At 35.5% G+C, this 288,358-nt stretch overlaps 1 pseudogene across 1 annotated transcript; it reads right to left on the reverse strand.

The window, feature by feature from the left end:
* Positions 1-95,735: 95,735 nt before the first annotated feature.
* On the reverse strand, positions 95,736-225,927 carry LOC306654432 (THAP domain-containing protein 5-like; annotated as a pseudogene). Its single transcript has 2 exons — positions 225,859-225,927; positions 95,736-96,572 (listed from the first exon to the last, which is right to left on the reverse strand). The product of its transcript is annotated as a THAP domain-containing protein 5-like (transcript).
* Between the last annotated feature and the right edge of the window lie 62,431 nt (positions 225,928-288,358).

Raw genomic sequence — 288,358 nt, forward strand, 5'->3', positions numbered from 1 at the left:
GTTTCTATGTAGAGCTCTGACTAGTTGCAGTGATTCTTCATCCTTTCCTTCCATTCTTTGACGCTCAGAAACCACTGAAATTCTTTCACTGTGCCAGGACACAGGGAAGACTCTGTCAGGGTATCCGAGTCCTTTAGCTAGGCATCTTGAACAGTCATTTCTACTCCACTCCCATATTTACATGGTAGGAAACAGGTCTTCCACCTCTCCCAAGTCTAGTCTACCTGGGTGAGGTCTCACTTCTCCCAGACTCTCTCTTCTCAGACACTCTCCTTCTGAAGCTCAGAATTTCTTTCACAAATGCTTATCTGTGCACATCTTCTCTGAATCTCTTATAACCATTTCCCCATGACAATATACACAATTATATCTGGACTGGAAACAGGAGATACCAGAAAGGTTTCTCCAACTCCTTGCCTTCTAAGCTTCTCTGACCCTAACTTTTAATATTCAAAAGGTTTTTCTCTGCGACAACATCCCTTGCCTGAAAAACTTCTTGGAAAAAAGTAAAGGGAGCACAGGTTCAAAGGAAGCATGAGGGAGGAAGGAAGTGGACATGTCTATTACATCAAATATTTACATAGAAAATGTGGACTAGCAGACTGATGATTGGGAGACTGTTTAGGTATGAGGAGGGTTACCTCCTTCATTTGTGGATGGAGAATGTCATCTGAAGCTGAGACTTGAACAATTAGTAAACATTAGCTGGGCAAAAGGAATGTGGCAAAGAAAGAGCATTTCAGGTACTGTGGACAGTAAGACAAGGATTTTCATCATACATCAAACATTCAAAAACCTAAAAGAAGTTTTATATATTTAGAATATAGATTCTGAATAAGAGAATGGTGAGGGCACTGAAAGCAAGTGGTGATATGGAGAAGGAAGATACAGGCTACAGAGATTAACCCTATTGCTCACTCACAGCCATATTCCTTCTTCTTTGTTGAATAATCCCATTTCTATGCTGACCCACTGTGCTGTGTCATGGAGTATGAATTATCACTGACAAGAACCAACACTGCAAATATCTTATGCAAGCAATTGGATTAAAGGTGGACAATACATGGAGTTCTGGTCAACAAGCCAACACCAGCTGAAGACTTAGGGAGAGGTTTTCTTCCTGAGAGTAGAGAGAGGATGCTCTTTCAGAAATTTTTTCTTGATGCTGAATGTGATTGTCTATGCTAGAAATGAAAGTTTATAAACATAGGGCAACAGACCTGAGAATGCAAGATAGTATGCTGAAGATGTGAAAAGAAAGAAAGAAACTGTTGGCTGAGCCAATCACCCTAACTGGAACTTTAACCTAGGGGTATAACCTTGTGATATAAGCCATTTATTGTCAGGTATTGGTGATTTGCAAATGGATTATTCTCTACATGGCAAGATAGTTTAGGATTTTTAAACTTTAGGGGGGAGGATAATATTGGGACAAGGTGTTAGAAGGGTTTTGTAGACACATGGCGGCATTAAAGAGAAAAGTCAGCATGGAGAAGAGGAAAATTGGGGAAAAAAAATTCAGCATGATTAAAATTTAAATGTGAGATTTTGAGAAAAGTGATTGAGATATTGGCATGAACTAAAATTACAAAAGGTCATATGATTAAGGATAGTTGGATTTTATTCTAAGTGTAAAGCATTTATTGATAGTATTAAGAGGAATTAGGTGAGTAGATTTGCAATTTAGAGTTTAATCTGGATGAACATAGCTTGAACTAGGTTGGTAGTAGAAAGAAGATTTCAGAACAGGAGATGAAATCAATAAGATTTTGTAATTAAATGGCTTTATGTAGGATAAAGGAAGGAGGGAAACAGAAATATGAATTTTCTCATGATATGGTTATAAATCAAATAGATGCAGAAAATATTTTTGTATAATTTCAACTGAACAGAAAATCTTAATCACTGTCAAAGAAACTAAACTTTTAACTATGTTTCTTTTCCAATGTTTACCTTATTTCCTTGTGGTATAAGATCAACCTTCATCATTTAGATAAATATATACTGATAAAACTTCTCAGAAGCTAATGTCTGCATCAGGGATATATTTATCAATTAAGATATCTACATTTATAATATCAGATTAATAATTTGTTACTAATATTAACATGTAATAGCTCAGTAAGCTTATTACATTAGTCAGGATAAGGTGTATAAGAAACAAAGCAGAAGGACTATATGACTCCTAGAGAAAAATTGAGTAAATGAAGTCAAATTTAGTTCAAGCTGGGCATGGTGGCACATGCCTGTAATCTCAGTGGCTCAGAAGTTTGAGGCAAGAGGATTTCTAGTTCAAAGTCAGCTTCATCAAAAGTGAGGTGCTAAGCAACTCAGTGAGACCCTGCCTCTAAATAAAATACAAAATAGGGTTGGGGATGTGGCTTAGTGGTTGAGTATTCCTGAGTTCAATCCCCAATACCCACCTCCACCAAAAAAAATTTGGCCCAAGAAAATGTCAGTGACTCTGAAATATGGCTTAGCACCTGTTGGTCCATTGTGTTAGTCAGCTTTCTGTCACTATAGCAACTTATATGATCAACTTATAAGGAGAAAAGATTTATTTTGACTCAGTTTTAGAGGTATCTGTCCATGCTCAGTTGACCCCACCACTTTGGCACACAATGGGAAAAGTACAGGATGAAATAAAACTGCTCACCTCATGTCAAGGAAGCAAAACAGAGAAGAAGAAAAATGGGCTGGGGTCTCATTATCCCCTTCTAAAGCACATCACTGGTGACCTAAAGACCCCACAGCAGTTTCCACATGCTAAAGTCTCTACCACTTCCCAACAGCAACATCCTAGAGTCATGCCTAAGAGATTACACAAGGAAATTTAATGATTAGGCAAACCCTCAAGGAATAAGAGAAGACATTCTATTACTGTGATCAGAACTGCTATTTTTTGACAGATTCTTGGTGCCATATGTAATAAACTTGAGGGGACCTTCATGAGAATCCATGACCACAAGGGCGCCCTCATCAATTAGGGATATTTGATATCTCTACATTTGGCAGACACACATGAGAATCTTCATCATCAAGCATGTACAGTCTTGAGAAAAATGTCAATAGACTTCAGTAATTATTGTTGTATGTGTCTTTGGCAGATCCTGGGAATGTGGCAGCTTCTTTGAACATCAACAGTGGCAGAAGAGCTTTTCACAATAAGTTGGAATAGAAGTTGATTTGAATATAGAAAGTCATATTTAAATTCCAATGGGCAAGGTGAAGGGAAGGACATAAAAATATAATTGTTCCTAAAGGTAAATCTATAAAGATGGAAAAGAAACATGAATTAAAGGCATGTACAGATGAATAAGGGAATTTAGGAACTGAGAATTCACAGCACAGCACAGATTAACAAATTATCCTCCTTGTTATCCCTTAGAAATCTTGTACATGGATCAATTTAGACCTTCAATAAACAGAATTAACTCTTGGTCTATTTTGCAATATGTTAGCCAATATTACTGTTAACTCTGCCCCTCAACTTTCAATATATGTGTTTTACAATTTTCCCTGGTTGAGGAAGATAATAACATATTATAGTCTAATTTTACACAGATTCGACTTTATCATAATCTTTTATTTCTACTCAAAAGATTGACATCACTACTTACATAAAACACTATATTTGGATTTGCTATTGGTTTCTAATCATTTATTCATGCACTTGTTAAGAACTGTGAGAAAAACAATATGTTGGGGTTTTAATTTATTAATGTTTAGATTAGTTTTATATGTCACTAAAGAGTGAAAGAAGGGTGGGAGAAAAGGAAAGTAGGAGGCCCAATATTCTCTACAAGGAAATATGAACACTTTCTGTAGATAACGGCAGTAAATAACATGATTTAATATGTGAATTATCATTAATTTGGCTTCTCAAAATATCTCAAATAATCCTTAGCTCCTCCATTGCTTTTGCTTTTTAAAAACTTATTTCTGAAGTAACTGATGACTAAAAATATATATTTGAAGTAAATCATATGTGAAAAATAAAACAACTGTATTCAGCAATATGAAGGTGGTACTTTTACCTCCCTCTGATGACATTACAGGTTTTCTGACGCCTTTTCATTATGAAATAAATATCAACTCTAGGGAACACACCATAAACTGAAGTTAACTATCATTTTTCCTGTTGTTATATTTCTAGCAACTCATTTTTCTCATATAAGTTCTATGGTTTCCATTTAGAAATTTATAACATAGAGGGATGAGAAAAATAATCACAGCCATAAGATTTTATTTTTATATGCCAAGTTTACACTTAGGTTCTAACATTTAGAACAAATTTGTTAGGACAATTCCAGAAGAGAAAATATCTACTTTTAGCCATATATGCAAAAAAGCAAGTATTTATAGTTATAATATTTTATTCATCTATAATGTGCTTTTCTCTCCAAAAAATTTAAGCATGCAACATAAATTGAATGTATTTATGTAATAACATAATGTGATATTACAAACAAGCACAGATTCATAGTCTTGACTGTAGTATAAAATTTAATCTCCCTAACTTCCATGACATTTTATAAACAAATTTAATACCCTATCTTTACTCTAGGTTTAAGGGGAGAAGAAATGTAATTTATTGGATGAAATAATTAGGTTTCTATAAATCATCATTAGTGTAAAATCCACCAATAACCAATTCTAAGTCAAATATAAAGAAAATATTCAGATAAATTTAATAGAATTCTTCATTTCAGTAAGAGAGACTACCTATGTATTATATGGACACTTCTATGAATGATTTTAAATAGGTTTTTCATTGCAAAATGCTTGCACAATATTTATTTTTGCACAAGAATTGAGCAATAAGTTCATAGATTAGGTACTTAATTTTTCTTTTATTTTTTCCTCTATTTTACTAAGTATAATTTCAAATCTCAAAGAACTTAGTGCATTAGCAATTAGATATAACCAACTTTTATTCATTTATAGGCATAAATATAATAATGTGATATCATGAATGAGTAATAAAAAATAATATGAAAGTCTCAGAATAATTGACCATAGCTTATTTTTACCATAAATGGAAAAGCACTTTTATGTGAATAAATCACACTATTTTTCATGTCATATTTCTGCAGGTGCTAATTTCATAGTTGACATCTAGTTAAGTGAGCTGATCCCAGCAGGATGCCATGAAGATAATTTGGGCAAAATCTAGTGCTAAAAATCTAGTCCCTTAAGATGTGAAGATGAGCTATTTGTTTGTGCTACTTTCTTCATTTTGATTGAAAGCAGAACAAGACCAAGACTAACCTAACAACCACAACAAAAAAAAATGTAAGAATGAAAGAGAAAAACCTAGAGAAAAGAATTATCTTTTTCTTATGATGCTAATTTAGATTATCAATATTCAGTGAACGTATTTGTTCTGCCAGTGCTGGGTGAAGTGTCACTGTCGTGTGGTAGATCACTTGTAGAAATTTATTTTTAAAACCATTGTATCCTGTTTCCAAAACAGTTTTCATCAAAATTACCTATATTAACTATTTTCTGACAGTTACTCCATTATTGTCTTATTTTTTAAACTAGTAAAATGAAAATACACTTTTATTCATTTTTAAACCAGAAAATCATTTTCCTTTGATTCCATCTGAGTATATTGATCTGGAATTAAAATTGCAGTTTAAGGCAACTGAATATGAAGCCAAAACCCCAGGTCTAAGACATGTCTTTTTTCACCCCCTTGGAAGACCTCTTTTTCATTCAAGAAGCTTAGGCAATAAGCAGCACCCCAAAAATTGAAATCCATTTCAGCTTTCAGAAAGGGACCTTTATAAGAGCACCAGGTCAGTAATTTCTGTTATTTAACATCAAATTAACCTGGGTGATAATTCTACTCTGAACTTAGACATCAGGGTTAGTCATTAGATTCATATTTAAATGTCCAAAATCTAAATATTTTCCCCAAACCCTAGTCTTCATAAGGTAGTCTCTATCACTCTGAGATATAAGACAAACATACAAACAAACAAAAACACCCAGAAAAATTCCACTAACATCTGAAAAATTCTGAAGGAAAGAAACCTGTAGTACTACATTTTACCCACCAGTGCCCAAACAGATGACTAGAAGAGCATGGAACATTGTGTAACTAATACAAGCAAACTACCTCCAATTCTGAATCATCGTTGGGCTATTTACATAAGAATTACAAAATGCAATCTTCATCAGATATTCTGGTTCTTTCTGTGTGCTCTATAAACCAGGAAAATGAACTTCCAAGCAATTGTTTGTCATTCCAGGAACAGTCCAATTTGGAAACTTTAAGTTATAGGCCCTTCACTGTGGCCTGCCTGATATTCTGCAGCAATAGGAAAGTCTCATCTGGTTGAGTATCACTCACTGAGGAAATTAAACCACATTTTTAGATAACAATGACTGATCAGTTTCCAAAATTAGTGACAAACATCAAACTATAAATCCAGTAAGCTTAAATAAATACAAAAGCACATTGAAAAAAACTCAAAAGCAAAAACTATCCTTATGCATATGATATTCAAACTGCAAAAGGTCAAATGCAAAGAGAAAATCCGAAAGCAAGAGAGAGACAAACCTTACGGGAACAACAATAGAAATTACATCAGTTTTTTCTTCAGAAATGATACAAGTAAGAAAAGGGTGGAGCCAAGTACTTGATGGGTACAAAGGAAAATAATATGCCAGGAAAACTATATGCCTGAAAATCTGTATGTGCAAAATTCCTCCAAATGCAAAAGATACAGAAATTATTGGCCTCTTTATAGGGTGTAATGTGAAACACACAGTACCAACTATGAAGTATTTGTGCCAATAGTTGAACTTGAATTCAGTCAAACCTGTAAAGTCAAACTTTGTTTACAGGAAATACAAAGAAATAAAGGATACCCTGACAAAACAAGTGAAAAAAAATTCAGAACATGTAACAGCCTATGTAACTATTCACCTATTGATCTGGTGTGATGTTCAGTTCTTTATGTCAACTTGGTTAATCTTTAGTCTATAGTTCAATAAAACACAAATGTTTTTGTTTTTATAAATATGACTAAAGTATACAAGTTGATGACTTTTAGTAAGGGATATCATGCTAGATAACTTGGATGGGCCTGATTAAATCAAAGGTAGAGAGGGCATTAAATAAAATTAAAGGAGTCAATTCACCAAGAAAAAAATAACAACCTTTAAAAAATATATTCCTAACAACATAATATCAGAGGACAAAAGGCAAAGTACAGAAATGTTATAATACATGAGAAATGCATAGAGAAACAGATGAATTTGTTATGGTAGCTGGAAACTTTATCACACCTCTTATCAGAAATGACTAGATTCCACAGGCAGAAAATAAGCTAAGGATAAAGTTGAAGGAAGTGACACAATTAATCTACAGCTCTAACTGAAATTTGTTGAAGTATTCATACAAAAACATCATATACATTCTTCTCAAATTCACCTTGAAAATTCACTGAAATAGATCAAATTCTAAGCATAAAACTACATTAATACATTAAAATAAAATAACTCATACAAATTATGCTTTCAAATCCAAGAGAATTAAATTAGAAATAAGCAAGAGTAAGATAGATGAAAATTCCTAGATATTTGTAGAATATATATTTCAAAATGAATGAATCAAAGAAAAATTGCAAAAGAAATTAAAAAAAAAATTTTGATCCATATATGAATAAAATACAACTCATCAAATTGTGGGATGAACAAAACCAGTGCTTAGATGAATATTTATAGCATTTGGTTGCATATATTAGAAAGGATGAAAAATTTAAAGATCAATACACTAAGCTTCTACTATAGGAAAATGGAAAGAATTCACTAAATCCAAAGCAGAAGAAAAGATAAAGTAGAAGAATAAGAGCTAAAATCAACTAAACTGAAATCAATAGAGAAAAATCATTAAAACCAAAAATTTGTTATTTTAAAAGAAAATATGATTGATAAGTTTCTTGTCAAGATAACCAACAAAGAGAAAAGACATAAATTATGATAATCAGAAAAGAAAGAGGAGTCATCACTACATACCACATAAACTCTGAAGGAATAATGATGAAATGTTATGAATAATTCTAGACTCAAAAATTTGATAACTAAGATAAAATTAATTAATACCTTGTAGGACACAAACTACCAAAATTCAAGAAAGAAGAAAGAGAACGTCTGAATAGGCTTATATATACACCTATATATCAAATAATTCTAATCAATAAGTAATAATCTTCCGCAACAAAAAACACCAACACCAGACAGATTTACTGATAAATTATGCCATTTTTAAAAAAGGATACCAATTCTCCACCATCTATTCCAAAATATGTAATCAGAGGAAATACTTTCTAACTTGTTCTATAAAGTCAACATTACTGTAATGACAAAAGCAAAGACACTATAAGAAAGAATCTTCAGACCAATATCTCTCATGAACATAGATACAAAATTCCTGAACAAGATATTAGACAACTGAATCCAACAACAAATAAAAAGTCATACACCACAATTCATCAATCTATGTAATCAATAACATCAGGTTAAAGAAAACATTGTGATTATATCCATTAGATGCAAAAAAGAACAAGATAAAATCCCACACCCATTAATGATAAAAACTGGACAAACAAAACAGAGGGGAACTTCCTCAAGTTGACTTTTAAAATCTGCAGAAAAGACTGGTCGAGGTGGCACAGGCCTGTCATCCCAGTGGCTCAGGATGCTGAGGCAGGAGGATCTTGAGTTCAAAGCCAGCCTCAGCAAAAGTGAGACACTAAGCCACTCAGTGAGACCCTGTCTCTAGATAAAATACAAAACAGGGCTGGGGATGTGGCTCAGTGGTCGAGTGCCCCTGAATTCAATCCCCAGTACTCCCCCCAAAATAAATAAATAAAATCTACAGAAAACCTACAACTAACACCGTACCTAAAGGGTAAGAAATAAGATGATTGCCCAAAGATCTGGAACAAGACAAGTTTGTCCTTTCTTGCCACTCCTACTCAACATCATATGAAGAATCCTAGCTGATAAAATAAGACAGAAGAGGGAAATGAAAGGTACACATATTGGGAAAAAAATAACAAAATTTTATTCGAAAGAACAAAATATTTATTTGAAAACAAAACCTGCATACCAATTTTTATAACAGTTTTGATCAATAGTACAAAAACTTGGAAGTAACCAAGATGCCCTTTAATGCATGGATAAATAAGACATGTTACCTCAGGACAATCAAATGGTATTCAGTAATATAGAGAAAAGGACTATCCAACCCTGTCCAATCAGACAATCACAGTGCTTGGTCAGTAACTAGGTCTAATCACAGAGTCCAGTTGCAGACATCGATACAAGGAAACAGGATTATGAAGTGAAGGAACTTTGACACTATCGAAGGAAACAAAGTTCCAATAATGAATCCCGATCACAGGGACATCTATGAAATGACTGACAAAGAATTTAAAATAATCCTCTTAGAGAAGTTGCCAGAACTCCAATAAAATATGGATAGAAAATTAAAACTCACGAACAAAATTAGAAATTTGACAGAGACAAACATTTTTTAAAGCAAATATAAATCTTAGAGGTAAAATATACAATAACAACTGAAAAATTCCAATAAAAGTTTCAATGATAAACTTGATAAACAGAAGAATCCCTGAGCTTGAAGATAGGACATTTGATATCAAACAAGAAAGCAAAATGAAGAAAGAATGAAGAAGGCATACAGGAATTATGGAACACCATCACTCTAAATATTTTTCTAATTATAAGAGTTAAAGAAGGAAAAGAGAGCAAAAAGCTTAGAAAGCACATTTTAGGAAATAACGATTGAAATTTCCCCCAATCTCTGACAGCACCCAGGTACAGGAGGCTTAGAGGTTCCCCATTCAAATTCAACCAAAGAGGAGTTGACCAAGACACATCATAATCAAATTATCAGAAACCAAAGACAAAGAAAGAATACAGACAGTAACAAGAGATAACACTTCCCATTTCAGGGAGCCCCAGTATGGCTATCAGTACTGGATTTCTCTGCAGAAACTCTGCATGAAGGAGAAAGTGGGATGATGTGTTCAAAGCATGGAAGAAAAAGCTGCCACCACTACCGTTTACCTGGTAAGACTGTCTCATAAAAATAAGAGAAGAACAGTAACATACCAGATAAAGAAAAGCTAAGGCAGTTCATCATCACTAGGTCTGCTTTACCAGAATTGGAGAGAAAAAAAAAAAAAAAGGGAGTTCTTTAAGGTAAAAACAAAGCCTACTAATTGCAAACAAAAAAACACACTAAATTTTAAAAATCAATGATATAAGAAATATATAGTCACACTCAGAATTCTCTAACACTGTAAGGGTGATCTTTATAGAGCAATTTTATCTCTATATGAGGATTAAAAGGCAAAACTTATTAAAAGCAACTTTTGCTATAATAAATTGCTAAAGGATATAGATTACAAAAGAATTATGTAAACTTGAGGAAATAAAAAAAAAAACTGGTGGCAGTTAGTAAAAGTGTAAAGTTTTCCTGTGTGTTTAAGTTTAAGATGTTATCAACTTAAATGTGCCTTTTGTAAGGTTAAGATGTTTTACGTAAGCCTCATGTTAACCACAGAGCAAACACCTGTAGCTTCTGCACAAAATTACCAAAGCAAATAAATAAGCAAAAAAAAAAAAAAAAAAAAAAAAAAGAAAAGAAAAGAAGAAAGAAAAGGATTTCAAACACACCACCAGAGAAAATATCAAACCACAAAGGAAGAAAACAGAAGTGGAAGAGAGAAACAAATGATATGCAAAACAATTCACAAATTATAAAGTTGCAATAGCAAGTCTTTTCCTGTCAGTAATGACTTTGGATGTAAATGGATTAAATTCTCAAAACATAAGACATCCAGTAAATGAATGGCTATCAAGACAAGATCCAAACATATAACTATATACTGCTTGCAATAGACACTACTAGTTAGGGCATATATGGGCTGAAGGTGAGGGGATGAAAAAAGTTATTCTGAGAAAATGGAAACCAAAAGAGGGCAAGGGAAGCTTTACTTAGAGCAGACAAAATAGTCTTTTGGTTAAAAACTACAAAAAGAAACAAAGAAGCTCCATATATAATAATAAAGGTATCAATTCACCAAGAACATGTAAAATCATAAATATATATGCACCCAACATCAGCACACTTAAATACATAAAGCAATTATTAAATTATCTAAAAGAAGAGGTAGACTGCAATGCAATAAAGCTAGGGGAACTCAATACCTCAATTAAAACAATGAATAGATTTTAGATATAAATCAATATAAAGAAACAATGGCCTTGAATTATACTTCAAACAAAATGAACTTACCAAACATTAACAGAACATTCCATCAAATAACAGCAGAATACACATTCTGTTCAAGTAAACATGGAACATTCTTCACAAGATAATGTTATACCTCATGGAAATAGAAAAAGAAGAACACATCAAGCCCAAAGCTAGCAAAAGGAAGGAAACACCAAAGATCAGAGCAGAAACAAATGAAAAGGAATCCAGAAAAATAGAAAAATCAAGAAACTGAGTTGATTTTTGAAAAGATAAACAAAACCAACAAGCGCTCAGTTAGGCTAACTCAAAATTTTAAAATAATTTAAAAATGAAAGAGGAGATAATACAACTAATGTCAAAGAAATGCAAAGAATAAGAAGAAAGTATCATTAACAATTATACATCAACAAATTGGATAATCTAGAAGTGATTAAGATTCTAAATACCTGGGACTTTCCAGGAATTCATAACTAAAAAATTAGAAAATCTGAATAGACCAGTAATAAGTGAAGATATTGAATTATTAATAAAAGTCTCTTATCAAATAAAATTCCAGGATTGGATGATTTCAATGCTGAGTATTTTACCAAACATTCATAAGAGTTGAGAGCAATTCCTCTCAAGCTCTTCCAAAATAAATTTAAAAATAGAAGTGAAGGGAATACTTTCAAAGTTATTTCAAGAAAAAAAAACTATAAGGAAAAAAAATGCAGAAAACATCATCAATGAATGTAAATGCAAACACTTCAACAAAATACTCGCAAAGGAAATTTAGCAATACCTTAAAAGTTTTATTCACCATGATCAAGTGGAATTTATCCAAGGGATCTGAAGATGATTCAACATATGAAAAACCTTATTAATAAAATAGAAACAAAAGGATAATCTTAATAGGTACAGAAAAATATTTTGAAAAAATTCAATGCCTTCTCATGATAAAAACTCTCTTTCAACAGATGAATGAATAAAGAAAATGCCGTGTATATATATGCAATAGAATACTACTCAGTTTTAAAGAAGAATGAGATTACGGCATTTGCTGGCAAATGGATGGAGTTGGAGAATACCATGCTATGCAAAATAAACCAAACCCCAAAAAACCAAAACAAAAGGAAAACAAAAACAAAAGCAAAACTCTCATCAAATTAGGACCTCAATGCATTAAAGACCATATATAACAAACTCATGTCTACTCTCATAATCAATGGGGGAAAACTGAAAACTTTTTCTCTAAGATCAGAGAAAACACAAGGATGTGCATTCTCAGTACTTCTTTTTTAGCATAGTTTTTTACATACTTTCCAGTACTATAATTCCTAGCCTGAGGACTTGGACAAGAGAAAGAAAAAAAGGCATTCTAATAGGAAAGGAAAGGAAAGGAAAAAGTGGAATTATCTCTATTTGCAGATGATAAGGTCTTATATATATATATATATATATATATATATCTAAAATTCTAAAGATTCCACCTTAAATAGTGTTACAACTAATAAATTAATTCAGTAGTTTCAGGACACAAAATCAAAATCAGAGGTATAATCAATGAACTATCAAAAAAAAAAAACAACAACAAATTAAGGAAACAATCCCATTTACCAGAGCAAAAGAAATTACTTAGATATAAATTAGTTCACCAAGAATTCATAACTCTTTCTTAACATGATTAAAATATTTTTAAAATTCCAATTGACAGACGCACTGTACATCACCTGACCAGCACTCTTCAAAACAGTCATGATTATAGAAAACAAGGAAAGTCTGAGAAATTGTCACAGTTAAGAGAAGCCTATTGAAACATGACAACTAAATGTTATGTGGTATCCTGGAAGCCAAAAAAAAAAAAAAAAAAAAAAAAAAAAGATCCTAGGTAAAACCTAAGGAAATCCAAATCCAAATTAAACTATGATTTTAGTAAATAATAATCCATCCATTATTTGTTAAATGTAACAAAAGTACTATTAGTTATTAATTTACTATTACAGAGCATTAATAATAAAAGATAATAAAAGACTCTCATAAGGTATCGCCACATGTTGAGCATGGGAGAGGAAAAGTGTTCCTTTCAGAGGGGTGGGCTGGCTGTGAACTAATCACTAAGAAATTCAGCATACTATAGAGATGCAGCCACATCAATGTTCAGAACTGCTCAATTCACAAAAGCTAGATTGTGGAACCAACCTAGATGCCCTTCAATTGATGAATGGATAAACAAACTGCGGTAGATATAAACAATGGAATATTAGTCAGCCATAAAGAATAAAATTATGGCATGTGCAGGTAAATGGATGCAGCTGGACAATATCATGCTAAGTGAATTAAGCCAATCCCAAAAAACCAAAGGCAAAATGATCTCTCTGATAAGCAGATGATGATACATAACGGGGGTGGGAGGGAGGCAAGAATGGAGGAAGGATGAATTGTATAGAGGAAATAGAGGGGTGAGGAGGTGGTGGGGGAAGGAAAAATAATATAATGAGACAAACATCATTACCCCATGTACATGTATGATTACACAAATGGTGCGACTCTACTTTGTGTACAACCAGAGAAACAACAGTTGTACCCCATTTGTGAACAATGAATCAAAATAAATAAACAAATAACATAATAATATATTTAAAAGAAAAAAAACAGGCGACAGAGTTATCTTTAGAATGGGGGCATGATGGGTTAAGCCATCCATAAAGGTCTGGCTCTAACAAAATGGAGGAGCCCATATTTCCTTTCTTTATAGCAGTACAGATCAAATGGGGACCTGTAGGAGTTTCTTCCCTGAGAAACAGAATGGGGTGGAGATAAACCAGCCATTTTGCTCTAGTGGGTCATCCCAGCAGGGCCTGCAAATTCCGGTGGTGAATCACAGCACAGAAATCACATACTCCAGGCAATCTGGAAAAATTTCTCGTGATTGTCAGTTCCTGAGAGCCAGATTTCCGTGTCTGATAGCTCAACCAAGGCTTGTGGACCATGGATGGCACTCTGCAATGAGATATGTGAAAAGTCTGCTGTATTCTCAACTTTCCTGCAAAGACTTTTATAATAAAATAAAATTAGATTTCCCATCCAGTCCTGAAAGTGCAACATCCAAATAATGATTTCTCAGAAGTAAGAACAAAGTAACATATGAAGGAAAAATAACTCAGCAAATGTTTTCCAAATCCAAAAACTCAAGAGTTCATAGATTCAAATTTTGCATCATATGCAATTATTTTCTTAGTTTAATACAACTGTCTCATGGTATTCATGGGGGATTGGTTCCAGGAATCCTGAGAATATTAAAATCCACCAGTGCTCAGTTCATTATGTAAAATGGTGCTATATTTGCAAATAGCCTATATAATCCTCCTGCACAGTTCCGATCTCTCTAGATTACTTATAATAACTAATACAATGCAAAAGCTATACAAATGATTATTGTTTTAGTCAACTTTTAAGCTGCTGTGACTAAAAGATCTGACCAGAACAATTTTAGGGAAGAAGAGTTTATTAGGGGGACTCACATTTCAGAGGGCTCAGTCCATAGATAGCAGGCTCCATTCATCTGGGCCCAAGTGAGGCAGAACATCATAGAGGAAGAGAGTAGAGTTGAGGGAAGCAGCTCACATGGGGATAGGGAAGCAGAGAAAGAGATTCCACTGGCTAGATACAAATATGTACCCCAAAGCCACACCTCCTTCAACTGCACTCACCTGCCTCCAGTTACCACTCAGTGAATCCCATCAGGGATGAATTTACTGATTAGTTTAAGGTTCTTACAACCTAATTTTTTCCCCCTCTGAACTCTCCGGCATTGTCTCACACATGAGCTTTTGGGGGACACCTCACATACAAACCATAACAATTATCATGCTCTATTGTTTATGAAATAATGATAAGAAAAAGATCTGCATTTTCTGACCAGATGGAATTTTAAAAAATACTTTTGATCTGTGTTTGGTTGACTCAGGGGGTGTAGAATCTGCAAATATGGAAATCAAATCTAGATGAAAATAGGCTCATACCAGCACTCTCAATAGTGAATTTCAGAATACCAAGGATAAAGGAAGCGCATAGTTTTCTATTAAAAAAAAATTGGGAACTGTTATGGCTTCCAATATCTCTAGAACAGTATTATAAATGCCTTAAAAATACTCAGGTAAATAAATTTTAACCTAGCATTTATATACCAAGCCAAATTCTTGCCTTTCTGAGAATTTAATGAAGTCATTTTTAGACATGCAAAGTTAAAAAAAAAAAAAAAAAGTACTTCCTATGCACCCTTCTTCTGGAATCTACTGGCCAGTGTACTCCTTAAAGGAAAGGGAAATTCAAGATGAAAGAAGACATGGAAACAAAATATTCAACAGTAGAATAAATCAAAGGAGATATTCAAGATAGTGATGAAGAGATAATACAAATTAATAGTTTGCATCAAGGAGAGAGAATTCATTCCATATGGGGTCAGTAGGAATGTCCAAGGAGAAGTTGATACTGATACATCTAAATATGGAAACCAGTTAGACGAGTAAAACCTAGGGATGGGATGAATAACAAAGAAAATTAATCTAATGTAAAATTAATTCCACTAATTGACTTAGGAAAGTGAAAATTACATAGGAAAAATGTAATCATTACTTTATTAATTACAAATTACATAATATTAAATATTAAATTACTGAACATTTATAAGTGTAATATGTTATACTTATATTACATGTTATATGTTTATATGGGGAAAGAAAATGAAGAGTAGAATATGAAATGGGAAGGATTTCTCTATTAACTACAGCAAAGGATTGAAAAAAAGGAAAATTCACATTTTCCATAATGGAAACTTTGTAATTGTTAACTATTGAAAAATCAAGAATTATATGTAAGCAAAACAGAAATTTTACTGAGAGATGTAGAACTAAATATCAAACTTGTACAGTTATGTAAACTTACTTAAAAAAACAGTTTAGATTTAAAACATTTTAACATTCATTTATTGAATTTCTTTTGGTGATATATTTTAAGTATTTTGATATCTGATTGAATTAACAGGTGAAGATTTTTAACTTTGTGTATTAAGAGTGCAACAAGAAATGAACAGACACTTCACAGAAGAAGATGTACAAGCAATCAACAGATATATGAAAAAATGTTCAACATCTCTAGTAATAAGAGAAATGCAAATCAAAACTACACTAAGATTCCATCTCACCCCAATTAGAATGGTGATTATCAAGAACACAAGCAACAACAGGTGTTGGCGAGGATGTGGGGAAAAAGGTACACTCATACATTGCTGGTGGGGCTGCAAATTAGTGCAGCCACTCTGGAAAGCAGTGTGGAGATTCCTTAGAAAACTTGGAATGGACCTACCATTTGACCCAGCTATCCCACTCCTCGGTCTATACCCAAAGGCCTTAAAATCAGCACACTACAGAGATACAGCCACATCAATGCTCATAGCGGCTCAATTCACAATAGCCAGACTATGGAACCAACCTAGATGCCCTTCAATTGATGAATGGATAAAGAAACTGTGGTATATATATACAATGGAATATTACTCAGCTATAAAGAATGATAAAATTATGGCATTTGTAGGCAAATGGATGAAATTGGAGGATATCATGCTAAGTGAGATAAGCCAATCTCAAAAATCCAAAAGAGGAATGTTCTCACTGATAAGCGGATGATGACAATAGGGGGTGGGAGTGGGACAAGAATGGAGGAAGGAGGGACTGTATGGAGGGAAAAGAGAGGTGGGAGGAGTGGGGGGAAGGAAAAAAAATAATGGAATGAATGAAACATCATTACTCTGTGTAAATTTATGAATATGCAAATGGTATGCTCTTACTCCATGTACGAACAGAAACAACATGTATCCCATTTGTTTACAATAAAAATAAATTAAAAAAAAGATTCTAAAAAAAAACAAAACAAAAAAATAAAAAAACGTTGGATTACTGCATTGGGGATCATACATACATTTTGCTTTCTCTGCTTTCAGGATTGTCATTAGGACTTGTGAGCACTTATTTTTAGAGCTGTCATTAGGACTTGTGAGCACTTAGTTTTTAGAGCACTAAAAATATTTTAAAATGATCAATTGCATTAGTTGTATTAAATGTGATGCTTCTGTTAATTTTACAGTGTATGATATTTGTGGAAAATTGCTTTTGCCCTTCCAAAAGGTACAAACCACAGTCATACCCTTTAAGTAAATATGTTTTAAAATATTTTTGTTTCTGGAGTTTTTTTTTTTTTTTTTTTTTTTTTTGCTGTGTGAATCTGAGGCCTAGTACATGCAAATAAACAAGACTTTTACCACTGAGCTACATTCCAAACCCTAAAATGTTTATATTTTTATTTACTTGTAATTACCTTCATTTCTGTAAATACAGTTACACACTTAGTAGGTTCCGCTTCTGCTTTGATTCCTACGTTTGGAGTTGTACCCTCTATCAGTTGTATTAATGAATGGGGAGATGTGTACATCATATGAAAATGGGAGCCCAGTAAATTTTGGATTATTGTTATTTTCTTGACTCACAGAGAATTCCAACATTTCATTTAGTTGTAGTTATTTAATAACATTGATCTGATGTCAGTGTGTTTGAATACTTCATGCTATTCATTGATCTGTTTCAGTATACCTGAGTCAAAATTAAAATTTTTAGGTGAATATATTCTACTCTTAAAGTCATTCATTATGATAGTGTCCATATTTAAGGATTATTTTTTGTTCCAGACAATTTTCATTCTTTTGGTAGAAAATTGAAAAATGCATTTCCTGTAGCTGATCTAGATTGGCATTGACCTGAACTGCATTGTAAAATGAATTTATGTAAGTCAAAGGATTTATTGCTGCTGCCTGTTGTAATACAAGTACTTCCCAATGTTTTATTTTTGATCTTGGAAAATTGTGCTAGTGGTGGAAGTGCTCATACTTTCAGTTAGTAAGGAACTTGGAATTTTCTGTATCTATTGACTTTTCAGCAACTTTGTAGTTGACTGCTTAGCTGAAATGGTTCCCATTTTTTAGTGGAGGAAGCTAAGCTTCAGAGAGAAGAGGGATTTCCCCAAAGTCACACAGAAATGACAGAACAGAATGTAAAACTAAAACAAACACATGACCATCATTTTATTTCCTGTATTTTGCTGCCCTTAACTTAAGACTTATTGAGGCCAAAACTCCTGAAATCAGTGAATTTTTCGTTTACATTGTACCCATCCTTCCCAGATAGTTGTATTGATAATGAAAGGGGATGTGTTATGAGGTAAGGAATGATTCTATCCTCCAGGGGCTACTGACCTGCAGGAAAAAAATGTAAACACATTATTTGAAAGGTAAATTTATTATCAGGTGTAAGGTTCTTGAATTGAAATAAAAATAATTCATTCACCAACTCTTAAGTTGTGAATAAAAAATAACATTGATTTAGCAATTACAAAAGATAGCAATATAGAAATATTTTTTATTATTTTATTGATTACTGAAGTAAAAAGGAGCAAAGATTTTTACAGAATGCCATAAGACAACGCTCTGTGGGTCCATGTTTGTCCATTGATAAATCCTAGTTAATTTTTATGGATATCTTAATATCATGATTTTAACAAAAACTTGAAGGTTGATCATTTGGTTTTATGCGAACTGTGACATATATTACAGGGTCTGATCTAGATTGTTGGGTTTCACAGTTTTCTTTAAGAAAATAAAAGCAGATATAAAAGTCTGTAATATGATTTAAGAACATTGTGGTGGTTTAAGCAATATTTAATTTTGGAAAATCTTGTGGCAAGCAATGAGATTTGTATGCTTGTTTAATAATAACCTGTTTCAAGTCTGAATTGAAAAAAAATTACATTTCCCAAGGATTGCATTATTGGGGTATTTAAGATTAGTGAAAAAGATTTCTCATTTGATATGATTTTTCTCAATTTTACTGTGTGAAATAAAGAACGTATTTCCCCAAAACAAAAAACAAACAAACAAACAAACAAACAAACAAAAAAGAGTGCAACAAGAGTTATTTATCTAGAGTACTGCAGACTCCTGCTAATTTGGAAAGAAAAACTTGTGTCTGTAACTCATAAGGATATTGCAAATAATGCAGTGTGCATTGTGTTTTTCAAGTCTTCAGTGAAATTTCAGTTTGTGTCTCTTCAAGGGTGTTTTACTTGTGCCTCTTTTGAAAAGCAGACGGGAGCAAGAACTCAGGGGTATGTGCTACTTTGATACTTCGAGGGATTGATTTTTTTCTTCTCTATAGGAATGAGAATAAAATTAGTACTTCAGCATGTATTGTTCTTGAGTTCCCCAAATAAAATAACTCACTTTACTGAAAGGTTTTAGTTAACTCCAGGTCTCTGAAAACCTTGTATTGAGTAAAATGTCATTTACATTCCAAGTCTAAGTAATGAAAACTGAACCCATATCTATGGTTTGTGGGACATGCTGTGTCCTTCCCCCAATTTCTCACTATACTGATTTAAAAGTCATATTTACAGCTAGCAACTCCTCTGTGTTGGGCTGGACGTGTCTAAAGGAGCATTTTTTTAAAAAATCAAAACAAATCAGTAGTTTGATTAGTCCTAACCACAAATGTTTCCTTTTAAGCCTTACCCAGTCTAACCATAGTGAAACTCATGATCACACACTCAACATGAAGCTGTTCTTTCCCCTCTCTTCCTTTCTTTTCACATCCTCAATTCTACCTCATTTTCTTTCTCTAATCTGAAATGCCTCTGCTTTATTTACCACCAGTTAGTTACTGAGTTCTAAGTCAACACTGATTTAGACCATCAGTGCAGATTATATTTATACTTTGAACTATTTTCCAAACAGCTGCCATTCTCCAAAGACTTATTTCTCTTCAAAAGAATTTCTACTTCATGAGAATATGAATTGAAAGTTCATTTTTTCTAAAAATATTCCTCAAGAAATGTGTCTATTATTTGCCAATAAATAATTGTTCTTGAAGTTCATAATATTCCCTGATATTTTAATATCACCTAGGTCTAATAATTTCTCAAATTATTATATAAGAGATGTCTGAGCTCAAATGCTGTTTGGCTCAAGTCAAATTAGCTTGTGTCCAATGAACAAAGAAACTCAGAAGATTTTTTTAAAGCAACTTATACAAAGTTTGGATTATAAGTGAAATTTGATTTTAAGAAGGAAATTTCAACACATTAAATTACTTCTCAATGACTTAAACAGGATTATAAACTCTTTTTACTGAAATTGTATAGCCTCTTATAATGTAATTTTGACATACTTATGCTCCATTAAAAATCTAAGCTATAACAAAAATTGGTTACATTTATTTTTTATTGTTCATTTATTTTGGAAACTTATCTACACTACAGTTTCATATAATTTGGAAATCTCTCCCCAGGCATTTTTCAAAAATAGTTCTTTTCCTCACTAAAAACAGAAAACCAATTTGATTTCTGGTTTTAAAAAGCCTCATTGTATGCTTCTGTTTCCTCAACAAAATATAAAGGCTTATTGGGATTTATTTTCACTTGTGTTTTAAGTTAATATTTTTCCCAAAATGAGGTGTTAGTTTGATTACTTGAAGTCATGTTAACTCCATTATCCAAGCTATGTCTTAACATGTGCCGAAATATTGAAAAATACTTCAGAAATTAAAGAATGCTTGTTGTCTTTAACTTCTGGAGTTTGTTATAGAATACAGTAAAGTTACATCTGAATTAGTCCATAAAGAGGTGCTTGGACTAATTGTTATATGTGTGTAGTTTTCTGAAACTCTTCTGTAACAGGCACCCTAGATTCAACTTATTGATGCTTGGCAGGTTTCATGATATTTGTTACAGCTTTTAGAAAATAGAAAATAAAGTTTCATTTTCTCACTTCTCTTTCTTCTTAATTCATATTTGATTCATCACATACATGCACCATTGATTTTTCTCAGGACTAGTCTTGATCTATGTAAGGTAAAACTGCATAGATCAATTATATAGCTTATATGTTATATAGCTTCATTTCATATCAAATTAATTCTACTATATGCACAGTATTGACTTCAAACATTTTAAATGTGACTTTAACATATGCAATTGAAAACTGATAAAATTTAGCTTATTCTTATCTCTTACATATTTTAATTAAACACTTAAATATAAACAAAACTACAAAATTAACATGCTTTGAAGTAAAAATGTTAAAGTAGTAGATGATGTTTTATTGCTGAACATCCATGATGTGTTAGGTTTAACAGAGGGTTTAATTTTATGTTTCTGACTATTTTTTAACTGTCATCTTTGTTCTTCTGAGTATTAGGTCAGTGAATATAAGCCTTTGTAATTATTGTTACTGTTTAAACAGTGAACAAAATTTTAACCATTGACTACATTTATTAGATATGTAATGGGCTAAAAATCTTAATACTCCATCAACATAGAACTGAATTTTGTAAAACAATGGCTTATTTTATGATTATTACTATTCTCATATTTACTTGAAAGTGCTTAATTTGGATCTAGAATGTCTTTCGTAGTCCCATGCATTAAAGGGTTGGTCTCCAACTTGATGCTTTTAGGAGGCAGAACCTTTGAGATGCAGGTGGCCTTGTGGAAGGTCTTAGGTTACTAGGGCAGTATACTTGAAGGGAATTGTGGGACCCTGGTCTCTTCCCTTCCTTCCTGCCTTCCCTTCCCTTCACTTCTTTACCTTCTTCTCCCCTCTCTCTCCTCTCTCCCCTCCCTTCCCCTTTCTCTACCCCTCCCACCTCTCTCCCACTCTTACTCTGCCTTGCATCCTGGCCATTAAGTCAATGGTTTTGCCGTAGGTTGCTACCATGATGTGCTACTTGATCACAGGCCCAAAAGTAATGAGACAAAGTGACAGTGGACTGAAACTTCCAAAACTGTGAGCCAAAATCAATATTTTTATCTGTATGCATTGACTACTTTAGATATGTCACAGTAACAAAACTGACTAATACACAAGGAGAGCAGCTGTTTAAGAAGTCCACTCGAAATGCACGCACAACATTTACGATAAAGGATGTTGCCTTGTGTTTGCCATGTGGTGGCTGAACTCTCCTACCTATCAGTTTTGCACTATTCTTGCAGCTCTCTGGTATCAGTTGAAGCTCAAGAACATTTAACATTAACCAGTGTTTTCTGTGAGATTCCAGTGTGCTGTATCAGTATAAGGATAAAAAGGAAACAGAGTAATCTAGACCATGATAAATAAAAGCACATGCATATCAAAACATATGTGAACACTATGGAGCATTAACAGTGATACAGACACACAAGAGTCTTAGAGTGGTTGGGAAGCGAGGACTGGGCTGAATCTATGACATAGATGACTTGATGGGAAACGGGAGAGAGAATGGTTCTGCCACACACTTCCGACATCCACCAATAGCAACTTCTCTTCTTTCTTAACTCCAATATACATAAATATATTTTTATCTTTCTTGATACAAAAAATATTTAGATATAATGTGATTACAAATGTAGAATAGTTTTATCTATATATAGCTATGTAGAGATCAAACCTGTATCTCTCAATTTAAACTCTTGATTAAGATCATATTAATTTGTAAACTAAGAATATTGCTCTTCTGAAGTTGTCAGACTTTGTAAGAGGGAAATTTTTTCTATGATTATTTCTTTCCAGTTTGTACTTTCATTTGCTTTTCCCCTCATATTAGCATAACAGTCAATCCTAATAGTGCTTCTCTTAAACATCCACCTTTAAATCGTCTTTGTATTCAAAAATTCTTGACTTTTTTGCAGGTTAAATTTAAATTAAATACAGCTGAGTCTTCTACAACTCAGAGAATATCGATACCTGACTAAATTTAATATAACTGCATCTACCACAAACTGTCAACACTTCAGTCAATGTTAGACATTAGATGCCTGTGTTTCTAGTCTATGCACATACTATCCTTCACTGCTGGCCTTTCAAAATCCTCTAGAGAACAAGGATTGAGAAGAAGGGTAACTGAAAAAAAAATCTATACACAAATATATTTTGAAAACAAAAAAAGGAAAAATGAATTGATTTATTTTTCTAAAAAGCACATAAGATTGGGAAATGGAAGAACTGAATTCAATAATGAACATTCGACCATGGCAAAGGGCCTAAATTTATTATTGAATAATCAGATTATCCTTCAAAGTAGGTGGTGATAGAAGACAAATAAGAACAATTTCCCAAACTATCCTGAAAATGTACTTTCATCATGAATAAGAAAGAATTTTAATATTCTGTGGAAAAAAGAAGGAATAGGAAATCACAGGTAACACTGGATTTCAGGGACCAATATGCTAAATTCTAGAAATTAAAGATGGGCTATTCTTTCTTAAATGGAAGTATAGGCATATTATCAAAGAACTCAGATGATTTATAGTGTTATATATTCTTATTATATGTGACAAGTATAATTGAAAATTTACAGTTCTGCTGACAAGGCATTCAAACTACACTGAAACACAGGACTTAGCAGAAGAGTCTAATTTTCATTAATGAATAGCTATAAAGTATCTAAATGTGGCAATAATTGAGGGATCTGATTTTAAGAGGGCATACTGATCACATCTAATATCAATAGTCTCACCTCCAGCACCAAGTCTTATAAATTATGTGTGTATGTACATCCATGTGTGTACATATATATGACATATGTATATGTATATATGGCATATACTGTACATACGGCATTGCTCAAGACTGAATTGAATACTCTTAGTGCTTCAGAGCAAGGGATAAGGCTGTAAGAGATGAAAAACACAGAAAGCGTGAGTTTGCTTCACAGTGTGACCTGCAAAGTTGGGCACATTGTATGCTACTGTGTAGCACTGCCACCAAAGGTTACTGCCAATTTGAGCATGACCAGCAATGACAGAATCTCTGAACAAAAGGAACTCTTCAAACATAAACAGGGTGAAGAACTAGAATAATTGAATTAAAGAGACAGAGATCCTTTACTATTCCATAATCCCAGGGACAAATAATAGGAAAAGGAATACTTTGCTGTGAGCAGAAATGCTTATTGTGGGAGGTTGGGGAAGCAATCAAGACAGTGATCTAGCTTCACATCCTGTCCACCACTCTCTCTGAAATAATGTAAACTATGTAAACCCTGCAAGTGGTTTCTAGTCCTCCCATAGCTCAACTTTCCAAGCAGTCTATCAGATGTACTGAAGATAAATGCAAACTAAAATACAAAATAAAAAATTATCCAACACTTGAGAAGTAAAATTAGTATCAAATATTACTGACAAATGTGAATAATAAATAATGGGAATGGTCTAAACTAACCTAAAATACAGACATATTCAATCTTTACTTATGATTACTAGAGCTATATCTAGAGCCAAATAAAAATAGAAAAAGTGAAAATATTGGGATAGAGAATTCAGTTTATACATGATGGAATGTTTGTATGATTTATCTATGATGTCTCCCTAAAAATGATCAAAAATTAGTAAAGAAGAATAAAATAAACAAAGCAGAGAATAAAAGAGTGAATAAATGTATGGAAACTTTTTTAAAGTAAAAAACACAGATTTTAGAAGAATTAAGAAGAAAGAAACCAATCGTCTCAATAGGGTAATTTCAGTGAGAAGCAAGTCAACCAATACACTGCATAGACCCCAAAAGGCCTAAGCACTGGAGATATCGTAAATTTTATAAATTAGGGCTGAAGCAAAGAAATTAACAAAAAATAAATAAATAAGGAGAAATATAGAATGTAAGTAAAAAAAATTCAGAACTGAATAAAAGTATAAAGCTGCTCAGGGAAATACAAAAGGAGAAAAAAGAGCTACCCCTTTCATGAAGTGAAGTCACTGGCTCAATGGGGACCTTGATTCATAGAGGTGTCCCTAATGCATTGGTGTGATACACTGGTAATTTTGGTAAGCTAAAATTCCAGTGGTATCCAATGTTACCCTGTGAGAACTGGAGTAACAAAGAATAAAATTCTAACACTGTGGTTTATGCCATGGCTGTGAGTAAAATCTTTTATTTCTAAGTCAGGAATTTTGTGTCTTCTGACATCATCTATGAAACTGTGGCAGGCTAACTTAACTTGCAAGGAGAGCAAAATATCAGATCATTTACAGTTATTGACAGCTATTAGCAGAGAAAGTAGACTGGAAGGGCAAGAAATGATCCAGAGGTGATAATATAAAGAGACCTTTTATAAACAAGTCAGTTTAACAGGAAGACACCACAATCCTAAATCTATATGCTCACAAAAATATAGCTTTGAAATTCATGAATCAAAAATTATTATAAAAATTGAAAGAAGAAATTTACAAATCTACCCATTTTAAGATACCTATCTCAAAAGTTAGTAGAGAAGAAAAAAATTAGTTTAGCTACATAAGATTTGAGAAAAGTAGTTAACAATCTTTACTTATTTAACCTAGTAAGGGCCCTATGTCTAATAGTAATGTAATTTACATTTTTCCAAGATAAAATAAACACTTATCAAAAGATATGATTAGTTGGAACCAAAAAAAGTCTAAATAAATTTCAAAATTTATTTATCAAAAGATTCAACATTTTTAGATTATGTCTTTTTATCATACTGGAGTAAACTAGAAATTAATAACAAATATGAGAAGAAAGACTCCACATGTCTTCCAACTAAAAATACATTTGTAAATAAACTATGGTAAAAAAATGCCAAATGGAAATTATAATAAGTTGAAAAAGAAGAATGATAAAGGTACCATATATAAAAATTTATGGAATAGAGTTAAAAGAAATATTTTCAAACTCTTTTGGCCTTAAATACATATATTGAAGCAAAAGAGAATCTGAAAAGTAATATCTCTAACTTCAATGTTTAGAATACTTGAAAAAAATCATATCAAGAAATTGAAATAAATAAATAAAATAATAACAAATTAGTGATACACATAAATGCATAGTAAAGATAAAAATAAAATCAAATGTTTTTGTAAGAAGACTAGAAAATTTGATAAAGCTTTTAGCAAAATTCATCCCTAAAAGAAAAAAGAAAACACAAATTACTAATATCACAAATGAAAGGTAAACTTTGCATGTAGATTATGTTTGATGAAGACAAAGTTCATAATTTTATATGATAGGTGAATTTCACACCAAAAGGTAATAACTTTTAAAAAATTGTAAATTAGATAAAAATTCTGAATAATCTCATATATCCTAAGGAAATGGAATTCAATTTTAAAATCCTTTTTAGTAATAAAATGAAAAATTCAGGCTCACTTGGCTTTACCAGTTGATTTATTCCAGGAATGTAAGAAAGAAATAGCACAGCTCTTAAACTCTTCTAGTGAACAGCAAAATAAGGACACTTCATAATTCTCTTTATGAGAATTGCAAAACTTGGTTCCAAGACCTAACCAGGACAGTACAAAAAAGGAAAATTACAGACTCAATTTCTTAACAAACACAGCTATAAAATCTTTTAACCCAAAACTGAAACAATTCATAGGAAAACATAATCCAGTGATGCATGTGTAGTAGTTAATATTTATCCCTGGAATGCATGTGTGGTTAACATTAGAAAACAATGTAACTTACCACATTAAAACGAGAGAAATTGCCTATGATTATCTCAGTGAATTGAAAAAATATTGCATGAAATTTAACATCTATTTATAATAATTTGTATAAGTAAGGCAGGAATGAAAAAGAATATTGTAAATATAACAATATTTTTGAAAATCTATAGGAAATACGCTCAGTGGTGAAATATTGAATCTCCTTCAAAATATGAATGAGACAAGTATGCTTTCTCTCACAAATCTAGTAAACATCATGTAGAAGGCCCTAGACAACCAAATAAGAAATAAGTAAAATGCATAAAGTTTGTAATGGAAGACATAAAATGTCATTATTCATAGAATTCATATTTATTTATTTAGAAAAATCCAAAAGAACCTATAAATTATTACAAGGTACTGGATACAAAATCAATCTTTAAGAATTGCGTTTTTGTTGTTTTAGTGAGTCTTTTCTCTGCTGTGACTTAAAGACCTCACCAGCACAATTGTAGAGGAGCAAAATTTTATCTGGGGCTCACGGTTTCAGAGGTCTCAATTCGCAGACAGCAGGCTCCATTCCTCCAGGTGCAAGGTGAGGCAGAACATGTGTTGGAAGAATGTAGTTGAGGGAAGAGACTCACGTGAGGATCAGGCAGCAGAGAGAGAGAGAGAGAGAGAGATCTCCATCTTCCAGATACAAATATATATCCCAAAGCCACATAGCCAATGCCCTGCCTCCCCACAGCCCCACCCACCTGCCTTCAGCTACCACTCAATCCTGTCAGGAGTTTAATTCACTAACTGGGTTAAGGCTCTCATAACCTAATCTTTTCTCTGAACCTTCTCGCATTGTCTCACATGTGAGCTTTTGGGGTACATCTCACATCCAAACCATCATAACTATGTAACACAATACAGAAAAAGGATAAAAAATTAAAATGCATCATTTACAATGATATCCAGAAAACTAAAAAATCTTAGAAAAATTTAGCAAAGAATGGATAAGCCTGTGTACTAAAAACTATAAAATGTCATTCAGAAAAACTTCAAATAAAAAATAAATAAAGGATATAGCAAATTTATGAATTGAAATACTCTTGTAAAGATGTCTGTTCTCAAATTAAACTCCACACTTTGATCAAAGAAACTCCAGTGAATATGTTTATAATACTTTTTATTGACCAGCTGATTCTAAAATTCATTTGCAATGCAAATTCAAACAATGGGTAAGGCATTTTTGAAGAAGTAGAACAAAACTGTCACTGACAATACCAATATTCCAAGACCTATATTGTGAAGTTATATTAATTAAAACAACCTGGTATTAGAACAACTATAGACAAAGATTCCTGGAACAGAAGAGAGTTTAGAAACAGAACCCATATATTTAGTCACTATTTTCATTTTTGTTTATTTAGGACAAACATGATACACTAACACAGAAGAAAATATGTTTTTATTCAAAATGGTACCAGATGGATTGAATATTCATGCAGGAAAAATTAATCTTGAACTCCCCACCTCACTCTGTACAAATAAATCAATTTAAAATGGGTTGAAGAAATAAACATGAAAGGCAAAAAATAAGCAATATTTTCAGAGAAATATATAGGAAAACATCTGATCTTGGAACACATAAAATTGCACACTGAAATCCCAGTGGCAGGAGGATCACAAGTTCAAAGCTAACCTCAACAATTTGCTGAGGCCTTAAGCCACTTAGCAAGACCCTGTCTCAAAATAAAAAGTAGAAAGGACTGGGGATGTAACTCAGTGTAGAGAACCCCTGGGTTCAATTCCTGGCTTAAAAATAAAAAAGGAGTAATAATAAAGGACAAAGTTCTCAACCCCATGTTGCCTAGAGGTGTGACTGCACTCACCCTCTTCTGGCTCAGAGCAGATTTTGGGGGTGGGATTTTTCCTACCCAGGTATTTATCTCAATTAGCAAGTGAGTAATTTCCCCCATTGGTGCGCACACCAGCATATAGGACAATTGGGAAGACTGATGTCCATACTCCAAGTTATGCCCATCCATTTCACTCTCTCCAGTGCTTTGCCATGCATACCAAGCCGGTGACTGTCATCAAGAAAGCCTTGAAAGAGGAGAACACCTTCTAGGTAAAACTCTCCAAGAATGAAGAGAGTCAAGCTGTCTCACATTCAGTTCAAGCAGATCTTTGGTAGAATGAACAAGGGCACCAACAAATGGATGACAATTGTGACCCCTGCCATATTCTTCATGGATTTCACGTCCTCTTCTGATCTGGAAAAAGTGCCATACGTATGGCCCCATTCCACACACCTTTGCAGAGGAGTAGGTGGCAACCGTGACAATGCCCCACGTGAAGGTCAGCCCCACCCAGGAATTCTCTGTCAGGTAGGATTACAAACAAGAATGAGTGGAAGAAGTATGAGCCCACTGCTCATGAATCTGTCACTTCATGCCACTCAGTATATTTACTGGAAACCCATTAGGTCAGAAAGCACCAGTGCTAATACATCATCAGTTTATATGGGAAAGGAAAAGAAATTTTTTAAATGTTTAACTGAACTCTATTGAAACTAAGAAATTCAGTACATCAGAAGACACTATTACTTTTAATAAAAAAGTATTCAAGAATCAAAATTTGATCCCCAATACCACACACACACACACAGACAGAGAGAGAGAGAGCGAGAGAGAGAGAATATTAAAGAATAAATATGTAATCACAGAGTCTAGGCACAACACATGCAGGAAAGAGCCCCATATTAAGCAAATGCAGTTTGGACTATATAATGACATTTTTGGTGAAAGATGAAGATGAACCGCATAGAACACAATATTCCCATAGAATTCTGACAGAACTGAGGGATCCCTACCCTCTAGTGACATCACAGGCATCCCAACATCATGCTGTGAAGCATTACTCATGTATCTGTGGTTAAGCACACCTGGTCTGCCAGTGATAAAACAGAATGCACAACTATCCCCAGGGCATAATATTGGGTATTAGTTTAGGTATTTGCTCTACTTGTGATCATTATTCCTCAGTGTACTCTTTCTAGATATTGTAAGTTCACTGTAAAACCACATGCCACGGTACACTGGCAGCAGCTCACACCTCTCATGTTTACAGCCCTTGTGGATGGCACAACTTTTCTCTTGTGCTTGATTTAATCTCATGTTGTTTTGTTCAAAATGCCCCTTAAGTGTATGAAATCCACTGTTACTGTTGCCAGCGAGAGTCCATATCTGATCTGGAAACAAAATTAAAAGTGATTAAAGAGCATTAAGGTGGAAAATCCCTGATGGTTATTGTCAGTAACCATAAAGATGTGTGGGAGGCTGTCATACGTGTGGTGCTTCTCCAGATCAGAAGAGGACGGTGACACTCATGAAGAATATGGCTGTGGTCACAACTGTCTTCCACTCATTGGTCACTCTGGTTATCTCAGCCAAGCTCTTCACTAATTGAAAGGGATACAGCTGTACATTTTCTTCCCTGGAAATGTTGCTCCATAAAGTGTTCTCCTCTTTCAAGGCCCTCTGGTTGACAAACAGGTGTTTGGCATGGGCTGCATTGGGTGAGGTATAGTCATATTGATGGACATAACTTGGGGGAGGATAGATGTTACTCTCCCTAAAACAGCTTAATGCTATACATCACTATACCTAAAGCCATAGCTATAATCTTGAAGAACAAGAACAAAGTATAAACCCATCTGTTACTTTGAAAGAAATAAGACAAAAATTTGAAAAGAACTGATATCCTACATGGAGAAACTTCTAATGGATTGCCGTATCAGCAAAATGGAGAAGCAGTGATTGGAGAATAATGTACATTTCAAGATTTGGCTTATGTTGGTAATGTTCTTACACATCTTCCTTGAATTAGTGATCTTCATCTGGAGATCAAAGTGGAGTTTGTCCCTTTAAACATCATCTCTTTGCTCCAACCAATGGATCCAGAAGATTTTAAGTAGCTTTTAAAACCTGGATCTTTGCTCAGTATGTTCCTGAAACTAAGGAAGAAATTGATAAAATTCTAGAGGAATTATAACATCTCTGTATCAATCATGTTTCTTTTTGTTTTTAATATTTTTATTGTAAACAAATGGGGTACAACTCGTTTCTCTGTTTGTACATGAAGTAGAGGCATACCATTTGTACATAAGTTAAGGGTGTTTGATCCATTCTGTTATTTTTTGTTCCCCACCACCTCTCTCACCCCTCTTTTCCCTCTATACAATTCCTCCTTCCTCCATTCTTGCCTCCCTCCCACCCCCCATTATGTAATATCATCCACTTATCAGCAAGATCATTCATCCTTTGGTTTTTTGAGATTGGCTTATCTCACTTAGCATGATATTCTCCAATTTCATCCATTTGCCTACAAATGCCATAATTTTATTATTCTTTATGGCTGAATAATATTCCATTGTATATATATACCACAGTTTCTTTATCCATTCATCAATTGAGAGGCATCTAGGTTGGTTCCACAATTTGGCTATTGTGAATTGAGCAACTATGAACATTGATGTGGCTGCATCATTGTAGTATGCTGATTTTAAGTCCTTTGGGTATAGGCCAAGGAGTGGGATAGCTGGGTCAAATGGTGGTTCCATTCCAAGTTTTCTAGGGAATCTCCACACTGCTTTCCAAAGTGGCTGCACTAATGTGCAACTCCACCAGCAATGTATGAGTGTACTTTTTTCCCCACATCCTCGTCAACAACTATTGTTGCATGGATTCTTGATAATCGCCATTCTGATTGGGGTGAGATGGAATCTTAGGGTAGTTTTGATCTGTGTTTCTCTTATTACTAGAGATGTTGAACATTTTTTCATATATCTGTTGATTGCTTGTAGATCTTCTCCTCTGAAGTGTCTCTTCATTCCCTTAGACCATTTGTTGATTGGGTTATCTGTATTCTTGGTGTAGAGTTTTTTGTGTTCTTTATTGTTGCCACCCACAGATATTTATTACCGCCCGCGGCAACAATTTGTGCAGGTCTTTATGGGTGGTGGACTGGAAATTGAGCTACTTCTATATCTGGGCTGCTTCCTTACTTGCTTGTTTATAGAGGATAGAGGAAATGAGGCTTACTTGCTTTGACAGGAGAGAGAGAGAGGCTTTGCTTAAGAGAGAAAGACTATATCTTCTTAGTTCAGCTGCTTCTTAAAGGTGCATCCTGCATCCTGTGAACTAAAGGTGCATCTATCTGAGGTGCTTCTTAGTGATGCGTCCCGCGTACTGCGATCTGCCTATCTGTGATCTGCAACCTAAAGGTGTGTTCTCATTTCTCCGCTCTGGGATTTGCCTTCTGCGGCTGCCCCTACTTGCTGCTTCTCTTTCTGCTTGCCACTTCTTTCTGCTAGCTGCTGCCTCTGCTATCTTTCTGCTAGTGGCTTCTTGCCACTTCTTTCTGCTGGCTGCTGCTCCTACTGTCTTTTCTTTCTGCTTGCCCCTTCTTTCTGCTAGCTGCTGCTGCTTTTTTGCCTTCCGCCTACTGCCCGCTTATATTCCCTCCAGGAAGAGGAGGGCAGGGCCACACATCTTATGCAAAGATTAGGCAAGACACTAGATGTCCGAGCAGGCACAATTAGGAGTGCTCGAGAACACATGCGCATGCATTGTGTGCGTGGATGATAAATCACCTGAGTGTGCTTATGTCAATTAACCTCCTCACTGTCGACAACCTCTGGCTGACTCCCAGGTGCCATCCTGGCGCCGTCTGCATGGCACAGCCTCCAACACTTTATATATTCTGGAAATTCGTGCTCTATGTGAACTATGAGTGGCAAACATTTCTCCCATTCTGTAGGTTCTCTCTTCACATTGCTGATAGTATCCCTTGCTGAGAGAAAGCTTTTTAGTTTGAATCTATCCAAGTTATTGATTCTTGCTTTTATTTCTTGTGCTATGGGAGTCCAGTTAAGGAAGTCTGATCCTAGGCTGACATGTTGAAAATTTGGACCTACTTTTTCTTCTATAAGATGCAGGGTCCCTGGTCTGATTCCAAGGTCCTTGATCCATCGTGAGTTGATTTTTGTGCAGGGTGAGAGATAGTGATTTAGTTTCATTCTGTTTTATATGGATTTCCAGTTTTCCCAGCACCATTTGTTGAAGAGGCTATCTTTTCTTCATTGCATGTTTTTGGCCCCTTTGTCTAATATGAGAAAATTGTATTTATTTGGGTTTGTGCCCGTGTCCTCTATTCTGTACCATTGATCTACCTGTCTATTTTGGTGCCAATACCATGCCGTTTTTGTTACTATTGTTTTGTAGTATAGTTGAAGGTCTGGTATTGCAATACCACCTGTTTCACTCTTCCTGCTAAGGATTGCTTTAGCTATTCTGGGTTTCTTTTTCTTCCAGATGAATTTCATAATTGCTTACTCTATTTCTGTAAGGTATGTCATTGGGATTTTAATAGGAATTGCATTGAATCTGTATAGCACTTTTGGTAGTACGGCAATATTAATTTTGACAATATTAATTCTGCCTATCCAAGAATATGGGAGATCTTTCCATCCTCTAAGGTTTTCTTTAATTTCTTTCTTTAGTGTTCTGTAGTTCTCATTGTAGAGGTCTTTCACCTCTTTTGTGAGATTGATTCCCAAGTATTTTATTTTTTTCGAGGCTATTGTGAATGGGGTAGTTTTCCTAACTTCTCTTTCTGAAGATTCATCACTTATGTATAAAAATGCATTAGATTTATGAGCGTTGATCTTATATCGTGCTACTTTACTGAATTCACTTATGAGTTCTAAAAATTTTCTGGTGAAATTTCTCAGCTCCTCTAAATATATAATCATGTCATCAGCAAATAGGGATAGTTTGAGTTCTTCTTTTCCTATTTATATCCCTTCAATTTCTTTGGTCTGTGTAATTGCTCTGGCTAGAGTTTCAAGGACAATGTTGAAAGAAGTGTTGAAAGAGGGCATCCCTGCCTTGTTCCAGTTTTTATGGGGAATGCTTTCAGTTTTTCACCATTTAGAATGATATTAGCCATGAACTTAGAATAGATGGCCTTTACAATGTTAAGGAATGTTCCCACATTCCTATTTTTTCTAGAGTTTTGAGCATGAAGGGATGCGGTATTTTATCAAATGCTTTTTCTGCATTTATCAAAGTAATTATGTGATTCTTGACTTTAAGTCTGTTGATATGGTGAATCACATTTATTGATTTCCAGATGTTGAACCAATCTTGCATCCCTGCGATAAAACTCACTTGATCGTGGTGCACTATCTTTTTAATATATTTTTGTATGTGATTTGCTAAATTTTTGTTGAGAATTTTTACGTCAATGTTCATTAAGGATATTGGTCTGAAATTTTCTTTCCTTGATGTGTCTCTGTCTGGTTTAGGTATCAGGGTGATATTGGCTTCATAGAATGAGTTTGGAAGGGTTCCCTCCTCTTCTATTTCATGGAATACTTTGTGGAATATTGGAATGAGCTCTTCTTTAAAGGTTTTGTCAAACTTGGCTGAGAACCCATCTGGTCCCAGACTTTTCTTTGTTGGTAGGCTTTTGATGACTTCTTCTATTTCATTACTTGAAATTGATCTATTTAAATTGTATATGTCGCTTTTACCAGGAGCGGATGTGAATCATTTGCATAAAATAAAGTCCCCTGTGTGAGGAAAAAAAAAATATTCCTAGATCTGTCCTGGGTTTTCAAGATGGCGGCCTAGAGGGTGGCTGCATTACGTGTTGCTCCAGAACTCAGGATTCAAGAGAGGAGATATTGAGACGCTTGGGACCAACTCAAAGTAGCCGGGTGACTCTCACCCCCTGGGGGGGCATCCCGGATGGGACGGGGGTCCCGGAACGCAGGAAACTTTGTGAAGTAGAACTGCCGGCGAGACGCCCCTCCCCCCGCTGGAGCGCCATAGAGGAGGCCGGTCGGCACAGCGCTGGGACTCGGAGCAGCCACTGGGGCTCCGGCGGCTGCCCGGGGGAGGAGAGGCGGGGAGAACTGTGTGGACTCAGGACACCAGGGCCTGCCCTGAGGAGGAGGAGAGGAGCGTGGCCACTTGGATTCGGAGAGACTGCGCCAGAGCTGCAGGCGGTTGCCAGAGGAGAAGCCGCGCGGCGAGCTGTTTGGAATCAGAACGACGCTTCTGAACCCCGGGGCCTGCCCTGAGGACGAGGAGGAAGAGGAGCAGCCGCTTGGATTCGGGCGACTATACGGGAACTACAGGCGGTTGCCAGAGAAGGGGCTGCGTGGCGAGCTGTTTGGACCCTGACCACTTCTGAACCCCGGGGCCTGCCCGGAGGAGTAGGAGAAGGAGGAGAAGGAGCACGGCGGGTCCTTTGGACTCGCAGTGACTGCATTAGCGCTCCAGGCGGCTGCTCAGAGGAGAAGGCGAGTGGTGAGTTATTTGGTCTTAAAGTGACAGCTCCTGAACACAGGGGGGCTGCCTGGAGGAGAAGCGTGGTGGGACGCTTGGTCTTGAGGGACCACACCAGAGCTCCGGGCGGTGGCCCAGAGGACCCGTGCAGCGGGTCACGTGGATTCAGAGCCACTCAGAGGGACTGCTCCTGAACACCCGGGGGGTTATCTGGAGAAGGAGGAGGAACGGGCAGGGTCACTTCGACTCGGAGTGATTGATTGCCCCGGGCTACGGGTGGTTGGTGGGAGGAGGAGGCACGAAGTGAGTTTCTTGGACTCCTAGTGACCGCACCGGCATACTGGGCAGCTGTCTGGAGGAAGAGGCCTGTGGCGGGTCTCTGGGACTCAGAGCGATTGTTCGGGGCCACAGGTGGCTGCTCAGAGGAGGGGCCACGCAGCCAGGCGATTAGGTGCAGAACAGGGTCCCAGGATCTAGGAGGCTTCTGGGTGGAAGAGCCGCACAGAGACAGGCTTAGGGCGGAGCGAAGGTTCCAGGCCTATGGGCAAATTCTCTGAGGAGGGGCAGCCTAAGGAGATTCATCTGCGAAGGGTGAGGCTCCCAGGCCCAGGAGGTAGGGCCGGGCCCCTGGAAACTTTGCAGAGGAAGGCAGCCCAGCCCAGGCAGTAGATGTAAATTGAGGGGAACCTCTAGGAGGAAACTGACCAGCGAGACCTCCCCACCGGGTGAGTCTTCCCTGCTGGGTGAGGTTTCCCACAAGGACGGTAAAACCAGAGGCTCAGGCCCAAACAGGCCTTGCCTCAGCCCACAGCCTAGGTCCCCTTTGGATGACCATTGGTCAACAAGTGGAGGCACCTCTGCCCACTAGCAGGGAATATACCCCACCTGAAGGCCACCACTCCTAGAGAGGCAGCTTCCTTGTGGAGCACCGCATTATCAACCTCCTCCAAGACTTCAGCCTACTGAAGGCTAAGAGGGGATATATATAGAAATCTTCAGGGTCATTGTAAATCAACAGAGGAAATCTGCAATATCTCAGCGGTCCACTGATATCTGAACAACATGAGAAAACAAGGAAAGAAAATGCTGCAAACAAATCTAGATGTTACATCAATAAAACCCAATGACAGCATGGCAGAAGAAATGACAGAAAAGGAGTTCAGAATGTACATAATTAAAATGATCAGAGAAGCAAACGAGGAGATGAAAGAGCAAATGCAAGCATTGAATGATGAGATGAAAGAGCAAATGCAAGCATTGATTGATCGCACCAATCGACAGTTAAAAGAGCAAATACAGGAAGCAAAAGATCATTTCAATAAAGAGTTAGAGATATTGAAAAAAAACCAAACAGAAATCCTTGACATGAAGGAAACAATAAACCAAATTAAGAACTCCATAGAAAGCATATCCAATAGGATAGAACACCTGGAAGACAGAACCTCAGACATTGAAGACAAAATATTTAACCTTGAAAACAAAGCTGAACAAACAGAGAAGATGGTAAGAAATCATGAACAGAATCTACAAGAACTATGGGATATCATGAAAAGGCCAAATTTAAGAATTATTGGGATTGAGGAAGGCCTAGAGAAACAAGCCAAAGGAATGAACAACCTATTCAATGAAATAATATCAGTAAATTTCCCAAATCTGAAGAATGAAATGGAAAATCAAGTTCAAGAGGCTTACAGGACTCCAAATACACAAAATTACAACAGACCCACACCAAGGCACATTATAATGAAAATACCTAACATACAAAATAAAGACAGAATTTTAAAGGCTGTGAGAGAAAAGAACCAAATTACATTCAGGGGGAAACCAATACGCATATCAGCAGATTTTTCAATCCAGACCCTAAAAGCTAGAAGGTCCTGGAACAACATTTTTCAAGCCCTGAAAGAAAATGGATGCCAACCAAGAATCTTATACCCAGCAAAACTTACCTTCAAATTTGACGATGAAATAAAATCCTTCCATGATAAACAAAAGCTAAAAGAATTTACAAAAAGAAAGCCAGCATTACAGAACATTCTCAGCAAAATATTCCATGAGGAAGAGATGAAAAACAAAGAAGCAAATCAGCAAAGGGAGGAATTATCCTAAAGGAATTGTCAAATAAAGGAGGAAACAAGTTGTGTCAAACAAATAAATAAACAAAATTTTAAAAATGAACCAAATGACCGGGAAACCAAATCATTTCTCTATAATAACCCTGAACGTTAATGGCCTGAATTCATCAATCAAAAGACATAGACTGGCAGACTGGATTAAAAAGAAAGATCCAACAATATGTTGCCTGCAAGAGACTCACCTCATAGAAAAAGATACCCATAGATTAAAGGTGAAAGGATGGGGAAAAACATACCATGCACATGGACTCAGCAAAAAAGCTGGAGTATCCATCCTCATTTCCGATAATGTGGACTTCAAGCCAAAGTTAGTCAGAAGGGATAAAGAAGGTTATTTCATACTGCTTAAGGGAAGCATAAATCAGCAAGATATAACAATCATAAACATCTATGCCCCAAACAGTGGCTCATCTATGTATGTCAAACAAATCCTTCTCAATTTCAGAAACCAAATAGACCACAACACAATAATACTAGGTGATTTTAACACGCCGCTCTCACCACTGGACAGATCTTCCAGACAAAAATTGAGCAAAGAAACCATAGATCTCAACAACACAATCAATAATTTAGACTTAACGGACATTTATAGAATATTCCATCCAACCAAGAGTGAATACACTTTCTTCTCAGCAGCACATGGATCCTTCTCTAAAATAGACCATATATTATGCCACAAAGCTAATGTTAGCAAATACAAGAAGATAGAGACACTAGCATGTATTCTATCAGATCATAATGGATTGAAGTTAGAAATAAATGAAAGAGTAAAACACAGAAACTATTCCAACATCTGGAGGTTAAACAATATGCTATTATATGATGAATGGATAACAGAAGATATTAAGAAGGAAATTAAAAAATTCTTAGAGGTAAATGAGAACAAAGAAACATCATATCAAAACCTCTGGGACACTATGAAAGCAGTACTTAGAGGGAAATTTATTTCATGGAGCGCATTTAATAAAAGAAGTAAAACTCAACAAATAAACAACCTAACACTACAGCTCAAAGCCTTAGAAAAAGAAGAACAGAACAGCACCAAAAGTAGTAGAAGACAGGAAATTGTTAAACTCAGAGCTGAAATCAATGAAATTGAAACAAAAGAAACAATACAAAAAATTGACAAAATAAATAGTTGGTTCTTCGAAAAAATAAACAAAATTGATAAACCTTTAGCCACACTAACAAAGAGAAGACGAGAGAAAACCCAAATCACTAAAATTCGGAATGAACAAGGAAATATCACTACAGACAGGATGGAAATACAAAACATAATTAGAAGCTATTTTGAAAATCTATACTCCAACAAAATAGAAAATTTCGAAGACATCAACAGGTTTCTAGAGACATATGAATTGCCTAAACTGAATGAGGAGGACATAAACAATTTAAATAGACCAATTTCAAGTACTGAAATAGAAGAAGTCATCAAAAGCCTACCAACAAAGAAAAGTCCGGGACCAGATGGGTTCTCAGCCGAGTTCTACAAAACCTTTAAGGAAGAGCTCATTCCAATACTTCTCAAAGTATTCCATAAAATAGAAGAGGAGGGAACCCTCCCAAACTCATTCTATGAAGCCAATATCACACTGATACCTAAACCAGACAGAGACTCATCAAGGAAAGAAAATTTCAGACCAATATCCTTAATGAACATCGACGCAAAAATTCTCAACAAAATTTTAGCAAATCGCATACAAAAACATATTAAAAAGATAGTGCACCATGATCAAGTGGGTTTCATCCCAGGGATGCAAGGTTGGTTCAACATCAGGAAATCAATAAACGTAATTCACCATATTAATAGACTTAAAGTCAAGAATCACATGATTATTTCAATAGACGCAGAAAAAGCATTTGATAAAATACAGCACCCCTTCATGCTCAAAACACTAGAACAAATAGGGATAGTGGGAACATTCCTTAATATTGTAAAGGCCATTTATGCTAAGCCCATGGCTAATATCATTCTAAATGGTGAAAAGCTGAAAGCATTCCCCCTAAAAACTGGAACAAGGCAGGGATGCCCTCTTTCACCACTTCTATTCAACATCGTTCTTGAGACTCTGGCCAGAGCAATTAGACAAACCAAAGAAATTAAAGGGATACGAATTGGAAAAGAAGAACTCAAACTATCCCTGTTCGCTGATGACATGATTATATATTTAGAGGAACCTGGAAATTCCACCAGAAAACTCTTAGAACTCATAAGTGATTTCAGTAAAGTAGCAGGTTACAAGATCAATGCCCATAAATCCAACGCATTTTTATACATAAGTGATGAATCTTCAGAAAGAGAAATTAGGAAAACTACCCCATTCACAATAGCCTCGAAAAAAATAAAATACTTGGGAATCAATCTCACAAAAGAGGTGAAAGACCTCTACAATGAGAACTATACAACACTAAAGAAAGAAATTAAAGAACACCTTAGAAGATGGAAAGATCTTCCATGTTCTTGGACAGGAAGAATTAATATTGTCAAAATGGCCATACTACCTAAAGTGCTATACAAATTCAATGCAATTCCAATTAAAATCCCAATGACGTACCTTACAGAAATAGAGCAGGCAATTATGAAATTCATCTGGAAGAATAAGAAACCCAGAATAGCTAAAGCAATCCTTAGCAGGAAGAGTGAAACAGGGGGTATTGCAATACCAGATCTTCAACTCTACTACAAAGCAATAGTAACAAAAACGGCATGGTATTGGTACCAAAATAGAAAGGTAGATCAATGGTACAGAATAGAGGACACGGACACAAACCCAAATAAATACAATTTTCTCATACTAGACAAAGGTGCCAAAAATATGCAATGGAGAAAAGATAGCCTCTTCAACAAATGGTGCTGGGAGAATTGGAAATCCATATGCAACAGAATGAAACTAAACCCATATCTCTCACCATGCACGAAACTAAACTCAAAATGGATTAAGGACCTCGGAATCAGACCAGAGACCCTGCAGATTATAGAAGAAAAAGTAGGTCCAAATCTTCATCTTGTTGGTCTAGGACCAGACTTCCTTAACAGGACTCCCATAGCACAAGAAATAAAAGCTAGAATCAACCACTGGGATAGATTCAAACTAAAAAGCTTTCTCTCAGCAAAGGAAACTATCAGCAATGCGAAGAAAGAGCCTACAGAGTGGGAGAATATCTTTGCCAATCATACTTCAGATAGAGCACTAATCTCCAGAATCTATAAAGAACTCAAAAAACTCTACTCCAAGAATTCAAACAGTCCAGTCAACAAATGGGCTAAGGAAATGAATAGACACTTCACAGAAGAAGATCTACAAGCAATCAACAAACATATGGAAAAATGTTCAACATCTCTAGTAATAAGAGAAATGCAAATCAAAACCACCCTAAGGTTCCATCTCACCCCAATTAGAATGGCGATTATCAAGAATACGAGCAACAACAGGTGTTGGCGAGGATGTGGGGAGAAAGGTACACTCATACACTGCTGGTGGGGCTGCAAATTAGTGCAGCCGCTATGGAAAGCAGTGTGGAGATTCCTTAGAAAACTTGGAATGGAACCACCATTTGACCCAGCTATCCCACTCCTTGGCCTATACCCAAAGGACTTAAAATCTGCATACTACAGAAATACAGCCACATCAATGTTCATAGCTGCTCAATTCACAATAGCCAGACTGTGGAACCAACCTAGATGCCCTTCAATTGATGAGTGGATAAAGAAACTGTGGTATATATATACTATGGAATATTACTCAGCCATAAAGAATGATAAAATTATGACATTTGCAGGCAAATGGATGAAATTGGAGAATATCATGCTAAGTGAGATAAGCCAATCTCAAAAAGCCAAAGGACGAATGATATCGCTAATAAGTGGAGGTTGACACATAATGGGGGGGAGGGAAGGGTTAGAGTTAGGGTTAGGGAGGGGGGCAAGTATAGAGGAAGGAACTACTGTATAGAGGGTAAAGAGGGGTGGGAGGGGTGGGGGGAAGGGAAAAAAATAACAGAATGAATCAAACAACATTGCTCTATGTAAATTTATGATTACACAAATGGTATGCCTTTACGCCATGTACAAACAGAGAAACAACATGTATCCCATTTGTTTACAATAAAAAAAAAAATAAAAAATAAAAAATAAAAAAAAAAAAAAATAAATTGTATATGTCCTCTTGGTTTAGTTTAGGTAATTCAAATGTCTCTAGAAACCTGTTGATGTCTTCAAGATTTTCTATTTTGTTGGAGTATAGATTTTCAAAATAGCTTCTAATTATGTTTTGTATTTCAATTGTGTCTGTCGTGATATTTCCTTGTTCATTCCAAATTTTAGTAAGTTGAGTTTTTTCTCTCTTCTGTTAGTGTGGCTAAGGGTTTATCAATTTTTTTTTATTTTTTCGAAGAACAAACTATTTATTTTTCAGTTTTTTCAATTGTTTCTTTTGTTTCAATTTCATTGATTTCAGCTCTGATTTTAACTATTTCCTGTCTTCTACTACTTTTGGTGTTGCTCTGTTGTTCTTTTTTAGGGCTTTGAGCTGTAGTGTTAGGTCATATATTTGTTGATTTTTTCTTCTTTTATTGAATGTGCTGCATGAAATAAATTTTCCTCTAAGTACTGCTTTCATAGTGTCCCAGACATTTTGATATGATGTATCTTTGTTCTTGTTTACCTCTAAGAATTTTTTTATTTCCCCCCTGATGTGTTCTGTTATCCATTCGTCATTCAATAGCATATTATTTAATCTCCAGGTGTTGGAGTAGTTTCTGTTTTTTATTCTGTCATTTATTTCTAATTTCAATCCATTATGATCTGATAGAATACAAGGGTAGTATTTCTATCTTCTTGTATTTGCCTACAGTAGCTTTGTGGCATAATATGTGGTCTATTTTAGAGAAGGATCCATGTGCTGCTGAGAAGAAAGTGTATTCACTCTTCATTGAATGGTATATTCTATAAATGTCCGTTAAGTCTAAATTATTGATTGTGTTTTTGAGATCTATGGTTTCTTTGTTCAATTTTTCTTTGGATGATCTGTACAGTGGAGAAAGAGGTGTGTTAAAGTCACCTCGTATTATTGTGCTGTGGTCTATGTGATTCCTGGAATTAAGAAGGATTTGTTTGATGTACATGGATGAGCCAATGTTCGGGGCATAGATATTTATGATTCCTATGTCTTGCTGATTTATGCTTCCCTTAAGCTGTATGAAATGTCCTTCTTTATCCCTTCTGACTAACTTTGGCTTGAAGTCCACATTATCTGATATAAAGATGGATTCTCTGGCTTTTTGCTGAGTCCATGTGCATGGTATGTTTTTTCCCATCCTTTCACCTTTAGTCTATGGGTATCTTTTTCTATGAGATGAGTCTCTTGCAGGCAGCATATTGTTGGATCTTTCTTTTTAATCCATTCTGCCAGTCTATGTCTTTTGATTGATGAGTTCAGGCCATTAACATTTAGGGTTATTATTGAGATACGATTTGTGTTCCTGGTCTTTTGGCTTTTTTTTTTTTTTTGTCCTGATTTCTTTTTCTTTTTAATTATTATTTTTATTTACCTTTTAATTATTTACAGACTGCATTTTGATTCATTGTACACAAATGGGGTACATCATTTCATTTCTATGGTTGTACACAATGTAGATCCTTATCATTCGTGTTATCATACGTGTACATAGGGTAATGATGTCTATCTCTTTCTGCTATTTTTCATACCCGCCTCCCTGTCATTTCCTTCTACATATTCTAAAGTTCCTCCATTTTTCTCTTGTTCCCACCCCCTCACCCCCATTATTTATCATTCTCCACATATCAGGGAATACATTCGGCCTTTGTTTTTTTGGGCTTGTCTTATTTCACTTAGCATGATATTCTCCAATTCCATCCATTTATTTTCAAATACCATAATATTATTCTTCTTTATGGCTGAATAGTATTCCATTGTGTATATATACCAGGTTTTCTTTATCCATTCATCTGTTGAAGGGAATCTAGGTTGGTTCCACAATCTAGCTATTGTAAACTGAGCTGCAATAAACATTGATGTGGCTGTGTTACTGTAGTTTGCTGATTTTAGGTCCTTTGGGTATAAACCAAGGAGTGGGATAACTGAGTCAAAAGGTGGGTCCATTCCGAGTTTTCTTAGGATTCTCCATACTGCTTTCCAGAGTGGCTGCACCAATTTGCAACTCCACCAGCAATGTAAAAGTGTGCCTTTTCCCCCACATCCACGCCAACATCAATTATTGTTTGTGTTCTTGATAAAAGCCATTCTAATTGGAGTAAGATGAAATCTTAGAGTTGTTTAATTTGAATTTCTTTAAGTACTAGAGATGTTGAACATTTTTTTCATGTATTTATTAATTGCCTGTTTATCTTTTTCTGTAAAGTGTCTGTCCAGTTTCTTGGCCCATTTATTGATTGGGTTCTTTGTATTTTTGTTGTAAAGTTTTGTAAGTTCTTTATAAATTTTGGAGATAAGTGCTCTATCTGAAGTGTGTGTGGAAAAGATTTGCTCCCACTCTGTAGGCTCTCTCTTCACATTCTTGATTGTATCCTTTGCTGAGAAAAATCTTTTTCATTTGAGTCCATTCCATTTATTGATTCTTGCTTTGATTTCTTGTGCTTCTTGAGTCTTATTGAGGAGGTCTGATCCTAAGCCAACATGATGAAGATTCGGGCCTACTTTGTCTTCTATTAGGTGCAGGATATCTGGTCTAATTCCTAAGTCTTTGATCCATTTTGAATTGAGTTTTGTGCAGGGTGAGAGGTAGAGGTTTAATTTCATTTTTCTGCATATGGATTTTCAGTTTTGCCAGCACCATTTGTTGAACAGGCTATCTTTTCTCCATTTTGTATGTTTTTGGCTCCTTTGTCTAGTATGAGGTGCCTGTATTTATGTGGTTTTGTCTCTGTGTCTTCTATTCTGTGCCATTGGTCGGCCTGTCTATTTTGGTGCCAATACCATGCTGTTTTTGTTACTATTGCTCCATAGTATAGTTTAATGTCTGGTATTGTGATACCTTCCCTTCTGTTTCACTTTTTCTATTCAGGATTGTTTTGGCTATTCGAGGTTTCTTATTCTTCCAGATGAAGTTCCTGATTGCTTTCTCTATTCTATGAGGAATGTCATTGGGATTTTAATTGGAATTGCATTGAATCTGTATAGTGCCTTTGGTATAATGCCATTTTGACAATGTTAATTCTGCCTATCCTAGAACATGTGAGATCTTTCCATCTTTGAAGGTTTTCTTCAATTTCTTTTCTTAATGTTTCCTAGTTTTCATTGTAGAGGTCTTTCACATCTTTTTTTAGGTTAATTCACAAGTGTTTTTTTTTTTTTTTTCTTTTTTTTTGAGTCTACTGTGGAGTGGTTTTCCTAATATCTCTTTCAGAGGATTCATCACTTATGAATAGAAATGCATTAGATTTATGCATATTGATTTTATATCCTGTTCCTTACTGAATTAATTTATTAGCTCTAGAAGTTTTCTAGTGGAGTTTTTTGGATCTTCTAAATATAGGATCATGTCATCAGCAAATAGTGACAGCTTTAGTTCTTCTTTTCCTATTTGTATCCCTTTAATTTCTTTGGTCTGTCTAATTGCTCTGGCAAGTGTTTCAAGGATGATGTTGAACAGAAGTCATGAAAGAGGGCATCCCTCTCTTGTTCCAGTTTTTAGAGGAAATGCTTTCAGTTTTTCTCCATTAAGAATGATATTGACTGTGGGTTTAGCATAGATAGCCTTTACAATGTTGAGGTATGTTCTTACTATTCCTAGTTTTTCTAGTGTTTTAAGCATGAAGGGATGCTGTATTTTAACAAATACTTTCCCAGCATCAATTGAAATAATCATGTGATTCTTAACTTTAAGTTTATATTGATGTGGTGAATTACATTTATTGGTTTCTGAATGTTGAGCCAACCTTGCATCCCTGGGATAAACCAAATTGATCATGGTGCACTATCATTTTAATATATTTTTGTATGTGATTTGCCAGTATTTTGTTAAGAATTTTTGCATCTATGTTTATCAGGTATATTGGTCTAAAGTTTTCTTTTTTTGATGTGTCTTTGTCTGGTTTTGGTGTCAGAGTGATACTGGCCTCATAGAATGAATTTGGAAGGGTTCCAAATTCATTTCCTGAAATGAATTCTATTTCCTGAAATACTTTTCTATTTCCTGAAATACTTTGAGGAGTATTGGCATCAGTACTTCTTTAAAGGTCTTGTATAATTCTGCTGAGAATCCATCTGGTCCTGGACTTTTCTTGGTTGGTAGGATTTTGATGGCTTCTTCTATTTCAGTGTTTAAAATTGATCTGTTTAGATCGTGTACATCTTCCTGATTCAGTTTGGAAGGATCATATGTCTCTAAAAATTTGTCAATGTCTTCGATATTTTCTATCTTGTTGGAGTATAGATTTTCAAAGTAGCTTCTAATTATGTTATGTATTTCATTGGTGTCTGTCGTGATTTTTCATTTTCATCATGAATTCTAGTAATTTGAGGTTTTTCCTCTCCTCCTGGCTAGGGTTTTATCAATTTTGTTTACTTTTTCAAAGAACCAACTTTTTGTTTTGTCAATTTTTTGAATTGCTTCTCTTGTTTCAATTTCATTGATTTCAGCTCCAATTTGAATTATTTCCTGTCTTCTACTATTTTTGGTGTTGATCTGTTCTTCTTTTTCTAGGGCTTTAAAGTGTAATGTTAGTTCACTTAGTTGTTGACTTTTTATTTTTTTTTAATGTATGAGCTCAATGCAATGAACTTTCCTCTTAGTACTGCTTTCATAGTTTCCCAGAGATTTTGGTATGTTGTGTCATTGTTCTCATTTTCTTCTAAGAATTTTTTTATTTCTTCCCTGATGTCTTCTGTTATCATTGCATCATTCAGTAGCATATTATTTAGTCTCCAGGTATATGAGCAGTTTGTGTTTGTTATTTTATCATTCATTTCTAATTGCATTCCATTATGGTCTGATAGGATACATGGTAGGATCTCTATTTTTCTGTATCTACTACTGGCTTTTTTGTGGCATAGCATATGGTCTGTTTTGGAGAAGGATCCATGAGCTGCTGAGAAGAAAGTATATTTGCTTGATGATGGATGAAATACTCTGTAAAATCCATTAAGTCTATATCATTGATTGTATTATTTAGTTCTATAGTTTCTTTGTTCAGTTTTTGTTTGGAGTATCTACCCAGTGGTGAGACTGGTGTGTTAAAGTCCCCCACTATTAATGTGTTTTGGTCTATTTGATTCTTAAAATTGAGAAGGGTTTGTTTGATATACATAGATGCTCCATTGTTTGGGGCATAAATATTTAAAATTGTTATGTATTGCTGTTTTATGCTTCCCTTAAGCAGTATGAAATGTCCTTCTTTATCCCTTCTGACTAATTTAGGTTTGAAGTCCACTTTATCTGATATGAGGATGGAGACCTCTGCTTTTTTACTGGGTCCATGTGCATGGTATGTTTTTCCCCATCCTTTCACCTTTAGACTGTGGATGAGACTCTGTGAGATGAGTCTCTTGAAGGGAGTGTATTGTTGGGTCTTTCTTTTTAATCCAATCTGCTAGTCTATGTCTTTTGATTATTGAATTTAGACCATTGACATTCAAGGTTATTATTGAGATATGATTTGTGTTCCTGCTCATTTTGGTTTATTTTTGGTTTTTTACTTGTTCTTTGACTGACTTTTCCTTTAAGTTAGTTCCTCCCTTTGCTGACTTGTATTGTTGTTTTTCACTTCCTCCTCATGAAATATTTTGCTGAGAATGTTCTGTAGGGCAGGCTTTTTATTTGTAAATTCTTTTAACTTTTGTTTATCATGGAAAGATTTTATTTTATTGTCAAATCTAAAGGTTAGTTTTGCTGGATATAGTATTCTTGGTTGGCATTCGTGTTCTTTCAGAGCTTGAAAAATGTTCCAGGCCCTTCCTGCTTTTAGAGTCTATGCTGAGAAATCTGCTGATATCCATATTGGTTTCTCCTTATATGTAATCTGACCCTTTTCTCTAGCAGACTTTAAAATCCTATCTTTATTTTGAATGTGAGTTATTTACATTATAATTTGTCTTGGTGTGGATCTGTTGTAGTTTTGTGTACCTGGTGTTCTGGAAGCCTCTTGTATTTGATTTTCCATTACAATTTTCAGGTTTGGGAAATTTTCTGATATTATTTCACTGAACAGGTTGTTCTTGCCTTTGGTTTATATCTCTGTGCCTTCCTCAATCTCAATAATTCTTAAATTCAATCTTTTCATGATATCCCATAATTCTTGGAGGTTCTGTTCATGACTTCTTAACATCTCAGTTTGTTCAACTTTATTTTCAAGATTTAATATTTTGTCTTCATTGTCTGAGATTCTGTCTTCCACAAGATCTAGTCTGTTGGTGATGCTTTCTATTGAGTTTTTAATTTGACTTATTGTTTCTTTCATTTCAAGTATTTCTGTTTGTTTGTTTGTTTGTTTTCAGAATCTCTATCTCTTTATTGAAGTGGTCTTTTGCTTCTTGCATTTGCTCTTTTAATTGTTTACTGGAATGGTCATGCATTGCCTGCATTTGCTCTCTTATCTCATCTTTTGCTTCATGGATCATTTTAAACATGCAGATTCTGAACTCTTTTTCTGTCATTTCTACTACCATGCTGTTATTGGAGTCTATCACAATAGCATTTTGGTTTGTTAGAGACACTTTCTTCCCCTGTTTTTTCATATTGTTTCTGTATATTCCACTCTAGCAGTGAAGATCAGAGATACTGAAGTTTGCCTCCTGAAGGATTATTGTGACTCTGCAGTTTTCTACTACCTCTCCTTTGAAGGGGAGATCAATACCAATATCACTCAAAACAAAGAAAAGGTAGCCCTGAACCGATAGCCCCTATAAAGACTTTAACATTTTTAAAATAAACAGGATCAGTTCAATTACTGTTTACAATATTTCTAGTTGTGAACAAGAGGATGGGGAAAGGGAGTAGGATATGTGAGTAAATAGAGGTACCTGTCAAAGGCCTCCAGTCTCCTGGTGTCTCAGGAAGGGAGCTGCTCTTCCAATGATGATGACCATGCCCTCAGGAATAATTCAAAAAACCTGCATCAACCTCCAAAGAAACTGGGGAGCCTCAGCAAGGGTGTGCTGAGTCAGCATGGAGGCAGTTGCAGTGTCCCTCAGCAGTAGGGGGACAGGCAGACAGGCAGGCTCAGTTACTGGCCTCTGGCCTCCCTGTGGGGTGGCGGGCTCATCAATGGCCTCCGACCTCGGTGGGGGTGGGGCGGGTTCAGCTATAGCATCGGACCTCGGTGTGTGGGGGCGGGCTTAGCCTAATTTTTGTTTTTTTGACATGGCTTGGTTTCTCCTTTTTTTGGCTATTCCTTTAGGGTAGTTCCCAGGGGTCCAGACCTACCTCCTGGGTCAGGGAGCCTGTCCTGCAACTGAGTCTCTCGCTGGGCAGCCCTTCTCTGCCACAATCCCTGGGGTCTGGAACTACAGCCTGGGCTGAGGATCCTGGCCCTGAGAGGGATTCTCTAGCTGAGCGGCCCTCCTCTGTGACGTTCTCTGGGGACCAGACCTACCACCTTGGCCCAGGGAGCCTCGCCCTGTGCTGAAGCCTCTCACTGGGCGGCTCTCCTCTACAATGCTCCTGGTTATCTGGGTTCACGGCTCCAGCAGGGGAATCTCACTGGACAACTCTACTCTACAAAGTTCCCTGCATTCCGGGACTACTGCCTCATCTGGGAGCCTCATCCAGTGGAGAGACTCACCTGGTGGCTCTGAGTTGGTCCTGAGTCTCTCAACACCTCCTCTTCTTGACTCCTGGGTCCTGTCAAAGGGTCTCCAGTCTCCTGTAGGTGTCTCAGGAAGGGAGCCATCCTCTGATGATGATGACCACAGCACAGAGGCAAGTGCAGTGTCCCTCAGCAGTAGCAGGGCAGGCAGCAAGCACAGCAACGGCGTCTGGTCTCTGTGTGGGGGTTGGGCGGGCTCCGCAATGGCATTCAACCTTGGTGTCAATCATGTTTCTTGAGGTGATGTCACCAAGAGTTGTATAAATGGCATCTGGAAAAAGACGCACAAGAGATTTGCTCACAAATTCAGAGAATTTATCAAGAATGAAGAGGTTATAAGATCAAAAGCTGTGGTTGAGATGGCAAATAACTTTCAACTGGTGTGAATGAGGACGACATTTAGGAACTCCTGGAGGTGGTTCTTGACGAATTGATTAGTGAGTTGTTGGAACTGGAATAGAAATACTGAAGAAGAGGTGAAAGTAAAGGAAATTGCAAGAGAAGAGAAAGAACTACCAAGATTAGAAAGTTATAGCAAAATTAATAACTTCAAATAATTCAATTTTAACTGGATTGAAGATTTAAACATGAATGCATTTAGCAGAAATTTTTGCAGACCTCAACAAGATCCTTGAAGAGTTAAAAACAAAACAAAACAAACAAACAAAAAAAACCAGGTTCAACACTAAAAAGTTTTCATTAGTAGAGAGAAATGTTCACAGTGCATTATCTGCTTACAATCAAATCCACCAGGAAGAAACAAAAAAAAAAAAAATTCACCATGGCCATGTTTCTTGAAAGAGTGATACCTCATGGAAGGTTTTTGTTTCATCATCAAATCTGAAGCTTAGTTTTGCTGAATATAAGATTCTTGGTTGGCATCCATTTTCTTTCAGAGTTCGGTATATATTGCTCCAGGACCTCCTAGCTCTTAGGGTCTGGGTTGAGAAATCTGCTGATATTTGTATTGGTTTCCCCCTGTATGTTATCTGATACTCTTATCTTGTGGTCTTTAAAATTCTTTCTTTATTTGTATGTGGGGCATTTTCATTATAATGTGGCTTCATGTGGATCTATTGAAATTTTGTACATTTGGGGTCCTGTAAGTCTCTTGTATTTGATTTTCCATTTCATTCTTCAGGTTTGGGAAATTTTCTGACATTATTTCATTGAATACATTGTTCATTCCTTTGGTTTGTATCTCTAAGCCTTCCTCAATCCCACTTTTTAAGTTTAGTTTATTCATGTTATCCCATAATTCTTGGAGGTTCTGTTAATGATTTCTTACCATCTTCTCTGTGTGGTCAACTTTATTTTCAAGATTAAATATTTTGTCTGAAGTTCTGTCTGCCAAGAGAGCTAGTCTTGTTCGTAATGCTTTCTATTGAGTGTTTAATTTGGTTTTTGTTTTCTTCATTTCAAAGACTTTTTATTTCAGAATCTCTTTGTTGAAATAATCATTTCTTCCTGCATTTGCTCTTTTAACTATTGAAGTGACATTTTGTTGCTTGCATTTGTTCTTTTATATCATCCTTTACTTCATCGATCATTTTAATTATGTACATTCAAAACTCTTTTTCTGACATTTCTTCTACCTTGCTGTCAGTGGATTCTATTAATATATCATCTTGGTGTTTAGGGTGCTTTCTTCCCTTGTCTTTTCATGTTGTCTGTGTGTCTTCCCTTCTAGCAGTGCAGATTCGAGGTATTGCAGTTTCCCCCCTATAGGTTTATAGTGTTCCTGCAAATTTCACATATCTCACCTTTAAGGGGGAGATCAATATTAACAGCACCTAATGCAAACAATATGCAGCCTTAGACCAAATAGCCCCTATTAAGACGTTAGCTGTATTGTCATAAAAAACAGAAATGTTGTGTTTAATAATTATCTACAACATGAACAATAGGTTTGCAATAAGGTGTAAAATTTCTAATGGTGGACAGAGAGAATGGGGGAGGGGTGTAGAATGTAATGTTAATGAGATAAGAAGTGAAAATACAGAGGTACTAGATCATAGGAAGAGTTAAAGAGGAATCAAAAGAAGTTGGTTTTAGCAGGTGAAAAGGGAAAAAGAGACTCCGAGGAAATAGCTAAATAATAGAAAAATAGCAAATATAAAAAAGAAAAAAATGTATAAAGATAAACGAACTAAAAAAGAATGTTCTACAACAAAACTATAATATTACTATTCAAACCTCCCAGTCCTCAGTAGCTGATGCCTGAAAAGTACTTGACTTCAAAGATGATGGGGATGTGAGAGTGGGAAATGAAAAATGAATAAAGAAAAAAAATGGGAAAAGTCTTTTTAAAAAATTTTTGCTAACTAGTTGTATATGACAGTAGAATGCATTTATACATTTTGATAAATCATATATAAATGGAGAATAAATTCTCACTTTTCTGATTGTAGGTCACATCAGTCATGTAGTAATACATGTACATGAGGTAATAATGTCTGTTTCACTCTACTATCCTTCCTACCCCTCTACCTCTTTGTTGGGGGCTGTGCCATGTGGGCTGTGCCAGGAAGGTGCCTGGCAGACAGCCGGAGGTTGTTTTGATCACATCAGCAGTGAGGAAGTTGATTAATATAAGCATACCCAGGTGATTTATCATTGGCCGTATTCAATTAAGTCCACTCATGCACAGGTGTTCCCAAGTGCTCCTGCTCGGGCCTGCTTGTTTTAACCTTTGCCGTGATAGGGCAGCTGACTCCTTGCCTGATCTCAACTGGCATGGCCCCGCCCTCCTCCTCCTGTTGGGAATATAAGCAGGCAGTAGGCAGAAGGCAAAAAGAAGCAGCTAGCAGAGGGAAGAAGCAACAGTAAGCAGCAGGCAGAGGCAGAAGGCAGATCGTAGAGCGGAGAACTGAGAACACACCTCTAGGTCATAGATCACAGATCGCAGTGCGCAGGACGCACCACTAAGAAGCACCGCAGATAGATAGCACCTAGTTCACAGGATGCAGGACCTACCTCTAAGAAGAAGCAGAAGAACTCTAAGAAGAAATAGATCTCTGATAAGTGTAGAAGCCTATCTTTCTCTAAAACTTTATAAGCAAAGCCTATCTTTCTCTCAAAGCCTCTCTTCCTCTAAAATCAAGCAAACTTTTCTTCCTCTATAAGCTAGAGAATAAGCAAGGAAGCAAGGAAGCAGCACAGGAATAGAAGTAGTTTATTTCCAGTCCACCTCCGATAAATACCTGCGCAATTGTTGCTGCAGGCAGTAACAAATATCCACGGGATTGTTGCCGCGGGCGGCGACACCTCTTCCCCTCCCTTCACTCCCCTCAACCTAATATAAAGTGCCCCCCTTGTGAATTAGCATCAACATATCAGAGAAAACATTCAGCCTTTGGCTTTTTAAGTTTGGCTTATTTCACTCACAATGATATTCTCCAACTCTATCTATTTACCAGCAAATGCCATAATTTCATTCTTCTTTAAAGGTGAGCAATATTCATATATACATATATATCACATTTTCTTTATTCTATATCTTGAAGGGCTCCTAGATTGGTTCCACAGTTTAGCAATTGTGAGTTGAGCTGCTATAAACATTGATGTGGCTGGGTCACTATAGTATGCTGATTTTAAGTCCTTGGGGTATAAACTGAGGAGTAGGATAACTGGGTCAAATGGTGGTTCCAATCCAAGTTTTCTGAGGAATCTCCATACTACTTTCCAGAGTGGCTGCACCAATTTGTAATCCCATCAGCAATGTATGAGTGTACATTTTTCCCACATCCTCGCCAACACTTATTGTTGCTTGTATTCTTGATAGTTACCGTTCTAATTGAAGTGAGATGAAAATCATAGGGTAGTTTTGATTTGCACTTCTCTAATTGCTAGAGATGTTGAACATTTTTCATATATTTGTTGATTGATTATATATCTTCTTCTGTGAAGTATCTGTTCAGTTCCTTGGCCCATTTATTGATTGGGTTATTTGGTTTCTTTGGTGTTAAGTTTTTTGAGTTCTTTATATATATTAGAGATTAAAGGTTTATCTGAGGTGCATGTGGTCAGTTTTCTCTCAATCTGTAGGCTCTCTCTTCACATTATTGATTGCTTCTTCTGCTGAAAAAAGCTTTATAGTTTGAGGCCATCCCATTTATTGATTCTTGATTTAACTTCTTGCTTGAAGGAAAATTGAACAATTGTTCTTTTGGAGTTCAGTATCTTCTCTGCTCTCTCTTCTGATAGGTGGGGTTGAAGGAGTTTGCTGATAACTCCACCATTAGAATGATGAAAGTTACTAAGGTGGGAAGATTAGACTTGGAGACGGAACTCTTGGAGGCAGAGTATGGCAATTGCCAGTCCCTCTGGAAGACTGCACTGCAGGACTCTCCTTTGGGATCCACTCATGTGAACCCCACAAATTCCTGGTCTATAATTTAGTCTCTAAAATATATCTCTCAGAGTTTTCAAGATGGCGGCCTAGAGGGTGGCTGCATTTCATATTGCTCTAGGACTCAGGATACAAAAGAGGAGATATTGAGAGACTTGGGACCAACTCAAAGCAGCCGGGTGAGTCTCTCCCATTGGGGAGGCGTCCCGGATGGGACGGTGGTCCCGGAACGCAGGGAACTTTGTGAAGTAGAGCTGCCAGCGAGACACCCCTCCCCCCGCTGGAGCAGTGAGCTCGGACAACTCGGAGCATCATAGAGAAGGCCGCTCAGCCCAGCGCTGGGACTCGGAGCAACCACTGGGGCTCCGGTGGCTGTCCAGGGCGGGGGGGTGGGGAGCAGCAAGGAGAGCTGTGTGGACTCAGGACACCGGGGCCTGCCCTGAGGAGGTGGAGGAGGAGCGTGGCCGCTTGGATTCAGAGTGACTGCACCAGAGCTACAGGCAGTTGCCAGAGGAGAAGCCACGCAGCGAGCTGTTTGGACTTAGAGCAACTGCTCCTGAACACCGGGGCCGGCCCTGAGGAGGAGGAGGAGGAGCGGGGCCGCTTGGATTCGAAGTGACTGCACCAGAGCTACAGGCGGTTGCCAGAGGAGGGGCTGCGTGGCGAGCTGTTTGGACTCAGACCACTTCTGAACACCAGGGCCTGCCTGGAGGAGTAGGAGGAGGAGGAGGAGGAGCGCGGCGAGTCGTTTGAACTCGCGGTGACTGCATTAGAGCTCCAGGCGGCTGCTCAGAGGAGAAGGTGAGTAGTGAGTTGTTTGGACTTAAAGCGACCGCTCCTGAACACAGGGGGGCTGCCTGGAGGAGAAGCGCGGTGGGTCGCTTGGTCTTGAGTGGCCACACAAGAGCTCCGGGCAGTTGCCCAGAGGACCTGTGCAGTGGGTCACGTGGATTCAGAGCCACTCAGAGCGACTGCTCCTGAGCACCCGGGGGGTTACCAGGAGGAGGAGGAGGAACGAGGAGGGTCATTTCGACTCGGAGTGATTGATTGCTCAGGACTATGGATGGTTGGTGGGAGGAGGCACGCAGTGAGTTTCTTGGACTCCTAGTGACCGCACCGGAATACTGGGCGGCTGTCTGGAGGAAGAGGTGTGTGGCGGGTCTCTGGGACTCAGAGCGATTGTACGGGGCCCCAGGTGGCTGCTCAGAGGAGGGGCCGCATAGCCAGGCGATTAGGTGCACAGCAGGGTCCCAGGATCTTGGAGGCTTCTTGGTGGAAGAGTCCCACAGAGACACACTTAGGGGCGGAGCAAAGGTTCCAGGACTGCGGGCAGATTCTCTGAGGAGGGGCAGCCTAAGGAGATTCATCTGCGAAGGACGAGGCTCCCTGGCCCAGGAGGTAGGTCCGGGCCCCTGGGAACTTTGCAGAGGAAGGCAGCCCAGCCCAGGCGGTAGATGTAAAATGAGGGGAACCTCTAGGAGGGAACTGACCAACGAGACCTCCCCACCAGGTGAGTCTTCCCTGCCGGGTGAGGTTTTCCCACAAGGACGGTAAAACAAGAGACACAGGCCCAAACAGGCCTTGCCTCAACCCGCAGTCTAGTTCCGCTTTGGATGACCATTGGTCAACAAGTGGAGGCACCTCTGCCTACTAGCAGGGAATATACCACACCTGAAGGCCACCACTCCTAGAGAGGCAGCTTCCTTGTGGAGCACCGCATTATCAACTTCCTCCAAGACTTCAGCCTACTGAAGGCTAAGGGGGATATATATAGAAATCTTCAGGGACATTGTAAGTCAATAGAGGAAACCTACAATATCTCAGCGGACCACTGATACCTGAACAATATGAGAAAACAAGGAAAGAAAATGCTGCAAACAAATCTAGATGTTACATCAATAAAACCCAATGACAGCATGGCAGAAGAAATGACATAAAAGGAGTTCAGAATGTACATAATTAAAATGATCAGGGAAGCAAACGATGAGATGAAAGAGCAAATGCACGCACTGAATGATGAGATGAAAGAGCAAATGCAAGCATTGAATGATCACACCAATCGACAGTTAAAAGAGCAAATACAGGAAGCAAAGGATCATTTCAATAAAGAGTTAGAGATAATGAAAAAAACAAACAAACAGAAATCCTTGACATGAAGGAAACAATAAACCAAATTAAGAACTCCATGGAAAGCATATCCAGTAGGATAGAACACCTGGAAGACAGAACCTCAGACACTGAAGACAAAATATTTAACCTTGAAAACAAAGTTGAACAAACAGAGAAGATGGTAAGAAATCATGAACAGAATCTACAAGAACTATGGGATATCATGAAGAAGCCAAATTTAAGAATTATTGGAATTGAGGAAGGCTTAGAGAAACAGACCAAAGGAATGAACAATCTATTCAATGAAATAATATCAGAAAATTTCCCAAAACTGAAGAATGAAATGGAAAATCAAGTTCAAGAGGCTTATAGGACTCCAAATACACAAAATTACAGCACATACACAACAAGGCACATTATAAGGAAAATACCTAACATACAAAATAAGACAGAATTTTAAAGGCTGTGAGAGAAAAGAACCAAATTACATTCAGGGGGAAACCAATACGGATATCAGCAGATTTTTCAATTCAGACCCGAAAAGCTAGAAGGGCCTGGAACAACATTTTTCAAGCCCTGAAAGAAAATAGATGCCAACCAAAAATCTTATACCCAGCAAAACTTACCTTCAAATTTGACCATGAAATAAAATCCTTCCATGATAAACAAAAGCTAAAAGAATTTACAAAAAGAAAGCCAGCATTAGAGAACATTCTCAGCAAAATATTCCATGAGGAAGAGATGAAAAACAAAGAAGCAAATCAGCAAAGGGAGGAATTATCCTAAAGGAATTGTCAAATAAAGGAGGAAACAAGTTGTGTCAAACAAATAAATAAATAAAATTTAAAAAATGAACCAAATGACCGGGAAACCAAATCATAGCTCAATAATAACCCTGAACGTTAATGGCCTGAATTCATCAATCAAAAGACATAGACTGGCAGATTGGATTAAAAAGAAAGATCCAACAATATTTTGCCTACAAGAGACTCACCTCATAGAAAAAGATACCCATAGACTAAAGGTGAAAGGATGGGGAAAAACATACCATGCACATGGACTCAGCAAAAAAGCTGGAGTATCCATTCTCATTTCAGACAATGTGGACTTCAAGCCAAAGTTAGTCAGAAGGGATAAAGAAGGTCATTTCAAACTGCTTAAGGGAAGCATAAATCAGCAAGATATAACAATCATAAACATCTATGCCCCAAACAGTGGCTCATCCATGTATGTCAAACAAATCCTTCTCAATTTCAGAAACCAAATAGACCATAACACAATAATACTAGGTGATTTTAACATGCCTCTCTCACCACTGGACAGATCTTCCAGACAAAAATTGAACAAAGAAACCATAGATCTCAATAACACAATCAATAATTTAGACTTAACGGACATTTATAGAATATACCATCCAACCAAGAGCGAATACACTTTCTTCTCAGCAGCACATGGATCCTTCTCTAAAATAGACCATATATTATGCCATAAAGCTAATGTTAGCAAATACAAGAAGATAGAGACACTACCATGTATTCTGTGAGATCATAATGGATTGAAGTTAGAAATAAATCAAAGACTAAAACACAGAAAGTATTCCAACATCTCGAGATTAAACAATATGCTATTGTATGATGAATGGATAACAGAAGATATTAGGAAGGAAATTTAAAAAATTCTTAGAGGTAAATGAGAACAAACAAACATCATATCAAAATCTCTGGGACACTATGAAAGCAGTACTTAGAGGGAAATTTATTTCATGGAGCGCATTTAATAAAAGAAGTAAAACTCAACAAATAAACGACCTAACACTACAGCTCAAAGCCCTGGAAAAAGAAGAACAGACCAGCACCAAAACTAGTAGAAGACAGGAAATAGTTAAACTCAGAGCTGAAATCAATGAAATTGAAACAAAAGAAACAATACAAAAAATTGACAAAATAAATAGTTGGTTCTTTGAAAAAATAAACAAAATTGATAAACCTTTAGCCACACTAACAAGGAGAAGATGAGAGAAAACCCAAATCACTAAAATTCGGAATGAACAAGGAAATATCACAACAGACAGGATTGAAATACGAAACATAATTAGAAGATATTTTGAAAATCTATACTCCAACAAAATAGAAAATTTCAAGGACATCAACAGGTTTCTAGAGACATATGAATTGCCTAAACTGAACGAGGAGGACATACCCAATTTAAATAGACCAATTTCAAGTACTGAAATTGAAGAAGTCATCAAAAGCCTACCAACAAAGAAAAGTCCGGGACCAGATGGGTTCTCAGCCAAGTTCTACAAAACCTTTAAAGAAGAGCTCATTCCAATACTTCTCAATGTATTCCATAAAATAAAAGAGGAGGGAACCCTCCCAAACTCATTCTATGAAGCCAATATCACACTGATACCTAAACCAGACAGAGACTTATCAAGGAAAGAAAATTTCAGACCAATATCCTTAATGAACATCGACGCAAACATTCTCAACAAAATTTTAGCAAATCACATACAAAAACATATTAAAAAGATAGTGCACCACGATCAAGTCAGTTTTATCCCAGGGATGCAAGGTTGGTTCAACATCAGGAAATCAATAAATGTCATTCACCATATCAATAGACTTAAAATCAAGAATCACATGATTATTTCAATAGATGCAGAAAAAGCATTTGATAAAATACAGCACACCTTCATGCTCAAAACACTAGAAAAAATAGGGATAGTGGGAACATTCCTTAACATTGTAAGGCCATTTATGCTAAGCCCATGGCTAATATCATTCTAAATGGTGAAAAACTGAAAGCATTCCCCCTAAAAACTGGAACAAGGCAGGGATGCCCTCTTTCACCAGTTCTATTCAACATCGTTCTTGAGACTCTAGCCAGAGCAATTAGACAAACCAAAGAAATTAAAGGGATACGAATTGGAAAAGAAGAACTCAAACTATCCCTGTCTGCTGATGACATGATTATATATTTAGAGGAACCTGGAAATTCCACCAGAAAACTCTTAGAACTCATAGTGAATTTAGTAAAGTAGCAGGTTACAAGATCAATGCTCATAAATCCAACACATTTTTATGCATAAGTGATGAATCTTCAGAAAGAGAAATTAGGAACACTACCCCATTCACAATAGCATCGAAAAAAATAAAATACTTAGGAATCAACCTCACAAAGAAGTGAAACACCTCTACAATGAGAACTATACAACACTAATGAAAGAAATTAAAGAACACCTTAGAAGATGGAAAGATCTTCCATGTTCTTGGATAGGAAGAATTAATATTGTCAAAATGGCCATACTACCTAAATTGCTATACAGATTCAATGCAATTCAATTAAAATCCCAATGACATACCTTACAGAAATAGAGTAAGCAATTATGAAATTCATCTGGAAGAAAAAGAAACCCAGAATAGCTAAAGCAATCCTTAGCAGGAAGAGTGAAACAGGGGGTATTGCAATACCAGATCTTCAACTCTACTACAAAGCAATAGTAACAAAAACGGCATGGTATTGGTACCAAAATAGACAGGTAGATCAATGGTACAGAATAGAGGACACAGACACAAACCCAAATAAATACAATTTTCTCATACTAGACAAAGGGGCCAAAAATATGCAATGGAGAAAAGATAGCCTCTTCAACAAATGGTGCTGGGAGAATTGGAAATCCATATGCAACAGAATGAAACTAAACCCATATCTCTCACCATGCACGAAACTAAACTCAAAATGGATTAAAGACCTCGGAATCAGAGCAGAGACCCTGCAGATTATAGAAGAAAAAGTAGGTCCAAATCTTCACCTTGTTGGCTTAGGATCAGACTTCCTTAACAGGACTCCCATAGCACAAGAAATAAAAGCTAGAATCAACCACTGGGATAGATTCAAACTAAAAAGCTTTCTCTCAGCAAAGGAAAGTATCAGCAATGCGAAGAAAGAGCCTACAGAGTGGGAGAATATCTTTGCCAATCATACTTCAGATAGAGCACTAATCTCCAGAATCTATAAAGAACTCAAAAACTCTACTCCAAGAATTCAAATAATCCAGTTGACAAATGGGCCAAGGAAATGAATAGATACTTCACAGAAGAAGATCTACAAGCAATCAACAAACATATGGAAAAATGTTCAACATCTCTGGTAATAAGAGAAATGCAAATCAAAACCACCCTAAGATTCCATCTCACCCCAATTAGAATGGCGATTATCAAGAATATGAGCAACAACAGGTGTTGGCGAGGAAGTGGGGAGAAAGGTACACTCATACATTGCTGGTGGGGCTGCAAATTAGTGCAGCCACTCTGGAAAGCAGTGTGGAGATTCCTTAGAAAACTTGGAATGGACCCTCCATTTGACCCAGCTATCCCACTTCTTGGCCTATACCCAAAAGACTTAAAATCAGCATACTACAGAGATATAGCCACATCAATGTTCATAGCTGCTCAATTCACAATAGCCAGACTGTGGAACCAACCTAGATGCCCTTCAATTGATGAGTGGATAAAGAAACCGTGGTATATATATACAATGGAATATTACTCAGCCATAAAGAATGATGAAATTATGGCATTTGCAGGCAAATGGATGAAATTGGAGAATATTATGCTAAGTGAGATAAGCCAATCTCCAAAAGCCAAAGGACGAATGATATCGCTAATAAGTGGATGATGACACATAATGGGGGAAGGGAAGGGTTAGTTTTAGGGTTAGAGTTAGGGTTAGGGAGGGGTGCAAGTATGGAGGAAGGAAGCACTGTATAGAGGAAAAAGAGGGGTGGGAGGGGAGGGGGGAAGGGAAAAAATAACAGAATGAATCAAACAACATTACTCTATGTAAATTTATGATTACACAAATGGTATGCCTTTGCGCCATGTACAAAGAGAGAAGCAACATGTATCCCATTTGTTTACAATAAAAAAAATAAAATAAAATATATCTCTCTTGCACCTGCCATTTTGACTTCCTAATCAGAAACCTCTAACACCAGAAGTCCTTAAGCCTGAGCACTGGGACCTGACTCTGAAAATTCTTCTATATTGGGCAAATAAGGACCTGGCATTGAGAGCTGTGGGCCTGCTAAGTAGCTGCAAGCACTGGGCCAGGAATTATAAGATCATCTCAATACATGCAAGAAAGGCATTTGACAAAATACAACTCCCTTCATGCTCAAAACACTAGAAAAACTGGTGATAGTAGGGACATACCTCAACATCATAAAAGGTATTTGTGCTAAGCCCAAGGCCAACATCATTCTGAATGGAGAAAAATTGAAAGTATTACCTCTAAAAACTGGAACAAGAAAGGGATGACCTCTTTCACTTCTATTCAACATAGTCCTTGAAACTCTAGCCAGAGCAACTAGAAAAATGAAAGAAATTAAAGGCATACAAATAGGAAAAGAACTCAAACTATTACTATTTGCCAACAACATGATTCTATATTTAGAGGATCCAAAAAATTCCACCAGAAAACTTCTAGAATGCATAAATAAATTCAACAAAGTAGCAGGATATAAAATCAACACTCATAAATCTAATGAATTTCTATTCATAAGTGATGAATCCCCTGAAGAGAAATTAGGAAAACTATCCAATTCACAGTAGCCTCAAAAAACAAAAAATGCCTGGGAATCAATCCAACAAAAGAGGTGAAAGATCTCTACAATGAAAACTACAGAATAGTAAAGAAAGAAATTGAAGAAAACCTTAGAAGATGGAATGATCTCCCATGTTCTTGGATAGGCAGAATTAATATTGTCAATATGGCAATACTACCAAAAACACTATATAGATTGAATACAAGTCCTATTAAAATTCCAATGACATACCTCATATAAATAGAGAAAAAAATCATGAAGTTAATTTGGAAAAATAAGAAAACTAGAATAGCCAAAGCAATCCTTAGCATGAAGAGTGAAACTGGAGATATCACAATAACAGAACTTCAACTATACTACAGAGCAATAGTAACAAAAACAGCATGGTATTGGCACCAAAATAGGCAGGTAGACTAATTGTACTGAATAGAAGACACAGAGACAAACACACATAAATACAATTTTCTCTTATTAGACAAAGGTGCCAAAAACATACAGTGGAGAAAAAATAGCCTCTTCAATAGTTCTGGGAAAACTGAAAATCCATATGCAGCAAAATGAAATTATACCCCTATCTCTCTCCCTGCACAAAACTCAACCCAAAATGGATCAATGACCAGGAAGTAGACCAGAGACCCTGCAACAAATAGAAGAAAAAGTAGGCCCAAATCTTCATCATATCGGCTTAAGATCAGACTTCCTTAACAAGACTCCCAAAGTGCAAGAAATAAAATCAAGACTCAATAAATGGGATGGATTCAAAGCTAAAAAGCTTTTTCTCAGCAAAGGAGACAATCAAAAACATGAAGAGAGAACCTTCAGAATGGGAGAAAATCCTTGCCACACACACTTCAGATAGAGAACTAATTTTCAGAATTTATAAAGAACTCAAAAAACTTAACAGCAATGATAAAAATAACCCAATCAATAAATGGGCCAAGGAAGTGAGCAGACATTTCACAGAAAAAGATATGCAATTGATCAACAAATACATGAATGTTCAACATCTCTAGCAATTAGAAAAGTGCAAATCAAAACTACCCTATGATTTCATCTCACTTCAATTAGAATGGCAACTATCAAGAATACAAGCAACAATAAGTGTTGGTGAGGATGTGGGAAAAGGTACACTCATACATTGCTGATGGGATTACAAATTGGTGCAGCCACTCTGGAAAGTAGTATGGCGATTCCGCAGCAAACTTGGAATGGAACCACCATTTGACCCAGTTGTCCTACTCCTCCGTTTGTACCCCAAGGACTTAAAATCAGCATACTGCAGTGACCCAATCACATAAATGTTTATAGCGGCTCAATTCACAATAGCTAAATTGTGGGACCAACTTAGATGCCCTTCAACAGATGAATGGATCTATTCAAAAGAAACTGTGGTATATATACACAATGCAATATTAGTCATAAAGAAGAATAAAATTATGGCATTTGCAGGTAAATGGATGGAGTTGGAGAATATCATGCCAAGTGAGATAAGCCAAACCCAAAAAACCAAAGGTAAAATGTTTTCTTTGATAAGTGGATGCTGACACATAATGTGGCAGGGGTCAGGGGGTAAGGGAAGAATGGAGGAATCTAGGATTGTGCAGAGGGAAAGGAGAGGAGGGGAGGGTCAGGGGTTGGGAAAGATGGTGGCATGAGACAGACATCATTAGCCTATGTACAGGTATGATTACAGGAATGGTGTGATTATACATTGTATACAATCAGAGAAATGAAAAGTTGCACTCCATTTGTGTACAATGATCAAAATGCATTCTGCTGTCATGTATAACTAAATAGAACAAACGATAAAAAAAAAGATACCTCATCAAAAAGAGCTTCAGGGAGGTCCTACAGGAGGAATTCCAGAAGAAGGCATTGTTTTCCCAGGAGATGAGAGATCTGTGCATGTTATTGACTGGAAGACCTACCAGTGGGACAGGGTGCAGAAGTGGCAGACAGTGATATTGATGAGCTTGCCCTTGTGTAATTCTAGGGTAATGACTGTGTTCATATTTTTGTTTTTAATTTTTAAAAAAGTTTTTCAAGTAAAAATATTTAAACTATTAAAGCTTACAGAATCAATATAAAAGAAGGTATTTTTTTGGTACCACTTTACAATGCCTTTTTACAAAAGAGACAAAAATGTTAAAAAACTCAAAAAGTTTATAAACTAGCAAAGTCAAGATGAGGTAAATTTATTATTGAGGAAGGATTTTTATGTACTTTAGTGCAGTTTGTCTGTAGTGTTTGTGAAGACTACAGTTGTATCCTAGGCCTGTAATTCACTCACCACTCAGTCACTGACTCACCCAGAGCAACTTCCAATCCTGCAAGTTCAATTCATGACAAGTATCCTGTATAAACATACTATTTTTTATCTTTTATATTTTTATTCTATATTTTCTATTTTTAGATGCACAAACATCAGGATGTTACAATCACAGTATTCCACAGAGTAACATGCTGTACAAGTTTGGAGCCTTAGGACAACAGGCTCTGACATGTAATCTAGGTATGTAGTGGATTATTCTGTCTAGGTTTGCATAAATTCAAGATATTTGCACACCAACAAAATTGTCTAACAACATATTTCTCAGAATGTCTCCCCATTGTTAAGCAAAATATAACTGTAAAAATAAATTCTGAATTATTTAGTAAAAGACCAATCAATATTTTAAAATGGCAAAAAACTTGGATGGCTATTATACACAGAAGGCTTGGTATAACAATAAAATATTAAAAGAATCTTGATTGCATTAGACATCAAATCTGTGCAAGTTAAAACCACGATGAGATACCACTATACTACACAACCACCAGATGGGAAATGCCAATTGTCATCCAGGATGTAAAGTAAACAGAATCCCCTTACAACACCAGTAAGAGTCCAAATTAACACAAGCATTCTGGATAACTTAGTGCCAATTCTTTTTCTTTTTAAATTTTCGTCTTTTATTCTTTTATTTATTTTTAATTTTTTAAAAAACTTTAATTCATTGTACTCAAATGGGGTACAACTTTTGTTTCTCTGGTTGTACATGAAATAGAGTCACACCATTTGTGTATTCATACATGTACATAGGGTGATGATGTTTGTCTCATTCTATTATATATCCTTCCCCTTGCCCCCTCCCCACCTCTCATTTTCCTCTATACAATCCATCCTTCCTCTGTTCTTGCCTCCCCATCCCATTGCGTATAATCATCTACTTATCAGAGAAATCATTCGGCCTTTGATTTTTGGGGATTGACTTATTTCACTTAGCGTGACATTTTCCAACTCCATTCATTTACCTGCAAATGCCATAATTTTATTCTTCTTTATGGTCAAAAAATATTCCATTGTGTATATATACAACAGTTCTTTATCCATTCATGTATTGGAGGGCATCTAGGTTGGTTCCACAATCTAGCTATAATGCCAATTCTTAATAAAGTCAACATGTATATTCTATGACCCAGAAATTTCAGTTCTAGGTATATTCCTCAGAAAAATTCGCATAAACTGTACACCAAAATGTATTAAGTAGAATATTCAATATAACTTAAATTACATTAAAATATACTCTTCCAATACTTATTAATGGTAGAATAAGTAATTTTACATTAATAAGGTGGAATATAGCATAACAAAGATACAGATTGAAAGCTCCACAGCACCTGTAATGATATGGATAAATCATATACATCTTTGGTAAAAATAGCTAAACACATAAGAGTATATTCGGTATGTATTCATTTATATAAATTACAGTTGCCACAAAGTTAATCTAAGCTGTAAGAATTCAGGATAGTGGTTATTCATAAAGGATGGGCTATTGTCTAGTAGAAAGCATAAAGTGGAATTTGAAGACCTGGTGAGATTCAGCATGTTTACCTGGGTGCTGAGTTCATGAAATCCATCCAACTGTATGCTTATAGTCCATGTTTTTTTTTTTTTATGTCTTATTTACTTCAATAAATATTTTAATTAGCCGGGCATGGTGATGGATGGCTAAAAACCCAGCAACTCAGGAGGATAAGACAGGAGGAGTACAAATTGAAGTCCAGATGCAGCAACTAAGTGAGGTCTTATGCAACTTAGCAAGACCCTGTCACAAAATATAAAATTAAAAGGACTAGGAATGTGGCTTAGTAATAAAGCACCCCTAGATTAAATTTCCAGTATCAAAAATAAATAAAATTTTAATTAATTTTTTTTCATTTTATCTGTAATATAAAACACATAAAACTATTAGGTGTCTCAAACAAATGTCTGTCCATTTCCCTTGATTTGTCTGTAACTTCAACTTTTTTCAAACCAATTACAAAAAATATTTCTCATGGTCATTGACAAGTCAATGTTTAGTATTTTGGAATCAGGATTTCTAAGACCATTTTGACAAAGAAGAACAAAAGCAGGACAAAAATTTTAAAACCCTAGTATTTTGACTCAAGAGTTATGTGTGCATAAAAATTTAGTGTGTATCTCAAGTTAGTCAGTAAAAGATACTTATTTTTTCATGAGGTATTAGAAATTATTTTGTAAATGAAGGTAAATTCTTTTTCATCCTATACATAATATAGATTTTAAACAAATTATTGTCTCAAATGTTAATGATATAAAAATAAAAATATACAAGTATCAAAGAAAAAAATGCTTATGATCCCATGGCAAAACTCTGAAAGTTATAAAGGAATGAATTGGTAAATTTAAAAACATGAATTGTGAACTGGGTGATATGTATCACTTATATAACCAAGAATTAGTATTCAGAATGCACAAGAAACTTCAACAAATCAATGAGAGAAAAACATTTGTTGGCCAAACAAATCACATGCACAGGAAATTCATAGAAAATAAAAAGGCAAAACACCAATAAAATCATGAAAAGATGATACACTACAATAATAAAAAAGGAAATTAAAATTAAATTAAAAATCTCATGTCTCTACATTAGCAAAAATTGCAGGTTGATTATATTAAGTGTTGGTGAAATTGTCAGTCAAGAGTCCTAAATAACTTCTATATAAAACAAATTTCTATGAGTTTAAATTGGTAGGCATTTTTAAAGAAATATGGCATTATTAAATAATGCCACTTCTTAGTATGAAGTTTATCTTGAAGAAATACTTCCATGTGTGTATTTTTTTTTACCATGTGTGTTTGAACAAGAATATTCATTATGGAATTGCTTAATCTAAGAGAGAGAAAGGAAGAGAGAGACATCCTTAGTGTCCATTAATTGAGTAGTAGTTAAATACACTGCAGTTAATATAGCCAAATGTGCAAAAGTACTCATTCATTATGTAAAATCACATAGTAGTTGTTATGATAGATTTACAGATACCAGTTTTCATGAGATAGTACTCATATACTTGCACTGTAAAACTATATCCACTTGTACTAATATGATTAGCTTTTCAAGATAAATTGTAAAAACACATTTGGAAGAAAACTTTCCTTCATTTACTATAAAAATGTTAGTAAGAATATACAATAAACTCTTTCACTCTGTACACAAATATATAATTTCACTGAACAAATGTCCAGATGAGTGGCTACATACACAAAAAAAGTGATATTATAATCAAAGAATTTGGAGGAAATCATATTTGGCAGGTGTCATCAAAGGAGAAAAGAGTGACATCTAGTATTTTTACTCCCCAGTATAGACTCCCCCTTGTTATGGTTCATGATTTTACTTTAGAGGAAGCCTCAACCCAAATGTTCAGGTGGAAATGAACACACCAGTGTAATACAGAAGTATGTAAATGAGGCCCAAAGTGATCAATGATTCCCAGTTTCACGGAAGCAATAACTGAAGACTGAAAATCAGAACAAATGAAACTCAAATGCAGGAACTTTGCAAAAACTACTATAAAATATGAAAGTGGGAGGAGAAAAGCTAAAGACAATGCAGTCAAGTGTGATCTAAAGAAACCAACCTGAGAAATAGACAGCATTGTGGCAGTACTTCCAAGGAATGGCCAAGGACAAAATGGGGTCCTACCACCACTGCTACCATTGGAGAGAAACCAACATATCCTCAAAGCTACTCTCTCCACTTGAGTTAACATCTTAGTCATTTCCTACCTGTGTTAGTCAGTTTTTGTTGCTGTGACAAATACCTGAGAAAAATAATTTCCAGGATGAGACTTATTTTGGCTTAGGGTTCCAGACATTTCAGACCATAGTTGGTTACCTCCATTGCTCTGGACCTGAGGTTAAGCAGAACACCATGGTGGAAGGATGTGGCAGAGTAAAACTGTTCAGCTCATGGCATCCCAGAAGCAGAGAGAAAGAAGAGGGGGCCAAGTACAAGACATAGTCCTCAAGGGCATGACCTCAAAGACCCACTCTTTCAACTAGGTCCCATATCCCACAGCCTTTACTACCTTCCAGGAGTCCATTCAGCTATCAGTGGATACATCCATTGAGGTCTGAGCCCTCATGATCCAACAAAAGCCCCATGTCTGAATATTGTCACATTGGGAACCACACATGAATCTTTGGGAGACACTTTATATTTAAACCATATAACCGCTAAAAGTTTTCTTCAATAGAGATCTCTTAGGTACATTTTTTCTGTTACAATTTTTACAGGAAAACATGTTCATATACTTACGATAAACAAATACAGTAAAGGAAATACATTTAGATGAAAGAATATCTTTTTAAATATACTTAAATGAACAAATAACATTTGCATATATGGTACACAAAATGCTGTTTGAAATATGTATACATTGTGGAATGACTAAATTGAACTAATTAAAATACACATTACCTCATATATTTATCATCTTTTGTGGTGAGAATACTTAAAATCTACACTCCCAACAATTTTCAAGAGTGCAATATGTTGTTATTAACAATAGCCACCATGCTGTACTAAAGTATTTCCAAGGTCTACTCATTCTTATGATCATAAGGCTTTTATGTGATATTTCATGAAAATACTAGGAAGTATCATGTTATCCTAAAATATTTTTTGGGCTGAGGATGTAGCTCAATGGTAGAGTTCTTCCCCATTATTGGTAAGGCCCTAAATATAATCCCTAGCACTACAACACACACACACACACACACACACACACACACACATACACACACACACACACACACACACGTATTAAATATGACACATTATCCTGGTGGATACCCTGCAAGGAGTGATCACTCCAAATCATTTTTAGAATTATGTATATGTAAATAATAAATGCATATAATTAGTAAGCAAGTAAAAATTATAGGTGGAATCAAACTCCTCAATCTGATTAAACAAACTAATTTTACAGTGATTTTTCCATACTCCTTCTCTTTTAAATGATGTGTAACAGAAAATGAGGATCCTTTATTTACAATGTAGCCCTTTAAAATGACGACATGAGCAGAATGACATTTGTAGGCAGAGAGGAACCCACTTCTTTCAACTGCTGTGCTTGTCTGAAAAGAGAGCTACATCTTTGAATAGGGCCTTTAAAATAGAGGTTCTTTTGTTGTCTTCCTTTTTCCCCTTGTGCTTTGCATTCTGGCCTCTTTTCTTTAACTCTTGCAGGAATTCAAGCACAACACTTCATTCACTTCCTCGCTGTGCATCTCTGCTCCCCTTACAGCCAGCTGTGTTCTTTCCCTAGAACTTTGCAAGGACTGTGCGGTGCCTCACAGTGAAAGCCCAGCACTCCTCATCCCAGCTCTTTCCAGAGTAGCTGCCTCCATCCACATGGACACAGACCCCAGCTTCTGGCAAAAGGAACCACAAACTTTGTTTCACAAACGTGATGCCAGCAGTAGACCAATGCTAATGGTGGGAATTTTCACTTCATAATTACCAGTCTGACTTAATAGATCACCTTTATGTATTGTTGCCTTATGTATTATTTTCATTAATTTTCTCAATTATTTTGAAAATGATTCCTTTGTTTACAGGGCCAGATTTCTATGACCTAAATGAACAGGTGGTCTGTCTGCCACACACTGGCAAACCACAATGTTAATTGTAAATTCATCAATTCATTTAGCAAAGGAGTAATTTTGTAATCATAGGCCATTTTGAAACACTATGCTATGTGTAGATTGTATGTTTAAAAGACAAAACAAATTAAAATGCATGTGCATATATTTTTACCCTTAGACCCTAATCAAAATGCAGACCTGACATACAACCACCACATCCAGTCACAGCAAGGTTCTTTTGAGGATTCATTTTGATTGTTTTCTTTTTAATGTGTTTCCTACTTTCTCTCTCATTTCCGTTTTCCTACCTATTCTAATTGCTTTAACTCATAACCTTAAAATGCATGCTTCCTTCAAAAAGTTTTGTTTTACGTATGTTATTTTGTTTAAAGTGACACCCTGCTTTGAACTTGCACTACATGCTTACTCTTCCCTTGATATGTATCAGAGCTGTTCTTTTGTGCTTTCTACTTTTGGCTGTAGCATAGCATTCCATTCTAGGTTATTACCACATTTCATGTATGTGATCTTCATAATAAATTCAATGAAGGCTTCTGTGCTATTGAAAATCATGTGGCAATGAACAGTCTCATACATTAACTACTTGTAACACCTGTGTGAGAGAGTTACTAAATTCAACAAATAGCCAGGCATGGTGGCACACACCTGTAATCCAAATGACTCAGGAGTCTGAGGCTGGAGGATCGACAGTTCAAAGCCAGCTTCAGCAATTTAGCAAGGCCCTAAAGCAATTTAGTGAGACCCTGTTTCAAAACAAAAATAAAAAGGCTGGGAATGTAGCTCAGTGGTAAAACAAAACAAAAAACCACACACACATACAAAACATATGTATTAAGTACCTAATAAATGTCATGTATGTAGGATACTTCTGTGAGCAAACAAAACAAAAAGTCCTGGTCTTAGGAAGTTTGCATTCTAGTTGCTTTTCTCTAAAAATTATATCCAAGATTGGGACTGCTGTATTTTATGACATGCTCATTCTTAATTTCAAAGGATTGTCAAAATACCCTCTGAAAAAGTTCCACCAAGTCGAATATCCATCAGTAGCATCAGTAGCATGTGAGTACCTTTGCTCACTAACCCCGAAACTTGTTGGCTCAGGAAATTTTACAATTTTCTAACATTTGACAACTTGATCGAAACAAAATGGCATCTCATTTTCCTGATTACTAGAAAGTTTAGTGTTTTTGTAAGGCATATCTCTCAATTATGTAGTCTTACCTTTGGGAGAGCTACCTAATTATAGTTCTTTTCAAATTTTCTGCTATTTCTATTTTTTTTAACTTTTCAGCACTTGAAAATATTTTTATCAGAAAGTAAGAACAATGGAAAGATAAAAAACTAGAAAAAGTACAACAGAATGAACCTAAAATAGGAAGATCGAAAGTAAATAACTGATTTTTAAAATGCCAGATTCAAAGAAATAGAGGAAAATCATCACAGTAAAACAAAAAAGATAGGATAACTTTAAAAAGCTGATTTCTTGGGGAAAAAAGCACACACAACAGCAAAACTTTGAGAAGGTGTAACAAGTAAATTGAAAAGAAGTTTAAAATATGGTACAAAAACAGATTTAGAACTTTAATATAAAAGTTGTTACTTTCGTATTTTGTTTGTTGGTTTGTTTGCAGTGCTGGGATTGAACCCAGGCTTTGGGCTTCCAAGGCAAGCACTCTACCAACTGAGCTAAAACTCTACACCAAAAAGACAAAGAACCCAATCAACAAATGGGCTAAGGACCTGGGCAGACACTTCACAGAAGATATACAGTTGATCAACAACTATATGAAAAAGTGATCATCATCCCTAGTAATTAGAGAAATGCAAATTAAAACCACCCTAAGATTTCATCTAACTCCAATTAGAATGGCTATTATCAAGAACACAAGCAACAATAAGTGTTGGTGTGGTTGTGGGGAAAGAGGCACAGTCATACATTGCTGGTGAAGTTGCAAATTGGTGCAACCACTCTGGAAAGCAGTATGGAGATTCTTCAGAAAACTTGGAATGGACCCATCATTTGACCCAGCTATCCTACTCCTCAGTTTACACCCAAAGAACTTAAAATCAGCATACTGCAGTGGCACAGCCACATTAATGTTCACAGATGCTCAATTCATAATAGCTAGACTGTGGAACCAACCTAGATGCCCTTCAATAGATGAATGGATAAAGAAACTGTTATATATACACAATGGAATATTACTTAGCCCTAAAGAAGAACAAAATTATGGCATTTGCTGGTAAATGGATGAAGATGGAAAATATCATGTTAAGTGAAATAGATCAAGCCCAAAAAACCAAAGGCTGAATGTTTTCTCTGATAAGTGCATGACAATATATAACGAGGGAGGTAGTGGGGGGAATAGAAGAATGAAGGAATTTTGGATAGTGTAGAGGAAAATGGGGTGGGAGGGGGTGGGAGATGGAAAGATAGTAGAATGAAACAGTATTACTCTGTGTATATATATGATTGCCTTATGTATTATTTCCATTAATTTTCTCAATTATTTTGAAAATGATTCCTTTGTTTACAGTGTCAGATTTCTATGACCTAAATGAACAGGTGGTCTGTCTGCCACACACTGGCAAACCACAATGTTAATTGTAAATTCATCAATTCATTTAGCAAAGGAGTCATTTTGTAATCATAGGCCATTTTGATACACTATGCTATGTGTAGATTGTATGTTTAAAAGACAAAACAAATTACATGAATGGTATGAATCTATATTATGTACAATCATAGAAATGAAAAGTTGTACCCCATTTGTGTACAATAAATCAAAATGCAGCCCGTAAAAATTTTTAATTAAAAAAAGTTATTAAAGGAAATATTAAAGTGGTGATTTAAAACAAAAGACACAGCAAAAGACACCTTTAAATCAAAAGACACCTTGTTAGAGGTAAGCTCTAACAAATTTTTTTATAATGAGATATACATACATACTATTATATGAAATATTTTAAAAATAGGAAGTTGGACATCACATTTAGTGGGATGTATACAGTTATTTATTTAAAAAAAACACGGACAGTATATTAAAAGAATACTCAGGTTAAAAATAATTAGTTAATTCCACTTTGGGTCATAAAAGATTAACTGCTGTAGGAATTGCTTTCCTGACAAAACTACAAAACCAACCAATGGTATGAAAACAGTCAGAGCAGCACTGAGACCCTCCAGAAAGGAGGACACTGTTGAGGCCAGCCCTGTAACTCACCTTCCTTACTACCAGGGGGTAGTTTTCAGTCTGTAGCATAAAGAACAGGAACCCAGACAGAGTTGACCATCATGCCTGATGATTTTAGCCCAAGGAAGCTAAAATTTGTGGGATGGGGAAATTGAAGGAAGGAGTTGTAACAGAGAAATTGTTTCTCACCTTTGGAGAGTCCTTAGGACACTTGGGCTAACAAAAGATCATGATGGAACTCCCAGAAAGCAATTTTCCAGGCTTACACAAACTTTCTACCAGTCATAGTGGACAGATCTTGTAAGTACAAGGCATTAGATACTAATTCTTGGAAAGGACTTGCCTCAATAGTGGAGTTAATTACACTAGAAAAATATCTGTCTGGTACAACCAGAAAATAACAGAAAGCCACAGACGAATCATCAGAGCCCAGGTAAGTTAAGTGCATACCACAACAAAACCCCATGTTCTTTAGAGTTTTACAGAAATGTCCAACATGAGCAACATAATCTAGATGCATATTTTTTTTCTTTGTACTGGAGGTTCAACCCAGGGGTGCTCTACCACTGAACTACATCCCCTGCCTTTTTTTTTTTTTTTTTTTTTTTTTTGAGACAAGGTGTCACAAAGTTGCTGGGTCTAGCCAAGAATTTGCAATCTAGCCTCAGCCTCCAGAATAGCTGGGATTACAGGCATGAGCCACAGCAACAATACAATCTAGAATACAATTTTTAAAATTTAGCAAGCATGCAAAGAAGCAGGATAATATGAATCATAACTGAAATAAAAATCAACAGTGCAATGATGGGATTAGCAGAAAAGATCACCAATACCATACCATAAAAATGCTCCATAGAATCAATAATATGGAGAAAAACAGAAACAAACTAGGGGGAAAAAAGGAAATACGAAAAAGACAAAAATAGACACTCTAACGTTATAAAACAGAATCTAAAATTAGATAGTGAAGCATACTAGACACAACAAAAGGAAAGATAAGAGAATCAGAAGATAAAGAAACAAAATCTATAAAAATGAAACACAAAGTTGATAAAAAAAAAAAACAAACAAAAATCACAGTGATCTCTGGAGCAATACCATATCAAACGTTGTATAAGTGGAGACGAAGAATAAGGAGGAGGAATAGGAAAAAACACGGATTTCAAGAAATAGTGGCTGAATTGTTTGTCTGTAGGTTTCTTGCATTTTATAAAACTACAAACACACAGATTTACAAAATTCAGTAAATTCAAAGTAAAATGAATATAAACTGGGGTTCTGTTCTTGACAAAGGCAATTTAAAAATCTAAAAGTCAGAATTATTCTCTCCAAAGTGAAAAAAACAAGTGTTCTGCCTTTAAAAGGATAAAGTAAATTAGTCACATCTTTTACCATTTTTTAAATTATTTCTGACTTTTTCAAATTTAAGAAATTCTAAAAATTAGTACTTCTATTTTTCTCCCTCTGACTTTAACCCTTGAGATACTGGTAATATTGTAAGACCCCCAAAAAGGAGACCCTAACTCTGTCTCACGGATCCACGGCAACCCCAATCAACCGCAGGAGGCGTCACTTGATGCAAACCGCAAGAGGCTTTTATTCCAGCGCGCTGGGACCCAACTCGTGACTCACGCAGGAGTCCAGGAGTTGAGTCCCTAGCAGAAAATCTTACAAGTTTATAAAGGCAGAAACCACACATTGGGAGGGGTCGCACACCGAAGGGAAAAGGGGAACAAAGCCGCCGGGAAATTCCAAAGGGGGTCTGGGTTTGCTGATAACATACAACATGTTTCACAATGTTTTACAACAGGGTGTAGATTCTGGTCAACAGTTTCTGGTAATCTTATATCCTATGTATCTTAACTATCTGAGCACTGTCTTGCTCAATGTACCCTTTTACTCTCTGTTTGGGGCTGTTTCCTGGAACAGCTTTAAGGGCTTTGTTCCCATCACTGGGAGGGAGACCTTAGGGAGTTGAGATAAAACAGACAGCTTAAAAAAATGTCCATTCTTTCAATATATTATCCAACATTCTGCATTTTTGTCCACCCATTTTTATAAAGTTTTTGTATCATCTTGACTGTGTCGAGTATGAACTATTAGAGAGAGAATTTTGTACTTATAAACACTTCCATTTTCTTAGAGAAAGCTTCTTGAGAAGAATAAAATTATGATTTAAAGTTGGAGTAAAATGTGAAACATTGTAACTTCATGGAACAGGTTTATTATTTGTACTAAGTAGAAATGAGAAATAAATATCAGATAATTTGTTGATTACACAGTTATCACTTTTGTTTTTATTCCATCCTCTTGAAACTCATGTGATAGTGATATCATATATATTTTTGGTCAAATAATTTCAAGGCAAAAATTAAAATTTAAGTTTTTTTAAAGTATTATTAACTGTAAAGTTGTTTCATCATGTGGTTTAAAAAGAGAGTGAAATTATCAGACTTTGTGTTTAGCTAAGATTTCTCATATGACACAAAAACCATAAATATTGATAAAATGAATTGAATTGAAATTTAAAACTTTGTTCTTTAAGTCATTATAAATAAAATGAATAAACAAAAAAAGAGTCTGAAATTTGTATCCAAGATATAAAATGAATTCTTAATTCCACTGGAAGATCTATGAGTTACTACCAAGCACATTAGAAAAGAAAGCTCAATATTAGCAAACATCAGGGAAATGTAAATTAAAATTAGAGTGAGAAACAAAAACTCTATTTAAAAATAATACATCATAACATGGTTGGTAAGCAAGGATATTTTATCACTGCAAATGTTCCAAAAAAGAGGAAAAATTCAGTACATTTTAAAAAGCAATTGTTAATTCTATATATAATAAAACAAGATGTTAATAACAAATTTAAAAGACAATAATTTCTTAACAAAGGCTAACTGCAATTTATTTATTATTTTTATTATTATTATTAATTTATCAAATACCATGTTTAACTTAGAACATCACAATAAAACAAATTGAAGATGTTATTTCCTTTGAGACAAGAAGCCAAATGAGTTTGATAACTTCTTTACTTCCCCAGAACTTTACATGTTTTATTTTGAGACAGGGTCTTAATGAATTGCTAAGGCTGACCTGAAACTTGTGATATTTTTATCTCAGGCCCCCACCCACACTCTGGGATTATGGGTGTTGCCTTTGCTCTTTTAAGACAGGAAGCTACTTCAGGATGCTCACCCTCTTTGCTTTGGCTTAGCATCATAATGTTTACATCCTGGCCAATGCATTTCTGAAAGAAAATTGCTAAGAAGTATAAGAAAAAGACAAAAGGGAAAAATAAAAGAAAATCATGTTTAGACAAATATTTGACCCCAACAGAATGAACAAACAAGCTTAATTAGCTTATAATCTAATAAAATTCAATTTTTTTAGTTTGCATTTAGGGATGAAATTCTAAGGAAAGATGGAATGCTGATAAACAAGACAGAAAAGAAAGTGATCTTTTGTGTTCCTTCTGAAAGATTCTAAGAAGGGTCTTAGAGGAAAAAGGCTAGTTCTGGGCTAGTTGCTGTTTTTTAAAGAGGGATTTGAAGATTCAGGGATTAACCAGAGATTGGCTGTTCTGAGATGAGGGTGGTTAAGCAATTGGATATCCTCTGTAATTAATGAAACAAGCAAAGCAGATCTGAGTCATTATTTCGGGGTAAACAGTAATCACTCATTGTGGGGTCTTTATGGCATTTTACAACTGCAGCAAGACCTCTGGAGATAGAATGTTGTTCACTTTGCTACTGACTTTATCTGTGTCTGTCCTGATTAATGGCAGGACTGTTTTTTGCTTTTTCATTCAGAGCTGATTTCCACTCTTTAATCCTAGATAGTTGTTTGACTCTGTCACATCAGCAAGGTGGTCAGATATAAGACTACCTTGCAAATTCAGCTTTTTGTCTCAGTACACAAGTAATAAGTAGAAATGAAATTTAAGAAGATACAAATCAACTAAACATTTTTAAACATGGAAAATAGGCAAAAATGTTAAAACTCTAATAGTATAGACAAACATGTAAACAAAGAAAGTAAAAAAAAATATCATAGCATTGATTGGAATTACTCAAGATGGCAAAGATACCAATTCCCATTTGTACCCTCACAAAATAAATAATCAAAATCAATTCATACCAATATTTTAGAGGAAAATTTGAAAATACTAACTTTAAGTTTAATATGGAAAAATACACACAAATACCAAAAGTGATATTTTTGAAAGGAAACACAGAAACGATTAAGAAGAAGCACCTACTGTTATTCAGAATCTACAACAAAATCATGGCAATGACAATGTGCAGTAAGTAGAGGAGTAAACCAATAGACACAGAACAGCAGAAAAATTTCAAGTACAGACTTAATTTACTCACAGAAACTTGATAAATGGAAGAGGTGGCATTACAAATCCCTGGGAAAGGAGGGGTTCTCTGGCACTAGTTAAAGGGAAATAGGGCTCATTACATAAAGAAAAGTAAAACTGAATCCCTACCGCACAACAGGCAAATAAAAGTTCCAAGTCAATCAAATACTTAGACATTAATATAATACTGTAAAGTTAAGAGAAAAAATGTAGACTTTCCTTGTCTCTTCAAAATAAGGAAGAATTTGAGTCTATCAAAATCAAAGGTGGCTCTTCTTAAATGATTAGCAGGACTGAAGGCACTATGTTAATATATTAACATATTTAACATGTTAAATATGTTAAGTTGAAGAATTCTGAGAAATAGAAGTTGCAGGAAAGCATCTGGCCTCCTGAAGCAGGTCATAAGATGCTCCTGTGAGAGATACCTTCCTAGACTCAGATAAAAGGAGCTTTTGGTCTCCAAATAAAGAGACACCACGAGGCATCCAGATGAATAGGTCTTTCCACATTTCCCCAGTTTTTATATAGCTCTATCCTTTGTACTTTACATTTTCCCACAAATTTCTACTCTTCATCAAACCTAGTAAAATAAAAAAAAAGAAAGAAAGAAAGAAAGAAAGAAAGAAAGAAAGAAAGAAAGAAAGAAAGAAAGAGAAATACTCAGATTTTTCCTAATTGTTTCCCGACAAGGATTCCCAAGGCACATAGAACTAGTCAGGAAATTTGTCAACTTTATAATTTTCCTCACCTATATTACAAACAGACTAAAAATACAGGAGAAGTTATTTAAATGAAATCATTCAAAATATGTACAATAATTTATATTAATATACCTATGTCATACATATTATATAAATGAGTGATAACTTCATTGTTGTACACATGTATATTAATATAAGTAATATAAATAATAAAATCTTCAATAAAATAATATTTGGAAATGAAATGATGTGCATTTCTCACTGCCAAAACTCTGATGTAGTTTTATATTTCAAAATGTCTGGAGGTTGTTACTTAAAGAGAGATATAAGTTTGTTTTACATCTGGTATAGGTTTCTTGAAAAAAAAAAATAGATAGCTATGCAAAATCATGAGACCAAAATAGAGGTAAGAGAAAACTGGAGAGCATAATCTGAGATCATTAAACTACCATAACCCTTCTGCTACTTCCAAGATTAAATAGACAAACTGAAGGCAGTAATAAATATTCCAGCTGGTATTGACTAAGTATTCCTAGCATCATACTATTATTTACACCAACATCACTTCCAAAAATCATAAACTCCTCTAGGTATATTTTCAGTTTTCTTCCATTCTGACATTTCCCTCATTATTGAAAAATACTGCAGAAAAAATTAAGTAGAAAAATCAGAAGCTGAGCACATCTGAGGGTTTAACCATATCATTGTAAGAAAAAAAAGTGTCTTTTCATTAATTTATGTCTTATGGAAGACAATGATTACAATTATTTCATGAAGAAAAGATAATTAAAAATGTTTAAACATTTTGCAGCTTTCATTCACACTAGCCAGGATGCTTTTGTCTTTTGTCATGTTGTTCTTAGCTTAAAGCATCCTGTATCTTTCAACAGAAATCTTGACAGTTGATATTTTCCTCTTTTTACTTCTACTTCAACTGCTAATTGCATATTTACAGTCCTTCAATCAAGAGGAAAAGAGAAACAGATTAGAAAAATTTTCTCTCTGTCAACAGAACTATGTACTATAATGAAACATCTACTCATTAAATATAGAGAACTTCATGGCATCAATAATAAGTGTTATAAAGGGCACAAAGGTATTATTAATTCTGAAGGAATGCAGGCCTGGAAAAACAATAAGTCATTTTGACAGTTGCTACGAAGACTATTACCAAATGTTATGTTTACTTGACTAGGCTCAATTTATAAAACAAGACCTACAAAAAAAAATCTACAGTTTAATCAATTGAGATGCACTATTATAAACAACTGCTAATGGACTGAAGCTTTGCTTCCCTTCTTAATGATTGAATTGTGACTGCGTTTGTAAAAATTAGGGTAATTACTAGTGTGGGCAGTTTATGTGCACTCTTAAAAGAATCTTAAATCAATGAAAAAAATTGTAGAACAGATTTAATGAAAACATAAAATCTATTTCTTTTTTTAAGATAAATTAAGCTAAAGATGCAAGTCTATTTAAATACAGTATGTGATTACCTTTTCAGGGAGAATTCACAAAGGTATTTCTTTATCATGCAAATTAAGGAACAATACTAGATTTAAATCCCCAACCACAATCATTGATTAAATTTCTCTGTATATCTCATATGAAAATTCAATTCAGAACTCTAGAAAACAGTATTTTAGTTTTGATTAGATTTTATTTAGTTTAAGGAAAAAATATTTGAAGGATATAATCATCTGAAGAATATGAGAGTTTAGATGATGGATTGAACTATGGTCTAGGGAGCGATGAGTGATATTATTTTTTGTATTTCCTATGTGGTTTTGACCAACTTATATGTGATATATGTTTCTTTGGCTTTTTTAATGTAAATTATTCACTCTTGCATTCATTTTAACAATATATATTTACATAACAACCAGTAGTCCTTTTGTATGAACCTTTAAAGGCAATAAGGGACTAAGATTATATGGAAAATACAGACTTGACTTAATGTCCTATGATTTTTCTTAGGAAACATTTCATAATATTCATGTGCATTTTCCATTTGCATACATATAAGTTCATATTTAGTCTATATGTGCATATGATTTTGTATGAAGGTAATATCAGTAACTGTGTAAGTTCAGCTTTTCATTACTGTAACCAAAATACCTGACAAAAACAAATTAGAAGAAGAAAAGTTTATTTTGACTCATGGTTTCAGAGATTTAGTCTATGGTCATCCAACTTCATTGTTCTGGGCCCAAGATGATGCAGAACATCATGGTTGAAGGGCGTGGCAGAAAAGTATTGTTCTACTCAAGGTGGCCAGGAAGCAGAAAGAGAGAGAGAAGCTGGGGAACAAGATATACTCCCCAAGAGCACACCCCCACTTACCACTAACTTCCTCTAGCCATGCCCCACCTGCCTACAGTTACTACCCAGTTAGTCCACTCAATTATCAATCTATCTAGAGGATAAATCCGCTGAGGGTTGGTTACACTTTTCATGATCTTATCATTTCACCTCTGGACATTTCTGCATTGACACAGGAGCTTTGGGGGGACACCTCATTTCCAAACCATAAAAATAACCAATCAGAAAAAGTCAGGTAGGATTCTGGAAAAAAAAATCCTTGAATGTGGGTTTAAACACACTCAAGCATACATACCAGACAGAGCTAATGGATAGTAAGTTAAAAGTCTTGGCTAACATTTTAAACAAAACTTAAGGACCAAAAATTTCCAATAACCAATAATAAAAGGATAAAGATAAACTACCAATAGTAACCTGACTGGCTTGGTATAACTTCTGTGTAGAAGAAAGAAGAAGGGCAAAATGGAACCTGTGATGAATCTGAGGACAGAAGAAATCCAAAGGCACAAAAAATATGAACTGGATGCTGAAGACCCATTAAAGAACAGCAGATATGGGAAGGAGCTTTGCCCATGCTATTGTTGGGAAGTTAAAAGGAGCTTGCATGAGATCTGAATGGGTACAGTAACCAAGACCCCAAGAAATGTGGAAACAGACAGCAGGACTTCCTTATAGGTCAAGGACACAAGCAGAAAAGAGACATCTGGGCATGGAATAAAAATTGAAGAGGATGGAAGAAAATAAAGATAAAGGGGAAAATATAAAAATGGAAAAAGGAAACAGCTAGGAAATCTCTAACATTACACAAAAATACAAGGAAACCTGCAAAATCCTGAATATAGATACATCACTCACCAAGAAAAATTCCAGTATTAGTATAATTCTTAATTCTCTAAGTGTGAACTAAGCATTAAAACTTCTTTGTAAAGAGTACAGTATGAAAAAGACAGGAAAAGATTCTCTTTACAGTGGAGGAAGTTGACCAGTGCTATCTTAGCCAGATGATCAAGTTCACCAATATCAATCGTAAGTCATGAAGACAGGATGTACCCTCAGTATGATATGCTGACAATGGCACTTTACCTCTGCAGCCCTCCTCCCCAAAGCCCATCATCCATAACAGGCATGAGAAAAACGTAAGACAAATTCCTAATGACAGACATTCCACAAATGTTAGACCACTATACCTAGAAACTGTCAAGATCATCAAAACAAGGAAAGTCTGAGAAACTGCCACACAGAAAAAGAACCTAAGGTGATCTGATGACTTCAAGCAATATGCTCTCTAAATGGAACCCTGGAGCAATAAAAGGACATTAGATAATAATTAAAGTGATCTGAATAAAATATAGAATTTAAAGAAAAATAACGTATCAATATCATTTCATGAATTGTGATAAAGTTACTAAACTAATATAAAATGTTAATTATAGGAGAAACTGAGTGGAGTGTATAGGGGAATTCTCTGTACTAGCACCACAAATTTTCTGAACAACTATATTCTAAAACAAAACATTTATCTTTAAAAAGGTTATTCAAACCAAATCTCATTTGAAAAGTTCCTCAAAACTAATACCAATGTCAACTAGAAAAAAAAAAAAGTTTGAGGTCAAATTCCACACAAAGGAAATAAAACAGCAAAGAAAAAACAAACCCGAATACCTACCTACATACATATGTATCATAAATATGAAAGCACTCCAGAAAAAGAGGACAATGAAATTTTAAAAAGCAATATACTATTTCAAAAGGAGGTAGAAAACAATAATTAAATTCAACATGGTATAAAAGAAAACATCAATCAGAATTAGAAAAACTGAGAAATTAGATGAGAAGACATTAAAGGGAACTAAAAGTGTAAGAAAAGAATATTATTTCAGAAATTAAGACTAAATTAGAAGGAATCAAAGAGAAATAAACATATTGGTAATGTCATGAATAAAACAGGGGCACAAAGGTGGAAATTTTAAAAAATCAGGAATGGGAAGGTATAAAAGTGTTTGACAGAAAGCGACAAATATTAAAGATAAACCAAGAAAAAAAATATAAATTGTGGATAATAGGAGACAATGATAAAGAAAACAATTAAGGAAACAACAAATATTGAGTTGAAACTGAAATAAACTTTCCTGAAATGAAAATAAAAATATGTTAGACACATATCCAAAATCATGAGATTAAAATAGAGCTATTAGAAAATTGAAGCATATAATCTGAGATATCAAACCATCATGAACCTTCTGCCACTCATGAGATTAAATTGATATGGCAATACTGAGTAACATGAGGTAAATTCCATAAAATTACTAGTTTTAAGGAATTAAAGGTTCTAACTAAAATGGTATCATCATAAATCTGTTCAACCACATACTTTATGTTAGAAGAAAACAAAATATTTAAGATACTCAGAGAATGAAAATATGAATCAAGAATATTTAAAAATCTTCAAAATTTCAATTTTCAATTCAGAAAATTTACAGTTTCCACATGAAGAAACTCAGATAATGTTGCTTCTGTCACCTTTTTTTATAGACTCAACTAGAGAAAAAATTTCAGAACTCACAATAATTACAGACACCGACTTAAGGATTAATCATATCAAAATAATCTCTGTCAATAAGGCATATTTTGTGGCTTCATATTTTGGTCTTGGGTAACCACGTTTGGGTTGGGATTTCTTGAATCCCACTGTAACTATACATTTAATGTTCAGAAGTCTTGAACATGAATTGCAAATATTAGACTGAATACTTGCTAATTTTGTTCTCTGGAAAGGTCTAGAAATGTTGACCAATCAATCCCGCAGCAAAGAACATTTCCACACCAATTTATATAACCTATCACAGTATCAAAGACTGATATAATCATGTTAAAAGGATTCAGCACCAGTTTGAAGATGGTTGATTTGCTCAAAATGTGGTGCTAGGGGTGTTTAATGGAAATTGTGATGGAAACAATAACTGCAATGGTTTAAAAAACATCAAAAATGCTTAAACTCATAACTTATAGTGATATAAAAATACAAATTGATTACCTTCAGAGGATAATAGGGAACAAATTCATTATATTAAAAACTGTCAAATAGCAAGAAATAATCAACTATATAATTCATAGTCATCTATGAAGTGCCATTGGAACCATAAAGTTATTCCAGTTAGTACATGAAAATAAAACTATAATACCACAAATTTACTATTTTCAATGAATTGGTGGATCTAGTTATTTTAGCAACAGTAACTGCTAATATTAGAAATATAGAGATGACATCAGGTACACTACATCTGATACCAAGCAAGCATTTGCTGCCCAATACGTGTTGATGCGAATATTATAGGAATGGTGTTTTGGTAAAAAGTAAAAACTCTTTATTAAGAGCCAACAATCAAGGAGACAGGAGATAAAAACTCAAATCTGTCTTCCTGATAGGTTACCATCAGGGAGTTTATAGCAAGGGAGAAAAGAAAAGTTGCTTGTTCCTTGAATGTGAGTAGAACAAGTTTTAGGGGATTTGTTTTGTTTTTGCACTAGCATGGACAGCCCTCATGTCTTTTCCTGTGTTGTGTGTTTCTTTTTGAGGTAGCAGGGGCAGTTATCATGATCTGTGGAGGAGATTTTGAGTTAATGACATTAAAAGGTCATTGGCCAAAGGAACTTGCTTCTTTGCTCCTGTTTATTCTTGAAAGAACAGTTTCAAACTCTCCTTGAGTAGATTCTAGAGGATTTTCCTGAAAGACAACTTGAAAACTTTGTTTTTAAGGAATTTTTGGACAGGTGTATCCAGGCTTTAGTCAGTTTCACCTCCTTATTAAAGCGCGCGCACACACACACACACACACAAATCACCGATAATCTTGTAGAAAGTATCCAATCTGAGCATGATCAGGTCTTGGAATCCACCTGCCAATTTGCAGCAAAGGGACACAGATCCTGAGGTGGACCATGAGCATGCCATCAGCACTCTCTAGGCTGCTGGGAACATGTCCTGGCTACTTCAACAGAAACTTATAAAAGAAAATAAGGGAATAGAGGGAGACTCTGGTGATTATTATAAAGATTCAAATAACATATCAGATAAAAGAGATGTTGGGGTTTAAATGTAATGTCTGGAGATGCACAATGAATGCTAGATCCACCCAGAAGTAGTTATTACAAGAGTCATGACAATATTTAATTTGGGAGAAGGGAAGAGAGGCAGTTATGATGAGATGGGTTCCATGGAACTTTTCATGGGGATGTTCAAAGTGCTAATTTTTGTTTTTTAAGCTGAGCGCTTCATTTGGCCACATATTTATTTTACTTGTTTCTTGATATATTTTATAAAATCAAAAAAGCTTCCAGATCTGATGCATAGGTAATCAATACACTCTTCTCCATCTGATTACAACTAGAAATATTGGACAAAATAAATAATTATCTAGACTCTGAGAAGCAAATGATGGAAGACAGAAAAAGGAAATAATGTTCTGAGAAAAATATGTATGCTACTGAGTTCCTGTGGGTTGGTTAATTTATCTGTTTTGTTCCTCCCATATCTCTTGCCTCAGACTCCAGGGAGGCTTGAATCTTAGAATTGGGAAGTGGGTATGGACAGAAAAAGCTCCAAGAAAAATCTCTCTTTCTGGTTAGAAGACCCTACAGGGAGGACCCTGCAGGGCAGAAGGTATAAGGGTAGATCACCATTCCTTCCTTTCTTGCTTTACTCCCCAACCCCCACTCTGGGGCAAGCCCATTCAGAAAGTCAAATCCCTCTGATTGTGGCAGTGGTGGTCTAGCACGGTAGTCACATAAAACGAACAAAAATAATTTTTTTCACTTTGAACTGAGTATTGGGAAGGGGTTCCTGTGCACCAAAGGGAGTGAGAAGGAGTCTTATCAATTTTTCCCTCTTTTTTTCCCATTGACTTGTTTCAAACAGATACAATCATTAAAAGTAGGTGAAAGCACCAAGAAGCTAACGCTCTAAAGAACACAAGGTAAAGGAGCCCCTGCAAACCAGCAAAGAAATTTGGAGGGTGGGTGGGCGGGTGGGGTGGGATACCAGCATAGGAACAGGTGAAGAAAGGCATTCTTTCAGTCTGTGTATGAAATCTCATACTCCTCCCCAAGCTGTACACGTGCAGAACTAACCCAATTCAACATTGCAAAGGCTATGCAGACAATGCAACAATGTGTATCATAGCCATACTAGCCCTGGAAGAACACCAAAACAGAACCTCAAAATCTTTGAAACTCTACTGGCATCAGAACCAACCCAGAGAAGGTGGCTTGTGTTTGGAAACTAACTGAATTGATCATACACAAAGCAAATAAACAAAAAATGAACATACCTCCTAAAGGATGCTACCAGAACCCAGACACCCATAATATAACATTCAAAATGTCCAGGATACAATCCAAAACTTCTCAGTATATAATAAGCCAGTGAACAACTCTCAAGAGAAAACATAATCTTAGATGCCAAACCTGAAATGATTCAGACATTGAACTTCTCAAACAACGACTTTAAAGTAGCTATTTTATCCATGTTTCATGAAGGATGACCACAGATCAGGGCTATCTAAAGAAAGAATTAAATCAGAATCTATGAATGAGTCACATGGCAGTCTCAAAATTCATTTGTTGTGAAGGAATTGACATTAGCAAAAATGGCCAAGTACACAGCTCTAAAAGCTTATCCATGCATAGAAACAGAAAAATCAAACACAGACTGTCAGAATCAACTTTGTTAGAAATCCAGAAACCAATTCAAAATTTATAGCAACCAAATGAATGCTAAATCATGAAAAAGAAAAGATTTGTGTCATTTTTATTGTTCTTGTCCCACTCATTCCACCTTCCTATGGTGGTCTTGAAAACAGCAGCCTATACTCCCATTGTGGGCCTCTGCTCCCTGATTCCAAAAGAAGCAGGGTAAAAGATTATGAATGAGGCACCCAAGAGAATGTCCAAAGCCTGGGAGGAAAGTTGGAGGGAATGTTTTTGGTAAACTAGGGCATGGAAAATTATTTGTGTATATTGAGAAATTTAGAAAATGATGTAAATGTCATACAGGAAACCAAAAAGACTGTTTAGATTAAAAGAAAACACTGTACAGTTTTGCCATTAACTGATTTCTAGAGTGAGGGCAAGAAGGAAGTGAAGGTTAAGGCAAAGTTGCAAATAACCTGGCTCAGCATTTTAGGAGTGCCCACTAAACAAATCGATCTTCAAAGAACTTAAGGGGTGCCCTCAAACAGAGCCTATCTTCGAAGACTGAAAAGACTTTCTTTTCCTTCTTTATCTCAAGCTACCTTCTCACTTTTAGACTTCAGAGATCACACATGGCCTGAAATATATTCTTTCTAAATATAGTTAGAAACATCTTTAAGTAAACAAGATACTACAGCCAAAGAAAGTAACAAAAAAGAACTTTTGAGGTGGTGAAAATTTTGATTACCACATTTTAACATTCAAAATGCCCATTTGTCAAACAAAAAAGATCTAAAATATTCATAGAAATAAAAAATTATGACTCTTACACAGTAAAAAAAAATGCAAAAATTATCTGCAAGAATGCACACACTTATCAGATAGATTTTAAATCAAAAGTTTTAATATGTTCAAAGAAGTAAGGGAAACCATGGACAAATAAGAGCAAATCAGAAGATGATGTATAAACAAGTAGAGAATATTAATAAACAAATAAATATTATAAGAAATAAATGGTGAAGCTGAAAAGTCTAATAACTGAAATGAAAAACACTAGAGAATTTCAATAGCATATTTGAGTAAACAAATCAATCAGCAAACTTACAGATAGGTCAATTGAAATTAGCCCACTAGAGGTACACAAAGAAAAAGGATTAAAGAAGAGTAAGCAGAACCTAAGGAACCTATGGGATACTATAAAGCATCCTGATTTATGTATCATGGGGATTCCAAAAGGAAAGGAGAAGGGGAAAGGCACAAAAAGGGTATTTGAAAAAAATGTGCCCCAAAAGGCCCAACTTCCATAATGGGCATATATATAAACATTCCAGAAGATCAACAAATTCACAAGATTAGCACAAACCTAATTCATTTGCTGTGGATCAAGTTGGTCAATTGATGTTAATTCACTGTGTCCCAAAGATCTCTTCTGTGATTTTGAGAGTTAATAATGTACACAGCCTACCGCTACTAGGATGGTGGTTATTTATCTCTATGAATAAAAGGGATTGAGACTACTGAGAAAAATTCTCATATTTTATCCACTGAAATCCTTTCCACTTTTGAGGAAAATCTATTTAGTTTACAAGCAGAAATAGTTTCTTAAACTTGTCTCTTAGACATTTATTTTTGCAAGTTCAGAGAACTTTATTGATTCATATTCTTAACTTTCATTTACCTTCAGCAAGAGAAAAAGGTCCCAGGCCAATGAGTTTTCTCAAGTGACTGTGCCATCAATCTCAATGATAAGAAGTGTATGGAAAAGATGAAAATTAAGTGCTTTGATTGAAAGTGATCATTGCCCTATTTCAAGGACCCCAGGACAATCTGGGGAATTGCTCTCCTTCTGAGTCACCTTTTAAGCAGGGAATATACATAAGGATTCAGGGAAGTATCACTGTATAACTAGAGTTGTAAGAGATGCAGGACACCTAATTTGTGCACTATTTCAAGAACTATGTTTAATTTAAAAAAATGAAATTGGGATGTCATTCAGTGGTAGAGCACTTACCTACCATATACAAAAAAGTCATGGGTGTAACCCCAGTATCATAAAGGAAAAGGAAGGAAGAAAGGGAGGGAAGAGGGAAGGAAGGAGAGAGAAAAATTAGATGATCCTTGGTAACTATTAAAATATCTCTGTAGTTAAGTTTAAAAATGTTTATCCTTTGTGTTTTTTCCTGTTTTCATGAGAGGCAGAAATACAGAAGTCAAATGTATAAGAAAGTAAATTTCAATGAATTCTAATAATCGGAACTGTGGCATAAAAAAAAGAGAAAAGTTAACTACCTGTCTTTAGAAGGAAACAGATATTCATTCATTTATTCATCATTCATTCCATGAATGTTTTGTGTTAAATGCTATAGTAGGTGCTATACTGTACTATTAATCCTATGGCAAAGTCCTTACAAAAGTACCCTCATCTGTACTTACAGAATTACTCAGGGGTTCTGAACCAGAATTAAAAGTACACAAAGATCATACTGGAATATTTACCAAAAGTGTGTGTGCGTGTGTGTGTGTGTGTGTGTGTGTGTGTGCGCACGCTCACATGTGGTGTGTGTGTAACCGTAAATATAATTGGGAAAGGGGAGAAGAAATCATTCCTCTAATCAAATTCTTACAAATCACCAATAGTGTAGGTGGGTTTTTCCAAGATTCCTTCTTATTTCAACTTTCTAAGTTTAATAATTTGAAATATCATGTTCTACTATCCCTTCATCTTTCCAAAATTAATCTAGGATAATGGTTAATATTCAAACTTTACTTTAATTCTAAAGAACTGGGTGTATTTATTTAAATTGTGAAAATAAAATTTATTGAAAAGCTATATTAACCAATCACAGTTTTAAAATGACCAGAAGAGATGTTTCCTTCTGTTTCCATGTGCATGAAATATTAAAATAAAACAAACTCAAGGTAATGCTGAGCAGGGAGTTATTATATATCTTCTATATTTGAATTAATAAACATATGTTTAAATGTATATGGGCATGTGTGTATATAAATATATATGAATGCATTTTTCAATATAAAAATTTCAGCCTAAAAATATGAAGGAAAAGAAAATTTGCAATTCAAAGACCACACTGTGTCAAGAAAATCAAAATTTGTAGGGTTATCTCCCTGGAAAGCAAGGGTAAAAAAGGAAAGATAATTGCATTGCAATTCAAGTTCCAAAGCACAAAACTCTATCTAGAAAATCACAGCCATCATGTGCATGAATAAAAATTTGCTATTGCTGAGAGGCTGTGATTAAAAAAATAAAGTAATATCAGGGAGAATATTGAAACTGACAGTCCAAATACAGGAAAAAGTTAACTGATTCTTCTAACCTCTTAGGAGATAGCATCAAGGTTGAAAATGTGTTCCTTTGGTTACTTTTCCTAGAAAAAATAGGAAAAGGGAAGCTTGTGGGGGAATATAACTTTAAGGAAACCATGGAAATAAGCACTGGCCTGTGTCTCTTGGGTCTGAAACCAATCAAGTCTGGCTTAATAGGAAACAGGCTTTAGAAAAATGTAATATTCTCTCTATTTTTTTTTTTTTTTTTTTTGCTATGAGAGATCTGTATTCTAAGAACAAATGTTTTTGTTATTTTAATCTAATACAAGAACTTGTAGAAGAGAGAGGCTGCCTGATAAAAGAAGGGACATGATCCTTATGTATTTATATATCCATATTAGACCACCAACACCTAACCCACTAAGATTTAAGCTACTAGAGAAAGCAGGGAACATAATCCTGAAGTTGGTAATTCAAGGTCTTGCAAAGTGTGTTTATGGAAAAACAAAGGGTTTTACACTGCCTATTAATCCTCTTTTCTCAAGCTCAATTGACTCCTTATCAAATCATACCATGGGCAAGACTGGAAGCCAGCATTTAGCAATACACATGTCAAGGACTTTATAGGTCAGAAAAGTTATCATGAAAAGGGAGATGTTGACACATTAAAATGCCACTGACATGTTTTGAATGGACTAAGATAAACAGCACAGTTCAGAAATGGTGGTTAAATCCATCTATATTTTGCTTACTCACTGTGTGGCCCAGGGCCAGGTCCCTCCTCCTTCTGAGTCTCTTCCTTCTGCAACATTATAGTGTGTGGACTGTGTACTCTCTCCTATGTGTTATGAAATGTTTTCCCAGATGATCCATACAGTGTTTAAGAATCAACCAACTGCTTTTGGAGAGTGGAGTACAATACATGTAAAAAGTTCTCTTTCTGCACTCTGTTTCATATCAAAATGATCAAATAAGGATTGCACCAAAACCTAAAAATCTGTGTTTCAATAAATTCGTCAGGGGATTTTTCTAAAACTAAAGGAGGAGAACCACCAATAGAGTAATAACATCCCTCAGCCAGTGCACACACACTTTTGCTCAGACCATTCTCATTTACAATCCTTGCAGAGAGGACAGTACTTGCAAAGTGAAGACAGAAGCCATTTGAAGGGCAGTGTTGGTTGAATACATTTCCTCATCCTTAAGTTTTGTTTTCACAGTTCCACAGGCTTGGTTCCTCTGATTGTATTCGGCTCAATTTAATAAGAAATGTTATCCAGTGTCCATATTTTTCATTTGGAGCTGTTGATCATTTCAGCAATGAATAAATGTGTATCAGTGACCAGCTTGATTTGGAATATGTGAACTATTTTATAAAAATGCCATAATGATGCAGAGGAAATTTTAATCTTAGTGGAGACATCTATTAGCCTACTAACTCTTCATTCAGTTTTAATTCTGGTAAAATGCAGAGCCAATTTTTTCTGCTCTTTGAATACCTTGTTTTCTGGATAGAGTTCCTTCAAGCCAGAAGTTAACTTCTCTATTCCTTAATCACTATTGCATGAACAAACCTTTGCTGCTGTGCTTTATTAGTTTTATTTTATAGTGTCCAAAAGTCATTAATTAAATTTGGCCCATAGGATCAACATTATTTTAAAAATCTTATTATTGTCCAACATCTATAGTAGGTGCCCAATAAATATTTGTCCCTTTCTTCCTATCCTTAAAAAATCATGTTTGACCCTTTCTAATTCTCAGTTGAATTACTGCAAGGATTATTCATAACTAAACTTTGCCAATCTCATTTTTTCATGTTCCGGAATAGATAAATCTTCCTAAAGTGCTTATTTACTCAACTGCTTTTGATGATGCTGCCAAATTATATCTAACCTTCTCTTCTATTGTATAAAATCCTCTGTAATCAGATCCTAACATACTTCCCTTATTTTTCAGAAGCTAATCTCTGGAGAGCAAGTTGTGGGTTCTGTGGCTAACCAAGGAAATGTGCTGTAGGGAAGATTGGTTGGTGGTGTAAAGAGTGGTAGATGCTTAAGGAAGTTAGTGTGGCCTGGAAGGGGGGCCCCGATCTCAACTTTTACTTCTCTTTCCTGTCATCTTATTACCTAGTTTTGTGCCCATGGAAAAGTCCCTTAACCACATGGTAACTAATGTAGGTAAATATGCCAGATCTTAATCATCTCAAGTGGATTGTTAATAATTTTTTTAAATACTGTGATTTAAGAAGCACTGTGTGAGAGCAAAATATTGAATGTAGCACTTTTTAAGGAACCCCAGATAGTACACCATAAAATCATCAACTCAGAATCTTTTATCTCTTGATTTGATGGACTAGAAGAGTGTCAAAAACTTGCTGTATTTTCCTTGCCTGTATGTGTGATTCTTGGTATGCATTTTTAGTTTGTTACTTGTGTTAATTTTACACCTAACTGTAAGAAACAGCATACCTTTTAATCAATATCCTTTGATGGTAACCTACTGTGTACCATAGTATAATATCAAAAAGAGAAAATTGACCACACATATTATTTAGATCCTTGCATTTTGCTTAGACTTCACCAGTTTTTCATATGTTCCTATGATTGTTCTGTTGTACACAACTTTGCAGGTGTAGACTTATGTTATCAGCACCACCATCAAGATGCAACCCAGTTGAATCACATTAAGTATTCATCATCATTAAGTACCCTTTCAACTATATCCACTCCCATCCACAACCCTCTACCTTCTTCCCTTATCCATGACAACCACTGAGCTACTCTCCATTTTCTTCACTTCATGAATGGTTCACAAATGAAAACATTTTTCATGAAATATGAAACCTTTGGTGATTATCTTTCTACATTCAGGCTAATCCTGGAGATTCATCCAAATAGAATGTATCAATAATTTGTCCCTTTTTTATTGTTGAGTAGTATTCCATTGTATGTATGTATGTACTAATACTTGTTTAGCCACTCATCCATCCATTGTAGAACATCTGAGTTGTTTACAGTTTGAGGCTGTTAGGGGATAGTGAGGACTTTTGTGGCAGGTTTTTTGTAAACATAATTTCTCATTCTCTGGCATAAATGTTCAAAAGTGAAATTGATAGATTATATAATATCTACATGTTTAATATTTTAGAAAATGTCCAAACTGCTTTTCAAATTGGCCTTGCCATTTTACATTCCTACCAGCAACGTATCTTTGTTAGTGTTGTTGCTGCTCTCCACTTTATCCCTTCTGATAAGTGTGTGGTAATAGTTGATTGTGATCTTAAATTGCACATTCCCCTTAGTTAGCACAGCCATACATCTTTCCACATGCTCAGTCATCATCTGAATACCATGTTTGTTACAATGGCTCTTCAGGTCTTTTGCTAATTTTATAGTTGGGTAGTTTGGGTTTTGTGTTTCCTTGTTTATTGTTGTTACTTACTTCAAATGTTGAGAATTTGCTTATATCCTATATTCTAGTCTTTTGTCAAAACTACAGTTGCAAATATTTTCTTCCACTTCATAGCTTGTATTTTCATCCTTTTAACAAGGCCTTTCACAGATCAAAATTTTCCATTTTGATGAGTTCCAATTCATCAGGTTTTCTTTTTATATATCATACTTTTGGTGTCAAGAAAAAGAAACAAAATGCATATAATTCTGAACAAGAAGAAATTGTCCCTATTTACATATGACATGATTATCTATGTAAAAGTAGAATCCCAAGAAATCAACAAAAAGTTCTCCTTAATTAATAAGTTAGGACAGCAAGACCATAGATAACAATATCAACATACAAAAGCTAATTGCATTTCATTGGTAATAACCAAAGAAATAGTGAATATGAGGTAAAATAAAAAATAAAATACTACCTATATTACAATTGCACAAAAAAAATTACTTAGGTGTGAATCTATCAAAATGCACACACAATTTATATGTTGCGCACTACAAAACATTAACAAAAGAACTCAAAGAAGATGGGAGATACATACCATATCCAAAGAGAGTAAAGATGCCAGATTGATACATAAGTTTAGCACAGTTCCTATCATAATGCCTCAAGAGATTTTGGAGATATATACAAGACTATTCTAAATTTATGTAGAAAATTAAAAAACAGAAGGATTTGAGTACTTTAAACAATTTTGATAAAGAAAACTGGTAGGGGTGACTCTCCTTATTAAACCTTACCATTTAGATACAGTAATTAGAAGAGTGTAGTAGTATTTGTAGAGCAATTGATATGTGAATACAAACCCAGAATAGAGACCTACCGAATTGATTGTAGACAGACATAAACAAATTCAACAGAGGACAAGTAGACTTTTGGACAAATGGTGCTAAAGTCATTGAACATTTTTAGCTTAAAATATTTTACCAAAACCTAAAAACATATCTTATATTAAAATTAACTCTAAATAGATCACTTAGATATGAAATTTTCAATTTGATTTAGATATGAAATTATAAATTTTGTTGGAAAGATATAGATTGTCTATAACATAGTTTCGGATAATATTATTCAAATTCACTCAGCCAGTCTCTTCATTTTAATTATTTAATTTTGGACCATTTACATTTAAAATAATTGTTGCCTGTGTCAAGACTTAAGTATGCCATAATTGTCTTTTTTTACTTCCTTTGCAGCCATAGAGTATGGGTCTCTCAACTCCATCCCCATTGTGCTTCCAATTCCTTGATCCCCTGGAAGGTCATATGAAGCCACTCTTGTTTTCATTTTTTCTTTTCTGTCTATTCCTGTTGGTTATATGGGTCGAAAGACTCTCCTCAGTCCAGTATGTATGGGAGATAAAAATAAAAACTATTGAACACATGTCGGTTATTCAAGTTCTAAGGAACCTAGCCAGTCAACTCATTTTTCTATGTTTCACATTTATTTTATGATTGTCTGGTGAATTATATCAAGTGTATCTAGTTGTATTTAGAGGAAAAAAGAAGAAAATAGGAGTTCTATATAATTTCTTTCCTCATATATATATTTTTATCTCAGAAATAGTAACATAAATGACATAATTTCTCTTTCTCTATTTTAATATCTATGCCCTTATTATTCATTCCAGATATGATTGACAGGTTCGTGGCTCTACATATCTAGGATAACAAAGGTATTGTGGAAAGAGCAAATGCTTCTGTAAAAATATTTTAGATGAAATGAATACATATCCTAATATAAATCTGAGCTACACAAAACATATCTGAGCCAACATTTTAAATACACCACACACACAGACACTTTTTAATTTCCGAGTCATAATAGGTGAGAGATGTTATTTCCATAAAGACTATGATCTATTAGACCTCTGCAAGTAAAAGTCTTAGTACTATTAATTATTCATTTTAGGAACTTGACAAGTCATGGTTTTTGATAATATCATTCATTTCTCTGATTCTCAGATATAAGATTGAAAATGTTTGTCACCTGACGTTTCAGAGGAATTCCTTCATCAACTAGCAAAAACCCTCTGCAGAACACTAGAATTTGAAATTTGAGCTTTTTAAATGCAATGTTTAGCGTTCACACTATACACCCCTCCCAGAAGTCACCTTCCTATTTTCCACCTTCACCTTGCATTGTAATCATCCAATTATTTGTTTATTAAACAAGTAGTTATTAAATACTTGTTTTTACCAGGCACTGTACTTGGCACTCTTGTCAAAGTAAATAAAAGGGCATGGCTGTGTCTTAGGTTGCTTTAGGATCAAACATCTAGACAGAGTGGTGTGGACCTTCTATAATTCACTTATTTGCTTCTACTACGTTTTTGAAGATTACACTTTTAACATTCTACACATACTGAAGATCTCTAAAGACTCTGTAACCTGCGACCCCCATTATCTGCATCCATTACTTTCTTCCCTTACATTTTTATCTTCTGGACTCAGTTCAACATTAAGTCTATCCAATTTATTTGGACAGGTTCAGTTTTGCCTCGATACCCATTCTCCTTTTTTTTTTTTTTTAGTATAGTACTTTTTATTTAACAGATATTAGAGAACATATCATCTATTATTCACATTTATGTTACCACAGTCTTTGATTTTACAGTTATGTTTCTTAGTTCATGCAGATATACATTTTATTTTTATTTATATCACATCACTTCTCTTTCCTAAGAGAAAAACTTTGTCTTCCTAAGGACATCATCACTTATCTATAATTTGCATATAAATTTTAATAAAATATACTTAAGTGGGAATATACAGTAAAGTATTCCTCTACTATTTTGGATTTTAAAAAAATGATACAAGCACATACCTTAAAAGCTACACCTATTAAGAAATAGATACAGATTATAATTTCTAATATATATATTTAAAATAAATCTATTACATTTTTGGTTTTAAATATTATTTTATAAATAAGGATGTTAAAACTTAAATGACTTGAAGATGGTCAGCTATCCATAAGGTACTGAAATATATATTCTTTCAAGTTTAAAGTATCTTTCCTGAAAGCTGAGTTCAACTGAATTAAAATTATAATAGTATTTTCCTTTATGTAAGATATCTAACTAGAGCCAAAAGGTCAGAGAATTCAAACAGTGAATATCAAATTCTCCCCAACATCTATCATTTAAGTATATATAATCTTATAGAAAAACTGTTTTAATAAAAGTATCAATAAAAACAAAGGGAAGGAACTACAAAGAAACTGATTATTAGAGCTCTCTAGTAAGGGCCCTTATTTTATAGATTAGGGACTGGGGCTCAGTGTTGATAAGTACTTTAGTCAAGTCATATGCCAGTGGTAGTACCAGGCTGATCTATTTGGGAGTGTTTTGACCATATCATTGTTCTCTCTTTTTATGACTGACTCATTATTTATTCACTATATGTTAATTTGAGCAACTACCCAATAATATAACTATTTTTCTTTTCTTCCCAACAACTACTTTTCCTTATTAATGAGCATTTTAAGAACAGATGCAATGCATAATAGCATTTTTGTAGCTTCATTAAGATGAGAACATTATATAGGAAAATGTTCACTTTATGTGAAATTTGGTTTAACTAGAAAAAACATACATAAAATCATAGCTTTAAAACCTCTTTATATCATAGTGACTTCATATGTTATGAAGTGGTTTTCTATAATCTTAACATTTTCTTCTGATAACCAGTTCTCTTGTTTTAGCTGGCTTATAATAGTTTCCAAATACTTTAATCTTCCTAGAGTTTGTTGGTCTTGTAGCTCAGGAAGAGTTATCTCTGAATGTAGGTTAGAGACTTTTTGCCAAAGATGTTCCTTATTTATGTCCTGTCTGCAATAAGAATGTTCAATTTGTAAAACTTCTGCCCCGTGATCTATATCCTTATATAAGCAGTCTTCTGTGTCTATGTCTTCCATTTCCATGCTTTCTTTGGGGCAGGTATAAAAGAATTAACTATAGGTTTAGTATTTTCTGTGAGTACAAATTTCTGTGGGTACAAAAATGGCAATAACAGATTCTTTATTTGTGTTTAAATCTTTAACTGTTTGATTAATTGTGCTGAATAAGAATGGATTTTCCTGTGCTGACTTAATTTCCATGGAATTATTCCTAAAGTTTGGATTAGAAAGATGACTGATTGTTATTTCAAGTATTTCTTGGGTTTCCAAAGACTGTTGAATACCTTCTGAATTTGAAGTTGTAAAAGTAATAGTTTTAGAATTTTGATTCTCAAAAGATGTGTGAAATCCCCTTAAACCTAAATCTAGGCTAACTGATCTTTCCAGGGTAGATTTCAATAGCAGGGCATCACTCAAGTAAGGTCTCAGAAGACCAGGACTGGCGAGGGGTTGAGTCAGATCCTTCTTCCTGAGGCTGGGCAGCAGGACCACAGCCCGAGCCACTGAGCCTGCGCCAAGGTTTGCCCAGGAGAAAGACGTCGGACATGTCCTGTCTTTCTAAACCTTAATTTAAGAATTTCCCATGTTCTCTTCTTTGATTTCCTCTCATGTAAATACCCAACTTATATCTATAGCCCTACTGTTTTCCCTGACTCTGGAAAAAGATTTTTAACCATCTATAAGACATTAACATCAGGTATCTTCCAAAACGTTTCAAACCTAAAAATCCGCCCCCCACCTCCAATAAATCTTTCTTTTAACAAGTTCTACCCCTAGAGACCTAATGACTCCAGATAGGCCTCAGAATACAGTTGAGAAAGTGAAACCATGTGAATTTTACTATTGACCAAGGAAAAAGGTATTTTTGAAAAAAACTAAAGACAATCCTTAGTAAATCCCTGAGGATAACTGACATTTGAGAGGCAGGTGGAAGTAGGAAAAACTGCAAAAGGAAAGCTCCTCAGGAACATAAGTAGGAAGAATGTAGGGGGGAAATTTAATGTCATGGAAGCAAAGGAAAAGGAGTGTTCCAAGAATGAAGAAGATATCACTGATGTCTCCTGCTTCCAAGAAGATCTGAGAGGAAAGGAATGAGCTATAGAGATTGGATTTCAAAATAATCCTCAGGGAGAGGTATTTTAGAGAACTGGTTAGGTTAAAAGTCAATTAGCAGGAGGATGAGAAGTCAGTCAATAAATAGAGGTAAAGTGAAGGAGCAATTGCAGAGATGTTTTTAAAGAAATCTATCTGGAAAATAAGAGTCATATAGGATGCACAGATATTGAGTGATGGATTTTAGTATTGATAGGAAAAAACCTAGATGCAATTAGAGAAGGTCAAGTTGAATACATAGAAGAAAGTAGATTACCAAATGAGGACTGTCTGTGTGTGTTTGTGTGTTTGAAGGGATGGGATATCAAATCACAGCAATAAAATCATAGAAGTACTTTAAACAAGTGAAGAAAACCCTTTTCCTGCCTTCAAATGAATCAATATTTTCTCCTCCATTTGTACTTGGTCTCCCTTCAAGGTCTAATCTCATATCAAGTTGTAATTATTTCTAGAAAACTGAATTTTATATTTACCAAACTACATATATTTATAGACACTGGAAAACATTCTGTGTTAGACTTTCATTAAATAAATAATAAATAAATAAGCAATCCTATGCCTACAACTTGTAATTGTCAAATTGGGCTAATTATATAACTTCCTTGTGTCCTACTTTCCCCATTTGAAAAATGAAATAATACCTCGCAGAATTTTTTTTAGGACCAAAATGTTTCAAAGAATATCCCAAACAAGATAAAGTCTCAATATTAGCTGTAATCATCAACCAGCAAAGTAAGTCTAACTTTCAGGTGACCTCAGAAATTTTATCCAGTACTTGTTAAGTCACATTTTTCTCAAAGTTGTGCCCTCAACATTCTTAAAAAAAAAAAAAAAAAAGGTGATTCATTTATTAGCTCAACATGCTTTCCTCTGGAATTCTCTTTTCTCATATGAACCTACCATAATTATATTTGTCTTTTGACTTAATATTTCAAATTTCTATATCCTTTAAATGTACCTGTACTGACTGTACTTGATTTTTCATACAATCTATATCACTATAAACACCTTACAAAGTTATATATGCTATGAATGATTATACCATTTACCTATAAACATTTTTTATTGTTAGTTTTGTCTCCTAAATAAGTTGTAAGTTCCTTAAAATAATCCTGCATGTTATATTTATGTGTGAGCACATGTTCGTGATTATCATGTGACTTCCTCATTGACTAAGGTAGTGATGAGTTGATGAACTGTCAATTTTTATATGGGAGGGACGCCAGGGATTGAACCCAAGGGTACTTTACCACTGAGCTACATCTTCAACCCTTTTTATTTTGAGGCAGTGTCTCACAAAGTTTCTTAGGGCCTTGATAAATTGTTGAGGTTGGCCTCAGCCACTGGGATTATAGAGGGGTGCCTGGTTGATATATCGAGAGAGTGCTGAACATAGGAAGCATGTCTTCCTGACTGAAGTATGGATAAAAACTGATCTACAATGAAAACTCAAAGTGTGAGCCTTTTCTTCCTTGAGGTTGGGTTTGATTTTTTCAGTTTTAGTTATCTAAGTACACTAAAGTTGTAAAGACTATTGTAAATAAGTAAAGGAGTAAATAAAATTCCTTTCTGGACTTAATCCACATAATATTCTAATGATTAATCTCATGGCTATAATTTTTTTTAAAACTCTTAAGGAAACAGCTACTATAAACAAAAGTGAGTCGGGTTAAAAGAGTAGCAAAAACTGATAGCTAACACTTCAGAATATAGAAATATATACAATAGGAAGTATGCGTATTTCTCAAGGAAATAAGAGTATATAAGGCATAGAATAAGAACTACATGTTACTTTTTAAAAATGGAAAATTTGAGTATCTAGAAAAAGTGAAAAAATGTATTTAATATCTGAATGATTTGGTTACATACTATATCTGGGTAAGAATTAGCTGAAAAAAATCATCAGTGAACTAGAAAATAAAACTCAAAATCTTTCACATAATTTATCACAAAGGGACAAATTTATAAGCAATATGAAAAGTTGCTCTTTTCTGGAGGATTGAATGAGCCTGTATAACATAGATAATTGAAGTGTCAGAAAAGCTGAATAATGATAATGGAGAAAAATAATAATTTGGTCTAACTAAAGACATGTAGTATGGAGTCCAGGAATTTCAAAGAAACCCCAATAATAGAAATATAATAATAATAATAATTATTACAATAGCACCAAAAATAAATCATTCTGGACAGATCATGGTAACACTATGGAATACCAAAAGAAGATATTAGATTTGTCATAATTAAAAGACAGTTTACATTTGAGGAATGAAAGATTCAAGGTAGATTTTTCAGGAAGCACAATAAAATCAAAAAGGTAATGAAATAATAGCTTCAAAATGTTGGGGGCATTAAAATTTTATACTCCAGTAAACTGTTATTTGGAAAAGATAGATTAAGACATTTTCTGACAAATAGAAACTGAGTTTACCAGCAGCACACTCTCACTAATGGAAATTCTAAAATATGTGCTTCTACAAGATGGAAATAAGACCCAAACAGAAAAGCAGAGATGAAAGAATGAATGCTAAAGAAAATAATTACTGCACAATTGGCCAACTTGAAAAATGCATTGATTGTCTAAAATGATTATAATCATAAGGCCTTATGTTGAGAACATAAATGTAAATGAAATGCTAGATCACAATTACTTGTAAGGTGGAAGCAATAGCATACCAAGCGTGAGATAATGGGAATGGGTACTGTTCATCTAGCAATACATCTTTATCATGTAACATGCAAATGATTTTGTTAGGTATGTAGTGATACCTCATTATGGTTTAATTTCCTGAATGGTTAATGGTGTTATTGTTCAGATATGAGGTGTCACACAAAAGTTCATGTGTGAGACAATGCAACAGTGCTTAGAGGTGAAATTATTTAATTATGAGAGGTGTGACCTAATCAGTGTATCAATCCACTTATGTGGATTAACTGGGTGATAACTGTAGGCAGGTTGGGTGTGGCTGGAGGAAATATTAACTGGGGTTGTCTAAGCCTTTGGCATTTATATTTTGTCCTTGGAAAGCAAAGCGCTGTCTGCTTTCTTGTTGCTACTTCCTGAGCTCCTTTTCATCACCATGCCTCCCCCATGATGCTCAGCCTCAGGTTGGGCCCAGAGCTATGGCCCGCTAAACATCTACTGAACCTCTGAAACCATACGCCAAAATAAACTTTTCTATGTTCTTATCAGATCTTCGGTCACAACAAGGAGAAAAGCTAACTAAAAGAGAGGTCAAGCATCTTTTCATGTGTTTATTTGCCATCTATTTTTCCATTTTGGTGAAACTTCTGTTTGTGTCTAACCATTTTCTAATTGGATTGCCATTTTTGATGCTGAGTTTCGAGTTATGCAAGCCTTTTGTTATAAATGTAATTAACAAATTACAGCCATTCCCCCAATTTTTAGCTTATCTTTTTATCCTCTTCACAGACTATGATTCAGCAATAAATAAAAGTTACTATTATATGCATACCTTGAATGGATCTTAAGGGAGACATAAATGAAAAGCAAGCAAAGAATCTGTTTCCACCTTCACATGAATCTTCACTTGACCTTCTCTGGTATGTCTCTGTGCCTTATATCTCTCTCCTTCTTCTCACATAAACACCAGGCATTAGGGTCTACCCTAAATCTAGAATGAACTCTTCTCAATATCCATAACTTAATTACTCCTACAAAGATTCTATTTCTAAATAAGTTCACATTCACAAGTACTGGCTATAAAGACTTGGACATATCTTTTCAAGGATACTATTCAATGCACTATAAAGTAGCAGCATCATCCTTAAATTTAACTATTTCTACATTTATTCTGTTCACCTCTTTCTCTCTCTCTTCTCCCTCTAACCCTCTTCCATGAATGTATGTACATGTGTTTTCACCCATTTACAAATTAACTGCAGTCAACACGCCTCTTCCCTTCTAATTACATCAGCATGCATTTCTTGGAAATGAAAAATATCTCTTTTGTCACCACAACATTACCAAACTCAGGGAATAAGAACTGTAAATTCATATTTAAATTTCACCAATAGGCCAATAAAGTCTTTTGTAATAACATTGTCTTTTTTTCTCTTGCTTTAGGATCAAATCCAAGAACATGCAAATTATTACAAAATAATTGATTTTATGTAATCTGGAACAACTTCTGTCTTTCCTTTTATTTCATGATATTAATATCATCTTAATACATTTTAGTTTTCTTTATTAAATGCACACAATTTAGAATAATTCTATCATCTCAGTACACCATACCATGTATCATTATGTAGTTCTCTCTATCCCTAAGGATGTCTTTTGCTTAAAAAGTGTTTGTCTGAAATCAATATATCCACAAAAGCCACCATCTGGGTACAACTTGTCTGAGCCATACATTTCTACCCTTTTAGTTTTAACATTTTTATGTCCTTTGCTTTCAGTGTATCTGTTACACCTGCTTTTTAAAAATGTATCATTAGCATCATCTTGTGTATAAGTAGTATTTTTTAGATTTTAAAAATCTTTTCCATTAGATTTGCTTAGAATGTTTTACTTTTAAATTTGAACTGTCTTTCTAAAATCGTTTTTTCTTTTGTTAAAATTCTTTAGGAAATAAAAACTCTTAATGATTGTAATGTTGAGTTTATGAGGTTAAATGAAGGATCCCTTTCAAGAGGAGTAGGAATTAACAAAGAAAACATAATCTTTGGGAATGGATGGACTTAGATCCAGACTTAACTCTGTCTCTTAATTAGCCATTGGATCTGGAAAAAGGTCTTAAACTCTGCAAGCAGGTTCACCATCTGGTCCAGAGTGCCCTGGTAGGGCAGTGGTCAGAAATAAAACACAGTAATGTTTATCTCTGGCACAGAGTAAAAACTCACTAGCTCTAATTTCTGTCAATTTTTTATTTTTGACTCCACTCATTATATTTTTGTCTCTTGCCTACTTTAATCACTAGCAAGTTTATCTTTCAATTTTTAGATAACCAATTTTTTATTTTATTGGGGTCTAAAAAGTAAAGGGAGGGAAAATGAGTAAATCATTGAGTGTCTCTGGGATTATTACAGATGTGATAGCACGGGGGAAAACAACCTTTATATTTGTTTTAATATAAATGATGCCTTTTAACCACTGTAATAATAATAAACTCTAATGAAAATCTCTAATATAAAAAAGATCATAGCTAAAGATTAAACATTGATCTCTATTCATAAGAGGAATTATTTGTTTTGTCAACATAAGCTTTTCTCCATTTTAACTAAGATATTTTTTCTGCCTTCATTATAGTCATTACAGCCTGTCAATACAAGATAGTATTTAAATTTCACATTTCTGACATTGCAGAATGGAGATTCAGACATGATCAATATTAACCTATCATCACCTGTAATCAATGAATAATGTCTTACTTGAGTTGATAAATGACTCTCTTTTATAATAGATATTAAAGAATTTAAGTTTGTGATTTATCTAATTGATCCTTTCTACAGAAGATATTAGCCATAATGGATATGACCTATCTAAGTACAGAATAATAAAATTTGCATCATATAATTTGTGCATTTCTGTATTGGAAATGTGTGTGTATGTATAGGTGAAGCATCTATCTCAGAAATAGGTGGTACAAAAAGTGAAAATTTTACATGTTCACACATCCCTGGTTGCTTGGATACTGACTTATTCATTCATACCAGAGCAGATACACTGCCAGTAGTAGACTACTGATATTGACTGACACTACTGCTCTTTCAAACTATTGGGGTTTGAAAATTGTAAGGACCAAAGTTACTTTGAGCATAGCTATTAATTATAGACTCTGGAAAATTTTAATCTACTCATTCTGTTTCATGATACAGTGAATTTCTCTAAGGATTCTCCTATTTGTCTCTTCCAAAGAGCATCTCTCTTTGGACACTGCTTTATAAACACTAGTAGTGGTCACTCTCTGGTTCCCTCTGTTCTAGATCCATGAAGAACATCATCACAAAATACCAAACTCAGCCCTTATTACTCTGACTATATATACTGTTTGTTAATATAACAGTTTTTCAGACAGTTCTAATAAAATTCTCTTGCCTGAATATATTATTAATGAACAAAGATAGAATTTTTGTTGCCCCCAGTTGAAAAGTGTTATCTGTTTTCATAGCTTTGTATTTGTGGTTATATCTTTCCATATAATTTATATGCAACATGATTGGCCTTTTTCTGATAACTAAGGATTAGAGCATCTTTTCATGTGCTCATTGACTATTTGTATATCTTTAAAAAAAAATACTATTTAGATATTAGGTATAGTTTCACAGACCTTAATTTTAGAGAAATTTACATTAATAGCAAAATTTAATAGAAGACACAGAGATTTCTTTTATTTGTTCTGTCTGTTTCAACATTTGCATACGATACCCCACTATCAACACTTCACACCAGACTGACGTATCTGTTACCTGCACTAATAATACATTGCCATTACACAAAGTCTAGATAGAGTTTTACCCATTTTTAAAATCAGCTATCTGTCTCTTATTGAGTTAAAAGACTTCTTTATACATTCTGTATACAAGTCCCTTGACAGATACATGATTCACAAATATTTCATTCCATTTTGCATTTGTCCTTTTACTTTGAGTGTTATCCTTTAAAGCACAAAAGATTTTAATTTGGATGAAGTACAAATGATCTATTTTTGTTGTTGTTGCTTGTATTTCTTGGTATACTAAGAGTCGTTTGCCATATCTATGGTCATAAAGACAGACCTGCAAGTTATCTTCTATGAGCTTTATGGATTTAGCTCTACAATTAGGTCTTCAATCCATTTAATGTTGTATTTGTACAGTATTCAGGTAATGGCCCAACTTCATAATTTTGCACATGACTGTGCAGTTGTTGTACCACTAATTGTTGAAAAGACTATTCTTTCCCCCATTGAATGGTCTTGGAACTCTTGTTGAAAATCACCTGAGCATAGACACTTGGGCAGAGACTTTGCATTCCATTTCATTGTCTGTCTTTTTGCTAGTGACATGCTGCCTTCATTACCATTGCTTCACAGATTTTTTTTGGGGGGGAGGGGTACCAGGGATCGAACCCAGGGACACTCAAGCACTGAGTCACGTCCAGAACCCGTTTTATATTTTATTTAGAGACAGGGTCTCATTAAGTCACGTAGGCCTTTGTGCTCCTCCTGCCTCAGCCTCTGGACTAACTGGGATTACAGGTGTGTACCACCACCACACCCAGCTCATAGAGAATTTTGAAATTAGAAAGTGTGGAATCTTCATACTTCAGATCGTTTCCCCCATATTCTTTCTCCCATTCTAGGTAATTTGCAATTTCATATGAGTTTTAGAGTCAGTTTATCACTATAAAGAAGTAAATGGGGTTTTGAATAAGGGTTGCATTGAATCTGTAGGTAAATTGGGGGAATATGACTGCATTGCATTTCTCTGATCCATAAACATTGGATGTTTTTCCATTTAGTTAGATCTTCTTTAATTTGTCAAACAATATTTGTGCTCTTCACAAATGAGATTTGAGATTTGTACTTTTTGTTAAATTTTTCCCATTTTATTTTTTTCATACTATTTTTAGTGGAATATTTTTCTAAATTTTATTTTAGGTGGTTCGTTATAAACATAGAGAAATAAAATAGTTCAATACTTGATCCAATATTTTGCAACTTTGTTGACCACATACATGTAATAGTTCTAATAATTTTTAGAGGATTCCTTGGAATTTTTAATATGAATATTATGTCATCTTTGAATACAGATAGTTTTGCTTATTTCCAATTTGGATGGTTTTATTAAATTTTCTTGCCTAAGTTCCTTGGCTAGAATCTCAGGTAAATGTGGAAATGAGAGTAGACATCCTTTCTTGTTCACAATTTTAGGGGAAAATTATCTGGCCTTTCAGCAAGTATATTAGCTGTGGGTTTTTTTAATAAATTCTTCTTGTTAAGGTGTGAAAATTACCTTCTGTCCTACTTTGTGAAATGTTTATATCATGAAAGGGTACTGGATTTTTTATTTGTTCTTTCTGTGTCTCTTGAGATAATCATGTTTTGTGTTTTTAGTCTATTTAAGTGCTATGTTAATTAATTTCCAAACATTAAACTAACTGCATTCCTGGAATAAATCCCACTTATGGAGGTATACAATTCTTTTTATATGATTTAATGGTATTTTTGTTGAGGATTTTTTAATCCATTTTCTAAGAGATGTAAAGTCTTCTTGAGATAACTTTGGGTTTGGAATTAGAATAATATTAGCCCCTTAAAATGAATTCTGAGAGTTTATGAAGAATTAGCACTCATTAGCATTCTTTTTTTTAATTTCTTTTTTTGTTTTTTGTTTTTTATGTTTTTTTTTATTAAGAATCATAAATTTACATAGGGCAATGTTGTTTGATTCATTCTGTAATTTTTCCCTTCCCCCCCACCCCTCCCTCCCCTCTTTTCCCTCTATACAGTCCTTCCTTCCTCCATTCTTACCACCCTCCTTATCCCTAACCCTAAATTTAACCCTAACCCTAACGCTAATCCCTCCTACCCCCCATTATATGTCCTCATCTGCTTATCAGTGAGATCATTCGTCCTTTAGTTTTTTGAGATTGGCTTATCTCACTTAGCATGATATTCTCTAATTTCATCCATTGGCCTGCAAATGCCATAATTATATCATTCTTCATGGCAGAGTAATATTCCATTGTATATATATGCCACAGTTTCTTTATCCATTCATCAACTGAAGGGCTTCTAGGTTGGTTCCACAATCTGGCTGTGGTGAATTGAGCAGCTATGAACACTGATGTGGCTGTATCTCTGTAGTATGCTGATTTTAAGTCCTTTGGGTAAAGGCCAAGGAGTGGGATAGCTGGGTCAAATGGTGGTTCCATTCCAAGCTTTCTAAGGAATCTCCATACTGCTTTCCAGAGTGGCTGCACTAATTTGCAGCCCCACCAGCAATGTATGAGTGTACCTTTTTCCCCACATCCTCTCCAATACCTATTGTTGCTTGTGTTCTTGATAATCGCCATTCTAATTGGGGTGAGATGAAATCTTAGGGTAGTTTTGATTTGCATTTCTCTTATTACTAGAGATGTTGAACATTTTTTCATATATCTGTTGATTGCTTGTACATCTTCTTCTGTGAAGTGTCTGTTCATTTCCTTAGCCCATTTGTTGATTGGATTGTTTGTATTCTTGGTGTAGAGCTTTTTGAGCTCTTTATAGATTCTGGAAATTAGTGCTCTATCTGAAGTATGAGTGGCAAAGATATTCTCCCACTCTGTAGGCTCTCTCTTCACATTACTGATAGTTTCCTTTGCTGAGAGAAAGCTTTTTAGTTTGAATCTATCCCAGTTGTTGATTCTTGCTTTTATTTCATGTGCTATGGGAGTCCTGTTAAGGAAGTCTGATCCTAAGCCAACAAGTTGAAGATTTGGACCTACTTTTTCTTCTATAAGGTGCAGGGTCTCTGGTCTGATACCAAGGTACTTGATCCATTTTGAGTTGAGTTTTGTGCAGGGTGAGAGATAGGGGTTTAATTTCATTGTGTTGCATATGGATTTCCAGTTTTCCCAGCACCATTTGTTGAAGAGGCTATCTTTTCTCCATTGCAGATTTTTGGCCCCTTTGTCTAGTATGAGAAAATTGTATTTATTTGGGTTTGTGTCTCTGTCCTCTATTCTGTACCATTGATCTACCTGTCTATTTTGGTACCAATACCATGCCGTTTTTGTTACTGTTGCTTTGTAATAGAGTTGAAGATCTGGTATTGCGATACCCCCTACTTCGCTCTTTCTACTGAGGATTGCTTTAGCTATTCTGGGTTTCTTATTCTTCCAGATGAATTTCATAATTGCTTGCTCTATTTCTGTAAGGTACACCATTGGGATTTGAATTGGAATTGCATTGACTCTGTATAGCACTTTTGGTAGTATGGCCATTTTGACAATATTAATTCTTCCTATCCAAGAACATGGGAGATCTTTCCATCTTCTAAGGTTTTCTTTAATTTCTTTCTTTAGTGTTCTGTAGTTCTCATTGTAGAGGACTTTCACCTCTTTTGTGAGATTGATTCCCAAGTATTTTTTTTTTTTTGATGCGATAGTGAATGGGGTAGTTTTCCTAACTTCTCTTTCTGAAGATTCATCACTTATGTATATGGGTTCTCAGCCGAGTTCTACAAAACCTTCAAAGAAGAGCTCATTCCAATACTTCTCAAAGTATTCCATAAAATAGAAGAGGAGCGAAGCCCCCCAAACTCATTCTATGAAGCCAATATCACCCTGATACCTAAACCAGACAGAGACACTTCAAGGAAAGAAAATTTCAGATCAATATCCTTAATGAACATCAACGCAAAAATTCTCAACAAAATTTTAGCAAATATCATACAAAAATATATTAAAAAGATATACACCATGATCAAGTGAGTTTTATCCCAGGGATGCAAGGTTGGTTCAACATCAGGAAATCAATAAATGTCATTCACCATATCAATAGACTTAAAGTCAAGAATCACATGATTATTTCAATAGATGCAGAAAAAGCATTTGATAAAATACAGCACCCCTTCATGCTCAAAACACTAGAAAAAATAGGGATAGTGGGAACATTCCTTAACATTGTAAAGGCCATCTACACTAAGCCCATGTCCAATATCATTCTAAATGGTGAAAAACTGAAAGCATTCCCCCTAAAAACTGGAACAAGGCAGGGATGCCCTCTTTCACCACTTCTGTTCAACATCATTCTTGAGACTCTGGCCAGAGCAATTAGACAAACCAAAGAAATTAAAGGGATACGATATGGAACAGAAGAACTCAAACTATCCCTGTTTGCTGATAACATGATTATATATTTAGAGGAACCTGGAAATTCCACCAGAAAACTCTTAGAACTCATAAGTGAATTCCATAAAGTCGTAGGTTACAAGATCAATGCTCATAAATCCAACGCATTTTTATGCAAGCATTCATTCTGTACATGTTTGGTAGAATTCAGTGGCGAAGCCTTTGGAGACTTGAGATTTCCTTTGGGGGTGGTTTTTTGATTCCTACTTCAAATTCTTCACTACAGAAATAGATCTTCTCACATTATCCATTTCTTTTCTTGTCATTTTGGTAGTTTGCATCTTCATTTCATCTAAAGTATCTAATATATTATTTGCATAGAGTTTTTTAGTCATTCCTTTATAATATTTTTATTCCCCTAAATTCAGTTATTCAAGTCCCTTTTTTCTAATTGGTACATTTTCTGTCCCTTCCTTCTTCTCCCTCTTATCAGTCTGACTAAAAGTGCATTAGCTTTTTGATCTTGGCAAATGATCAGTTTTTAACTTCATTGATTTTTCTCTATTTTTTTTATTCTCTCTTTCATTAATATGCCTCCTCATCTTTATTGCTACCTTCCTTTTTCTTACTTTAGATTTACTTTCTTCTTTCTGAAATGTAAACTTATTGATGAACCTTTCTTCTTCTTCAACATAGGCATTGACAGCTGCGAATCTCCCTCTTAAGCACTGCTTATGGATATCTCAGAAGTGTTGGTATGTTTCATCTTCATTGTGTTTCCTTGTTGATGTTGTTGATCTTTTGTGTACTCTCTGTATTTTTGAAAGTAGGCTTCATAACACTCTACTTCTATTATTCATTTTTTTATTTTATGCTTTATTTTTGTCAGGTTTTTCTTTTAGTATTTAGTGCTCTTAATAAGTGTATAATGATTATAATATATCATATAAAATATTTCTCTCCCTTTTCTCCTGTTTTATGGTACCATTATTACATGTTACATCTATTAGCATTATAAAACTTAAAACATAAATTATTAATTTATGTTCTGTAGTCATTAACCCACCTACACTCCCACCCACATCCTTTCTATTTATTAACAATCATATTAAAAATATATTGCATTTTGTATTATAGGCCAGACCAGCAATACATTATGTTCATAGTATTTTACATAAGTTTTCAAGGAAATAAGAAAAGAGTATGTTTAGGCTATTGTTTATAATCACATAATTAGCTTACCAGTTCTCTTTGTTGCTTCATGTGGATTCACATTGCTGTTTGAAGAACTTCCTTCAGTATTTCTTGTAGGGAGTATCTACTTGTAAGAAATTCTTTCAAGTTTTGTTCATCTGGGAATGACTATTTCATCTTTATTTTTTGAAAGGTTGATTTGCTGGATATAAGAATCTTGGTTTAGAACTTTTATCTTTGAACATTTTTAATCTTGTTACTTCTCTACTGAGAAGTCAGCTGTTTATCTTATTCAGATTCCTTGTAAAGGAAGAGTTATTTTTTATTTACTAATGTCAAGATTTTCTCCTTTTCTTTAACCTTCAGCGTTTTGACTTTTCATGGCTGTTTGTGGATCTCTTTTTGCTTATTCCAGTTTCCTGACTAGGTAGGTTAGAGTTCTATTAGCATTATAATAGGGAGAAATTTGGTCATTATTTCTTCTAATATCTTCCAGCTTATTTATCCCTCACCTCTCCTGACATGCTCATCTTCTGTTTTTTTTGTTTGTTTGTTTGTTCATTATATTTTGTTGGATGTGATTAAAATAGTCACACCAAAAACAAAGTAACTATTATGTTGTTGTACTTCCTCCATTTTTCCCCATTCCATTTTAGTTGGAAGCAGAATACAGATTACCAGAGCCTGGGAAGAGAAGAGAGGGGAAGAGTTGGAGAAATGTTGATCAATGAATGCCAAGTTACAGTGAAATAGAAGAAATAAGTTTTAGTGTTCTATTGTACAATAGGGTGAGTATAGATACATTACATTTTATCATTTCAAGTTATTGGTACAGTTGCTGAATCCCAACTAAAACAGTTGATTTCATAGAAGTTAAATAGCATCTAAATCAGACATCAGTGTATGGTCTTCATAGGAAAATGATCATTTCTGTCTTTTTTTGTGGGGGAAGTACTGGGGATAGTGCCCAAAGTTGCTTTACCACTGAGTCATCCACCCCTTGCTTTGATTTTGTTTTGTTTTGTTTTATTCTGAGACAGGTATAACTGAGTTGCTTTGGATCTTGCTAAATTGCTGAGGCTGCCTTTGAACTTGAGATCTTCCTCCCTCTGCCTCCTGAGAGCTGGAATTTCAGTCATGCACTATCTCACCTGACCATGTATATGCTTTTTAATAGAAGAATGAAATGTAGATAGCAATTTTTTAAGGCAAGGACAAATCTGCAATTTATTGATCTTTGATAGGATGACAAGTAGTTGTCAGCAGTATGCCACCTTGCAGGTAAAAAAAAAAGAAGCACAGATTAAATAGCTTATTACTTCAAAGTGAAAGTGATGATGATGAGAAACAAACTGATTTTAAAAAGAAACCCAGAGGGCACTCTTAAAAACAGCTCTGGGTTAATGTGCCCATTATTACAGTGCTTAATTGTATAATTGTCTTTGTCACCTGTATACTTAACAAGTGTGGAAAAATTATTTTCTAATATATTGAATAATTTCCCAAAGAATTTTAGTGGTTTGTGAATTTATTTGTAAGTATACATACCCTTCTAATTTGTAGTGATACTTTTTTTTAGATAGCAATTTTTAAACGTAATATAACACATATTGTACCTCCTTGAAAATATCTTTGTGGCTTCCTTTCTAGTTTGTTGTACTAACCAATACTGCTTCAGGTGCCAACAACATTTAATAAATAAGAAAGAATAACACTGGACAAACAGAGTAAACCATGCCCCTTAAAGATAATTTGCTTTATATTAAATGATATGCTTCCTGTGGGAAAACAAAAACTAGTGAGCAATCTAAGAGAGAAGTATTACAAAAGTCAAAATGTGTCAAAAGATAAAATTAATTGTTTAAATTGTTTCATCTAACTTATACACTGTTGTACTACAGGCATTACAAAGGACATTAAATTTTGCATTTATTTACACGGAAGATCAAATACAACTATGTTGTAAAATTTTTACATTGAAATTTAACAGATGAAGTTCTCTGGATAAAAAACATTTAGCCCAATAATAAAATTTTCTTTTTCTTCCATGCTTTCTGTTGAATAATCAATACGGTTTTCAGCTTGAAATAACCCACATGGAATTGCACCTTAAACAGGTATAAACTCTTTCATCAGAGAGACAACGAGAGAGAAATGAGACACCAGGAGGTTAAGCAATTTTCCTATTTTTCTCATGGTAAATTGGCTCCGGGTAATTTCAAATCAGTTTTCTTTTAAAGAAAAGATATCACAAATAGATGAGAGGGTGCTGGAGACCTGGGGTCAGGGTCAAAGTTTCTCTGACAAGTTGAGGGAAACAGGGAACCAGAATGGAAAAGGCATATCACAAATTTCAAATGGCCCTGTGAGCATTTTTAAGGTCCTAAGAAATTTTCCTGAGATGAGAATTTTTGTCCAAAACACATTTAATTTATAGCTAAAATAATGTAACTGGGGCCTTCACTTTTCCATCTTACTATGTTTTATTCACCACTTGCAAAGCACTGGTGAGTAATTTTGCTCAGATGTTTTGCTAAAACTTTTGGCTGTCACTCAATTCCAAAACTGCAAGAATTGACATTTTATGAAATGATCCCCTGAAACTGCTGAGTTTTAAATTGAGGTTTTAATATGAGGAGATACAAGCTCTAGTTTCATAATGAAACTCAAGCAGCTCAGTTTAGTCCAAGTTTCACATGAACATAAAACCCAAAGACTAATGAAAACAATCACTAAACTTGGGACATTAAACCCAAAGTTATAACCTTACTTTACTATCATGACTATTTTAATAGCATGCCTTTAATCTTATCACTGAAATCTAAATATTGGGAATGATCTGTGAAAAATCACAATATGTCAGAGCCAAATTGTCCATTATCAGAATTATGTTTGTTTCCTGCCTGTCCAAGTCATAATTAAATTCCACAGTTCAAACCATGAATTTGTGCAGTTATCCATTCAATAAGCAATGAGTATCAAATATGTGTAGGATACTGTGATATGCTATGTAAATATGAAGATGAAGAAAAAGATGCTTGTCTTCAAAGAGTTCAAGATGGCAGAAACTAAGGCACGATGTTGGAAAGTGTTATCTTCAGAGTGGTACAAGACTAAGAGGAGTACATATAAACCACACAGATCACATTAGAGTTGTGGAAGAGGAAATGTTTTCCTAGGAGTGGCACTGAACAGTCCTAGGGAACAAACCATGGGAAGGTAGGCAGAAGGAAGGCAAGAGATTCAGGCTCATATTTCAGTATTTCAGGCAAACAGAGCAAGAAGTATAAAGAGATGAAAGCAAAAGAAATGGAACATAACAGGAAATGGTACAAGAGTATCTGGCACAATGGTAGATGGTCTCCTGGAGGTAGAGGAAGACTAATTTTTTGAAAGGTCTTGTGTACTAAAGAAATGAAATCCTACTTTGAAATCTTGGAGGGAAATAATACAGAAATTGAGCAGACGGATGACATAGTCAGATTACATTTTCAGAATATCCTTCTGACAGTGATGTGGAAGGAGGGAGGAGATGAGGGTACCGTCCAGGATAGCGGGGATGTTATTATAGCAACATGAGTGGGAAGTCATTAGGATAACAAAAATGTGCCAAGGAAAAAAACAAAAGGTTGATGAATGTGAAGATATCAGGGATATAGGTTTCAGGACTCAGTGTCTAATTGGGCGAGGAACAGAGAACTAGTCCAGGATGATAATGAAGCAGCTCCAGAGAATGGATGAATGGGAGTAAAAAGAAAGAGCAAATTTGGAAAAGGACATTCATCTTCCCAAATGGTGCCATTCTTCTGCAAAACATTAAAAGAAACACACAGTTACACTTGAATGTAAGGTTCTAGAACCCTGAGAAAAGATCTTCAGCTATACATTAAGAAGCCATTGTCTGCTCTATTTGTGCATATGCATTCACTCTTTCAAAGATGCACTCCTTACACACCTAGCCTGAGCCAGCATATTATAGTGGGGTGGGTGTGGGGGAACCGGAAAGTCCTGACCCTTATGGTTCCCTGGGACACAGTTGATAGAAGTCTCCTGGAGCACAGTTCTTCTTAAGTAAGAGATGTTTTATTTACCTTCCTCCTTTGAACCAAAAATAACTTTCACAACCCAGCTTCAGAGACCTTTAAGTGTTTTTTGACCCTCAGTGATTACAACCTATAAATTCATTAGCAATGAGCCCAATCACAGTTAGTTATTATCTGAGAATTTGAATTTTTATCCAAAGTTTGTTAACCTAAAAGTACATCATGAGAAATTATCACTGCACAAGGCTTCCAGGCACTTGTGCCTAAAAAACAAATATGATATTATACTTTTTAGAAACCATTACTCTTCTCTTTAATGGAAAAATAAAAAAGAAATTTAAAAAATGGAAAATGAAAAAAAAATCGACATTAGGTTTTATTGTTACCTTCATTTTTGCTCAGGGATTTCATTCTCTGGAAATTTGTTTAAGCTTGATATTAACATAAAAGAGATGTTGACTTTGATTCAAAATAATTTACTAATTTTTAGGGGAGGAAAACAGAAGATGATGTAAAGATTAGGAATAATTTAGCTATACATGATCTGGAACAATAAAACATTAAATGAATATACATTCTCTTATGTAATTATTTGGTTTTAGCCCTATTTTGTTTGTGATGTTTTCTTAGTATAATATTAATGTTGATTCAAAGAATACATTGTCTTACTTTAGTGTTTTTATCTATTTCAACCCTTCCTCCACTCAGCTGCCCAACCCAGAACTTAGGAGCAAAATTGCTTTTTCCTCCTGAGATATATTTGTCCCACACATGAAAGCCATTGGGTCCAGGATGGTCTGCACAACACATTCTGAAATAGTAGCTGCTCAGAGCACCTTTCCGGTTGTCACCGTCTGTACCCTCCAGAAGTGTGGTTTCAATTTTGCTCTTGAAATACGAGTCAAACTATGTTGCCAACAGATATTTTCTCCTGTCATAACATTTCACTTATTCTGTAGTCTGGAGACAGTTTATGGGTTGCATCTATTCCCAGTCTTATTGAAATGGTATCTTCTCACTATTTGAATTCATTTTTCGCTAGCAGAGGCAAAAAGCAGATCTTGTGCCCAGTAAACAGAAGCACCTGGCCTGAGGATATGTCCTCTCTGCTATGACCCCTCCCCCCACTTAATGAACAGTGGTCACGTGCAACTTAGGAAAGTCAAGGCACTAACCCCCTGTTGCCCACCCCTGCGCAAGTGCGCATGTGTGCTTGCAGCCTTTAATGATTTGTCCACTGATCTTCACTTCCCCCCAGGAATTAAGCATGCAAAATGCACGGTTAGAAACAACCTGAAGCAAAGTTTCCATGGATGGTAATTTAATCACAGTCTTTTGTTTCACAGCAGCTTGGTAAGGTCACAGATTTGGAGTTAAAAGTCCCATCGGACAGTTTTCATGCCTTGAGTGGAACACTGAGGAAGCATTCAATGCCCTCAACCTTAACATGTTGAATTTAACAAAATTTTAAAATAAAATATGTGCCCTTCTCTAAAGTTACCCATTGAAGGTATTGATATATTTTATTAAGTCAAACAAAATAAGTGCAGTAAAAATGGCAAGACACTATACTGGCTTTTTTAGCAAACCAATTATTTTCCAAAGTCATCCTCACCAAAGTGAATGTTTCTATTAAGATTTATCTCTTTAAGTAGAAAATGTACTAGTTCTCATTATTTTCACAAATGTCTGTTATTTCAAGTCAAAATGAAATTATTCATCATTACTATGTATACCACACATATACACATATTTTACTGTATATATTTTATATATCTGAATATATGTGAATGTTTATATGATCGTGAAAGACATAAAACAAATAATTTTACACATGAGCTACAAAATAAACAATAAAATTCTGGGATGTTTCCCAAGAAAATCTAGTTAGTATAATATCAAGGGAAGAAAAGAAAGAAATAATAAGAGAATCTTAATTTCAAATAACATGATATTTTGTGGTTGGAGATGATTATATAAAAAGAAACTTGCCAAGCTTTGACCTCCTGAGCAATAATAGCCACAGAGCAACTTATCCTTCCTTACACTAGGTAGTGAAATAGTATGTGACAGTCAAGTGTACTTTTTTTATGAAAAAAACATACATAAGGGATGCAGAATTTGACCAAGTCAGTATTCACTTTGAGTAAATACTATGAGATCTTGGAGGCCTGCAGGTTACTATTAAAGGTTTGCAAAGATTATTTATGGATTCCCTTAGCTTAGAATGTGCATTTCCCTGAAAAAGCATTGTGTTAAGTATTGAACAAACTGCATGTTTATCCATGCTGAAGATGTGTACTTTTGGCTATGGGAGGAAAGAATTGAGACTAGAAGAGTAAGGGGAGAGTGCCCCATAACAAGGTCCTTCTAACTTTGTGCCTAAGATAACATTAGAAGGATCATCAGCAAAATACGAATAGCAATAATCTTCTGGAAAAAAAAAAATAAAAAAGAAACCAAGGGTAAAATGAACTGAATGAAAATGAAAATAGCTTGATATAGAAGAAAGTAGATACATTAAAATCAAGAGTAAAAATAATCAAATTGATGCCCCAGGTGCAATGAAGGTAGAAAAATATTTTAGAGCTCTGAGAAACATTTGAGAGCTGAATTAAACAGGCTAAATTAATCTTTGAGCAATTTTCATACTGGGGAAGACTGAATTCATTTTTTTCACCTTAGTGAATTTATTAATCTCCCCATGGGCAAAAAAGTCATTTACATTTTTTAAGTACAGAAAGATCTGTGGGTTTTCAAAGCAGCTTTATAAGATATGAGACATTATTACAAGTGTGTGAACAATCGGGTTTTTTAAGTCCTTTAAGTCTATACTTGTGTGTGATATTAGGAATCCTTGATACAAATCTCAGTATTCATGGCATTGCTTTCCCTGGGAAAATAAACAGAGCAAAAGAGGAAATTCAAGTAAAAATTTAAAAGGTGCTATACTTATCATTGAAAAAAAATGTGAGAAGGTAATGCATTGTACCAAATGCTGATTAATTCACTTTGTGTGAAAGTAGAAAATATTCTAGACTATTTCAAAATTATAAACTGATTCACATCATTACTATCTTACCAAAACGTTTCCTTTACACACACACACACACACACACACACACACACACACACACACACAGCTTTTCAAGTGCTTTTATGTTTACCCCAGAAATAGATAATTACTCAATGCCCATATTTGCCAAGTCAGATTATTTCTTGAGCCTTCTATTAAATAATGGAAAATATGCTTTAAATATAAAAATTTTGACTGCACACAACTTCTGAATTTAGCAAAAGACAGTGTTTCCAATATCCCAACAGATATTAATCTTCCAAATTTGGAAATAAGAAAGCAAAATTCCTAGAAATTATGGGGAATTTCTGAAATCTCAGGTTAACACTGGGGTCTGAATGTTCGTGTTGCCTCAAAATTCATGTGCTGGAACCTAATCCCCAATGTGATAGTCCTAAGAGGCGGTGACCTTAAGGTAGTGATTCTGTTATAAGGCAGAGCACTCACGAGTATAAGTATATCTTTATAAAAGAGGTTGCAGGGAGATGCTTTCCCTCTCCACCCTGCAAGGGCAGAGAAAGTAAGTGCCATCTTTGAAGGAGAGAATGAGCACCTCCCAAACACTGAATCTGCTGGCACATTGATATTGAACTTCTAGCCTTCAGAACTGTGAACAATAAATTAATGTTGTTTCTAATTTCCCAGTCTAAGTTATTTTGTTATAGTAGCCCCAGTAAACAAGACCTTCATAAAATACTCTGAGTTCTTTTCTTTCTTCATTATATATGTATTATATATATATCATATATATTATACATAAATATATATGTATATTTTAAACATAGTAAATAGTAAATGTTAAGCTTAATGACATTCACAAAGGACTATGGCATATATTCAAGTAATGAATGAACATTATTAGGTAGTTCTTATTTCCCATCAAGAGCGTATGTCATAATTCCCACATTTTCCTTCCAAAACTTATTTGTTGGCATACCAATAATAGGATTTGTATGAAGTGTGTACCAAACATTAATATTTATTTTATTTACCACGATGACACCACTAGCCAGATGGCATCACAAACACACAGTTACAACAGCACCAATTACAAGTTAAGGATGGGAAATACCAAAACCATTTCTTGCCTACCTTCTCTTACGCTGGTTCTGGAAATGTCAACCTTAATCTTCCACAGAATCAGCACTTCCTTCTCTTGAATTAAGATTCCTTCCAACCGGTAACATCTCTGTGTAGATTAAGTTCATATTCTGAAATAGAAATTATGTTTCCCCATTTTCCCAATTTCTTGACTGAATTTCCTTTGGATTCAGGTTTTGGAAAATGCAAGTTTTTCAGAAATGTTGATCGGGAATTTCCACACAGACCTGAGTTGAAATTTTATGTGTATATGTGTTGCATGTGTCTAATACACATAAGTGTTCCTCACAAGTAGCATTTTCTCCACCTTTATATGAAGCCAACATGACCTCTAATGTGACCCTACTCCATTACCCAATGGTGTTGCAGAAAATACTGCTTAAATAGTTTTCTCACTGAAAGAGTCATGTCTTATTGATTAGAGGACAGAATTAATGAACACTTTGAAAAACTTTCAGAAATTTATGAGACTGTATCCTTATTTCAGTTTTTTAATTACAGCCTGTCATCTGTGTCTGTGTGTTCCATATCTACAGTCAAGCAACTGAGTATTGAAAATATTCCAAAAAAATTCTGTCTGTACCAACATAATACACACTTTTTTTCCCTAGTCATTATTTCCTAAAAAACCTATTTTAACAACTATTTACATAACATTCACATTGTGTTTGGTTTTATAAGTAATCTAGAGATGATTTAAAGGATACAGGAGGATGCGTATGGGTTATGTACAAATACTATGCAATTTTATGTAAGAAAATTAAGCACCTATGAATTTTGATATCTGAAGAGAGGTCCTGGAACAAATTCCCCTCAGATACTGAGGGATAACTGTACAAAGTTTTCAGAACATATTGATACAGCTAGGTGAATTTTAAAATTTCTTAAATACTTCAACTAGGAGAAATTACAAAAATTTAATGAATGCTACTTAGGTTTAGATTTGTTTTTAGAAGAGAAATGTGAATTGCCTTCAAAGGCTATAAATTCAAAATGTTTGTCATGTATGCCTAACTACCCTTCTGAGATGGCATTCATTAGTGCAATCATTCACAAACTCTGGAATGTAGAGAAATCACCCAGGAGCCTCAGATGTGTATGCTTTTGAATGCTGTGGTTGCTTATTATCACTTTTCCTCTGTGATTTTTAATAGTCTACCATGTCTATTAGATTCTTTTCTTAAAATGAATTGTGTACAGTCCCTTGTCCCCCTTGTCCTACAATATTTCTTGGAATTCATTTTGAGTGAGGCCTTCAGTTCATACTCTCTGATACCTTATTTGAAGTGCTACTTCATGGTACCTTCCTCAACTTCATAAGCGATCTCTTCAATTTGACCCTTTCTATGGTATTTCATTACTCATAGAAAGTTATAAAATGTGTAATGCTTGTCCATATTATGTATTTCCTCTTTGAGGTCACTTACTAAAACATTAGATAAGGCTGCTTGCCACATTTTTTAATATTTGCATATAAAATGTATTTAAATGTCACTGTCATTTCAGACCATATGCCAGTTCTTCGTGATGACTACTCCTCCCAGCCCTTTGTATCTGCAGTAGCAACTGTAATGTGGAAATTTACCAAAGGCTTTCAAAATAAATTATGTTCACTGGTTCCCCTTTACTAACATGTTGATTTATACATCAAAGATCAATAGTTCTAGTAGTTGTGATAATTTCCCATTCAATAAATCATACTACTTCTATAATAGCATTTTGTTTGTTTTCTGCACAATTTTATCCCTTTATACAAATTTTTCATCTGACTACATTCACAATGTCACTACTAATTTTACAAAAGATCCTTAAATGGAGAAGTGTGTGTGTGTGTGTGTGTGTGTGTGTGTGTGAGTGAGTGTGTGTGTGTGTGTGTTTATATATTTTTTTAAAAAATGTGGTTTTAAACTAGGGTTCAACTTCCTGAAATATCACAATACCAGTAATTTTAGAAAAAAATGAAAATTTCTGCCTTTTCTTATGTGAAGTCTTTTAATTTTGTAGAAATTAAAGAAGAAAAACTGCAGGAAAAAAAAAAAAAAGCACTAAATAACCTGTGGGTCAAATTTGGTCTGTAAAATACTACTTTGAGGTCTAAATGAATGTATGTATTCTATTTAGATATCACAAAAGATATAACATGCTGAAAGAAACAAAAAGCTGTATAGTCAGTCCAGGAAAAGGCAGAAGCCAACACATTCCAAACAAGGGGCTGACCATATACACTTCTACTACAAAGGAGTGGAGTGGAAGTTCCAAACATATCTTCAGTGACTGAAAGGCTTGTGTACACTACCTCAGCATAGTTGTGTCTACTTAACTAGGTTTGCATATTGCAGGGCAGGAACTATAATGATAATGGCAATTTATTTTCAACTCAATATTTACTGTAGAGGTAAGTCAGTTCTATTCTGGATGTCTTTTCCCATTTTGAAGGCTGCATATGGTTTACAACATAGGAAGATAGAAAGGCAAAACGGGAAACAAAGAAAGAAAGTACACAATTTTGATTTAACTTTTCCTAAGTACCAGCTGAAACTCTAAGTTGATTTTTAAAATAAGGGCTCGCTCATCTCCAGTCTAAAGAGCAACCCTTTCTCTTGCTTTTGATTGCCCACCTTTCAGGCTAATGATACTTTTCCAGTGTGAACTCAGGAAATATACAATAAAATGTATCTATTCTTGTGGGCAGATGGATGAGAATATTAACTCAAATGTAAACCATATGCTTGCATGAGCTTAAGTTGCAGAAGGTGAATTTATTATTTTAAAAATACTTGGCTGGAATTCTAGAGGCAACCACTACAGAGATGGAATTCCCTTTGAAAGATCCAGATGTAGTGACTCTGACCAGACTGTATTAGGATAGCTTCTCAAATAAGATTAAGTGTTAAGCTCTATAAGAGTTTATGTAAAGTGCTAGTAATTTCCTCTCAGATGTTATTCACATAGCAGAGTTAGTGAATTCTATGCAATAAGATATTTCTAAATTGCTGAAGTGGGTAATCTCTGAGATCAACATACACTTCCCATTTGGAGAAAACTTGAAAAGGAAAAAGATGACTTAGAGCCTTATTCATAGAGGGTCCACCAAAACATTCTGGTGAATCAACATTTTCCCTGAGGAATGTATTCATGTCTTATGGAATTATGGAACCTCATGGAAGGGGATGACAGGTCATATGAATTTTGGCCTCCCTCCAAATTCATATACCTCCCTCCAAACCCAATACCTTAGGATGAGACCATATTTTGAAATAAGACCTTTAAAGTGGTAATTAGGTCAAAATGAGGCTATTAGGTGTGCTCTAATAGCCTGACATCCATACAACATAAAAAGCCTGGACACTTGGGAAGATACTAGATTTGCATGCACAGAGAAGAAAGGCCATGTCAGGACATTTCAAAGTGAGGAGAGAAGTCTGGGGAGAAATTAACTTGTTACCAAGTTCCAGATCCTTGGGTCCAGAGCTAGTGGATATGAAACTGGACCTGAAAGAACTCAAACACAGGCAAGGCTTTATTGGAGGGCTTCTGCTCAAGTAAGAAGGAAGATGTAGCACTGAAGGAGAGTGTCAGACCAGATGCAACAAAAGACAAAGGTGTACCACTTTTGTGGCATCTGCCTTGGAGGCAAGGTGCTGGTGTCTTGATGTCATCACACGTAGAAGCAGGCTTTTAGTTGCACCTGTTCTCTTGTCCATCATGTAACTTCACGCAATGTATTCTCATTGTAAGTTTCCACCTCCAGGTGTGTGTTTTACTATGTCAATAAAGTAAAGGTAAATGCAAGTTACTTTAGTGACTATTGCGCACATGAATTTGACCCTCACCATTTGGAATTTTCCCCTTATATTTTTGGAAAGTCTCAAATATTATTTTTGGAACAGGGCAAACTATTTTCCTGTCTCAGTGGGTTTGATTTCAGTGACCTGGTCTTGTCTGGCTCTGGTTTCTTGGTATTTCTGATGACCACATAGTCTCAGAAGGCTGAGCTGACTCCCAATCTCCCAACTCCAGGTTCAGCATCTTAATTCTGCAACCCTGGAGATTGGTCACATTTTTAACTCCTAGTCTTGTAATACATCTGTTAAATCCATGAGACTCCCTTAACCTTTAAGAGTCCTGCTTTTCATGGGGCAAGGTGTGCCTGACTGTCTCACTAATACCTCACTCTTGGACTTCCAGCTTCCAGTACTGTAATAAAATAAATTTCTGTATTTTATTTTTGTGTGCGGTGCTGGGGGTTGAATCTTATGCATGCAGCAAGGCAAGCACTCTACCAACTCATCTTTATCTCCAGCCCAAATGTCTATAATTTAAGTCCCCAGCCTAAATTTCTGTAATTTAAGTCACCAATTCCATGGCTATGTTTTGTGGCAATGATGTGTCATTGGCAATTATGTAATAAGGTAATACTCATATCTAGGTATGAGTATATCCACTTTCACAGCTCTGACTGAAGAAGGTGTCTTATCCACAAATTGAACATGGACTGTGAATCCTATGAAAGGAACAGTCATTGAGAATGTCAGGGGGAACTTCTGTTCTTCTTAAGAAAGACTCTTGCTGGTCAGATTTTAGGAGTTGGAAACAGATGGTTAAAGTCAGTGATGTTTGCAAGTCAACTGCTATTAGAATGGGGTGGGTTGGATTCCCCATGGAAAAAAGTAATTAGGTGTGCCAACACTTTAGAGAAATGAAAGAAAAATAAGAAAATGACACTTCAGAACACCAAAAGAAATTAAAGTTTCTGAATGTCTCGCTTTTCTGAGGTAGAAGACAGATGTCTACCAAAAGAAAAGAATACAAAGAAGAAAAAGAAAGCATATTTTAAAACAGGTGGATTTTGACTAATACTTCAGTAGCATATGCATGAAAATAATCATAGAAACAAACAAAATAGCTTTACAAAATGATCAGAGGAAACTGTCCTTGTTCTATGGCTCATTTCCAAGAATTGAGAAGTCTCCATTTGATAAAATGTTTAGGAAAGATAAGTAATAGAAATATAATGTTAAAGATAAGTTACAATTTCTAAACTTTATTAGTGCTAGCAGTTTAGAATTTGGGAATTTTCATGTAAAGGAATCTCACTAATTGGAAGCATTATAATTACCAATTTTCTATAGCACCCTTTTTAAAAGAATAAATAGCAGGGAGAGATGGTTGAAGAACATATTTTCAACATTTTTATCAACTCCACTCTAGCATAACTTACTTTAAAAATTGAATCCATTTAAAGTGAGGAGTGTGATGAGTTTGACAAATGTAACCATCGCCACAGTAGATATAGACTAATTCAATTATTCCAGAAAGTTCCTGTGTTCTTTCCCAGTCAATCCTACCCATTTCTAGTCCCAGTGAATTGCTGATATGCATTTCCCATCATTACAGATTAGATCTGTCATTTCTAAATTCTCTTATAAATAGAATTGTACAATATGTACCTTTTGTATCTAGCTTTTTAGTTTTGCACCATGTTTCTGAGATCCACTTGTATTACTTCACGCATCTGTAGTTTGTAACTTTTTATTGCTGAGTCATATCCTATTATGTGGGTATTACCAGAGTTTATTTATCCATTCAGAGGCTTATGGACATGGGTTGTTTACAATTTGGGGCTATTATGAAGAAAGCTACCATGAGCATTCACACACAAGCTTTTATGTGGACATGTATTTTCGCTTCTCTTCAGTAAGTACCTTGAAGTAGAATTGCTAGGTCATTTGATAAGTATATGGTTAACATTTGAAGAAACCAACAGTTTTCCAAAGTAAGAGTATCATTTTGCATTCCCCCTAGAAATATATAAAAGTCCCAGGCCAAGACATTTTATTGCTAATGTTTTCCATTTCAGCCATTCTAGTGGGTGAGTAATACTATCTCATTCTGCTTTGGATTTGCACTTCCCTGATGGCTCATGATTTTGAGGACCTTTCCATGTGTACATTGGCCATTGTAGATCTGCATTTTCAAAGCAACAGTTCAAAATTTTTGTCCTATATAACTGATTTTCTATTCACTGTAGAATTGCATAAGTTATGGCTCCAAGTCTTTGGTGCACTGAAGATATTTTCTTCCACTCTATGAATTGCTTTTTCATTTTCTTAATGAAATCATTCGAAAAGCAAACTTATGAAAATTTTGATGAAGTATAGTTTATCAATTTTTTTCTTTCATGGTTAATGGATTAAATGTCTTAAAAAAATCTTTGCCTACTCTAATACTAATAAAATTTTGCCCAATGTTTTCTTTCAGAAGTTTTAATATTTAAACTTATATTTAGGCCCATGATTCACTTGGAGTTCATTTATCCATCTGGCATGAGATCTAAGTCTATGCCCTTCCCCTTTTTGCAGTATCACCAGTTTGGAAGTAATATTCATTTTTGCAATGAATTCTGCAATGGCATTTTTGGACATAATTCTAATATGTGTGAAAAATGTCTAGATTTTCCAGTCTTTCCCATTAACTTCTACATCTCTCCTGTGTCAATGCCATTTATCATAAAGATGATCTCTCTATAATAGTGGAATACACTTTTCTCAATCATCAGAAGCAGACTCATTGAAAAGAAATCAATGGGATCTAATTAGTATTTAAATTTATTACTCAAGAAATATTTTTTAAATAAAAGAAGAAATAAAAATCTACCTATGAAAGATTAGAGCTGGGCACAGTGGCACACACCTATAATCCTAGCAGCTCTGAAGGCTGAGGCAGGAGGATCACAAGTCCAAAGTCAGCCTCGGCAACTTAGTGAGGCCCTAAGTAATTTAGCAAGACCCTGTCTATAAATGAAATATAAAGAGGGCTGGGGCTCAGTGGTTAAGCACCCCTAGGTTCAACCCCCAGTATATTCAGGGCATCAGAAAAACGGGGTGTCTCATAATGGGAAGGAATTTTAGTTGAAAAAAGTCACATACAAAGCAAAAAACAGTAGACCAACATTTTATACAAATTCTGCAAAACAAGATGAGTCCAACAAATATTATATAGCACAAAGGTGGTGTTATTTCCAAAGGAAAGTCAGTCTGGCTGACCACTGACTTCTTTTCTTTTTTTAAATATATTTTGAAATATTAATTTTAGAATCACAGCATACAAGTATTTTCCAATGTTGTACTGTTATTGGTTACATATGTACATGTAGATATGGTTCCAATCATCCTTATATGTTGTTATACATTTTATTAAAACATTACAGTTATACATAGTAGTTGGGTTCATTGTGACAAAGTCACACATGCTTTGAATTTCACTTACTCCATTTCAGTCCCAATTCCCCTATTTTTCTTCCCCTTATTCTTGTTCCTTTGCTCTATTGATTATCCATTCATTCCTTCATGTATTTATTTTTTTTTTATTATTGTAAACAAATGGGATACATGTTGTTTCTCTCTTTGTACATGGTGTAAAGGCATACCATTTGTGTAATCATAAATTTACATAGAGTAATGTTGTTTGATTCATTCTGTTATTTTTTCCCTTCCCCCCACCCCTCCCACCCCTCTTTTCCCTCTATACAGTCCTTCCTTCCTCCATACTTGCCCCCCTCCTTAACCCTAACTCTAACCCTAACACTAACCCTTCCCTCCCCCCCATTATGTGTCATCCTCCACTTATTAGCGATATCATTCTTCCTTTGGCTTTTTGAGATTGGCTTATCTCACTTAGCATGATATTCTCCAATTTCATCCATTTGCCTGCAAATGCCATAATTTTGTCATTCTTTATGGCTGAGTAATATTCCATTGTATATATATACCACAGTTTCTTTATCCACTCATCAATTGAAGGGCATCTAGGTTGGTTCCACAGTCTGGCTATTGTGAATTGAGCAGCTATGAACATTGATGTGGCTGTATCTCTGTAGTATGCTGATTTTAACTCCTTTGGGTATAGGCCAAGGAGTGGGATAGCTGGGTCAAATGGAGGGTCCATTCCAAGTTTTCTAAGGAATCTCCACACTGCTTTCCAGAGTGGCTGCACTAATTTGCAGCCCCACCAGCAATGTATGAGTGTACCTTTCTCCCCACATCCTCGCCAACACCTGTTGTTGCTTGTGTTCTTGATAATCGCCATTCTAATTGGGGTGAGATGGAATCTTAGGGTGGTTTTGATTTGCATCATGTATTTATTTTTGATCAGTGCTTTCTACATATACATAACAGTGGAATTACTTGTGGTATATTTATCCATGTACATAGGATGACTTTGTTAAATGCATTCTTATTTCTTCCCCTTTCCTGCCCCTTCTCCCTCCATCTTGATTGCATTCTTCTACTTCAATGATCTTCCCTGTATGCATGATACCAGATCCTTTCCCCCATATTTTGCTGTGGCTTCCATCTATGAGAGAAAATACTTAGCAAGATGTTCTCCATTTTCATCTACTTACCAGCAAATGCCATAATTCTATCCTTCTTTATGACTGAGTAAAACTCCCTTGTGTATATAAACCAAATTTCTTTACTCATTCATTTATTGATGGACCTCTAGACTGATTCCATAATTTGGCTATTATAAATTTTGCTGCTATAAAATTGGTAGTCTTTATCACCATAGTATGATTATTTTAGTTCTCTTGGATAAATAACAAGGAGTGGGATAGCTGAGTCATATGGTGGGTCCATTCCTTGTTTTGTTAGGCATCTCCATCCTCCTTTCCTCCTGTACTAATTTGCAGTTCTACCATGTATGAATGTACCTTTTACCCCACATCCTTGCCAGCACTTATTATTTGTATTCTTGATAATTGACATTCTGACTGGAGAAAAATGAAATTTTACTGTAGTTTTGATACACATTTCTCTGATTGCTAAAATGTTGAACATTATTCACATATTTTTGGCCATTTGTGTTTCTTCTTTAGAGAAATGCCTTTTTAGCTCTTTGCCATTTATTGATTTTTTTTGATATTAAGCTTTTTGAGTTTTTATATAGTCTAGATATTAATCCCCAGTCAGAGGAGCAACTGGCAAAGATTATTGCCCATTATGTAGGCTTTCTCTTAACACTCTTAATAATTTTCTTTGCTGTGCAGAAGCTTTATAATTTGATAGCATACCACTTATTGATTCTTGAGCTTTAGAGGTTTTGTTAAGAAAGTTGGTGCCTGCAGTACTATGATGCAATTTTGACCCTGTGTTTTCTTCCAGCAGTTGCAAAGTTTCCAGTCTAATTTTTAACTTTTCAGTCCATTTTGATTTGACTTTTGTTCAGGGTAAAAGATCGAGAACTAAATTTATTCTTCTACATATGGATATACAGTTTTCCAATCACCATTTATTATTTTCTCTAATAATTTTTGGCACCTTTGTCAAGTGTCAGGTGACTAAAGTTTGTGGATTTGTTTCTGTGTTTTCTATTCTATTGAGTTTCATGTTTATTTCATTGTCAATAATATGCTGTTTTTGTTACTGTAGCTTTGTAGTATAATTTGAGATCGGGTATTGTGATGCCTCTTCTCACATAGGATTTCTTTGTTTTTTCTGGTAGTGTGAAAAATGTCATTGGTATTTTGATGGGATTTCATTGGATCTGTTTATTGCTTTCAGTAGTATGACCATTTTAATAATATTGATTCTGCATATCCAAGAACATGGAATGGAAGGTCTTTCTATCTTCTAAGGCCTTCAATTTTTTCTTCAGTGTTTGATAATTTTAATGTAGAGATCTTTCTCCTGGGTTAGATTAATTCCCAAGTTTTTTTTCTTTTCTTTCTTTTTTTTTTTTTTTTTTTTTTGAGGTTATTGTGAATGGTATAGTTTTCCTGATTTCTTTCTAAGCAGAATCAGTATTAGTGTATAGTTTTCTCTGGAATTTTGTCCACTTCCACATCTGCACCACTAACTCCTTGACATCTGCATTTGAATTGATATAAGAATGGAACAACATCTTCAGTAATTTGGTAAAACAAAGTTAGATCCACAGATTTTATATTCAGAAAGCTGTACTTTGAATGTCAGGAATATAGAAAAATAGTTATAAATTTACAGAATCTCAGATAATACTCTCTTTATGAGCCTATTTTTAAAAATTCACTAAAGAATGTTCTCTATCCAACCAAGATATTACTGAAATACTTCTTCAAGGATGAATAGTCTGAATGGATGAATTACCCTCTCCCCCTACCACCACAAAAAACAAAAACAAAAAATGAAAACAAAAAAACCCAACTATTATGTTGAAGTTCCTAAATGCAAGGTGATGGTATTAGCAGGTGGGGCCTTCAGGATTTAATTAGTTCATGAGAATCCACTTGAATGGGATTATCACCCTTATAAGAGAGGTTCAAGAGAACCCCTTTACCTCATCCAGCACATGAGAATGCCCAAATTTTTATCTTCCCTGTCTACAAGTCACTCACTTTATGGTGTTTTGTTATAGCAGCCTGAGAAGACAAAGACATACCTCTAGGGGGAAAAGTGTAGTCATATAGGTTATGAAAAAAATGTAATAAAATTTAAGAAGTGAATGTAAAAAAGAAGACAAAAGAGAAAGCAGAGTAAATTTATTGATTCTTATAAGCATTTAAAGTCAAAGGATAAAATGTAATTTTGAAAACAAAACAGAAATGTAAGTAAAGAAACAAGTATAAACATAACTCTGAAGAACCATTCCAAACTTTTCTAAATGCCAAAAGAATTTTTGAAAAATAGCAATTAAAATAGAATACAATAAATAATAATGTTGTGAATTGAGCAGCTATGAACACATAATGGGGGGGAGGGAAGGGTTAGAGTTAGGGTTAGGGAGGGGGGCAAGTATGGAGGAAGGAACTACTGTATAGAGGGTAAAGTGGGGCGGGAGGGGTGGGGGGAAGGGAAAAAATAACAGAATGAATCAAACAACATTGCTCTATGTAAATTTATGATTACACAAATGGTATGCCTTTACGCCATGTACAAACAGAGAAACAACATGTATCCCATTTGTTTACAATAAAAAAAAAAAAAGAACCTAAAAAAAAATAATAATAATAATGTTGTATATCCCCCAAGTATAACAAAAATAATAATACAAAATTGTGACCTAACATAACAGCCATATCAATAAACATAAATATATTTTATTTACTTGTTAAAATAAAGATTTCAAATAGTTTCATGAAGCAAAATTCAAGGTTACATTTTACATATGATACAAGAGAAAAAAATGGTAAGAGATGGAGAAACACATACCTGGAAACTGAAAATACAATAAAATGGAATTTCAAACGGTATAAATTATAAAGCAGAAAACATAAAACACTATGATAAGGACACTTTGTAATGCTAAAAAACAAAATTTACACTGAAGATCTAGTAGTTAAGAATGTTGCACCAAAATAGTACAAGTCTTCCCCATAAAGCAGAAATGACATATGAACAAAGAAGAAATATCACAAAAAAATAGATTTTAGCACATAAATTTCAGTGAGAGACAATTCCAGTGAGTCAAAAGAGCAATTATAGAAGACAAAACCAACATAACAAATAAGCCATCATAGAATCTCACAAGTGAATTTTATCAAAACTTCAAAGAGCAAAGTATTCCAATATCCCAAAGATTGTTCTAGAACTTATAAAAGGAATTTCAACCCTTTTTATGATGTAAGTATACTTTTGATATCTGATTCTAAGACACACAGCTCCTGGAAGAAAATATATATATTTTTTCAGATTCATATTATTTTTTAAGTGATGGAAAAAAAATTCTGAATAAAACATTAGCAACAACATAACAAATTATGTCATAATTATTCTAGAAATAAGAATGAGTCAGTATTAGAAATCCATTAAAACAATTTATGATAGTAGAAGAGAAAACCATAAATTTCATTTTGTGTAAAAAGACCTTTGATAAAGTTTGACACTAGTATAGAGGATTGACATAGATTGATAGATGAATATTTATTAGAATAAATATTATATAACTCAGAAAACACCTTTTTCCCAATGAGAAAGCATTATAGGCATTCTCATCAAGATCAGAAACATTAATGTCACAGTTATTTAATATTGAACTAACACTATTAATTAATGCAATTAGACAAGAAAAAGTCATTGACTTTAATTTTTATCTAATTATAATAAAAATAAAATAATATTTTCTGTATTATAGAAGTAATTGGCATTTTTTTAATTTTTAGAAAATCAAGGATTAATCAAACCAATCAAAATTTAACTGAAGGTTGCAGGATATAAAATTAACATTTAAAATCAAAAGTCTTTGTATGCTCAAATAATAGCCAGCTAGAACAGGAACAATAAACCTCTGAAACAAATCAGAGTAAGTAGAATTTGTGGACAAGGAGAGCCTAATGTCAGTGTTTTACAGATATTTAACAAGAAAGAGAATAAATTTTCTACAAAAAAATTATGGATAAAATTCAAAATACAGTAGAAATATGGTAGATTTTTTGTTTTACTTGGGTTGCACACTGGTCGAATTCCTTTTCTAAGAGACATCGCTATTCATGTTACTGCTCTCTATCACAAGAACCTATTGGAAATGTTCAAGTATTTTCCAGAAATTACCTGATGGTGACTGATACAAGTACCTTGCATTTTCAAAGTCTTGCAAATTTTTCACATAAATCTCTTTCCATGTCACATATTTATACCACCATTGGATATAACATCTCTGCAGATTCCACTTCAGGTCATACTGAATATCTTTGAATGTATCCTTACCTATAGTTGTTTCATGCAAACTTCCAAGAGACTTAATTACTCACTATTTTGCACTCAACAATGACTCCTTAAATAAGTGATAATGACTGGTTCTTTTATGTTATATTACATGGTAAAATTATTGTAACTATCACATAATCAAAATACAGAGCTATTTCATCACTAGAAAGTCCTTCCATGTACTAGCCCTTAAAATTAAACCACCTTCACCACCACCATCTCCAATTCCTGACAATTATTAATCCCTTTCCCATCTCTATAATTTCATAGTTTAAAAAAATGTTATATGAATGAACTCATGCAGTATGTGGCCTTTGAGGTTTTTCTTCATTTTGTATTATGCCCTTCAAATAATTTAATTTGTTGACAATTTAAATTTTCATTTTTGTTGTTGAACATTTACACACCTATACCACAGTTTGTTTTTCAATTACTGAGAAGCATTTTGTTCATATCCCATTTTGGACTATTACAAAAAACATTGCTATGAGCAATTGTATATAGGTTTTTTAATGGACTTTAGTTTTTATTTCTCTGTGATAAATGCTTAGAAATGTATTTGCCAGTTATATTCAGTGTATGTTCCAAAATTGTTTACAAACTGGGTGTACAACATTTTATACACAAACAGTTTATGAGAGATGGAGGTTTTCCACATCCTTACCAGCACTGGTGGTGTTAACTGTTTTTATTTTAACTGTTCAAATAGGTATATGATAACTCATTGTAGTTTTAATTTACATTTTCTTTTGACTAATGATTTTGAACATCTTCCCACTTCCTTGTTTGCCATTCATATATCCACTTTTCCTATATTTTGCCCATGCTCTGATTGAATTGTTTGCTTTTCACCATTGAGTTTTGAGTCACTTTTCAGATATTTTCTTCCAGTCTGCAAGTTTTTTCTTAATTGTCTTTATAAAGTCTTTCATAGAAAAAAAAATTTACTTTGGTGCATTCAATTTACCAACTTATCAATTTTATACTTTCATGTACTATACTTTAATATCGTATCTAAAATCTTTTCACCAAACCCTAGGTACCAAAGATTATCTCCTGAGTTATTGACTCAAATTTTAATACTTTTGTATTTTACACTTAGATCTATGATTTTTTTCACTTAATTCTTATATGAAGTGTTAGTTGTGTCGAGACCAAATATTTTGTTATGCATATCTAACTGCTTAACAGCATTTTTAAAGGACTATTCCCTATCAAATTGCTTTCACATCTTTGTCAAAAAGCATGATAGTATATGAACATAAATCCATATGTTTGCATTATTAGAGTATATGTGTGTGTATATGAATTCAATTTAATTATTAATTAATTTAGTTATTAGGCAGTTGAAATTATCTGCTTTTTATTGGGTAAAATTATAGTAGTTTGTAATTTTCAAAGAGGCAGTCTATTTCATCCCAGTTGTCAAATGGATGTCTAAAAGTTATTTATGGTATGCTCTGATCTTTTCTGATGTATCTGGAGAGTCTGGGTCTTATGAATCTTGTGTATTAACAGTCTTCACTGGCAAGTCCAGTGGGGGAAGAAGAAATCCAGGCTTTCCCTTTCCCCTTCTGTTTTGAAGTTTTGTTACTGCCAGGTGGAATTGGAGCCCAGATTCTCAGCTGATCCTCTGTTGGCAGCAGGAAGGGTGGGGCTCCTTGTTGCTGCTGGGAAGTAGTGGAAATTAGGGATCCCAGAGCGGTCTACATTGATTATGCAGAGGTGGACCTCACTACCTATGTGTGTTGGCAATGGAGGAGGTGAGTTCCAGGCCTCCTGTGTCATTTTCACTAACACTATGGGTTAAGAGGGTTCTCATCACCACCCTGCAGATATGAAGAGCCATTCCCCTACTCAGCCTTTGACAATCATGCCATGGTTAGGATCTCTCCTTATAGCCTCCCTAAAGAAGATATCCAGATTATTTACTCTGCCTTTGCTTGTAGCCACAGTTTTACCTGCAATGTTTGGCTAGATTTAAATGGTAATTTTCTTAAAGTTCTCTGTTTTATTAAGTAACCCTTTGCCTGGAGTTCAGGAGTTTTTGGAGGAAATATTTTTGTCTGTTTCTATTGGCATTTATGGGGTTGCTGGTTTCTCTAGTCCTCAATATGGGATGTATGAGTCATAAAGAAGAGTCAGGGAATGCACCCATAATGGCATTCATTGAGTTCTACACTCCAATTTTTTTTTTTTTTTTTTTTTTTTGTGGGGCTGGGTATCGAACCCAGGGCCTTGTGCTTGCGAGACAAGCACTCTACCAACTGAGCTATCTCCCCAGCCCCCTACACTCCTATTTATTCTACTTTCTTTCCACCTTTCAGAGTTTTCTATGTCTTTTTAATAAATAATCTACAGTATTTTTATCTTCCTTTAGTGGGAGGAAGTTGGTAAGAACATTTACTTCGTCCGTTACCCTCAATGTCCTCAACTCTTCAAACAACTGTTCTCACTAAAAGATTGATAGTCTTAATCAAGTTTATTTTCTCAGGACACATTTCTTCCTCTGCTACAATCAAACACAATTTAATTAGCTAATATTGTTAGACAGTTTTTCTTGCTTGGCTAACAAATGAGCTACGCAGAAATTTACACTGATTTAGGCCTCATTTTAATTATATTTAGCTTTTTAAAATAACTTTTGGTTTAACAAAATATTCCATTTTCAGAACCCAAATTTTTCGAAAAGTTGTTTTTCTGTGAGTCAAAATATTATGAGTTATTAGTTAAATAATTTTGGTGTATATTATGTTACTTTAGAATAGATACTAGGCTCTGTATAATAGAAACAATACTCATACAATAGGATAACAGAATAATCCACATTCCTTAAAAGCCCAATATTGAAAACTGACTTTTATTGTTTTGATATGCTAGATGTGCATTGATAATAAAAACAAATAAATAAACACCATGACACAGTGAGACATATCATTCAAAATGTTGATAAGTGATAACTGAGTGCTGTGATTTTCAGTAAGCCAAGCAACACTGGCAAGCTATGGGAATGCAACACACAAACTTTGTCACAGTCCTAAACCCTACTGTTGCAGTATGGAAGCAGTCATAGACCTTATTATCAATGAACATGGCTGCATTGCAGTAACACATTACTGCATACACTGGAAACCTGGAGAAGAGAGAAACTAACACTGAAGAGTAACTACTGTAATGTATATGAAATTCATGCAAAAATAAAAGTAATCAATAAGTATAAAATTTATAATAGTGGTTTCATCCAGGAGGCAGAGAGGAAAGAGGACTAGAAAGTTAAGTGAAAGAACTTTCTTGGGTAAAGTAAATAACTCTGCATCCCAAAGCATTGAGGGGTTTTCAGGATGGCAGAATGGAACAGGTTGCTTTCTTGGCTGTTCCATGGTGTGAAACCAAAAAAGCAGACATGCAGCTTCATAGCAAGGTGGATGAATAAAAAAAAAAGGCAAGGGGGACTTTACTGGAATTTAATACTGGGCACTCAAAGAAGATCCAGGATTCAGAAGGTTGGATATAATAAAATAAGGAAGAAATCACCAGCACTACAGCCACTGTCATGCCCACGAGCACAGTGGGGGGGACAATGCAATTAAAGAAACCCACATTATTAGGGGAACACAGGTCTATCTGGGTACAGAGAGTTTAGAGATCAGAGACACTGCCTGACTAAACTGAAAGGCACACTGCACAATAGCCTTTTATGGGAAAGAAATGACACCGTGTGGTGCACAGAAAGGAATCATTTTGCAGCCGAGGCCCAGACTGGCAACTGAGGGAACCAAGTTCTGGCCAACCTGAGTCTAGCCTGAAATACAGGCATGGTAAACCCACACTGCACAACATAGAGTGTGCCTAAGTGACCAGGAGAATATCAGATGTGGAGAATTTACACAGGGGACAGCTGGTCCTGGAAACCTACCCAGCTCTTCCCTCCCCCTCCAATCTGGCTGCTTGCAGGACCATGTGGGAGAGACATGCCTGGCCTGTCCAGGAATTCAAAAGGGCAGGGACAGGAGACACTGAGTTTGGAGACTGAACCTAATACCAGAAAACCTGGGGTTTGCAGGTGACCTAGTGGATTAATAATTGGATTGTCTACCACACAAGATAAATTCCAGGGGAGGTCCTAGGTTGTAGTCTTCTAGTGTGGACTGGCAATTGATGGGCCCTGAAGGTGTACCAATTTAGAATCTCCAGACCAATTGTCATTCAGTGAAGAGCCTGAAGCTTACCTACACACAACCCCGCCCCCAGGAGTTCCACCTATGGGATTACCTCTCTCAGCCTAGCAACTCCACCCTGAGGGTGGAACAAGCATCATAATACAGACAACACAATTTACCTTCTGAGAAGAGAAGCTGAGAATCTTTTGAACTCCAACTAAACAATTCTTTGCATCAAGATCTTTTTTTTGTTGTTGTTTATTTGTTTGTTTCTTTTTTTCTTTTCTCTGCTTAGTTGTGACCTTAGTGATTCATGGACATTTATACATATCCTGTTTTGTTTGTTTGTTTTGTTTTCATTTCTCATTTCTAGCATTTTTCAAACCAGTTATTTTTCATGGATTTTTTTTGTGGGCCAGGAAGTTTGTGTAGTGTATTTTGGTTTTGTTTTGTATTCTTTTTTATTGTTAATTTTTAAAATTTTATGTTTTTTATTTTTTCTCACTTATTTGTTTCTCTTAAATCTCTTTCTCTCTTTTCTTCTGCTAAAATCCAAATCTACTGTTCTCTCTTTCACTCTTCCTTTATGTTTTACTTCTATCCTCTCTTCTCCTCCATTTTAATCATCACATCCTACATCACTTCTGTTCTCTCCCTGTCCATCATTCAAAATTGTAAACCATTTTGAAAACTTACTGCTTTTATTGTAGGCAATAGCTGATCATATAATTTTTGTTTGTTATGACATTGTAAAAATTATAGCAGGAACTATTTGGCTTAATGCTCTATATTCTTTCCTTTGGATGTTATTATTTGTCTCCTCATAAATGATGAGGTACAGGAAACATTTGGGGACACCATAAGTTTACAGGGTAGAAATTTTAATGACTCATATTCATACTGCAATATGGGTAAACACACAAAATGAAAAATCAAGAGAAAAAAATCACCCAGACAAACCAAGATACTCCAATAAGGGAATCCATTGCCACCACAGTGGAAAAAATGTGAGAAGAAATTTAAAATACACATAGTCAAAATGATCTGCCAGGTGAAGGACAATGTAAGGAGTGATATCAGAGAGAAAATATAGAATGTGAAAGATTACTTTGATAAAGAGAGACCCTGAAAAAAATCAATCAGAAATCATCAAAATGAAGGAATCAATAAAATCAAATTAAAATTTCAATGGAAAGCATCACCAAGGGAGCAGACTTAGAGGACAGAATTTCAGGCAATGAAGATAAGTTGACCATGGAAAAAAGATGTTAAGGGACCATAAACAGAACTTCCAAGAATTGTGAGATAACCTGAATAGACAAAATTTAAGATTTAATGGGATGTATGAAGTTTCAGAGAAATAAACAAAAGGAATGCACAAAATTTTTAATGAAATAATGCCAGAAAATTTCCCACTCCTAAAGAATGAAATGGAAAATCAGATACTGGAGACTTACAGGACCCCAAATATACAAAATTACAACACATCACAAAAAGGCACATTATTATGAAAATTATAACATAAAGAATAAAGATAGAATTTTAAAACCTTCCAGAGCAAAATGAAAAGTTGTGGTTAGAGGGAAACCAATCCAGATGTCAGTTGATTTCTCAACCCAGACCCTCAAAGCTAGGAGATCTTGAAACAATGTATATCAAGCACTGAAAGAAAATGGATACCAGTCAGAATATTATACCCAGGTAAATTAAGCTTCAGAAATTGATGATGAGATAAAAACCTTCCATGATAAACCAAAGGTAAAAGAATTAACCACTAGAAAGTCTGCAATACAAAACATAATAAAATATTTAATGAAGAAGAAATGAAAAATAAATGTGAAAACCAGCAAAGGGAGGAAATACACTAGAAGAATAGTCTATCAAAGGAGAAACTAACTTTAATTAAAACCAGAAATAAATCAAAATGACAGGGAATAAAAATCATATTTCAATAATAACATTGAATGTAAATCACTTAAACTCATTGATCAAAAGAATCTACATTGTGTACAACCATAGAAATGAAATTATGTACCCCATTTGTGTACAATGAATCAAAATGCAGTCTGTAAAAAAGTAAAAGCTAAATAAAAATAATAATAATTAAAAAAAAGAAAGTAAAATCTCTCCAAAAAAAAAAAAAAAAAAGACATAGACTGGCAGATTGGATTTGAAAAACAAGACCCAACAATATGCTGTCTTCAAGAGACACACCTCACAGGCAAATAAATTCACAGATTAAAGGTAAATGTGTGGGAAAAACATATCATTCACATGGATCTCCAAGCATTCACACAGATCTCGTAAACAAGTGGGAGTTTCTATACTATTATCAGAGAAAGTGGACTTCAAGCCAAGGTTAATAAGAAGGGACAGAGAAGGACGTTTCATACTGCTTTAGGGAATTATATATCAACAAGACATAACAATAATAAATTTTTATGCCCCAAACAATGGAGCATCTATGAACATCACACAAACCCTTTTCAGTTTCAAGAATCAAATAGACCAAAATCCAATTAGCTGGATGACTTTAATGAAACTCTCCTACCACTGGATAGATCCTCCAAACAAAAGCTAAGTAAAAAAGCTGTAAAACTATAAAATATAATTAATAATATAGACTTAACAGATGTATGTAGAATATTTCATTCATCAATGACTGAATACACTTTCTTCTCAGCAGCAGACAGATCCTTCCCCTAAAATAGACCATATCTTAGGCCACAAATCAACTCTTAGCAACACAAAAAATAGAGATAAAACCTTTCATTCTATTAGATCATAATGTAATTAAATTAGAAATCAATTATTAAATAAAAAACAGATGCTACTCTAACACCTAGACACTAAGTAATATGCTATTAAATGACCAATGGATAGCAGAAAATTTCAAAGATGAAGTAAAAAAATTCTTAAGAGATAAATGAGAATAATGATATATCAAAATCTCTGGGACATTATGAAAGCACATACTAAAAGCAAATTTCATTGCACTGAACTTATTCATTAAAGAATAAAAAGTCAGCAAATAAATAACCTAAATTACATCTCAAAGACCTTGAAAAGGAAGAACAAATCAATGCCCAAAGCAATAGAAGACAGGAAATAATTAAAGTAAGAGTTGAAAACAATGAAATTAAAACAAAAGAAATAATACAAAATTATCAACAAAACAAAAATCTAGTCCATTGAAAATATAAATAAAATTGATACAAGTACACCCTTTTCGACACATCCTTACCAACACCTACTGTTGCTTTTATTCTTGATAATAGCCATTCTAATTGGAGTAAGACGAAATCTTAGGGTGGTTTTGATTTGCATTTCTCTAATTACTGGAGATGTGGAACACTTTTTAACATGTTTGTTGATCAATTGTATATCTTCTTCTGTGAAGTGTCTGCTCAGTTCCTTAGCCCATTTATTGATTGGGTTATTTGTATTTTTGGTGTTAAGCTTTTTGAGTTCTTTATAAATTCTGGAGATCAGTGCTCTAACTGAAGTACTTGTGGAAAAGATTTTCTCCCACTCTGTAGCCTCTCCCTTCACATTATTGATTGTTTCCTTTGCTGATAAATTTTTTTTTTAGTTTGAATCCATTCCATTTATTGATTCTTATTTCTATTTCTTGCACTTTGGGAGTCTTGTTAAGGAAGTCTGGTTCTTAAGCTGACATGATGAAGATTTGGATCTACTTTTTCTTCTATTTGGTGCAGAGTGTCTGGTCTAATTCCTGATCATTGATCCATTTTGAGTTCAATTTTATTCAGGGTGAGAGACAGGGGTTTAATTTCATTTTACCACATATAGATTTCCAGTTTTCCCAGCACCATTTGTTGAACAAGATATCTTTTCTCCATTGTATGTTTTTGGTTCCATTGTCTAGTACGACATAACTGTATTTATGTGTGTTTGTCTCTGTGTCTTCTATTCTATATCATTGCTCCACCTTCCTATTTTGATGCCAATACCAAGTCATTTTTATTACTATTGCTCTGTAGTATGGTTGAAGTTCTAGTATTGTGATACCTTCTGTTTCACTCTTCCTGCTAAGGATTGCTTTGGCTATTCTGGGTCTCTTATTTTTCGAAATAAATTTTATGATTTCTTTTTCTATTTCTATGAGGTAAGTCATTGGGATTCTAAATGGAATTGCATTGAATCTATATAACACATTTGGAAGCATTAGTTTTGCCTATCCAAGAACGTGGGAGATTTTTGCATCTTCTAAGGTTTTCTTTAATTTCTTTCTTTAGTGTTCCGTAGTTTTTATTGTAGAAGTCTTTCACCTCTTTTGTTAGATTGATTCCCAAGTATTTTATTTTATTTTTTGAGGTTATTGTGAATGAGGTAGTTTTCCTAATTTTTCAGAGAATTCATCACTTATGAATAGAAATGCATCAGATTTATGAGTGTCATTTTATATCCTGCTATTTTGCTGAATTACTTTGTTCTAGATGTTTTCTGGGGGAATTTTTTTGGATCCTCTACATATAGAATCATGTTGTCAGCAAATAATGACAGTTTGAATTCTTTTTGTATTCCTATTCTTTTAATTTCTTTGATCTGTCTAATTTCTCTGTCTAGAGTTTTAAGGACAATGTTGAATAGATATTGGTGCAGCCACTCTGGAAAGCAATATGGATATTCCTTAGAAAACGTGGAATGAAACCAACTTTGGACCCAGCTATCCCAGTCCTTGGCCTACACTTAGAATCAGCATGCTACAGTGTCAGAGTCAAATCAAGGTGCATAGCAGCTGTATTCACAATAGCTAGCTTTTGGAACAACCTAGATGCCCTTCAACAGATAAATGGATAAAGAAACTGGGGTATAGGGTGACTGCATCTCCAGTTGCTCCAGAACCCAGGATTCAAGAAGGGGAGGCATTGACAGACTCGGATTAAAATAGAGCAACGGGATGAGTGTCCTCCACTGGGTGAAGCTCGGCCTGGGCGGCAGGCCTGGATAGGGGCAGCTTATCAGAGTAGGGCAGGGCAGGTAGAGTCTTCCCCAGGCAGCCCTGCACACTCTGGTGGTGGGTTCCTCCTACACAGCCAGCATCATGGAGCAGGCCCCCAGTGAGAGCCTTTCCACACACAGCCAGCTCCAAGCCCTGGAACCAGTACCAGGCTGGGGTCAGCTTTCTTCGGAAGCACTGCATTATCAAGTTACTCCAAGACTTCAGGCTACTGAAGGCTGGGAGGTGATACACTGGAAATCTACAGGGACACTATAAGCCAATAGAGGAAATCTACAATATCTCAGAGTCCCACTGACATCTGACCAATATGAGAAAACAAGGGAAGAAAATGTCCCAAACAACCCTAGATACTATATCAATAAAACCCAATGACAGCACAGCAGAAGAAATGTCGGAAAGGGAGTTCAGAATGTACATAATTAAAACAATCAGGGAAGCAAACGAGGAGATGAAAGAGCAAATGCAGGCATTGAAGGAGGAGATGAAAGAGCAAATGCAGGCATTAAATGATCGCACCAATCAACAGTTAAAAGAGCAAATAAGGGGAAGCAAGAGATCATTTCAATAAAGAGTTAGAGATACTAAAAAAAAAAAAAAAAAAAGAAATCCTTAAAATGAAGGAAACAATAAACCAAGTTAAAAACTCCATAGAAAGCATAACCAATAGGATAGAACACAATATTTAATCTTGCAAACAAAGTTGACCAAACAGAGAAGATGGTAAGAAATCATGAACAGAATCTACAAGAATTATGGGATATCATGAAAAGGCCAAATTTAAGAATTATTGGGATTGAGAAAGGCTTAGAGAAACAAACCAAAGGAATGAACAATCTATTCAATGAAATCATATCAGAAAATTTCCCAAATCTGAAGAATGAAATGGAAAACCAAACACAAGAGGTTTATAGGACTCCAAATATACAAAATTACAACAGACCCACACCAAGGCACATTATAATGAAAATACCTAACACACAAAATAAAGACAGAATTTTAAAGGCCGCAAGAGAAAAGAATCAAATTACATTCGGGGGAAACCAATAAGAATATCAGCATATTTTTCAATCCAGACCCTAAAAGCTAGAAGGGCCTGGAACAACATTTACCAAGCCCAGAAAGAAAACGGATGCCAACCAAGAATCTTATACCCAGCAAAACTTATTTTCAGATTTGACGATGAAATAAGATCCTTCCATGATAAACAAAAGCTAAAGGAATTTGCAAAAAGAAAGCCGTCGTTACAGAACATTCTCAGCAAAATATTCCATGAGGAAGAGATGAAAAACAACAATGCAAATCAACAATGGGAGGAACTAGCCTAAAGGAATAGCCAAATAAAGGAGTAACCAAATCATGTCAAAAAACAAAAATGAGTCCAATGACTGGGAATACAAATCATATCACAATAATAACACTGAATGTTAATGGCCTGAACTCATCAATCAAAAGACATAGACAGGCAGATTGGATTAAAAAGAAAAATCCAACAATATGCTGCCTGCAAGGGACTCATCTCATAGAAAAAGATATAGAATATATAGAATATACCATAGAATATACTTATATAGAATATACCATCCAACAAAGAACGAATACACTTTCTTCTCAGCAGCACATGGATCCTTCTCTAAAATAGATCATGTTTCATGCCACAAAGTTACTGTTAGCAAATAGAAGAAGATAGAGATACTACCTTATACTCTGTCAGATCATAATGGATTGAAATTAGAAATAAATGACAGAATAAAAAACAGAAACTTCTTCAATACCTGGGGATTAAATAATACACTATTATATGATGAATGGATAACACAAGATATCAGGAGGGAAATAAAGAAATTCTTAGAAGTAAACGAGAACAAAGACACATCATAACAAAATCTCTGGGACACTATGAAAGCAGTACTTAGAGGAAGATTTATTTCATGGGGCGCATTCAACAAAAGAAGTAGAAATCAACAAATAAACGACTTAACACTATAGCTCAAAGCCCTAAAAAAAGAAGAGCAGACCAACACCAAAAGTAGTGGAAGACAGGAAATAGTTAAACTCAGAGCCAAAATCAACGAAACTGAAACAAAAGAAACAATCGGAAAAATTAACAAAATAAATAGTTGGTTCTTTGAAAAAATAAACAAAATTGATAAACCCTTAGCCACACTAACAAAGAGAAAGAGGGAGAAAACTCAAATTACTAAAATTCGGAACGAACAAGGAAATATCACAACAGACATGAGTGAAATACAAAACATAATTAGAAGCTATTTTGTAAATCTATACTCCAACAAAACAGAAAACCTCGAAGACATCAACAAGTTTCTAGAGACATATGATTACCTAAAGGGAATGAGGAGGACATACACAACTTAAATAAATCAATTTCAAGCAATGAAATAGAAGAGGTCATCAAAAGCCTAGCAACAAAGAAAAGTCCGGGACCAGATGCGTTCTCAGCCAAGTTCTACAAAACCTTTAAAGAAGAGCTCATTCCAATACTCCTCAAGGTGTTCCATGAAATAGAAGAGGAGGGAACCCTCCCATACTCATTCTATGAAGCCAATATCACACTGATACCTAAACCAGACAGAGACACATGGAGGAAAGAAAATTTCCGACCAATGTCCTTTTTTTTTTTATTTATTTTTTAAATTATTTATTTATTTTAATTAAAAATCATAAATTTACGTAGGGCAATATTGTTTGATTCATCCTGTTATTTTTCCCTTCCCTCCACCCCTCCCAGCCCACTTTTCCCTCTATACAGTCCTTTCTTCCTCCATTCTTACCACCCTCCTTATCCCTAACCCTAAACCTAACACTAACCCTAACGCTAACCCCTCCTACCCCCCTTTATATGTCCTCATCCGCTTATCAGTGAGATCATTTGTCCTTTAGTTTTTTGAGATTGGTTTATCTCACTTAGCATGATATCCTCCAATTTCATGCATTTGCCTGCAAATGCCATAATTTTTTCATTCGTCATGGCGGAGTAATATTCCATTGTATATATATGCCACAGTTTCTTTATCCATTCATCAACTGAAGGGCATCTAGGTTGGTTCCACAATCTGGCTATAGTGAATTGAACAGCTATGAACATTGATGTGGCTGTATCTCTGTAGTATGCTGATTTTAAGTCCTTTGGGTATAGGCCAAGGAGTGGGATAGCTGGGTCAAATGGTGATTCCATTCCAAGCTTTCTGAGGAATCTCCATACTGCTTTCCAGAGTGGCTGTACTAATTTGCAACCCTACCAGCAATGTATGAGTGTAGCTTTTTCCCCACATCCTCGCCAACACCTATTGTTGCAGTTCGAATCCCCGGCCGCTCAAATGAGAAGAAGAAAACAAAAACCCCACAGACCAATATCCTTAATGAACATTGATTCAAAAATTCTCAACAAAATCTTAGCAAATCACATACAAAAATATATTAAAAAGACAGTAAACAACGATCAAGTCAGTTTTATCCCAGGGATGCAAGGTTGGTTCAACATCCAGAAATCAATGAATGTCATTCACCATATCAACAGACTTAAAGTTAAGAATCACATGATTACTTCCATAGATGCAGAAAAAGCATTCGATAAAATACAGCACTCCTTCATGCTCAAAACACTAGAACAAATTGTGGTAGTGGGAACATTCCTTAACATTGTAAAGGCCATCTATGCTAAGCCCAAGGCCAATATCATTCTAAATGGTGAAAAACTGAAAGCATCCCCCCTAAAAACTGGAACAAGGCAAGGATGCCCTCTTTCACCACTTCTATTCAACATCGTCCTTGAGACTCTAGCCAGAGCAATTAGACAAACCAGAGAAATTAAAGGGATACGAATTGGAAAAGAAGAACTCAAACTATCCCTGTTCACTGATGACATGATTATATATTTAGAGGAACCTGGAAATTCCACAAGAAAACTCTTAGAACTCATAAGTGAATTCAGTAAAGTAGCAGGTTACAAGATCAATGCTCATAAATCCAATGCATTTTAATACATAAGTAATGAATCTTCAGAATGAGAAGTTAGGAAAACTACCCCATTCACAATAGCATCGAAAAAAATAAAATACTTGGGAATAAATCTCACAAAAGTGGTGAAAGACCTCTACAATGAGAACTACAGAACACTAAAGAAAGAAATTGAAGAAAACCTTAGAAGATGGAAAGATCTCCCATGTTCATGGATAGGAAGAATTAATATTGTCAAAATGGCCATACTACCAAAAGTGCTATACAGATTCAATGCAATTCCAATTCAAATCCCAATGATGTACCTTACAGAAATAGAGCAAGCAATTGTGAAATTCATCTGGAAGAATAAAAAACCCAGAATAGCTAAAGCAATTCTCAGTAGAAAGAGCGAAGCAGGGGTTATTGCAATACCAGATCTTCGACTCTATTACAAAGCAATAGTAAGAAAAATGGCATGGTATTGGTACCAAAATAGACAGGTAGATCAATGGTACAGAATAGAGGACATGGATACAAACCCAAATAAATACAATTTTCTCACACTAGACAAGGGGCCAAAAATATGCAATGGAGAAAAGATAGCCTCTTCAACAAATGGTGCTGGGAAAACTGGAAATCCATATGCAACAGAATGAAATTAAATCCCAATCTCTCACCCTGCACAAAACTCAACTCAAAATGGATCAAGTACCTTGGTATCAGACCAGAGACCCTGCATATTATAGAAGAAATAGTAAGTCCAAATGTTCAACTTGTTGGCTTAGGATCAGACTTCCTTAACAGGACTCCCATAGCACAAGAAATAAAAGCTAGAATCATCCACTGGGATAGATTCAAACTAAAAAGCTTTCTCTCAGCAAAGGAAATTATCAGTAATGTGAAGAGAGAGCCTACAGAGTGGGAGAATATCTTTGCCAGTCATACTTCAGATAGAGTGCTAATTTCCAGAATCTATAAAGAGCTCAAAAAGCTCTACACCAAGAATACAAATAATCCCATCAACAAATGAGCTAAGGATATGAACAGACACTTCATAGAAGAAGATGTACAAGCAATCAACAGATATATGAAAAAATGTTCAACATCTCCAGTAAAAATAGAAATGCAAATCAAATCTACCCTAAAATTTCATCTCACCCCAATTAGAATGGCGATTATCAAGAACACAAGCAACAATAGGTGTTGGCGAGGATGTGGGGAAAAAGCTACACTCATACATTGCTGATGGGTTTGCAAATTAGTGCAGCCACTCTGGAAAGCAGTACGGAGATTCCTCAGAAAGCTTGGAATGGAACCACCATTTGACCCAGCTATCCCACTCCTTGGCCTATACCCAAAGGACTTAAAATCAGCATACTACAGAGATACAGCCACATCAATGTTCATAGCTGCTCAATTCACTATAGCCAGATTGTGGAACCAACCTAGATGCCCTTCAGTTGATGAATGGATAAAGAAACTGTGGCATATATATACAATGGAATATTACTCCGCCATGACAAATGAAAAAATTATGGCATTTGCAGGCAAATGCATGAAATTGGAGGATATCATGCTAAGTGAGATAAGCCAATCTCAAAAAACTAAAGGACGAATGATCTCGCTGATAAGCGGATGAGGACATATAATGGGGGTGTAGGAGGGGATAGCTTTAGGGTTAGTGTTAGGTTTAGGGTTAGGGATAAGGAGGGTGGTAAGAATGGAGGAAGAAAGGACTGTATAGAGGGAAAAGAGGGGTGGGAGGGGCGGGGGAGAAGGGAAAAATAATAACAGGATGAATCAAACAATATTGCCCTATGTAAATTTATGATTACACAAATGGTATACCTTGACTCCATGTACAGAGAAATAGCATGTATCCCATTTGTTTAAATAATAAAAAAGAAGAAGAAGAATATTATGGCACTTGGCATTTGGTAAATAATATTACGGCATTATGTAAATGGATGGAATTGGAGAATATCATGCTAAGTGAAATAAGCCCATTCAAAAAACCAAAGGCCGACTGTTTTCCCTGATAAGTGGATGATGATACATGATGAGGATCATAGGGGTGGGTAAGAAGAATTGGGAGATTTTTGAATTACATAGAGGGAAATGATAGTGGGGAGGGGTTGGTGGTAAGAAAAATGGTGGAATGAGACAGACATCTTTACCCTACATTCATGTATGATTACACATATAGTATGAATCTACATCATGCACAACCATAGAAACCAAAAGTTGTATCCCTTCTGTGTACAATGAATCAAAATGCAGTCTGTAAAAATAAATAACAAATAAATTTTTAAAAAGAAAAAAAAAAAAGAAACTGTGGTATATATACACAATGGAATACTACTCAGCCATAAAGAAGAGTGAAATTATGACATTTGTAGGTAAATGAATGGAGTTAGAGAATATCATGGTAAGTGAGATAAGCCAAATCTCAAAAAACCAAAGGCCAAATGTTTGCCCTAATAAGTGGTTGCTGATACATAACAGGGGGACAGGGGTGTCAGGGAAGAATGGACGAACTGTAGATTGCGTAGAAAAAAATGAGGGGCAGAGAGGGAGAACTGGGAAGAAAAGATGGTGGAATGAGACAAACATCATTTCACTATGTAGGTGCGGTTAAATAAATGGTGTAACTCTACATGGTGAACAACCAGAGAAACGAAAAGTTGTACTCCATTTGTGTATGATGAATCAAAATGCATTCTACTGTCATGTGTAACTAAATAGAACAAACAATAAAAACTAAATAAAATTGATAAACCCTTAGCCAAGCTAACAAGGAGAGAGAGAAAACTGAGAAAAAAAATGAAAAAGGAAATATCACCATGAACACTATTGAAATATAGGCAATTATCAGAAGCTATTTCAAAACTTCATACTCTAATTAAATAGAATATCCTGAAGACATAGACAAATTTCTAGAAACATATGACCTACCAAAATTGAATCAAGTGTACATTGAAAATTTAAACAGATCAGTTTTAAGCAACTGAATTACAGATGCCATCTAATGCTTATCAACTCAGAAAAGCCCAGGACCAGAAAAGTTCTCAGCTGCATTCTACCAGATGTTCAAAGAAGAACAAACACCAATCCTCCTCAAATTATTTCACAGAATAGAAACTCATTTTATGAAGCTAGTATCACCCTAATATAAAAAAAATAAATAAAACAAATTTTAAAGCAATAAGAAATTTATATCAACTGATCTAGGTAGTCATCAACAAGTGCAGTAGCCATATCAATAGTGGCTTGGATATATTCGTTCTTCCTTTGGACTGAATTTTTTTAAACACTAGAAATTTATAACTAACACAGAGATAGTTTCAAACTATGATTTGTCCTTAATATTGCAGAGTGACTACTGTGTTAGTTGGCTTTTCACTGCTGTGGCAAATACCTGACAAGAATAATGCGGAAGAGGGAAGGTTTATTTGGAGCTCATGGTTTCAGAGTTCTCAGTCGACAGCTCCATAGTCAGCTGACTCCATTGCTTTGGGCCTGAGGTGAGACAAAACATCATGGCTGAAGGGCATGGAAAAGGAAAAGTGCCCAGCTTGTGGCGGCTGGGAAGGAAAGAGAGAGAGAGAGAGAGAGAGGAGAGAGAGACAGAGACAGAGAGAGAGACAGAGAGAGAAGCCAGAGTCAAGATTCAAGATATATAATCCTCAAGGACACACCCCAATGACATATTTCCTCCAGCCACACTCCACCTACCTATAATTAACACCAAGTAGTCCATTCAGATTATCAATCCATCAAAAAGATTAGACCACTGATGAGTTTACAGCTCTCAAAATCTAATCATTTTGCCTTTGAACATTCCCACATTGTCAATGACATGAGTCCATTGGGGAACATCTCATATCTAAATACTAACAACCCATCTTAAAGAATATCTGTTACTATATCTTAAAAAAAAAAAAATGCAGGTGCAGCTTAAACTAGATTTGCAGATTTGCATCAGTTTCGATCCATTAATGGTTTATTTACTTGCTTCAAATATAAGAACTTACTTCTTTAGGGTAGGTTAAAGACTCAACAAGCAAATATATCTCTCATATATTCTTTTCCAAGAAGTGATCATATTACCTCTGCAGTTCACTTTGCAATTAATCATGTACATATCTTCCTTTGTTGTTACCCTGAGCTATCATTAATCTCTTAGACTGTGACTTTTTATTTTTTGTTGGTCCTCCATGTCTACAGTATACTCTTTAGTTCATGAACCACACCTCATATATTTTTGTATCTCCAAGTGACTTCCATGATAGGCCTTTAAAAAACAATACCTATGATCCATTACAAATTATAATTGGATATTCTTAAATTTGTGGAAAATATGTTAGATATGATATTCATTTTTATAAAAACATGCCACATTTTAAAAACTGATTATTATTAAAATATTTCATTTTCTATGTATGAAGCTATAAAAAAGAAACCTGAGACTATTTACATTATAAAGTTTATTTTAAAAAATAACATTTCAAAAGAGGAAGACATAGGAATTATATCAATTAAGAAAGAAAATATTACGAAGTACTATGCATTATACCTTTATCATATTTTCTTTAAAACAAAACCAAAAAGCTAACAAAAGAAGAAAATTCCAATAGTAAAACTCTACAATGTACTATAATAAAAATCCACTCTCAAAAATCTTTTTGAGATAAAAAAGAAAGCAAATAAGATAAATTATTGCTAGTTTTAGGAAACAAAGTAATTGCTGCTAAAGAAATATATTCTATAAGATTGAGGCCTTAGTGAGACCACACAAAAATTGATGAGACCTTAGAAGAATTTTATTCTACCATGAGATACTCAGTCTTATACTGACACTTACCTTACACTACTAGCTAGTATTCTGTAGCTGATTCTGCAGGCTGGTAATGATGATGTTTATTAGCCTACGGAACACAAGCATCAAGGGTAAAATTGCTATGAAAATAGAAAGCTCAGAATCAATTATACCAATTAAAGGAAATAACCCATTTACTAAGACTTTTAAAAATTGACCTATCTTCCTCCATTTTCCTTATCTGACCATAATAACAAACATTTGAAAGCATTGTATATTGGAAATTATAATATGTGCAGCTGAAATATTTCTGCAGTGGAATATAACCCCTTAATACCGATTCTTCAGCAAGACTCTCCAGAAGAACAGGAATTCAAAATAAGCTCCAGGGCTGCAAGCATAGCCACTTGATAGTATATAGTCAATATGGCTATCATAGTTACCTTTCCTCCAATTCAGATCATTGCTGATGGCCCACTAACTTCTGACCAAAGCCACACCCTGAGCTTTTAAGGCCTCCCTCATGGTCAAGGTAATCAGTTACCTCCCTTTCTTCCCAGCCAGACTCAGCAAGAGTTTCCTCCTGCTTCTCAGTCATCATTTATGAGCCTTGATAAGAGGTATTTGATGCCCAGAAAATATTGCTTTAGAGTGATGTCCCCAGGTCTAATTGCGGGAAGAAGGGGGCGGCATTTGCCTTAGGCAGATGAGAAAATTGAGCTTGAAATTACGTTACTAATAGAGAGAACTGGTGTCCAGGGTGAGAGACAAAGGTGCTCATTTACTTCATTCAAACACTCAGATATAATGTTTGAGACTCTAGGAGTGGATGTAATTCTTGAATTGCCTGTGTATGCTGAGTGATTTGAGAGAAGAAGCAATCCCTTATGCACTAGTGTGCCCCTACTATGAGACTCAGTTCATAGTCACTCAATAGTCCTCTGAACACCAGCATCCTAAGACAGATTGTATGACATAAAATGTGCATTTGAGGTTTCCAAACAGAAACTATCAATGTTCTACCAAGACCTGTGTTATGGTTTGGATATGAAGTGTCCCCCAAGAGTTCATGTGCAAGACAATGCAAGAATGTTCAGAGGTGAAATGATTAGATTATGAGAGTTTTAACCTAATCAGTGGATTGGTCCACTGATGTAGATTAAAATTAAAATTCACAAGTGGTTTATGTTTTTACTTGTATTGTTTTTAACTTTTAACTGTTAGTAACACAGGTGGATCTAGTAATACCATAGTCTTATAATCTAATAGAATTTGATTTCTTGATAATTTTTAGTTTTAAGCCTGGTTATCCCATATTAAAAGGTGGCACTTTGATTATTTCTATCCAGATATAAAATATTATATTTAAATTGAGTAGGCAAAGAATTTAGTAAACAGGTACTACAGTCTCTTCACCACCCCCATCAAATTTTTGCTAAGGATGCTTTTCATTAAGCTCAAGAATTTTACATTATCTATCATGTCAAGGATTGAATGTTTTCAATTTTTTCCTTTATGCATTTGTCAGTGCATTTTGCTACCACTTTGGTATTGAACATAGATTACATTTTTAATGATATCACATTCAATCCATCAGTATTTGATACAGAAATAAGTGAATGTCACTTAGTCCGAGAACTGATAGCATATCTCTTAGTGATAATGGTAAGAACTGGTAAAAAAGCCGCCCAAGTCCAAAAAGTATGGGTGCTAGGTAGTGAAGAAAGCCCTGATGTGAATTTAACTGCAAAAACATTTAGGTGATAGAGCAGAGCTTACAAAACAGTAGAAAATGATCTATTTCTAGACCAGGGAGAAAGGTAGTGAAATTTTAATAATCAAAGAAGGTTTTCTGGGGATTTGCAAAATTAGTACCATGAGGAACATAGAATCATTCCTTATGATGTTTCATAAATAATAGCTTTTAAACAAGCCCATAAAATTAATTATTGCTCTTAGCACACTGATGTGGATGGAATCCTTTCAAAATAATGTTTTAAACTCGAAATTTATACTACTTCATAATTCGACCTATTATGTTTTGTTAGTCTTTGTTATGATTTGGGGCAGAGAAATCACAGATTGCTAGCTCAGCTGCACATTGAAAACAAGAGTTCAGGTTCCCATAGTCATTTCATTCTGTAGAAATGAAATTAGAACAAAATTCGGATGCTGTGTTTCAGTTGTTCTTTTTTTGGTGGGGGGAGTGGGAGTTACTGGGGATTATTGAACTCAGGGGCACTTGATTACTGAGTCACAGCCCAACCCTATTTTGTATTTTATTTAGAGATAGGATCTCACCGAGTTGCTTAGTGCCTTGTTTTTGTTGAGGCTTGTTTTGAACTCACAATCCTCCTGCCTCAGCCTCCAGAGCCACCATGCCCAGGTCAAACACTTCTATCCTATCATTCAACATGAATCTACTGTCTTCTAATGTCATTAATATGGTCTGATGCAACACAAAAGAAGACTGAAAGCAAAGGAGAGAAGCATTTTTTTGCTTGCAATGTCTACATTTTCTTACCATAAGAAAAACAGCTTGTGCTAAGAAATCGACCACATCACAATAGTTTTGAGGCTAAACACTTTCATGCCACTAAGGACATCACTTAAAATAACCAAAAATTAGGCATAATGGTCATAATTCACTGGCTGCAGAAAATGACAATACCATAAAATGTGTATTGAGTGCCTGTTATGAGATAGATCAACAGAAATTTATGTATTTCAATATGTAAAATAGGTTCCATATATTCTATATTCCAGTGGAAGTATGTGTTGCCACAAATTCAAGTCACATGGGTATATAATTTTAAGTTTTCTAATAGATACCTTAAAAGAAAATCAACAGAAAAAAGTAAACTAAAAAGAAGTAAGCCTAACATATACTAAATATTATCATTTCCATATGTCATCAACATTAAAAATTATTAATGGACCAGTAGTGGTGATGAACTCCTCAAATTCTAGCAGCTTGGGATAAAACAGGAGGATCACAAGTTCAAGGCCAGCCTCAGCAACTTAGTAAGCCCTAAAGAAACTTAGTGAGACCCTGTCTCAAAATGAAAAATAAAAAGGGCTGGGGATGTAATTCAGTGGTTAAGCCCTGGGTTCACAAAAACTAAGTTTAGTTTTCTATACGAAAACTAAGATATATGTGTGTGTGTGTGTGTGTGTGTGTGTGTATGTGTGTGATATTTAATCCACTATTTTGTGCTGAGTCTTCAAAATTCACAGCACATTTTACACTCACAACTCACTTTTATTTGGATTAGCCCCCTTTCAAATGCTGAGTTTGTACACATGGCCAGGACCACATTATGGATACTGCAGTGTCATAAATTTGGCCAGCAACTCTTTAAAAGACTTGCTTCACATAGCCCTCAACACCCGCAGAAGAGGTTGGCACACCATTACCCTGAATCAGCAGTGGAAAATGGACTCAGTAAGTTTTCAAGATTCCATAGCTTAAAAGTCACTGACTCAGTCTATGACCTCAGGGAGTTTGACTTTAAAATCATTACTACTAGGCTAATACCAAATTTCACGAATAGGGTTGAGCTGTGTCAGAAAAATTGATGAACATGTTATGTAGGATCAGAGACAAGAGAAATTCAGGAATCAGGTACATGTGTCCCTCAGAGGCACAACTACTAATGATAGCACAAGAATTTCAGCCAGGGCCAGGGAGAAGGGCCAATGTGAGCTCTATTCTGATGCCCACAGTTCAACTTAATAGACCCAGATGAATGGACCCCCTGGAATCTTAGAACTTCTCTCCACATCCAATACTATGACATTTCTGTAAAGCAGATACAGCAGAAAAAGCAGATATTGAGACAGCAGCTTTGAAATGAGATCAGCTCTCTTACTTCTTGGCTGTGTCACCTGAGGTAAATTTCATAACTTTTCTGAGCCTCAGCTTTTTTCCAGTCTAAAAAGGGATTTTAAAGCATACCTTTCAAAGGTTGGTAGTGTAGGTTAACTTATGTAACAACACTAATTAGTGTTCCCTGGAATGAGGTGGGCATTAGTATTATGATATTGTTCTTTGGGGAAATTAATGCTTCAGGCTGACAACTTGATGAAATGAAATTTGAACCAAGACATTCTGCCTCCAAAGTCCATAAACTCTATACTACCATAATTCTTCAGCTATATATTTATATGTACACATATATGTATGTATATTTGTATACATATAACTAACTGCATATGGATTTTTTTTTGTCTAAATACCTGAGTTAATCAGAGAATTACAAAAAATAATAAAGTGATTTAAATTCAACCTTCATTCTTGGCCCTTTCATAAAACCTTTTAAAAGTTTTATGTTTCAGATTTATTTTAACCTGTTCTCCACTTCGTCAACTAGCAAAATAAGCAATATATTTAAAATTTCTTTAATAACATTAATACATGCTTATTATAGAAAAAATAATGGTGTAGAGTTATACAAAGAAACATAAACGGTTTAGCTTCTGGTTTCACTCCTGACATGGAAATAACTTGGAAGTATGATTTCTGTCCTTGCAAGAAAAACCTGGAAAAAAAATCAATAGCCTTTCTCAGACCAATCAGAGATCGAGATACCCAGGAAAAATGCCATCCTGAAGTGTGGGGAAAGAGAAGATTCCAGGTAAGTTTCATCTGAAGTCTGCTGACCTAGAAAAGAAGCCACCAGACCAGAGACTTACAGGAACACTTCCATGGTGGTTTCTGCTGAAGACTAGCAGGTGTGGACTAGCAGGAGAGAAGCTCCTGAAGAGTATGACCCTAGGGAACCCCCTTCATGAGCTTTTACCCCAAGTTACCTCCAACTTTTCACAGTACAGATCAGAGGAGAATCCTGTGGTCCTGTGGGTCTGGCAGAGGGGAGGGAAATATACCATATAAAATAGGTCCAGAAACTTCTTCATGATGAAGATCTACTCTCCAGGTTGAAGGACTTTGCCATGATCTTATGCCCTTTCTGAGAAAGGGCAAGCCTCCCTTCCAGTGCCCTTTGGCATTCTGTCTCACCTAAGGGCAAAACAAATTAGGTGCAATGTCCAGGGTTTCAAGAAAGAAAATGATAACTCAGTCAGAGAAGGGTGGAGGTGTCAGGGGAAAGGAAGAGGAGAAACACTTTCGAAGGTCACAGCCCACTAAGACTAAAACCAAACAGGAAGATGATAGAATATTCCCACTCTCTCACACCCTACCATTGCACCAACAGGCTCTAACACAGTTACAATGGATTTTAGTTCCAAGAGCTGCAGAACCCAGACTGTCCTGGAGGAAGAATGCTTAGGGAAGCGCATAGTCAGGAGCAGAGACAAAAATGACACTGAAGAATTTGAAGTCTCTGTCACCTACCGAAAACATTTAACATCTCAGCTCCTAGCCTGATTAACATAAAGACACACATTCAGGGTTGATGTAGTTTAATTCCTATAATCCAATACAGCTCATGCAACTTTCAACCAAAAATATCACACAGCATTGCAAAAAGCAAGCAAACAAACAAAACGCCAGAGACACAGATATGTTACAGATGTTGGAATTAACAGACAAGAAACTTAAAATAACTATGACTAATAAGTTAAGATATTTTGTGGAAAAAATGACACAAATGCCAGAACAGATAGGTAATGTAAGCAGAGGGTGCAAACTCTAAGAATCAAAAGAAAGGCAAGGAATCAAAAACTCAGGGATAGAAATGAGTGCTTTAGTAGGTTTATCAATAGATTCCACACAGCAAAACAAATAATCATTGAGTTTGAAGAAAGGTCAAGAAAAACATTTCATTCACATACAACATGATTGGTTATATATAAAATAATCAACGAAGAAGAATCAACAAAACTTCTGAAACCACTGAGCAATTACAAGCAAGGCTGCAGCATTCAAGGATAAAAGTCAATTGCTTTCCCTACATACCAGCAACTAACAATTAGAATTGAAAATAAAAAATACAATGCCACTTACATTAGCACCAAAGGAGAAATACTTAAAATATAAATGTAACAAAATGTGCACAAGATCTACACAAGGAAAAATGCAAAACTGTATTGAAAGAAATCAAATAATATCTGCATAGGTGGAGGGAAATTTCATGTTTTAGGACAGAAAAATTTAATATTTATAAACTTTTTAAGATCCAGAAATTATATTCCCAGGTGTTTTTCCAACCAATTTGAACACTTATATCTACACAGAAAGCAGCACATGAATGTCCATTTCCCTTTATTCATAGTCACCGCGAACTTCAAATAATCAGGATGATTTTCAATGGGTAAATGAATAAATGAGCTGCAATATATCCTATAGTGGAATATTGTTCACCAGTAAAAAATATTGAACAAGGAAAAGAATTGATGACTCTTGAATGCACATTGCTAAAAAGCACTATAAAGGGCAATATTCTTTATGATTCCAGTTGTACAACATCCTAAGAATGGCAAAACAATAGAGATGACAAATCAATGGTGTCTGAGAATTCAAGGGGGTGGATATAGCCCAGGGGATTTATTTTAAGTCAGAAAATTATTCTTATGATGTAGTAATAGTGGATACAGGACACAATAGATTTTTTCAAAGCCATAGAACATATATATATAAATATATATATATATATAAATGTATATACATATTGATAGATAAAGATATTATAATTTAATTATTTTCAGTTTGGGAATCTCAATCCTGCTTCTCATCACAGAGACAACTATTTTTTTTAATTTGCATTTGCAAATTACTTTTGCATTCATAACTTTACTGTAAAGTCCAGTGAAGTGGGCACAATAGAATTTACATCATTCTCAAAGCTCCAAGTAAGAAAACTGAGACAAGAGTAAGAAATCAAGAGTCTTTCTCAAGGGAATGTTACCTATGCATGAAATCACTTGAACAGGGATTTATTTTGGTTTCTAATCTGACACCTTAATTCCGGACTTACTTGGCTCTTCTCATACCTTATTCATAGTATTTAAAACTACCACACTATAACAAATAAACTATTTAACTGAATGAAGATCAGAGATGTGTTATCTTGTTGGGAAAATTTCATCCCTAGAAAAATAACTTTAAATAGAACTATTCAAGTGCAAAAATGTCTACTAGCCAATTGTGGTGAGGCATACCTGTAATCCCAGTGGCTTGGAAGGCTAAGACAAGACAAGTTGAAGGTCAACCTTAGAAACTTAGCAAGGTCCTAAGTAAACTAGTGAGAACCTGTCTTAAAATAAAATAAAAAGGACTTAAAATAAAATAAAAAGCTCAGTTGTTAAGCACCCTGGGTTCAATATCCAATACTAAAAAATTAAAATTAAAATTAAATTAAAATTAAAATTAAAATTAAATTAAAATTTAAAATTTAAAAAAACACAAATTCTGACTAAACCTAGCCACTGAAACTAACAAAACTGTCTTCTTATGCATACCTACAGAAACTTTTCCCTGTCAACAGGCTAGAAATCAAGAAATCAAAATTGAAATCAAGAACACTTAAAAGGGCCAAAGTCATCAAGCATGGAGAGAATCGGAAACAACCCTGAGATTCTAACTGACAACTATCATCTGTCTTTTCACTAGGATTGAGAGAAATACAAGGGACTTGTGTATTTTGTGACTTTGTGTGAATACTGCATTTTGCATCATTGTTTATGTCAAAAGTTGTAAAGACAGAGACTAGTCTTCATTTCAGAATATCTTAAATTGTATCAAATGATTTTAGCTGAGAATGGATGCAATAAAGAAAGCAACAATAAATAAACTATTATATTTTGGGGTGGTAGAGTGGTTCCAGCTGTTTGTCTAATTCTATGAAGAAAACTACTTTCAGCAAACTCATGCTAAATTGCTCAACTAGCTTGAATGATTGAGATTTTATTTGAGGAGCTTACCAAATGTGGTTCATAACAATTAGGTCAGAAGTATAACAAAGTAAATGGGAAGATAGATGATTTACATTGAAAAAGAGAGAAAAAGGAGGTTTATCAAAATTTAATATTAACTAAACTTATTTCTCAAATGCTAAATTTGATTGGAAAGTCTTATTCAAAGCAATTTATTACCATTAACTCTTTGTGGAACATATATATTGTAAACTGTTTAATTCATTCATTTTTTTTTTCTATTTATAGAGGAACCACCACTCTTGAGGATTACAATATATCAACATTAATAGAATTGATGATGTCCTTAGATTTATGAAATCAGGTTGATTCCTTTACATCAATCAGACCAACTTTCATTAAATAGCTGAGTCCTACATCACACCCCAGAAGAAAATAGATTAGAATTTTGTCACATCTACAGAATCAGAAAATATGAGCAGTAAGTTGAAATATTTTAAAGCAACAGGGACATAAGAAATGGTATAATCCACTCATTCTATTTCACACATGAAGATACTGAGTGCCAGCATGTAGAACCAAATTACACCATTTGTTATAGGTAATTATAAAAAGCTAGTCCTATAATGTGGGTCCCCTTCACTAACTAGTCACACCCCTGGCTGTTCCAGCATGCTTCTCTTCATGAATATCTCTCCACAGATGCCCAGTTCAACCTGCAGAACACAACAAATTGGTTTTACCAAAGTTTGGTCTGTAGAACAGAGTTTCATAATCAACCAGGTGATCCTTAAAATGCAAATCCCTTGGCCAAAGTCCAGACCTCCTAAGTCAGAAACTGGGGAGTTGTGCTTTTCAAAAGCCACCCCACTGACTCTTCTGCATTCTGTTTGTGAATAATTGCATTAAATTAGTGTTTACACATTTTGTCTGATTATAACTCACCAGAGGGCTTATCAAAAACAAGACTCCCAGACTGCATAGAACTACACATGCACATATGTGCACATGAACACACCTACACATACACACATGCAAATGAATGTAGGTTTTAAAATGGTGAAAACAGAATAATGTCTATAGTGTATGAACAGTAATGTACCAATGTCAATTTTTCTGATTTTAATTTTTCTAATTTTCTACAATGTTCTAGCTACGTAAAATGTCACAATTGGGAGAAAGCAGATGAAAAGTACGCAAAAATATTTGTATAAATGCACAGGACCTCACGGAGAGATTCTGATTCGGCAAATCAAGAATAAACATAGACAACACAGGCTTGTTTCTGTGGGTATATGGATGTGTTAGGGTTTGTTTGTTTTATTTTTGGCTGTGACAACAACAACTTAGAGGATAAAAGGTTTAGTTTGGACTCATGATTTCAAAGATTCAGTTCCTAGTTAACTGATTCCATTGTTTTGTTCCTAAGGTGAGGCAGAACATCATGGATGAAGGTATGGTGGAGGAAGCAGAGAGAGCCAAGGACAAGATATAATCCCCAGGAGCATGCTCTCTGTGACCTCCTTCCTCCAGTCACACCCTATTTGCCTAAAGTTACCACTACTTCCTCCATTATACCCCATCCGCTTACAGTTACCACCAAGTAGTCCATTCAGATTATCAGTCCATCAAATGAATTAAGATACTGCATAGATCACAACTCTCATAATCCAGTCTTTTCAAACATTGCTACATTTGCTAACACATAACCTCTGTAGGGGACACTTTTAAAACTAAACAATAACAAAGTGTTTAATATGTGTTTGTGGATACTTACATGTGCATATTTGTTATGTGTGCAAGTGTATTTATTTATGGGTGTTACAAAAAGAGTCCCAGTGATGCTTCATACCATATCAGAACCTAGTTTCACTGCTCAACATACACCAGCTCTCTAGTATCTCCCATGAGACTCTAATAAAGCAATTTTTACCAATTTTACAATGTGGGGCTTTGTTCTAAAATTCTGCCTGAAACTTAATAAGTACTTACAGATAAAAAGGACTTAGAACAAAGGCTTGTGATCTAAGACAAGGAACACTTCAGCTCATGACATGGGTTGATGGACACATGGAGAAAATGTTGGGAAAGTAGACTGTCATCCTGCTCAAGAAGAGTAAAAACCAACACAGAACCTCTTAAGGTAAATTAATATAAATGAAAACTACAGAGTGCATCTCCTCCCTGTTCAAATGTTTTGAAATAAAATTACATTTGCAGAAAGTCCAAATAGGACAACTCAAAAATCATAATGAGCCCCACACAATTTATTTAAAGTACAAAGGCATAATATTGAACTAATACCAGCACTTGATACTTTCTAGGTACATTTTGGGATGGGGAGTTACTGGAAATTTAACCCAAGGGTGCTTTACTATTGAATCACATCCTCAGCCCTTTATTTTATTTTATTTTATTTTATTTTATTTTATTTTGAGATAGGGTCTCACTAAGTTACTTAGGGCCTTGCTAAGTTGATGAGACTGGCCTCAAATTTGTGATCCTCCTGCCTCAGCCACCCGAGTAGCTAGGATTACAAGTGTGTGCCATCGCACTCAGGATCTAAGTACATTTTTAAATTAAGCAATGAGGCAATGAGGTAGTAGTGAGCACTTTTACCATTTTACAAATTAACGTCTAGGAAAAATTCAAATCCTTGAGATGAGACTAAAACAAAATTAATGGAAAGATTAAAGAAATTAGAGTTTCTATGGGAGATTACCTACTCCTGTTGCAGTTTTCCTTTATCCCAAGTCTAACCTACATTTAATTGTAAACTCTGTTCCCAAATTACAGAACATTTTGGATATGAGGATTATTAGGTGATGAACTAAAAAAAAAAAAAAAAAAAAAAAAAAAAAAAAAAAAAAAAAAAAAATACAACTGCTAAGTCCAATCAGCCTCCACTGCAGAAATCCAAGGCCAATACAGTTCAAATCAAAATCAGCACTTTTAAATTCTTCAACTTATTGCTTCAAACTGCTGTGTAGTTAGTTGAGTAAGAGATGTAATTCCCCAAGATCATTGCTGCTTCTGAAAGCAGCAGCAACAGCAAGAGGGACAAGCATTTGTTACTGTTCCAGGGAACAGGTACTGCAACTACTATACAAGGAAGAACCACCAGCACATACAATCTAGAAGGTCCCAGATCATCCCAGACACCTGTCAGGTTCACCTATGCATAGAATTTTGTTATTTTCATTTGTGTTGAATAAGAATGTTGATGCTTTTTCTCATTGACTTGTCTGGATCCAGAGCATCCAGGGTTGTGAAATAAAGATTGTACTTTTTCCATGGCCTCTGTGCCACTAACAAAATGTAATAACCTATCAAAGTCTTTACTTTTCCCTACTCATTGTCTCATACAAAAGATTCTCCCCCTAGAAGCACTACTCTGAACAAGCATGGAAGGTAAAATCTATAACTCTCATGCAACCTGACACAATAGACAATATTTCCATACATTACCTCTTTATCTCTCTATAAACTTCTTGAGGGAAACTCTTTCATCTTGTTCTACATCGCAATGCCTAGAACGTGTCAGATAAATTAATATTAGTCAGTTGAATATATTTCCACTTATTGTTGGACTCTGGTAGCAAGCCAATATCAGGACTAATAATACATACAGTATGTTCTTATTTTTCTTAGCTATTTGTTGGTAACTACTTTAGTTTTTCAATCTTACCTATTATATATTACACTTATACATGTTTATATGTATATACATCTTTACATATATGTGTATATATACTTACATAACATATTGTAGACATGATATACAATCTATCCCTTTATATATTTATTCTTTTATATCTAGTTCCCAGTATTCCCTCTAGCACATACAAGAGAATCAATAAGTATTCTCAATTAAATAATTAATTTATATAACAATAACAAAACCAAAGGAAGATTGAAGTTTTTATTTACTAGGAATTCTAGCAGGTTTGAATTTTTATATGTAGTAATTATCTATCTACAGTTTCAGTTATCCATGGTAAAAGTAGCATGAAAATATTAATGGAAAATTACAGAAATAAACATTACCCAAGTTTTGAATTGCATTTAGTTCTGAGCAGTGTGATGAAATCTTATGTTATCCTACTACATCCCAACCTGAGTATTCCCTATCCCAAGTGCACCCATGCTGTATATGCTACCTTCCCATTAGTCACTTAGTGATCTTCTCAGTTATCAGATTAATTGTCAAGATGTTACTAATCAGATCAATTTTCACATTGCTTATGTTCAAGTAACCCTTAAGTGATATCCTAATGCTATGCCATGATGCATATTATTTATCTCACTTCATCTCATCATCTCATTCTCTTACATCATCAAAAGAAGAATAAGTAGAGAAAAATGAGATATTTTGAGAGATAACATTTCATATAAATTTTATTACAGCATGTTATGAATTGTTTTATTATTAGTTATTGTAGTTAATCTCTTACTGTGCCTATTTTATAAATTAAACTTTATTATTAGTATGTACATATAAAAAGAAACATAGTATATATAGGGTTCAGAGCTATCTGCAGGTTTTAGATACCTACAGGGGGTCTTGGAATATATTCCTTGCAGATACAGGGGAATTATTGTATTTTCCAAAAAGGAAGAAAATGAGCAGCATACTTTTGTGATTAACTTCCGTTTCTTGTGATAGCAATGCATTCAGGTGGTGACATTAAAAGTTCTTATATATATGAATAATAAGCCATTATTCTTATACTTATTTTTCATGTGAACCACTTTATACTTTAAGGTATTCGGATGCCTTTCCTGATTCAAAGTAAACAAATTTTATCATTGATATAATTTTTTATAAAACCAGTTCCTAATTATGTTGAATTATGTTTTAAATTCTAATAATTTCTGTCAATGAAAGTAATTATCTCCGTAAGCAATCAAATTCCTATTATAATTTTATTACCTTTGACAGGTCTACCAGTTTCCATAGTTAAGCTTGTCAATGAGACATTTTAAAACATTTCATCTGAACATTTCATCAGAATGTCTTCTTAGGCTAAGATTTCATTGAATATAGCATTCCTGGTAATCTAATGTGATGATCCAGTTGATAGAAGAGTAAATGTCAAATTTGATTTCTATATCAAATTTCAATTCTGCTTTCATCTATATTTTCACTTATTAACTCATTCTTTCATTATTACTGAGCACTTATTGTGTGCACAGCATTGTGCCTTGTGTATACTGAAAGCTATTCAAATATTAAGAAGATAGACTCATTGTCCTCATGGCATTCACAGGTAGAATTGCAAATAAGGACCCATGTGTAGCTATGGTACAACATATACACACTAACTGCTGTACATCATTGACATTCTTCATGTTTGTAACTAGGAGAGTCAAGATTCAAAACCAGGAAATCTGCCTAGAGTCTGCAGGCTTAGCTACTTTCCTATACTGAGGATGGTAATGACTTAACATTTGAAGTATCTGAGAGGTTGATGATGTCATTAAAATAAATAAGGAGGAGGATTCAAGATGGCGGACTAGAGGGTGGCTGCGTTTCGTGTTGCTCCAGGACTCAGGACTCAAGAAGAGGAGATATAGAGAGACTTGGGACCAACTCAAAGCAGCCGGGTGAGTGTCTCCCACTGGGCAGGCGTCCCGGATGGGGCGGTAGCCCCAAAAGCAGGAATCTTTGCGAAGTAGAGCAGCCGGCGAGACGCCCCTCCCCCCGCCGGAGCAGTGATCGCAGACAACTGGGAGCATTGGAGAGGTGGCTGTTCACCACAGCGCTTGGACTTGGCGCAACCCACCCAGGCTCTGGGAGGCTGCCCAAAGGAGAAGGTGATTGGTGAGCTGTTTGGACTGAAAGCGACCACCACTGAACACAGGGGGCTGCCCAGAGGAGAAGGAGAAATACGGGCTCAGCACGTCGCTTGGACTTGGAGCAGCCGCGCCAGGGCTCCGGGCGGCTATCCGGAGGAGCAGCGTGGACTCAGGACTCAAGAAGAGGAGATATTGAGAGACTTGGGACCAACTCAAAGCAGCCGAGGAGCTGCCCAGAGGAGAAGGAGAAATACAGGCTCGGCGCGTCACTTGGAATTGGAGCAGCTGCGCCAGGGCTCTGGGCGGCTATCCGGTGGAACAGCGTGGTGAGTGGTTTGGTCCCAGAGCATCTGCTCCTGAACACAGGGGGGTTGTCTGGAGAAGGAGGAGGAGCGCGGCGGGGTGCTTGGGCTCGAAGTGACTGCACCAGGGCTACGGGTGGCAGTCGGGACAAGAAGGTGCACAGTGAGTTCTTGGGACTCGTGATGCACCAGATCTCTGGGTGACTGCCTGGTGGAGAAAGAGGTGCATGGTGGGTCACTTGGACTTAGAGTGACCGCACGGAACAACAGGTGGCTGCCGGAGGAAAAGGCGTGTGGCGGGTCACTGGGACTCAGAGCGATTGTAAGGGGCTCCAGGTGGCTGCTCAGAGGAGGGGCCGCATAGCCAGGCGAAAAGTGCAGAGCAGGGTCCTAGACGGCTTCTTGGTGGAAGAGCCCCACAGACAAACTGAGGGGCGGAGCGAAGGCTCCAGGACTGCAGGCAGCTTCTCTGAGGACAGGCAGCCTAAGGAGATTCGTTTGCGAAGGGTGAGGCTTCCAGGCCCAGGAGGTAGGTCCGGGTCCCTGGGAACATTGCAGAAGAAGGCTGCCCAGCCCAGGCGGTAGTTGTGAATTGAACGGAACCTCTGGGAGGAAAACCGACCAGCGAGACCTCCCCACCGGGTGACTCCTCCCTGTCGGGTGAGGTTCTCCCAAAAGGACTGTAAAATCAGAGACACAGGCCCAAACTGGTCTTGCATCAGCCCACATCCTACTTCCCTTCTGGATGACCATTCATCAGCAAGTGAAGGTACCTCTGCCCACTAGCAGGGAATATACCCCACCGGAAAGCCACCACCCCTAGGGAGTCAGCTCCCTTGTGGAGCACTGCATTATCAACTTCCTCCAAGACTTCAGGCTACTGAAGACTAAGAGGGGATATAATAGAAATCTTCAGGGATATTATAAGACAATAGAGGAAAACTGCAATATCACAGCGGTCAACTGATACCTGAACAATATGAGAAAACAAGGAAAGAAAATGCTGCAAACAAATCTAGATGTTACATCAATGAAACCCAACGACAGCATGACAGAAGAAATGACAGAAAGGGAGTTCAGAATGTACATAATTAAAATGCTCAGGGAAGCAAATGACGAGATCCAAGAGCAAATGCAGGCACTGAATGATCGCACCAATCGACAGTTAAAAGAGCAAATACAGGAAGCAAAAGATCATTTCAATAAAGAGTTAGAGATATTGAAAAAAAGCCACACAGAAATCCTTGAAATGAAGGAAACAATAAACCAAATTAAGAACTCCATAGAAAGCATAACCAATAGAATAGAACACCTGGAAGACAGAACATCAGACATTGAAGATAAAATATTTAACCTTGAAAACAAAGTTGAACAAACAGAGAAGACGGTAAGAAATCATGAACAGAATCTCCAAGAACTATGGGATATCATGAAGAGGCCAAATTTAAGAATTATTGGAATTGAGGAAGGCTTAGAGAAACAGACCAAAGGAATGAACAATCTATTCAATGAAATACTATCAGAAAATTTCCCAAATCTGAAGAATGAAATGGAAGATCAAGTACAAGAGGCTTATAGGACTCCAAATATACAAAATTACAACAAACCCACACCAAGGCACATTATAATGAAAATGCCCAACATACAAAATAAAGACAGAATTTTAAAGGCCGCAAGAGAGAGGAATCAAATTACATTCAGGGGGAAACCAATACGGATATCAGCAGATTTTTCAATCCAGACCCTAAAAGCTAGAAGGGCCTGGAACAACATTTTTCAAGCACTGAAAGAAAATGGATGCCAACCAAGAATCTTATACCCAGCAAAACTTACCTTCAAATTTGACGATGAAATAAAATCCTTCCATGATAAACAAAAGCTAAAAGAATTTACAAAAAGAAAGCCAGCATTACAGAACATTCTCAGCAAAATATTCCACGAGGAAGAGATGAAAAACAAAGAAACAAATCAGCAATGGGAGGAACTATCCTAAAGGAATTGTCAAATAAAGGAAGAACCAAGTCGTCTCAAAATAAATAAATAAATAAATAAATAAATAAATAAAATGAACCAAATGACCGGGAATACTAATCATATCTCAATAATAACCCTGAATATTAATGGCCTGAATTCATCAATCAAAAGACATAGACTGGCAGATTGGATCAAAAAGAAAGATCCAACAATATGTTGCCTGCAAGAGACTCACCTCGTAGAAAGAGATACCCATAGACTAAAGGTGAAAGGATGGGGGAAAACATACCATGCACATGGACTCAGCAAAAAAGCTGGGGTATCCATCCTCATTTCAGATAATGTGGACTTCAAGTCAAAACTAGTCAGAAGGGATAAAGAAGGACATTACATACTGCTTAAGGGAAACATAAATCAGCAAGACATAACAATCATAAACATCCATGCCCCAAACAGTGGCTCATCCATGTAGGTCAAACAAATCCTTCTCAATTTCAGAAACCAAATAGACCATAACACAATAATACTAGGTGATTTTAACACGCCTCTCTCACCACTGGACAGATCTTCCAAACAAAAATTGAACAAAGAAACCATAGATCTCAATAACACAATCAATAATTTAGACTTAACGGACATTTATAGAATATACCATCCAACCAAGAGCGAATACACTTTCTTCTCAGCAGCACATGGATCCTTCTCTAAAATAGACCATATATTATGCCACAAAGCTAATGTAAGCAAATACAAGAAGATAGAGACACTACCTTGTATTCTATCAGATCATAATGGATTGAAGTTAGAAATAAATGAAAGAGTAAAAAACAGAAGCTACTCCAACACCTGGAGATTAAACAATATGCTATTACATGATGAATGGATAACAGAAGATATTAGGAAGGAAATTAAAAAATTCTTAGAGGTAAATGAGAACAAAGAAACATCATATCAAAATCTTTGGGACACTATGAAAGCAGTACTTAGAGGGAAATTTATTTCATGGAGCGCATTCAATGAAAGAAGTAAAAATCAACAAATAAACAACCTAACACTTCAGCTCAAAGCCCTAGAAAAAGAAGAACAGACCAACACCAAAAGTAGTAGAAGACAGGAAATAGTTAAACTCAGAGCTGAAATCAACGAAATTGAAACAAAAGAAACTATACAAAAAATTGACTAAATAGTTGGTTCTTTGAAAAAATAAACAAAATTGATAAACCCTTAGCCACTCTAACAAAGAGAAGAGGAGAGAAAACCCAAATCACCAAAATTCGGAATGAACAAGGAAATATCACAACAGACACGATTGAAATACAAAACATAATTAGAAGCTATTTTGAAAATCTATATTCTAACCAAATAGAAAATTTCAAAGACATCAACAGGTTTCTAGAGACATATGAATTGCCTAAATTGAACGAGGAGGACATACACAATTTAAATAGAACAATTTCAAGTAATGAAGTAGAAGAGGTCATCAAAAGCCTACCAACAAAGAAAAGTCCAGGACCAGATGGGTTCTCAGCCGAGTTCTACAAAATCTTTAAAGAAGAGCTCATTCCAATACTTCTCAAAGTATTCCATGAAATAGAAGAGGGTACCCTCCCAAACTCATTATATGAAACCAATATTACCCTGATACCCAAGCCAGACAGAGACAAATCTAGGAAAGAAAATTTCAGACCAATATCATTAATGAACATTGACGCAAAAATTCTCAATAAAATTTTAGCAAATCGCATACAAAAATATATTAAAAAGATAGTGCACCACGATCAAGTGGGTTTTATCCCAGGGATGAAAGGTTGGTTCAACATCCGGAAAACAATAAATGTAATTCACCATATCAATAGACTTAAAGTCAAGAATCACATGATTATTTCAATAGATGCAGAAAAAGCATTTGATAAAATACAACACCCCTTCATGCTCAAAACACTAGAAAAAATAGGGATAGTGGGAACATTCCTTAACATTGTAAAGGCCATCTATGCTAAGCCCATGGCTAATATCATTCTAAACGGTGAAAAACTGAAAGCATTCCCCCTAAAAACTGGAACAAGACAGGGATGCCCTTTTTCACTACTCCTATTCAATATCGTTCTTGAGACTCTAGCCAGAGCAATTAGACAGACCAAGGAAATTAAAGGAATACGAATAGGAAAAGAAGAACTCAAACTATCCCTATTTGCAGATGATATGATTATATACTTAGAGGAACCAGGAAATTCCACCAGAAAAGTGTTAGAACTCATAAGTGAATTCAGTAAAGTGGCAGGTTACAAGATCAATGCTCATAAATCCAATGCATTTTTATACATAAGTGATGAATCCTCAGAAAGAGAAATTATGAAAACTACCCCATTCATCATAGCATCGAAAAAAATAAAATACTTGGGAATCAATCTCACAAAAGAGGTGAAAGACCTCTACAATGAGAACTACAGAACACTAAAGAAAGATATTAAAGAAAACCTTAGAAGATGGAAAGCTCTCCCATGTTCTTGGATAGGCAGAATTAATATTGTCAAATGGCCATACTACCAAAAGTGCTATACAGATTCAATGCAATCCCAATTAAAATCCCAATGACGTACCTTACAGAAATAGAGCAAGCAATCATGAAATTCATCTGGAAGAATAAGAAACCCAGAATAGCTAAAGCAATCCTTCGCAGGAAAAATGAAGCAAGGGGTATCGCAATACCCGAACTTCAACTTTATTACAAAGCAATAGTAACAAAGACGGCATGGTACTGGTACCAAAATAGACAGGTAGATCAATGGTACAGAATAGAGGACACGGACACAAACCCAAATAAATACAACTTTCTAATACTAGACAAAGGCCCCAAAAATATGCAATGGAGAAAAGATAGCCTCTTCAACAAAGGGTGCTGGGAGAATTGGAAATCCATATGCAACAGAATGAAACTAAACCCATATCTCTCACCCTGCACAAAACTCAACTCAAAATGGATTAAGGACCTTGGAATCAGACCAGAGACTCTGCAGATTATAGAAGAAAAAGTAGGTCCCGATCTTCAACATGTCGGCCTAGGACCAGACTTCCTCAACAGGACTCCCATAGCACAAGAAATAAAAGCAAGAATCAATAACTGGGGTAGATTCAAACTAAAAAGCTTTCTCTCAGCAAAGGAAACTATCAGTAATGTGAAGAAAGAGCCTACAGAGTGGGAGAATATCTTTGCCAATCATACTTCAGATAGAGCACTAATCTCCAGAATCTATAAAGAACTCAAAAAACTCTACACCAAGAATACAAATAATCCAATCGACAAATGGGCTAAGGAAATGAACAGACACTTCACAGAAGAAGATGTACAAGCAATCAATAAACATATGAAAAAATGTTCAACATCTCTACTAATAAGAGAAATGTAAATCAAAACCACCCTAAGATTCCATCTCACCCCAATTAGAATGGTGATTATCAAAAATACAAGCAACAGGCGTTGGCGAGGATGTGGGGAGAAAGGTACACTCATACATTGCTGGTGGGGCTGCAAATTAGTGCAGCCACTCTGGAAAGCAGTGTGGAGATTCCTTAGAAAACTTGGAATGGACCCTCCATTTGATCCAGCTATCCCACTCCTTGGCCTATACCCAAAGGACCTAAAATCAGCATACTACAGAGATACAGCCACATCAATGTTCATAGCTGCTCAATTCACAATAGCCAGACTATGGAACCAACCTAGATGCCCTTCAATTGATGAGTGGATAAAGAAACTGTGGTATATATACACAATGGAATATTACTCAGCCATAAAGAATGACAAAATTATGGCATTTGCAGGCAAATGGATGAAATTGGAGAATATCATGCTAAGTGAGATAAGCCAATCTCAAAAAGCCAAAGGACGAATGATATCGCTAATAAGTGGAGGATGACACATAAAGGGGGGGAGGGAAGGGTTAATGTTAGGGTTAGAGTTAGGGTTAGGGAGGGGGGCAAGTATGGAGGAAGAAAGTACTGTATAGAGGGTAAAGAGGGGTGGGAGGGGTGGGAGGAAGGGAAAAAATAACAGAATGAATCAAACAACATTACTGTATGTAAATTTATGATTACACAAATGGTATGCCTTTACGCCATGTACAAACAGAGAAACAACATGTATCCCATTTGTTTACAATAAAAAAAAAATGAAATAAATAAATAAATAAATAAGGAAATCACAAAGAATAAAAATAATTTAGAAATTAAAAATATTTTTCAATTTGAATATACATAATTTATTTTGATCAGATAATAAGCTAGACATGCTCTGTAGGCATTTTAGGACTATACAACACAGAAGTTAGAATTAAAGATAAAATCTCCAAAATGCTACCCAGTCCACTGGCAAGATTTGCCAAGACTGCCAAATAATTTTAGCATCACCTAGAAAGGTGCAATCTGTTCCAACTACCTTTTTGTAATGTTAAAAAAAAAAAAGAAAGAAAGAAAAGAAAAATACAATTAATATTGTGGGCTGACTAAATTATCAATTAAGAAATGACCTCATTGAAAATACGATTTTATCAAATACAATCCTTAGCTGTGTTTGCTTAGCAAAACACAAGCAACTCTTATGAAAGTGTGTAGGATCCCACAGTTACATGATTTCAAGTTTTCATTTACCAGTATAATAAGTAATTAAAATGAGTTAAATTTCTCTCTAAATTATAGTCAATAAGTAAAAAAAATAAAGGGCAATTATTGAGATCCCAGACTACACCAATCCCCAGTTACATTGCTAACATGTGCAGTGCATTTCAATGATTTTTCATATTTATGACTTAAGCAATAGTTTCTTCTAGAGTATGATTAGTCTACTTGGAGTATTTGATGTACAGAAGTACAGTTTAGGGAAACCTGAAAAGTACAGTGTGACAAAGCTTTAAAAAGAGTTCTTACTCGGCACCATTAGACAAATCATTCTCTCTAGTTTCCCTAAGGGTAACAAAAATAGTAAAAAATTGTTCAAATAGAAAGAAATTAAGAAACCAGTGTTTTGAACAGGGGAAAAAAAGAAGAGGAAGAGGGGTTAACTTGTCTAAAAGGATATCAGCCAAACTGGATTTTGAGGTTATATGTTCTGGAAAATTTGCATTGGGAAAAGAAAAACTTTGTGGAAATAATAGATGAACTAAAGTCTATAATTGCTTTAAGGAAATAAAATAATGAATGCTTTGCCACTACAGATGAAAGGATGGGAAACACATATGATTAGGTGGTGTCGGGGTGAAATTGAGCTTAAGCCTTCCCTTCACTAACTGGGTCAATTTAGACTGGTCAGATCACCTCCACCCTCTCTCTCTTTTGTCATATGTAAAGTGGGGACAGTGGATTAGGTGACCATAAAGTCATCTCTGAAATCTATTTAATATTCCATTACAAATATAAGACATTAAGGAATATTGTGTTCAGTTCTTGATAGACAAAGGAAGAGGAATTTTTCATTATGTTAGATAAAACTCACAAAGGTTGAAGAAATCCAGTGCCTTTAATTTTTCTCCCCTGAGAAACAGTAAAACCTTTATACTCTTGAGGCTTCTTTTCTCATGTAATGCAATGTGGAATCTGCAAAGGAAGAGTCAGCAATTCTCCAAAGAATGGAAAGTTGACAAAGATTCTCTCCTTGAGCAAACTCTGGCTGGACTCTTTTGAGTCTTCTAGGCCTCAACCTTGGCCTATAAAGACTTGACCAAACACTAACAAGGTTTCTAATAGCCCAGAATTGAAACTCTAGGATGACCCTATCTCCCTTTAAAGTGCCTGAGAAAGCTCAAGGCTGCCAAAAGAATTTACTGTTTGTTCTAGCAACACCTGAAAGAGCATTTCTGTCTCCCAATGTCTGTGGGAAGGTCGGAGCCTAACATTGACAATAGTAGCAAAATCAGATGCATTTCACATGATTTAAATCCCCTGTTCCCACTGTTTTTACTTCTCTGACTGTTGATCCCCTACTGCCTCATTCCCTTTTTCAATCATTCAATCCCCTATGTACAAACCAAAGTTCAGTTCAGTTCATGCTAGACCCGCTTCCCAACTGCAGTAATACATTACTGACTAAAATCCCTTCTTACCTCTTTTACTAGTGTCTGTCTTGATTTATCCTTGACAGAAATGGAGCAATGACATCATTCAGGCTTTTACAGTACTCAGTATAATTATGGAAATCATTTCTACTTCTTTGAGGACAAACCATTTTTCACAAACATCATAGTAGAGTCCCAACTGGCAATCAGAAAAATGCACAGAACTTGGAAACACACTTTGTTTCCATTATTTTCCTTTATAAATTATTCCAAGTGCTTTGTAGGGCAATAGTCATTATTTCACCAAATGTAAGAAACGTGTCAAAATGGCTTCTTTCTGATGCCGTTTTTCCATGTGGCAAAATGGGAATTATAGAGGAAAACTAAACAATTCTCACAAAAAGGACTTGTGGTAATACTGGGGTAAACAGTATTGACTGGATAAGGTTGAAATCCAATGGCTTTCAGTATAAAAATTGATGAAACTGACTGGAATATCCATCAGAATATGAAGGTAAAACCAATAACATTTCTTGGTCACTTGCCATGAGCCTAGCATGGTCTTACAAAGTTTACATAGATTTTCTCATTAATATTTTAGCAACCCTAAAGATAAAACTGATAAAACTGACACTAATTCTACTTTGGAGGTTTAAAAAAAAAAAACCAACTAAAAACCCTGAAACAGAGATCTTAAGTGGCAAAATCTCGTACACCGTTAAATGGCAATGAAGATCTGGATATGAGTCCTGGCCATTTGAATCCAAGAAATTACTTTATGCTCAACATATCCAGTTACTGTGACTCAGCAGAAAATGTTTGTCTTCATTTTTGTTTTGTTTTTTTTTTAACCCTCCTATATTCTTCAAGCAATTGTAGACTTAATTCCTCTACCTTTTCCACAAAGTTCTTTTCAATATAGATTTTCTTGTTAGAAATTGCATCTTCAAATGCCCAACAGTGCAGTCTGAGATTCTTTAAAAGAGGTCAATTTTTTTTTTTTTTTTTGGTCTTCAAAACACTAATTTCTTCCTTTCTTCCCATTTTAAATGATTAATGTCCTTTTGGGTTTCCATTGGGGAACCTAGAGAAGATAATTTGTCTAATTCTAGTAAGTAAGGAGAGTCATTGGGGAAGATGCAGGGAACAGTGATAGAGAGGGAAAACTAGGGAGAAAGGGGACAGTCTCCAGGCCAGCCTCCAACACAGACTTTAGTGATGCAATGTGGCACTTAACACTGGAATCCTAATGAGTGGTATACAAGGTCTTCCCCATTTCCCCTGGTCCCTTTCCACTCTCTACTGATCTCCCTTCAATGTTCATGACATTCCCCTACATTTTTCTTTTTCTTCTGCAGCTTCCACATATGAGAAAGAGCATATGACTCTTGATTTTTGTGCTTGACTTAATAAATATGTATAATTATTAATTGCTAATCAAACCACTATTTTAAATTTTTAAGGAGATGGAAACAATAACTATATGCTTCAATCACTATATATTGTATACATGTATCCAATTACCACACTATACCCCATAAATATTTATAAGCACAATAATAATTAATAAAAAAGACAATCAAACAAAACACCTTGCACCATAACCTGAAGTTATTACAATGATTTTTATATATTTGTTAATTATTATTTACTACACAATGTGTCCACAGATAGGTGCATTATATTAATTGAAAATTACATTTTAGGTTTGTTAAAGGGACTCATATAACTTCATATAGGGATGAAGGCAAAAATTAAGGAAGTTTCTTGCAAAACTATGACAGCAGTAAGGGTAAAACAGAAAAGATAAGGCACAAGCCAATTCTAGCACATTCTCCTTAACAGATATCCTGGGAGGTGTGGGATGGAAAATAAATTTAAGATGCAATTTATCCTCAGCTGAGGACCTGAAATCTTGTGGAAACATGTACTGTTATAGTTGCTGAATGTGAACATTAAATACTATAAATGAGGACATATAGTTACTTCAGTTTTAGTTTTTGCACCATGACCAGTACATTAACCTCTGCAGTGCCCCTTAACTTGCTTATTTGACAACAGTTTTACTTGCAATTCCATTCACATCAGTACAAGACCTGCCAAGATATTTCTTAAAGCTCCTAAAATGTATTGTACCCTAAGGATATGCCAAGATGGGCTTCTTTATCAGGGACAAATATACTACCTTCTCTTTCAGATCCTATTCATTTTGATTGCTACATTGAGTTCCATTGGCAAAAAATGGGTTAAAATGATATTTTTTCTGCTGAGCCAATTTTTCATCATATGTTCAGCAGTGCAGCAAAAGTTAATTCATTCTAAAGCACATGGATTTCCAACAACATTGTCAATATTATAATGTTCCTTTGCAGCTCTGGCCCAGCCAGTTTATTAGATGAAGGGAAAATACAGATGGGCTGACAAGCAGGGCTGCATTTTGTTGTAATGGAAAAAAAACTATCAGAAAGAGTCCTTCTGAATAATTTTCTTTATTCTGACACATAGGCTTCTGCTAAACTTCAAAAGTTAGTGCTTTTCTTTTCTTTCTTTCTTTCTTTTTTTTTCTTTGCCCACCCCCTATTTGCTGTGCTGTTTATAGATCTTTAAAATAGGAAATATCATTTTTCTCCCTCAAAATGTGCAAAAAGAAAGCCTACCAATTATTCTTGTTTGGGTTTCAATTAAACCTTGATAAAAGAAATAAAACAGAGTACAATATAATTTATTTAGTAAATGCCCTCCCACAATATGCTATGTGCAAGGCAGAGAATATGTCTGCTCTTTCCTGCAGTGGGAAATGAACCAGCCTGATAACCCCTGAACAACTGATGGAAAAATACCAAAAGGTATTTTTGACAAAAGGGTGTCTACTATAATCTAGAATGTCTGCATTAAAACAAGATCAGATGGTATCCCCAGAGAAGGAGCACAACTTGCCATGAGCAGGCTGTCAGGGAACTTATGGTGGCGTGGCTGCCATCTTTGTTGTCTCCAGCTAGGCAGTGGGAGATATCCACTGGAATTTGTGTGGAGGAGGGGAGTCAAATTCAGTTCACTCACATGAATTTCCAGAAACTTCTAGCTGATCAGCATAATTATTTTTTATAGGAAATTCTTCTACAATGCAGGTCCTTGCCCTTTAACTTCACATGGCATAAGGTAATAGTGACTCCATATCAAATATTTTATTTACTCATTTTATTTTGCCTTGTATTGTTGCTCTATCCAATCTCTTTTCCAGATGGGATCCCAATGGCATGGCAAGTTGATGCCCTTTCTGTCTCAAAATTAGTTTAGATATCAAAGCTGTTTAAATGGAAAATTCTCCCTTTTCATTTTCTTTAAGGGCCAAGTAGAGTGGAAGTCATTCACTGAGATATCCCTTTGGGCCTGTATAAAAATGTCTGGACATTCTCCATGATTGCTAAAATGAGGTACTTGGTTTGTTTAGAGGAGATACTATATTTGATAGAATTAAATATATTCTTCTCAATAAACTAATGTTGATTGATATCCATTATAGGTTGCAGGGTGTTGAATTTTAGAATTCAGTGGGCCTTTCCACAGATGGAGCACAGTATCTGGTATGTGTTAGATTTGGTGGGGGATACAATAGTGCTTCATATTTATATTCCTTACATTCAGTATGCTTATTATCTATAAAAGGCAAATAGATAAAATCATAAATCACCATAAATTAAAATTAACTATGGCACTAAGCATAGTACTAAGCAACTTCAGATATTATTGTATTGTATTTTATATTTCTACGGATGAGAAAATGGCTATGTAACTTGTCTGAGTTGCCTGGTTTCACAATTTAAGTGAACTCTAGGTCTGAAGAACTTTAGGTGAATAAATGAATGAATCATGCAAGGTAGTATTAAGTGTGCAGCACAGCACAAATTCAAAAGAAAATTATTGATCTCTGATACATGTTTAGAATGATTTTTTAAAAGCAATCTTTTAGTAATGACAATTGGTATGCGATGTGATATCTGGAACTTTTCCTTTGGGCCCCAGTTATTATTTATAATAAGAACAAGACCAAATAGTTGACTGGTTTATACATGCAGTTCTAGTTATTCTCAGAAGGAAGCTAAATACATCCACAGATTAGATCTAGATTTTGTCCTTCCTTACACTAATTTAAAGGAGTTTAGACCATAGCATAGATGACATGCTTTGTTAGTTTTGGTTGTTGTTGTTAACAACTATCATGCTTTTGTGGTACCAAAAATGGAAGGAATGAAACAGTCATAAGATCTTAGTATAATTCAAGAAATGCAATTACCTCATGAAGAAGGAAATGCAAAGTAGCCCTGAAGAAAGAAGATATATAAAATTCTTGCCTTTTTAGTGACAACGTATAAGATACATATTGTTTTGTTTGTTTTGTTTTTTACAGTGCTTGGTTGATGACCTAAGTCAAGCGCATGGAAGAGGGTGATGTGGTGTAAAGTAGGTAGGGTCCAGAGTAAGAAGGCCCAGGATGAAATCTCAGCTCTACCATTTACTATTTTTGTGATGCTGGAGAAGAAACAACCTTTGGCAGGGCACGGTGTCGCAGGCCTGTAATCCCAGCAGCTCAGGAGGCAGAGGCAGGAGGATGGTGAGTTCAAAGCCAGCCTCAGCAATGGTGAGGTGCTAAACAACTCAGTGAGACCCTGTCTCTAAATAAAATACAAATAGGACTGGGGATATGGCTCAGTGGTTAAGTGCCTCTGAGTTCAATTCCCAATACCCCACTCCCAGCAAAGAAAAGAAACTGAACCTCTGTAGGCTTTCTCCTACTATGTAAGTTGTTCTCAAAATAATTAACTTATATGCTTTTTAAATTGTTAAAAGAGAAAGTAAACACAAATTGCTTCTCTTGTAGTAAGACTCTTTTCTTTTCACTACATAAAATCTCCACACTGTCCCTTTAACTTAGGATAGAAAAAGGTAGGATTTTATACAACAGAAGACATCTTTAGGTTCTTGACAAAGGTTGGAATAGATGAAAGAAAGCAAATAGTGAGCAAATATAAATAAGAGGTATGAGAAAATAAAAATGAGAATGAGAAAAAGAGAAAGAAGAAATGAAAGTTACTTCTGAGCTCTGATGAAGCCTGACTCAATTCTGGGATATTTACAATAATGATGACTAAGCCTCTTAATATATGCCAACATGGGGCCAAGATTCACATCCAGCAACATTTAATTTAGAAAGTAGGAAATGCTACAATCTGGATAGTCACATACCAAGTTATCACAAGAAAATTTATTTCCACATATGAAATTGGAATAAATCTATTTTAATGAAGGCTTCGATTGTCCTTTCCTAGATTAAACCATATGTAATTTGAAGAATTTTGATGTGCTTCATTTTAAAACATCTTTAAAATCTCTGGAAGGCGACTCCCGAAGATATCACACACTCTTTGAGCACCCACGAGTGAAGTGTGATTCAAATTAGTCCTCAAGCTGTTCAAATAAGGAACTGGGCTGAAAGTATCACAGTTCGAAAAGGAGATGTATGCATTTTTAAAGTCCCTTATCTGTTAGAGATAAGCCTGAACAAGGGGACTAAATAGTGAAATCTGAATGAATAGTTTAACCAGTAAATTTGTCTAATGCCGATGCATGTCAATGTCACTAAGAAGACAATTATCCCTCTTTCAGTTCTGATGTCTACTGCCATCACCTTTCCTGAACTGGGTCCTCCAGAAGATAGCATTAATCTTGTGCTTGACACCATCAAGACCTGGGTGTGCTGCTAGATCTGAACTGACTTCTAACTGGCCCCACAACCATTGCCACCTACCTTCTAGTTTTTACCATAATTCCATAATCAGAATATTCGGCAGCAGCAGCCTTCATTTGCAAAGCTTTTCCTAAAGTGCTGATGTCTAGGAAATAGTTGTCACTACCTCCATTTAACCAACAAAGGCATTGCCATGCTGGAGTGATCCTTCTGACTTGGACATCAGGATGTGTATCTCTAGCTGTGCTGCTAACCTTCAGAGGTAAATCTCTTGACTTCACTGGCCCTCATCACAGAGTCAAAGGGTTGACCAGTTCATCTCCAAGGTCCTTTCCTGCTCAATCATCCTATGATTCTATAAAGTACTTGCTAAGTGGTTTGCCTAATCACACAATTACCCAGTGGGCCTCCTGAACTGGAAGTGGATGATCACTTGTCAGGGGCACCATAGAGGGTATTTGTGAATTAGCAGGAGGTCAGATTATAACCTCTGAAGTCCCTTCTAACTCTGATTCTGTTCTGGCTCCTGGGTCTGCTGATTCCTGGCCCAATGCACTATCCATCAGGAGGACATTACCTTCTCTTGGAAGCAGCCAATTTCTAGTTCATTAATAAAGAGATTGCAAGTACTAAAAGCAGGACCTGGGAGTGAATGATAAATATAAACCATTATGAACTTGTCCTCGTACTAAAATAATTACATACAGAATTCTTTTCATCTCATTGTAAAATAATTCTTGCCATGAGAAATAAATAAGAGAAAACAGAGGCATCATTTTGGTGCCCCCAAGTGGGGATCTAGGATGGCTGCAGTTAAATTGCTCATAAGGCATTCAGGGGCATCCTGTAGCCTCTTGAATGGGACCTGTGACCCTCTTGCACTGCCCATGCCTGACCTTGTTCTACAGGGTTTTCTGGAGATTTTCAGTCTTAACACAGAGAACTTAGAGTTATCTGAAAAGAGACACCATTCAAAATTTCTCCAGTCATCTATGTTCTTCTCATGGATTCCAATTGACATGGGAGTGTTCCCAAAAGTACATGCTGATCTGTAAGAAAGGTCCTCAGATATCAGTCTGACTCTACCTGAATTAAGGGTCCTGGAGCTATTCATCTCTCCTTGCCCTCAGAATAATGGAAGAACAGACTATCTCTTGAGTTACATCCCTATCCATACCCTGGCTTCACAGTTTGCATTCTCCAGGTAGAGATCCTGAACTAGAGCTATCTGACAAGATTTTGACTTCATTTTGCTAGCAGATTTATTAGCATTTGAAAATGTTTATTTTCAAATAACATGCTGAAGCTCTGGTGTCATTTTGTCACAATAACCAGTGACCAGAAATAGCACTCTGTGATAGCTCCTCTGAGGAACAGGATTTAAGAGGTATGCATTTTCAAGCATTTTTTTCTAGTGTTTAATCTTCATTTGAACCAAGTGTTGAGAAGTCAGTATCAGTATTTTTTATTTTGGACAATTTCCTTGACTTTGCTATTTTTAAATCTCATAGCTTCCTCAAAATTTGGATATTAGTTATTAATATCTTGTAAGATTTTTGCAAGGATGAAATGGAATTATATATGTAATGAATCATAAAGCACAGAGTAAAACACATAAAAGACCAAGAAATGTCTAATTCAAACCCATAATGTGTCATGAGCACCTGCTATGGGAAAGGCAGTTTGTTAGATAAACGATCCTCTAGCCAAGGAGATTTCTACACAAAGTATGCAGATGGAAACAGGCTTTGTGTATGCCAGGCATATAGAAGCCCTGAAAATGTAACTGAAGATAGAGTGAAGAAAAAGGAACTTAATACTATACGAGGTACTTTCTTAATCATTCACACAAAAATATGCCAAAATGCATTCCAAGGTAGCAGGTGCTTAAATGATACATGATCAGTTTGGAGAACTTGCATCACAGAACTTCAGAAGATACTGTTCTGGATTAAAATGTTCTGCAAAGACTTTGTGGGAAGGGATGGATTTAAATTAAGAAGAGAAAAAGGAGGCAAGATAATTTTTTAAACATTTCTCTGTTGGGAAAGTATATAAGCAACCGTACTATGAAAAATCGGGAGATTTGTTTGAAGTACAGTTCAAGTTTTGCTGAAGCAAAATATTGGCAATCATAAATAACTAAAGATATTAGTTGAAAAGAAGGTATGTCGAAAAGAAGACTATGAAACATGAGCCAAAAATTTAGGTTTTGATTTCTTATTAAACTCGATGAACAGTACAAATGTTTATCCTATAAGCATAGAAGAACAAAGTCAGTATAAATTTCTTATTCATCTACATATCTTCTTCCTGGATCTTTGACAGATATTACTAAGTGATCATCACATTCTGTCCTACTAAACCTTAACAGGACCTCAGAATCCTTCTTAAGACTTTAAGCAGAAATTATCATTGATTTAAGACAAAATCAGCTTGCCAACCCTGCACTAGTCTAGACAATGAAAATGGGAAAACAACACATTGTAAGGCAGGGTGAAAACAACTGGAGAGGATCCTGATTGGGAAGATGGCGACCATTTAATGGCTTATTGTACTAATCTAGAGGTGAGATGATAGAGTGTTCTTTAGTTCAATCAATAAACACTCATAGAGTACCTCTTGTATGCTAACAGAGTGCCTCTCGTATGCTAACTTATATGGTACAATCTGAGAACCAGTGAAGAGTTGGATAATGACAATAAATAGACTACTTGAAGGCTTATGTTTGGGTGTCTGAAAGATCACAATAACAAAAACAAAAGGAAGAACCCAGGAAAACTGAGCAAAAGGATGGGAAGTTCAAGCTGTGCCAGAAGTAAATGAGGTGGGGGTGGGAGACTGTACGAAAAGAAAATCCAATGGGTAAGTTTCAATTATGAAGAAATACAAACTGATGAAGCAGTAAAAGAGAGAGATCCCATAAAGAGGCAGAAAACTGTTGATCCTAGCACTAGAAAAAGACTGAGAGTAAGGATCACCTAGAGTTCTGGGAAGCAAAGGGGGAAAGTTTCACAACAGAAACTGTGGTCAATGGTGTGCACACTTATAGTGATGAGATCAAAGTGGGTTTGACCATGAGGTGGTCATCAGTGACATAAAGAAAAGTTTAACAGAAGAAAAATGCATTTATCTTGCAGAGGTACACAGAAAAAAAAAAAAAAAACTAGCACCAAAGTATTAGTGGAAATGAATGGTATAGCAGCACATCCAAATATTAGGCAAGAAAAGGAAAAAAGGAATGAGATGGTAGCCTCCATCACAGAATGGAGTATGCCTGGATATGTCAAAGGGAGAAGGTGAGAAGCCAATATACAGAAAAAAAGATGGAAGCCTTCAGAGAGAGGACAATGGATGAAAGATCCTTAATGGATGGAAGGACCAAGGAGCCAGGTCCTGAGATGGAAGTAAAAGATAAGATGGACAACTTGTGTGGAAGCCTGGTCAGTAACACAAGAGGAGTACCCTTTTGTTCAAGGCGTAGACACAGAAAAAGCAAAATGTCAAAAGAAGGAAATATTGAAAGATCTCTAGCTAATAACCTTTAATATCCTTAGTAAAACTGGAAGTGTAGCAATTTGTAGAAAGGAAAAAGTGGAATAGAATGTAATAGATCTTCGACTCAGGTATAATATGTTTGGGAAAAACAGGACAGAGAGTTATTTTTAATGCATTTACTAAATTTTTTTCATGTGCTCATCATGTGTCAGAAAGAAAGTTAGGTGATAAGAATCCAATAATAAACAAAACTGAAGAGTCCCTGCCCTCAAAAATCTTTTGCTTAGAAAGGAAAATAGATTTTTTAAATAAAATACAATAATATGATTGAAAGTCTTAAGAGGTACTACAAAGATATGGAGTGATCAGACCTTATAGATCTTTGCATTGCAGAGCAAAAGTTTGACTGTCATTCAAAGTACAGAGAAAGTTATTTAAGGATTATGTCATTTTTTGCCTTAAAAGACAAATGAACATTATACCATAAACTATTTACATTTTAAGAATTTGTTTTACAGTGTGCAGAAAGAATTAAAGAGGAAAAAATAGTGAAGGCAGAGAGAGTTGGTGGGAAGCTGCCGGTGTGGGGATGATCGTCTTGGCAGTGAAGATGGAGACACAAAGGTGATTCAGGAACTTTAGAGAGCAGTCAGGCAAGGTCTGCCAAAGGAGCCAACATGGTGAGCGAAAAGTAGATTCCCAGCCTCATGCCAAGGCAGGCGTTGCCATTCCCCAGGAAAAGTTGATGGGCCAGGAAGAGATCGGGGAACGTTAAGGAGGACGTGTTAAGCTTGAGATGTCTGAGACAGTGATCAAGCAGGCAGTGTAATAGGGAAGGAAGAGCACAGATGTCAGAAGACAAAAGTCAGGGGCAGATACTCATGATGATTCTTCTTAATGAATGGAAATAATTGAGATCACTAAAACAGAGGGTGGAGAGGAAGAAGGGTGAGGGGCCCAAGTTCCCTCAACCTGTGGATGTTGGGTGTGCAACTAATATTTAAGCAGGTAGAACTTCATCCAAGGTAGAAACCCAAAATTCTGCCCTCAACATCCTCATCCAAAATGAGATAATCACCCCACCTGTCCTGTGGAGTTTTGAGGACCAAAATTGTTACATTGAATATGCTGAGAACAGTAGATTGTTATATAAAAAAATCAATTGGTTGTCATTATTATTATTGGATTCAGAAGATAGATCAGTTAAGAAGGAGAAGAGACCACAAAGAAGGCTGAACATCCTAAAAACTACATAAGGATGACTGAAGTTAGTTAGGGCCTTCAGGCTGGCCATAGCAGTAATTGCTACCCTGGATATCTAGACCTTGCAAGAATGTTCCTGGAGATTGCAGAGTAGACAATTTTATCCTACTGAATCTTATAAAATGTAAATACTGAATTTTTCAAGTGCAGAAGAAAATCACTATTTATTTATCACACACTGATTGATCATGTTCTGTGTGTCAGACACTTTATTTTAGCCCTGAGAATAAAGAGATTCATTCAGAAGTTAGCTACTTTGGGTGAGTTCACAATCTAATGAGGCAGGAAGGGCAGATATAGGTCCTTAGAGTTTTTCTATGGCTAGATACAAATTAATATTGAGCCTGCCATAGGGCCCTCTAATTTGATTTTGTATAAAAGGAAGAAATACAAGAATAATAGCAGTAAAGATGACAAAAACCTAAGTAAAGTAAAGGCCCTCAAAAATTTACTACAAAACAGAGCAGATCTTTTAACAAAGAACTAATAAAAGCAAAACTCCAACATTTAAAAAAAAGAAATTTTCCATATCCCATGGTTACAAATTTTTATTTAAGATTTTACTCCTACTATATATCCAACTGTAATGGCTTTATTCTGGCTATTATATCCAATCCCAATACCCCAAGGTGTTTTTCACACTATAAAGCATCTTCCTGTGTATTAGAGTAAATTAGTTAGCAAAAGAATGAGATATTAATCCTGTAAAGGTCACATCATCTTGATTACAAGAAGCCAATAAAATGGAATTCTTGCCTTTAATGGTTGAATGTCACAGAGGGAAAATAGACAGCTTTACATTTCCCTCGGTAATGGAGTGATTTTTGTTCTCAAATTATATTCCTCAAAGTACCGCTGGTATTTGTTTTCTAAGAAAACTGCAGTGGTGTGATCCTTGAAGAGGTTGCATCATCTGAGGAGAATCAAACATCCGGCCCCAAGGAAAACAGCCCTGCCTCTCCTCAACATAAATTGCTTAACACTTATTCATTCACAGGCATTTCTTTAGAATTTTGGTGAACATCGTTTCTTCTTTCAGTTTCCAGACAAGGCAATCAGACAGAGAGATGTAAGCCACCTGTCCAATACCACAGCCTCCAGGGACTCTGGGACCACAGATAGGGTCATTGGATTCTCAGTCATTGCTCAGACGTGAGTCGGGCTGCTTCCAGCTCACTCATCAAAGACAGTTTTGCAGCTCATTTAGATTTCTCCATCTATAATAAAAACTAAGGACAACTTTCTTATCTACTCTGTCCTAGAAGCAGTTCAGAAATGACGTCAACATTGAAGTGATGCTGGAATTAAGTTCAGTGATTTAGTGCAAGGCTCAAGTCTAAGTGTTTGACAAATTATTTCATAAACACCCCAACAACAACCCTCTGAGGTACATACTAATATTACCCTCATTCTAGACATCTGACAAGTGAGGCAGTATTTTAAATAAAATCATACAGCTGGTACCCTGTGGAGCCTGTATTTGAACCCACAGAGGCAGACCCTGGAAGATCAGTGTTCTTAACCACTTAACTACCTTGCCTGTAAATGGACTACATAATATTATCTCCCTATGTAGGTTTGTGTGCCAATACCCTACATTGCCCTCTCTAAGCACAAATGAAAATACACATACATGTCATCAAAAAGTCCCTGAAGAATGGAGAAAAATGCATAGCTATGAATATGACACATGCCTATGCTGTAAATGCAAGAGGATTATGAGAGGTTTTGCAGAGGGAACAAACTTGGTGACCAGATCATGAGTCTCAGGATGAAAGAAGCACAGTGACACAGGGGTAGCATTTTTTGTGGTGACAGAGAGCAACTAAATCAGATCCCTTAGTTCAAATTCTTGCTCGACCACACGTGCTGTATGAATTCAGCTAGATTACATAGCCTCAGTGAACCCGTTTCTCCACTGTGAAGGAAATGTTGGGAACACCTCTGTCTACTGAATTGATGTCTAGGAAGGATTCAATTTTTTATCTTATATAAAATTTAGAGAAGTGTCTGGCACCTAAGAAACCATCAAGGTTGTGTTAGCTATTACAATTACTTTGACCAGAAGTGGGAGAAGTAGATAAAGGATAGAAGAATAACAGTAGCAGTAATCCTAATACTAACCATTCTGTTCAAAGGGGAGGCTCTGTCTAGTTCACCACCCCGATGTATGGGATAGAGGTGGTAGGGATTGTCCCATTGCCTGCCAGGGCCCTCACCTGTGCTTAGTTACTCATATCTACTCTAGGAAAGATGTAAGAGTGTTCAGAGAGGCTAGTTTTGCTAAAGTTTTAGGTATCTTCTCATCTCAGTTTCAGCATTTCCATTTTCTCTCAGTTTCTCTTAGTTCAGGACAGAAATGCTAAATTAAAAATGTCCACGATAATATTTTAGGTCATTTATTTTACTAATATTTATTAAATCCCATCATTTGAATAAGTGGTAAGGAGTAAAGAAATGATGCAAAAATAAATCAAACCTGGATCTTTCCTCCTTGCACTGTCAATCTTATCTATGGTTTATAATTGATGTGTGTCGGGGGCAGGTGAATTCTGTCCTTTACAGGGAGCTGGGTAGGTGGAAGTGGGTACAGATGTATTGAGTTGTCACATTGCTGGGGAGCCCTATGATATCTAGCACTTGTAGAGCATCCTCCAACATTACAGAGGATTCTATATGTCAAAGAGTAGAAGTAAACCCCTGAGAAACACTGAAGTAAACTATGAGAAACAAAGTTCGAGAAATGCAGCATTAGAGACGTACAAATAAAACACTAGGAAATTCAGAGATGGAAGATAACTACTCACTGTACAAGCTAGAAAGACTTGTAACAACCTAAATTAAAGCATTATCCTGAAGAACAGATAGTGTTTGAATTTGCAAAGAAAGGGAGGAGAGGGCACATGCAAATTTTGGAGTCCTGACCATGCCTTCTAACTGGGGCAGCCATTTACTATATCTTCCTAACCAGCTCACTTTTGCAAGGACTGTTAATATAGCAACCAGGACAAGTACAAATGGAACTGTCCAGTCTAACTGAGAGGCATAGTTATCTATTTAGAACACAGGCTGATAGCAAGGAAAGAAATCTTAGCTTTATCCAAGACAAAACTAAGGCAATAGCATGATACAAGACTCATAAGAAGATGTGGACAGTACCTGGAAGCGACCCAGTTTCCATAGGTGTCAGAAGGGCTGAGACAAGTGACCCAAGACATGGTGACTGATTCCAGCTTGTCATTACCAACTGAAGATCTTTGGCAATTCACCTTCTCCTTCTGGGTGATATACTCTCATCTGAAAAGGAAGGAGCAGAAATATGTGATCTTCAAAATCTTATATAGTTCTGATGCTTTAAGATTATATTTTTCCAAAATAGTCAGAGACTTATCAAACCTTTTCCCCTACATATATATCGTTTAATTCTTTTTCTCAACTCTAGTGTTTTGTTTTGTTTTGTTTTCCCACATTTTCATTGGTGTATTATAGTTGTACATATTAATAGGATTTGTTGTTACATATTCATACATGCACAAAATTGTGTTTTACTTTATAACCAATCTAGGGTTTTCCACTATGAAATATGTGCTTTTCTGGCTGGGGTGGGGGACAGTTGTGTTCTCCAGAATTACTAAAAATAAGTATTTAGGGAGAGTTGGGAGAAAAAGGCTCAAACCTATGGAATTTTGTCACAAGAACTCTCAAGAAAGCAAATAAAATTCTAACTCAGAAAATAAATTCATGCTGAATTTCTACTTTAAAATAATACTACAGGGGATATAAGACTTTACTTTTAAATAAAGGTAATGATAAATAAAGGTAAAGGTAACTTTTAAATAAAGGTTGAAGGGGCATATGTAGAGGAATTGAGGTAAAATGCCTCTGCAATATTTACTTCCAAAGAGAATGCATGGGCAAACAGCAACAAAAAAAATGCCAAAGAAGATGTTGTACACAGTGGGCACTCCCATCCAGCATGCTTGGTACCACCGTGCGGGGATATTTGGAGATTATCTCATATTACTTAGTGACACAAATCATTTAAATGTTGGGAAAAATAGCTTATGAACCAACCCAATTCTGCATTAATAACATCATTCTTCTATTTACTGACTGTGAACTAATTTGCATTAGAGAAACAGGCATAGAAGGAGAAAATTTATCAGCACAATCTCATTTATTTCAGCATGTTATGCTGTGGATATGAGGTGTTCCCCAAAAGCTCACATGTGAGACAATGCAAGAAGGTTCACAGGAGAAATGATTGGGTTGTAAGAGTCTTAACCCAATAAGTGATTGGATCCCCTGATTGGAATTAACTGGGTGGTAACTGAAGTGGTAAGTTATGGCTGACGGAGGTGAGAATTGGGTTGTGGCTATGGGGTATATATTCTGTATCTCAAGAGTGGAGACCCACTCTCTCTGCTTCCTGTTTAACATTGAGTTGATTCCCTCTGCCACACTATTTCACCATGATATTCAGCTTCACGTGGAGCTCTGAGGTACAGTGCTGACTTCTATGGACTGAGACCTCTGAAACAGTAAGGCCTTAAATAAACCTTTCATCCTCTAAAATTATTCTGGTTGGGTCCTTTAGTGACATCAGTGAAAAACGAACTAAAACAGCACATAGAATTCATTCATTCATTCATTCATTCATTCATTCTTTATTCCATGTGTATCATATCCCTGAAACATGCCAGGTGCCATACTGAGGCTCAGGAGAAGTAAAAGCATGAATCTAAATGATAATAAATTGTTATTTGTTCCAAAGCTTGATCGCTCTTTTTTAGTAATGAATTCTCAGACCAGAATGTGTAGCAACCAGACAGACTGAGATCATTTTGAGTTGGACACAGGAGGAGCAGTTATCAGGACTCTCCCTGCCACATATGTAATATTCTGAAGTGGGCTGAGGTGCCTTTTTCCCCTTTTCTTGTTAAAGTCGTTCTCTCAGAAACTGATTTGTTTTGTGCTGTTTTCCATTCACATCACGATCCAATCAAACCACAGAATATAGGAAAGATCAAAGTAGTGCAGTCTAGCCATCTACAGTAATTCATAGAATATATGAGGCATTAAAATTTTCATTCCTCATTCTTATAAGAAAGACTATAAAGGTAACAGAAAATGATGCAGAATATGAATTCATTCCTGAGACAATGATTGTAGCAAGAATGGGAAGAGGCATAAACCAACAGACCCTTTTTTGCCTGTGTCATAAGCCCTTTGTGAAAGACAGTTCTTGCCTGTGTCTTTCACACTTTTACTTTTATCCTTGATCTCTTCAGCTTTTCCCTTATCTAAATGGTACATGAATAAAAAGCCCAGAAAACTTTTCAAGTATTGGCTTCCTACATTTTCATCCAAAGCAATCTTACAGCATTCCCATAAACACAAGAAAAAGTGTCTGAGGTTGTGCCTAGCAGATGCAGAAACAATTCACTGAAAAATGAAAACTTAAACAACAAACAGGAGGGGTAGGCTATTATTCTGCAAGTACACCACATCCTGAGTTTTATACTCAGTGTTGAATTTCTTTCTGTTTCTTAACCATTTATTTTCTAGTATGCATTGTATTAATTCTCACATTTTTTTATTTAACAAAGTAAATCTGTAACTCATAATTGGCAGCAAATAAAATGGAAGTTATTACCCACATTTAAGCAGAAGACGATGAGACATAAATATCCTAAGAAGGGACAAGTCTGCAAAATTGCATATATGGACCACTCACCAAGGAAAGACAATCAAGAAATTCAAGCAGAAAAGTTTCTTGAAACTTTTTTCTTTCTATTAACATATTCTCTTTTCACTAAATAGGAAACTCAAGGAGAAAATATTTATGGCCAAGTTATTTCATTAGCCAAATGACTTTCTAAAAGAAAAGAAATTTAGTTTGTGAGTCTTCATTTTGAATAGAAGAATTTTGGTTCAAACTGATGGGAAGGTTGTTCCTCTCTACATGACATTCTCTAAGGCACCACCCATGGTGCATGGGCTTCCACATCCTGCATGGCAGGTGCTAGCTGAACTGCATGACAGATGAAGGATCTTAGAAAATAGTACCCAGGGACTTGAGATTCCTGAGAGTCCCAACTTACAAAGTTGGGGGAATTACTCTTCTCCCATCTGCCTTTCTTTTAGAGGTTTCCCACCTACAATGATAATTTCTCATGTGATTCATGAACTTCCCGGGAACTTTGTAGGAGCAAGCTGTCAAACTACAGAACTTATTGGAAACAAGGTCATGTCAGAATCAACTGCCATGTTAGAAATAAATCCAGGTCAGATGGATCTGGGTTAACATTCCATCACTATCCCCAACCAAGTGGATGAATTGGGACATATCACTTTGTTTCTCCAAATCATAATTCTTCACCTGGAAAGTGGGAAGGATAAAACTGACAGCATGGCCTTTTTTTTTTTTTCCAGAATAAGATCAAACAATTTACTTAAAATACCAGGCACAAATCCATGCAGACTCTTAAATGACTTGGGGTTCAAATGTTGGCTCTAACACCAATGGTCTTTTCATTTTTTGATAATTTATCTACAAAGGGAAGATAATAAAAACATCTCCCTCACAAGGTGAGTTATGAGAGTTCATTGTTTGTAAAGTGCTTTGAAAAATATCTGGCACATATCAAAAATTTGGTCTTATTTTATCCAATATTAAGGTTCTGCAACTTCTATGCATAATGTGAAAAACTAAGATAATACAGTCCTTGTCAATAAATAAACCACATATTAGTAACTAAACAAAAAAAGTTCTCACAATGCAGAGGTTTGGTTTAGATACAGGAAAGAAATGTGACCACAAAATTTTGGAGCATTTTGTACTACTGCAGGAGACAATGACAATACTAAAGAAGGTAAGGGGAAATAAAATATGCTTCTTGAAATTGATTTGGTTGGTAAAACTTAGTGGAGTGTTTGGAGGAAAAAATGAGAAATTTTAGAGAACCTGGATACAAAGGTGGAAAAAATCCAATAAAGTTGCTGCTATAGTTCAAGCAATCAATGAGACTTAAATTTAGTTCACAAGCATTCATCAAAAAATTACTCTGCATTCAATTGCACTAGTGCTAAGCTGGCATACCAACTGAGTGGAGCAGTGGTAGAGATTTGCCCCAGCAAGGAAAAATATGTTATTATTGACATTGCTTAAAACTGCCAGGGCATGATGATAATAAAACTGGCCAGCCTTTAGTTCTGTTATTATTGTTTAAAAATTCCCTACAGACAATCCGCCCAGTGTCCTACAGCAGACGCTGTTTGCTGCCCTGCCCTTGGTCTTCCACTGACAAGAGCTCAGATGCACCCATCTACAAGGAACATGCAATGTGCTGAGAAACCAATTAGATGGAATAATAATAAGTATTCAGTAGGAGTCACACATTCTAATAATCATCACAATAAATTCCAGTTGATAAAAATATTTAGATACACATAATAAAACATTTTAAATTCAAACCTCAAAACCCAAAATTGAGGCTATAGGTAAGAATCCTAATAGTAGAATTTCAAGATTTGGCAAATGAAAATCATCATGACCAACTAAATTTGAATTTCAGACAAGCAATGACAATAATGTGAATATAATTATATCCCCAATATTGCATAAGTACACTAATACTACTAATTATTTGTTGTTTATGTGAAATTCAAATTTAATTGGGTTTCTTGTATCTTATCTGACAAAACCACCAATATGGCAAAATCCACAGAGTGAGCATTTTATTTAACTCTCTTTGTTGGGTTTCGATGTGTCCAGCACAACTTCAAGCATTGAACAGAGGCAGATTAACTATGGAACTGAGGGATCTTAAAATTCTATGACTCTCATTTGCACAGGTGACTCCCACAAGGCCAATGGAGATCAGATGCCTTTGTAAAATTATGTAGACAAAATATTTTACTTGCAGTTGATTCGAATTACTGTTTCTAAACAGTGATTTTCATTTCATAGCCCTAGCCTTCATGTATGGTGATATTGCAGTAGCTACAAATATTTACAATTCTTCTATGGGGAATTTAGTTGAGAATACCCTTAGTTAGTGTTTAGTGGGCTATGTTTTTTGTGTTTTGCAGTCCCTTACATGTTTAATTACATTATTGTTAGCCATTGATATGTGGTTATTCTTCCAAGAATACTTATGCGCCCATTCAATCACAGTTTGTCTCATGATATGCAACTCTCCATGCCAGAAACATATGTTTAAAGGAGGAAAAATAAGGATTGAAATGGACCAAGTCAGAGGCTACCATGCAAAAATATTCTTCCAAATTAGAAAGCTTCTATATGAATAAAATTTGATTGACATTTCCCAAATTTGATAACAATTCAAAAAGCTTTCATGACTTTACCAATAAACAGGAATAAATGTAACTTTTCAAACTATTAAAAATGTGAAATAATTTCAACTAACTATGCTAGAGGTTTTCTTTTTTATCTTTGATATGAAAATTATATTGCAAAATTATGATTTAATGTTGATTAAAGAGTATACAGCAAAAAAGTTTGAACAGCTCATTTTTTTATTTGTGATCTTTCCATCTAGAAACATTTTTAAAAGTGCAATTTGGTTGTAATTTTCTTGTCATTTTAAATATATACCAATTTTCATACCTGATTTTATGTTTTTAAGAGGCATAAAACCAAATTATAGAAGCTCTAGGCCTCACAAATCCCATATCCAACTCTGAAAATAGTAGCAAACAAAATAGATATTAAAAGAAACAAAAACACTTACATGGAGTTTAAATTTAAGTTTGGAAAACAGCCAATAAATAAAACACATAATGAAGAAAATGGCATATGAGATAATGATAATGGCTGTGCAAGGGAAAACATTAAGAAAGAAGGATGAGAAATGCCAGAAGGTGTAGAGATTCAATTTTAAATACAGCAGGCTCAATGAAACCCTCATAGGAAAAGGACATTTGCAAAGGCTGACCAGCGTGAAGGCTGTGAATATCTTGAGGAAGAGGAAACCACAGGTAGAAAATCACAAAGCCTGGGTTCTGACTGCCTGGGGAAGCACAAGGAGGCCAGTGTGGAGCATGGGAGGGGACAAAGCCAGAGAGGAATAGGGAAGGATGTGAAAGGATCCCTCATAGGGCTATCTTGTGGGTCATTGTGGGTAATATGGAATTAACCCAAACAAGAAAATTAGAAGATTTTGAACAAAGAAATATGATGAGATGAGTTATGATAAAAAGGAATAACTCTGACTGCCAGGTTGTATAGAAGCAAAGGTAAGAAGACCAGTTAGGAGACAACTCTTTCATTCAAGAAAAGCTGGAGGTTTAACAGGGTTATCAGAAGTAGCCCAACCTGGGATCTCCTTTGAAGGCAATTATGATGGACTTGAGAAATAGAGGAAAATAGAATCTGAGAAGATAAGTTGAAATAAGAATGACACCAAGGTTGTCAGTGTGAACAATAGGAAGGATAGAGTTGCTGTTTACTGTGATAAGAAAGATTGCAGAAAAAGTAAGCTTTGAAGAGACATCAAAACTCTTAATTTTAAGATGTCATTTGGATATTCCATGAAAAATATCAGGTAAGCAATTGATTATGCAAGTTGAATTTCAGGGGAGAAATCTATATTGGGGATATAAATTTGAAAGCCATTGGAATATAAAGCTCTCCAACTAGAAAAGATCACCAAGGGAATAAATGTCTAGAGAATAAAGCCATCCAAGGACTGATCACAGAACACTATAAGTCTAAGAGGTCGTGAAGATGATGCAGAATCCCAAAGATTGAAAACGAACTCCTGGTAAGGTAGGAGAAAAAAACAGGGACTACCTTGTAATGGAAGACCAGTAAATAAAAAGTTCTGAAGAGGAAGAAGACATTAACTGGGTCAAATGGTGCTGCTAGTCAATTGAGTCAAGATCTGACTACTAACCTTCAGATTTGGCAAAATGAAAGCCATCAGTGGTCTTCATAAAAATATTACATATGGAGTTGAGCAGTAAAAGGCCTGATTGTCTTGAGACAAAGGAGAATGGCAGGAATGGAATATGAGTGTAGACAACACATGGACTCTTGCTGTAAAGAGGATCAAGGAAATAGGGCTCTAAAGGGATGGAAAAGTGGGGTAAAAAGTCTTATAGATATTCTGTGCAAATGTGACTGTGTGAATGAAGAAATGGTGATTAGAGATCTTCCTCAAGTTATAATGGGGTTGCTTCCTGATAAACTCATCAGAAGTCAAAAATATTGTAATTCAAAAATGCATTTAACACACCCAAGCTACTGAGCATCCTAGCTTAGCAGCAGAACACATTGCAGAGCATTGGTCGTTGACCCTTGTGAACACATGGCTAACTGGGAGCTACAGCTTGCTGCTGCTGCCCAGCATCACAAGAGTATCATACTGGGGAAAAGATCAAAATTCAAAATTTGAAGTATAGTTTCTACTGAATGCATACCATCATAAAATAAAACAATCATAAGTTGATACATGTATACACATGCACACATATATATACACTCATACAGGATTACCATGGACACTTTGGGGATAAATGAAAAGTAAAGATGCGGCATTCCCTTTCTAGACTAGAAATTTCTTCCCTACATCTTCAGAAAGACACCAGCAGAAGGAAGTTACTGGAAAGAAGCAGTGGAAGTCAAGTACCCATTCCTTTCCAACTTCTCAAATGAGCGAAACACTCAAGCCAGCAATCCACTCTGGACACAAAGAACTTCAACTGTTGATACCACTTCTGGAAATCTCAGGAAAATAAGCAAAGAAGAGTCCTTGGTTGCGGATATGTGTTCCTACATTGAGCCCATAGGTTAGGTAGTGAGTGATTGACAGAGCTTTGTGTTACAAACTGAAATTAAGTTAATAACAAAAACTCAGCAACAAGAAAAATCATCTTCTCCATTAATGGGAATCTCACTCCCTCTGTAACTGAATACAATGGGTTTTCTCCTTGGTGATTGAAAAGCAATACCCAACCAGGAGAGAAAAGAGTGAAGAAAGGTTTATTACTTCCAGCAGGTAAAGAGAGGATTGAAGATAATACACACAGTAATGTCCTCCTGAACAAAGAAAGTAAGGGACTTTTACTAGGAAAACATAAACATTCACACTGGGAAGACACATCATCCCATGAGAAGGCAGGCACATTCCTGAGCATGCTCAGCTGGAGACATGCTCCCATACCTCCCATGTTCAAAAAGGGTGCACAGAAATTCTTCCAGGATAGAGAATTTAGTATTATAATAAGGAAAGTATGCTCTAGGTTACCCAAAAGAGTAAGACTGAGTGATACAGAAATTTTGGTGGATTCCTTATCATTTTCTTCAGAAACAAAGCATTGTTTCTGAAATAAAATCATTTTCTTCTGAAACAAAGCAGCCCTCAAGGAATGTTAACAATCATGGAGAGAGGCAGCAGCTTCAACAACTATAGGTGAATGCCCCTAAAATACCTGCCAAACAGCTAACACCTCCTTCTCCCCCCTATTTTTCCAGATAGTATAGTTTCTAAATCCACAGACATTACATTTAAACAAACAAAGATACATTACAATTTTTAGGATGTTTCCCAGCAGAATATAAGACAGTTTAAATCTTGGTGAAATCCTGACCTTCAGTTAGCTATTCATTACATTCTGCAAACACAGATAATACTTGTAAACCAAGAGAAACATAATATTCCAACAAGAAATTCACCTTCAAAATAAACACTAACCCTGTGTGAAGAAATTTTATGCACCTTCTCATTTTTTGCTATAAAAGATCATCATTTCTCAGGATAATAATGAATCTTTTCTGGTAATCCAGTAACACTTTAGCACTGTGGAATGTTGAGCATATCGGTTTCTATACATTTTTAGATAATATATTTAGCTCTGAGTTGAACAAATTACACAGACTTGGAGAATCATTCCATTTTCTTTCCTCATTAAAATTTAGCTTCATTTATGCCATCTCTGATATTAGCAATCATATTTCCAATAGAATTTTGAACAGCATTATTTCAATTTCAATGCACAAACAAGCGATATAACCATTCTTTGCTGCATTATAAGCTTCTAAGCTTTAATTATTATTCCTTATAATACTGTCTTCCTAGTGTATGAGCTTTAAAATATATTCCTATTTTCTATTCTAAAGCAGTTTCTTTTAGTTGAGAAAGAAAAGGGCACTTACATATATGCCATTCTTTTGAAACTGTACTTTATCATTTCAATGGTCATTGTATCTAACCCATTAGGTACTGGAATGATATTGTGCAATCATAAAAGAAACAGAATTTTAGAAAGCTACAGAGCTCAACATAAATCAGCAAATAGGATGAATTTGGATCAAACGTTAGAAACTGTAGGGGCTCAGAAATAGGGCCTCCATTTTGTTAAGTTTTAGATGGTATAGGAATATTTGGATCTGTTTGAGGCTCCTTCAGATCAAAGAGATATGAATCACTATGATTATTAATATCGAGTATATTCAGTTAATAAACAATGATTGTGCTTTCATAATAATCTTCTATCAAACCAGAGAAGAAAATAGGTTTAAACTTTTTCATACCAGCTCTCATCACTTGGTAGGGTCTGACTGGAGGTTTGTGTGGAGGATTCTGTAGCCAGGCTTTGGTATAGCAAGAGAGAGCACCAGGCTCAATAGTAATGTCCTCCATTACTATGGAGAAGAGGATGGCCCCCACATATTAAGTGTCTTCAGGGACTAGATGCTACCTGAGAAGTCTTGATAGCTCAACTCAAAGCCCCGCCTTGTCCCAAATACCTCATAATCGTTTGTTCACTCTGAAGTTCATTTTCCTTGTTTCCCAACAGCTATTTTCTATGGTTACTATATTAATGAATATTTGTTTCCTTTCATTATGCCAAACTTCTGATAAATATTGATTGAGTAGGAATTTTTCTCTAGAAGAAATAAAAAAGGAACAGAGTGATTAGATGGCAATATGTGTACTAAGAATTAGAGTAATTATAAAATTAAGAAAGAGGTTTTTTTGTTGTTGTTGTTGTTTTTTTGTTTTTTGTTTTTGTTTTTGTTTTTTGTAGTGGTGGGGATGGTACTCAGTACATACAGGGCAAGCTCTCTACCTTTGAGCCATATCACCAGACCAGAAAAAGTAACCTTTAAAATGTTTATGTCCTATAAGAAAAGATGTTGAATATTCTCTGGAAATTATTCAAATGTCTACAGATTTTTATCTGCCCTACTGAGGGAGAAGGGAGAGAGAAGGGTGGAAGCTCAGTAGAGGCAGGGAAGTGAAAAATTACAAAAAGTAGAGAGGGGAGATTGGTCCATCTGGTTTTCCTACCTAGCCCTTGTCAATGTGAGGCTCCTGCCTCCCACAGAAATTGGGACACAGATGTGGGTAGTACATTAGATGTTGGGTACTACAAGCAGTAAATTTTTTGTCAGTCTTGAGTTTTCTCAGGCAAGCACTTTAGAAGTTAGAGTCATCCTGAGGATATGGCCCTGAGTCATTTGAAACCATGTTAGGGTTTGTTCAGGCTTTGTAGGACAAGCCCAAGCACTAATCAAGAAAAGGGCTCCTAGGAACCTGGCTGGAGTTTGGGCAAGGAGACACTCTCAATACACACATGTATACCTATATACATACTACTCCCACATGCCATCAGTGAAAACATTGATGGTATTAGACACTGAAGAAATTCAGGATGTACCATTCCAAAATGTGTCAAATTGGTGTATCAATTACTTCAAGCTGAAATCACTTGAAGAACTGTAATGGCAGTGAAACTGAGTAAACTCTCTGAAGTAACCCTTACACTGGATTATACGTGATCCCCACCCCTATCGTTTCTGATACCTAAAATTTACATCCTAGTCCATATATTCATTTTCCTATCACTTCTTCAAAAATTCTTGTTCCTGGTCTAAAAATTATTGAAGCATCATACTTTGGTAATTCTTCAAACGTCACTCTCCTGTGACAATCCCCATGTAGATAAAAAACTAACAAAATTCATGTGTGCTTTGCTTTTGCTAACCACCTCATGTATTAAATTGACTCAGGATTGCTGAGCTTACCCACCCCCACATACCAAGGTTGGATGCCTTCACTGAGTCTGGCCCCCAACACTGAAGTCAGTTGCTGGCGCTGAGCCCCGCAGCCTGCCCCCACACCAAGGATGGAGGCTGGTAGCTGAGCCTGCCCGCCTGCCCCCTACTGCTAAGGGACACTGCACCTGCCTCCGTGCTGACTCAGTGCACCCTCGCTGGGTCTCCCCAGCTTCTTTGGAGGCTGGTGCAGGTATTTTTAATTATTCCTGAGGGCATGGCCATCATCATTGGAAGGACGACTTGCTTCCTGAGACAACTACAGGAGACTGGAGGCCCTTTGACAGGTACCTCTATGTACTTACTTACATCCTAAACCCTTCCCCATCCTCTTGTTCACAACTAGAAATATTGTAAATAGTAAATGAACTGATCCTGTTTATTTTAGTAATGTTAAAGTCTTTATAGGGGCTATCTGGTTCAGGGCTGCATTTTCTCTGGATTGGGTGCTACTGGTATTGATCTTCCCTTCAAAGGAGAGGTAGTGGAAAACTACAGGGTCACAATAAGCCTGTAGGGGGGAACTTCAGTACCTCAGATCTTCACTGCTAGAGGGGAATATATAGAAACGATATGAAAAAACAGGGGATTAAAGTGTCCCTAACAAACCAAAATGCTATTGTGATAGAACCCAATGACAGCATGGCAGTAGAAATGACAGAAAAAGAGTTTAGAATCTGCATACTTAAAATGATTCATGAAGCAAAAGAGGAGATAAGAGAGCAAATGCAGGCAATGCATGACCATTCCAGTAAACAGTTAAAAGAGCAGATGCAGGAAGCAAAAGAACACTTCAATAAAGAGAAAGAGATTCTGAAAAACAAACAAACAAACAAACAAACAAATACTTAAAGTGAAAGAAATGATAAACCAAATTAAAAACTCAATAGAAAGCATTAGCAACAGAATAGATCTTGTGGAAGACAGAATCTCAAACAACGAAGACAAAATATTTAATCTTGAAAATAAAGTTGAATGAACTGAGACAATGTTAAGAAGTCATGAACAGAACCTCCAAGAATTATGGGATATCATGAAAAGACCGAATTTAAGAATTATTGGGATTGAGGAAGGTGCAGAGATACAAACCAAAGGCATGAACAACCTGTTCAATGAAATACTATCACAAAATTTCCCAAACCTGAAAAATGAAATGGAAAATCAAATACAATAGGCTTACAGGACACCAGGTGCATAAAATCACAACAAATTCGCACCAAGACACATTATAATGAAAATACCTCACATACAAAATAAAGATAGGATTTTAAAGGCTGTGGGAGAAAAGTATCAGGTTACATATAAGGGGAAACCAATACGATATCAGCAAATTTCTCAGCCCAGACTCAAAAAGCAAGAAGGGCCTGGAACAATATTTTTCAAGCTCTAAATTGACTCAGATCCAGCCAAAAACCCCACTAAGAATGAAGAGGGATCTATAACAACACATGTGTTATATACTTTATATCTTATGCACATACACAGTTATCCACATTTTACCTATGAAGAAACTGAAATGTAATGGTCCAATAATTTACCTAAGATATCAGCTATTAAGTTGCAAAACCAGCATTAAATTCATGTCCGTCTGTCTCTATAGAGTCTAAAGTCTAGATTACTGGGTAGAAGTTCAGCATTCACCATACAGATCCCCAGGAAAGAATGTGTACTGAAGTGTTGAGGAATATCCCCTGGGAAGTGTGTATTCAACAGAGGTGAGTCTAGAGGAGGGGTTCAGTGTTCATGGAGTATGGCTCACCAGATCCTCTTGTGACATTTACACTTGTTTGTAGTTTCCAGAAGACTTTGATGTCCAAGGACTAATCAATACCACTTCCAGTTCCAGCCTACTGGCCTCTTTTAGTCTCCCTTTGGGCATATTGAATAAAAGATCCTTTTTTTCCTGTTATTCAGGTACTCCCAGGTACATGTGGTTTGTTATGTCTCTTCTATCAACTTGGTCCCAGAGCTAGTCCACTCATTTCTACCAAAAATAACATGAGCCTTTCTCCCCAACACAATTTGTCACTTGATATTAGTACAACTCTCCATTTTTTCTTAATTTATTATTCTGTTTTCCCTTTTTATTTCCTTTTTAGAGAAATGTGGTTTTTTTCTTTTTGAATATATGTTATGCATAATTGCTTTAAAATTTTATAATCAGCATTCTTCATGAATATTTGTCTGCTTTAATTAAGGTAAAAATTAAGGTAAAGTTACTGGGTGAAACAACATAAAATTCTTCAAGGCTTTTGAAATCTGATGCCTAATTGCTCTGTAGAAATGTTGGATCCATTGCTTTGCTTTGAGCAATGCCTATGACCACTGATTTCACTGTACCCACATCAGCATCAATTATTGAATTTTAAAAGATCCTCTTCCCTGTTTGATGAATAAAAATAACATATCTTTTTTCTATTTGCATTAATTTGAATAATCACTTGAAGTTGAACATTTTTGCATATTTATATTTCTTATTTTGTAAATTGTTCATGACTCATCTAATTTTAAAAATCAGATTTAAAACTTGTCTTAATTATTCATGACATCTTTACATTTAAGGTAATTAAAAATAGATATAATTTATAAATTACATTTTTATTATAAATAAAATATACAAATATGTTAAGTATATAAGTATATAAATACAGAACTATCTTAAGTTGAAAATATCATTAAGTCAAAAGAAAATGCATGTAATCCATCTAACCCACCAAGTACGCTATGTTGGCAACACAAGGCATTTTAGAAGGACAGGTGTTCATCCTCCTGATCCAGGGCTGACTGGGAGCTGTGGCTCGCTGCCCCTATCTGGCATTGAAAGAGGATTGCACCACACATCACTTGCTTGGGAGAAAATCTAAAACTGAAATTCTAAGTACACTTTCTACTAAATGTTCATCGCTTTTGCACGATTGTAAAACGAAAAATCCTAAGTAAACCATGTTAAGTGGGAACCAGCTATATATAGTTGGTGAAGGAACCACTATTATTGTAGTGGGAATTTAAGTCAGGGAAGAGAAGGTAGGTATTTAAAGGTATGCCATAAACACAGCCCCATTGAGCCGAGTTCAGGGGCACACATCAATAATCCCAGAGACTTGGAAGGATCTGAATCTTCCTCGGTGTGAGATTCACATGTTCCAGGCCAGTCTAGGAAACTTAGCAAGATACTGTCTCAAAATAAGAAATAATAAAAGGATTGTGGGTATGGCTTAGTGGCAGAGCATACCTGGATTAAATCTTTTGTACCAAAAAAAAAAAAAAAGTCACATTAAGGGTAATAAGAACTAAATCATGCTAAATTCTGTGGGGAAGTCTAGGAAACTGAAGCAGAGGGACATGGGGTATGCACCAACTCCAGTTAATTACTAGTTGAGGGCTCATGAAGGAGAGTGGGCATTAATTCTCTAGCACTTCAAACCTGAGCAAACTGACCCCTCCACCAAATAGATGCAGAAGAGACCATTGGAATTCATTCACATTTACTGCAATGGTCAGTCCACAGGATGAGGTCAGGGCATCAGTCTGTGGCTTACTTGCTTTCCTGTATGTTACTTATGTGTTGATCACATTTAATCCTGTTAGAGAAATACAGGAATCTCTATCCCAAGCATAAAACATTTGTTCTCTATAGATTTCAACTCTAGCTTTTCCTTCATTAAAATGCTTCAAAGATATTGCTTCCCTTGATCAATCACTTTTACTTGCTAAAATAGCATATGCTTGAGTATTCACTATGTGCCAGAGTTATGTAGTTTACAAGAATTGTTTAATTAGTTTTCACTTAATTCTTTGAGGGGGGGGAGATAAAACACTTAATTCTCTGAGGAAATCATGATTACCAGCTCCAGTTTCCAGCTGGGTAAACTGATACTTGGAGATTAAATAAAATTTAAAACTGCCATTTGATCTGACAATCTACTCTTAAGCTTTACTCTCATCCAGTGCTCCAGACTTATTTGCTGACTTCCCCTGCCCTAACTCCTGGTACTCTGAGGGATACTGAACTGACAAGATTCAGTCAAACTTTCGATCACATATATTTATGTACACGTATGTACATATATATGCATATATACACGTAGACACATATATACATATTTCTCTGCACATTTATTATAAATAAAATATACAAATATGTTAAGTATATAAGTATATAAATACAGAACTATCTTAAGTTGAAAATATCATTAAGTCAAAAGAAAATGCATGTAATCCATCGAACCCACCAAGTACCCTATGTTGGCAACATACATACATAGCCATGTGAACACTCACTTTGTTCCTGCCTCTGTATGCCTCTTTTTCTTGCCACTCTTTAACTCTTTAACACTCTTTAACACTCTTTAACATCCAGCACACTAAACCACTGTCAATCATTTTCTTTCTTGTTGTTTTATGAGAATTGCAACATCTGCATTGACAGGGGAGGCACTTTTTAAAAAATTTTTTTAGTTGTGGATAGACACAATACCTTTATTTTATTTATTTATGTGCTGAGGATAGAACCCAGTGCCTCACACTTGAGAGGCAAGTGCTCCACCACTGAACCACAACCCCAGACCAAGAGGCACCTTTTTCATATAAAGGTGATATCAAAGGAAAGTGGTTTTCAGACAATTGTCCATGCGTAGTAGAGACACAACAAGGGTTTGAGGAGCCACTGGCCAGATATCAGGAAGCAGCTGTAGTTTATCCCCACTTTGGTAGAGAACGTGGAAATACTTACTTTGGGAAAGAATTTGTTATGTCTCCACTTTCCAGATTCTCCAGTGAGTAAGTTGTTCTATTTCCAGTGTATCTTCATGCTTTAACTATTGTTATTCCATTTTAAACCACAACTGCAGACTCCAGCAACAGTCAGCCTCATATTTTGACATTGTGAACTGTATTTTCTTTATCCTCTGTCTCCATTTATTCATACATGTTTTACTGGGAAACTGGGAGATCAAATAAGAGGGAGATGGACCAGATACCTTTAATGTATAGGTTGGTCATAACCAACCTATACATTAAAGGTATCTATACATTAAAGGATACCCCTCATCCCTCATCAACCTTTAAGGCCCCCGTCCCTTTGAACCTTAAGAAAATTTCTTTCTATTATCCCCATTCTAGAATTCATAATATCAAGCAAGTAAAGGTGATTTTTTTTCAATCATTACAAACATTTTTAAGTACTTAAAATCCAGTTTACTCATTGGAGAATAGAACTAGTTTTGTCATTATTTTAAGGGATGAGAGTTTTTATCTATGTTTTCGTTTTTTAAAAAAATTCTGACTAATTAACCAGTTGCTTTTGTTTCACATGGTCCTAATCTTTTTTCAGGGGGGGAGGTATACTGGGGATTGAACTCATGGGCACTGTACTACTGAGCCACATCCCCAGCCCTATTCTGTATTTTATTTAGAGACAGGGTCTCACTGAATTGATTGTTGAGGCTGACTTTGAACTCACTATTCTCCTACCTCCTTCTCCTGAGCTGCTGGGATTACAGGTGTATGCCACTGCACCCAGATCACATGATCATAATCTTAATTGAATGTGAGCCACCTTAAAATATTTACAATGGTGCAAATAAATAAACTAATAGTTTAAGGTTATTTGAGTCCATCTTTGTCCTTAAATTCTACTTGGAAATAATCATAATGCCTCAATATTTTAGTTGATGCTTTAGTTCATGTGACATTTAAAGCAAAACATTTCAAATACTCAGTTCTGTGGTTTACTTTTTCCAATAAGTTCTAAAGTGTCATTATTGGTTGATTTTTTTAAAGATTTATTTACATACTCTTGAAATCATACCAATCGATTCTAAAACAGATTGCCAGAAATATATGGAACCATATTTAATGATTTTGCAATTAGATACATATTTTTACATACTTTTAAAACTTTAATAAGATGGCATTGGTAACTGTTGTTATTTAATCCACAGCCAACATCCTTTCTTACCTAAATTAAAACCTTATTGGAGACATTTATTCAAACTGTAACTGTTTTCTCTAATGAACTACCAATTCATTTCCCTACACAGCATGTTCTAATTTGTGCTTGTAGTGGTTTCTAGAAGCATATGGAGACCAACTGTGGTTATGTTTAGGGATCTTCTGTACAAAAACATAGTAATTGCTTTTGTTTTGCTGATTGCTCTCCAAGACGGTTTCAAATCCTTTCAACTTTCTTTATCCATGAGTTTTTTAATTGCAAATCCCCTTCTACTTTGTCAAATGAGTTTCACATGATGCGCTTATTGACTAGAGCTAGTGAATCTGTCCAGAGGTCTTGTGATCTTTAGGAAAGATCAACCTCTTGCTCATAATTGACAAATTGTTCCCAGATATCAGACATCATCAGACTTGTTATTTCCATGGTGCCATAAACACAAAAGCAGAAGAGACATAAAAGGTAAAGAGTCCTTTTGCAACATAAAAGAGAAAGCAGGATTGGCATATCCTTTGCTTATTTTGGGGGTGGGGGGGGTTGTAGCAGCAAAAGATACAATAATACAAGCATCTTCCTGATTGATTAAAGTAGTGAAGTGTATTCTGCAGTTCATAAATAATGCTCTATTACTTTTCTTCAAAGACAAGTAAACCTTGACAGACTGACCTTTTCCAGGGCAGAAGTTGTTTCAGTGCCATAAATTATACTGTAAAACGAGTGGAAATGCTACTGAGAAGTGTGTGACAAAATAAGATTAAAGATTACTACATACAAAAGATTGTTGTTTTATTAATGGATTCCTGTCAATGGGATAAAAAATCCTCTGTCTTCTACTGGATCGTGAGATCATGTCAAGCTGAAAATTAGGGGCACATTTTCTAAGAGGTAACTAAATGTGTCAAAATAACAATATTTTGAATTTTTTTCTTCCTTCTGAATTATACTGGTTTCTAAAACAAATTTAGTTATTGTCAAAGACGCTTGTACTATCCGTAGTCATTTGCTTGCGAAGACTGGCTTTGATCATGCAGTTGGCTGGCTTCTGTGTTATGTATGCAGGTGTCGGGAGATTACAGGGAAACACTTTGCTGAACAGAAGCATGGAGCGCTATCTTCATCAGTGTGTTGTGCATTGCCAAGAGGAGAAAGCATATGGTAATTCTAAACCATTAATTTATCTGGTGAACACTGAATCTTACAGAGCCCTCCATGTCACTCTGAAGAAAGGAAAAATAATCACATGATGACTTAAACTGTGAGTGCCTCTGAATTTCTCTTATAGTCCACTTGTTTTTAATTTTTTTGATTTGGAAAAAAAAAAACTTGAAATCATAGAAAGTAAAATAACACCATTTAACATACCAAGGACTTAAGTCTACTTAAATTAGAGTTCATGAGATCATGAGAATTCAAGGGCTCTGTAAGCAACCACATTCTGCACAAATTCCACATAGTATTCTTTTTAGTGCTAATATTACTATGCATCTAAAACATTTCTCCATGGGCTCTTTGGAAATGTGATTACAGTCTCAAACAAACAAAAACAAAGTGTAGAGACCCTGGTGGACAAATGGAATGAAAAAAGGAAAAGCAAAATTTCTACAAGGTATCAAAAAATATATCTTGAATGATACATTTCCATATTAAACTGCACTCAGATGTCAATTCCCTTTATTGTGTGGTACTAGCAGACATGCAATGGAGTAAAACAGAAATAGGAACAAAAGTCATCCTATAGAATTTCATTAAAGTTTCCAAAACTTTCCATGGAATTTGATCTAGCATGGTTCACTTGAATAATAACAAGTCTCCTTGTTAGATAGAGCATATGCTCAGCATGGCACGTTGCTATAAATCACTCCTTGTCACAAAGAAGAATAGATACACTGGCTCTGCTCTGCTTTGCCATTCTTTATAACTAGGAGCAGGGTATCAGTGTTGCCTTCATTACAGTCAGAACAGAAACGTATGCCTTAATTCATACACACCATTTTAAAGATAGGTGTCAGGAAGCAGAATGACGAAACAATGAGATTACTGTTGCAAAGAGCATCCATCTACTTCTCAGATGAACCTAAAAATCTGGTTAGTTCGTGTGGAGTGACCTGAAGAGTTGGAGAGATATTTTGCATGCACTTATCATTGTGCTTTTTAAAACTCTCACACAGGACTTCCTACGCTCTCCAGTGCTCATTCCTTTCACTGAACTGTGAACTGTTTGAAGACAGATCCAACTATTCACATTTTATACTGGTCTTAGCACAAAACAAACAAACATGAAATGATACTACTTTAAGAATACATCTCAATTTCTCTCTTTTTAGGAAAAAATTAACTGAATAGTCCTTTAGATAGGAGTTCGGAAGTCCCAAAGGATCATGCGCTTGCACCCATGGCTTCCTGTTTTTTCTAGAGTATACCATAAGGCTTTGTTCTTCTTTACCCCTCAAGTTCTCTGACAAGGCAGAAGTGAACCATGTTATGTTAATAATTTTCAGAAGTCAATACAGTCTTAGAAAACATCCACAATCTAAGAACCAGAACAATCATGGTGATTCCCTATGCAGACACAAAGATTCTGGGCATCCCTAACATGAATACCTAATGACTGTGTTGAGTGTTCACTTTTCTTTTTTCCATAACAGCTGGTTAAAAGACCTATCTTTATATTTTTGCCATTTAAAAAAATTCTCTGGTGATCTCTTTCCCACCAGGATATAAAAAAGTTATTTATTAATCAATATCAATAACTTACCAGATGCCTGCCCTGAATCAGTTATTGGGCCTCAGAGCCATCCCAGTTCTTCTGGTGGCCACTCCCTGAAGTCCTTCTTCTGCTTCTGTCAAGGGAAGCTAATCCCTCCTGCCTCTCTAAACATTTCATCAGTAGAAAACTTCTGCTTTCAGACTCAGCATTTAAATTCTCAATTTGAGAGGATTGCATCTAAATTTCTAATCTCACATAGAATTTTCTTAAATTAGCAAAACTATGCTTTTACTATGATTTTCACACACAAGTTAACTCATGAGTGTCTGTCTCCTGCTATCTGCACTTGTGCACCTGAATTCATCTAAGTTTAGTGGAATAGCATTCTAATAATCATGCCACAGAGTGCTTCATCCTACTCCTGGAAGACATAGCAACTTAGAGAGTTTGTATATACTTAAACATTTCTATGCATCCATATGTTTATATGTCAATTTTCATCTTGGAGAAAACTAGTATAGGACTAATATAAATAAATATTGAGCTCACCTAAACTGCTTTCAGATTAAAAATGCTCCCTAGTATTCTAATTATAGCAATAATTATAGCAATAATTAGGAAAGGAAAAATCAGCTTTTTTTCACATTCTGGTAAAGGGCAAGTGAGTTTCTTAAACAGAAGGAAAGAAAGAAAAAGAATTAAAGAAAAAGAAAGAAAAAGAGAGAGATTCAAAAGAAAGATGCCATGTCTCTTTGACAAGTCAGTGTTATTGCATTTGTTTTCAATATAATGCATAAATTTGACTATATATCATACTATTAATCACTTACTAATCTATTGTTGTCCACTGATAAAAACAAGAGATAGTCAGTAGGTAGCAACATAAGCCCAATTCATAAGCATCTCAAAGGGAAAGAACTCCAGCCTTATCTCAACATTGCAAAACAAAAACCATATACATAATAGAAAATGCATACATTTTATTAGGTATAAGGAAGTTACTTGTAAAAGATACAATTCATTAGTTGTAGAAAATAATATTAGCAAATTTACCACATTGAAACTTAAAGTTCTAACACCACCAAGAAAGTTAAAAGAGGAGCAATAGACTTAAATATAAAAACATAAAAAACAATATTACATATAAGATAAAAAATCTCAAGCCAGTGGCACAACAGAAAAGTAAGTAAAAGATAAGAAAACACAAGCCACAGGGTAATATAGAAAATGAATATAAGAATCTTGATTCATTCACTAATAAGCAAAAAAGATTTATAGAGACATTTATACCAGTCAAATTTTTAAGTATGTGAAAGAAAATTAACCAACATGAGCTGGGTTCAAGAAAACCATTTGGCAAACTCAGTTGTAATCGATGGGAGGGAATACAGTATTGGCTTCAGCTACTGTAAGAAAGATGAAAATGTTCACCAAAGCCCAGAAAACCTCATGGTAGTTAGGCCAGGAAACTGAGCCAACAACAACAAAAAAAAGTCAATCAAATCCAAATCATACGAATCTTATGTGGTAGAACCTGGGTTTGTAATTAAACTTTTGACTTTTGTCATTCCTGACTTCCAAGCCTTTTCTTAGAATTGAATAAGCACATTTAAAAATTATATCTTTACTTGTACTAGCTATGAAATATTGGAGATCATTTTTTAGGGAAATATTCAATTTTACAGGTTGCTGCAACTTTATAAAAATTCTAATAGCATTAGTATGATGTTAAATATTAGGTTCTTCATCTGGAACAAAGACTTTAGATTAAATTCCCTTTTAAAGGTCCCTTATGTCTCTAAATTTTATGATTCTACTATTTTGTGGGTATTTTTAAAGTACTTGTGTATGTGTGTGTGTGTGTGTGTGTGTGTGTGTGTAGTTCCCTACATTCTTGTTCTTGTTCAAGCTCATTTCAACTCATGAGACTAAAATTTAGGAATACCACATTAACAGTTTTCATGATATTTATTCTGTTTAGTGAAATTCAGTTTATGTTTTACATTCACAAAATGATATATTCTATATTTCTAGAATAATTCATTACTATAAGGTATTTGTAGGAACTCATTTTATTTTCTTACAATAATATAATTTCATCTTATCATGTTATATATGCAATATGCATTTAAAAAATAGAGTCTGCTGCCTTAAGGAATTACAAAACCCAAGATGATATGTTCATCTTTACAATGAGATGCAAATATTCTCTAAGAGAATATTTGAAAAGATTTGCATAAGATTATACTTAAACTAACTGATCCTAGCTATTGAAATTGAGAACATAATGCTGGGAAATTCTTTGAATCTTTACACTTTTTACTGGAGTACGAAGTGGATACTTTTAATTTCTTTTAAATTTTGACACTTTGGAGTTTACAAGAAAACCAAGCAAGTATTGATTGATGTGTTTGGTAGGATCAGTAATCTTTCTCTTTCCTATGCAAATGGCCTCATGCTCATATCATTACCAGTTTCAGATAAATTCATCCTTGTTGACTTATTCTGTGATTAATTATGGAATAGATATTAATATTATCTCATGCTATTCATGTATTTTTACCAGCAAATAGTAATTATTAATACAAGGAAAGGACAGAGTAAACAGTCACAGTCACTAAACATATTCACTCCATCTTTTGAAGGATAGGAACAGCTTCGACAAGTTGAACACATGTTGATTAAGCATAGTCTTTCTGAAAGGCCACAGAAATGTAATTCAGGCTTCTAAGGTTTGTAAATGTCTGGAATTCCTGTAGGTCAAACATGAGAAACCATCTTGGGTCTCAGCATGATAAGTCAGCCTGGTACTAGCAGGATTCATGGGGATTTCTTCAGTTTATCCAACTAGTTGCATAGCTGTGTATTACTTTCAAGTATAAATTTCACAGTACCAATTAGTGTCACTCTTATGTTGCCAAGGGTTCATCTGCTAAGCAAAGTCTGAATGCAAAGTTATTTTTACTATGTTCCTAAGACAGTCTCTGTACTGGATGATCTTCCTCCAGTTCTCAATCTCCTACTTGAATTTCTCTTTTTCACTTTGAAAATTTCATCCTGAACCCCACCCCTTTTGTTATTTCTGACCCACTGGTTTATAATGTGCAGTAATTCCATATTTGTCTTCCAGGTATCACATGGCAATAATAAAAATGGATCTTTTCCTTTATTTTCTTAATCAGATTTTAATTTTTTGATTCATAACATTCATATTTACTAATTGATAAATGTTTTCAGGATTTTATCACTAAATAGCTATGATTACAAAATTCTTGCTATGATAAACTGAATTGTGGTCCCCCCCAACCATGTATACATGTGAATCACTAAACCTATGAAGGTGTTACCTTCCATGTCAAAGAAGAATTTGAGATATGGTTGAGAATCATGAGATTGGACATTATCCTGGAATGCCATTAGGCCTCATACAATCACAAGTCTCCTTAGAACAGGGTTACAGGAGAGTCAGAGTCAAACAAGATGTGGCAATGAAAGCAGAGAGACTTAAAGATGGTGTGCTATTGTATATAAAGATGAATGAAGAGACCAAGACACATAAAGCATCTCTGCAAGCTATAAATAGGTTAGAGGTAGATTGTCCCTAGAGCCTTACAAGGAACTGCTTTTGCCAGCATCTTGAGTCTAGTCTAGTGAGACTGATTTTAGACTTTTGATCTACATAGCTAGAAGATAGTAAATTTGTGATTTTTAAACCTCTGATTCAATGATAATTTGTTACAGCAGCAACAAAAAACTAATACATTTGTTGAATACCTGTTAGCCTTCTAACCACTGAGATTTTCCTCTAGCAAAAAGTTATTGTTTTTGTCTTACATATTTTTTATGTATGAGATACAGTCTAAGTCCTTTCCACATTGTTATTGTAAAAGGTGCTGAATATACATTTAAATGGTTTTATTAGTCATCAATAAGTCCATAAAGACACCCAGCAAGGAGTATAAAGGTAGCAATGCCTAACTTTGGAGAGTATCACTGGGACTTCAACAAAAATGGGAGCAAAGATATGTGCTATGACTCTACCTAAATACATCAAAACAGTTTTGTTTTACCCACAGAAATGTTCCTGTCATCTTAGTAAACACATTCTGAATTATAAGGGAATGTTCTACTTAATGAACAAATATTTGGTATTTGCTAAAAGCTAACATATCAACTCCTTTGGGACAGCACTATGAAGCAAAGAACAGAAAAAAAATCTTTTAAAATTAAGTTTTATGATATGCAAAACAAACTAATCAATTTAATACATTATGCCTAGTATAATGACAAATATATAGTATTTTAAAGTATTTGCAGTATTAATTTATGTTTATACCAATACATTATTACTAACTAGTTCTCCTTTATTTTTTCTTCTTTTTAGAAACTCTCATCCTAAATCACTAAAAGAAAGCCTCTGGCTGCTACTCCAGCTCCTGAGATAACATGATCAGCATCTTTATCTCCAGGTTCTAATCTACTAGGAACACAGACAAATCATCTTTTTAAAACCTACAAAGAAAGTACCAGAAAACAAAAATACTCAGACTTAATATTTATTAAATAAATTTAAATTTAAAATGATAGGAACCATTTTTCAACTACCACCTTCAGTCCTCAGGTATCCATCTTCACAGGAGATGCCGTGGAAGCCTCCAGAGCTGAGGCTGTGCTAGGCTGGATCTTTAGCACTGACTTGCAGAGGCCAAGTGGAGGGGCAGGGGACAGCATTCAGACAAAAAGACAGAACAAACCATGGCATGAAGGTATGGGTGGGTGCAGCTTGTTTAAAGTAGCAGAGCTGACATGAGAGGCAAGAACCCTGAGAACTGGGGTGAGCCTTGTGGCAAACCTAAAAGGGTTTGATGGGGAATGCTTTGGGGGCATAGATTTACCCTGTTGCCCTTGAAAGAAAAATCTTTACAAAATAAATCAAAAGGCTTTATGTGAAATAAACCAGTTACATTGTGTGGAAAATAGATTGGAAGGCAAAAACATCTATAATACATAAGGGTACTTGGAAGATCATTGCAACAGTCAAAATGAAGTGAGATGGGACAAATATCTGTTCTAGGCCATCCACAGGTCCACTCAGAGCATGAAAGGAAGAGATGGAACCAATAGACACAAGATAAAAGCCATATGTCTGGGTTACTGATTTCTTGTGAAGAATAAGAGGGAAGGAGGAAGTAGAGATGACTTCCAGTGTTCCTAGTTGAGCAACTTGGAAGGATTATGTTATTCACATTAAGGAAAAGAATGAGAAAAGCATATTTAGGATGGGGAAGTGTGCTTTCTGCTTTGAACTTGTTGAGAAAGCAGAGACTGTGGGACAAATAATTACATGCCTCTAAGTGCTATTAAATGTAGGAAACTTGAGCTTAGGTGAGAAATTTGGTGAAGAATTAGACCCCATGAGTCATCAGCATGTATGTGGTGGAAGTGTGGGACTAAATGATTTCACCTAGGAAAAGCAAACTGGACCATTTTAAAGAATAAATTTGAAAGAACCTGCCACGGTGAATTAGAAATGAAAATGTTTAACCATTACTAAAAGAATGATTCTGTTGGCAAGGTTTTTTTCTTTGCATCTTTAACTGTTATGGTTTGGATCTGAAAAGTCCTTCAAAAGCCCATGTGCTAAAGGCTTGGTTCCCAGTAGAGCACTGTTAGAGATAGGACCTTTGAGAGATGATAGGATCATGAGGACTCACCTCATCAATGGGTTGATCCAGTTATGGATTCATTCCTTAATGAGCTTATTGGGAGGTGGTGGAAACATTAGGATGTGGGGCCTGGTTGGAGGAAGTATGTCAATGGAGCTGTGCTCTTGAAGGGTATATTTTGGGAACTGGGAAAACCCATCTCCTTCTATTTCTCAGCTGCTATTAGATAAGGAGTTCTGCTCTACCACTTGGTCTTCACCATGATGTTCTTCCTTGTCACAGGCCAGAAGTGACAGGGCAAAGCAACCATGGACTAAAACCTCCAAAACCATGAACCAAAATAAACCTTTCCTCATTTTAAATTGTTTATATCAGGTATTTTTGTCATAGCAATGGAAAACTAGCATATACATTTTTGGATTAAAAAATAAATCCTCCTTTTCAAGAGGTGCTCAACTTCATTGATGCAAACTGCTGACTAGTTCATTAGGTGGAAAACTTATTTAAGCTTTTCATCAATTGTGGTGAGTTTTATATAAGGGTATAAAACTCACCACTATTGATGTATAAAAGGGTATAAAACTACATATAAATGGAGCTAGGCTTCTGCAGATTGTTTCCTGGTCACTAGATCTTTATTTCATTGATCTATGTTTTCTTTCCTTCTTGTACTAGAGATGACTCCTAGGGATACTTTACCACTGACCTTCACTCCCAGCCCTCTTTTATTTTTTCTCTTGACACAGGGTGTCACTCAGCTACCCAGGTCATATTCAACCCTCCTACCCCAGTCTCCAGAGTAGCCAGGATTACAGGAATGGACCCTTCATTATAGTTTTAATCCTGTAAAATCATTTTCATAACCGGAGTATCTCTAAATTCCCCAAATTTTATTTATCTTTTGTACTCCTGAATGTGACCTTCTACTAGAGTAGGTAAATAATTACATTTATTTATATGAAGCATATAGTTTTATACATCTATTAATGAATTCAATTTTTACTTTGTATTTTTCATTGTCATTCATGTATAAATCCTCCTAAGCTTAACCATTGAGTTTGGCTTCATAAACTCTGTTCTGGCTTGTGGTTAGGAAAGACTGCCTCAAACAAAGTCCCTCATATATGGCCCAATAATTTGATATATTTTTTACCCAAGGAAAAGGAAATATTTGCTCTGATTATTTTTCAAGAGAAAATATTATGTTTATTTTCCTATAATTGTACTTCTGATTATATTGTCTAAAACTGACAATTGTGTTTTAAAGTTGGTACAACTGGGCTAATTAAGGTTAGTTAAGGTAAACCCTAGGATGAATAGAGTCTATGCAAGGTACTTCATCTGATTCCAATTGTAACAAAACATCTTTCTAAGAACAAGAAAGTTGTACTTCATAGGGCAAGGAAGTCTTCTATTCATTTTGTTGATGTCATCTTGTAGCTATAGATCCTCATTTCCAAATTGCTTTAGCTAACTTTGTTATGACAAATAGATAGATCAATCATAAGTTAAATAATCAGGAGAATGCCTGCATGCACAGAAAACTCAATTTCGAACTTCCATAGGGAAGGACTAAATTTAGGAATTAGAAGTGGAAATTGAAAAAAAAATGTAATTTCTGAGTCACTCTTTGATGTTATTAATGCCCTTAATTCTATGAAAAGGCTATGTTTCTATGTTTAAAAAATATAAGAAGGCAAAGAGGGTCAGAGTACAGTCCCACTTATTACTGATTCTAAAGAATTCCCCCCTTTAAAAAATTCCCAAACATATTTTTCATTCTTTAACAATCAGCTCATTCCTAATGCTCTCTGGAATTTAGTAGGAACTAGAAATTTCCTGTTCAAATGTCATGAAGATGAGATAGGTATGGTTTATGAAGATTTTTTTTTTTTAAAAAAACAACCCAAACCAGGTTTTCTCAGCCTTTGATGAGCATTTGAATCACCTTATAGTAGAAGAGGAGAGGAAAAGGGGCCTGAGATCCTGCATTTCTAACAAGTTCCAGGGTAATGTAATGCTATGTGTTCGTGAACCATCTTTGTTGCTCTAGTTTGATGAATTGACAAGTAAAAGGCACAAAATTAGAAAAACTAAGAATGTAAGGGTGGGAAAGAAGAAGGAATCTCTTCTATTTTCCAAGTTAATGGATTGAGGTTATTGAATATTTAAGAACATATAATATTCCCTAGGCTTACAGTATCCTATCTAACCAAGGGAAAATAAAGTTACTTTTATTAACTCCACAAATTAAATGTCTATGAAATAAAGTCAGTAGAGTGCAGTGGTAAAATGCATAGATCCCATTTGTGTACCATGAATCAAAATTCAGTCTGTAAAAATAAAAAAAAAATAATTAAAAATAAATAAATAAATAAACAAATGACTGGAAATACAAATCATATCACAATAATAACCCTGAATGGTAATGGCATGAACTCATCAATCAAAAGACATAGACTGGCAGATTGGATTAAAAAGAAAAATCCAACAATATGCTGCCTGCAAGAGACTCATCTCATAGAAGGAGATACCCATAGACTAAAGGTGAAAGGATGGGAAAAGTCATACCATGCACATGGACACAGCAAAAAAGCTGGAGTATCCATCCTCATTTCAGATAATGTGGACTTCAAGCCAAAACTAGTCAGAAGGGATAAAGAAGGGCATTACATACTGCTTAAGGGAAGCATATATCAGCAAGACATAACAATCATAAATATCTATGCCCCGAACATCGGCTCATCCATGTACGTCAAACAAAACTTTCTCAATTCCAGAAATCAAATAGACCACAACACAATAATACTAGGCAATTTTAACACACCTCTCTCACCGCTGGATAGATCGCCCAAACAAAAATTGAATAAAGAAACCATAGATCTCAATAACACAATCAACAATTTAGACTTAACCGACTTATATAGAATATACCATCCAACAAAGAATGAATACACTTTCTTCTCAGCAGCACATGGATCCTTCTCTAAAACAGACCATGTCTTGTGCCACAAAGCTACTGTTAGCAAATACAAGAAGATAGAGATACTACCTTGTACTCTATCAGACCATAATGGATTGAAATTAGAAATAAATGATAGAATAAAAAACAGAAACTTCTCCAATACCTGGATATTAAATAATACAGTATTATATGATGAATGGATAACACAAGATATCAGGAGGGAAATAAAGAAATTTTTAGAAGTAAACGAGAACAAAGACTCATCATATCAAAATCTCTGGGACACTATGAAAGCAGTACTTAGAGGAAGATTTATTTCATGGGGTGCATTCAAAAAAAGAAGTAGAAATCAACAAATAAATGACTTAACACTTCAGCTCAATGCCCTAGAAAAAGAAGAGCAGACCAACACCAAAAGTAGTAGAAGACAGGAAATAGTTAAAATCAGAGCCGAAATCAACGAAATTGAAACAAAAGAAACAATCGGAAAAATTAACAAAATAAATAGTTGGTTCTTTGAAAAAATAAACAAAATTGATAAACCCTTAGCCACACTAACAAAGAGAAAGAGGGAGAAAACTCAAATTACTAAAATTTGGAATGAACAAGGAAATATCACAACAGACATGAGTGAAATACAAAACATAATTAGAAGCTATTCTGAAAATCTATACTCCAACAAAACAGAAAACCTTGAAGACATCAACAAGTTGCTAGAGACATATGAATTACCTAAAGTGAACCAGGAGGACATACACAACTTAAATAAATCAATTTCAAGCAATGAAATAGAAGAGGTCATCAAAAGCCATCCAACAAAGAAAAGTCCGGGACCAGATGGGTTCTCAGCCGAGTTCTACAAAACCTTTAAAGAAGAGCTCATTCCAATACTTCTCAAAGTATTCCATAAAATAGAAGAGGAGGGAACCCTCCCAAACTCATTCTATGAAGCCAATATCACACTGATACCTAAACCAGACAGACTCATCAAGGAAAGAAAATTTCAGACCAATATCCTTAATGAACATCGATGGAAAAATTCTCAACAAAATTTTAGCAAATCGCATACAAAAATATATTAAAAAGATAGTGCACCACGATCAAGTGGGCTTTATCCCAGGGATGCAAGGTTGGTTCAACATCCGGAAATCAATCAATGTCATTCACCATATCAACAGACTAAAAGTTAAGAATCACATGATTATTTCAATAGATGCAGAAAAAGCATTTGATAAAATACAGCACCCCTTCATGCTCAAAACACTAGAGAAAATTGGGGTAGTGGGGACATTCCTTAACATTGTAAAGGCCATCTACCCTAAGCCCATGGCCAATATCATTCTAAATGGTGAAAAACTGAAAGCATTCCCCCTTAAAACTGGAACAAGACAGGGATGCCCTCTTTCACCACTTCTATTCAATATCGTCCTTGAGACTCTAGCCAGAGCACTTAGACAAACCAAAGAAATTAAATAGATACGAATTGGAAAAGAGGAACTCAAACTATCCCTGTTCGCTGATGACATGATTATATATTTAGAGGAACCTGGAAATTCCACCAGAAAACTCTTAGAATTCATAAGTGAATTCAGTAAAGTAGCAGGTTACAAAATCAATGCTCATAAATCCAATGCATTTTTATACGTAAGTGATGAATCTTCAGAAAGAGAAATTAGGAAAACTACCCCATTCACAATAGCATCGAAAAAAATAAAATACTTGGGAATCAATCTCATAAAAGAGGTGAAAGACCTCTACAATGAGAACTACAGAACACTAAAGAAAGAAATTAAAGAACACCTTAGAAGATGGAAAGATCTTCCATGTTCTTGGATAGGAAGAATTAATATTGTCAAAATGGCTATACTACCTAAAGTGCTACACAGATTCAATGCAATTCCAATTAAAATCCCAATGATGTACCTTACAGAAATAGAGCAAGCAATTATGAAATTCACCTGGAAGAATAAGAAACCCAGAATAGCTAAAGCAATTCTCAGTAGAAAGAGCAAAGCAGGGGGTATCGCAATACCAGATCTTCAACTCTATTACAAAGCGATAGTAACAAAAACAGCATGGTATTGGTACCAAAATAGACAGGTAGATCAATGGTACAGAATAGAGGACATGGACACAAACACAAATAAATACAATTTTCTCATAGTAGACAAAGGAGCCAAAAATATGCAATGGAGAAAAGATAGCCTCTTCAACAAATGGTGCTGGGAAAACTGGAAATCCATATGCAACACAATGAAACTAAATCCCTATCTCTCACCCTGCACAAAACTCAACTCAAAATGGATCAAGGACCTCGGAATCAGACCAGAGACCCTGCATTTTATAGAAGAAAATGTAGGTCCAAACCTTCAACTTGTTGGCTTCGGATCAGACTTCCTTAACAGAACTCCCATAGCACAAGAAATAAAAGCTAGAATCAACCACTGGGATAGATTCAAACTAAAAAGCTTTCTCTCAGCAAAGGAAACTATCAGTAATGTGAATAGAGAGCCTACAGAGTGGGAGAATATCTTTGCCACTCATACTTCAGATAGAGTGCTAATTTCCAGAATATATAAAGAACTCAAAAAACTCTACACCAAGAATCCAAATAATCCCATCAACAAATGGGCTAAGGAAATGAACAGACACTTCACAGAAGAAGTTTTACAAGCAATGAACAGATATATGAAGAAATGTTCAACATCTCTAGTAATAAGAGAAATGCAAATCAAAACTACCCTAAGATTTCAAATCATTCCAATTAGAATGGCAATTATCAAGAACACAAGCAACAATAGGTGTTGGTGAGAATGTGGGGGAAAAGGTACACTCATATGTTGCTGGTAGAGTTGCAAATTAGTGCAGCCACTCTGGAAAGCAGGATGGAGATTCCTCAGAAAGCTTGGAATGGAACCACCATTTGACACAGCTATCCCACTCCTTGGCCTATACCCAAAGGACTTAAAATCAGCATACTACAGAGATATAGCCACATCAATGTTCATAGCTGCTCAATTCACTATAGCCAGATTGTGGAACCAACCTAGATGCCCTTCAGTTGCTGAATGGATAAAGAAACTGTGGCATATATATATACAATGGAATATTACTCTGCCATGAAGAATGATAAAATTATGGCATTTGCAGGCAAATGAATGAAATTGGAGGATAATATGCTAAGTGAAATAAGCCAATCTCAAAAAACTAAAGGACGAATGATCTCGCTGATAAGCGGATGAGGACATATAAGGGGGGGTAGGAGGGGTTAGCGTTAGGGTTAGGGTTAGGTTTAGGGTTAGGGATAAGGAGGGTGGTAAGAATGGAGGAAAGAAGGACTGTATAGAGGGAAAAGAGGGGTGGGATGAGTGGGGGGAAGGGAAAAAAATAACAGAATGAGTCAAGCAACATTGCCCTATGTAAATTTATAATTTTTAATTAAAGTAAATAAATTTTAAAAAATAAAGAAATAAATAAAAAATAAATAAACATAGGTTCTGAAGGCAGCCTGACTGAGTTTGAACTCCACCTCCATGTTTTCTAGTTGTGATGGTGCAGTAAAAAGTACTTAACCTCTTTGTGTCTCATTGCCTTATTTGTAAAATGGAGATAATACAAGTTTTTACTTCTCTGGAGTGTGAGAAGATTCTAGTTAATACATGAAACAGAACCCATAGAAAGAGAACCTGGCAAGAGTCAAGCAGTATAACAACACCTGTCACTTTCTGTATTACTTTTGTTTTCATAGATATTAACTTGATTTTAACATACCAAAAACAGAAAATAAATTTTCAGCTTGTTTTTCTCACAATCCTCTGGCTTTCTGGTCAACCTGGGTTTAATCTCATTCCCTTGTCTTGCAACATGATGAAAATCTTTCCTTTTATTCTTCATTTACCTTTCTGGGTCCACAATATTTTAAAATATTGTACCTTTACTTACTGACATTTGTTCTCTCATTTTTAAGTTACCAAGTTCTCGATAATTTATGCAATTGTATCTCTCAGAATATTCTATGACAACCATTTTTAGCAAGATCAATAAATTTAATAGTGAGCTTAACAAGCTCAAATGAACTTTTTTCTTCTGGGAAAATCTATTTTTCATGTTATTATTCCTCTATTTTCAAAATTCTACATTCTTTCCAAAGTAACAGAAAAGAGAATTTGAAACCAAATTATATTGCACATGCTATCAAAACTGCAAAAATAAAATAAAATGAAAAGCAAGGTATCTGGGGTTTGATGAATAATCTAAATTGAGGAGCAGGTACACAGATTGGTAAAAGGAGGCAGATAGGTATTGCAGGTATATCAGATGGCGTCAACAAAGCCCAGTATAGGATGAGTCAGCTGACTATGAAATAAAGCAAGGAAAATAGTTTGAGAAAAAAGAAAAGGCATTTGATATTAGGAAGTTAGAGAAGATGAGACTGATGATATTGTCAAATCTGATGACTTTATATTACATGAACTTGAAAAAGTTGCCTCGATACCTCACGGAATCTTTCTTTTATGGTTTCAGTTTAGAGGTGACCAAAAGGAAAATGTGCATGAACTTTGGAAGATGGATATGAGTCAGTAGCCTTAAAGGTTAGAGAGATAGTGGAAGAAAGAGGGGTCAGTGAATCCTACTCCACTCCATTCTGTATCCAGCTCTTCTTCCCACCTGTCAGCTCTGCCAGTCAACAGGCATGTCATTTCCATCATCTGATGCAGAGCCTTCCATGAGCTTCTCCCACTGTTCTCACTTATGGTTCCACTCCAGCAGGGATGCATCAGATTTCAAGAGGCTGCTTGGGGCTTCTGCCAAGCTTCAGCTCAGCTTCCAGACTATCACTTCCCCAGTCTACTTGCCCAGTTGTTTAGGCCTCATTTCTTCAGTAAATAGATCACCTTTTCATATATTCAATAGCTCTGCTTCCTGGATTGGCCCTGACTGCCACCAGATTTTAAATTTACCATTGGTCTCATAGAAAATGATGGAACATTAAAGATTCTCCTGCAGAGAGCAACATGATAAAAGTGTTCCCGAGGGAGCTCACTCCAAGAGTGATTTCACTCTGCTTTCATCCTGGATTGTGAGAGTTAGTTATGTAAAGCAGGGTGGGTACCAGATGGAATATTCTAGTAAATGAGGGGGGAGCTAGTTAGAGCCCCAGAATGAAGATACAAATAAAGAAACTATCCTCATCTCTTTCAAATATTGATTCTGGTGTTCTTCTTTCGAGGCTTCATGGTACAATACAGTCCTGGGTACACAGTAGAAACAGGTTAAAAGTTTCCAACTTTTGAGAATTAACCACTTTGACAAAAAATGAGTTGCACCTTTCATTAATTAACAAATTAAAACAAAATACTTCTTAATTTCTGTTAACATGAAAGCTCCATAAGGCAATGTAATTTGGTGGTTTTACTTTCTATTGCCATATTTCAGTGCCTAGAACAGTGCCAGGCACATATTAGGGTCTGAATAAATATTTTTTGAATGAATAAATTAATGGTGGATGTCAGTGGACATCACAAACCTTTACTTAAATAGAAAAAGTGAAACGTTCATTCAACTGAACTATTCATTTCAAAAAGAGTTTATAAAATCATAGTTTATGAGATGCTTCACATCCACATAAATATCTCTGCAGATGTAATCTACCAATTAAACTTAGAACTTCAGAATGCAGAATCCTAGAGAAAATGATTTGATGGAAAAGTTTATGTTCTTCATCTAAAAATAAAGTATTTGTTAAAAATATTTCTGTCATGGTTTTCTTCATTGTTGTTGCTTTTTTCTTTTTTTTTTTTTTTTTTTTTTTCCTGGGCAAGAAATGATGATCTTGAGAGGTTTTTTTCCACCATTCAGGAAAATCATTTTTTGGCTATAAATATTAATGGATTTAGTAATAAATTACACACTTGAATGGCATTTTATTACTTAAAACTAAAATATTAAAAACCTTATTTGAAATGCACAGAGAAATCATGTAATTTAAATCACCTTAGACTTGGAAATGGACTACAAACCACTGCTTAGAAAGAAGTATAAATCTTAAAATATGTATTTTGGTAATGGGCCAACATATTGCACAAAATCATCTAAAAAGAAAGTGGACAGGTTCTCTGGTCTAGTATATTTTTCCTTAGATAAGCAAACTTTTTATTTGCTTCCTTGGGTCATTCTTTAAAATTAATGACATAAGCACTGAAGTCAGAATTGGTAAGGACTAATTTTTTTTGACCATTAAAGTAGGATTTTCTTCTCTAGGAAAATGAATTTACTAGTGACATTATAAGCCAAGAGCGTAATCTTCTCAAAAATAAATCCTACAGATTGGCCACATGAAATATATACTCAAAAGTATGTCTCCAAATCATATTTCTCCTTTTGAGAAATTTGGAATTAATAATTTAAGCCTTGATATTAATTTATTTCTGAAATGTATAATACATGAATTCCTCAGATTAATTCTATCTAATCATTTTAGGAATAGAAATAATAATTTTATTCAGGAATCAATCATTATCAGTATGCCTTCAGTCAATATTTACCATGACCAGGGCATAAAATACTGTCCTTGCTGTAAATAATTTTGGTCCAAATTCTACAATTCTAACTCACTCTAAAAATACTGGCTAAACATGTGGTTCATTTCCAGCAGCTTAGTACATTAGTCTACTTTTATGTGTGGTATAAGAGTTTTTCACTTTGGCTACCTGTCCTTACCAGTCACTTTTCAGAGTTTATTTTTATGTCACCTCCCAGTTAAGAACTTTCGGTGACTCTCCATTGTAAGTAAAACCTGGAGTCCATCACATAATAGGTCTGACCATCTAATCTGTCCCTTGTCATATTTTTCATGGTCTCATTCTTCTTGCTCAGTCCACATAAGACCTTCTACTGCTGATGAAGATGACTACCAAAGTGTCCGTGAAAGATAAAGGAAACTTCTAGAATGTTCTTGATTCCCACCATTAACTTCTGCCATTCTTGAAGGATGATCAAGCATAGCCCCCAGTTTTACAAAGTGTTCTCATCTCTCCCTGACCTGTCCACTAAATTGCATGATTTGCACTTCTTTTGCAAACTTGTATTAGAATTCCCTGTATATTCAATCTGCCTTGCCTACCAGACTGTAAAACTTTGGTGAAGAGGGAGCTTGTCTTATTCATATTTGTATTTAGCATATAAATACAAAAATGCTCCATTAATGATTATGAAGGAAACTGAAGCAAATCAAATTGAAATGAAATGGGGGGGCCAGTGTAGTGGTGGGGATAGAAATGTACCTTCTGATCAAGTTTTTTAATGCAGCCACAAAGCAACTAGCAAGTTTATTTTTCATTGAGATCAGAGATACCTGTTAATAGGGAGAACACCGTAGGGAGTACATTAAAAAAAAAAAAAAAAACCTTGAGAATCCTCAAAACAATAATTTAAATTATCTCATTGGAGGAACGGTGAAGAGAGCAAAATTTGACCCTGTGATTTAGGTACTTAACACTTAAATCTTCAAAACAACCATTCAAAGGGAGCATTACATTTAAAAAACAAACTGAGGCCCAAAGTCACACACGAGTGAGCATCAGAATGAAGGTGCAAATTCTCTCAGGCCCTTGGTTTTGTGCTCTGGAACAGAGATACATTTGCCTTCAGTCCCAGCACGTCTTACTATTCACACTTTAAAAACCATCATTCCTCTTATTATAATTTAGAAGTGTGTATCAGCTGCAGAATTGACTCATAGTCCCACTGCCTGGAGATAACCAAGTAAATTTTGTCAACCATTTTCTATAAGAATAAATAAATACAAAATATATTTTTCCTAATATTAGGTGCCTCTGTAATGTAACATGAAAGAATGAATTTTTCATTTTATACACTTTCTATGTGATTCTAACATTCATGTAAAATATAAGGTTTATGCTACATAATATTTCAATTACCTGTATGAAGTAACTAGAGTTAATTCTACACATCAAGCATCATTAGACATTTCAGTAATTTAATACCTTTTACTACTATATGTAAATTTTTATTAAATGTCCTGTGCATAAATATTTTCATACCTCTCAGATAATTTGGTGTCCGACTTTCAACTTTCACAGCAAAGGAGGAAAATGGCACAATGCAGTTAAATTGTGTCTCACTTCACACTTGCAAAAATTAATGGGCTCTAGACCTCCTTGCAAGTCATTTCATATAGGATTTCTCAACCTCAAAGACTATTAACATATGGGGCCAGGTAATTAATTCCTCATTGTGTGTGTGTGGTAGGGGGTGCTTCGTGCATGGTAAGTGATTAAGCAACATTCTTGGCCTCTATCCCTAGAAGCCAGTAACTATACCCACTGCCAACTCCAAACAATCAAAATGTCTCCAGATCTTTCAAATACCCTGGGTGGGTGAAACAAGGATTAGGTAATAATGATCCTTCCCTACTCTCATAAACTGCTGGTCTATGACATAGACTAAGAAGACCCACCCATCCATCTACTTTTCCACTGGCCTAATTTTGAAGGGAGAAGGAAATATCACTATACAAACATCTCATTTCCAAAAACTGGTGGGGATCCATAAAAGAGTGTAACAAGTAGTTTGCATTATATCAGACCATGAAATTATTCAACTTCAAGAAAATATAACTGACATTTCTAAACAGCAAGACAACATCCAAAAATGTACAGAAAATAAGCACTAGTTTTGTGCCAAGAATGACAAAATTGTATATATAAAAGATGATTTTTGAATAGTCTGCAATATAAGACACTTCACAGTAACCAGTTGAAAAATGAAGATAAAGCCTTGAATAGAGACAGATTGATATGTAAAGAAAAAGAAGGAGTAGAGGTTAATGAATTATTTCTAAATCAATATAATGTAATAAAATTCTCTCTTCTGTGAAAATGGGAAATTTGCATTTATGCCCAGTGAAATATAGATGAGCAGTGATTGTGCTTATTACACCTGTCACAGTGAAAAAAAATCAGGGCACATTATCTACTAGTTACATTTCTTCAAAACTGATTAACCTTAATACATTTTTCCCTTCACTGATCTTACAGAGTTTACTGAATATAGCGTGTCTTGATTAAAATTGCCCACATCTTAATTCAAGTCATCCCTTTCTCTCACTTGTATATCTTCTGATCATTTCTTTAAATTAACTGTTTAACTAATTGGAATAATGCAATTTCTTCACTATGATATATTTAAAAACTCAAATAGGGAGTCCCACAAAATGGATGTTGCAAGAAAATGAAGAAGAGTTATTAAAACAACAATGCTTTTGCACATTTCTGTGTTTAGGACAAAAATTATCTAAAGGCAAAATAGATGTCTTTATAAAGAATCACAGAGATAAATTTTCCTGATATTCAAAGTGTTATGTGTTTGTAGTTTGCAGATATTCCATTCTGCTTTTTCCAGTTCAGGCATTTTTGAAATTCTGTTCTTTCACACAGTCTGCAAATAAATATTTTGTTGTTAACCGAGTGTGTTTTTGTTACTTGCCTACCTAGCAACTGATCAAATTTCTCTAACAGTTGATCTGATTTTATGGTTAAGAAAACCCAAAACACCTAATTATCCATCTGTTAGTCCACAGTTTATGAAGAAAATTGACAGCTCCTACCTTTTCATTCGGGTCAGATTTGTTACTTTTAGGGCCAAATTTGCACAACTAAAATATGTGAGGATTCTACTTCATTACAAGTCTGTGTGGTAGTATGAAAACTAAAACCACGGGGCCAAATGAGGTAGTTGAGGTGCCACAAGTGAGATCAGGGAATCCTTCAATCTGACTAGTTCACTAAAATAGTGAGCTCTAAACACACTGGTTTTCTTTTGCAAGTGGTGAAACTTGATTATTAAACATGGAAGGTATTTGTCACAATTAAAATTTTTTGAAAAATATTCCATTGAAATGATTTTCAGCATCTTTACAATCTTGAGCATGTAGTAAATAATCTCTTGGGCCTGCTTTTTGTATTTTTTTTTTTTTTGCAAATAAAGTATAATATAAAAATAAAACCATGTCCTTGTTACTTTAATTTCTAATGGCCAACTCATTGTTTAACTCACATCCAGTCTAAGGTATCTTGAAGTACCCTATCATCACAGCCTGCTGCCTTATGTTCACAGACACCCCACACTAGTCCCAGGGTTAGACTGCTTTTTGCTACAGCTCTCTCAAAAGAAAGCAGCAGTATAAGCTTCAGAGAAATAAAAAATTAATGTATTGAAACAGGACTGAAATAGTTAATATTGTTTGGATGAACAAATAATAACTTATCCTTATTAAGTCTGTCATACATAACATAATTGACCAAACATAACATGCATAGGCTTTTTTTAGAAGAAAATTACTCCTGCCAAATGTCTTTCAATACATAGTAAAAAAAAAAAAAAAAAAAAGAAAAAGAGAATGCTTGCCATATTCTCTCTCTCTCTCCACACACACACACACACACACACACACGCACACACACACACACACACCTCAATTAATGGGGTGGCTTTAAAGTATGTGCACTGAAGTAGTCAAACCTGAGTTCTTAAAATATCTTTTAAAATTTCTTTAATTAATCTAAAGCATAGAAACTATATGAGAGGATGCACATTATAAAGTGATAAATGCTTCTGTCTGTTATAAGAGAAATTCTACTAGGAATAAGTAAGAATAAGCATAAACCTAGTTGTTTTTAGAATCTGCTGAGATTCAGTTCCTCTGCAGCAAATCCAAGAAAAGTGTGAGACAGAATAAATGTCCTATTTTCTTTCTCATGCCTGGAGATTACTTTGGTTGAATAGGTGACTTCATCATTTTCTTGCACTGTTTGTAATTCTAGGACAATTGCCAATAACACATTTTTCTCAACTATTCCAAGGCATCAATTCAAACCTTGTTTACACAAAAATTGCCAGGAAAAATATTAAGCCTCAATGTAGCCCGAGTCTTTCCCTTTGGTCAGTACTACCCATCAGAATGTGTTAAGATTTTTTTTCCTGTGGCAATTAATAGGAAATTGCCAACATCCATCATTTTTAATGCAAGTGATATTCACACCCATCAGAGAAATATATGAGAGACAAATACCCAGATTGCTTAAAGGTGGTCTCAAGGTCAATTCTCAAAGATCTACCAGAAACATTTACAGGCAGTTAAAATTGCTTATAATTTTTTAGTAATCTTTCAGAACATTTTTCAGTAGATTAGTCGCTTTGTAATTTAAAGTGGCCAACACAAGTTTGGACTCAAAAATTTGGTCTTGGAATACTATAAATAAAAGGAACACATTTGTCCCAAAGCAAGATCAGTGGCAGGTAACTCCCTCAGCACTCTTTCCACCAGAGATGTTGATATACCTCTTTGACTTAACACGAGATCACCTAAGAATGAACCTTGCACTTATTTTTATTTATATAGGAAAAACACAATGTGGAATTATAAATAATATTTCATTTTTGAGTTTTTTAAAGGGAAGATTTAGCAGCTCAACAGATCTAGAAGGCAAATTGCAGAACCCTAGACATTTCTAAATTGGATATCCACCCAGTTTTCCAACTGGTTTGAAGATGTCAGTATGTTTCTTACATGAGAAGCATTATCCCTAAGTACAGAAACCATGAATAAAAGTGAAAATAAAACTTAAAATCCAGGACAAAATAGCATCCTCCTGTGAGTAGCTAGGGAACACCATTGACAATTTAACAGCACAGACACTAAAAGTAAAATGAAGGTCCTCATCTTTGGTCTAAAAGAAAGAGGGAAACTATGTATTAAATCCCCAAGGAAGTCACTTGAAAGGAAAGAGCAAGCATTAATGCTGCCATACAATTTTAAAACGGCACCAGATTAAAAAGAACCACCGGGTACTTTTCATGCTTATTTTTTTCCATGAAGAAAAGTTGCTCAGCTCTGGTAGGGCAGATCAGATGATTTCAGAAACCACATCCTCATTACTCAGAAGCAGATTCCACCTGTCAGTATTTCAGAATTATTAGTTCTGTCCCCAATTTCTTCCCTTGAAACCACTGCATTTGTTCTCAGTGGTCCAGTGGCCTCACTGATGGTAATCAGGCCCCTAATTTTCATAACCAGAGTGATGTTTAATGTGAAGTAGGTCAGACAAGAGAGGGAAAATTGTCACTTGGGAGTAGGTCAATGTGTGCTTAGACGTACTAAACACATGCACACATGTTGACCTTTTTGTTTGAAAACTGGCTATTTAATTAGAGATTGAAATAATTGTCTGGTTTTCCTCTTCTAATTTTTAATGATATATTTTCACTGTTGGTGAATACTTACCCCATTTTAATATTCTACAGCAGTTCACAACCCTAGAATTATACACTTCTTGCACTCCTATCTGTGGTAGGAGAAATGACTTACTTCATCTGAGATAGAAAAGAGCCTATAATCAATTTAGATATAACAATCGGAGCCAGGTCACTCCATGGAATGACATTTTCCCTCTCCTTCTCCCGTTGTACTCAAACACAAGACCTCTCTCATTCCCCTTCCTTCTAAGGAAGACAGAGTCAGAGCCCTATAGCTCCTTGACCTGGGTACTGGAATGTCTCTTGTTTCAGGGTACATAAGGAGGCTCTCTTTCCTTAATTTAGCCTTATGCATGCATTGGTTACCCATTGTCATATAAGAAAACACCCTAAAAATTGGTTTCTTAAAACACAATCATCATTTTTAATCTCTCACAGTTTTTGTGAGTCAAAAACTTTGACAGGGCCTAGTGAGAATAGCTCATTCCTCTGACGTCTGGAACCTCAACTGGGAAACTGGAAGGCTGGGGCCTTGAGTCCTGTAAAGGCTCATTCACTCATGTGCTTGCAGTTGATGTGAACTGAGACCTTCACTGGGATATTGAGTGGAACATACAGATACAGCTCTCCATGTGGCCTGACTGCCTTTTGGTTTTGTGACTAGTTTTGAAATTTGAGTAGAGAGAAGAGTAGGGATTGTATTAGAGTTTGGAAGTGAAGTGTTCCCTTAAAAGCTCCTGTATTCATACAGGCATATTTAGAGGTGGGATAATTGGATTGTGAGATCTGTATCCTAATAAGTCCATCCTACTTTGAATTGACTGACTGGGTGTTAACATAGGCAGGAGAAAGGAGGTGGTTTAAGGAAGTGGGTCACTGGTGGTGAGCCCTAGGAGGGTGTATCTTCCCTGTGAGCGCTTCTCCTCCTACCTCTTTATCTCTACTTCCTAATTCCACAATGAGCTGAGCACTTTTCTTTGCTTAACCCTTTCACCATCATGTTCTGCCTCATCTTGGATCCAGAGCAATGGAGTCGGCCATCTATGAACTGAGACCTCTGAAACTGGGAGCCCCAAATAAACTTTTCCTCTTCTAGGTTGTTCTTGTAGGGAGTTTTGATGACAAAGATGCAAAAGCAAACTAAAATAGGCTATGTATCCTTACTCTCTATCCTCATAAGGCACATAATACAACTTCCACAATACCCTGTCAGGACAGTTATAAGTGAAAAGGACAGACCCATCTTTCAGCATGTGAAGTGTCAGTCTTATTGTAAGAGTTTGTAGGATAGAATAGATGTATTGGAAAGGGTATCTTTGGAAAATACAACCTGCCAACACAAATTGATGTTGCATATTGAACCTAGCTGACTTCAGGAGTAAGGGTGAACTATTAGCTTCCCACATCTTCCAACTATTTTTTAAAATATTCCAGATTCAAAAGCATGAAAATTTTTCCACGTATGGGCAACATGAAAGGAATTATGAGAAGAATAGTTTTTATACTGATAAAAGGTACATACTTTGCCTTTATGTTATGTGAGTAAACTGAAATTTGGAGGAATTCAGAAACTTCCCAGAGAATCACAAAAGCAACACACTATGCAAACAGGACTCATATTATAGAGAAAATTTAGTAAGAAGTCTGTAAAAATCTATTGAAACCTTTTTTCACCATTTTTATTCTTTCCTGCCCAATTTTAGAAGTATAATCTAATCCAAAAATAAAGAAATTGTATTCCATAAAAATACTATTTCAAGCCAAGGTTGGTCGCAATCGCAGAGAGAGCTGGTGGGTGAGCCAGCCCACTGACCTCAACACCGAGGTTGGACACCTTCACTAGGATACCCTGCCTGACACCCACACCAAGGTCAGACGCCATTGCTGAGCCTGGCTGCCTACCCCACCTACTGCTGAGGAACACTGCAACTGCCTCTGTGCTGACTCAGTGCACCCTCGCTGGGGCTCCCCAGCTTCCTTATAGGCTGGTGCAGGCATTTTGAATTATTCCTGAGTGCGTGGCCATCATCATTTGAAGGGCGGCTCCCTTCTTGAGACACCAAGAGACTGGAGGACCTTTGACAGGACCCAGGAGTCAAGAAGAGGTGGTATTGAGAGACTCAGGACCAACTCAGAGCCACTGGGTGAGTCTCTCCCACTAGGCGGGCTCCCTGGATGGTGCAGTAGTCCCGAAATGCAGGGAATTTCCTGGAGTAGAGTGGCCCAGTGAGACTCCCCCGCTGGAGCCATGAACCTGGTCAACTGGGAGCATTGCAGAGGAGGGCCACACAGTGAGAGGCTTTGAAACAGAGTGAGGGTCCCAGGCCCAAGCGGCAGGACCAGACCACAGGCAGTTTCTCGGAGGAGAGACGCACAGCAAGAGGCTTCGGCGCAGGGTGAGGCTCCCTGGACTGGACGATAGGTCCGGTACACAGGGAACATAGCAGAGGAGGGCCTACACAACAAGGGAGTCCCTCACAGGGTCAGGCTCCCCAACCCAGGCAGTAGGTCCGGACCCCTGGGAACGTCACAGAGGGCTGCCCAGTCCAGGCTGTAGTTCTGGACCGAAGGGAACTTCTCAGAGGAGAGCTGCCCAGCAAAGCATCCCCATCAGGTGAGTCTTCCCCATTGGATGAGGCTTTCCCACCAGGGCAGTAGAACCAGAGACACAGGCCCAGACCAGACGACCCCCAATCTGTAGTCTAGTCCCCTGTTGGCTGACCATCAGTCAACAAGTGGAGGCGCCTCTGCTCACTGACAGGGAATATACCCCACCTGAAGGCCATCACCCTTAGAGGGACAGCTTCCTAATGGAGCACCGCATTATCAAGTTCCTCCAAGATGTCAGGCTACTGAAGGTTAATAGGTGAGTAATTGGAAATCTACAGGGAAAATAGTAGCCAATAGAGGAAATCTGCATTATATCAGAGTTTCACTACTGGAAGGATAGATACCTGAGCAATATGAGAAAACAAGGGAAGAAAATGTCCCAAACAAACCTAGATGCTACATCAATAAAATTCAATGACAGCAGGGCAGAAGAAATGTCAAAAAGGGAGTTCAGAATGTACATAATTAAAATGATCAGAGAAGCAAACAATGAGATGAAAGAGCAAATGCAGGCTTTGAATGATTGCACCACTCGACAGTTAAAAGAGCAAATGGAATGGTAGAATTTTCTGGTTCCTCTAAATATATAATCATGTCATCAGCAAATAGGGATAGTTTGAGTTCTTCTTTTCCTATTTGAATCTCTTTAATTTCCTTTGTCTGTCTAATTGTTCTGACTAGATTTTCGAAGACAATGTTGAATAGAAGTGGTGAAAGAGTGCATCCCTGTTTTGTTCCAGTTTTTAGGGAGAATGCTTTCAGTTTCTCACCATTTAGAATGATATTAGCCATGGGCTTAGCATAGATGGTCTTTACAATATTAAGGAATGTTCCCACTATCCCTATTTTTTCTAGTGTTTTGAGCATGAAGGGGTGCTGTATTTTATCAAATGCTTTTTCTGCATCTATCAAAATAATCACGTGATTCTTGACTTTAACTCTATTGATATGGGAATTACATTTATTGATTTCTGGATGTTGAACCAACCTTGCATCCCTGGGATAAAACCCACTTGATGGTGGTGCACTATCTTTTTAATATATTTTTGTATGTGATTTGCTAATATTTTGTTGAGAAATTTTGCATCAATATTCATTAAAGATATTGGTCTGAAATTTTCTTTCCTCAATGTATCTCTATCTGGTTTAGGGATCAGGGTGATATTGACTTCAGAGAATGAGTTTGGGAGGGTTCCCTCCTCTTCTATTTTATGGAATACTTTGAGAAGTATTGGAATGAGCTCTTCTTTAAAGGTTTTGTAGAACTCGGCTGAGAACCCATCTGGTATCGGACTTTTCTTTGTTGGTATGCTTTTGATGACTTCTTCTATTTCATTAGTTGAAATTGATCTATTTAAATTGTGTATATCCTCCTGGTTCAATTTAGGTAATTCATATGTCTCTAGAAACCTGTTGATGTCTTTGAGTTTTCTATTTTATTGGAGAATAGATTTTCAAAATAACTTCTAATTATACTTTGTATTCTAATTGTGTCTGTCATGATATTTCCTTGTTCATTCTGAATTTTAGTAAGTTGAGTTTTCTCTCTCCTCTTTGTTAGTGTGGCTAAGGATTTATCAATTTTGTTTATTTTTTCAAAGAACCAAATATTTATTTTGTCAATTTTTTTATTGTTTCTTTAGTTTCAATTTCATTGATTTCAGCTCTGATTTTAAGTATTTCCTGTCTTCTACTACTTTTGGTGTTGCTCTGTTCTTCTTTTTCTAGGGCTTTGAGCTGTAGTGTTAGGTCATTTATTTGTTGATTTTTTCTTCTTTTATTGAATGCGCTCCATGAAATAAATTTTCCTCTAAGAACTGCCTTCATAGTGTCCCAGAGATTTTGATATGTTGTTTCTTTGTTCTCATTTACCTCTAAGAATTTTTTTAATTTCCTTCCTGATATCTTCTGTTATCCATTCATCATGTAATAGCATATTATTTAATCTCCAGGTTTTGGAGTAGATTCTGTTTTTACTCTGTCATTTATTTCTAATTTCAATCCATTATGATCTGATGGAATACAAGGTATTATCTCTATCTTCTTGTATTTGCTAACAGTAGCTTTGTGGCATAAGACATGGTCTATTTTAGAGAAGGATCCATGTGCTGCTGAGAAGAAAGTATATTCACTTTTTGTTGGATGGTATATTCTATAAATGTCCATTAAGTCTAAATTATTGATGGTGTTATTAAAATCTATGGTTTCTTTGTTCAATTTTTGTTTGGAGGATCTGTCCAGTGATGAGAGAGGTGTGTTAAAGTCACCTAGTATTATTGTGTTGTGGTCTATTTGATTTCTGGCCCACCGTTTGGGGCATAGATATTTATGATTGTTATGTCTTGCTGATTTATACTTCCCTTAAGCAGTATGAAATGTCCTTCTTTATCCCTTCTGACAAACTTTGGCTTGAAGTCCACATTATCTGATATGAGGATGGATACTCCAGCTTTTTTGCTGTGTCCATGTGCATAGTATGTTTTTCCCCATCCTTTCACCTTTAGTCTGTGGGTATCACTTTCTATGAGGTGAGTCTCTTGCAGGCAGCAAATTGTTGGATCTTTCTTTTTAATCCAATCTGCCAGACTATGTCTTTTGATTGATGAGTTCAGGCCATTAACATTCAGGGTTATTATTGAGATATGATTTGTATTCCTGGTCATTTGGCTCATTTTTTTTTTTTTTTTTTGACACAACTTGATTTCTCCTTTATTTGGTTGTTCCTTTAGGGTAGTTCCTCCCTTTGCTGCTTTACATCATTGTTTTTCATCTCTTCCTAATGGAATATTTTGCTGAGAATGTTTTGTAATGCTGTCTTTCTTTTTGTAAATTCTTTTAGCTTTTGTTTATCATGGAAGGATTTTATTTCATCATCAAATCTGAAGGTAAGTTTTGCTGGGTATAAGATTCTCAGTTGACATCCATTTTCTTTCAGAGCTTGAAAAATGTTGTTCTAGGCCCTTCTAGCTTTCAGAGTCTGGATTGAAAAATCTGCTGATATCCATATTGGTTTTCCCCTGAATGTAATTTGATTCTTTTCTCTTGCAGCCTTTAAAATTCTGTCTTTATTTTGTACATTAGGTATTTTCATTATAATGTGCCTTGTTGTGGGTCTATCGTAATTTTGTGTATTTGAGGTTCTATAAGCCTCTTATGCTTGATTTTCCATTTCATTCTTCAGATTTGGGAAATTTTCTGATATGATTTCATTGAATAGATTGTTCATTCCTTTGTTTTGTTTCTCTAAGCCTTCCTCAATCCCAATAATTCTTAAATTTGGCGTTTTCATGATATCTCATAGGTCTTATAGATTCTATTCATGATTTCTTACCATCTTCTCTGTTTTGTTTAACTTTGTTTTCATGATTAAATATTTTGTCTTCAAAATCTGAGGTTCTGTCTTCCAGGTATTCTATCCTATTGGGTATGCTTTCTATAGAGTTTTTAATTTGGTTATTGTTTCCTTCATTTCAAGGATTTCCGTTTGTTTTTTTTTTTTTTTTTTCACTATCTCTAACTCTTTACTGAAATGATATTTTGTTTCCTGTATTTACTCTTTTAACTGTTGATTGGTGTGATCATTCAATGCCTGCATTTGCCCTTTCATCTCATCCTTCAATGCCTGCATTTGCTCTTTCATCTCCTCATTTGCTTCCCTGATTGTTTTGATTATGTACATTCTGAACTCCCTTTATGACATTTCTTCTGCCATGCTGTCATTGGATTTTATTGATGTAGCATCTAGTTTTGTTTGGGACATTTTCTTCCCTTATTTTCTCATATTGTTCAGGTATCCACCCCTCTAGTAGTGTAACTCTGGCATATTGCAGATTTCCTCTATAGACTACTATTTTCCCTGTAGATTTCCAATAACTCACCTCTTAGCCTTCAGTAGCCTGAAGTCTTAGAGGAACTTGATAATGTGTTGCTCCACTAGGAAGCTGGCCTTCCTGGGATGGTGACCTTCAGGTGGGGTATATTCCCTGGTGGCTCTGAGTTGGTCCCGAGTCTCTCAATACCTTCTCTTCTTGGCTCCTAGGTCTTGTCGAAGGTCTTCTAGCCTCCTGTATGTGTCTCAGGAAGGGAGCTGCCCTTCCAATGATGATGGCCATGCCCGCAGAAGTAATTCAAAATGCCTGCACCAGCCTATAAAGAAGCCTCTGGCTAACTCCATGATGGCGACAAACCTTGGCGTAGTGGTCGGGCAGGGTTGTTCAGTGATGGTATCTGTCTTTGGCCTGGTGGCTAGATGGGTTGGCTACCTGCTGCCCAGCTCTGCAAGGCAGGCGGGTTGGGTGCCCACCTGCTACCTCTGCAATGCAAGCAGCCTGACTCGCCCACCAGCTCTCTCCGTGACCGCAAACAACTAGTGATGGCACCAACCTAGGTGCAGGGGTCAGGTGGGGTCGATCAGTTATGATGTCTGTACTTGGCCTCCTGCCTGGGTGGGATGGCTGCCTGCCCCCTACCTCCACGATGTAGGCGGCCTGGCTCACCCGCCCGCTCGCTCCGTGACTGCCTCTAATGCATTTTTATACATAAGTGATGAACCCTCAGAAAGAGAAGTTAGGAAAACTACCACATTCACAATAGCCTCAAAAAAAAAAAAAAAAACTTGGGAATCAATCTTACAAAAGAGGTGAAAGACTTCTACAATGTGAACTACAGAACACTAAAGAAAGAAATTAAAGAAAACCTTAGAAGGTGGAAAGATCTTCCATGTTCTTGGATAGGCAGAATTAATATTGTCAAAATGGCCATACTACCAAAAGTGCTATACAGATTCAATGCAATTCCAATTAAAATCCCAATGACATACGTTACAGAAATAGGGCAAGCAATCATAAAATTCACCTGGAAGAATAAGAAATCCAGAATAGCTAAAGCAATCCTTAGTAGGAAAAGTGAAGCAGGGGGTATCGCAATACCAGACCTTCAACTATACTACAAAGCAATAGTAACAAAAATGGCATGGTATTGGTACCAAAATAGACAGGTAGATCAATGGTACAGAATAGAGGACACAGACACAAACCCAAATAAATACAATTTTCTCATATTAGACAAAGGAGCCAAAAATATGCAATGGAGAAAAGATAGCCTCTTCAACAAATGGTGCTGGGAAAACTGGAAATCCATATGCAACAGAATGAAATTAAACCCCTATCTCTCACCCTGCACAAAACTCAACTCAAAATGGATCAAGGACTTTGGAATCAGACCAGAGACCCTGCATCTTTTAGAAGAAAAAGTAGGTCCAAATCTTAAACATGACGGCTTAGGATCAGACTTCCTACATTCAAAATCAATGTACATTTCACATCTCTTGGCTTTAGAGATATGCTTCAAATCAATGAACTAGATATTTTATTGGTACATATTTTTATAATGTTTGACGATCATGCATAGCAAAACTACAATAAAAATAAATAAATAAATAAATAAATATATAGCAAAACAAATGAAAAGACATCTGATATTTGTCTGGAGTTAGGGTTAGTTTTCTAGGACTGCCATAACTAAGTATCACAGTTGGAGTTGCTTAAACCACACAAATTTATTTTTTCATATCCCTGGAGGATAATAGTCTAAACTTAAGGTATTGACAGGTTGGTTTCTCTGAGTCATCTCTTCTTGCTGTAGATGGCTGTCTTTTGTGTCCTCTCATGGTCTACCTTTGGTTTGTGTCTCTTTCTCTGCACAGAGCATTCTTTTTATAAGAACACTGGTCATATTGGAGCCTATCGTAATAACCTCACCTTAACTGGTTACATCAACAATGTTCCTATTGCCAATAATCACATTATGAGGTACTGGGTCAGCACTTCAACATAGGGATTGGAGGGACACAATTCAACCTATATTAGATTTCCACCAATTCTACTTCATAAGTAGAAGACTTACTTGTAACAAGTAGATAAGAATTACTGATAACATTTGATAGGTGTTTAAACATCTGGGTACCAATCAGCATGATGTTACATTCCACCATTCAGAGCAGAGGAGCTACACACTAAACCCAAGAGTGGGTCCATGAAAATTGATTGACATGTTTTGGGGGTGGGGGTGGTAAAGGCAAAAGGAATCTCACTTTCATAGTGGGGCAAAAATCAATAAAGAAGCATATTTTCTACTACTCTTTAACTCTTCCATCCACCAGGATCTGTTTACTTCATTTACTTCAATTGTCCCTTAAGCACTCTGTGTTGGGTCTCTATTGATGAGTTTCTACTCAGAAAGCTGTCCCTTAATGGTCTTGCTGATACATATACAGGCGGAACTCAGAGATTTACTAACAAATAAAGACAAGCTTTCAGATGCCTTGCCAAATAAATTTTAAAAACATTCTGAAAGCATTGATATAAAGGAAAATAAATTTTGGTTCAACCATAATCCCAAGACTGTGGAGTCCATAACAATTCAGATATGACTTTTAAAGTGTTACAAGTTTAAAAGTGACATAGATGCTATCTAAATATATTTATCATTTTATTGTATAGGTCTCTTCTCATTAAAATATGGATGCAAAATAAACATCTTACTACCTCATTCATTTAGCTTATACAGAAACATTCAAGAGGAGAAGCATCTAAACGTGTTAAATTTTAACAGCACACATCCCATTTTAAAATGTTTTCTTATAACTACTTTTTAAAATATGAAAAATGGGATAGTAAATTTTCAGATATATTCATCATAAAATTAAAAAATGGTCAAGAATTTGCCACATTTACTTCAGCTATTGCACCTTCACACTCTCCCATGCTCTCTCTTGCACTCACACACATTACTCAAGCCCAACTTCCAGTCCTTGCTTCACTCCTATGCACTGTTAAGCATATCTCTAGAAATTATAAACTTCTTACAGTTTTTAATGCTGTTATAAAACCTAATAAAATTTCCAAAATGTTTCCAAGTGTTTGTAAATGCTTTCTTTGTTGGACTCAGGTTCTGAATAAGGCCCTTAAAGTGTAATCACTTGCTCCACAAATTAACAGATTCAAAATGAAATTAAAGACTTTAAGTGGTGAGCTCATCAGGCTTATCTATGGCTTTCTCCTTATTTTTCCTGCCCAGAGATACTCCTCACCCACAACTACATTCTCACTATAAGTACTGAATGCAAAGTACAGATGACTTTTATAAACAGTAACTTTTCATGTGAATGAAAACTAACAAGGATGCTCATCATTACAATAGGGGTCGCTTTCCAATAAACCAGTTGTAAATTGAAAATATTAACAATGCATTTAATCCACCTTCCCTACAAAACATCATAGATTATCTACACAGTGCACTGTAGATTATTGATTTTTCACCTGGTGATGGTTGACTGGGAGCAGTGGCTCACTGACACTGCCCAGCATCTTGAGAAAGGTTTGTACCATACTTAACTAGCCTGGGAAAAAAATCAAAATTCAAAATATGGTTTCTACTGATTGTGCATAATTTCTTGCCATTGTAAAGTTGAAATGTCATAACTTGGAATAAATTGAGGCTCCTCTATATAATTATACCAAGAACAATACACACGCATATGCACACACATAAAGTTATGCATGCATAGGTAAAATTTGAATATGGTTCCCAAAGTTTGCACTCCCTGGAATACATGTCTTATGTAACGTGCTCTGCTTAAGTGTAAGTGAAATTTGTGCATCTGCTGAGATATTTGCTCTTATGTAGGCTGTGTTATAAGGCAAATAATAATGATAGGATAGTTACTTGTATGATAATGTTATGGAAAGAGTTGCAAGTTAAATGCCTCCTTTCTGGTCCGAAAGAAGGCACCCAATCACATTGTGAATGGCCAAAGGGAATATTTAGCAGGGAACTGTGGCAGCCTCAAAGAGCTGGGTGCCATCCCTGTCCAACAGACAGCAAGAAAATGGGCACCAATGGCTATACCCAAGAGGAGCTTAATTCTGGTGACAAACTGAATAAAATTTGGACAAGGTCCTGGTTTCCAGACGAGAGCCCTAGTATGACCAACTCTTTGATTGCAATCTTCTGAGATCCTGAGACAGAGATCCACCTTGCCTGAACTCCTGAACCATGAAAATTGTGGGATAATAAATAATATTCTTCTAAGAAACTAAATTTATGGTAATTCGATGTGCAGTAATAGAAAATTAATACAATATGTTGATATATCTTCAATATAATACATTGATATATTACATCAGAATAACAGATGTCAGCACAAGATAAATTATGATATAATTGTGACAAATACTATAAGGAACAAGTGTATGAAGGATGCAAAAGAGTAATGTGACATCTGGATGCCTCAGTGACAGTCCTTGCCCCTTCCTCGATGCTAACAAAGCCCTGATTTTGTTCAACAAAAGACTATGTCCTTCAGAGAAGAAGGCAGCAGTCTCAGAGGGTGATTTCCCCTTGATCCGAGCCAATCATGCTGGCTTCTTGTTCAAGGTGAGGTCTTGAGATGAAGTTCTGAACAGTGAGACATGAGGGTAATCGCTGTGGAAAGTTATCCTCATCCTTAGATAATCACACAAGAGGAAGCATTCCCTTATATTCCTCTCTTATGTGGGTGTAGAGGCTGCCATTGCCTCCGCTGTTTTGGATTAAAAGAACCAGTATATGAAAACAATCAAAAATGTTGAACACTGCTGAATAGAAAAATGGGAAATAGAGGCTATGATTCTGATGATGTCATTGACCTTCTTAATTAAGAAAACATGAAGTCACCCTTCCATGAGACCTCTTGTTGTTCGAGTTAATAAAGAATAAATTAAACCATTTGAGTGTAATTTTTGTTATTTGCTGCTAAAGGCACACTAATTTAGGCTTTTGTGCAGAATTGTACACTGTGTGTGAAGAAAGAGCACGTATTCGATTAGTGCTTATTATCAAGAGGTCAAAATAAATTGTCAAAACTCTCCTCTCTTGACACATTTTAGACCCATCCTAAGCAACATGAAGCTGGTATTTAACTGGAGTGACAGCACTGAAATACTTAACCCCTACTGCAGGCCAGACTTCACTTGAAGCTCTCATACATATTTTCTTGCTAATGCTCAATAATAGCCCTTCAGCATAGACATTTACCTTCACAATATAAACTGGAATCTATGGTTCATCACAAACATATCCCATATCTTTAAACTCGTCTTTGAATAATTCTTTCTTTTCTACAATTAATTAAAATCTGATTTTTTTCCTATAGACAGATTTTCCCCCTTCAGCCTTCTCAAGCCCCAATCTAGGAAGACCAGAAACGGAGCAGCTGTCTAGCTTAAACAGATCATTATCCCTACTGAAATTCCCATGAGATTCTATCTCCCATTGCTCTTGTTCCTGTTCCCTACCAACCCCCAGGTTTAGTCTCATTTCTTATGGTTCACTATCTTGTCAAAACCATCTCATTCTTAACTTTTGGTCATTTTAGTGGGCACACAGGCAATACTTCATTATTCTATCTCTGTTTGAACTCTTCTTTTACAATTTGTCCTCCCCATATCTCGGTGACTTCCTTTTTTGGACTTACCTGTATTCCAGGTGTTACTTACTTTGAGCTCATTTATTTTAATACTCCATTGCCAACAGTACTTCCACCTTACTGGGACTTTCAATTCATTGATAACATCACTTTTCACTCTCTGTCTCTCCTGCATGATCTTTTCTGTTTTCTCCTTACCTGAACTAAACTCCGTAGGTAATCACTTCACTCACTCTGTAGTATAGTTGATCCATTCTCCTGCCTTTCAGTCTTTTTCAGACTTGTTCAACAAAACCTAGATAAAACAAATCACTTCTGTGTTTTGCATCTCCTTAACAAAAGAAACTAGTAAACAGAAAGTCCAGTTATACTACCTGGTAGGACAAATTTTAAATTAATGATCATAAACTCCAAGTGTGCTTTTAATAATACTCAGCAAAATACAGCATGAAACTGTAGTGTCATGCTATAGAGTTATATTAAAATCAGTTGATTCATTCATTCTCTCACTGTGAAATTAATACTTCTACAGTTTCTTCTTGCTCTATAAACCACCTACATTTTCTCTTATACTCATATACAACTGATGATTTTGCTTCTTATCAGAATTATAAAATTTAATCATTAGTTTAACTTATTTCAAGTGAAGGCGCCTAGACAACACCCAAATTAAGAACAAACCATGAAAGTTGGAAAAAATATGCATGAAATCTTTATGATGGCAAAACAGAACTATAAGATAGTTAAGAATTGTGGCACACGGCATAGGAAAAGAAAAAAAAAACTGAGGTTGGGCATTTATCCTAAGGCCATTTACCAATTCAGGAAGTGGCACATGAAATGCTGGAAGGCTAAGGACACCTTCAATAATCTTGCTTGTCTAAAAGGACAAATATGGGCGTATAGGTTTAACCAAGAAACAGGGACCTTTCAAATTATACACAATTTGGGCCAGGATAATTAATACTAACTACACCATAAGAATAATGTAAGTCCAGAAATAGATGAATTTGAAATTATTTCAATTCCTGAAATTGATTTTGATCATCCAGATTAATAATGCCCCTTACCATCTTCCAGAAACAGACATATATATCCTTCTTTGAGGAAGATATCATCCTCAATCATCTGTTAAAGATATTTTCACATACAATATCTGGCACTAAATAAAAATGCACAAAATAGGCAATACCACATGAATAAAAAAGAAAAGAAACAACTAAAATCACTATACAGGACCCACCCAAAAAAAAAATTAGGCAAGAGATATTATATAACTTTGCTTAAAATGTTTTAAAAAATAAATGATAAGATTTGAAATTTCAAATTGTAAACCATAATGATTAAATTTTAAGCCTGAAAAGTATGATATCCAAAATTAAGAATTCACTAGGAAAATTTAGCAACAGATTAGAGTTGAAAAGAATATCATTAAACTAGAGGGCAGGCAGAAGAAAATATCCTGAACAAAACAGGTAGAAAATATAGAGAAGTGGAGAGAAATAAGTGACAGAAGGTGTTTAACATACATGTAATTTGTTTTTCCAGGAGAGGAAAAATAGAGTAGTAGTAATATTTGAAAAGATAATGTTAAGAATTTCATAAACACCAATAAATATTATGAAGTACAGAGTCAAGAAACACTGTGAGCCACAAAGCAAGTTACAGTTTTAAAAAATAGATACATGGCTCTAAAATATTGGAAACCAAAAAGAAAGCAAATATTTCAACCATATAAGGAGAGAAATAAGATGAATCTTAAAGGACCAAGAACTGGACTGCAGGAGATTTTTCAACAGCAAAAACAGAAGCCAGAAGAAACAGGATTAATATCTTCAAAGCTTAATAAGAAAATAACTGCCATGCCAGAATGCTTTGCCCAAAGAATACATTCTTAAAAAGTGAAGGTACAACAAAGATATTTTCTGAGAAACAAGAGTGGAGAAATTTTAGCTCCAGCAGAACTGTACTAAAGAAATAATAAAAATTGTTTTTCTGGCTGAAGGAAAATGAAATCAGATGGGAGCTCAGAAATCCATGAAGGAATGATGAACAATAAAAATGATAAATGTGTAGATCTGAATGAACATTTTCTCTAAAACATTATATTTACACACACACACACACACACACACACACACACCACGAAGGTAATAAACAAAGTTAAAGTGTTTTAAGGCTCATGCATTCTCTGGAAGAGAATGAAAGAACTAAGTTCTTCCTATGCCAAGTATACATGATATAATTTGGGGGAAAATCGCTAAAAAGAGTATAATCCGATGCAATTACCAAGTTGAAAATGGATCAAAATAATAATTTTAAAGAAGGCAGAATGGGAATGGAAAGAAAAAAAAAAGAATCTATAATAGTTGGATTTGATCAGATAATAAATTTAACCCAACATACTAATAATTTATATTATTAATTAAATGCTCCCATTTAAAAAACATTTTTCTTCAGGTTCAGTTGTATACTTCTAAGAAGGAAAACTTTTATAACACAGAGACAAAGAAAGTTAGCAAAAATATCTCTTGGCATGTTTATATATTGTTCTATTTCTCTTTGTAATTCTGTCAATTTTTACTTTATAAAATTTGAGTTTATGTTATATACACATATATGTCAATTTAATATAATTATTATTACTGTATTAGTTTCTAACATTTCAAAACAGATACCAAACAAAAGCTTTGATTTTAATGATCTCACAACTTCACCAAAACATGTCAATGACTGTAGCCAATAACTACAGAACATTTTGTTTTGCAAGAATTTTCTAAATAAATGTAGATTTATAGAAAAGCTGCAAAGATAAAGCAAAGGACCCCTACTGAACTTTACCCAGCTTCTCTGTTGTTAACATTTATATAAATCACCACAGCAAATTTGCACAATACTGGGAACTACACATTGGTCTAGTGAGGTTAACCTTAATCACTTGAGTGACATCATATCTGCCAAGTTTCTTTAATGTAAAGATTCTCACTTTCTCAAACTCTGTTCTTTTACACTAAGTTAGGAAATCCTGACCACCTCAAAGGGAGAAGAAGTAAGCTCCACTTACTTATATGGGCTTGGATTCATGGATATTTATCTCATTTTAGAGGTTAGAATCCAATATTAAGACCTACCTACTCAAATTTTTCCAGCTTTGATCACTGGAAACTCAGTATAGCTCCTGTGTCTTCTTGGTGTGCTCCTCACATTTTTGTTTGGTTGGTTTTGATTTTTAGAACATTCTTACATTCTAGTTCTAAAAGAAATGCCAGATCCATTTCATGTTTTTCCTGCCTTGGTCCTAGAATGAACTATTTCACCAAGTAGTCCTGGTAACATTAATTGAAAAATGGTATTTAAAAGCAAAGATGTGTTCATTACTACCGGAGTATCATTGTTTCATGATCCTTTCTACAAAGAGAACTAGGAGAAGTATTTATTGTATTGTCTACATATCTAAACATGAACACATATTGATTTTCCTGACTCTAACCCAGCACCATAGAATTCACTTCAATCTTTTTTTTTAATTTTTTTGTACCTTCTTATTCAAACCTATTGCTCATTATACAACCTGAGTTTTTAAGTACACAAAAACTTTATGAAAATTCAGCATAAACACATCAATGAAAAAAATTTTAATTATTTTTAATTGACATTTATTTTAATTGACAAATTTTATACATTTCTCATGTACAACATGATGTTTTGAAATATATAATCACTGTAGAAGGGCTAAATAAAAGAATTATTATGTATATTACCTAATATATGTATAATTTTTGTGGTGAGAACACTTAAACTCTTAGCTACCCTGAAAAATACAATACTTTTCTTTTTAGTCACCCTGTTATACCATAAATCTGCTGAACTTGTTTCTTTTATGTGATTTAAAATTTTGTACACTGAATGGCATCCCACCAATAGATGACTCTGAACCCTGGTAACCACTACTATTTGTATTTCTGTGAGATGCTGATAAGTTACACATGTCTAGGAATTCATCCACTTCTAGTTGATCCAATTTGTCAGCATATAATTGTTCACAGTGGTCTTTCATGACACCATATTTTTGTGGTATTAGGTATAGTGTCTCCTCTTTCATTTCTGATTTTATTTGACTTTCCTCTTTTTTTTAGTCTAGATAAAGGTTTGTCGATTTTATCATTTCAAAAGGATAACTCAGTTTTATTGCTCTTTCCTGTTGTTTTTCTATTCTCTGCTTCATTTTATTTCTTCTCTAATCCTTGTTATTTTTTTTCCTATTCACTTTGGGTTTAGTTCTTTTAGATATAACATCAGATTGTTTATTTGTGATCTATCTTTTTTGGAATTAGGAATTTATTGCTATAAACAATAAATTTCCTGTATCACATAAGTTTCAGTAATTTGTGTGTCCATTTTCGTTCACCTAGAGATATTTTTTAATTTTCCTTTTTTTTTTTTTTCCTTCTTAGACTAATTATTTGTTCAGGAGTATTTTGTCTAATTCTCAGATATTTGGAAGTTCCTATTGTTATTAATTTCTAGTTTCATTCTGTAGTGATCAGGAAACAAAACTGACATGATGTCCATCTTTCTAGATTTGTCTATACTGGTGTTGTGGATTATCCTTTATCTTTTGTGCATACCAGAGGTTTTTGCTTAATGGTTACCAGGAGGCTTACACAAAGCATCTTAAAGTTATAGCAGATTATTTTAAGTTGATAATTTTTATTGGATGAAAATATATTTACATTTTAATTGCATAACAACCAGCAATCCTTTACATAATTCATGTTCTTATTTTATAATTTATGTTTTTATATTGTGTATCAACACATTGCTGTAGCTATTATTAATTTTTTATTATAAATCATAAATTTACATAGGGCAATGTTGCTTGATTCATTCTGTTATTTTTTCCCTTCCCCCCCCCACTCATCCCACCCCTCTTTTCCCTCTATACAGTTCTTCCTTCCTCCATTCTTAAACCCACCTTATCCCTAACCCTAAACCTAACCCTAACCCGAGAAGGATCCATGTGCTGCTGAGAAGAAAGTGTATTCGTTCTTTGTTGGATGGTATATTCTATATCAGTCGGTTAAGTCTAAATTGTTGATTGTGTTATTGAGATCTATGGTTTCTTTATTCAATTTTTGTTTGGACGATCTATCCAGCGGTGAGAGAGGTGTGTTAAAATCACCTAGTATTATTGTGTTGTGGTTTATTTGATTTCTGGAATTGAGAATGATTTGTTTGACGTACATGGATGAGCCAATGTTCGGGGCATAGATATTTATGATTGTTATGTCTTGCTGATTTATGCTTCCCTTAAGCAGTATGAAATGTCCTTCTTTATCCCTTCTGACTTGTTTTGGCTTGAAGTCCACATTATCTGAAATGAGGGTGGATACTCCAGCTTTTTTGCCTTGTCCATGTGCATGGTATGTTTTTTCCCATCCTTTCACCTTTGGTCTATGGGTATCTCTTTCTATGAGATGAGTCTCTTGCAGGCAGCATACTGTTGGATTTTTCTTTTTAATCCAATCTGCCAGTCTATGTCTTTTGATTGATGAGTTCAGGCCATTAACATTCAGGGTTATTATTGTGATATGATTTGTATTCCCAGTCATTTGACTCATTTTTGTTTTTTTGACATGATTTGGTTTCTCCTTTATTTGGCTATTCCTTTCGGCTCGTTCCTCCCGTTGCTGATTTGCAGCATTGTTTTTCATCTCTTCCTCATGGAATATTTTGCTGAGAATGTTCTATAATGATGGCTTTCTTTTTGTAAGTTCCTTTAGCTTTTGTTTATCATAGAAGTATCTTATTTCATCGTCAAATCTGAAAGTAAGTTTTGCTGGGTATAAGATTCTTGGGTGGCATCCGTTTTCTTTCTGGGCTTGGTAAATGTTGTTCCAGGCCCTTCTAGCTTTTAGGGTCTGGATTGAAAAATCTGCTGATATTCTTATTGGTTTCCCCCTAAATGTAATTTGGTTCTTTTCTCTCACAGCCTTTAAAATTCTGTCTTTATTTTGTATGTTAGGTATTTTCATAATAATGTTCCTTGGTGTGGGTCTGTTGTAATTTTGTATATTTGGAGTCCTATAAGCCTCTTGTACTTGGTTTTCCATTTCATTCTTCAGATTTGGGAAATTTTCTGATATGATTTCATTGAATAGATTGTTCATTCCTTTGGTTTGTTTCTCTAAGCCTTCCTCAATCCCAATAATTCTTATATTTGGCCTTTTCATGATATCCCTTAATTCTTATAGATTCTGTCCATGATTTCTTACCATCTTTTCTGTTTGTCAACTTTGTTTTCAAGATTAAATATTTTGTCTTCAATATCTGAGGTTCTGTCTTTCAGGTGTTCTATCCTATTGGGTATGCTTTCTATGGAGTTTTTAACTTGGTTTATTGTTTCCTTCATTTCAAGGATTTCTGTTTGTTTGTTTTTTTTTCAGTATCTCTAACTCTTTATTGAAATGATCTCTTGCTTCCCGTATTTGCTCTTTTAACTGTTGATTGGTGCGATCATTTAATGCCTGCATTTGCTCTTTCATCTCCTCCTTCAATGCCTGCATTTGCTCTTTCACCTCTTCATTTGCTTCCCTGATTGTTTTAATTATGTACATTCTGAACCCCCTTTCTGACATTTCTTCTGCTGTGCTGTGATTGAGATTTATTGATATAGTGTATCTAGGGTTGTTTGGGACATTTTCTTCCCTTGTTTTCTCATTTGGTCAGATGTCAGTGGAACTCTGGGATATTGCAGATTTCCTCTATTTGCTTATTGTGTCCCTGTAGATTTCCAGTGTATCACCTCCCAGCCTTCAGTAGTCTGAAGTCTTGGAGTAACTTGATAATGCAGTACTTCTGAAGAAAGCTGTCCCTAGCCCGCTACTGGTTCCAGGGCTTGGAGCTGGTTCTGTGTGGAAAGGCTCTCACTGGGGGGCCTGCTCCTAGAAGCTGGCCGTGTGGGAGGAGCCCACCACTGGAGTGCCCAGGGCTGCCTGGAGAAGACTCTAGCTGCCCTGCCCTACTCTAATAAGCTGCCCAAATCCGGGCCTGCCACCCGGGCCGAGCTTCATCAGGTGGGAGAGACTCCCCCCGTGGTTCTATTTTAGTCCGAGTCTCTCAATGCCTCCCCTTCTGGAATCCTGGGTTTTGGAGCAACTGGAGATGCAGTCACCCTCTAGTCCGCCATCTTCGATTGCCCCATGGAAAAAGCCTGCAGCCGGAGGGGTGCAGGGCCGCCTGGAGAGGCCTCTGGCTGCCCTGTCCTGGTCCCAGAGGCTGCTTGCGGGTCGAAGGTCTCCACTGGCTTGGGGACTTGTGGCTGGCTTTGTGTAGAAAAGCTCTCACTGGGCGGTCTGCTCCGAGAAGCTAGCCTGGAAAGGCACTTCCCGCCGGAGGGAGCCAGGCTGCTTGGGGAAGTCCCTGGCTGCCCTGTCCTGGTCTCTGAAGCAACCTGTGGGTGGCCGGAGCTCGTCGCATGCTAGCTCAGCAACTTGGAGGGACTTGGAGCTGGTTGTGTGCAGAAAGGCTCTCACTGGGGGGCCTGCTCCAAGAAGCTGGAGTATCTGACCCTGTGGGAGGAGCCCACCACCGGAGTGCTCAGCGCTGCCTGGGGGAGACTCTAGCTGCCCTGCCCTACTCTAATAAGCTGCCCAAATCCAGGCCTGCCGCCCGGGCCGAGCTTCACCAGCTGGGGGAGACTCACCCCGTGGTTCTATTTTAGTCAGAGTCTCTCAATGCCTCCCCTTCTTGAATCCTGGCTTCTGGAGCAACTGGAGATGCAGTCACCCTCTAGTCCGCCATCTTGGATTGCCCTGTTCAGCTATTATTATTTTATTAGTTTCATCTTTTAGCCTTCTTATTAAAGATATAAGTGATTACATGTGTGATTATGCTATTAAAGTATTCTAAATTTATTCACTTCTAGTTTTGTGCTTCCTGTGTTTTCATATCACTAGTTATGATCCTTTCTGTTTGGGTTGTTTTATAATATAGATCTGGTGATGATGAACTCCTTAAGTTTGTTTTTGTCTATGAAAGTCTTTATCTCTTTACCTTTGCTGGTTACAGTTTTCTTGGTGGCATTTTATTTCCTTTACCACTGTAACATACCATGCCACTCTCTCCTGGTCTATAAGGTCTCTGCTAAGAAATCCTCTTTAGCATTATTGAAACTCCCTTATACTGTATGCTACTTGTTTACTCTTACCACTTTCCAAATTCTCTCTTTATCCTTTGTTTTTGGCAGTGCAATTGTGCCTTGACATTTGGATTGAAACCAATTGGTAATTTTTTTCTTTTCCTGTACCTATTTATATTTTTCTCCAAATTTACAAGTTTTCAGCTATTATTGATTTAAGAAAACTTTCTAATCCTTTGTCTTTCTCTTACTTCACAAATTTCTCTAACTAATATATTTGCTTTATTACAGTAATTTATACTCCATTTATGCATAATAGGTTAAAATACACTCTACTCTCATGTATATCTAAAAAGAACAAAGAATTAAAAAATTAATTTGCTTTTCTGATGCTGTCTCATAAATCTGCAAGCTTTTTTCATTTTCTTCATACTTTGTATGTACATAAATACTGCATATATTTAAATAACTATGGCTAAAGACCTGGAAAGAACAACTTTATAGGAGGAAAAGTTTATTGGAGGACTCACAGTTACAGGGGTCTAAGTCCATTGACAGCTGGTTCATTCCTTGGGGTTCAAGGTGAGGTAGAACAACATCATGACAGTAGAGTGTGGCAGAAGGAAGCAGCTCTCATGATGATCAAGAAACAGAGAGACAGAGAGACTTCAGTCACCAAATACAAAATATAAACCCCAAAGGAATGCCCAAAATGATCCATCTCTTCTAGTCTACCTGCCTTCAGTTACCACTCAGTTAATCCATATCAAGGGGTTAATTCACTGATTTGGTTAAGACTCTCATAACCCAATCATTTCTTTTCTACACCTTCTTGCATTGTCTCATACATGAGATTTTGGGAAACACCTCACATCCAAACCATAACAGTGTATATATTTAAATAACCTGCATTTGAGTCCCCAGATTCTTTCTTCTGCTTTATCAATTCTACTGTTGATGCTCTCTGTTGAATTTTTCCTTTAACTCATCATATTTTTCAGCTGAATTTCTGTTAAACATAATTTCAATCTTCTCTTCAATTTCTCATTTTGGTCACTTACTGTTTTCTGCTTTTTCTTTTTTTTTTTCTGTATATACTTGAAATGTACTGAATTTCCTGAAAAACAATTATTTTGAGTTTTTTTGTCAGGTATTTTTCATGTCTCCATTTCCTTGGGGTCAGTTCCTAGAAGATTACTGGGGGTTTTGGTGATATTATTTCTCCTTGCTTTTTGTTTGTTTGTTTGTTTGTTTCATGTTTCTTGTTAACTTCCATTCTTTTTTGTGCATTTGAAAATGTAGGGATTTATTCCAATCTTTGCAGACTGGTTTTTTTGGGAAATACCTTTACCTGTCATCTCATACAGAGATTCTGGGCAGGTCACCTGGTGTGGTGCAAGACCAGTTTGTTACTGAAGTCCTCATGTAGGATGTTTTGGTACCTGGGTCAACAGGGTGGGGCAGGGCTGGCACCTGTATTGGCAGAAGTCAGCTTAAAGTCTGGGTCCACTGAGATGCACCTGGAACCTGAGTCCACAGGAGTTGATCTGGCAAGGGAGCAGGTCTGAGGTCTAGGTATCCAGGAGCACTTCCTGGTATCTTAGTCCAAAGGTTCTGGCCTGCTTCTGAGTAGTGATGTGATGGGCCTGGCCCTTGAATGTGCTGGAATAGGTTCGAGTTCTGGATACTCTAGAAACTTGGGGCTCATGTGTATTGAACTGGAGCATAGGGATAGCCCAGTACTGAGGAGGTATGGAACCTGGAGCTTTGGGGACTATCTAGAAGGCTGGGTCTGCTCAGGTCTGCATGGGTCCACGGTGTGTGGGAGCTAAACTGGAGGTTAAGTCAAAAGGGCTGGCCTCATCCTAGAACAACAAGGGTCAAGTAGGAACCTGGGTTCACAGAGCAATCATGGTGGGTCAAAGGGGCCCAGTCCAGCACTGGGTATACTGAAAGGAATCGGGAATTTGTGTATGTAGGGCATGGGTCACACAGGCAACCTATAGAATGGGGCCACATGGACCAGCCTGGCTCTTTGTCCATAGATGTTAGACTAGGGTTTGAAATAAAGTTTGATCACTTCCCTCTCCTTTTCCCAAGTAGAGTATATCTCTCTGCAAACTTTGCTACTGGAGTTTGTGAGGGATGATACAAATAATGTAAGATGATCTTCCTGCCTTCTTCAATGGCTATTTTCTTATTTTTGCACTATAACCTCTCAACTGGTTTCTTTAGTTTTTATAAAGATAATTCCATGCACAGATAGTTTTTCAAATTGATGTTTCTGGGGTGATGTGTGTTCCAAAATTTTCTATTCCACTATCTTACAGATGTTGAAATACTTGTTAACACATTACACAACATTAAAATCACATTGAGTGTGTTCTCTAACTCAAGGACACACATAGTATAAATAAGTAACAAAAAGGAAAATTTCCATAAGATTGGAAATTAAGTATTATATTTCTAAAAGCAACCATTAGATAAAAGAAGAAATCACAATAGAAATTTAAAAATATTTTTAGCCAAATGATAATGAAACTGCAATGTTTTAAAATTTGTAGGCAGTGGAAAAGCTAAAGATAAATTATGCATACATTTGAAAAGAAGAAAGAATAAAATTAATTAAAATGGTTTGCAATATGAGATGATAAAAAGAGTGTAGTAAATTTAATAAAGATAAAAGGGAAGAAATCCAGAAAATAATAAAATTGACAATCAAATAGAACCAACAAAGCCCAAAACTTTTTCTCTGAACAATCTAATAAAATTGCTAATTTTCTTGTCAAAAAAAAGAAAGCAGAATTATGCAATATAAAGAGTTGAAAAGTGACAACATTATGGATTCCATAAAATCTAAAAGATCCAAAAGGATAAAGTAAATAATTTTATGACTAAATTTGAAAAAATGTTAAGGAATTGAACAAATTAGTAGTTACCGAAACAGAAAGGAGAATAAATTAAAAGCCTGAATAGTCTTACAACTATTAATAAATTTGAATTTATAATGAAAATCTTTCCCTCAAAGAGAAATTCATGATTAGACAACTGCACCTATATTCTATGAAACGTTACTAAACAATGGCAATATTACAGAAATTGTTTCAAAAAATATGTAAAAGGTAATATTTCAAAACTCCTAGGAAACCACTGTAAACTTGATATCAAATATCATTATAAGAAAGCAAAATTACTGGTCAAAATTATTTGTCAATACAAATGCAAAAATTTCTTTTAATAATGGCAAAACTCATTCAGCAATATGGGAAAATGATGATACAATCACAACCAAGTGGGATTTATTCCAGAAATGCAAGGTGATTTAACCTTTTAGAATCAAAGCAATTCACTACATGCACAGAAAAAAGAGAAATATTGTTTAATGATTTCAAAAAAATGAGGCAAATGCATTTAATAGAATTTAACATACATTCAAGATTAAAACTTTTAGCAATTTATGACTAGAAGGAAGCATATTTAATCTATTAAAGAAAAACCTACAACTTCATAATCTTTGGTGATGGGTTGAAAACTTTGTTTCTGATATCAGCTATTAAAATAGTCTATCATTTATCATAATTTATATTAAATATTTTGTTTAAGAATCTAGTCAGTGATTATAAGACAAAGAAAAAATAGAAAGGAATCACTAGAAGGAAACACAACTATCATTCTTCATAATATGTGATTTTCCCTCTGAAGCATAGACTATTTCTTGCCATGTTTTCTAGAAGAAATCTACATAAAAATTACAAGGATTATGTATTGGGCTTGGTATAGAAATTTACAAGTTTCTAAATAAAAACAATTATTAGAAAATGAAAAATGTAAAAGATGCTATTGATAATAATAAATATTTAGATACCTAGTAATGAACCTAATGAAAATTATCCATGACTTTTATACAGAAAACTATGGAACATTTTGGGAGGAATTAAAGAATATCTAATTATTGAAAAGATATACCATGTTCATAGTTTAGAAGATGCTATGTGTAAAGATGTTGTTATGATTGAATATGATTTGTTTCTTCTGAAACTCATGCTGAAAGTTGATTGCCATTGTGGAAGCATTGGGAGGTAGGAATGTTAAAAGGATTTTAGATCATTAAGAGAAATTAATAACACCTTTCTCTTGGGATAAGGTTAATGCTCCAGGTAGTAAGTGAGTTCTTGCTCTTGAAGGACTAGATTAATTACCGCAGAGTGGGTTGTTAAAAACCAGGATGTCCCTGTGTTTTCTTTTCTGCACACACCCCTTGCCCTTCTGCTTGCCCACCACACTATGACACAGTCCAAAGGCCTTGAAAGAGATAATTGCCCAATCTTGGAATTCTGGTCTCTAAAACCATGAAATTAATAAACCCTTTTCTCTTAAAAATTACGCACTCTTAGTTATTCTGTTTCATTAACTTAGGGTGGACTAAGATGCCAATTTTCCCAAAATTGCCCCATAAATGCAATTTAATCCACATCTGAATCCCATAGATTTTTTTGAAAATTAAAAACTGTTTTTAAAGTTTGTAACTAAAAACCAAGCGCTCTATATAGACAAGATACCCAACAAAGAACAAGAGGTAATGGTAGTTGATGAAACTGGAGAATATCATGTTAAGTGAGATAAGCCAATCTCAAAAATCCAAAAGAGGAATGATCTCACTGATAAGCGGATGATGACACTTAATGGGGGGTGGGAGTGGGACAAGAATGGAGGAAGGAGGGACTGTATAGAGGGAAAAGAGAGGTGGGAGGGGTGGGGGGGAGGAAAAAATAATGGAATGAATCAAACATCATTACTCTATGTAAATTTATGAATATGCAAATGGTATGCTGTTACTCCATGTACAAACAGAAACAACATGTATCCCATTTGTTTACAATAAAAATAAATTTAAAAAAAAGAGGTAATGGTAGGAAGATTTGCTCTCTATAGTTTAAAACTGACTATGATGTCATACTGATGAAGACACTGTGGTTTGGATGAAAAATGAAATGCATAGACTAATAAAATGGAATATAGGTCATAAAACCTGATATCATGTATATGTACCAGTGATGTGAGGAAGGAATAATCTTTTTAGTAAATAATGCTAAGAAAATTGGGTTTCCTGAGGAGAAAAACTAATTTTGACTGCCTCTCATGCCATCCTCAATTGCAGGTCAATTATAGAACTAAATGTGAATAACAATAAATACAGATTTTTAGAAAAAAAAATATTTTTAAAAAGTGTTAGAAAAAGTTTTCTTATAACATATAGGTAGTATTTAAAATACAAAAATTGATAAATAGGACTATATTAAAATTGAAAAACTCAGTTCTTCAAAATATCATTAATAGAATAGAAGAAAATGACAGATGTGAGAGGATGTTTGCAACATATATGAAGAGCCAAAGACTCACATACAAAATACTAAAGAACATATTTACATAGATAGTTTAATGGAAATGATGGGTATCAGACTTGAGCAGATACTTCACAGAAAAACATTCAGTCAATATACGTATGAAAATGTGTACCCGACTTTATTAGTTACTAGAAAAGTATAAAATTAAATCCTCACTAACTGGAAAGTTTGAGAAGTAACAAATAATTACATACATTAGGGAGAATTTGGGATAATGGGAGTATTCATACCACAAATGGAAATTCAAACAATACAGAGAAATGTAATGATTGACATTATTTCCCAAAGCTGAATATGAACATACCCAGTGACCTCATAATTCTAACTTAAGATATATAGTCAACAAAAATGTTCCCATGTACTTGCACAACAAAGTTCACAACAAGCTAAAAGCTCAAAACTGGAAATAATTAAAATGCCCATCAACCGTAGAATGGAAAATCAGATTGTATAATCTTACAATCAAATGCTCTACAGAAATAAAAATATACTACCGTTGTATGCAATGAGTGAATTAATTTCACAAAGTCAACTGAAATGCAAATCATCTGATATTGAATTATATTTTTTTGAAGTTGAAAATTAACCTCCAGTGCCTTGGTTGAGAATATGTTTACTTTGGAGCAGGGGAAAAAGCCTAAGGATTATGAAGGAAACAGTGAGAGGTTTCTAGGCTTCCTATCATATTCAATTGTGTGACCATGATGGCTGCAGTCTTCTTATGGTGACAACTCATGGAGTTATACATCGATATTTGGTGTACTTTTCTGTGGATTATTCTTAAAAAATAAAAAGGGTTTAAAAATGTGGAGCACAAAAGAAAGAATATTCAAACTTTCCACCACCACCCCAATCTGCTTACCAGTGACTTTACCATATGATCTGTCTTCCCACTGAATACTATTGTGAACTCCAACCCTCTCAGTATGGGTATTGGATTTCACCCCTTCTTGCCTCATTGAAGACATCACTTTAAGATATCTTTTTCTATCTCTCCCACATCATTATTTTCATCTTTGATGAGTCATTTTCATCAACAGCAACCATGTAAAAGCTATTTATTCTATTGAAAAAATACATGAAGTTGACCCAATTTCCCCAGTCGCTAATGTCCTACTTTTCTTATCACTCTTTACAGTACAATTTCTGTGAAAGTACAAGTAGGTGTTGACTCCACTTTCTCGCTTCTCATTAAACATGCTCTCAAACACGCTTTTTCCTTGCCACTCTACAAAAACTATTCTCTTGTCAAAATCATTAATGACCTCCCTCTTTGCCCTCCAATGACCTTTATCTTCGTCTTTCTTGACCCACGGGCAGTACTGGACAAAATCTATCTGCTCCACTCTCCTTCATTCTTTCATCTATTGTCTTTTGGGGTAAAACGCCAATTTTCCTCCCCTTTCAAGGGGTTTCCCTTCTTAGTTTGTTTCTCTTTTTCCAGAGCATTAGATGTTAAAATTTAGTCTTGGATCATCATTGGTCTGTACATCCACATTCTCTTGATGACCGCATTCTGTAGCATGACTTTAAATACCCTCTAAATGTGGATCATAACTCTCAAATTTAAATCTTCCACTCACACTTGTCTTCTGAAGTCCAGATTTATCAATATAATTTCGGTTTGATATCTTTCCTCGGATGTATGATATCTTAAATTCAGCATTTGCAAAACTGAACTTCTGATTTCCTCTCCTAAACTGTTCCACTGAATTTTCCTTAACTTAGTGTCAGCTTCATCCTTTCCACTACTCAGAACAAAAATCTTAGAATCATCCTTGATGCCTCTCTTTCTCTGAAACTCCCCATATGATCCACAGAAAATCCTATTAAATTCACTTTTAATAAATCACCTACAGCCTTACTAATTCTCTCTCACTCCACTTCTGTCTAAGATGCCATCACTTCTCACCTGGGTCTCTTCAGTGGCTCTATCTGCCTTCCTCAAACTACTCCCAAATGGCATCTAGAGTGGTGTTTTTAAGCTGTATTTCAGATTACACCACAGATCTGTTTTACAATGACCTGTCATCTCACTAGGGATAAAACCCAAAGATCATGGTGTTAATGAGTTGCCTCATTATATTTTTTTGTTCTAACCACTCTGACACACCCCTCCCCTACTCATCCTCTGCTCCAGTGGGTTTCTTGCATTTGACCACACCTGCTTCCCACAGCAACAGGCCAGGTCTGTTCGACTTGCTCTGTTCTCTGTTAGAAATGCAAATTTCCAGATATCTGGAATTATTTCCCTCACTTACTTCAGTCTTTGTCTATGTTTAATCCTAATGATAATCAAAATCTTCTATTTCAAATTGCAAGCCTAATCCTCTCTACCTCACATTTCTGATTCCCTTAGTCCTTCCTATGCATTTTTATAGCACATCTTATATTTAAGATACTAAATTATCACACCTATTTTGTTTGCTATGTATTCTCTTTCTCCATTACTAGAATGTAAGCCTACAGGGCAGCAATTTTTGTCTCTTTTCTTTGTTGATGCATTCCAAGTGGGAGATTCATGTTAGAGTTTCAGTACTTGTTAGATAAATAAATAAAAGTGGGACCTTAGATCTCTTTTACAGGATTTGTAAATAAATTCAAGGATGATAAATCTGTTGGAAAAGTACAAGCAAAGGAAAATTTTTTTTCAAAGCAAACAATTAGAAAAATAAAATTGATATTGATTTTTAAGAAAGATGGAAATGAACCAGTGATAGCCAAATAAAGACGTCCACTGGTTTGAGTTGGGGAAATAAACATTTACAAAATCTTCACAAAATATTGCTCCAAATTCTGTCAAGGAGAAAAGGTAAGAAATAAGTTCAAACTTTGATGAAGAAAGGGAAGAAAACACTACATAATCAGGTGGCATTCAATAAACGGGAATACAGAAATTAGGTGGTTAATACAGAGAACTGCCCATCATCTTTCACTATGCTAAGAAAGGAAAACCTCCAATCCAAAGACAACTTCCTAGCCTTACCTGTGTTCTCACTGAATATACCAATATGATACATGGTATGCACATATTTCTTAACTACAGAATGTTTAATTTTATCTAGAATTCCCTAAATCTAACTTATTTCCCTAGAAATATTCATGCATAAAGATAAGCTATTTTATAAAAATAATTTCTGCTTTACACTAGCTATCTAGAAATAAATGACCATCATAAAACCTCAGAAATTTCAGACCCCAAGCAAGCTAAGGACATCTCATAAAGTGAACTTACTTTAGGGAAATCTTAATTTACCAAACCATGAGAATTCCCCTATGGCAGATTTTCTCAAGATCATTACTTAACATCTTTGTCACCAAGGGTCTTTTCTGATCAGATATAGAGTGATATAGGCAATACGATTAATGAAAAAAATTAAAGAGAAATCATTGCCTTCTATGAAATAAATATATATAGATGAAATTCTTTAAATTCCCCAAGATATCATTTGGGAAGAAAATAGCCTTCTACTATAACATTTGAAAGAAAATTAAGATAATTCCACCAAGGCATCTAAAGAACATATTTGCATCCATACAGTCATTTCATAGCAGTATATTGAATTCCTACTGTGTGTCAAAGATAACAGCTTATCAACAAACCAATAATCTATGTCTGAGAGCACCAAGTTCACCAGTACTTGGAATAAAGTGTTGAAATGTTATGCTAAAATGTTAATAAGGAATAAGACAAGGATCATGTGACCAAAAAATGGGAAGAAACAATCTATTTCAAATTAGAGGAAAGATCAGGTCCATCTGTCATAAATTCAAATGAATCTATAGAAATGGGGGAAATAACAGTCTAGAGAAAGGAGAGAACTAAACTGCACATGGAGAGATCATGTCCCTAGTACCTTTAATAGCAAGCAGTCTGCATTTCCAGTTGTATGGGTGAGGTGTGTTTATGAGAGAGAACAATAGATACAGCTAGAAACAAAGGGCCTTTTGACCAGCTCAGCAACATAGACTTTCTTGAAGGTTAGAGAAACCTACTGAATTTAATCATGAGAATGCCATGATTTGATTTGCATTTAATATTCATAGGAAAGTCCTGGGAAAGATGAACTGCAGAGAAAAGTCTGAAAATGGAGAACATTCAGGCAGTCACTGCAGTGATTGGATGAGAAAGGATAAAAGACTAAACTAAAGCAATGCCATATCGGGATGGAGAGGAGAGTTCAAGTTCTAAAAAAATGTAGGAAGTAGGCTCAAGAAGATCTAGTGATCAAGAGAGGATGGAAAGGGGATTTGGAGAAACAAGAAGACTGAGTTTTCTGGTTTCACTGATAAAATAAGAGCATGATCAAATTTAGAGAAAAAGGTATAGAGTCCAGTTTTGATGTATTGATTTTGAGATGTCGTAGGGCAGGCCCAAGATGGCTATAGTTAGGCTCACTCACTGAGGCCTCTGGTGTGCTGTTTTCAGTATGTAGCCAAGGTCGTGAACACCTTGATTCAGCATATATATTCAAAATCACAGACTTTTGCTTGTGAGCATGTGCCCACTTGTGTAATCTGTTGGCAGTGTACCTTCTTGTCTGTCCAGCACATTAAAAAAAAAAAAAAAAAAAAAAAATCCTTGGAAATGGGTCTGAAGGCTAAATGGAACTAGCTGGAGCAACATGTGTGTGACACTGGAGGCTGGCAGCTGCTGCTGCCTCTGAATAAAGAATGTCTACTGTCTGAAGTGCATCTTGCTTCTTCTTCCACCTGCCAGGATCCTGCATCTGTTTCCTGGGTCTACCCTCTACTCAGACAGATGTGTACAAAATAACTAAATGTAAATGGCAGCCAGTAGTTATTCATATAATTTTGAAAGTAAGAATTCTGGATGAAAGATTTAAATTTGGCATCGTCAGGTTTAAGTAAGGTTATTGATGGTGAACACATAGAATGAGAAAAGCAAAAAGCCAAAGACTGTACTCTAGGAAATACTGTTATTTCACAGTTGGATCAAGAAAATAAGCCATCAAAGGAAACTGAGAAAGACACCGGTAGACAGGAGAAAACATGGAAGTCAGGAAAGGGAACAACTCAAAGAGGAGAGAATAATTCACAAGGTTGGATATTGTTAATTACATAAGATAGACTTAGGGGAGACTGCATTATTTGGTGATTGTGAAGTTAGTGGTAATTTGGTTACAGCAGTTTCCATGGTGGGAAAAGAATGAGGTGCTCTGTGTGAAGGGGTGAAGATATGAGGAGCTTGAAATGGAAGTTCATGATTTGGGAAGATTTGCCTTCAAATGGAAGGAGAGAGATGGGGTAGCTAGTGTGACTAATGTAATTTTTTAAAGCAGCTTTGTAATGGTTATTGAGATTTTAATGTAGTGAGAAAAAAGAGTTTTGATACCACTGATAGACAAAATAAAGGACAAAGAAAACTTTCTAAGAAAGTACAAATTGCTAGTTCAGAAGTGAACAAATTGTAAGCTCAGATATGTCCCTCTTATTTAACAGGTACTTCAGTAATCATTGCAAGACCCAATAGAATGAAAAAATGAATGAAATACAGTGAACTTAGTCTTTCAGAGTCTCCTTTTCTTCACTTAAAATATAGGAATATAAATAACTACTTCTTTGGAATAATCCAATAAATTATGATGTGATATTGAAGATGTGAAACAGCAGAATGCCTGGGCCCAGTAGGTTCTGATGAGTGGGAGGTCTTGTTCTTGTTATTGGAAACATCTACTAGCTTTCAATCCATTATACTGATTATTGCCAAAAGTGCCCCTTTGCATTTTTCACCCAGTCTCTGTAGATCACACACTTGAGCAAAAGCAATAGCAGAAAACTAAAGATGCAGTTAGGGTGGGTCCCAGGAAAAGTGCAGTAAGCAAAATTTATCCCAATTATACCTATTGTCACTCGAGAGGATTCAAAAAGTGAAAATCTCAGATCTTCCCTGAATATTGGCAATTTTCTCTATTCCACCTCCAACAGATGCTTCCCGTGGCAACCTTAATAGCTAATAGATATCTGGGTAAGAGTGAAGCCAAGAACAATATGGGCTTCCTTACAGTCCTCAAACCCTGCTAATCAAGGGTTCTTGTGCCCTTTCAACCCACAGCACAGATTCCAGCATCTTATATTTACTCTTCTCTCTATTCCAGGACTACAGAAGTGAATGACTGTCATATTGACTTTAAAAATATATATACCTACATTTGTAATGCATATTTTTTCTCCTCGGGGTTAAAAAAGATCTTTCCCTCCCACGTGTTCTTGTCAAATTGCATACACACACACATTTATATGTGTACACACATATATATTCTCCATGACAAATTCTACGTATACTCTGTATACCATACATGTTCATATATCATAAAAAGTTTTCCAGCTATAGAATATGTTGCAAGATTTAAAAAACTACCCAAGCAAATTCTTAAGCAAAAAGACATATTTTAAACACATATTAAATGGAGCTATTATGAGCAGTCTCTTCAATATAAAGTCGTCTGTTTACAGATGTGTATATTTAAATGTGTGACTCACTACTGTCATTGGTTTCACATTTTATTTTCGTGCTGATAAAAATTGGAAACGTGATAAAATTATTCCCATTTCTCAGTCTTATACTAACAATGTAATGAGCTGATTTCTATCCAAAAGAGTACCTCTTCTTTCTCCAATAATTCCTTTGGCTACTGATATCAAGAATCACAAGAAATAGAAGACTTTCAAGATAGCTGAATAGAGAGGGTCACTTTCCTGTCTGCTCCATGGCATGAAACCAAGAAAGCAGACAGGCAACTTCCATCAAAGTGGGTGAACAAAAAAAAGGAGGGGAGGGATGGAATTTACTAGAATTTAAAACTGGACATTCAAAGCAGATTGCTCCAGATGACCCCATATAACACTGCTGAGAAGCTGAGAATCTAGTGAACTCCGAGGGAAATAATTCTCAAAACTATTGATTGGGAGTTTTGTCTCTTTGTTTTGGGTTTTTTTTTTTTTTTAATCATTTTTTTTTTCTTTTCTGTTTAATTGTGACCTTAATGGTCTTAATGGTTCATACACATTACATACTCATGTTTGGGTTTTTTCTTTTCTCATTTCTAGTGTTTTTGAAGCCAGATTTTTTTTTTATGGATCGGTTTTTTGAGGACTAGGAAGTTTGATTAGTATATTTGTTTTGTTTTACATTGTTTTATTTTTCTTTAAGTTTTACTTTACATATGTAATTTTTCTCTCACCTATTTTCCTCGATTATCTTTCTCTCTTTTCTCCCACTAGCAGTTAATCTCCATTCTTCTCTCTTTCATTCTTTCTTTAATATTTTATTTCTATTTTCTCTCCTATCATCACATCCTACCTCATTTCTGTTCTCTCTTGGTTCACCATTCAAAATTGTAAACCCATTTGTAAGCATACTGTCTTTATTGTAGGCAATAACTGATCAGATCGTTTCTGTTTATTATTACAATTAATATTGTAGATGTCATACAAGGAAACATTTGGCTTTATGTTGTATATTGTATGAATTGGTTATTTTTCATATTTGTCGCCCTCTAAATGGTGAGGCACTTAAAACTTTCAGAGACACTATAAGTGTAGAGGGTAGAAACTCTACTGTCTTAGATTCATACTGTTAGATGGGGAGACAAACAAGCAATATAAAAAAGGAAGAAACAAACTGTCCCAGAAAAACTCAGATACTCCAATAACAGAATTTATCAACACTATAGTGGCAGAAATGTCAGAGAAAGAGTTTAGAATGTATATAGTTAAAATGATGGGCGAGATAAAGGATTATTTACAGAGTAAAATCAGAAGGGAAATACAGGAAGTGAAAAATCACTTCAATAAAGAGTTAGAGACTCTGAAAATATCAAGCAGAAATTCTGTAGCCAGGATAGAGGGGCCAGGCTATGGGCAATGACCAAACAGATTCCATTTTACCCTGAGACTCCATGTCATGTAGGAAATGCTTCTCCCATGGGAACACCCCACCTCTGTACACATCAACACTTGCTTAGCACAACATGTTTAGCAACACAAAATGGCAATTCTTAAATAACATAAAATTGTTTTATTTTGGTTCCTATTTTTCTTGGACAATGTACCCTGACAGAGAATGATTGTCTAGATGTTAGTAACCATTCTTTAACTTATACCCTACTAAGGTTGTTTTGAACCATTTTTCCTTCTGCTTATGATTTTAGATCTCATGGTAGCTTGTAGTTTTGAATCATAGCAACAGTCACTTAAGATTAATGTAAGCTTTACTTATGGTATAAAAATCCCTGCAACCCTACATTCAGAGTTGTCCACCCAACACCATTTTGGACATTGTGTGAGACAGCTGGTTGGCTAATAAAGATTCTCAAATTTGGACTTTTCAGTGGTGATCGGTCTGTTCTTAAGTTGCACCCTGCAACAGAAATGAGGGAACAATAAACCAAATTAAAAATTCAATGGAAAGCATTACCAACATACTAGATCATATGGAAGACAGAGTTACAGGCAAAAAAAGACAAATATATAATCTTGAAAACAAAGGTAACCATGGAGAAAAGATTATAATAGATTATGAACAGAACTTCCAGGAAATATTGAATAATCTGAAGAGACCAAATTTAAGATTTATTGGTATGGATGAAGGCTTAGAGATACAAAGGAAAGGAATGAGCAAAGTTTTCAATGAAATAATATCAGAAAATTTCCCAAACCTAAAGAATGAAAAGGAAAATCAAATACTGGAAGCTTACAGGACCCCAAACATACAAAATTACAAAAGAACCACACAAAGGCATATTATTATGAAAATGACTAACATACAGAATAAGGGTAAAATTTTAAATAACATGTAACATTTAAAGGGAAAACAATTCAGATCTCAGCTGATTTCTCAATTCAGACCCTCAAAACTAGGCTGTCTTGGGATAATATATACAAAGCTCTTAAAAAAAATGGATGACAGCCAAGAATACTATACCATGCAAAATTAAGCATCAGAGTTGACAATGAAATAAAAACCTTCCATGATAAACGAAAGGTAAAAGAACTCACAACTAGAAAACCTACCCTATGAAATATACTCAATAAGATATTTCATGAAGAAATGAAAAATAAAAGTGAAAACAAGCAAAGGGAGAAAATAATATACTAGAAGAATAGTCCATTGTGGGTAAGGAAAAGGGTTTCTGTCAAAGGAAGGTGGCAACTGTTGATTAATCACGAAGAAACTTATTTAATTAAATAAACACAGGAGCCAATAATCTTTTTCAATGGAAGGGGATGTGATGAATTAAGCCATTTCAAGAGCTGGCCTCTCACAAGATGAAGAAGCCCACCTTCCCTTTGTTTATAATTGTACAGGTAAAAGGGGGCCAGGAGGAGCTTCTGTGAGGAACAGGATGGGGTGAAGTTAGGGAAGCCATTTGCTCTAGAATTAGCATTTCCCCAAGTGGTGAGCCACTCTGCACAGAGTCACATACCCCAGGCTGTTGGAAACAGTTTCTCATGACTGCCAGTTCCTGGGAGTCAGACCTCTGGATCCCATGGCTCAGTCAAGCCCGATTCTGCTAACCATGGATGGCGTCCCACAGTCAATCAGAAGAAAAACTAATTCAAATTAAAAAGCAGAAATAAATTAAAATGACAGGGAATAAAAATCATATCTCAATAATAACATTGAATGTAAATGGCCTAAACTCATCAATCAAAAGACAGACTGGCAAATTGGATTGAAAAACAAGACCCAACAATATGCTGACTCCAAGAGACCACATAGGCAAAGACATCTCCAGATTTCAAAACAAGCAGGGGTTTCTATCCTCATATGAGATAAAGTGGACTTGAAGCCACAGATAATCAGAATGGACAAAGGACTTTTCATACTGCCTAAGGGAATTATGCATCAAGAAGACATAACAATCATAATATTTATGCCTCAAAAAACAGAGCATCTACATACATCAAACAAACCCTTGTCAATTTCAAGAATCACATAGACCACAACACAAAAGTACTTAGGATGGATGACTTTAACACACCTCCGAACAAAAACTAAATAAGGAAGCTATAGAACTAAAAAGTACAATTGATAATTTAGACTTAACAGACATATATAGAATATTTCATCCATCAATACTGAACATACTTTCTTCTCAGCAGCATATTTTAGACCCCAAAGCAACTCTTAGCAAATACCAAAAAAAAAAAAAGAGATAATACTTTGAATTCTATCAGATCATAATGTAATGAAAGTAGAAATCAATGGTAACATTAAAAATAGAAGCTACTCTCCTGAAGACTAAATAATACACTGGTCAAGAGATAGCAGAAGAAGTCAGAGATAAAATTTTTAGAAAGTACTTAGAGGTAAATAAGAATAGTGATACAACATATCAAAATCTCTGGGACATTATGAAGACAGTGCTAAGAGAAAAGTCCAATACATTGATCTCATTCCTTAAAAGAATCTAAAGTCAAAACATAAATTACCTCACATTACATCTCAAAGCCATTGAAGAAGAATAAATCAATACCAAAAACAGTACAAGACAGAAATAATTAAAATCAGAGCTGAAATCAATAAAATTGAAACAAAAGAAACAATCCAAAATAGTGACAAACAGAAATCTGGGTCTTTGAAGAAAGAAATAAAATTGATAGACCATTAGAAAAGATAATGAAGAGAAAGAGAAAACTCAAATTACTAAAATTAATGATGAAAAACACCTATACCCAGAGGACTTAAAATCAGCAAATTACAGCAACACAGCCCCACCAATATTTATAGCAGTCCAATTCACAATAGCTGAGCTATGGAACCAATCTAGGTGCCCTTCAACAGATGAATGGATAAAGAAAATGTGGTACATATGTACAATGGAACATTGTCCAGCCATAAATAAGAATAAATTATGGCATTTGCATAAATGGATGGAGCTAGAGACTCTCAAGCTAAGTGAAATAAGCCAATCCCAAAAAACCAAATGTCGAATATTCTCCCTGACATGCAAATGCTGACTCAAAGTACAGGTGGGGGAGGGAGGACTAAAGGTTCACAGGATTGGTCAGATGGGATTCTGGGGAAGGGAGGGGGAATGGGAATGGAAAAGACAATAGAATTAATTGGATGTAACTTTCCTATGTTAATATATGAATACATGACCAGTGTAACTCCACATCATGTACAACCACAAAGTGGGAAGTTATACTCCATGTATGTATATGTCAAAATACATTCTTCTGTCAGGTATAACTAAAAAGAACAAATAAAAAATTGTAAATAGATAAATTAATCAGAATGGCAAATATCAAGAATACAGGCAACAATAAAAGTTGGGGATGATGTGGGGGAAAAGGTACACTCATACATTATTGGTGGGAATGCAAAATGATATAACCATTATGGAAAGCAGTATGGAGATTCCTCAGAAAACTTGAAATGGAACAACCATTTGACCCAGTTATCCCACTCTTCAGTTTATACCCATAGAACTTAAAATCAACATACTACAGTGACACAGTCACATCAATGTTTGTAGCAGCTCAATTTACAATAGATAAACTATAGAACCAACCTAGATGCCCTTCAACAGATGAATGGATAAAGGAAATGTGACATATATATATATATATATATATATATGATGAAATATTACTCAACTTTAAAGAAGAATGAAATATGAAATTCTGGTATTTGCTGGTAAATGGACAGAGTTAGAGAATATGCTAAGTGAAGTAAGCCAAACCCAAATAACCAAAGACCAAATGTTTTGTCTGATATGCTTATGCTAATTCACAGTAAGTGGGAGAGGGGGATAGGGAAGAGTAGAGTTACTTTATATAGGTAGAGGGGAGTGAAGGGAGGGGAAGAGGCATGGGGGTGGGTATGGAGGATAGTAGAGTGAAACAGACATTATTACCTCGTGTACATATATGACTGCATGACTGATGTGATCCTACAATTTGTATAATCAGAACAATGAGTGATTACACTCCACTTATGTATGATCTATCAAAATGTATAAATGCATTCCACGGTCATGTACAACTAATTAGAACCAAAAAAAAAAGTACCTTAATGGAAAAAAATAGGTAAGTTATACAAAAAAAAAGGAAAAGAAATTCCAAGAAGTAGAGCACTAGAATTCAGTCTTTAGCAAAGGTTATTGTTTTACATCTTTCACTCCTCATTTCCTTCCTCCTTTCCTTATTTCATTTCTTTCTTTCTTCCCACAGATAGCACATATCTTACTGTTGACCAGGGACTTTGTCAGTCACCAGGATGCCTATGAATAGTGGTTAAATGCTGCCCAACCCTTGGGAGGAACACAGCTGAGAGAGGCCAGAGGCTTCAGAAAACAAAGCAAAGCACTGTGAATATAAAGGGAAGGTCAGGGAAGGGAAGGGACTTTGTGAAATCTCAAGAAGATTTCACAGAGTACTGTTATTTGGAGTGAGTGTTTAAAGGTGACTAGCATTAAATTGATTATTTGTATTTACAAGAGATGCATGAATATTAATGAAGCATTATGCAAAATAGCCAGAAATTAGAAACAATTCAAAGATTCTTTACCCAATAAGTGGACAAATAAAATCACAGTATTACTACATAGTGAAATACTATTCAGTCTTTAAAAGGAATGAAGTACTTGATAGCACAGGGATGAACCTTGAAAACATTATGTTAAGTGGAAGAAAGCAGTCACCAAAGACCACATATTATAAAAATTCATTCTACTTACATGAATTTTCCAGAATAGAAATAAAAGTAGACTACCAATTGCTTAGGGTTGAAGACTGTCTACTATTATGTACAAATTTATTTCTAATGGATGAAAATATTCTATAATTAAATTCTGATAATATTTACATGTCCCTGTGAATTTACTAAAAATATCTCACTATAGATTTTGAACAGGTAAACTATATGGTAAATAAACTATATCTCAATAGAGTAGTTATTTAAAAGAATTCCAAGATTTTTTAAAAGGAGCAATCTTTTGTCAAATCTGGTGGCACAAATGAGGTGAGGAAAGTTACCCTCTGGCTGAAGAGCAGGGTGCGTAGTGGTGGATGGATGAGGAGGGGTGTGCTACTAGTCCCATCATTGAGTTGTGGAGATTGATGGGCAAAATACAGATATCACACATCCTTAAGCAACTGTGTTATGTGTGTGTTTGGGAATCAAAATTTTTGCAGCAATTTGAAGGAAGACCTGAAGAGGAAAAAAGGCCCATAAGAGAAATTAGAGTTTGATTACACAGTCCTTCATGAACTGTGAACTAGGCAAAGGTAGGACTAACTCAAAACTCAGGTGTCTCACAATCTGCACTTCTAGGAAAAGGAGTACAGAAATCATGAGTCACATATATTTTCTGTTCATATTTATTATCAATACACAAATTTTCCCTGGATATACATGACAAATGTTCACAAATATAAATGAAGATATTTTAAGCAAGGAAATACACCTAAATGTACTCAGATTTGCATAATATATAAAGGAATATACATTAGTTAATCATATGGGTGAAGACCAACAACCTGTAGCCAGAAATATTCCAATTAAAATTTTCTTTTCTATATATGAATAAAATCAGATTGGTTTTAAAGAACATCATATGCTTGCAACACCATCTACTCGGGTCCTGGGTCATTCAGCATTCTCTGGGATTTCTACTGGCATGGCAGGATATTAATGATGATGATAAGAAAAAGAATTTGCATAAGAGACAAGAAAAAGAATTTGCATAACAGACAACAAATTGAACTTTTGTAGTATAGTAGGGTTTTGCTGGTGGACCATTTGCATCATAGTCTCTGAATATATAAAACTCTGAGTTCTGGGCCTCTAGTGAGATTATAATGAATTAGGATTTCTGGAGATGAAGTGTGGGAATCTGCACTTCAATAGGTTGCTCAGGTGCTTCTTGTGCACCCTAATGTTTCAACAATGTATGGAAGTTTAGAAAGGCAATCATTCAGAATGGTAAATATTTAGAGAAGCTCATTTTTTTTCTGAATGTTCCTACAAAAACAATCTTCATCCAAACTCATCTTCTGCCTAAGGCAAGGATTTATGTCTTCTGTACTAAGTACTGTATATCCAGCATGCAGAATGGTACTTTGCATCTGGTGGTCTTTCAATAAATACAATTATCTCATGGGATCTGCAGCAGGATTGGTTTCAGGGCCCTCTTGGATACCACAATTTGCTCAAATTCCTTATATAAAATGATACAGTATTTTTATATAACCTACGTGCATCCTTCCATATACTTTAAATTATGTCATAATTACTTACAATACCTAATACAATGTAAATGTGGTATAAATAATTGTTATACTGTATTGTTTGTGGAATAATGCAAGGCATAAAAAATCCATATACATTTAGTATAGACACAACCACCTAGGCCTAACTGTTTTCTATCCAAAGTTGGTTGACTCTGCAGCTATGGGATCTGTGGATACAGAGGGTCAGTTGTACTTATTTAATGAATAACTTAATGTGAACCTGTGTGAATATGTGTGTATATAATAATATTTACACACATAAAATATAGAAAATGTAAGTTAGAGGAAAGAAGTTATAGAAATTGCTTTTGTACCCAAGTTTTCATTCCACTTAGACAAAATTTACGCAAGGTTCCTTTTAATATGTCTTGTTGTATTCTTATTTGTTTGTTCTGAAAATGGGCACATTGCCTATAAGCTAAAGATAATGAAGGAACAAGGGTCTCTTTACTCTGTTGAAATCAATGTGTAACTCTCATTCTTTGACTGGACTGCATTTTCCTTTCAGAATAAAAAAAGAAACTATGCTTCCAAAGAGAGGGCAACTCACTAGGGGAGAAATGGCTATTTTCATAACCAAGAACAGAATTTTCTTCTGGACATACAAGTGCAAATCAATGAGGTTGTAGTTGATTTGAGTATGTAGAAATTACAATATAAATTTTCTAGAAACTTCCAAAGAGTTAGATGAAATTTCTAATTTTTAAAACCACAATTCAAACCTTCAACCATGACCTCTGCAGGTCAGATTTCCCAGTGAAATTTTCACCACATTAGGCCCAACACTAACATGCCCAAAGGACCCAACATGCTTTTCAGATTGTTTCCGTAGTCATTTCTTCCTTATGTGGGCAAGGACTGGCAAACCAAAAATAAATAACCAAGAATATATTTCATTCATTTTATTTAAAAATGTGTATTTTATTTTGATAGTATTTCAACATCATTGATAGTAAATACTCCATGTTCACATAATGTTGACCACACACAATTAGATGCCTAATTCTTTAAATTCATCACTGAAAAGGAGCTTATTGTTTCTTTGCACTCTAAACTTTCACTTCCTTTATTCTCTTTCTCAAGTAATTTAATCACTATTTCTTCTTTTTTTCTTATTTCACACATAGGCATCATCAGGTCCAGTTTACTCTACACTCTGTTCCTCAAATATTTTTATTTCTTTGCAACTTTACTGCCACTTTTCTACTTTAGGCCACTATTACATCTGAGCTAAATTTCCACAAACGTATTGTCCTTGATAACCCTGCCTTTATTCTTATTGTGTCCCCACTCATTCTCTGTTCTGCAGTCCACCTCTTTCCTTCTGTGTATCAAGACTATCCATCCTGTTTTTTCTGTCATCCGATCTCTGTTGAAAACTCTACCTCAACGTTCTAGACTCAAAAAGAAAGAACAATCTATCCAAATCACAAATGTAAAAGTAAAACCCCATAACTGCTCAAAACCATGTAAGAACTTCCTCTACATTTTGAACTAGTTCATGTTATTTTGCAAGGGCCAAAAGGCCCTTTGTGATCAAGCTCCTAATTACTTGTACAATTCTTTTGACATCCACACTTCCACTCCATTGTATCTGCTCAGTTTTACAGGATGTAAGTTATTCTCTCCCCTCCCTAAAGGTCTTTGTATAACTGTGTTAGCTGCAAGAACACTTGAAAATGAATTCTTCCACCAAGTGTTTCCTGTTGTTTGCTTGAGTGTCTGTGACAGGTTTTATTTTCCAATGATAACTACAGCAATGTCTTCCATGTCAAATGTTTTTGTACCATGTTATTTCAACACTCTTTCAATGAGAGATGGAGTTATGTCCCCTCTTCAGTATCTGGGAAGGGTCATGACTCATTTACAGCCAGTAGGATGTGATATAGATATATGCACAGCTTTGGAGACCATGTTAGAAAACGTGATGCCACTCTGGTCATTGAAAGATTTGTGCTCAGAGACTTGAGTTGCCATGAAAGAAACCCACCTCCTCCAAGGTTTCCCTGCTGTGAACAAGCCATACATGTTGCACAGGAGACAGTCAAGTGTAGCACTGAACTCTCTCAGCACCAGGACCACATGTATGAGTGAATGAGCCTTCATGGAATTCTGCCCATAGCCAACGGGTCCATCCCAGTCTTCACATCTTCCCTGTGATAGTCCCTTATATCAAGGAGAAGAGACCATAAAGTCTTTTTTTTGTCATAATCAAGTCAAATTGTAGGATTTTTACTACTTACAAGTGGTAAAATGTGAAATGCTGAAGAAAATAAGTAAAAGGAGAGTCAGTGGGAACAATAAAGTTGAGTCGTGTGGCAGGGAGAAGGAATACTGCAGCCAAAGCACTTGGACCTGAGTCTAGCAAGCCTCACTTTCTTTTTCTCATTTTTTTTTTTATTCTTACAGACTGCATTTTGATTCATTGCACACAAATGGGGTACATCTTTTCGTTTCTATGGTTGTAGACGGTATAGCATCATACCATTTGTGTAATCATACGTGTACATAGGGTAATGATGTCTGTCTCATTCCACCATTTTTCATAACCCCCCCTCTCATTTCCCTCTACATAAGAGGATGATGACATATAATGGGGGTGGGGAGGTGGGGGGGGTGAGAGAACATCAAGTCTCACCTTTTAAAGAGTCATTCCAGAGTTGAGTTGGTCTGTGGCACTGAAGGACTGAAACTAGGGAGATGAAAGCATTTGTTAGACTCAAGAAAGCAGTTTTGTCATGAATTTCCTGAATCTCAAGTGCTCCTCTGCCAAATTTTGTGGGTCCCAGAAAATGAAAACATATGATAATATCTCAGGATACTAGTTAGCTCCAGCAACCCACTAAACCAAAACTCACCAACGTGTCACAAATGTCACCTAAAATATGGATTTATCATTCTTGGGGATGACAGATAAGGCTGGGAGCTGTGGAACTGGCCTTTTTCAGTCCTGATGAGACCAGTCCCAAACACTATGACTAACATGGGAATCATCTGCAAGGTCCCAAAACCCACTCAGCCCACACAAGGAAGAGATTGGTTGCTTGAGTGTCAACTTCTCCAGAAATCTGCAAGACTACTGATGCTCATGTTGGGCAAATGCAACTTTCCAAAATATCTTAAGGAAATTCATAAATTATTACTTTTTGGTGATTTTCAAGTTCACAATCATTACATTGTAAGGGGAGAATTGTACTATATGTCATGTTTTCAGACTCTATAGGCCTTTTAATACAATAGCTATTTTACCCATAAGGCACAATTCAGGTCTGTTTCAGTATACAAATATCAGAGATCTTAAAAAAATAATTGTGGGAAGGCATCCATCCTACAGATGAGCTATTAACCAGGAAGATCTGACCCCAGGCACTCACAATTATTGATAATTGTTTGAGAATGTCTGAGTCATGTGGTTATCCTGCATTTGTTCAATGCTGAAGTTCAAATATAAGCATTGGATGTGGGAGTGACCTGCTAGAGCCAAATGGTTCACTTATCTTCTACCTCCATCCTATTTTTTACAGAAGAAACTCCTACTGGTCCTTTTTGACCTGTACTGATATAAATGAAGCAAGACCCAGACCCTTCCTTTGTTAGAGCCAGACCCTTCTCAATGGCTCCATCAGTCATGCCCATGCTCTTAAAATAATTTTGTCTTCTGTCTTATTTCTGATAAATAAATCATAGCTTTTATTTCACAGCTAGCCTATCCCTCCAACAGGAACCCTTTCCCTCACCCACATTGAATGTGAGGCAAGAAATAATAATAACAATAACTAGCATTTGTTGAGTTCTTACTAAATTTCAAGTGATGTCTTAAGTTTTTGACATGTATTAACTCTTCAGATCTTCTTAACAATAACTTCTAAGATAGGTAAGCATTAATACTACCATTTTACAGATTAGGAAACTGAGGTAGCTCCTTGTTCAAAATTAGGTAAAGAGTAAGAAACCACATGCTATGTCATTTTGAAGTTCTCCAACTAAATAAAAACTATAGGAAGTTAATTAAAACTTAGCTAGTTCTCAAGCTAAGTTAAACATATGGGAAGAGCTTCTTCTCCATCCTTAGACCACAAACAAATTCTACATCCATCTAGAACACCAGTATTACCTCACTTAAAGTAGACCAATCCAGCTCATGCCAACACGTCACTGTCATATCTACCAGTTGGTTTACATAATCATAGAGATCCATGCATAAAAACAACTTATTTATCAAATGTTTCCTCCCCCACCAAAATATAAGTTCTGAGAGGACAGGAACTGACTTTACTTGGTTTAGTTCTGTAACTGGCATGTTTAGAACAGAAGCAAACCAAACATATATTTAGTTGAGAGAAAGATGATGGATGGATGAACAACCAGCATTAGAGACCAACAACTAAATCTGATCTCTCTTCCATGACTCAGTAGTTAATTTGGGGAAGTAATTTTTGTTCTATAAGTACAAAATTGGGTTGTTTGAGAATTAAAGGGCACATATCATTTTTAAAAAACACAGTCCCCAAATTGTGTTTTCCTCAGCACCATGGTTCCTTATTACATCAGAAGGTATAATGCATAAACGAACATACTGAGTTTAATTAAATCCAACACAATTTTTCATGGCAATATTTCCCCAAGACTTTCATTTTCTACATGGCATGCAATGGAACACTACAAAGTGTTTCCCAAACTCATTTGACATAAAGCTCTTTTCTTCACTCATATCACCTTACAACATACCAGATTTCCATGAGAAACATTTTGGAACACATTGAATCTTGAAATTGTTAAGCACTTTTATTACTCTCCAATTACATAAATGGATCATTAAATTGACATTACTTGAAGCAGAACAAATGAAACCAAATTAGATCCCCAAATTACATTGAATATTATGGTGGGGTCAGATTAATGTGAAAAGATTTTCTCTAACCTCAATAAATTTGGATTTGTATCATATGTAGAATTCCATGATCACTGAGGAGTACATTGCAAACTTTTAACAACTGAATGATTCATCATGACAAGAGTTGCTTGCAGAGGAAGCTCCCATTTTATTGTTGTTTATGTAGAATAATAAATTAGTATTGGAGCTCTCCCCTTTTTTATTCCTTTCTTTATCTCTAGTTTCTGCACATATGAGAAAATACATGATCCTTGACTTTCTGAGTCTGGCTTTTTTCACTTAGTATGATGCTCTCCATTCCATCCATTTATTACCAGCAAATTGCATAAAGAAGATCAACAGAAGAGAGGCAGGGAACCTGGGGGAAGGGAAGAGGAGAGGAAAGGGGGAAGAACAGGGGAATGAAATGGATAAATTATGATATGTACATGTATGAATATATTATAATACATTCTAATTTCATATATAACTATAATGCACCAATTAAGAAATTAATAAATAGAAGGACTACCAATAGAATAGAGAAAGGGACTCAGGAGGAAGCTGGAGGGAAGAGAAAGGGGAAGTACCAAGGACTGAAATAGAGCAAAGTATGCTATATGTATGTATGAATATGTGAAAATAAACCTGACTATTATAAACATAATATAACTATATTTAGTTAAACTATAATGCACAAATAAAAACATACATAGATAAATATTGGACACTTTAGTAAAGCGTCAAGTAAAGTTCTAACTCATAAAGAAAGTCAAGGTATTAGGAAGATAAGCAGCATATTTATATATCCTTATAGTGTTTTAAATGGGAATAAAACTATTTAAGTGAGTGAATATCTAAACTCTATAATCTAAAATGCTTGAGCACCTGCTATATACAAGATTCTCTGTCAGAGTAGTTTGATCCTGGTGAACTTCTGCTTAGCCCAAAACCTGGTTCCTATCATGCCACTCTTTAATTTGATGGTAGGTTTCTATGGGTGGTACATAGCTCAATGGCAGCAGCTATTTTCAGTGGGGACAGCCCACTAGTACATATATTTGTCTCAGGATCACAGTTTTGCTTGCTTTAACTTGATTCTGCACAGTCCCTTTGTATTTAAAGGGAGTAATCAGGCTGCAAAGGAATTGCAGAGAAAGACTACAACATTCACATACTTCTAATTGTACCAAAATATGAATTTTACTGAGGAAATTAAAACACAAGCCCAAAGTTTTTGGATGTTTGCTCACATTTAAAGGAATGCCTTGATTTTTTTTTTCTCTTTACCCAAATATTGTACCAATGCATGTTCAGAACTTGTAGAGAAATTATTAGAAGTCTAGACTTGGAACATTTTGACTCAGATCCAACAACCAATTAGGTGACTGATAACTGAAAGAAAGAAACATGTAATTCTTCATTTAAGACTGGTCAGTTTTAATCAACAACTAAAGATTATATTTTCATTGGACAGTGTGTTCTAATTTCCTGAGAGATAAGCATCTATTCATACTCATATTTTATATGTGCGATCATTGTCTCAATAGTTTCCTCAATATTTATGATCTCTTATATGTCTTAGTTTAAAAAAATCACTTTTCAGTCAACCTTACTGAGGTACAATTAACATAAAATGAAATGCACACTTATTTTAAAGGTAAGGGTAGTGAGGTTTGACAAGGGTACACATATATTTGTTTAGCTAAATGCCACTCAAGACACAAATTTCATGAAACTTATTCAAGAGCATCCCTTCCATACTCTTCAGGACTGATTCACCACCAAAAGAGGGGTGTGTCCCAAACTTGACTTATGACAAGGAACTCCCAGGCTACAGAATGTGCGCAGAAAGCTGAGATGTTAAAAGCTCTCCTGCTCAAAAAGTTTAAGGATTACTTGGATAAACTGAGGTTTCCTCCTTCCTCAATTTCCCAATTTCCAACATAAAGCATCATTTAAAATTTAACACTGGGAGCCAAATATATCCTGAGCATAACCACTACATGATAGAAGGAGCTGTATCTTGGCAATAAAGTTTTCTGGGGAGAGAAGAAGACATAGATTTTTGTCACTCTAGAAAATTCCCTGTGGTCCCTTTTCAGACAGTGCCCTCTGTTCCTGCTGCAGGTCAATTGTAAATCTGAATTTAATGAACAGAAGCTAGCTTTACCTGTTTACATGCTTTATACTAATAAAATTATTACATAAATTCATCCATTTTTCATGTAAAAATAAATTAAATTTCGACCTTATCCCACCACTATGACTAAAAATAAGCATTTTTTGTGACATAGGAACTGTAGAATATAGACATTTTTGATCTTTTTGTTTCAGTTGGGTTTTTTCCTGAAAATCTAGTCCATTAGCTGCAAATATCTTATTTGGAGACTATCATTGCCCCAAGTTATAGGTGATATATCATCTGAAGATTTTTTTCTCTCCCTTCCTTTCCAAAATTTGATCAAAATTTCTACTTCTCAGCCAGAAGAAATATTTATAGTAAATAGTAAAATGGTAAAGCACTTGTGACATGTTTAAAATAATGGTACTGTTATTTATTAAAATTTTAATAGATTGTTTAGTCTGACTTAGCTCCAAAGCCCAAAAGAACATTTATACCATTCCCCTGTCTTTATGTTAGTAGTAATTCTTTTTTAAAATTTTGAAACCTTTTCCTTTTTGACTCCTCTTATTAACTTCTTTTTTACACTTGGGTTTTTGTTTGTTTTTTTTGTTTTGTTTTGTTTTTTGTTTGTTTGCTTGTTTTGTCTTGTGGTTTTTTTTTTTTTTTTTTTCACAGTTACACCAATGGAAACCTAATAATGTGTTTTTAAAAACAGAAGATTCTGAAGCTCACTTAGCATCACCAATTCTGATATGCACCTCAGTAATTTGTATCTACAAATAAGGAGCAAGTAGTGTCTGAGAAGGGAAGGGGGAAGAGAAGATGAAAGAAAATGATGCTTATTGTAGTGTGGTTAGAATCTCCCATCCCTGAACTGTTTTAGAACTAGAAAGAGACACAAACAGCAATGTAAACATGACTGTCAACAGTACCATCCAAATCGTTCCCATATGGCTAATGTGTGTCAACAAAGCAATCCCTGTTTAAGTAACGCAATGTAAAATTACAGAAAGATGCTGCCAAAAATCTTGCTGAATGCAGTCCGCCCCCACACTTCAGGAAACAGACTCTGAACACGTGAGAGGAAGAATGGGAGGGAGCTCTGGCCTTGGCAATGTGCCTTGGAAACCAAGAATACACCTGGGATAGAAACCTGAATTACAGAGTACCAGTACCCACTTCAGAGCCATGTTTCAGTCAGGACACAGAGACAGTGGACATTAGGGTGGCAATTGTCACTTGTGACCATATAAGAGTCCTATTCTAGGCACTCCCTAGGCAGCATGAACTTACTCACTTGGCCTACATGACTAAGTTGGGTTCAGCCTGTATCCTGCCTTCTTTTAAGTTGTTTGCCATTTGTGAGCGTTCACCATCTACCAAGCACAGTATTAGGTCCCTGAAATATATTAAACCATGTACTACTCACAATAGTGGATATTATCATCATCACTTTATAGAGGAAGAAATGGAAGCTTGTGGAGGTGGAATCATGTTTGTGAACGTGCCAGCAAAAGGCAGAGGAAGGATTCAAGTACAAGTCTATCTGGCTACGAAGCTGGGTCCTTTCAGAAAAGTACATTGTCTGCCACATGGCCTACAGTTCTCTTTACCTGGGAATTAGTTATCAAGTAGAAAGTGAGTCCATTCCATACTGCAGGAGGAATAATTATCTTACCACCCTCATCTGCATCATGCTAAAATTTATAGATGAATTTTCTTTGTATATCTATGACTACATGATTTATCTTCTAAGAGAAAATGGCAGACTATCATTGAGAAAGTTCTCTATGGCCATCTGTTGCTATATATATATATATAATCTCCATGTAGTAACACTATCTTCTAAGGAAATATTTTTATGCAATGGCAGATATTCTCCAATTAAGAATGTAGATACGAAAACAAATTTTGTCTTCTTCAAAATACAGGAGTTTGAATTCAAAGTCTGTGAGTTCCAAGTGGAATATAGGAAAATGTTATTCTCCCTTATGAAAATAGTGATTATCTGTTTTTAAATACCCAAGTACAGATTATTTTGCTAACATAGAATTTTCATGAAACAGTCAACACTAACCACTTGAAGAAATGTTGAACTGGATTCAGAAATGTAATTTTATATAGAATTTCAAAAGTTCTTAACTAATAAAGGTAACTCAAGAACTAGAATTTGAACCTAATACCGTAAATCTAAGCCCCTGTTGACAATGCTTTCACCAAAATAAAATGTGAAATATCATATTAATTTCCTAAATAATATCCACTTGAAATGTACTATGGAAAGAAAAGCAATTGACCCAGCTGAGAATTTGTACTTGTTCTGCATTTCTTTGCATATGTTCAGAATTGTGGTCCCAAGCAGGGTCCATGTTCCCGTGTGATTTTCAGTAAGCCACCTTAGCTCAAGTTATCAGAAACAGATGACAAAGGGCTAAAAATATTTCTAAATAATGCTAAACCAGCAACAGCCCAGCTGAGGACCAGCTGACTCATCAAGTTTAATAAATCCTGCCGAGAAATGCTAAAATAATCTAACCTTTGGATCAACTGTCTTGAAATGCTGTTTCATCAGAACCAAGGCTTTTGCCCCAAATAGGAGAACCAGAAAGACAATCCTTAGAACGTCCTGGAGAAGCTCAAGGACTTGTTCATATTGACAAATCCCTTCTTCTCTTATAGGAGTTCTGCAAGATGAACTGAGATGGTGAAATAAGCTCCTATGCCTTGAATAATAATTTTTCCACTTCGAATCTTAATTTTTTACATGGTTCATAACTGAATTATTCTGGTATATTTGCTTGAGAGAGAGGAAAACAAAATCAAGTGGATATCTTCTGAAACCTCTGGTCCTGTTGTAAAAAGAATTATCCCTAGGAGCAGCTCATACCATCGCTTGATCTAACAGTGCTCTGCAAAAGATTGGAAGAATGCTATCTTTGACCTTCACTCATCAGGTACTGAGAGGTAGGCTGAAAAAGATGATCACAAACAGACAACAAAGAAGGTCGGGAAGATATCAGATTATAACTGTGGTTCTACCAACTGTGTCCAAATAAGCAAGTGAATTGACGGCTTCACTGAGAACCGAAGGAAGGCAGCTCTACTGCCTCTAATTTTCCCCAGCTGTCAAGCTGGAATCCACCCCAGAGGCTGGTGCTGCATAGGACAAGTTCTCTACTTGCTGCTACTAAGAACGATACCTGCAAGAAAGAAGAAGTACAGACTCTTCCACGTTATCAAACCGCAGATCTGAAACTGTCATAAAAAGTGCTGAGCCAATAATATTTATTGTGGGTATTTCCAACAGTAATCTCTTGTGAAAGAAGGCACAACCTTATAGGAGAAAAACTAAAACTACTTAAACAAATATTTTAAACCACTTTGATGTTTAAAAATAAGTTTTCAATCTTGTCTGAACCAATTATTGAGCCTTCTGAGATTTACACATTATTTAGTTTGGTTCCTGTCCATTGTTGTCTGAGAGATTTTTCTCTCTGAATTTTATCCAAGGTACAATACTGTTGTCCAATATTGACCTCATTTTTCATAAATAAGAAAATCATTGTATGTATTGAGTTTATTTTTGATACAGTTATTTTCTCTTTAAACTGTCAAACTTTGTGTCACAGTCATTACTAAATTTTTTTAAATTTTTTTCTATTTTGCAAGTACAACGTTCAATTTGAATGAAATAAGAGTGATCATAGGTCCTGTGGATTCCATCTTTGTGAGACTCAGTCTTGATGCAAGCCAAGAATTCTTCCTTGAAATCTAAGCTGATTCTTCATTTCTTGGTCCTATCGAGGTATGGGCAATGATTTGACTTCAGATGACAAAGCCGAACTCCTTCTTTAAAACTGAAGATCCTTAAATTAAGGAATAGCAGTTACTCCTGATTCTGTTTTATGTTGTAATGTACATTAAAGACTGGAGTACAAGCTGAAACTTTCAACAAAATGGTCAAAAAAGGAAAAAAAGATTCTCCTGTTTAAAACGAGTTCACTTTTGAGGAATGACGTGACACAGTTTCCCATCTGGATGCCTCAGGTTCAGTAGATGTTTGAAAATAAGAAAAAAAAAGTAATTTATCAAATCATATGCTAATATTCTTTGAAAGTCCATAATCAGCAACCTTACCTAAAAGGTTAAAGAAATGAGATGCTTCCATGCTTGATGGGCACAACACAGAGGTGGCAGCAGTACAGAATGGACATTACAGACTGGTCATGGTTTCTACACTAAGGGATAATGTCAAGACCTTGACTTTCTGTTTGTTTGCTGTGTGATGCTGGGTGAGCTACTGAATCCTTCTGAACCTAAACTGCTTTACCTATACACGGGGATATTTATGCCTAGTTGTTGGACCTATTGTAAGGGATAAGCAAAAAGATCCTTATCAAATTCTGGCACATTCACGTGTTGAATCTTCTTTCTACTTCCTTCCATGTGAGCCAAATGTATTTGCTGTGACCAAAAGTGAAGTGAACGGAATGTAATTGTTGTGAAAGGGAAGCTGCATCTCTTACCAGTCTATTTTCCCTTCTCTCTACTCTAGCTACCATACTCTTCTTACCCACAGTAAGTACCCACCTCAGGGTCCTTAGGCTGGCTCTTCCCTTCCAGGAACACAGTTTCCCCTGGACATCCCTAGACGTGGTATCTCATACAAGCTTTGGCTAAAATGTCATCTCATTGAGGCCCACCTGTGTAAAATTGAAACACCCCAGCACCCCCATCCTCCCCACCACATACCTCTGATCACTTCCACTTACGGCTGGGTTTGCTTTTTTCCATAATTCTAATTTCATTCATTCATTCACTCACTCCTTAGGCTTATACCTTGTTGACCGTCACCCCTTCCACACCAACATGTGTCCCAAGAGCAGGAATTTTTGTCTGTTTTGTTTACTGATGTATCTTAAGTGCCTAGAACAGCACATTGTAGGTGTTCAATAAATACTTCTCTTACTTTACACTTTATAAGCTTATGTAAAATTGTAGAAGATAGGGTTAAAACTAGATATCTCACTTAACTACCATATGCATGGATATTTTTAACATTATCTTAAGTTCTTCAAGTTTTTGGAATAATTTTAGACTCAAAAAAAAGTTTCAAAGATAGTACTGAGAGTTCCCGTATGCCCTACTCCCAGTTTCCCCTAATGATAACACCTCACATAAGCAACAGTACATCTGTCATAAGTAGGAAATTGAGATTCAACAAATAATTTTTTAAACAAATGAAACATCTATGAAGTTTACTGTCCTATGTTTATACCATTGGCCCAGAATAGAGAGTGACATGAACAGAATGTCCTAAAACTATTTCACTTCCTCTCCATTTTCTTTCATATTTTGTCATCTTGTAAATCCGTTCTGTGCAAAAAATAATGTCTATTGGAGAACCTGGGTTGGTAGATTTGCAAAAGATTTTTTCATAATAGAGATATCTAGAAGACCCCTGTAAAATCTCCAGTAGGAAATCCTTGACAACTCTTCTACCAATGCCCTGAAAATGCCTATTAAACCACCAACTGAAAAGAAATACTTCTTCATTTCTAAAATAGCAGGATAAAGCACGCAGAGAACATATAACATTATTCTTAATGAGAAGCTTGTTTTGTCTCTAACATTTAAATGTTTATTCAGTGCCCTGGGAAATGGTTCTAGAACGCCAAGGTGTTGACAAATTGCTAAGGACTGTGCTAAACATCCTCATTAGCTTAAGCTTAGATAAAGTAACTCACAAAGCAGCTCCCACGCTTCACGGTTTGTCGGCAGGGGATCTGTGTACTACAGCTATAACTTTCCCCAGCCCAAGGCAAAAGCAGCTGGGAAGAGACAAATGCGTGATGGCATTTGATCTGTGACTAAATTAAGCTTGATGGTACAGCTGGGACTTCTGCAACTGCAAGACATCCGACATTCGGCGTCTGCAAGAGCTGCACTCCTCTTCTGTGAACATCTAAGACTGTCCTAATCATGTGTGGATCTGTTTTGACCCTGCCTCTGTCCTACTAATTCTCCACCTTCATGGCGGCTAATGTGGCTCTGGTTCAACTCACTTCATTCACTAACTCAGCAAACATTTAGACACCATTTGCCAAAGAGATTTACACATGTTATTTCACTTCATTCTCACTGTGACCCTAGGAAACTTTACCACATCATATAGTAAATGAAAAAGCCAAAGTTTAAAGACCTTAAGAAACTTGCCCACATAAATGCGGCCTTTAAGTGACACAGCCAGTATTAAGACTCAGTCCCAAGTGACTCTAAAGCTATCAACCTTTCCTTATATCATCTGTTTTCATTCTGCTCCATTTCAAGAAAAATCAGAATAATTAAGGACTTCCCTTCTTGTCAAATGATTTCATGGAACTAAATTCACTGCATAAGTTGACATTTATTGGGCAAGGGTACATCAAGATTGAGGCTGAATCAAATTAATGGATGCTCCATGTTATCATTTTATCATTTTGTCACATTGAGATAGTAGACAGCTAAAAAAGAGACATTTTGCTTTTTCTTCAGTGGAAGATAGGAAACTCAGAATGAGAAAATGCACCCTGAATTTGAATGTCCACCTGACAAAGATGTGGTGATATCTAAATGACAGATTCTACCAAAGGAGGGATTGTCGCGGGTCCAGGAAAAGGCATGCCCTGACTAGCACACCCCCCACCAGTTTTGCACACTCTGCCAAAAACTAGTCATTACCATTGTTGTTATGATGGTTAACATTTTGTTATCATTATTATTGCTATTTTCTAAGTCTTCACAATCTTGACTAACATTTGGGTCTCAGTTTCTCACTTTACAATGAACAGGCCTTTGATTTCCCTTTCAGAAATTAACTTCTAAGATTTTAAGACTCCAAATATTCAAATACTAGAAATTCACTCAGCCCTATAAGAGAATTTCAGGACCCCAATGTTTCCGTCTAAAGAGCTTATATATTTACATTATAATGTTATGTATTTGTACATATGGTTTATGTGATGTGTAAAGGAAAAATTTGAGTCAACTAGAATTTATTCTTTAAACATTCTAAATCAACCATTCCAATCTTTCAAATGTTAAAAAATTATTCTTCTTTGGCTTTAAACTAGTAATGCATTAAGTTTGAGAGAAATTAAGGTAATTTCAAAGGAATCCAAATAAGGTGTGTTCTTACTGATACTTATTGCCTTCCTGAGATGTTTTGAAGTTCAATTTGTTTTGATTCTATAATGACACTAAATTTAACCCAAACTTCAATATGTTGATATAAAAAGAAATTTTTGATATAACATCGCTCTTCTCTTGATTTTCAGCTTATCTAATTTCAAATAGTTCCTAAATAATAGTTTACTTTGGATGATTGAACATAAGAATTATGCTCATACAGTACCTCCAAAGCATGACACTTTAAATCACATACTCCTTTCACTTTTAACATTTAAGGCAAATTCCGTATCATTACACAACTTTTCGTTCAGGGATGAAGCAAGGTATTTACACAAATTTTTATCTATACCTCAGCAACTCAAAAAGTATGGCCAATTCTCATTCACATCACACATGCATGGGTATCACAGCTGAATAGCAAGAGGGAGGAATTGTATTGAATATGGACACTCAAGGGCGTATGCACTGGAATCCACACCCAGCGCACGACACAGGATGCGTGCAGAGCCAGCCATTCTCTTCCACGTGACATTTCAGAGATCTCTGGGAATGCACTCCAAGGGCTTCTCAATGCAGACACACCCTCTTCTACTACCACCAATGAAGAGGATTCACCTTGTATTTACTTAACATCACCATTAATGATAAAATATTAAAAGCAGAAACATAATTTAAGTAGTCAGAAATAAGACCAGGATGGTCACCAGTAATCCTGATATTCAGCACTTACAAGAACTACTAGCTATTGTAATACAACAAAGTAAGCAATAAAGAGGTAGAAAAGTTGAAAAATAAAGGCCAAAACTGCCATTATTTACATATAAGTGTGTTTGCACAGACATTCAAAAGAATCAGCAGGCAAATTAAAACTAGTTTGAGTACAGAGAGACAGCTAGATGCAAACTGGTGTGAAAAAAAGCAACATTTCTACATACCAGCTATCACAACACCCCAAAAATACTTTAATAAAACTGTTTTATTTAAAATAGCAATAAAATCTATAAGATACTCATGATGTCAAAAATTGCCTCTACACAATGATGAGAAGCTATGAAATCCTCTTTCCTCTTTTCCTTTTCTTCCCATTATCAGTTTTTCTTCTATCAAGAAATCACCCACTTTATCACAAACTCTTATATTCCCTAATTTAAAAAAAACAAAAGCATCTTTTGATCCCATATTCCCCTCTAGTTACTACCTACTTCTCTAGTTAACTTCACAGCTATCTTAACTTAATTGATCCCTGAAGCTAGCTTTTGTTCCTCAACAAAATAATATCTATATACAGATGTTAAATATCTAGCCTGGAAATTGGTGTCATTACCCCATGCTCCAATGTTTTCTTGTATCAGGAAAATGTATTGTAATGTATTGAAAATGTATCAGGTTTCCCTTGTATCAGGAAAATGTATTGGCAACCACCCAGAGTCATCTTTGATTCCTGTTTCTCTCTCTTTGTTCACATCTAATCTATCAACAAATCCTTTTGCACCCTCTCCCTCCCAATATATTGCAGACCAGATTGCTATAACTATGGTCGCTGCCACAGCCTTCCTGGGGCACCACATATCCCTTGTCTCAATCTGTTCTGGTCTCCATACTGTTCCCCACAGCAGTCCCTGCCACCAGCTTGACCTCCCCTACTATCACTGTCTCTTACAAAGTACAAATGTAGACATTTCTTCTGCTCCTTGAAATTGTTCTCCACCCTGCAGTAGATCTCTTCTACTTGTTCTTCCCTCTGCTTGGAATACTGACTTTATTTTTACTTGCTTATCATCTGTTTCCCTCACTGAAATATAAACTCCTTGCAATCAATACCTCATCTCATAGATTCACCATCTCATAGATTCACCATCTCATAGATTTACCACAATCCAAACAGTGTTCAGCCTACTGTAGCATCTCAATAATCATTTTAAATAATAACTGTAAAGTTTGCTCACCGAGGTTTCCACAGCCAGTCCCTTTGTATATGGAAACTCAAGATAAAATGAATCAATATAAAAAAGCTCACTAAATATTTCTCATTTCCTCACTTTTATATTTTCAACATATTCTTTGATTTTCAAAGAGAAGTCTGTTATCATAGCAATAACCCTTGATCATGAGAACTAAATATTCACACCCTCCATTCACAACTCACATCTGCAGAAGAGTTAGCCATATGATGTGGAATGCTATATGGGGGAAATGCTCTATCCCTGATGGAAGAATAGCAACCCTTATAATAAACACCACACATCCACAAGTAAATCTGGTGTGTTTGTCAGCTTTTCATCACTGTGACAAAATACCTGAGATAAATAATTTGCAAAAAAGAAAGGTTTATGATGGCTCATGGATTCAGAGGTCTCAACCCATGGTCACTTAGCCCTGTGATGAAACAGTATATCATGGTGGAAAATGAAGCTGCTCACATTATGGCAGCCAGAATGCAAAGAAAGAGAAGAAGGGAAGGGAGCTCAATCCCCATCATGGGCACATACCCAATGGCCTAACTTCCTTCCACTAGGACCCACCTCCTAAAAGTTCTACCACCTTCCAGTGGTGGCAACCAAGCCTTTAACATCTGGGCCTTTGGGAGACATTATAAACCCAAACAGTAGCATCTGGAGAATCAGAACCAGATTTGTATTGCTATTTCATTTTAACTAAGAAATAGAGTGGATCATGTTTTGTTCTACTACCTGCATGAAGAAAATTAGTTTCCAAATAACTCTCTCCTGAATAATAAAGGCAGGATCATTCTAGAGAATATACTAATTTCAAACTGATCCATAAATATTGCTAACATGAGCATATCCATGATAAGCCTTAACTATGACTTCTTTACTTGTGGGCCAAATGCTACAAATAAAAGAGGAACAAAGATGGACAGCCAGCATGTCCATCTGTTCTCAGCAGGCTCCTATCATCTTCCACTTAATAAGAGGCACTGTACTTTAGCTTTTTCCTTGTTATTATGAAAGATAAATCCAGTAGCACTTCTTCCAGTTAATTATCTCTTGTATTCTTTTACATTGAAACGAGGACTTCATGTGATTTATTAGCAAAAGGTTAACCCCAGCAAAAACAGAAAGCTTGAGTAATTGTTAAATGATGTGGATTTTTTTTGAACATTTAATACTATTTTCACCCTAATAAAATTCTGAATCTGTCAAAAGAAAGGGGGTGTATGCCAAGAAATACATATTCTACCACTTTCATTTTATGATTTTGGAAACCATTAAATAACTGAAAAAGAAAATGTGAACTGTAGCCAAGTAGGAGAGAAAAGGGTACTCTGTGTCTTTAAGCTAGGGAGAAAAATAAAACCCAATCATTATGAATGTATTGCTTTAGTCATCTGGTTTCATTCTATTAATGACCTTTAACATCTGCAAAAATATTGTGAAAAGCTAATTTTGTTTGTACTGAGGTGGTGCAGAACAGTTTCTGGCTGTCACTCTAGGATATGCTATAAAATAAAATTGTCATTCTGGGAGTCTGACAAAAACCTACTGTACAGATCCAGCTTATTTACAACATCCAGGAATGAAAAGAAAACAGAATTTTACAACATGCCAATACGCAAAAAATGAATAGTACTTACACATTTGTGTGTGTGCATGTGTGTTAGCAATCCCACATACAGATAGCTTCCAAGATTAAAGATTTTTAATAATGTTTTATAGCATTCAACAAGAATTTCTAACCATCAAAACCATTTTTCTCTAAGTGTTGTGCTGCTAAAATGTAAGAAAGCATTCCTCAACAGTATATATTTTGATTTACTGCATTAGCTCTTCAGAAAGAATAAATAGCCTCCTTTCCTCATTTTGACAAGTCTTACGTTTCCATTAATTAAACAGGAATCTTTGGAAAAGACATATGTCACCAGGGTTAATGTATTGGCTTTACATCCTTAGAGGCCAAGGCTAAATATATACCAAGAACCATCAGAAAGAATCAATGTAGTCACACCAGCCTTGTCCTTAATACTCATTCGCCATTGCACTATCCAATTTTGTGAATGATTTGTGGACTCTGCCATAGAATCTAAAGGCCCAGAGTTGTGAGCCTAAAGAATACAGGAGCTGCATGGTTCAGGAGTCTGGTGAGCAGCACATGCCTACCTCAGAGTTGAGAGAATAATGGATCCAAATAGAGGCCTCTTGGAAGAACCTTTCAGCCATTTAGCCAAGACTTCCATCTGATAAATTCAGTCCTCTTGATAGCATGCCAGCCTTGAAGCCAAACACTAATGTGTGAGATTTGTAATAAAAGGGAGTTCATCATCTCCTAAGGCATCAACTATTTTGAGAAAGTTTGACTTGTAAAAGTTTTCAAAATGTTCAGCTAAAACTTTTCATCTTGAGGGTACCCTTTGAGAACACAGAGAATTTCTTTCTGCATCACCTCCTGTGGTATATTTGAGGGTAGGTGAAATATGTTCAGTACCTTTAACATATAGCCTATGGCATGACTTGAGATCCATTCATTGTTGGTGGTTTGCAGTTGTTTATAAATAAACAGTAGAGACAGAGATAAATGGATGAATAGATGATGAATAGATACATTGAGAGAAAGATACACTTCTACAGACATCCTGAAAATGATCAGAGTCACAAAAGACTATCGCCTGATTGTCTGAATATTAATATTTTTAGTAACAAAGAATGTCATTTGGCAGATATATCATAGTGTTTTGCTCACACTGAGCTTGCCAGCTTAGGCAAGCTTGAGAAGACTTTCACAATAGTTTAGTTAAACTTATTCCTTGAACATGCAATGATCATTTTTTCAAGGGCCATAATTGCTCAGTACTGTACATCATGTATTGTATTTTTTAATCTTATTCAATTTGACCTCTAATTTCAATCTTTTATGACTTATAGAGAACTACAAGGGAACACAGATGGCCTGGCCACTCCATTATTTATCTCCCCTAGAACATTGTCAAAACCAACTATAAAAGGCAAAATAAGTCAAACCTTCCCATTTGGACTTTCATAGGAGTTTTACCCTCTTTTCTTTAATCGATTTTCCTTTGGCTTCTAACTGTGTTATAATGAAAGAAGTCTTCACCTTGCACTAACAGTGCCAAATAAATATCTGATAGGATAGAATTCTCCACGTGGCTGGGAAGAGACAGTGATCTATAAGCAGCCTTCACATCAGTTGACATGCTTTCAAGATGAATAAAGTTTTATTTAACCTTCCCTTTCTGGTTGCTGTCTCTCACCCCACTCAGTTATCATACCCCAACTCTCCTACAGCAGCACAATAATGGGCTTCAGAGTGATGCATTTTCTTTTCATCTCCAAATATGTACAGTTTCATAATGGGCCATCTGTCATTTTGTGATACCATGTAGACTACAATGCCCAAAAGTTTTGTTGTCATAGCAACCACACCAAAGTCTCCAAAGCAAGCTCTCTAATCTTTCCTATTCTCAAATTCTATCCAAGGTGTGGTCGGGGCTAAAATTCCAGGTAATTTAAATCCCCAATGTTGTTACCTGTTTAGAATTAACGTTTAACCTTGTACACCTTAAATTTCAGTCAAGTGCATTATAATATTACTTAAAAGGAAGAGCAAAAGCGTCTTTTATAAGCTGTGATTTTTTCATTTTTTAAGAGAGTTTTGTTAGAGGGAAGTTAGTCTTGGTTTGAATTCTAGAGAGATACTCAGATGTAGCAATCAAACCTTTCTTTTCACTTTGCTGAAGACCAATTTTAGAAGAGCTGAGAAAAAAAAAATTCAGCTCATTGTTCATATTCTTGTCTCCTATCTCATAGTATTCCAGAGCATCTGTGCCACATTATTGTGGGATAAAGGAACCAAGAGTGTATTCTGTGGAGAAGGAGAGAAAAGCGGTTTTTAATCTTGATTTACCTTATTTCTTCAGAGACTATCTTTTACTTATCGTTAACTTCTTTCCTGTCCCGTAGGCAGGGAAATGGTTCATTTTCTTTCTCTTTTATTTTCCGCCTTCTGCGGAAGGCATGTCTGTATGGCACTGGTGGATACTGTCTCACAGGGAAGCAAGTCAAATCTCTTTGCACTCCCTTCTGCTGCCTAGTGTCTTTCAAGCACTTGACAACTTTTTCATGCTTTTATTTTAAAAAAATTAAGAAGCTAATATTCAGTAAGTTTCAGTTACTTAGGATGCAAATCAGGTTGCCTAAGCACTGGGAGGAAAGAAAATGAGTTGTACGGAGATTAGTTAGGGACAGCTGCAAAAATAAATAAATAAATAAATAAATAAATAAATAGATCTAAAACAGGACTAGGAGAGCAGAGCTGTGGGAATGAAGGGGAAAATACTGATGGAAGAATATATCTTAGGATACCTGTGCATTTATCCAACAAGGTGGTAGGTGATATTCAGGTTGCTATAAGTGAAAGAATGAAAAATGAGTTAAAATACAATCCCTAAACCAAGAATATGGAGAGTGGGCTTTCACACATGGTTGGTGGGAATGAAATAGATATGACTACTTGATAGAATGATTTAACTATATAATATATGTATATATTATATCAATAAAGCTTATGTAATTTTAATTCATTTTATAATACTAATACCACATGCTCATTATTTACAAAATTGACAAAGGACAAAATGATGTTGAAATATTTATAGTCTCACCACCTGAACATGATCATTCTTAAATTTTGGCTATATTCTTCTTGGCTTCCTAATGCAAATTTTACATAGCTTTTATTCTACACAAATGTGTGTGTACATATCATTGTGTTGTATTTAACTCTGGAACATCTTCCAAAAAATAATGGTTTCATCACTTTGTATATTAGTATAAACATTTTATAAACATCATTTTTAAAAATTGTATGATTGTATGATATCATAATGCTATTAACCATATGCCAAACAGTAAAGAAGTGTTCTCTATTTGCTTTTCCACTTTATAAATAATGCTATGAAGAACATCTTTGAATTATTTCCTTAGAATAAGTTCACCATGTAAAATGAATATCTGTAGCACATAAAAATTATATAAAAAACAATGGGTACCAATATACATTTCATACCATTCCTCTGGCTTTTTGTTTGTTTGTTTATTTGTTTTCCCCCAGGGGCTGACGTTTGATACACTGAGATTTAGAACCATGTGTCCAACTAAATTTTCTGGAGCCTCCAGGATCTCCTCTTATACTCTCTGCCATCAGTCATATGTGTTTTAATTTTGTTGCTTCCTAATACTTTTCTCAATCAGTTCACTGAAAGAATAAAATGGCTCCATTATTTCATCATCTATGGACTTCACAAACATCCCACAAAAGTTCCTTCCAACTTGGCTATTCCATATATGGTGGCTTTTCTCTTGAGACCTGATGAAATGTCTAATATGCCAGGCACTGTGTTATTTTAGGACAGTTTAATCTTCATACTTCCAATGTCCAGCCCCATTTCCACTGATGATCTATTAAAACAATCCAGACTTCTTAATAAAGGTGTATCCCCTGTTGTGACCCTGCACTTAGTAAAATGAAAATGGTTTTATGGATTAAACTGACTACCCTAAAATCCACATGTTAAAGTCATAAACTGTACTTGGGGATAGGTCTTTTAATGAGATTGCTCAGGTTAAATGAGATACAAAGGGTGGTACCCAAATCAAACATGATATAGGAGCAACAAGAGATGACAAGAGTGCATATGTGGAGAACATTCCACTTGTGGACACAGTGAGAAAGCAGTCATCGACAAGCAAGGAGAGAGGCCTCAAGAGAAATCAGCCCTCCCAACACCTTAATCTTGGACTTCCAGCCTTCAGAACTGTATGAGAATAAATTTCAGTTGTTTAAGCTACCTAGACAGTGGTAATCTGTTACAGCAATCCAAATATACTAATAACAAATGGTAAGTAGTCTTGGTCCTCAAGGGATTTAAAACCCAGTTGTATAGAAAACATAATTCACCTAGCTTCAAACCTCATAAACTCGGACCATACAAGACAGCAGTCCTTTTCCAGATGAATGTCCTTCCGTAGAACATGACAATCCCAGCCTACCTTATGTCCCTCCATCTAATTAAGGAAATGTTCATGTTCTGCTGTGGTATCAAAAAAGTGCTGAGAAATCTGCTTCTCCTGGATACCATGTGGTATACTTCCCATCTGTGTCCTATTGGTCACATGAATTCCATTCAATTCTTTAAATAGGAAAGTACAGTCTAGTACAAAGGGTCCTGAGTCCCAGAGACAGTGTGTCCTCCCCTCTTCTTATGGCAAACTATACCAGAGAGAGTCCTCTGTGCTCTGCCTGTGCATAAATGTGTTTAGGTCTAGGGGACACAATTCAGTCCATAACATTATTTTCCTTTTATTAAGCACAAGCTCACTGCTGCAAGACACATATCTTTAGTAAGATATCCGAATTGTTAGAGAAGACCATCAGGGAAAATGGGCTGGGGACTGACCATTGGAAGTATGAAGATTAAATTGGTCTAAAATAATAGGTACTTCAATAAACAAGATGAGAAAATATGCTCGACCAAGTAGAATCCTTCTGCAGCCTAATAATAATAATAATGCTGACATCTACCTTCATTTTACAGAAATTTCCTTGACACACTCCCTTATTTTTATGAGCTATTTGGTGCTATTCGGTGGAGCCTATTTATCCTAAGTCTTAGATAAAAACCTTGAGCATCTGGGCAAAGGAACCATTTAAGAAAAGTCCTAAGATCTCTATTTAAAGTTGCCTTTAGACCAAGTTTGCCTCTTTGTCTTTCACCTTCACAGATACATTCTTTTCCTTGAAGGTGCTGACCCCACATCCCTCATGATCACATCCTTGGTCATGTCTGTCCTATTAGATGCTTATTTGGGTTCCTTCCTATGTACTGAGAGAACTCCCTCTGTATAAGATATATACGCATAAGAAAATCTAGGCGATACAGAAATGCAATATGTATGATGCAGGGGAAATGAAAGATATTTTTTTTATCATGTACACTGACTTGAATGCTCACCTCCATTTGATCTTTCAATCCTCACAACCACCCTAGATGAAAGATGATACAAGTGCTCTGATCTACAGAGAGAGTAAATGAAGCTTATGCACACTCTGCAATTTGCCCAGATGGAGTGGCCGAACCAGCGTTCAAACCCAGATCAGCTGACTCCCCCCGCCAGAGTCTGCACTGTTAACCTCCATGCTGTGCCTAGTGTATAGGAAAAAGAGTTACCCTGAGAAGTTCAAAGAAATGAGGAACTAGTATTTCTGAGGGCAATGGTCTGTTGAGGTGGTTTAACTTAAAATAGCCCTTGAAAGGGGGATACAGTACGAAGGTATAGAGGCTTGGAGAAGATTCGCATTAAAATCTTGAAGAATGAGTTTTTTCTGGGATGTTGAAGGAACTGAGGATTCCAGTTTTTGTGAAGAGGAAGTTGAGATAGTCAAGCTATAATACCTTCCTTCTCTCCATGAAATGAGCTAACCCAGAGTTTCAGATACAAGGGGTTCAGTGAACAGATTAGAGATGTGAGGTTTTCATATTGGTGATGACACAGATGAATTAATGGCATGTTTCACAGTGGGAGTTGTCTTCAAAGATTTGAGGGAAACTATCATTCTCTATTCCCATGGAGACCCAGAAAACGTCCTCCCTGTAGGTTTACAGAAACCCATGTTTAGCTCTTTGGATGGAGTGCAAGTCTCCTTAGATATAACACAAGAGAGTACATTTTGCTAGGATCTGATTCATTTTTCATAGTCCTGAGACTTTCAGGTCATGTAAGTGAAGTACATGTGTGTAGTTCTATGTTTGTCTCTATGTTTTTATGTGTGTTATGCATTCACATATATGTTTGCAATTGAAAAAAATCATAAATTACTCTATTTTACACTGATAACCTGGTTAAAAGATAAAACAATATAGACAATCATTGAAAAAGGCACCTCTCTCCTTAGAAGACTCTGACTGAGGTGGGCAATGATGAGCAACCTAAGTCACCAGTTAACCTCCATACCTAAGCTCTGCATTCTAAGAGAGAAAAATATAGGCTGCTCGACACATTCATCTCACTGCCTGCATTACTTGAAGTGGATAATCAGCTCAACACTGTGAGGATGAGGCTGAATATGTGTTGATTTCTCTTTGGTATTGATTGCTGTGCTTTGACATACTATTCTGTTTATTATGCACCGAGGTACCACCTGGCATCCTTGTCTATCTTAACAACTCGCACGTCAGGTGATCATCCTTTCTGCATTCTTTTCTCATTGTATACAGTTGCCCA

This window comes from Sciurus vulgaris (genome assembly GCF_902686455.1).
Source record: "Sciurus vulgaris genome assembly, chromosome: 1".
In the NCBI taxonomy this organism is placed as follows: Eukaryota; Metazoa; Chordata; class Mammalia; order Rodentia; family Sciuridae; genus Sciurus; species Sciurus vulgaris.